General features: G+C 38.7%; 10 protein-coding genes across 19 annotated transcripts; 7 read left to right on the top strand and 3 right to left on the bottom strand.

Annotated features, from left to right (window-relative positions):
- The first annotated feature begins 14205 nt into the window (after positions 1-14205).
- Positions 14206-75218, top strand: LOC122842274 (sorbin and SH3 domain-containing protein 1-like). Its single transcript, XM_044136000.1, has 28 exons — positions 14206-14216; positions 18107-18143; positions 18283-18360; positions 19675-19785; positions 21132-21229; positions 21320-21461; positions 21616-21645; positions 24539-24675; positions 25524-25584; positions 25684-25758; positions 29771-29806; positions 29979-30081; positions 30860-30974; positions 34540-34617; positions 42933-42982; positions 47126-47304; positions 55344-56510; positions 58958-59022; positions 59104-59274; positions 60166-60212; positions 60292-60406; positions 61020-61145; positions 61220-61414; positions 62904-63362; positions 65308-65403; positions 67431-67483; positions 67622-67728; positions 69038-75218. The coding sequence occupies exons 3-28, from the start codon at positions 18327-18329 to the stop codon at positions 69103-69105; spliced, it is 3918 nt and encodes a 1305-aa protein (XP_043991935.1). The 5' UTR covers positions 14206-14216; positions 18107-18143; positions 18283-18326; the 3' UTR covers positions 69106-75218.
- A 2066-nt stretch (positions 75219-77284) lies between these two features.
- pdlim1 (PDZ and LIM domain 1 (elfin)) lies at positions 77285-95223 on the top strand. Its single transcript, XM_044135999.1, has 7 exons — positions 77285-77561; positions 81488-81639; positions 82288-82372; positions 83818-83996; positions 93068-93216; positions 93322-93439; positions 94755-95223. The coding sequence occupies exons 1-7, from the start codon at positions 77466-77468 to the stop codon at positions 94939-94941; spliced, it is 966 nt and encodes a 321-aa protein (XP_043991934.1). The 5' UTR covers positions 77285-77465; the 3' UTR covers positions 94942-95223.
- Positions 95224-95452: 229 nt separating this feature from the next.
- On the bottom strand, positions 95453-96975 carry neurog3 (neurogenin 3). 2 transcript variants are annotated; one of them, XM_044135997.1, is made up of 2 exons: positions 96869-96975; positions 95453-96715 (listed from the first exon to the last, which is right to left on the bottom strand). In XM_044135997.1, exon 2 carries the CDS (start codon positions 96712-96714, stop codon positions 96271-96273), a length of 444 nt encoding a protein of 147 aa, XP_043991932.1. In that variant the 5' UTR covers position 96715; positions 96869-96975; the 3' UTR covers positions 95453-96270. The 2 variants fall into 2 exon arrangements, with proteins under 2 accessions (XP_043991932.1, XP_043991933.1); XM_044135998.1 differs by having other exon boundaries at positions 95453-96703.
- Positions 96976-102036: 5061 nt separating this feature from the next.
- sgpl1 (sphingosine-1-phosphate lyase 1) lies at positions 102037-117381 on the top strand. The gene is made up of 14 exons (XM_044135994.1): positions 102037-102195; positions 107336-107501; positions 108761-108828; positions 109038-109185; positions 110651-110730; positions 111059-111187; positions 111301-111389; positions 112079-112187; positions 112270-112368; positions 112458-112604; positions 113474-113712; positions 113801-113947; positions 115130-115250; positions 116090-117381. The coding sequence occupies exons 1-14, from the start codon at positions 102184-102186 to the stop codon at positions 116231-116233; spliced, it is 1698 nt and encodes a 565-aa protein (XP_043991929.1). The 5' UTR covers positions 102037-102183; the 3' UTR covers positions 116234-117381.
- Positions 117382-120076: 2695 nt separating this feature from the next.
- On the bottom strand, positions 120077-123490 carry pcbd1 (pterin-4 alpha-carbinolamine dehydratase/dimerization cofactor of hepatocyte nuclear factor 1 alpha). The gene is made up of 4 exons (XM_044135996.1): positions 123274-123490; positions 121723-121854; positions 121561-121641; positions 120077-120426 (listed from the first exon to the last, which is right to left on the bottom strand). Exons 1-4 carry the CDS (start codon positions 123430-123432, stop codon positions 120334-120336), a joined length of 465 nt encoding a protein of 154 aa, XP_043991931.1. The 5' UTR covers positions 123433-123490; the 3' UTR covers positions 120077-120333.
- Positions 123491-125424: 1934 nt separating this feature from the next.
- On the top strand, positions 125425-154407 carry si:dkey-192p21.6 (uncharacterized protein LOC565246 homolog). Of its 2 annotated transcripts, XM_044135992.1 has the most exons (18): positions 125425-125587; positions 125741-125835; positions 126660-126781; positions 128173-128291; positions 130198-130267; positions 130333-130399; positions 133231-133304; positions 138017-138093; positions 138956-138986; positions 139066-139226; positions 142619-142731; positions 143387-143508; positions 143985-144108; positions 144190-144276; positions 146130-146207; positions 151110-151180; positions 153158-153270; positions 153957-154407. In XM_044135992.1, the coding sequence occupies exons 1-18, from the start codon at positions 125476-125478 to the stop codon at positions 154136-154138; spliced, it is 1818 nt and encodes a 605-aa protein (XP_043991927.1). In that variant the 5' UTR covers positions 125425-125475; the 3' UTR covers positions 154139-154407. The 2 variants fall into 2 exon arrangements, with proteins under 2 accessions (XP_043991927.1, XP_043991928.1); XM_044135993.1 differs by lacking the exon at positions 151110-151180 and having other exon boundaries at positions 125434-125587; positions 153957-154092.
- An 837-nt stretch (positions 154408-155244) lies between these two features.
- On the top strand, positions 155245-189547 carry ret (ret proto-oncogene receptor tyrosine kinase). 5 transcript variants are annotated; one of them, XM_044135988.1, is made up of 23 exons: positions 155245-155547; positions 157389-157532; positions 159032-159153; positions 175064-175300; positions 176889-177179; positions 177949-178187; positions 178281-178357; positions 178904-179022; positions 179098-179297; positions 180012-180294; positions 180371-180499; positions 181230-181340; positions 181423-181557; positions 182703-182956; positions 184119-184266; positions 184361-184468; positions 184539-184753; positions 185372-185494; positions 185579-185649; positions 186060-186197; positions 186333-186432; positions 187365-187512; positions 188945-189547. In XM_044135988.1, the coding sequence occupies exons 2-23, from the start codon at positions 157525-157527 to the stop codon at positions 189100-189102; spliced, it is 3414 nt and encodes a 1137-aa protein (XP_043991923.1). In that variant the 5' UTR covers positions 155245-155547; positions 157389-157524; the 3' UTR covers positions 189103-189547. The 5 variants fall into 5 exon arrangements, with proteins under 5 accessions (XP_043991923.1, XP_043991922.1, XP_043991924.1 ...); XM_044135987.1 differs by having other exon boundaries at positions 155245-155676; XM_044135989.1 differs by having other exon boundaries at positions 155245-155676; positions 158897-159153.
- Positions 189548-191816: 2269 nt separating this feature from the next.
- Positions 191817-201460, top strand: csgalnact2 (chondroitin sulfate N-acetylgalactosaminyltransferase 2). 4 transcript variants are annotated; one of them, XR_006372533.1, is made up of 9 exons: positions 191817-191958; positions 193038-193817; positions 194637-194853; positions 194966-195067; positions 195664-195842; positions 195924-196018; positions 196103-196184; positions 197086-197434; positions 201328-201460. XR_006372533.1 is itself a non-coding variant. In XM_044135985.1 (9 exons), the coding sequence occupies exons 3-9, from the start codon at positions 193166-193168 to the stop codon at positions 197376-197378; spliced, it is 1620 nt and encodes a 539-aa protein (XP_043991920.1). In that variant the 5' UTR covers positions 191817-191958; positions 192400-192473; positions 193038-193165; the 3' UTR covers positions 197379-200092. The 4 variants fall into 4 exon arrangements, 2 of the variants coding, with proteins under 2 accessions (XP_043991920.1, XP_043991919.1); XR_006372532.1 differs by lacking the exon at positions 201328-201460 and adding an exon at positions 198025-200092; XM_044135985.1 differs by lacking the exon at positions 201328-201460 and adding an exon at positions 192400-192473 and having other exon boundaries at positions 197086-200092.
- LOC122842264 (SEC23 interacting protein) lies at positions 200048-211838 on the bottom strand. Its single transcript, XM_044135982.1, has 18 exons — positions 211620-211838; positions 209881-210392; positions 208704-208920; positions 208442-208635; positions 207171-207260; positions 206979-207099; positions 206815-206904; positions 206602-206743; positions 205644-205852; positions 205477-205565; positions 205258-205404; positions 205082-205177; positions 204001-204153; positions 203576-203731; positions 203010-203112; positions 201612-201791; positions 201370-201532; positions 200048-200390 (listed from the first exon to the last, which is right to left on the bottom strand). Exons 1-18 carry the CDS (start codon positions 211750-211752, stop codon positions 200309-200311), a joined length of 2877 nt encoding a protein of 958 aa, XP_043991917.1. The 5' UTR covers positions 211753-211838; the 3' UTR covers positions 200048-200308.
- Positions 211839-213078: 1240 nt separating this feature from the next.
- Positions 213079-223540, top strand: LOC122842266 (minichromosome maintenance complex binding protein). Its single transcript, XM_044135983.1, has 16 exons — positions 213079-213293; positions 214714-214805; positions 216538-216678; positions 216792-216833; positions 216903-216992; positions 217417-217552; positions 218516-218661; positions 218726-218823; positions 219635-219795; positions 220314-220437; positions 220510-220627; positions 220959-221124; positions 221193-221326; positions 221964-222131; positions 222460-222548; positions 223302-223540. Exons 1-16 carry the CDS (start codon positions 213236-213238, stop codon positions 223426-223428), a joined length of 1890 nt encoding a protein of 629 aa, XP_043991918.1. The 5' UTR covers positions 213079-213235; the 3' UTR covers positions 223429-223540.
- Positions 223541-227036: the final 3496 nt, after the last annotated feature.

Genomic DNA, 227036 nt, shown 5'->3' with positions numbered 1-227036 from the left:
ACCTAAGCGGAGAATCCAAGTGTTTGGTAATTAATGTCAAGCTAAATTATCTTCCGTGAACAAAGCTAAGGAGAGGATGTTAATGTTATGTTTTTCTTTGTTTGTCCTCCTTTAGAAGTGCCACTGCCGTTTATTATACCCTTTGTTAAAGTTAAGTTTCTATGTGAAACTAGTTGCTGCATTGTGAGCCCGCCATTTCCCTGAAGCTGAGGCTTTACGTTGATAGAATGCAGGTCATTTCTTTCGGCCTATGTTGATCCTCATTCTTTCATTTGTTTCTTTGCAACTCAGAGAGAAAAGTGTTCTTTTTCATCTAAAAAAATAAAGGACCCATTTTATTTGAAGCTCCGTGTGCTGCATTATTCCCGGCTTCAAATATTGGTACCAGGAGTGGGGTCTCGCTTGTTTTATTTTTCCTCTCTGTGAGGGCATGTGCATGGCGGTGCAGCGTTAGCTTTGTTATACGGCAGTGGTGAAGAAGTGGCCTAAACCTGAGTGGACTTGGGTATCGTGTCTTTGTGGCGGCATCTGTTTCGAGATCGGAGGAGGAGTTGCTGGACAGTTGGTGCTCGCGTGGTTGTGAGGGATTTCAGCCGAGGTGATCATCAGACCAGAACGCATCCCAGGCGGGAGAGAGCATCGCCCTGCAGCGGTCTCGGAGCAGCCCAGGAACATCCGGTGGACTCGGGACTTCGACCAACTTATCCTTTGCTATTTAAATTTATTTTGACTGTTCTGTGAACTGACTGATTTAAAAAAAAAAAGAAAAATTGAACATGTCTAACCAAGATGAAAACTTTGTGATGGATGAACAGTTAGTGCATAATGATGAGGATAATGAACAAGATGGTGGACAGAACAATGAACAAAATGACACTGAACAAGCTGGGGTATTACAACAATTAAGTGAGTTAGCCAGAAGACAAGAAGAAGTCATGACAGTCATATCATCACTAAATACTGAGCCTACCAGATCTTATGTCTATGTACCCAGAGAAAGGCACATTTCACCATTTAGTGGAGACATTGACAAAGATGGGAGGAGTGTAGATGAGTTTATTGAAGAAGTAGAAAGGGTAATTTCTGCTAGAAATCAATCTGCACCTGAACAGTTTGATTTTGTGCTGTCACTGTTAAGAGGCTCAGCTCTGGAAGAAGTGCGTTCTAAAGCTGATGGTGATGTTGTAAAAGACCTGTTTGTTTACCTAACAGATGCGTTTGGAGATAAACGTAGTGCTTCCCAACTTTTACAAAATTTCTACAACTGTAAACAGAAGGAAGGTGAAGACATACGTGACTTTTCATATTCATTATCTCAGGCCTTTAGTTTTGTACGGAATCAGCATCCTAATTCCGTGGCTAATGAAAACACAGTGTTGAGAGACCAGTTCATTGAGGGCATCAGAGACCTCTCACTGAGACGAGAACTCCGAAAATATGTAAGAGGAAAACCTGCATCTACTTTTATAGAGGTGCGTGAGGAAGCTTACTTGTGGTCCTTAGACCAAGCCCCTACCATACAAATGGCTAGGAGTAAAGTGAAGACCTGCAGTAATGTTACAGCAGAAGCACAGTGCTGTGCAGTTAAGGAGACAGGAAATCCAATGTACCTGGAAGATGTGATGAAAACTCTTAAAGAGCAAGACAAAATCACTACTCCCACTAGACCTAATGAGAAGTCGGTCTCAATTGATGACGTTCTTAAAGTGCTCACTGAGCAAGGGAAAGTGATAACAGAACTCACTAAAGCTGTGAAAGAGTTGACAATTCAGAGCAAAGACCCTAGTAGCCAGACACCATATAAGATCAAAACGGTTCCAAGATTTACCCCTGATGGTAAGCCAATATGCTTCAAGTGCCAAACTGCTGGTCATGTTGCCAAACAGTGTCCCCAGAAAAGACACAAAAACTCTGATGAATCCCCTGTTTCTGGTCAGTCGGGAAACGAGAGACCCTGGTTGCAGTGAGTCGGGTAATGCAGGGTCATGTCAAAGACTCAAATACACTAGGGATCACACGAGAACAAATCATTGAGCGTGCCATAGGAAAATGTCCAGTGGTTGATCTAAAACTTAATGACCGGTTAGCTCATTGTTTACTGGACACTGGCAGCCAAGTCAGTACTATGACAGATGAGTTTTTCAGAAAATATATTGGTAATGATGAGAGCATGCTAGCTACAAATAGTTGGCTTAAAATAACTGCTGCAAATGGACTTGACATCCCTTACCAGGGATATATTGAACTGGACGTTGAGACGATGAATTTAAAGATCCCAAATTGTGGTTTCTTGGTCTTGAAGCCTTCAGCGAATCCTATTGTTTCTGAAGAATGCATAATTGGTATGAATGTCATTCACAGATGCAGACAGCTGGTGACATCAGAGTTTGACAACACTTTGGGTGGATCCTTAGACTCTGGGTGGAGGACAGCTTTTCAACAGGTACAGACCTGTTGCATAGAGAGAAAGGTGATAGTTCGGGTTGCAGGCAGAAACAAAGTACGTATTCCTGCATCCTCGGTGTCCACTGTGTTCGTAAAAGGTCACACTAAAACCTCAAATGCAGCCTCTCAGTTGATCATTGAACCAGTGACCACTCCTCTACCACCCGGATTAGCAGTTATCCCAACACTTGTCACAAAGACCAGCCATGTTCTTCCGCTCCAGGTAGTTAATTTCTCCGCCGAGGAAGTGTGGTTGGGCCCCAGAACCCGGCTAGGCGTGATCTCAAAGGTTGAGCCTGTTGAGAGTGAGCAGACATGCCAAGTAAAGTTTCAGCGCATCTCTGCCGATGTTGAACAGGTTTCAGTGGACTCTAACACAGTGCAAACTGACAGTAAAGTGCAAGCCATTTTGGAAAGACTTGACATGGGGGGGACAGAGGAAGAGCGTGTTGCTCTCTGTGCATTGCTGTCTCGTTACATTGATGTTTTTGCAGATGATGATGAGAATCTGGGTCACACAGATAAAGTGAAACATGCGATCAAGCTGGTCGATGACGTACCTGTCACACAGCCGTATCGACGTATACCTCCTAACCAATACCAGGAAGTACAAGAACATATCTCTAAACTTTTGAAAAAAGGAGTTATACAGGAAAGTGAAAGCGCTTACGCCTCACCAGTTGTGGTAGTCCGCAAAGTTGACGGCAGTATACGCTTATGTGTAGACTATCGAAAGCTAAATCTAAAAACTAAGAAAGATGCATTTCCATTGCCTCGTATTGATGAGAGTTTTGATGCGTTAAAGGTGCCAAATACTTTTCCACAGTTGACCTTGCCAGTGGGTATCACCAAGTGGCCATGGATGACCGAGACAGACATAAAACTGCTTTCACCACGCCTTTTGGGCTGTTTGAGTATGTACGCATGCCCATGGGTGTGTGTAATGGGCCTGCAACATTTCAAAGGTTGATGCAAGCAACTATGAGCGATCTGATATTCGACATCATGTTAGTCTATCTAGATGACATTTTGGTGTACTCACCAAGCTTTGAGTCTCATTTAGAACGGCTAGACCTAGTTTTTAAACGTTTGAGAGACACAGGATTAAAAGTGAAATGGGAAAAATGTCACTTCTTGCAGAAGGAAGTAAAATTTCTTGGACACCAAATTTCAGCAGAGGGTATCTCAACTGATCCCTCCAAGGTTGCAGCAGTCAAGGATTGGCCTGTGCCTGGCACTGTTAAGGAACTCCAATCATTTCTAGGCCTATGTAGCTACTACAGAAGATATGTTGAGGGCTTTTCAAAGATTGCAGCCCCACTACATGACCTTGTGAATCAGTGCCGAGGAGCTGCTACTACAGCCAAAGCTAGTCAAAAACTAAGTGCATTGTGGAATACCAACAGTCAGATTGCATTTGACACATTGAAAGAAAAGCTTGTGACTGCTCCTGTTCTGGGTTATGCAGATTTCACTTGTCCGTTCATTTTGGAAACCGATGCTAGTGGTCAGGGTTTAGGAGCTGTCTTGTGTCAGCAGCAAGGTGACAAAAAACGGGTCATTGCATATGCAAGTAGACGGCTGAGAAATGCAGAGCGAAATGATAAAAACTATAGCAGCATGAAACTTGAGCTGCTCGCGCTTAAATGGGCAATAGTGGAAAAGTTTCGGGGTTACTTGCTGGGCTCTAAATTCACTGTGATATCAGACAATAATCCTTATGTCATCTAAAAAGCGCAAAACTTGGAGCTATTGAACAGAGATGGGTAGCGCAGTTAGCTGCTTTCGACTTTGATGTGCAGTACCGACCAGGCCGGTGCAACTCAGCTGCTGACGCACTGTCACGACACCCGTTAGCAGGGGAGCCAGAACCAAATGATGATGAGGAGTTTGATGATTGCATTGCAATTTGCAATTTGATTTGTAGAGGCACTGCCCTTGAACCGGAGCTGGTTACAGCTGGGGTCAAATGTTGTCAGTTAAACCAGATCAGGGCTGCAGAAACTGGTAAGTTCGAGTCACATGCTAAAGAGGCTACACCAACTCTTCCAGGTTATTCCAAGGAAGAGCTGCAGACATTTCAATGTCAAGATCCAGTGATTAGTGTTTTAAAACAGTTTTTGGATCGAGGCAGCCCACCAAGTTCACAAGAAAGGAAGAATCTTCCTGTTGCTGCCAAGTCATTGTGGAAACAATGGAAACACATTAAGATGCGTGATGGATTGGTGTACAGAGTGGTGAGGGATGATCACGTTGGTGAATACTTTCAGTTGCTTGTTCCAGGTTGTTTACAAACAGCTGTTATGAAGAGTGTCCATGACTCCATGGGACATCAAGGAATAGAGAGGACATTACAGTTGTTGAGACAGAGAGCATTCTGGGTAGGGATGCACAAAGATGTTGAGCGATGGGTCAAGAACTGTGAACGTTGTATTCTCACAAAAATGCCCAACCCAAAGATTCACCCTCCAATGAAATCCTTTTTGGCAACACGACCTTTAGAAGTTGTGGCAGTAGATTTCACGCTCCTTGAACCAGCGTCAGACGGCCGTGAGAACGTTCTAGTCATTACCGATGTGTTTACAAAGTTCACTCAGGCGTTTCCTACACGTGACCAAAAAGCAGAGACCACAGCTAAAGTCCTCTTAAAGGAGTGGTTTATGAAGTACGGTGTACCTGAACGTCTGCACTCAGATCAGGGCCGTAACTTTGAATCCGAGGTTATTGCTGAACTTTGCAGAATGTATGGTGTGAAAAAAACGCGTACAACACCCCATCATCCGACAGGGAATGCACAGTGTGAGCGTTTTAACCGCACTTTGCATGAACTGTTGCGCACACTTCCACCTGACAAAAAAAGGCGTTGGCCTGAACATTTACCTGAGCTGGTTTATGCGTATAATGTTACTCCACACGCGACTACAGGATATTCCCCTTACTTCTTGCTCTATGGGGTTGATCCACATCTTCCTGTTGATGCATTGCTTGCAAATGAAAGTCACCATGATAAAAATCTTGATTGGCTTGCTGTGCACCAGCAAAGACTCAAAGAGGCACATGCAAAAGCAAAAGAGTATGCAGAGCAGAAAGCAGCTAAACGCATTGCTCAGCATAGTCACAAAGTGTACTGTCCTTCAATTGAGGTTGGAGAGTATGTTTACTTGAGACACAGACCACCTGGTCGTAACAAAATTCAGGATGCATGGAGTCCTGTTGTTTACCAACTCATAGACATAGTAGGCACAACTTGCACAGTACGACCTGTAGAGGAGGACCAACAAAACAGTTAATAGGGCTGACATCAGGTCATGTGTTAATCTGCCAGACACAACCCAGAGACGCGTTGAAAACACTGTGACCACACAGACGAACACTACTGAACCACACACTGACTCATCTGATAAGTATGATGGGGGTATAGTCATTGAGGAGGTTTCTTTTGACTTAACTCCTTGTTCAGGTTTAGAAAACTGTCCTATTAGTGAAAGTGTTGAGAAGCGAGCAGAGACTCAGTTGATTTCAGAACATGAATCTCCTGTAATTGAACAGGTGGAGACTGAACATGTTGACAATGAAACATGCAACATTGACCAACGGTGTGAGATACCAGTATCTCCTCCTTGCGTTAGACAAGTTCCCATACCTGCTCCCAGAAGTAAAAGATTGAATGCAGGAAAACACTCAAACCCGCATCATGAACCTAGGTCAGTGTTGGAGCCAGAACTAAACTCATCAATGGTTTCACAAATCATTGCAAGCTTAGGTTCTGTGTTTTTCAGAGAAGCTTTAAAAGAAGTAAAAAACAGTTACTTTGTCACCGAGGACGATGACGGTTAAGCAGGGGAGAATGTAACCAGGTGAAAAATGGGTACATGTAAAAAAATGTATTTTTGTAAACCATGTTTTGATTTATTTCACCAAATGGTTGTAATTCTTGTTTTTGCCAGCATGTGGTGCTGTTATTACAATGAGGTCTAGAATTACCGGAAGTGGAAAAAACCTCTTGTTTATGTATTGTGGCACTCTGACTGGTGGAACGGAAGAGAAGGACATTTTTGGAGCCAAGACCTGTTGAAAAGGATGACTACGGCCACCTAAGCGGAGAATCCAAGTGTTTGGTAATTAATGTCAAGCTAAATTATCTTCCGTGAACAAAGCTAAGGAGAGGATGTTAATGTTATGTTTTTCTTTGTTTGTCCTCCTTTAGAAGTGCCACTGCCGTTTATTATACCTTTTGTTAAAGTTAAGTTTCTATGTGAAACTAGTTGCTGCATTGTGAGCCCGCCATTTCCCTGAAGCTGAGGCTTTACGTTGATAGAATGCAGGTCATTTCTTTCGGCCTATGTTGATCCTCATTCTTTCATTTGTTTCTTTGCAACTCAGAGAGAAAAGTGTTCTTTTTCATCTAAGAAAATAAAGGACCCATTTTATTTGAAGCTCCGTGTGCTGCATTATTCCCGGCTTCATAAAAAATATTGCTAAAAGTGTTTTTTTTTAAGTTACTCATGTAAAAATGTTATTATTATACCCAATTCTGTTAAGGTGACATAATTTGTTTGTTTAGTGAAAAACTGAACACTAAAAAGTTGTTAGTTCAGCCGACGTCTCTTTAGTCAATCTGAAGGGATTTGAAGTATCTGAGTTAACTCATTAATTTAATCCCAGTTAAACATAAACTCAGATTATTATATAATTTTTGTTTCAATTAACAAACACAATTACAATGAACCAGTTTAAAATAAAAATATGTGGTAAGTCAATGATTCTTTCCTTTGAGCGCAGGCCGGAAGCTCCAGCCCGGTTTCTGTTTTCCCTCCTTGTTAATGTTGCCTAGCAACGGCCCGACTGTCGGCTGCAGCCATTGGCTGAAGCCAGAGGAGAGGGGAAGAGTCGGGCTTTGACTTTTCAAGGTCCGAGTCACAGAAAGACACCGCCTGATCATGGCTGCATGTAAACAAGCTTCTGAATAGATAATTTACTTCCTGGTGATGGATTCTACATCCTGTCCTCTCCGCCAGGTGTTGGACGTCAACAAACGATGGAAAAACAGAGGCGTCATGGCGGATGTTTGCAGAAATATTCCACAAACATTCATCGTAAAATACCTGGTAAAAGTAATACATAGTTTCTACATGTTAGAAAGACCTAGACCTATATTTCAGGAATAAGATCATAATATTAGCAGGATAAATACACAATATTCATCCATTCATCCATTCTCTGTTCACCCTTGTCCCTAATGGGGTCAGGAGGGTTGCTGGTTCCTCTCCAGCTACGCTCCGGGCGGGGAGTCGGGTTCACCCTGGACAGGTCGCCAGTCTGTCGCCGGGCAACACAGAGACATATAGGACACACACACTTACACCTAGGGAGAATTTAGAGAGACCAATTAACCTGACAGCCATGTTTTTGGACTGTGGGAGGAAGCCGGAGAACCCGGAGAGAACCCACCATGCACAGGGAGAACATGCAAACTCCATGCAGAAAGACCCCGGGATGGGAATCGATCCCAGGACCTTCTTGCTGCAAGGCAACAGCTCTACCAACTGCAGCACTGTGCAGCCCGAAACACAATATTACCAGAAGAAATTTGTAAAATTATAAGAAAAAGTCGTTTAACCAGAAAATAGCTTAAACTGAATTAGCAAAATTTAGTAATTCTTTTTTCGAAACCGATTTAGCTGTTTTCACAATTGTGTCAAAGTCCTGCAGATTATAATTTGATGAAAAATAATTTAAAACTGAAAATAAAGTTTGAAATATGAAACTGAAAATAAAAATTTGAAACTGAAAGAAAATTGAAACTTAAAAGATTTAAAACTGAAAAATGTTTGAAACTGAAAATAAAAATTTGAAACTCAAAAAACTGTTCAAAACTACTTTTTTTTTTCCTCCAGGGGGTCTTTTTGTGGGCTCTAGTGTCCCTTATATGACAGCAGGCTGACAGGAAAGGGGGAAGTAGAGCCAAATGCCGCCAGGTCCGGGAATCAAACCCGCGACGGCCGCGTTGAGGACCCAAGGCCTCCAGACGTGGGCCGCGCTGCCCCCCACACCACCACAGCACGCCCTCAAAACTACTTTTCATACTCAATGTTCAGTTTCATTTCTTTTTTTCCTTTTCAACAATCTTTATGGCCCCAATTTAGCTCCATAACCATTGATGCTTTTCAAACTTGAAATAAAACCCACCATTTGTCATGAGCGGCCCGCCGTCTGTCTCTGGGTGGAACCGGGGTCCAGTCGGACCGCGCCTGCGTTCTTCAAATAGCCGGATGATGGCGACCCTCCGGAGTCCTGCGGCACGCAGTGCCTTCATCGCTCTCGAAATTGCTGGATTATCGCTCGGCCGTTTGTTTTCACGTTCAGCCGCCATATCCTATGACTCAATTATCAAGTGGGGCTGCTGTCACCCAGGGTTATATTAGGGAACCCAGTCAGAGCTTCCAGCCCTGGTCGGAGCCAAAACATCCAGCAGAGATGAAAAAATCCTGTCGGCACCTGCTTAGACCATAATCTTAATAGTCATTGCTGTGCAGCTAATGTACTGAAGCTGCACAGCTGAGCTCATTACAGAGACATGACATTATATCAGCATCTTGTGTCTCTCATACTGCTAAATTAAGCTCCATATTTTAAATAAATCCTGGCAATGTTGATGCAAGTTATCGATTAATAAAATTAATCTAAACTTGATTGAACTCATAAATTGACTAACGATTAATTGATACAGCTATTTATTTATTTTTTTACAAACCCTCTTTCTATAACAGGAAGTGCTAATTTTTTCATAACTTGCTGAATTAAAAAAAAAAGTAAAATTTAACCCAATTTTGTGTCCGCTGTGAATACTGGCTGAAACAGAAAATTAAACTTCGACATATTTTATTTTAACATTATTATATACATGAAGTTTGTCAAAATTCCTTTATTTATTTATTCAAATTCATTTTTGTTTCATCAAGAAGATATTTTCTCCTGACATTTTTTATTTTATGCTGGTCTTGACGGTTGGTGGTTACCATAGCAACCAGCAACTGACAACTCGCCCATCATCCCTTTTTTTCAGTTTTTGTCCATAACAGCGGGGCAGAAATGGCAGGACTGGTGTTAAGCAAGTTGATTTTTTTTTCTTGTTAGGATAGTGAATCTTAGTGTGTCTGTTGTGACGTCAACCTGCTGGACGTCAGACGAAGAGTTACCGATACTATTAACATATAAAGGGAGATTTCGCCACTTTTTTTTTTATCTTGGTCACACAAGAGCTGCTCTAATTCCAAAACTACGACACTTAGACTCTTCAAACCTGGACTAGATTATTTTCAACTAGTAGCAGAATATTTAAAACCATGTTTGTGATTTGCAAAACCTTTATGTGAATAAGCTAAACTTCACAAAAGTTTAGATTATTATTCACACTTGTTCCATGCAGTTATTTTCAAATTCAATTCTAATTCAAAACCATTTTATTAATACCAATGGGAAATTAAATGTTGGTGTCACTCATTAATTCTTCAAGGAGTTATTGTAGATGGTGATGGCTGTTGGAAGGAAAGCTCTTCTGCAGCGGTCTGTTAAGTGAAGTTTCACAAATCAGAAAAAAGTTTCACAAATCACAAACATGGTTCTAAATATTCTGCTACTAGTTGAGAATAATCCAGTCCAGGTTTGAAGAGTCTATGAGATGCATTTTAGGAACTGGAGCAGTTCTAGTATGATCCAGATGCAAAAAAGTGGTAAAATCAACCTTTATTAAAGTTTCATAAATCAGATAAAGGTTTAACAGATCCCTAAAATGGTTTTAAATATTCTGCTGCTATTAGAGCAGAATAATCCAGTCCAGGTGTTGTAGTTTTTAAACTAGAGTCGATTAAAGAGGCAGAAGGAAGTGGAAAATTAGGTGGAATCGCCCTTTCGCCATTTCCCGAATTGGAAGCTGGAATCAGAAACCAACTTCAGTTTTGTCTTCATGTTGAGCTTGTTTGCGGTTGGCAAACAGCTATTAGTTGGCATTAAGTTGCAGACTAATAACCCAAATCAGCCGATCACAAACTAAATCAGACGTTTCCTCCAAAGCAGGTTTACTGTTCTTGTTTATGATGAGACTAAATTTTGTAGTTTGACGTCATTGATGAGTGCCATTTGAATTAATCAACAATTATTAATCAACAATTATTAGTCAATTAACTGTTTGCATTCCTGAGCCCAGAGTTGTTTTGTAATAACTAGTTGCATTGGCCCAGTTACATTTACTTAGGTAAAGTTTTGAAGAAAAACAACTTTTAGGAGCAAGTATAGTCTTGCTTAAATAAGAGTAGCAATATTTTTACTCAAGTAAGATTTGCACAGAAATTCTGGATTCTCTTCCCACTGAATGAAAATGTTTTAAACACAAATTCACCAGACACACACCTGCAGTTTTTGTTAAAGTTTAATATTTAGAGAAGTTAATTTGGAAAAATGTGTCTTTGTCCTTATTTTGTTATTACATTATTTATGACTTATTTTTATGTTAGTCCTTAAAATACTAGAATTTTCACAGAACTTTATATTTGGTCCATAAATTACAATTTGATCAGTTACTCAGTACTTGCGTTGCCTTTTTGCAAATACTTTCTACTCTTACCTGAGTATTTTTACTTTTGCTTGAGTAGAAATATGTTGAAGCTACTTTTACTGCAGTATAACTTTTGGGTGCTCGGCCCTCCTCTGCCTGTGCCTGACTTTTTCTCATTTTGAACTTTTCACTCTGTGAACCCTCTAAAGAGAGTGGAGAGCTACTTAGATATTCAGTTCAGTGTTTATCCTCACTCTTGGACTGCAGCCTGGAGCATTTGCTCTGGAGGATTCATCACTTTCTGTAAACTGTAGCTCATTGGGATTCTTTTGGCGTTGCCTCTAAAAGCCGAGCATGCAAGCTGCAAGCAGGCTGGAGGAGAAAGCTTGATGTGTTTTCGGCCCAGTGCGGTCCTCTGCAGAACGTTCCCTCGCCTTCGGCTAAAAGATCTCTGGGCTTATCAGCCTCTGCAAGCTCTCAGGGACACGTCTTCGTTAGCTGTGGGTGGGTTCGCCTTTCCTTTAAATAGGACCCTTTATCTTGGAGTAGTAGACATTTCTTGAAATATTTTCCTGAAATTTGATGTAACCGGCTAATTAAACACGTACTGACTTTATGAAGGTGTTGCTGATATTCTTGAAGACTTGAATATGGAGATATAGGCCTGTCGTGATAACAACTTTTTCTGGAATTGTCCCAGAAGTAATTGCGAAATCTCTTTGCTTTCTCAAAGATGAATAAACTTTAAATTCCAATTAAGATTTAATACTGGAACTGGAAGCTATTGTAATATCCAAAATAAACAAAACAACAAATAAAATGAATTTTGAAGTGTCTGTAAACAAAATTGTCCTTAAAAAAGGGCTAGTAGACACCAAAGCACCAGACTGACGACTTTTATCATCCAGTTTTTGATAAAAAGAGAGAAAACAATAAATTATTGAGCTTGTTCTAATTGTGATTAATTGATTTTATAATTTGTTTTATTTGTTGTTTTGTTTATTTATTTTGGACAGTTAAAATGTCTTCCAGTTCCAGTTCCTTACTAGAATTTAAAGTTTGTGGAACGGGTTTTGTCATTTTTACTGTTGTATGACGAGGAAACGGTTTCAAAACAATATTAGTGTTTATCGCTATAACTTCTGGGACGATTTATCGGCCAGCAAAACTTGTGATTGTGACAGGCCTAATCAGATGAAGAGCAGCTGATAGAAAATATTTTGAAAACCATAAAACGTGAGAAAACGTGTGAATTTCGGTGAGTAGAGCGACATCCTGGCTGTGTGCTGCCATCATGTGTGCAGGTGCTTTCCTGCTCTCTGTGTCTTACATTCACTTCCTTTTATGCTGCAGTTGTTTGAAATGAACTTCAAACAGCTTCGCCTCAGGAATGTGCAGATTCCCAGGCCGCTGCCGAGTGTGGAAGCTGTTTATGGAAGAGAGCCGGCAGCGTCGGTGGGGTCTCGGCCCCATTAGGGGGATGAAGCTCCGGCTCCGCAGCGCCCCGTTCGAGCCTTGTTTGGAGCTCTGGGGGTGAGATCCGAGCGCAGCGCTGCTCGGCTTCTCCTCTCTCTGCCGTCTGTTGACAAAGCAGAAGTCAAACGGGCTTATGTAACGACCTCTCTCTAGTGCGGCGTGCGATGAGAGCTCCTTTGTGTTGACACAGCGCGGTGTGGATGTTTCACACAGAAACCTCCTGTATGACATACATCACAGCTTCGCCTTTGTTTAGCTGTCAGAGCAAACAGTGGAAATGTTTAATTAATTGTTAATTGTTTAATGATTTGCTTCATTTAATGCTGTTAGAAGATATCAGCTCAGAAAAGATGGCATTTTACCTTCAGACATATGAAGTAGGGACACTCGATTTAATCACGATTGATTTTTTTTAGAACTAATCGTCCACCAATTTAGTAGTTGATTAATTGCTCGATGGTGTATACAGACTCTAATACAGGCCAGTTGTATAATAAGCCAAAACTGTACAAAAATATAAACATTTTACAATTAAATTTTTAAAAAAATCTGTAAATATGTTCCACTCAGAAATGGTGAATGGACTGAACTAATATTTTCCAGTCATTTTAACCACTCTAATTGTTTTACACTGGAACTGCAACGATTGCTGATTCCGATTTTGGCTGATACCAATTTTGTTTTGTCTGAAACATTGCTAAATATAACAAGAAAGTCGCAATATTAGTGTAGCTACTGTTAACTCCAAATGTGGAGAGATAACGTGATCGGTCCATCTCTCTGTCCCATCGACATGTGTCAGGTTGAAGCTGGAATCGAACCAACAACCTTCCAATTACAAGACGACTACTCCAACCACTGACCCTGATAACTCCTCAAAACACAGTCCTAGCTTCACCTGGTTTAAATTCTGTTTAAAAAGTCAAATTAAGAACCTTTTTGTATCAAATGATTAATCGGTTAAACCAAAAATTAATCAACACCTCTGAACTGTACTGATGTTCAAGCAATAACAAATTTGTAACATGTTAATTGGGATTGGCATTCTTTCCTCCATCTAATTGTTTACCTGTCAGAAAAATAGATGAAATAATTGATTACTCAAATAGTTGTTAGTTGCAGCCCTAATATAAAGTACGATTACATGTGTAAACAGTTGCTTCAGAGATTTATGTGGATGAAATGAAACTAGCTTTTAAAAGTCTGCACCCCTCGTTAAGATGAAATTATCTCATTATCTCCAGAAAAAACTTGGTAAATTATGTCATTACCTCGAGGAAACATTTGGGAATGTAACTCGTTATCTAAAGAAAATCATTAGAAAATTAAATCTTGTGAAACCCGTTGAGAAATAACTTTTCTTCAGAGGACAATCAAGAAAAAGTACATGAGGTAAATGTCGGCTCTCTGACCTCTGACCTCTGCAAGGCGTTTCTCTCACACCAAAGTGTCGACTGGGAGTCAGAAGGACATCCAGTCGTCTGTCCTCCTCTGCCCGTCCCTCTCCATGTCGAGTGGGAGGGAGCGGCTGGATGATGCCCTGCACAGTTGGTGAGTGGGTGCCACATTCCCAGGTGGCATGTGGTGACAGGTCTATCTGGACCTGTCTGCTGGGAAAAACAAACAGAACCTCCAAGATAGCCAGGGTCAAGGTCAGAACCGGGACGGTCCCGCCCAGACGGGACAGAAAAACCCGCCGGAGCTCCAGAAGGAGCTGATGCTCATCTGTGCTCATCATCAGGTAGGAAATGTCTGCTAGCTGGCCGCCGCCTTTAGGGAGATGTTCGTTTTGGAAAGATGTTTCTGTTGGACCCGCATGTTTCTGTTTGTTCGGAGAGATGGCGAAAATGAGACAGAGCAAATTATCTGGCATCTGTTTGATTCAGCCGAGAAGTTTCATTTTCTGGCTCCGTTTGAGGAAACCTTTGAAGGTTTTTCAGTTTCATTCCGATTCAGGATTGCGTGATATATCGGCACTAACATCGGTACGGGTCGATATTTGTCAGTCTTTAACATATCGGTATTGATCCGATGAGTAAAACTGACAGATATTAACAGCCCATATTTGTTTCCTTCTTGTTGCTGGTCATGTGGTATATGTTTGGTCATGTGACAGTGAAAGTGATGCATCACAGGATTGTGGGTAATTTAACTGAGGCAGAGGAGCAGGAGTGAAGTCAGGGCGTGGTCGTTTTTTTCAAGGTCGAAAGGTTAGTGAAATTTAGACATATTATGAAAAATTCACGTTTTGAACCCTTTTTGTGCCTCCTTTTAGGTTTCTACTGTTTCTAAAAAAAACAGCCCAAGTGCTTAAAAACCAAAAAAACTCCCACTTTTAGCAATAAATGTATAAATGTTTTTTTGATATGTGAAAATTGAGCCCTTTCAAAAAAAACTTCTGAATTTAACATCACAGATCAGCAGAAACTGCCCCTACACCTCGTGTCCCCAGTGACGCCCAGCCTGTTACCTAGCAACCCGGGCAGCCTTCCGCCCATCACCTAGCAACCCAAACGAACTCAGATGTTTGGTCAGCTGGTTTTAAAATCTCATTATCTAAGAACACTTTTGTGCGAAAACTGTAACAAATATATTTGTTATTTCCCATAAAAAGTATCCTAAGATGTTCAAGGAAGCACAGAATGTCACCTTTAATATCAAAATCAGCCCAAAGTTTTATATAACTGACTCCCTATTTTGGATATTTTAAAAAAGGTTCCTACAAATCCATCTTTTTTAACAAATTATCAAACACATTATCTATTCTCCTTCTTTGATGCATTCACTTCAGCCATGATTAGTCCGCGTTAATCAAACTCCAGTCCAGAAAATCTGGTTCATTTGGTGAAAGGTGAATGTTCAGTTGATCTCGAAAGAGTGAACTCTGGTCCCCATAAAAACCTGGGTTTCGGTTCGGTTGAAGTGAACTCTGGTTCGAATGCATGTATGTGAACGTCAAGCGGATCGGAGACCGCTCCAACAGCAGGAAGCGGATTACAGTGCAAGACGTTCTTGGTAAATACATGCAAAACAAACCCGCTAGTCTGAAGCTAGCGGGAGAAATGACTTTTACCACCATCAACTTTCCTGTTTATAAATACTGACATTACGGTTTGTGAACTTTGCTTCATGTTGGCTGGATTCAGCTGTTTGTTCCGTCCCGAGCAGAACCAGGCAGGACGGATGGATGGCGTTCTGCTCCCCACTGTGTCTTCCTAAAAAGGCCCTGTGGGATCTCTGCTGTCCTGTGTTTATACAGCCAACCAAACTCTGCAAGCTGTCATCGTCTTTTTATCTTCCATAAGTTGAACGGCGCTCTGCTGTAAACCCAACATCTCTGGGTTGATGTGAGGATGCAGCTGAGGAAGGAATGCCTCTTAATGTTTTATTATTTATTTAGGACATGAGATCAGGGCTGCATCGACTCTCTGGGCTGCTGGGGGTCAGGAAGCAAGTTGATTTTATTAGCGGGAGGAAAAATAAATACACTGCTGCAGATTCTCAGGGACAGCTCAGCATAAAGGCTGAGAGTTTTTCCCCTGGAGGCCGTTTTGGAGTCGCTCCCATTTCCCCCTGGTCCATTCAGGCCTGTTGGAGGTTTCCAGCTGGAGCGTCGCTCCTGCAGGTTATTCGTAAACACGGCGCAGACAGAACAACACAGCCTCACACTCACAGGAACAACAAAGTTAAGGTTGGAAGCAGATGTAATCTTTATCTTTATTGATTCTCAAGGAAGTCAATTTTACCACACAGTAATTTAGAAAAAAGAAAAGTAGATCAGTTCACTATGATAAACACTTGAAATAAGACAAAACTGACTTACTTTTCAGAAAGTTCTATGAGCTTGTTTTAAAAATATAACTCCTTAATATTAATGAAAAAGTTCTGCTTCCACTGGCAGGGTAACTGGGCCTCCGCCGTTACCTAGCAACGCCAGCCAAGCCCAGCCCGTTGCCTAGCAACCCAGGTCTAGTTCCATTGGCGGATTATTTTCCTAACAGCATAGAAACAAATGTCTTGTTATAAGTTTAATAATCTGCCAGGGCAACAAATACGTTTTAGCAATATAAAGGAATTATTGACTGAAATCAAGTTTGTATTTCTTCTTGCTAAACAAATATTTTTAAGTTAGTTTGTCTCATTTGAAGTGAACTAAGATATGTTCACTAGAAACTCAACTAAAATTACTTGGTAATATTTCGTGTTTTTGCAGTGCAGTAATCTTTTATAATTAGACAGTCGCAAAAAACTTGATAACGGTTTTCATTTTGATTTCTGCATTTTCTCCAACAATAGGAGGATTTCCATCACAGTGGCATTTCTGAGCAGCTGTGATAAAGAATCATAAACAAAGTTTTTCCATCCAAATTCTTTCCATGCCTCTGATTTATTATATGGCCAGTAATATTTCCAGATTATTGCTCATTTCTCTTCTGTTACGAAGTTTCCCTCTCTTTCCCATCTTACTTTAAAATGAATTATTTTTAAATTCTAGCAGGTAATTTTGTCCATTTTTAGTTCCGCTCTCCTGAAGAAAACCCAGTTGGTGTTTTTGTGTCCATGCCTGAGTGACTCTGAGTGTCTGCGCCTCGACTGGCCCGTTTCTCGGCGTTGTGAAAGAGAGCGACTCCTAAATCAGCTGAACACAAGCGGAGGCCAGCGTGTTCCTGAGCGACCGCTGTGGTGTTGCTGCTCCGCTGCATGTTTACTGCAACGTTCCTGTTTTTACTGCAGACTCACATTTAAACATGGAGGAACAGAGTCAAACGTAACAGGACTTTAGGGCTTCTAACTGTCAGACGGCACAGAGGAAGATCTGCTTTTGAAATAATCTGCATGTAAAGAAAATATAGTGCACTCATTCAGGGGGAAATTGTCTCAAACCTTTCATGGACCAGTAATGTTTTGAGTATCTAGTTACGTTTACTCAACTACTTTGAATTGAGTAATGTGGGTTTTTTTAAATTACTTTTAGGAGTATTTCTACTACACTGTACTTTGAGTAACTTTACTATGAAGTATTTCTACTCTTACTTGAGTAAAATTTCTGGATTTTCTACCCACTGAATGACAAACAAACATGTTTTAACCAAAAATTCACCAGACACAGAGACACGCCTGCAGTTTTTGTTAAAAGTTTTTTATGCTTTTTATTGAAAGAAACTAATTTTGAAAAGTTTTCTTTTGTCTGATTTTTTTATTTTTTGTTACTTCTTTGAATTATTTTCATTTTGGTCCTTAAAATACCAAAATTTGAGCAGATATTTTTTACCAAATACTTTTTTACTCTTACTTGAGTAATTTCGTGGTACTTTCTACTTTTACTTGAGTAAAAATATGTTGAAGTAATTCTACTCTTACGTGAGTAATATTTGTGGATACTTTACTCTCCTCTGTCGATGTGTTGGATTTTATTCTCCAGTTTCAAGAGGATGTGATTCAGGATCCATTTTTATTAAATTTAGACTCAAAGATGGATTTTCTCCAGCTGTAAATTAGGAGAATCTTTTAAAACGCAGTGAAATATAAATTGTATGTGGTCATTTTCATGCCGCTGAGCTTGTTTCATGTAGCTGCACCATTATTTCATCTCCTCTGTTTGACTGAAGGTTTTCTCTGTTTCTCTTCCAGAGCTGTCCAGCAGAGGGCAGCAGAAGCTCAACTCGCAGTAAGTGCACATGATTTCTCTAAAAACACGATTCCTGATTAGAGTCTATACAGATTTCTGTTTGTAACTGTAATGATGCGATGTTTCTTAATTGAAATGTGGCCTTCTTGTTGTTTTCTGTCTGATTGTTGAGGATCAGGTCCCAGAGCAGTGAGCGCCGTCAGGATTACTCCTTTAACAACCATGAAAGGTTCCCCTGATCTGATTCCCTCTGCAGGTGATGTTTCCCTTTACTTTCTCCAAATTCTAACACTTTCAGCATTTTTATTCAGTAAAAAAAATGAAGATATTGTTTGCAGAAATGTAAAATATTATTAAATATTTTATTGAAATGTCAGAATCTTGTTTTTAAAAAGGAGAAAGTTTGTGTTGTCTTGGCCACGTGCTTTCCAATGTAGGCATGAAGAGTTTAATTGTAAAAATAATTGATTGCTAAAATAATAATAGTGAAAAGACTGTATAAAAATCAACATTTGGTTAAGTAAGAGGTTTTAATCTAAAGCAGATGACAAGCAGCATAATTTATTCCAGGAACAGAGAACCAGTAGCAGAGGTTTTAATAGATCATATTTAAGATATTCTAATTAAACTGCAGCCTTATAAACTGAAATACCGACACGCAATGTGACTTGATGTTTCCGGTTATGTCCTTTGCCACTATTGGGCTGAACCACAAAGAGCAGAAATAAAAACTGTAGATATTAGCTTCTCCGTTAGCGCTGAAACGGCTTCCTCTGGGTGTTCTCATGTGACGTCACGCAGTTGCTATGACAACAAGAGGCAAACCACAAGCGTAGAGCTAACTCTCGTCCTTTCCTATCTTCTAAACAATATAAGTATATTTCAGGTTTTAAAAGATTAAAATTTTTGAGTACTCTATCTACCTCTGTGTAATGCTAAGATAAATAGCAGTGATATTTACTGTAATACTTGCTGCCGAATTAGCACAGTTAGCTTAGCTAATGTAGCTTTCATCTAAAGCTAAGACAGAAATGTAGCCTACTTTCTCCCCTAGCATTTTTATCTAAATTTAACATGAATCTTTATTGAGTCTGACTCACTACAGCAGTTCAAACTGAGGTCAAACTGGGGTCAAACTGAGGTCATGTTTCACAGAAGGTGTGATTTTATGATCTAGTGATAATAAGATCATATATTTATATTACTAATACAGGGACATCAATTCATATTTGAAATTAGTGATTAATAGTTACTATTAATCACTAAAAAAGTGATTAATAGTAACTATTAATCACTAATTAATAGTGATTAATTAGTGATTAATAGTATCACTAAAACAGAAGTAAAACTTCTGTTTTACTTCTGAGTAAAACAGAAGTTGTTTTACTCATCCTTACTTGAGCCTCCATCTGCTTCAGCTCAGCAGCTAATTTGTGTTAATTAGCTTCACAGCGTTTTAATGTGATGGCCTGGTTCTGATGAGGCGGATCTATTCCAGGAACTCCCTGCAGCTTTGAAACAATCCCGGTTCTGAAGCCGCTTTGTTTTCATCAGGATGAACCTTTTTCAGATTTGGACCCGAGCAGAGTGTGCAAAGGGAAAGGCGTGGTGACCCTGAGGGCGACCCTCGTCCACATCGACGACGACGACGGTGACGAGCCGAATGTCATCACAGCTGCAAGTACGTCGGGCTTTTTCCCCCCAGCTCTGTGCATGACGAAATAATGTTTAGCGTGGGGCAATAATCGCATGACTGAGTGCAGAATATGACGTTTCATCATGTTGTAAAGAGGCTTCGCTAAGCTCTGACCCACAGCGTTTCAGTGGATGGACGCTCAAAACCGATTGCTCATATTTTCATGCAAATGTCAGAGCGTTCTTCCTGCCCACGCTGCACTCAGGACCGCCACTGTGGGCTCGTTTGTTGCTCAGAACCCTTCAGAACCGGACTGGAAACAGGGAGACGCTTTAATTGTTGCGCAGCGGGATTAAAAAGGCCACTGGAACAAACGATCTTTGCATCTGTCTGAAAGGGCTTTTTGTTCTCCTCACAAAGTTCAGAGATTGTGGGAGAATCTTTTTTTTTTCCACTTTTCTGTTTTTTCCTCACCAAAGGAAAAAAAACACCCGGCTGAAACGGAGGACAGGCAGCAGCAGTTATCTGCAACGGGGTTTTAAAAACAAGGAGTAAATCACGGCAAAAAACTCTGAAATTTATAGAAAAAAACCCTGATATTTTCCAGTCTTATTTTTCTTACTTTTGAAATTCACAATTTTGAGATTAATCTCAAAACATTAATCTTTTTTGTTTTTTGACTTCTCAGATTTAGAAATTTGCTTTTTTTTCCAGAATTTTTTTTTTAGATTAATCCAAGTTAATTAATTTTTTTTAGCAAATGTTTCACTTTCCAAACTCAGAAATTTTTATGCATTCTCTGGAAAATTTTAGATTAATCACAGAATTTGAGTTTTCTCTAGAAAATTATTAACTTTTCAAACTCAGAAACATCAATGTGTTTCTAGAAAATTTGGGAGATTAATTTCTTTTTTTGTAGCAATTTTTCATCTTTTAAAGCTTGGAAATTTTCTTGTTTTCTCTGGAAAATTTGTGGGTTGAATCTAAAAATTTCAAAGTTTTTTCTAGAAAATCTTTGACTTTTCAAAATCTGAAATTTTCTATTTTTTCTAGAATATTTCTGAGATTAATTTAAAGGTTTAGAGCTTTTTCTAGGAACATTTCAGAAATTTCCAAGATTTTTCTACAAATTTTCAATCTAAAAATGGCTGATTTATTTCTAGCAAATTTTCCACTTTTCAAACTTAAAAAATTCTTTGCTTTTTTGTTTTTCTATAAATGTTCAGATTTCTTTGGCAGATATTGACCTTTCTCTTGTGAAATGTCCCTGATCCTCCGTTGTATTTATTTGCTGTGGTTCACTGACATGCCACACCTTTCAGTGCCTCCCCCAGTCTTTGTCCTGCTGCAGTAGCGGCCGCCGCGCTCAGAGTGTTCTGGACTCGTTTCAGGCAGCTGGACCGGCCAGATTAATGGAGACAGATCCAGTGCAGGAGCGGCCGAGGGCAGCAGCAGCAACGCGCCTCATTTACCTCCTGAGAGCAACCAGGTAGGATCCCTTCACCTCGTTTAACCTCGGCCCGCTTCACCAGGTTTATAGAAACAAACCGTTCATTTCTTTTTTTTCTGTTTTTTTTAGGCCTTTTCACCCAGAAGCATAAGAGAAAACGAAGCTGCTTCTCCTCCAGATGCTCTGCACGTTAACCCCTCGGCTCCCGGTTGTGTTTATCCCCGCACCAGTTCGGTCAACCCCACCATCGTCCTGCTGCAGCACAACAGAGGTGAGCCGCAGCAGGAGCTGCAGTTTCTGACCCATCACCAACTTGTGAGGCACGCTTGTCGTTCTGTTTCTGCGTCTCTAACCAAACTGATGCTTTCACACTTCAGCTTCGGCTGCTGAGTCACTTTTCACCGTTTGTCTCTCTCTCGCCACAGAGCAGCAAAAGAATCCGCCTCACTTCGAAGGTATGCGCTCAGGTTTCAGCTGCACATTTACTTACCGTTTTCATCAGGCAGAAACTCAGATCTTCTGCACACAGAGACAACGTGTCTACATTTGTTTTCTTAGGGGAAAAAGACTGCTGGCCAGGGGAGTCTAAAGTGCGGCCCGGGGGCCATTTCTGTCCCTCTGTAGGATTTTGTGCGGCCCCCTGACCTCAATGCAAGCTTTATTTCATCTTGTAGAGCAAAATTTTCTACAGAGAAAAACATCTTCTTAAAAAAATATCAAGACGTTTCTGCATTCGTCTTGATATTGGAGTAACTAAACACAGTCCTACTTTATAAAAGAATAAAAATTCTAATACGTTTCTTTTTTATTTTAATTGGAAAAAAAACTAATAATTCAGTCATTCTGTTTTTGGTAAAAAGAGAGAAAAGACAAAACCAATAAATGATGCAAATGGAAATTATTTAAATTTATGATGCGATTAATTGATTTATTGTAAAAGGAAGAATTTCTGTCATCTGCTGACATGGAGTGTGAACAGAAACGCTAATCTATGAACGACACGATGTAAACATCCGGCGGCTCTGCTGACCAGTCAGGTTTCATGTGTTCATTTACATCAGAATCAGTTTTATTCACCATGTTTCTGCACATAAACAAGGAATTTGGTTTCATTTCCACTTTTCTCCTAAAGAAGACATTCCTTCTCTTCATGTTAGCGTGTGCCAGCGGTATTAGCCAACTACTAAATATTTGTTCCTCAGCTTCAGTGAGATAAAAGCAGGAAAACTGTTGGAGCGATTTGAGTTGGTTTGAGGACACAGAGTTTATGCCAGTTTGTTGGATTTGAGGCTGCATGGCTGCAGACCAGACAGGAGGCTCACCTGGGGAACATTTGGCGCCAGAATGCATTGTGGGAGAAATACCAGCTGACAGAGGCAGAGTGATGCTGGAAACCGGCCGAGGGTCACATTCACATTCTCCACCTACTGAACAATTGTTGGAGCCAGAGGCGCCTGAGGAATGCAGCCAGGACATTTGTACAGTCTGATGATGATGATGATGATGATGGACTTTTCTAATCCCCCGCAGATTGGGTTAGCACACACGTACATGTGCAGGGCTGAAGCTAATGATTGCTTTAGTAATTGATTAATCGATTACTATTTGATTAATTGGATAAAAACTGACACATTCTGCAGGTTTTTTAGTTAACCATTTAATCCTTTTTATACAATTTTAGAAATACATTGCTAAATTAGTTGTAGAAAATGAAAATGAAATGAAAAATCTCTGCTTTTTCTTATCCAATTAATCAATTATTTGATTAATCGATTATAATCGATAGATTAAAAGGCTTGTTTGTTTTCTCCGTTTCCTCTTGGTTTTTGTTTTATAAACAATCAGTGTGGAATCTCCTGAGTGTTTTTGCCAATTTAAGATCAGATTGAAAAATGAGATTATTCCTGCGATGTCCTGACATGTGAAAGCCCAGAACTGGGAGGTTCTGTTTGCTTTCACACAGAGGCGTCGCCGTTCTGATTGTAGCGTCCATATTGGACGACATGAACACAGAAACATTTCCCACATATCCACCGTAATAAACCGCCATAATGTGCCTCATTCACACTCCTATGGTAACAGTTACTGCCATGCAGACTCCTGCACAGCTGTGAAATATTTAAAAAGTTTTGCAGTCATGCTTCATTTATTCTCCTCAGTGCGACAGTTTGGACTTGTGACAACAATCATCAAATTATAGTTGTATATTTAGTTTAGTTGCAGGTTCTGTAATTAATTAATCACATTTTAACTGAAAATTAAAAACAAAATAAGCAACATTTTCTATCCTGAAGCCCTTTTTCCTGCTGAATTACTCAATAAATAGACATATGAGCTCAATAACGATATTTATTACCTGGGTGAAGTTGGTCCCCCTTTTCATCAAATCTAGCAAAATTTGTGTGCAGCAAAAATTTTAAAGGCATAACTAAATGTTTCTGGAGGTCATAAAAGGTCAACCAGCACCAATTTTATTGCAATTGGTGCACCAAATTAGAAATTGATTAATCATTTGCTAGACTTTATACAGTTTTTTCAAAAAGTCTGATATGTCTTCAAATCAGACATTTTTGGTGTCAATCAACTTGACTACAGTTTTGCAGCATTTTTTTTTTGTTTGTGCTGCTTTTGCTTTGAATATATTAAAGAAAGTTTAAAGGTTAAAAGGTCAACCAGCCCCCCCAACATTAGTCCAGTCCAACAAAATTGGTAAATGTTTGTAGTGCGCTTGTACCAATTTTTGTTTGTGCCGCTTTCATTTTAAAGATACCATTAAATAAAGTTTCCAGAGGTCATCAGAGGTCAGCTCAAACAAATTTGATGCGAAGGAACTGGGCTACATTTGTGCTACTTTTGCTTCAAAGATATTGATAATGACCTCTGATGACCTCTGGATCTTTTTTCTTAACATCTTTAACGCGATCGCAGCACAAACATATCACAAAACATTTGATAGATTTAAAAACGGACAACTTCATTCTGGTAGCTAAACAGAGCGGAATCACCTGACTCACTCACTCTTTGGTTGCCTAGCAACTCACTCACTCTTTGGTTGCCTAGCAACGACCTGTTGAGTAACATTCACAGCAGCAGTTTAATGTTTTTCCACTTTGCTTAAAAATAACTGATATTAAAAACAAAAAAAACCTGATCAGCAGTTATCAGTATTGGATGATACGAAACGCTCAGAATGTGATACCATATAAGCTTATAAAAATTATCTTAAATCATTAGAATTAACAGAAAAAATGTGAAAAAATGAATCCAACAGTTTGCTGAAACTGTCTCTGATCTGCATGAGGTCCATGGTTTGTCTGTCGTCTTAACGTTTTCCTGTTCTGTTTTCAGAGCCGGCCCCAGACAAAGGCCCCGATCCCAGCAGGGACTCAGTGAGTCCAGGCTCCGACATGGACGGGTCGGGGCAGCGGCTGTCGCTGCACTCCCCCGTCCGCGGCCCCATAAGCAAACCCATTGTGCCTGTTCGGGTGAGCGACCACAGCCTGTCTGATGAAGACAGATTTACTCACTCTGGACCAATAAAGACCGCTCTGTTCACAGAAACCACGTTTTCTTTACTCCTCTGTGGAAAACAGACATATTTCCATCAGGGTTACCAGTTAATCTTCTGTTATTGATGACTACACTGCAAAAACACAAAATCTTACCAAGTATTTTTGGTCTGGTTTATAGTGTAAAACATCTTGAGAGAGAAGGGAGGGGAAAGCTAACTTTAAAGTAATTTTTATCAATTTAAGCTAGATAGTTCAAAGTTAATAAATCCTTCATATTGATGAAAAAGTTCTAGTTCCACTTTTAGCAAAAAAAAAATTGTCTTGTTATAATTTATTGCAATAAATCAATTAATCACAAGATAAATTAAAACTAAGTCTAAACCATTTGCATGATTTATTGTTTTTCTCATAATTGGTTTCATTTGTTGTTTCTATTGTTTCTTGATTTATTGTTGATACATAAAATGCCTTCCTGTTACAATTAACATTTTCCATTACAATTTAAAGTTAATTGATCTTTGACAATGTATTCTTATGCTATTAAAATTATACTACTTGAAAATGGTCACAAAACAATATTATCATTTTACTATCGCAAAATGTTTCATGGCAGGCCTAGTTATATGTCAAATAATGGAACCAGCACTTTTTTCATTAATACTAAAGATTTATTAACTTAAAACAAACCGAAAAGTGTCCAAATGTATTTTCACTAGAAATTACAGAACATACCTGGTAATATTTCTGTTTTTGCAGTGCGTTCTGATTATTATTGTAATCTTTACATGATCTGTTTCTAATTTCTCACATTTTAATTTCAGAACACTGAAAAGTCCAAGGACTGGTATAAGACCATGTTCAAACAGATCCATAAATTACCCGGTAAGTCCGTTTTCCTGAGCCGTAGTCGTCAGTTTGGTGTCCCTGTGGCTGTCCAGCGTGTGTCTCTGTCCCTCATGTCCTCTGTCTCACTGTGCTCAGAGCCTTTTGAGGAAAACCCCTACCGCCCCACCTACATTTTCCCCGAGACCTTTGACATTCGCATGACCCCAACAGGTACCGATGGCGGCAGCCGCACTCTCATTGGCTTTTACTAATCTGCAGCCATCTTCAGCTCCGGTTCCTCCAGTCTGCAGAAACACAGAAACGCTTTAACAAAAACTTCTCTGGTGTTTGTCCAAACCTCAGAGCCTCCAGCCACATTTGGAAACAATTATTAAACTGATTCAAACTGATGCGGCTGGGGGAGGATTAGCCAGCCTTTTTTATTTCAGTTAAATTTGGACAAAAATGTACAAATTTAAATAAACATAAGCTAATGTTGTAATTTTTCTGTTAATCGAAGTGTTTTAGTTTGTGATACATAAGAATTCAAATTACGTTTTAAAAAATTGGGTATTTTTTACTAAATTTCTCATAAACGCAATGCATGTTGGTACGTTATAGTGAAACCACGATTATAAACAAAATATACAAAGATAATGTGAACAATATAAGCTTTTATATCCTGTTATAAATAAGATATTTACTGAAACAAACATGATTAGCTTCTGCTCCACTGTTTACAATATTAGCAGGAGCTAACACTGTTAGCAGGAGCAAGCTAACACCGTAAGAAAGAGCTAACACCTTAAGCAGGAGCTAACATTGTTAGCAGCAGTCAGCTAGCACCATAAGCAGGAGCTAACACCGTTTAGCAGAAGCTAAAGCAGAATCAGAACAAATGTGAAGACAATAAATGGATGTTTAGAGTGAACATGAACCGTCTCTAGCTCTTTTTGTAGCTCTCCATTTTAATATAGGTGAGAAAATATTTTGATCCATGTTTACCGTAAACAGCTTGACTTGCAGCTTGTTGCTCTCCTCTCCGGTTAGCATTCCTGAGTTGCAGCCGCACAAACACCAGATTTTCTTTCCCCTCTTCCTCCATTTGGTCCTCTTCATCTTCATTTCTGCTTGTCGTTTATGTGTTAACTTGTATTTCAATTTCTGGTTCAAATTTAAAGGACTGAATATTTTTCACTGATCTCTGGCTGGACTGAGCTAGCTGTGTAGCACCTAGCATGCGTCATCTACCTTGGATGCTTTGCAGCATGAACAACAGCGACGTCTAAATGACAATATTGAATTTAAATTCATCAAAACTAATCAGCCTGCAGGTTCTGGTGTGTTTTTAGTCTGTTGTTGCAACAAAATGAGAATAAATATCTTAATTTATTTATTTAAATTATTATTTAAATTAAATTTATTTAAAACAAACTTGAGTTCATTGTTGAATATTTTAAAACATCGGCAGTGACTAACTCAAATTTTCCTCGCTATTGTTTTACTCCTCCATCATTGTGATTTTCCCACCATCCTCTGAAAACCTTGATTCTTGAAAAGGTCATAAACAGTTACCGTTCCTTTAAGAACCGTTTTTAGTTAGTAAAATCTCTTTAACGAGCTTCCCAAATGTAATGCCTGCACAATCAAGATCATTTCTTTGCAGAATTAGATAAAGTTCATATTACATTTATACTTTTGTTTTTGTTAAAACTTAATATTTTTCTATGGTGACGTATTGGAAAATATAAAAAGAGGAGTAAATTTCTGCCAAAAAAAAAAATGCAAGAAAATACTCAGAAATTTAGGAAATTAGTGAGTTTCTAAAGTTGAACATTTGCAAAAGGGAAAAAAATGTCCAAGTGTTTTTTTTACTTTGAAATTTTCAATTTTAAAAAAGTAAATATTTTGAGAAAAAAACACTAGAAATTTCTGAGATGGAAATTTTTTCTTGAAAATTTCTGAGATTATTCTAAAAACTGTAGTTTTTTTTTTTTCTAGCAAATTTTCAACTTTTAAAACTCAGAAATTTCCAAATTTTTCTAGAAAATTTCTGTGACTAATCTTAATTTTTTTTTTGGGTGGAAATTTACTCAACCAGTTTTTTTCTGTCTACAGTAGCCCCAACAGTCCTGTATGTGTTATTTTGGTCTGTTTAATACTTCATCCATAGAAAATGTTTTTTTTTTTGGTAAATAAACACATTTATTCCCCAAACTTTCTCCTATGAGAATATTTAAAGAATTACAATAAACTTGTATAGCGATTGGAAATAATACAAGAAAAATCACATTTAGTTGTTTAAATTATTTCAGTCATGATGACGTTTCCATCTGAAGCTCCAGTTAAACATTTATCACCATTTATAAGGTTTTCCACATTTGGTTGTTTAGGTAATTATTTAACAGACTGGCTCTAAATAATCAGCACAAACACAGATAGGATGTTTGCCAGGATGCTCCACTCCTTCAAAATTTCTGTCGCCTTCACAGATCCTAACCTTTCTCTTTTGGTCCTTATTTCACTTATTTTCCTTTTTGTTATTAATTGTTTCAAAAATATTGTTCTTCATTGGTTGTAGTGCTGAGTTGTGACCACTAGGTGGTGCTCCCGACCTGTGATGAGAGCTGCTGCTCCACAGAACATTTTCTTTACTTTCCATTATCAGTGTACAGATTTATCACAGTTCAGTGTGGTTTATTTGCATATTTATTTCTAGTGAGTAAACTAAGATTTAAACTTGGAGAAATTTGTATGATGTTTAAGTGGACTGGACATGAATTGTTAACCCTCCTGTAACTAATATTTGACAAAAATATGGTTATTTTTATAGCTCTGAGTGCTTTGCCTCAGCTTCATGCCTCATTATTAATTCATACCCCAGTTTTAGCCGAGTGATGCTTCCTGTAAAAAGCTTTGATTTGACCCTCTTTGATTGAGTGGGCCATCCTGTGATGCTGGACCTAATGGAAAGCTAAAAAAGCCTTAAACCTTAATGTGTTTTGAATTATTTAGAGATTTTAAATGTATTTCTTGCTTAAAATCAAGATGTCTGCATTCCCTCAGCTTTCCTGTTGCTTTGTGGCTTCTTTTGGTTATTTTGAACGGTTTTCTCATGGTAGGATTATACGACACGCATCTTTAATGATTCATAAGAACAAGAATTGGATGCACACATCTGAATCTATGGTCGATTTTCTCTGATAAATGCAGAGTTGAAGTAATGAATACAACCTCAGATATAGAAACTCGGTAATATTTAAATTCTGCAGTTTTAAGTTGCAGAGAAAACTGCACTGAAAAAACAGAATGAACCTCCAACTTTAAAAAAAGAGTTCATTTATTACATGGCTTAAATTAAGTTTCTGAAACTTAATTTATTTACGTTTCTTTAACATGACGACTTAATATATTTACTTGGATTATATTATTTTATTAAAATTGGATCACCTGTTAAACTTCTTATGAAAAAGTAAAGCTTTTTCAAATAAGTTTAAATGTCCCTCTGTCTCACGCAAATTATAAATCTAAAATTATCTGTGTGTAAAGAAACAAACCAGTGGTTAAAGATCTAAAACGTTGTATTTTGTCCAACTAAACAAAACTTGTTTCAAAACAAATTAGCTTATTCAGCTTAGCTCATTAAAATAGTTTGATTTTAAAATTTAAAAAAAGCATTTTCATTTTTGTTTTTAGGTTTTAAAAGAAAGTTATCTAACTTTTTACACAAAAGGAATAAATACAAATTACCAGTGGAAAGTTAAATTTTTATTTGACAATTATTTTTAAACAGTGCAAACTTTGTGAGCAAAGGAGGAAGAAATACGTAAAAAAAAAAATATTCTTTACATTATTAATGCTGTTCTTTGTGAAAATGCTCTTCATATATTACATAATAACATTTAGAGTTTAAAACACAAATTCTTTAGCATTTTTGACCAAAGTTATTATCATCATTATGTTTCTCTGGACAACTAATTTAAATTTTAAAATCTGTGTGGATGCAATAAAACTGTATGTATAATGTTGACCCTGTAATCCAGATTAGATCCACTAAAGTTTCTAAACTCTAATCTCATTAAGGTGCTTGTCGTAGAATTATTGAATGAAAGAACCGATTTAATAAAACATTAAGAGAAAATATTAATATGAGACCAAATTTAAATGTTTTATCAAAAACAACTTAACATTCCTCCTCCTCCTTCTTCTTCTTCTTCTTTTTCTTCTTCTTCTATGTTTTCAGACGATGGTCCCACCCCGTATGTTTACCTGGAAGATGGTGAGTTTTCTGATCCTCCGTCTGAAGCGACAAAGAATCTGTTCAGTTTGATCTGTTTTCAGGAAGAACTGTTCAGAGAACTCTCCAGAGAATCTGTTCAGTTTGATCTGTTTTCAGGAAGAACTGTTCAGAGAACTCTCCAGAGAATCTGTTCAGTTTGATCTGTTTTCAGGAAGAACTGTTCCGCGCTCTAAAAGCGACGACCTGGTGGACTCCAGAGGGAGACTGATGCCGGTTCCAACTCGGTCCTCGTCTCTCAAGCCGTCTGCCAGAAGGTCTGGTACCAGACAGAAAGTAGATCCACTAGAACCGCTAGGTTCTGCTGCTGTTTAATCACTTGCAGTTTTCTGCTGGTTCCTGGGCTGTTTCTGACCATCCTGGACAATTTTCAGTCAGTTTTCAGGGAGAAAGTGGCTCAGATGGTGGAAAGTTGGATTCAAGGTGACCCAAAAACCACAGCAAGATTTGGTTTTGGGATAAAAGACCTAAATTCTGAGAATAACTGTACAGAGAACTCTCCAGAGAAGTCAGAATTCCGAAATTAAAGTCAAGAGTTTTAAAATTTAAGTTGAAATTTGAAAGTTAGAATCAAAATTCTAAAATTTCAGTCAAAATTTTAAGATTAAATCTCCAAATTCAAAGAAATAGTCAGAATTATAAATTTTAGGAAAAATTCAGAATTATAAAATTAAATTTGAAATTATGAGGAAAAATGTCAGAATTCTGAAATTAAAGTCAGATTTCTATAATTTAAGTCAGAATCCTGAGATTAAGTTGGTGATTCTTTTCGTTCTGAATGTTCCTGGTTTAATGTTCTGTTTTTCGTCCGTTGGGAAAAACTGTTTTCTCTCCGGCTTCGCCTCCGTAATCCAATCACCGCCCAGATTGGATTTTTCTGCCGTGTCGTCCTTAGAGGGAGGAGGCAGGCGTGTTGAAACGTCACGTTTTTTTTAATGAGAAATCGTCTCAGCCCGCGCCGGTTGCCATGGAGACCGCCGGATAAGGATTGGCTCTCGGTGTCTCTCTCTCTCTCTGACTCTCCTTCCTCCGCAGGAGCGAGTGGGAGCCGCCGGAAAAGAAGGTGGACACCAGGAAGTACCGCGCCGAGCCCAGGAGCATCTTCGACTACGAGCCGGGGAAATCCTCCGTCCTGAAGCTGGAGAGAACGGTAACACGCTCTCTCTCTTCATCTCTCTCTCTCTCTCACTGTGTCCTCTGAGCTGCGTCCTCCCCTTCATCATCTTCATCATCTTCCCCTGTCACCTCTGCATCCGAGCTGCTTCACTGCTAACGGTTAGCAACACTCAGGTTTACTGCATTTAAAGAGAGAACAAAACAAATCAAGTCGGTGATTAACATCAGTCCAGCAGCTTCTGCCCCACAGTTACCGACGGCAACAGACTGTGATTGCATTAATCCGCATAACTAATCTTAAATAGCAAGTAATATACATATATATTTTTAGTATAGAAAATAAAATCACACATATAACATTCAAAAACATTTAATAACTGGAGCATTACTTTGTATGAAAAATACATAAAACCTACAAAGAAAAAATTAAGTTAACATCAGCCCAGCATCTTCTGCCCTTGTACAATAAAAACAATATAATAAATAAATCTAAACAGCTCCTACTACCGATCAATGGCTCTCAGTGAACAGTTAACAGTTGCAAAAGCTTTAATTATAGCAGTATAAAACATAAACAAACAGACACGTTGCAACATGACGTTACAAAAAGCTGCCAGCCACAATGGCTGCCATCGGTTTTAGCTGTCAAGTTTTCAACATGAAGTGCTAAATCTTAAATTGTGACATATGTGACATATACCAGAAAAAGGGAGGCAGTACTTCGCTACTAATTGTCAACACTCTGGCAACTAGATAACAAGGTCAGGAAAATTCAAATTCAAATATACTGTATTAGTCCCAAAGGGAAATTAAATGTTTTTGTAGCTCATTAATTCAGATTCTTCAAAGAGTTATTGAAGATATTTCAGTTAAAGAAAAATAATGAGGGAGAGGGAAGTAGGTCAGTTGTGCTAGCTTGACTCTGTGTTTTGGTTTAGTTAAAAATAAAATAAAGGCGACCCACACAGAAACTCTGACAAATCATCAGTTGAGTAGATTAAATTAGCTAATCATCCACCATGGTGTTAGCTTAGCTAATAGCAGCAGTAGCTAATCTACCACAGCAATCATTTAATGATAAACGCTACATAAACATAAAGCCTAAAACCATAGCACTGTAATGGACTGAATGTTATGTGTGGTAAATGTTTCAGTGTTTTTTGGTGTTGAATGCTGATACATTAGTGGCGTTGTTGTCAGCCAGTTGCTATGGCAACGAGTTTGTGTGTAGCATAGTTGACACAGAGAGCGAGGAAAAAAGAGGAATACGAGTGGCTATGAGTTGTTCTTCAACGGTTTTTCAGCGTTATTTCGCGCTGAATTAAATTAATAATCCCTACACCTCCAGGTTTTATTTAGTTTACTGAGTTGCTCTACCGCAGCAGCGCGGCTACGGATGGTCCCCAGCGTCGTGTGCAAAATTCCTGGATGTAAACAATAACATGCAACGTGTCTATAGATTTATTTATAAATGTAAATTTTTCAATGTGCATGCTTTTTTGTATTTATTTATTCATTTATTTGATATTTTATCAAATTTTAGTTACTTACAATATCACTCTTATGTACATATGTATTATAGAATTGATATATTTGTATTTAACTTATATATAACACTTTGGATGGAGTAGCCTGTCAACAACCCAATTTCTGCTTAGGGATTAATAAATTAATAAAGAATATTCTATTTTATTCTAAAACATGAAGTAATTACACATGAAACCATGTTTATTTGTATCTGTAGATTTGGCTAAAATAAATGTTAAGAATATAATACTGGTAAAGAAAACAGAGCTGATCCTAATGATCCCACAGATACAAACGGGGGAGGAGCTGACAGTTACTGGTTGCTACGGTAACCACCAACTGCCAAGAGCAGCGTAATGTAACTTATGTCACAATAAGATGTCAGGAGATAAAAAAAGATTTTTGACTAAACAAAATGAGTTTGAAGAATAAATAAACCAGTTTTGACAAACTAACATCTATAATAATGTTAAAATAAAAACTCTACGTTCACATAGTCTGCGGTGAATTAAATATTTCGTGTCCTTGGCAAGCTTGTGGTCTTTATGTAATCATTTTCCACTCTGGTATTTAGAAAAGATGCTTTATTGTGACAGAGCAGAGATGTACTCATGTAATTACTGCCAGCTGGTTCAGATCTGGCCTGATCCCAGTGCCAACCATTTTGCCCATTGCAGTTTGCTCCAGTTCACCAGTAAAATAATGAACTCAGTCATTCATTCTTCATGTTTGGTTCACTGATTTTACTCTGTTTCTTTAAACCCAGAGAGCCTTGCAGAAAGTTTCATTCTTTCTTTCTGTAAAACTACAAACTTCAATGTATTTCAATGGGATTTTATCTGAGATACAGTAATACATAACTGTATGTATAAAGTATAAATAAGGTAATTCATACCTCTTCAATACTTCACTTCATGTTGTGGAAGTACTGCTGGGGGGTTGTGAGACTTCAGATTAACTAAACAGATTTAAATTACTCTTTTTATTCAAATTTATGTTTTTAAATACAAATTAAAGGGGATCCAAAATTACATATTTCAGTCTGAAACGCAAGAATTCGGTGAGAAAACCCTGATCATTATGTCAAAATGATCAATATGTTCATAGCTGTAGCTTTATTAGGCCGTCAACTTCTGTTTAAAATAAAAACATGAAATAAAGAAGTTGTGAATCATTTCTATTGAGTCTGTAGTAAGTAAAAATGCATGTTTTATGTTGTACTAAGCCTCATTTATTGTAAAACACTACATACTTTAACCGTTTCATTTCAGTCAATATCCATAATTATTGATAATTTTTTGTTTTATGTATCTGTACTACAGACAAACTAGTGGTTACTTTTCCTGTTTTATCCAGTTTTCACTCCAAATTGAAACCTGAAACTGCTCCTGCACAAGTTACTTAATGGTTTTATGGTTGCTAGGCAGCCAAAAGAGTGTGCGAGTTGCTAGGTAACCAAAGAGCGAGGGAGTTAGTCGGTGCCACTGAATACCTCTGGTCTATCTCATAAAATTCCCCAAAACTTACATTAAAGTTTATGGTTTTTAATTTCAGGAATATGAATATTTTCTGCATGGCACTTCATGCAAATGTCCTTCGGCTAATGCAGCATCAAAACCAGGATTTTATTTTGTGGTTTGATCTGAGATATCAGCTTCACATCCAATGAAATATGAAGTAAAAGGCAGCAGCTGTTAAATTGAAAGCAGCAGAAAGTCTGAAATCCTCTGAATTTCTCATATTGTAGTCGACATGAAAGGCTGGACAGTTGCTGGGCTGGAAGTTGTGGTGTGAAGAGGACAGATTGGATGTCACAAACTAATTAGAGTAAGAGGCGGATTTGGTTTCGCCTGGTTTCTGTTTTCAGCTTTGTGACGTTTATCAGCTGCTGTTGCATCACTTTTCACAAGGAACTAAAACAGCATTTTATTGAAAATGTTTCAGGAAGAGTCATTTCATAAATCACATCTGCTTTCCTGTGATTGGCTCTTTGCCTTGGTGTGCATAAGCTGTACTGTCTGAACTGTCTTCTCTTTGTCTTTCTCCTCCTGTCGCCATGCCCCTTTACTCAGGATGTAAGTCCAGAAGATGTAGATTTAGAGAATGAGCCTTGGTATAAATTCTTTTCAGAGATGGAGTTTGACAAAGCGGTAAGTGGTCGCTGTTCTCACGACGACAGCATATCGTCACGTGCTGCATGTCATGTAACATCCATGTTGAACGTCTAAACAAACTGTCTGTGAGGTCTGCTTGTTTCCTCTCCCACCCCCACTGTGATCATCTGAGTGTCTGATCGTATGGGTCATTGAGGCTAAATACTGATTATCAGTCATAAAATGTATTGTTTTCTTGAATTTTCAGCTATTTTCTGTACAAGACCTACACTGTTATATATATATATATGTATATATATATATATATATATATATATATATATATATATATATATATATATATATATATATATATATGTATATATATATATATATATATATTATATATATTTTTTATATATTTTTATATATTTATATTTATATTATTATTTTTTTTTTATATATATATATATATATCCACATGGGTTTAAGAAAGGTTTCATTGGGGCTGGATGATATAAGCGTTTCATACCAATCAATATCAACATTATTGATAAGTTTGTAGTTTTAAATGTCTGAACTACCAGACTGGCGGAGCGGCCTTTCCTGATTTATCTGCAGCTTTCACTCCTTGCTACTATTGTTTATTTTTAAGCAGTTATGTGGCAAAACCTAAAACTTACAGGTTACTCAACAGGGGGTTGCTAGGTAACCAAAGAATGGGTGAGTTGCTAGGTAACCAAAGAATGAGTGGCTTAGTTGATTCCGCTAACCTAGCCTAGCAAGAACCTGCACAAATCCGTTTTAAATATGCCTTGCCTGTAGAGGGCAGTGTAGCGCTGGTAATACATATGTTAGCCAATCAGATTGTTTCAAAACAACCATAACTTCCTGTTACAAATTAAACATGGAGGCAACAGACTCATTTGTGGGGACTGAAATATAGGTAAAGTACTTTTAAATTGATTATTAGAATATAGATTCAGAAATCAGACAAAAGAAAAAATTTTCCAAATCAGTTTCTTCCAGTATAAAATTTGTGAAACTTTCAGAAAAACTACGGGTGTGTCTCTGGTGAATGTTTTTAAAGACAGTTGGGCTCTCCATGAAGTGAAGTTACTCACAAAGGGTAGAAGATCCAAAACATTTAATCAATAGTAGTGATACTTCAAAATAAAATTACTGAAGTAAAACCAAAATTACTCCTAAAAGAATTTTTTTTTCAAAAGGTTTCTCTAGTTTCTGTGATGTTATAGTAAAACCATATTCTATTAAGTGACTCTTGCAAAATATTCATGTTTATTCAGTTACACCAATAATTTCTTTGTGAAACTCGGATTTTGCTCCTCATCTTTTGGCCTGCAGTGTTTTCTGAGCATGAGGTCTGGATCAGATGATTCACCCAGAAGTCTCTTCTCTCTTGTAGTCCCAACAAGCAACAGGCTCCAGGGTAATCCGGCCTGTTATATTTACCAAAATATCCGTATGGCGCAGGTCTGAATCAGAGCCGTGACACATGCGAGCCTCAGGACAGAAGTGGTACTTGCTGCCCAGAAACAGATGTTGATTTCCCAACCCGCCCCGGATCCGGTGAGGCGGCACCACTGGCTTCGTGTTTCTGCGCCGTCCAGACGCTGCAGTTAGAGGTTAGCAGGAGGTCCAGGAGGCTCAGTGCCGGTGGCAGCTGCCGGACTCTGTTTCTGTCTGGACGGGTGCCACGTGAGCTCGGCTTGATGACTGGCTCCTGTTTAATGTTAAAGCCACTTCTAAAGCTGCAACTGGTATGTGCAGCATTTGACCTTAAGGCCCAGCCAGACACCATGGCTCATTGCGGCTTGATTGACAAATCAGGAGTCGTCTGGTATTAGCGAAGGAGAAGGAGATGCATTTTTATATGTGCTGAATCATTTGTGTGTTGAACTGGTTGATGATTCATTTTCTGTTTCCTGGCTGTTGATTTGAAATGCTCTGGTATTATGAAGAGCTGATGATGCCGTACATTCTGGCAATTCTTTCAAAAATCCCTCTAGTTAAAGCTGTAGTTTGTAACTTGTGTATTTCTTTACATATTTGTTGAAACTGTCACCATGTAAAGACGGTATGAGACAGATAATGTATCTCTTCTGCCTTCTTCTAGTTCTCCCATTGCTAACTAGAAACAACCAATCAGAACCAGGAGGCGGGTCTTAGCGTTGTCAATCACCTTCTCTGCTACAGTCGGGCTAGCAGTGAATGCTAAGGATAGTTAGCATGGCCACTGATGACAGGGGATAAATGGTTTTTACATAACTGTAAGTTGTTACTCCGCCATTAGCACATTTAGCAGCGAGTACGTGTGAATGATTGACAGCTCTAAGAGCCGTTTCCTGGCTCTGATTGGTTGTTTTTGGTTGGGAGTGGTGCATTTCTTCAGACGGTACTAGTTCAGGATGGAGGTGGAAGAGAACGATTTGGTGGCAACGATCATGTTTTTTTGGTGAAAATGAGTCATTTCAAAAACACTCTGACTCAACGATGTGCAATTATACAACCGTACATCTTTGAAAAGCTGAAGTGCAGCCTTCTCTACAACCATCAAGAATGCAGCAAGTGGTTTCTGAATGGCAAGTCAACAACAAAACACTTGTCTTTTCCAGCAGCCATTGTTCAGCCCACACAGCAATAAAACCAGCTGATCAAATGTGCTGGAACTCAGCTTGGGTTGCTAGGTGACATTACATTCAGAAGGTTTTTGAAACGGCTTATTTTCCAGACACCAAAAAACATGAACTTATTGCCAAAAAATGGTTGGGTGTTTTCAGAAGCAGTTGAGACTCAAGTGGGAGTATAAAAATGTGCAAAATTTGAATTTCGCATAATAAATTCCCTTTAAAGATCAGTTATCGGCCAGAAACCTGTAGTTGGTGCACCTTTTGTCCGCGGAACTCAACCCAAGTTGAAACAGTTTTAAGTAAAGTATTGCAAAACTTAACATTTTTGCAATATAAGCTTTTATTAGTTAAAAACTTCTTGGCATTTTGATCAGCTTCAAGACGTTTGCAGTTCAACTTGAAGACTGGATTCGTCTGAATTCTTTTAGGAAAAAAATCATTTATTTTTATTGAGAGCGCTGCAGATTGCCGGTAATGGTCCTCTTTAATAACGATAACACATCGGGGGTTTAAAGCTGCGTCTGAAAATACATCCAGTGACAGCTCCTGTCAAGCGGCGGGTCATCGATATACATAGCCAGCTGGAGCCGGAGTTCCACACGTATCAATGCTCAGGAAGATCACTGTGGCCCCCTGCTGCCGCCACAGCGACTCCATCTGCGGCGCGGACACTGACGTCAGGCCCGCCGCCAGCCAGTCCCAGCGCGGCCCTCCGCCGCCTGACGTACTCTAAACGGGCGACGCTAAAAGCCTGGCAGCTCATTGTGCGCTCACATTTAACCTCTGTTACACACTTAACCTTTACCTTTAAGCATTTAGCGGCGGCAGTATGAGCTCCCCTCACACCGGGACGGCATGTTTGTGTTCATAAGAACACATCAACACAAATAAGGTTCTGGAAAGAACGGGCTTCGTGTTACAACGGCCCGCTCTATTTTGACTGTGAAAGCAGCAGAGTGCAGTCTGAGCCGCGGGGCAGCTGTTGGGAAACGCGGCGGTTCTGATGAATTGTTGTCGCCTGTGTTCCTTAGATACCTCAGTTTGCATCCGTAGGCAGGTTTGTCTGAAAACTGATCCAGTTCTTGGTTGCTTAGCTCATTTGTGAACATACATTCTCTGAAAAATCAATCATTTCAAGCAATGAAAATGTAATTTCTTGTTCTTTCTGGAATAAAAAAAAACTTTAAAAAAAATTGTTTTGTATGCTGGTAAACTGAACTAATTTTTGCCAATACTTTTTGTACTTTGCTATTTTGTGACGATGCGTAACCATAGCAACTTAAGTCAGAAATCCCGTAGGACTTTATTTAATTTCTCTTCCTTTGGGATTAGCAGATTATTTTTCATTAAGATTTTCCAATAAACTGCTGTAAGAAACTTCTGTTTTGAGATTTCTGCTGCGTTTGGATCAGAACCTCTTGCTCTCTGTAAGACAGCTACACCATGAACAGTTTTGGACATTTTCCCACATTAGATGCTTTCTGCTGTCTGCACTGTAAAAATATAACATTTTACCAAGTATTTTTGTCCAATTTTTAGTGAAAATATCTTAGTTTGCTTGAAATAAGACAAAACCAACTTTTTTTGAGTCAGTAATTCCTTAACATTGAGAAAAAAGTTCTAGTTTCACTGGTCAGTTATTTCATTTAGAACAAGACATTTTCCCATGTTATAAGTGAAATAATCTGACAATGGAAATCGAACCTTTTCATTGATTTTAAGGAAAACTTGAAACAAGTTCTTGTTTTTTGCTGAAAAGTTACTTGAAGTTAGTTTTGTCTTATGAAAATTAACATTTAGCTAAACTTGGTATATTTACAACAACATTGTACATTCATTAATATGCACTGTCCCATTTAAATAAAATCAATTAATCAATCTTATTTCTAGTGCAATAACATATTTGCACTAGAAACTAGACCAAAAATACTTGGTAAATCTTTATGTTTTTGCAGTGTAGGGTCTTGCATAACACTGAAAAAACACAAAATCTTACCAAGTATTTTTGATCAAGTTTCAACTTATATCTTAGCACACTTAAACTAAGACAAGACTAACTTACAAATAACTTTTCAGCAACATATAGCAGCTTTTTCAAAGTCAATAGTTACGTAATATTAATAAAAACGTTTATTTTACTTCTAACGAGACATTTTTCTATGTTATGAAATAATCTAGCAGTGAAATATTTTTTGTCGATGTTAAAGAATTACCAACGTAAAACAAGCTTGTATATCTTACTGAAAAGCTACTTGCTAGATTTGTTTTAAGTGTACCAAGATATTTGCACTAGAAAGAAGAAAAAAAAATACTTGGTTCTAGTTTGCAGTGTTTTACATAAAAACCTCAGAAAATAAAACACCATTAGATGTCGAGGGGCATTTTGTGCATCATCTGATTGTTTATGTTTCCGTTTGTTTGAAGTACCAGGAGAGATCGGATGATTTGGGCAGAAAATGGAAGCAGGATGGGATGAAACAGCAAACAGAGTAGTTTCCATCCCAGCAGGATGTATATAGTGTCACCAACCATTATCTCCCATTTGCAGCGCTAAATCTTTTCCCAGGACGTCCCAGAGTAACACGACGCTGTGATAACACGGCCGGGTTAGTCTGAAACTGATCCATTTTCCCCCCGTTGGTCGAGGAAAAGTCCTCATAAACTGACACTAATCAGTCATCTTGTAAATAACCAGATTAAGATTCCAGTCCTTCACTGCAGATAAGCCCTCCATGATTGTTTCCTGTTTACTTTCCACTGACGCTGTTTGTGTGTGAGCCCAATAACCGGGAGTGTCAGAGGACGCTCTCTCACTCCCCCTGATAAGAGAGGTGGAGGTGGTGGGGTGGAAGACGTGGAGGATTAATCGGTGACCCCTCGGTGTGTTCTCCAAGTCGCCATGGAACATTTAGCTTTATAAATAGACGCGACTATAGACCTGCCAGCCTGGTGTTCGGCTCCTACAAAGATAGGCTCTTATTCTCCGAGGTTATTAATGATCTTCTGCCCCGGCAACGAGGCGGAGAGGCATGTTGTGGCAAATGAGCAGCGCAGAATGTTCCCTGTCTGGTCATTGGTGTGGGAAGTGGAGGCTCGGCCGCGCCGCAGGGCTGCCAGGGGGGTTTGGGGCCAGGTTGCCATGTCTGACTGGCAGTTTACAGCCAAAGACGATGTCAAACCCACCCAACTCCCAAAACAAACCCGCCCAAATCTCAACCGTAAATAAAATTCATGTTGATAGGAGCAGAAATAGTTACATATATATAAATATATATTGGGGCTGGATAACAAATCAATAATATGTGATAGACATCTGATCAATGACAATAGATACATCTGATAGAATATTCAAAGTTCACTAAACTTCAATCCAAAACAGCACAACTATCTAAGCTGCATTGGTGAAACCAACTAACTGACTCACTCTTTGGTTTTATTTTATTAAAAGTTTCATGCAACTTTATAAAATTGTTATTTAAAAGTAGTCTTACTGGGAGGAAACTTGCCCAAACTGGCAACTCTGGGATGGTTGGGAATGGGAGGGGTGGGGGGGGGAGGGGGGGTGGCGATTGTGCAATCGTATTTGCAAACAACACTTGTGCTCTTATTGATAGAGCTTCGTTATTTTTACCTGCTGTGACGTCCGAAAAGAGGAAAGCAGCAGAAACAGTGGGCTAAAATTAGCTTAGCTCCAAAACATTTTAAAACGCTGCTGGCTGCCGCACTGCTCCATCAGTGACCCCCCAACAGAAATATCTGGTTTATTTCTCCTTATATAATGCCAATTAATCTCCATTAAATGTCACTCCACTCACTAACCCTAGCCCTAAATATGCAGAAAATTGTTTCTTCTTTCTTGTTCAAATATTTCTCTGTGCACTGCAAAAACACAACATCTTACCAAGTATTTTTGTCTAGTTTGTAGTGCAAATATCTTAGTTTTCTCTCATTTTCAACAAGATATTGGAGCTTGTTTTGAGTCAATAATTCGTTAATATTGATAAAAACAATTATTTATTTTATAGCAAGACATTTCTCCCATATTACAAGTGAAATAATTTGCCAGTGGAGCTAATATTTCTGTCAATATTAAGAGATTATTGACTTAAAACAAACTCCTATTTCTTGCTGAAAAGTTACTTAGTTTTGTCTCATTTCAAATTTACTTCCATATTTCTACTAGAGATTAGACCAAGAATATTTGGTAAAATTTTTAGATTTTTGCAGTGTGTTGTCTTTTTTTGTACAATATTGACTTAATTACTGCTCTCAGTATGTTTTTTACCACCAAATATCCTTTGTTTGAGTCTGTATGATCCAGTTAACGATTAGTCGATTGCAAATCGACTAATCTGCAAATCAGTTGACAATGATGTGAATAATCAATTAGTTGTGATTAACCGATTAATTGTTTAATCCCGAATAAGTTTTATAAATCTGTGAGCTCTTGTGTCCATGCTGATAAGTTTAATTCAACTACCAATGCAAAAATGTATCTATATTTTGCTCAGTTTTGGCTTAAATAATGCTTTGAATATGTTTAAAATGGCCTGTTTTGAGCCTGTATGCGCCATTTAGTGATTAATCGATTACTAAATCAGTCTATTTTGATATTTGATTAATTGCACTTAATCCGATTAATTGCTCCAGCCCTAAATGTTTTACATATAAGTCCGCTCTTGTGTTAATAAGAGTGGACTAATTCGGCTTCCTTGCACCACTAACACCAAGTATATATATTTTCATACAGTTTTGGTTTAATGTGTTGTTCCTACGTTAAATCGGCTTTTTTGAGTATGTATACTCTTGTTAATGATTAATCGATAAGTAAATTAGCTGCCAACTTCTTCAATACTTGGTTAGTCGCAATTAATCCGATTAATCTTTTCAGCCCATCCACATTAAAGCTTAATCCACAAATCTTTACTGCTCTGACTGTGTTGTTTTTTCAGTAATTTGTCCAATTTTGAGTCTGTTTAATCGGTTGCTAAATTAGTCGAGACCCATTTCATTTGATTAATTGCGATTTATCCAATTAATCTCTTCAGCCCAACCCAGTTAGTGCAAACTATGTTTTTAGTTTGCACCGTTTTGGGTTAATTACTGCTCTGACTGTGTTGTTATATTAATAACTTGCCTATTTTTGTGTTTGTATGTTCCAGTTATTGATTAGTTGATTACTAAATTAGTCGAGAGCCATTTCATTGATCGATTAATCGTGGTTTTTACGATTAATCGTTTCAGCCCTCATATCTTTTCCATATCGGTGAGCTCCTGTGTCTGTGTTGATACGTGTAATTCGGCCTCTTTGCCCCACCAGCTGGTTAATTGCCCCCGTCTGCTCCACTGGTAATGAGAGCGACTCAGTCAGACAAAAGAAGTGGCTTCAGTGGGAGACAGCAGCTTATAGGCTGAGCCCGTGACAGCCTCCCCTCCCCGCATGGCGCCCCCTGACCGACGCACGCCCAGCCCTCCCTTCCCTTCCACTCTCCTTTCTGCCGCTTGTTTTCTCCCAACTTGCATGCAGGCCAAAACACACGCTTGCCCCCCCTACCCCGTCCATGCCGAGAGACGCTCGGAAACGCTCGACGCAGAAACACACGGCCGACCGAGAGGAACGGAGGGCAGAATCTGGCCTGACTGGAGGCTGCTGCCTGTGTTTCAGCGGGAGGAGATCTTCCTGTGGATCTATCAATGACTTCTTTGTTTGGTTTGTTGCAGAGTGCCCCCTCCTTCAGCCCTCTGGAAACAGCCTCCGACCTGCAGCAGTAGTAAGTCAACGCTTCTTCCTTTCCCAGCTCTCCAGCTTTAAAATCTCGCCTCATACTTGCAGATTTAATGTGATTATGAAATGGATGAACGGCAGTTTACTGTTAAAGAGGCAAAAAGCCAGCAGAACAGAGTGTCCCCTGGTTGCATTTTGTGTTGTTTTCCCTTCAGGTTGTAGATATGGCTCCTATCGGGGGGGAGTTTATTTAAAGACAGGAACCTGGATGTCACTGGGATAAAGGGAACTCTCCCAGCTGCTGCATAACTTAAAAACTGTTATCTCCGCCTGGATGTGCTGAACAACCGGATCATGAAGCATGAGCGATTAATCAACATATTTAGAGATCGATTAATCGGCAACTGGAGTAATCAGACTTAAAAAAGGCAATTTGGTTAAAGAACAACACAATCAGAGCAGCAACTAACCCAAAAAATTACATATTTTCCATTTAAGATAAATGAAACCTGTCTTTGTCTGTTCAACCCAGAACTCCGCAAGTGGCATTTCAGCTTCACCTGGTTCAAATTATGTAACAATAATAAAAAAAGGGTGATTTTTTACCCTTTCTTGGGTAGAAAATCACCTTTTCTACCCAAATATTTTGCTGCTGCTGTAGTTTAAAGTGCTAGTATCTTATTAGACTTTAAACAGGGCATAACTAACTTAGAAGTAACTTTTCAGGAAGATATAGAAGCGCGTTTTAAGTGAATTAATCTTCTTTTCCATCAATATTAAAGAATTATTATCTTAAAAAAAACTCCAATATCTTCCTGTAAAGTTACTTTTAAGTTAGTTTTGTCTTATTTCAAGTGTAAAAACATACTTGCACAAGCAACTAGACATAAATACTTTTTAAAATTTTGTGTTTCTACAGTGTTTTCTGTTAATCCAAAAAATTACTGTCATTTTTTTGCATTTTAAGCAAGAAAAGCAGGAAATAAGTTATTTGTTTGAGTCCCAATTAGCAATTCATGTTAAAATAAGTATAAAAGAAGGAAAAAAGTTTATTTGCGTATAATAAAAATGCTTAAAAATCTGCAGAATGTGGGATGTTTATTTATCCGACTAATCAGAGTAATCAATAGATTAATTGATAACTGGAATAACCATTAGTTGCAGCTCCGCTCTGATCAAAAGCTGCGTTTTATCGTGTCTTTGTGTTTGATGGAGACTGACAGCGTCTATTTCTGTGTCCTGCAATAAAATGCCAGGAATTCGGGCTGCGGCACGGTAACTGTCTAGAGAAAATAAACCTTCGTTTCTGCTTTCCATCTGCTGCAGTCATTATGTCACCAGGAGGGGGCGGCGGGGGGCGAGCGCGTCTAAAATAAACCCCAAACCAGCTTTTTGCTCCATTGATACGTCTGTCGTTTGAGAGCTGGAAAGGAAGCAATCCCTGATTAAAGACCGATGCAAGTTTAGCCACTCAAAATGTTCGCAGCGGAAAGCTTTGCTCATAAACCGACTTCCCTCTGAGGGGCAAATTTATGGTTGCTTCTCTGTTTTCCTGCCTCAGCAGAGCTCAGACATGGCTGTTGGATCTGACACTTTTCAGAAAGGAAACGGACACTTAGAGGCTGGAATGATCCCGACTCGTTTGTTCTGTCATCATGATGCAGCAGAACGGATATAAAAGATATAAAACTGTCACACGTTTACAAAAATAAACATTTTCTGTTTACTAGAACCTGTCTGACAACATGAAGTAGGCCACAGGCTCACATTTCCTGAAAAAAACTGTGACGTTTGGCATAAAAGCACAAAATCTTACAAGTATTTTTGTCTAGTTTTTACTGTAAATAGCTTACTACTCCTTAAATGAAACAAAACTAACTTAAAAGTAACTTTTTAGCAAAATATTAGAGTTTATATTAAGTAAATGATTCTTGAACATTCATAAAAAGTGGAAGAAAATGTCTTGTTTTAACTGTTTTAACTAACATTAAAGAATTATTGACTTAAAATAAGCTCTTGTTTCTCACTGAGAAGCTACTTTAAAGTTAATTTTGTCTTATTTTTTAAGTCTGATTAGATATTTTGACTAGAAACTAAATGGATTTCCTGTTTTTATGTATGCAAAGGTTTTTTAGCCTACTTCATGTTGTCAAACAGGTTCTAGAAAACAGAAAATGTAGATTTTTTTTGCAGTTTTTTGCAGTGTAAATAGAGCATCACACTAGCAGTCCAACATGGTGGTGGAAGTATTATGGTCTGGGCTCATTTTGGCGCTTCAAGAAATAATTAATTTCATTTTTTAGCTTTGGACGAGAATCCAAAACACACCAATAAGTTTGACTTTGAATGATTTCATGAAAATTCAGAAGTGGCCTAGTCAAAGTATGGAACAGGCCATTTTAGCTCAAAACCACTGAATGAATAAAACAATCAGCAAAGAAGAGTGGAAACAGTACACTGCAAAAACAAAATAGTACTTTTATTTTGTTTCTTAATACACGTTATATAAGACAAAACTAATTTTATTTTCCTGCTGAAAATTCACTTATAAATTAGTTTTGTCTTTTTTAAAGTATAATATTATATTTGCAGTAGAAACTAGACCGAATATCACTTGGTAAAGTTTTGTGTTTTTGAAGTGTTGATTGATCTTAAATGTTTAGATTTGATAAAAGAGCAAAAACAGAACAAATCTGACATTTTTTACCGTTAAGTTTAATGAAAAGTGATCAGGAAAGGTTGTAAACTGGAGGTTTGTGTGTTTTGGAGTCTAATGATGACAGAAATCATCAGGAGTCATAAATACATCCCACCCAGTCTGAACCTGCAGGGATGTGCAGCATGGAAGCGCAGAACATGCGCCGCTCAGCGTTTGCATTTACTAGAAGCTTCTCAGCAGATTATTTTAAATCTCATCGTAAATCAGCCACAGAAACATTTACGTGAATTCCTGTTGCACACCCAGACGCCATGCCAGCGCTGGGAATATTTCCCCTTCCACCTACGAAGGAGCCTCCTGCTGCTCAGCGCCTTAAAAACGCTTCTCTGTCGCAGCTTTTCGCCAGAATGAGGACAGAGTGAGCAGCTCCTGGGTGCGACGCAGGTGCTGCTGATGCATCAGACGGGAATGTGGAGGCAATATTTATAGAAATCGTTCCCAACGCAGAGAAATCTCCTCTCTGCCTTCGCTCTGGATCCCACGTTGGGCTTTTTCCCGCTCTAATTACATCACATCCCACAAGCATTTCACATACTTACCCACAATCCCCTTAATGAGGCCCATATGACGGAGCATTACCGCTTCTCTGATGTTTCGTTCTTTTTTTTTGTTTTTAGGTAATAAACTATGGAGGGAAATTAGTTCCAATATTATTGCAACCATGGAACATGTTTAAAAAATTAAAATGTGACAAAAATGCATTTGAAAAAAATTTTAAAACTTCTCAATCAAACAAATATGATCTAAGATCCATTTTCAATGTGTACATAATTATGCAGTTTGCTAGTTTACGGATTTCAATATTTCAATTAGCAAAAATAACATCTAAAAAAGTAATAAATTAAATTAAATCTGGAAAAATAGTAAACTGCTCATTTATGTTTTTCTATTTATTTTTCTGTTTTGAAAAAAGTAAAATTTAAATAGGAAAAAATAAAAAAAGTTATTTTTGCTTCAACTTTTATGAAACAATAAAATATTTTTTAAATTAATTTTAAAAAATTTAAAAATACATGAATAAATTCGCACAAATAAAATCTGAGAAAGTGATTAAAACTAAATAAATCTGGAAAATGTTTAATTGCAAAGGTAATTTTGCTCATTTTAGTTTTTAAACTTTTCCATTTTTTTAAAATAAAATCCAAAAAGTACATTTTCAAAAACTATTAAAAATTTGCAAAAATAAAACTCACAAAGGAAGTAATTTACAAAACATATCAAAAATAACAAACTACATAAATGCATGTTCAGCTTAATTCAACATAATGTAAATTACACTCAAAATGGGAGTTTGACTTAGTTTAATTTTTGAAATTCATTTTTTTTTATATTAAAATGTTTTGAAATATGCTCCTCGCCTTCAACAATATTGGAACAAATTTCTCTCCATAAATCTCTGAAATAAATAAATAATATCAAAGCAGCCCGGCTGTGTTTGATTAACTTCTTTCTCTCTGGTTTGCGGCGCAGCTCCTCTAGCAAGTCTGGACACAACGAGGTGGAGAAGGACGGGGGGTCGTCGTCCGGCGACCCCGCCGCTCCAGAATGCGACCGACACGTTTACAAGAGCATCCTGGAGGGCGGCGACATTCCCCTGCAAGGCCTGCGGGCTTTAAACAAGCGCCATGGCAGCTCCTCCTCCTCTAAAGGTAGGACGCTAGCTCAGCATCAAACATGGCCGCTCACTGCAAAAACACAAAATAATAATAATAATAATAATAATAATATATTATGTACTGAATTACACATTTATTTGGTAACTTAAATGCACCAGTAGCTGCAGAAACTTGGTCAAATGTAAAAATATTTTATTTTTGTTCAGTCAGTGCAGTTAGGAGTAGAACAGCCAATGTAAAATAAATTATAAAGAAATTCAGGGGACATGTTGGAAATAAACTGAAACATTATTTCAAACGGTTCATAAAGAGCGATTAGAAATTCTCAACATAATGTAAAATAAATAATAAAGCATAGAATTAGACCGAATAGATCTGCCCTTATTGATCAGGAACAGTCACCAATAACCAATATAGAATCTTTTTCAATATCGGAACCAATACGGACACTATAAGCTAAAAAACCTGCCGGAGGAACCAGTACTTTTTAATGTGTACTCAATATTCAATTAAATTTATTGAACCAATCAGAGCCAGGAGGCGGGTCTTACCGCTGTCAATCGCTGCAGCTAGCAGTGAGTGCTAAAGGTTTACATCGATGATGGCTTATAAACAGTTTTCCTATGACAGTGAGTTGTTTCTCTGCTAATAAAACATTTAGCGGCGTGTACACGAAATTGATTGACAGCGTTAAGACCAGCCTCCTGGCTCTGATTGGAATAAATAAAACTATTTTTCAAACAAGCTTTAGATTTGCTTTATTTCAATTGTACTAAAACATTTGTGCTGGAAATTAGACTAAAAATATTTTAGAAGATTTTGTGTTTTTGCAGTGTAAACAGCTCTTAAAGCTGCAGATGTTGGAAAATGTTGAAACTTCCAGATGCATGTGATTCGCTCAACCGTCCTGTTGGATTACACACAGTGCACATTATTGGCCAATCACATCGCAGCATTCATTACCGCCTACAGCTGCATTTCTGTAAACCAGGAAATCATCAAGAAGTTTATTTATTTCCGTCATTTATGGAGGGAAATTAGTTCCAACATTATCACAAGCAAAGAACATGTTCCAAAAATTTAAATTTGAAAACCTTCTCAATCAAAAAACTAAATTTTTGCATAAAATCTTGTACAAATTTATGCAGTTTGCTCATTTTTTATTAATTTTTTTTTAAATTCAAAAATGTATCTGAAAATATATGGAACTGCGTAAATTAAATGTTATGACTCAAGAATTATATTTTGATTGAGAAGTTTTTCAGAGTTTCATTTTTGAAATCCATTTTGTTCAGATTGTCATGAAGCGGTGTGTTGGTGGCGGTGAGGCAACGCAGTAGACCCAGATGAGGTGTTGATGAGGAGTTTTAATGAATGATAAATAAACAGAAAACAGTCCACAGACCTGGCAGCACTGCTGAGCGGAAGACTGAAGCTCACTACAGGTAGCAACAGGCGATACGAGGACTAGACATACACAGACTGACGTAGACGTAGCAAGACGTACACTGACGTAGGACCCGACGAAGACAGACACACACAGGTGACACTAAATACACAAGAGGTAATCAGGGAACGAGACACACCTGGGAACTAATCACGGGGAGACAGGACAACACAGAGACTCAGACACACAAGAAAACTAGAAATAAATACACAGAAAAACACAGAACACAACAGTACCCCCCCCTTAACGGGCGGCTCCCAGACGCCCAAAAACGGGAAACCCAACGAGGGTGGGCGGAGGGGAGCTGGATGGGGGGTCCAAAGTCCATAATCAACAAAAAACAACCTAGTAAATAGGCGGAGACACGAGGGTCTAGAGTCCAAAAACAAAACCAACCAAACCCAACTGGGTGGGCGGAAACACGGGAAGGCGGGAACCACGGAGGAGGTCAGGGGGCCGACCTCGGCGCAGGAAGCGGGAGCCACGGAGGCTGTCCGGCGGCCGTCCGCGGCGCAGGAGGCGGGAACCACGGAGGCTGTCCGGCGGCCGTCCGCGGCGCAGGAGGCGGGAACCACGGAGGCTGTCCGGCGGCCGTCCGCGGCGCAGGAGGCGGAACCACGGAGGCTGTCCGCGGCCGTCGGCGCAGGAGGCGGGAACCACGGAGGCTGTCCGGCGGCGTCGCGGCGCAGGAGGCGGGAACCACGGAGGCTGTCCGGCGGCCGTCCGCGGCGCAGGAGGCGGGAACCACGGAGGCTGTCCGGCGGCCGTCCGCGGCGCCGAGGAGTCTCTAGAGCCGCACGGGGGCGGCGACGCGGAGCACAAGGAGTCTCTGGGGCCGCACGGGGGCGGCGACGAGGAGCACAAGGAGTCTCTGGGGCCGCACGGGGGCGGCGACGAGGAGCACAAGGAGTCTCTGGGGCCGCACGGGGGCGGCGACGAGGAGCACAAGGAGTCTCTGGGGCGCAGCAGGCGGACGAGAGCACAAGGAGTCTCTGGGGCCGCGCAGGCGGCGACGAGGAGCACAAGGAGTCTCTGGGGCCGCCTAGGCGGCGACAGTCTCTGGGGCCGCACTAGGAGTCTCGGGGAAGCACTAGGAGTCTCGGGGGGAGCACTAGGAGTCTCGGGGGGGGCACTAGGAGTCTCGGGGAAGCACTAGGAGTCTCGGGAAGCACTAGGAGTCTCGGGGAAGCACTAGGAGTCTCGGGAAGCACTAGGAGTCTCGGGGAAGCACTAGGAGTCTCGGGAAGCACTAGGAGTCTCGGGGAAGCACTAGGAGTCTCGGGGAAGCACTAGGAGTCTCGGGGAAGCACTAGGAGTCTCGGGGAAGCACTAGGAGTCTCGGGAAGCACTAGGAGTCTCGGGAAGCACTAGGAGTCTCGGGGAAGCACTAGGAGTCTCGGGAAGCACTAGGAGTCTCGGGGAAGCACTAGGAGTCTCGGGGAAGCACTAGGAGTCTCGGGGAAGCACTAGGAGTCTCGGGGAAGCACTAGGAGTCTCGGGGAAGCACTAGGAGTCTCGGGGAAGCACTAGGAGTCTCGGGGAAGCACTAGGAGTCTCGGGCCCGGCTGGAGGCGGCAGGAACGGGCTCGGGTCTGCGCGGCTAGCGCGGAACGCAGGCTCGGGTGCGCCCGGCTGTAGGCAGCGCAGGAGCAGGCTCGGGTGCGCCCGGCTGGGCGGCGGCGGAGCGGGCTCTGCGCCCGGCTGGAGCGGCAGCAGAAGCAGGCTCGGGTGCGCCCGGCTGGAGCGGCGGCAGGAACAGGCTCGGGTGCGCCCGGCTGGAGCGGCAGCGGCAGGGAGCTCGGGTGCGCCCGGCTGGAAGCGGCGGCAGGAACGGGCTCGGGTGCGCGCCGGCTGGAGCGGGCGGCAGGAACGGCTCGGGTGCGCCCGGCTGGGCTGGAGCGGGCGGCAGGCTCGGGTGGCGGAAGCGCTGCTGGCGGCTCCGGCCGCGGAAGCGCTGCTGGCGGATCCGGCCGCGGAAGCGCTGCTGGCGGATCCGGCCGCGGAAGCGCTGCTGGCGGCTCCGGAGATGATGGGGCTGGGCTGACGGAGAGATAGTCCGGCTTGGGAGGCAGAGGGTTACCTTTCAGAACGGCTATGGCTGTCAGGCGTTGCCACTCTGCCTCCTGTTGCAACTCCACCAGCCCCTGATGCGGAAGTCTAGGGATCCAGTGGTCCAGCATGAGGACCATGCGCGTGGCTATATTTAAGCGCTTACGGGCAGAGTATGGGCTAGCCACAACTGCCACATAGTCCTCAACCGTATCCCACAATACTCTTGGGTCCATGATGGTTGCGTACCTCACCTCGGTGTGGTCGGGTCCTTCTGTCATGAAGCGGTGTGTTGGTGGCGGTGAGGCAACGCAGTAGACCCAGATGAGGTGTTGATGAGGAGTTTTAATGAATGATAAATAAACAGAAAACAGTCCACAGACCTGGCAGCACTGCTGAGCGGAAGACTGAAGCTCACTACAGGTAGCAACAGGCGATACGAGGACTAGACATACACAGACTGACGTAGACGTAGCAAGACGTACACTGACGTAGGACCCGACGAAGACAGACACACACAGGTGACACTAAATACACAAGAGGTAATCAGGGAACGAGACACACCTGGGAACTAATCACGGGGAGACAGGACAACACAGAGACTCAGACACACAAGAAAACTAGAAATAAATACACAGAAAAACACAGAACACAACACAGATTTCCATTTTTGAACTATTTTCTTTGCTAATAATGATATTGGGACGAATTTCTCTCCTTGGTAATTCAGCTTAACAAACTTTAAGTCAAACTAAAAACCCTCATAACAAAAGTTTCATCTTGGACAGAGTGAAATATATTTGAAGTTCACATTTCAGTTCATTTTGTGAGTATGTTGATATTAATGGAAAGTTGAGTAGAAGGGAAAAGTGTGTTAAAATAGAAAGTGCAGTAGCAGCAGGGATAAGAATAGAAATATAACTTATTTTCTCCACAATGGACAAATTTCTGTGCAACAGCAGCAAAATAAAAGGCAATAAAAGCTTTTAAAAAATCTTAAAGCACCTAGACTCACACAAAGACAGAATAAAAATAAAATGGATTTCAACACAGAAAGGTCACATTATGTCATATGATTATTATGTATGAAAGGTCAATTCCAGAGAAACTGGCTGCTACCAGAGGGTGGCATCCAACCATATTACTTGAAAGTTGAGTGAAAGGAAAAACTGTGGTCAAAAGGTTCATAACCAACAGGGATTGAAAGCTTGTCTTGGTAAGAAGCTACTTTGAAAAAGTGATTTATGTGTTTATCACATTGTGTTAGCTTCCAGTTCAATACACCAATATCCCAAATGACTTGTTATAAATGCACAAGGTTTTTTTGTTGTTGTTGTTGTTTTATATTTATTTTTTTATTTATTACAAGACTTATTTATTATAAATTCACAAGTACAACTTTAGCAGAACAGACTTTGAATCCCTGTTACAATTTTTCTACCACAGTTCTTCCTTCCACTCAACTACCATTAATACACCTGCAAAAAGAAACAACATTTTCAAAGTGTTTTTGGCCGCCTTTTTACTGCAAATATGAAATGAGACAAAACTAATTTACAAGTAACATTTCAGGAAGATATGGAAGTTGGTTTTAAGTCAATAATTCTTTAATAATGGTGAAAAAGTTCAAGTTTCCCTGGCAGATTATTTCACTTATTTCACAGTAATGGGCCCTGCACCGTTACCTAGCAACGCCAGCCAAGCACAGCCCGTTACCTAGCAACCGAGTTCTAATTCCACTGACAGATTATTTCGCTTATAGTAAGAAGTTTTCCTTATGTAACAATTGAAATCTTTTGCCAGCAGAACCAGTACTTTTTTTTTATTAATAAGAAATTATTATCAAGCTCCTATTTTCTGCTGAAAAGTTACTTGTAGGTTAGTTTTGTTTTGCAGTAGAAATTAGACCAACAAATACTTTGTAAAATCTTTTGCGTTCTGCCACAACTAGCTAAAATAAAATAAACAAACGTTCTGATGGTGTTTATTTCGATGCGCCTGTGGATCTTTTCACTTGTCTATTTTTTGACTCATGTTGGGTCTGAAGTTGTCCCGAAACCCAACCTTGTGGATTTTTCCCGCCGCTGCCGCCCAGCGGTCTCCAGGCAGAGAGGGTATGAGTGAGGAGAGATAAACAGAGCAGTGAGATAAACAGAGGGCGGGCATGAGGAAGTCAGCTGTCAGTGTGGGGTCAGGAGCTGGAATGCCAGAGGGGAGCGCAGATCCAAGGCGGGGACACTTTGACCCAATGTACCGAGCTGAGTAAACATGCAACAGTTACCACTTTTACAGCCGAACTGCATGATAATTAGAACCCCAAGGCTGGAAACTGCGATTGTTGTAAGCAGATGTGGAGCTACGCAGTGTGAAAAATTAGCCATCCAGTCAACTGACTAGCATGCAGCTCCTGCCTGAGGCTCCACCTGGGTCGTTTGAGTCACTCGCTGCTGAGAAAAACCCTCCAAAAAAGTCAGAAACCAAACTCTCCATCATGTGTTTCAGTCTTATGCTCACAAAATGTTAAAAAATCTAATATTTAAAGAGCTGTGGCTAACAATTAATTTAGTAATCGATTATTCTGGCGATTAATCGGATAAAAACACACATTCTAAAGATTTCTCTTTTAGCGGCTTAAGCCTTTTTTATACTATATTGCAAATACATTAAAATATGTAAATAAACATATAATCCAACTCCTCTTCTAAACAGGAAATGCAATAACCTGGTATTCTTTTAGTAAATCTGAACCGAGTGAAGCTAAAACTTTACAACTGAAGGAATTTTGACAAAAACATATTTACAGACAAAATGCTAATTGTATATATTTTTGTACATTTTTGGCTTAAGTACTCCTCTGACTGTGTTCTGTCAGCAAACAAGCTTTTTTCAATTTGTACAGTTAACGATTAATTGATTACTAAAGTAGTTGACGATTATTTCAATAATCGACTAATCATGACTAATTGTTTTGGTCCTGTTTAAAATTAAAGCAGCAGGCAGTTACTTCTGATCAGTAATTTTTGACTTAATCCCTGCTTTGAATATGTTGGGGTTTTTTCACCAAATGGTTGTTTTTGGGTCCAGTTAGCGATTAATCAATTACTTATTACAGTCAGAACTGGTGACTCTGATATTTTCATGTCGTAAAGCACTTTGAACTGCCTTGTTGCTCAAATGTGCTACAGAAGTAAGCTTGAATTGAGTTAATTCAATATTTGATTAATCCGATTAATTGTTTCTGCCCTAAGTCTCTGTTAACAGAAAACAAAACCCTGACTAGCTGTGCTGCATTCATGAGCAGGAGTGACTCTTTTCTCTCCATCTGCCATGAATAAAACACAGAGTCATCCTCCGCAGCATGTTTTCCTGACAGATTTGAATGTGGCAGATCGGTCACTCGCCCCGCGGCGGAGCCTCGCAGCGCGTCAAAGTGTTGTGTCATTTCCCAGCACCATCTGGATCGCAGTCATGAGTCACCAGGCGCTGACACAAGCTTTTCCTAGCAGATTTCAGCTTTTTAACTGCAGGGCGGCTGGATCAGGATGTATTTTTAATTCACAAACTCAGGGAAGCAGCGTGATAGCAGCTCCGCCTGCAGATTCTGCAAACATCCAACAATGAAAGCAACGTTAGACACTATAACTTTTTCATATTTTATTAAAGTTTGAGGAGAAACTTCACTTTATGTTGTGGGGATTTTATTTATAGACCAAAACAAACGAGCACAGAACTGTGAAGTGGAAGGAAAATTATGCATGGTTTTCAGTTTTCAGTGGTCAGCACTGCTAACTAAACCATTAGCTGCGTTTCAGGCTTCGTCCTTTTCCTTCTACTTAACAATTACTCTCTGTTTTGCTTTGATCGATCACCTAAAATCCCCTCAAGCAACACACCGAAGTCTGAGTCTGAAGCTGGATAAACACGATCAGCCTTTAGTTTTAGCTAGCTTAAACAGCCTCCAACATCACATGGCATTTCATGGCATGTTGCTGTTTGAACGCCGTCTGATCCCTGGTTGTGTTCGACGATGCAGGTTCCTACGGTGGCCCTGAAGGTCCAACCACATCAACAAATCACTAAACACAACTACGAATGGAAAAACACAACAACATCAATTGTTAATTAAGCACAATTAAAATAAGAGTGGGAAACCCAAGAACTTGGCTTTAGAACCGGATATTATTCTGACTCTACAGTGAGTCAGAATAATGTCGAGTTTTCCTAAGAAAACCTTTAATTTTTTACTTAGTTTTCTTAATTTGTAGTTGTGCTGCGCTAATGTCATTTTGTTTTTCAATGTGTTGTTGTCATATTCAATTTGCCGTTGTGTTTAGTGGTTTGCTGATGTGGTTTGACCTTCAGGGCCACCATAGTTTCCTGCCAGAATGCCTCCTGGTTTCATTCTTTCCATGCAGTAAACATCTACTGGATGTTCACAGTATCAAGTCTGCTTCCTCTCATCCACTTTTGATGGAATTTGTTTTTTTAGCTCAGACTCAAACTGTGTTTGTGTGTAAACTTTGTGACCGTTGTAATCTAATATGTTGTTTATTCTGTTGTCCTGCATGCTTGCCAGTGGATTATAAAGGTGGGAATGGCTATTTAATTTCACCCTGCTCCTCTGTAAATAGTCGAACGGTTCTTGCCAGTAATGCAATAGGTGACCAGTGTAAGAGTAAGAAGCCCCTGTCTGCTGCCAAGGCCTGCATACCGCAGATCCTGCCCTCTAAGTTCAAGCCCAAGCTGCTGCCCCCTGGTGGTGACAGTCGGGACTGCAGGAGCGATGGCGCCCGACAGCCCAAGTCTCACAGCTGCGAGGATATCTACCCAGGGCGCTTTGGTGAAGAGGAGGACCGCAGCGTCTCCCCTGCGGTGAGACGGAGCGCGTCCGGGTTCTCCAGCCTGTACCGCTCCATGCATCACATCCAGCGGCCCAGTTCGGTCGGCTGCAGCCCGCACGGCAGCGTCCGTAGCCTCACCTCGCTGTTTGAGGCGGCCCAGAGCGACGCAGAGAAGTCGGTCGGGACCGTTGGACGGGACAACGTGTCGTCACGGGTCAGCGAGTTCGAAACGATGATCCGGCTGTCTGGCGCCGCCCCCAGCCGCTCGTCATCACTGCCCGCCCTGGACTCCGGGCGGAACCGCAGCCCGGACCGCGTGGCGTCCGCCGTGTCCGCCGAGGCACTCCTGACAACCGAAGCCACAACGACCGACGTTAGCGCTGCAGCGGAGGACGGGAACTGCAGGGTTTCGTCTCCGGAGGACGAGGTGGCTTCGTCGTCGGGGGATGGACAGGAAGTGGAGCAGATCCTCAGCGGATCCAAAACCCCTCCACTCCACCACCACCACCACCACCACCTGCACCACCTCAACCATCCACTCCTCCTCAAGCCCAGCAAGTGCAAAGGCGCCTGCCCGGCCTCCTACACCCGCTTCACCACCATCCTGCGCCATGAGAGGCAGCAGGAGACACCGGCTGCTGTGGAGAGGAAGGCCATGCTGCCAGGAAACCTCTTCCTCATGGGCCCGGCGCCCTTCAGGTTACGGAAGAACCCACAGCCGCACCAAACCCGACGGACGCTGTTGGCCACCAGGGTGACGGCGGGCGCCCAGAGGCCCCTCATCCCGCGGCGGCTCTCCTCCCTGGAGGTCGTGGAGAAGCTGGAGGGCGGCGGGACGGAGCGGCTGAGTAACGGCCAGGTGTTTGACGCCAACGGGAACCTACTGGCAGCTCACCATAGAGGTCGCTAACTCCATCCCTTTCACTGCTCTGTGGTCTCTCATTGATCTTCACCTTCCTCCTCCACAAAGCAACGTCACCGTCCTCTCATTTCCAGTCTGTGTGGTGTGTTCAAGTGACAGGGAACTGTCCATCTTCCATTTTCACTGTGAATGAGAACTCTCATTCAGGCATCTAGATTATGTAGAAAACTGCGATTTCATCTAAATGCACTGCAGTCTAAAGGTATTTTCACACCTGATATTTCGGTAGTCTTGGTTAAATTGGGGATCAAAATTGCAACATTTGTATAATTTTCAGCTGCTGTGGTTCTCTCTCTCACTGCACTGGCAAACAATCCAAACCCTTTGAAAACCTGTTCCCCTCTTTGCCTGTGGGGGCGCTGCACCAAGAACCACTGAAGAAAACGACACAAAAGCTGAAGCGCATCTTCCTTCCTTCGTGAAATGTAAACAATAACGGAGGGTGTCAAATTTTAGTGGTTAGAGGATTTCTCTTTTGTTTTTGGCAAAAAAAAACCACGAGTCTAAACTCGTGTGTTTGTTTTGGTTCAATTTACCCAGAATGCCCTGCGCTATAATCCGCTTCCTGGTAGAGCCAGTTTGATTGGGGACCAAAGTTGCAACATTTGCTACATTTTCAGCTGGTTTGGTTCTCTTTTGTGTCAAATCACAAAACAAACTAAATAGAATATGCAGTTCTCCTCCTCGCCTGCAGGGGCGCTGCACCAAGAAAGGGTTTAGATCGTTTCCCAGTTTATGAAAAAGAGAACAGCAGCAGCTGAAAATTTAACAAATGTTGCAATTTTGGCCCTGAACTGTCAGTGAAAACACCTTTAGATTACAGTGAACATTTGGCCAAAATATTTATTTATCCAAAGAAAACACTCTAATCCGTTTAGCAGAGAAAACTAGTATGGGAATTGTTGTGAAATTACGGGAATATAGTCATAATATTGTCAGACTAGAGACAGTTTTACCAGAGGGACGTCTTAAAATTGCGAGAGAATTTGGTTTTAATTTAAAAACAAAAAAAGCTTGAAAATAAATTTTTTGTTACTTTTGGTGTTGGAGTTCTCATAAAATTGCTACTTCATTCTCCTAATGTTTCAACTTTACTCCGGTAATATTAAGATTTTACTCTCACATTACTACGATTGTCTTCTTGTAAGATTATAATTTTCTTTTTGCAAAAATAAAAAAGAATTCTACTGCTTAATATTCCAAGAAAAGAAGCTGTTAGGTTTGTGAAATAAGACGGACATGCTGACATTAATCCAGAAAAGCATTGGTGGGGAAGAAAGTCCAAAAATGTGATTGATCACTAATATTGATTTATTGACCTGGAGGTGTGAACCTGGTGAGGTTTGAATGCTATGTGAACACCAAGCAGACTGGAGACTGCGCCAAAAACAGGAAGTGGACTACAGCACAGGGCATTCTGGGTAAATACAAACACATTAGTCTAGCACTAACAGGAGGAATGACTTGTAGTTTTTTTTACCAAAGACAAAAGAGAAATCCTAAAACAGCTAAAATCTGACGCTACTCCATTTATTTATTTTTTTACATTTGGTGAAGGAAGAAGTTGCGCTTTGCGTCTTCTTAGTTTTCTCCAGTTGTTCTTGGTGCAGCGCCCCCACAGGTGAGGAGGGCAGCAGTTTTTTCAATTAGTTTGGATTATCTGACTCAGGGCAGGGTGAAGGAGAACCACAGCAGCTGAAAATGTAACAAATGCTACAAATGAACACAATACCTCATGTGAAGCATGATGGTGGCAGTGTCATGCTTTGGTGCTGACTTTTACCGCTAGAAAGTTGTAGCACAACATTGATACAAAAACCTCATTAGCTTTTTGGCCAAGATTGAAGCACAAACAGTAAATTTAACTTTGGTTCCACCTGCTCACCGCATGCAGACATGGAGCAGTTGGGGTCATAGGTTACAATTAAGTTTTGAAATGATTTTTTTTCTTCATCATAGAAACCGGGCATGTTAGCTACTGGCTTTTTATATCCATTATAACCTTACGTAACTGATGCATTTCCATATAAATTTTGGTTTTCCGTCATTTTTTACTTTTAGATGCGTCATCGATCTTTACTTCCCAAACAGATAAATTGATAAATTAATGAAATAAATGTAAACTTTTAAAAAGTATTGGTCACTTACCATCAATACTCTCATGATTCCATGTTGATTTCTTTAATTTTTATTGGATGTTATTGTAATTTTATTTACTTTTTTCCAGCATTTGGTCATTGTTTTCATCCCTGTCTGCATGCAGATGTTTTTTGGTTTTTTTGTGGTTATTTGATGTGTGCATGATTATTATAGTATTGCCTTTCATCCAGTTGACTGGAATTGAGGAGATGACTGCAAAATTTTAGTTTAAAATTGCTGTTATGCGATGTAAAGTTAGCAATTAAATCATTTTCCTGTTTCTGTCAGACTCGTCCCCAGCTCACGGGGAAAGCCAGGATGAAGTGTTGAGGAAGCGTCATGGGGACAAAGAGGTGAATCCATCGCTAAAATGTGTGCCGATTTTTTAGAAATTAGCAACAGAAATGCAGCTTTCTGTTTTCTTTTTCTGACAGAAAATCCTGGAGGAGCAGCGGCGGCTGAAGCGGGAACAGGAAGAGGCCGACATCGCGGCCCGGAGGCACACGGGGATTGTTCCGACGCACCACCAGTTCATCACCAACGAGCGCTTCGGAGACCTGCTCAACATCACAGATAACGCTGAGAAACGGAAATCAGGCGTCGAGGTACAACGCAGGGTCGAGTCTTATCACCGCTGCAGGCAGGAAGATGGAGGAGGGGAACTTTCTGCACACTGATAAATAAATATTTCTGTCTAGTTTTTAGTGAAAATATCTTAGTGCTCCTGAAATAAGACAAAACTAACTTAAGAGTAACTTTTCAGGAAGATAGAAGTTTGTTTAAAGTCAATAATTCCTTAATATTGATGAAAAACTAAAAGTTCCCCTGGCAGATTATTCAACTGTCCCTGCCCTGTTACCTAGCAACGCCAGCCCAGCCCAGTCCGTTACCTAGCAACCGAGTTCTAGTTCCACAGGCAGAATATTTCAAATATTTTTCAAAATAACAGAAACTGAGATGGATGGATGGACGGACGGACAGAAGGAAGGAAGGAAATCGTTTTTGTGTTTATGGAATCTATTTGTTTTTAGAACTGTTATGAAATTTATTTTTTCCCAACACAAGCAGATTATGTCAGCCTAAAAAAATCCAGATTTTCCAAAAATTTAATCTTCAAAATTTGATAAATTGATAGTCAATTACCGGTACCTAGCGTTGCTAGGTAACGGTGCAGGGACAATTAAATAAAATAAATTTATCGCACAGCGCTACATTGAATTCTATTGTTCTTCATTAATATTAACAATTGAATATTTTATTCAAGGAAAACCATAATTTTCTGGAAAAAAGAAGAAAACATTTCTCTATAATTAATGAAGTCGTTTATTATTTTAAAATCTGTAAAATTACACATTTGCAACAAAAACTACCAGAAGTCCTGTAAGGGTTAAGTTCATTTAGTAGATCTGATTAAAATATATTGGAATTTTATTGATAAACTAATGATGTTGCTCGTGATTTTATCCGGAAAACTGAAAAGTTTCATTTCTACACAGAGAACTCCGGCCATGGCACGCTTTGACTTCAGAGCAGAAAGCCTAAAGTAGGTGAAAATCATCAGAATAATCACAGTAGTTTTTCAAAACTTTAAGCCAATATAATTTGCTGTTTGTGTTTTTCAGAGAATTACCGTTTCAAAAGGGGGATATCGTGTACATAATCCGACAAGTCGATCAGAACTGGTATGAAGGCGAACATCATGGAAGAGTCGGCATTTTCCCACGAAGTTACGTTGAGGTTGGTTCAGTCGGCTAAGAACCCAGAAACCGTTTGCTGCAGTGGAGCCCCCTGCTGATTATGCAGGAGGCTCCACTTCTGCTTTTCAAAGATGTACAGTTGCATAATTGCGCATCTGTTTGCAGCCAGTTTCAGCTTGAGTTGGGGCCAGTTTATTTGGACTTAACGTGGCAAGAGGCCATGAAGCAGCTCATTCTGAAACTGAGCAGACTAAAATCTCATTATTTAAGAATGATTTTGTGCAAGAAGAATTTTATGAACATGTTTTGTATAGGCCACAGACCTACCCTAACCTGTTCAAGCAAGAATAATAGGTGTAACTAACCCCTAAATCAACTTTTTTTGCCTATGTCTAAATGGGTTATTTAGGGTTCTGCGTGAATTTTGACATTTCCTTGTAACTTTGTTTAGTTCTGTGATATTTTATCTAAAACCTTCACAGTCCTGCCTCCTTCAGTCAAACGGTGCTTCACCAGTTTATTTTTCCTCTGGGTTTACAGCAGTAAAAACAGAAATCTGAGAATTTTTTGCAAAGAATGTACTGAACATGTTTTGTATCGCCCACAGATCTGTCAAGGTGCAATAAATCACCTTTAATGGTTTTATGTTGCAGCTCCTGCCTCCTACAGAGAAAGCCCAGCCAAAGAAAAGCGCCCCGGTCCAGGTTCTGGAGTATGGAGAAGCGATCGCCCGCTTCAACTTTAAGGGAGACACAGTGGTGGAGATGTCCTTCAGGAAGGTGAATCATCTGTCTGTGGAACTGATAACATTACTGAAGCAGAACCGTTCTGACCCGACCTGGTGGTTCTGCAGGGCGAGCGGATCACGCTGATCCGCAGAGTGGATGAGAACTGGTACGAGGGGAAAATCTCCGGCACCAATCGGCAGGGCATCTTCCCCGTCACCTACGTGGAAGTCCACAAGCGGCCGCGCGTGAAGAACGGCGTGGACTACCCGGACCCGCCGGTCAGCCACTCGCCGCAGCGCAGCACCAACGCCTCGCCGCAGGTCAGCCTCGTCTGGGTCGTGTTTAAGACTGGGCGATAAATATGTTTTTAACATTTTAATATTTGCAAAATCTGGATTTTTTTTCCACCAATGCACTCTGTGGGTTTCCATGGTCCAGGGCGGCCATCTTGTTTGACAAGCGTTTTTAAAGTTTCTATTTATTTGGACTCTGAATTTAAGTAAATTCTACAACAACATATACAGACAAGCTAAAATTGTTCTTTTATTATGCAAATAAAGTCACATTATTACAAAAATAAAGTCGGACGGACTATTAGGAGGATGAAGTAGAAAAAGAGCAAAAAAATCAAAATGAGCTGAGAATAAACCTGTCACAATAAGAGTTAATCACATGATCAACTAAAATCAATAATTTCCACTCTGACGATTTGCATTTTTTTTAACTAAAACTTTTTAATTTGTTTTATTCATAGCTTCAGTTGTGTGTGATTTTTATTTCTGTTTTCTTTATTATTTTTGGTTGTTTTGTTTATTTATTTTGAACATTAAAAAAACCTACCTGTTCCAATATTATGGACTCTTCAACAAATTAAGGTTTCTTAGTTTTTGAGAAATTAACTTGCTTTATTATTTCTTGAAAATTGTCTCAAAACAGCAATATTATAATTTATCGCAACAATTTCTGGGATGATTTGTTATTGCGACAGGCCTAGATGAGAATTTTGTGAAGTTATACTTTGGTATCGGTTTTACAGAACGAGGAATAATAAATATTTTAACACATCAGCATCAGATTATTATCAGTACCAGGACTTTGAACAATAAATTAATAACAGTATATATCGCAACAGACACATGATCAATATCAAAAGATAACACGTTTGATTGAATATTCAATATATATAATCCTCACTGAGCATTCTGGGAAATGTAGGCAGAGGAAATGCTTTAGCCTCTCACAACTAGAGAAGCTAAGTTGTTAGAATCAACTAGTTCACTCACTTCTTGGTTACCTAGCAACAACCTTTTGGTTTGTTGAGTAACTTGTGCAGCAGCAGTTTCAAGTTTTCGACACTGGGCTCATAACTGGTTACAAAATGAAAAACTGTGGATCAAACAGGAAAGGCCACGCTAACAGTCTGGCAGGATTTCAGATATTTAAAACAAAAAATCTAGTCAATAATTATTGATATTGACTGATATCATGACACATTTTTTGTAATATCGTCAAGCTACTAATATTAAGACTTTATTCTTATAAATTAACAAATAGTCTTTTAGCCTGGCCTTAACACTTTGCCACAGAACTCAGATAGACAGACATCAAACACTTAAAATAAAAATCCACTTTTTGCAATTTAATTTGTAGAAAAACATTTGAAATAAAATTTAATTTTTAAATCGCCCAGCTCTCGTTATGTCCCTCTGTCCTCTCTGTTTTCACTTCATCTCTCTTTTTTGTTGTTGTTTTGGTGAATTTTTCTCATCTTTTATTTCCCGTTCTGCTCCCTCCATCTTGTGTAAAAAGCTGTATCGTAACCACCTCACCACCTCCCCCCTGCCGCTGCCCCGCTCCCCCCGCCGCTCCGTCTCACCCGAGGTCCACGCCATCTCCTCCGAGTGGATCTCTCTCACCGTGGGTGGTGGCAGCCCCCCCGCAGCACCGACACCCCCCCTGCCGCCGCCGCCCACCGTTTCCTACCGTTGGGGCGAGTACCTGCCCCCGCCGTACTCCGCCAGCCCCGTGCCCTACGTCTCCCCCATGGCGTCGCCCTCCGCCTCCCCGCTGCCGCCGCCGCACCCGCCCAGGCCCGGCTCGGCCACGCCCTTTCTCACCTTCACTCCGCCACAGGGGGAGGACTTCCTGTCGCGCAGCGTGAGCCCCAGCGGCGGGCCGGTGCTTGAAGGCTGGCTGAGTGAGGGGGAGAGCGCAGAGGGGGAGCGGGGTCGGGCGGCCCGGGGCAGCAGACAGAGTAGCCCTGCAGAGGTACCACCTGCATGGTGTGTGGTGTTCACTGCAAAACGACCTTTCACCTCCCTAGAGTAGCTGTGGATGTCGTTCTGATGTGTGCTCATCACTTTTGCAGTGCCTTGGAAAAGTATTCACAACCTCTGAACCCAGTGGTGTCCACATATGTTGAACAAAAATCATTCATGCTACAAAAGGAATGGTGTGTTGCAGCATTTTAGGCAATAAAATATATATTTTCTTATTCAAAAAAGGAATTGAATTGTTAAATTGCATCTTTTAATGTATTTCTAACATTGTATAAACAAAGCTTAAATGAGTCAAAGAAAAATCTGTAAAAACACGTCAAATATTTGAACTGATTAACTGAATATTAAAATAGTTGTTAGTTGCAGTCCTAATTACAACTACAAATCTAAAGTAGCTTAAATTAGAGACGGGAAGAAAAAGAGTGTAATACTTGGTGTCATTTACAATATTATAGAACAGGAGCATCTTTAAGTAGGTGTTGTTACTTACTCCAGACTCCCCCTAGTGGTTTGGAGGACTTCCTATTGTGGAGCGAGTTTGCAGCGTTCCTTACTTCCTGTGCTTTTTGCTAGTTGCATTGTTCCCCTTTGTTTTTTCGTTTTGTTTTGTTTTTGTAATTTCAGGTTTATGTAAAAATTTTATTGCATTTGTTCCGCCGTTTTCATTATTTAAAAAACAATTAATCATTTTCCCTTCCATTCTTCAAAAATGCACTATTTTCTGCTTTATCGCGTAAAACCTGAAATGAAGAAGAAACACTGAATTTGGTGGTTTTAACGTGACAAAATGTGGAAAAGTTTTAGGGGTGTGCATAATTTTTCAAGGCACTGTGGGTTTGACTTGTAGCTGCAGAGTTCTGCTGGTCTTCGCAGAAAATTGAGTCTGTAGCGGAATGCATGCTGTAGTGTGTTCACTAACATTCAGTGGTTTTGCGGTGTGTGTGTGTGTGTGTGTGTGCCTGCATTTCAGTTCAACTCCTGGCATGAGGATATGACAATTACGACCAGTTTGGATCGTTAAAGGTGGTTTTGCCAAGACAAGTTATGAGACTGACGCTAACAGAAAATGCTAACTACTTCCTGTGCATCGATAGCTTAGCTGGACTTTGGAGGTTTACTCAGGTGACCATTTATAGGTTTCATGCGTGTTAATTAGGGATACAGACAATTAATCAACTTACGATTAATTATGTATTAATGGTTTACTAGATAAAATGAATTCCAATCGATTCACTAAGAACGGCCGCTTCGATATTCTTTTAGTGTTGTAGTTTGGTCTTCGTCCAGCAGAGGGCGCCGCTGGTCATCCTCAAGCTGGGAGTCCGTTGATACAGATACTAAGATGGCAGCCGAACCAGAACGGGGAAAGAGCAACGGCCCAAAGTCCGGTGCACTTGATGCGGTTCTGTTTTTAAATATAAACGATAAGAGTGCTTTATATTTAGCCGAGCTGCAACTTTTCATTCAGAAACTGATACGTCTCAAAGGTGAGGATGTGATGACAGAAAAGCGGTGAATTTAAGGAAAAATATTAGCGTGATGAGGGGAAAAACATGGCGCCAAAAAAGCAAGACTGATTTTTAGGTCTTTCGTGAGTTAATCCATTTAATCAAACGAAGTTTTAACTTTCCTTGAAGAACAAACACAAATGGTACTAATGTATGAATATCTGTATTAAGTGTTTCAGATGCTTTATTCTTTTAATCTTTTGTTTTTCCTGTTATCTTATATTTGGTAAATACTAAGTTTATCATTATTTATATTTATGTGAGAAAACCAATTTTTTTCTGTTTATTCAGTCAGTATTTAAATCAGCTGACAAAATATTAAAAATAAACATATCTTTTTAATTCAGCATAGGAAAACGTTCGGACAGGTTTCAGCTCAGTCAACTAAACTTTTATTAAAAGACGTTGGTGACGTCTGTGTTGCAGTTTGTGAAGAACGAGGCCGACCATCTGGGACGGATCTCCAGGAGCCCTGTGATGCCGTACGACATCCAGGAGAACAACAATGTTAACTCATTTGCGGTAAGAAAATCTTTGATCAAAATGCCGTTAAACTCACTTTATCTTTAACTTCCATTATGTGTAAAGTTGCGTCTCATGTTTGACAACAAACAATTCATCCATAAAAGTTTGACATTTAGGGAAAATCTTGATTTGTTTTCTTCCCAAGTGTCCAAAAATCATCCTTCAGATAATAGATGACTAATAAAATTAAACAAATTTCCGTTTTTAAAGAGATGCTGCACACTAAAGCACGTCCAAGCTAATATATGTAAAAGTAAATAAATAGTGTATGGAAGCCCAATTCTGCCATGAAAGGAAAAATAAAAGCCCAAAAGAAAGTATGAATTTTGACTTTGAAAGACAAAATAATGACTTTTAAAGAGATAATTTTAATTTTATGTCTCATAATTATTGCTTTCCTTCTCAAAATTGTGACTCTGAAAGCCAGCATTATGACTGAATCTCATAATTATAACTTTACCAACATGACTTTACCAATTATGACTTTGTAAGTGATAATTATGCGATTAATTGAATTATTGCTTATTCCACTTTGGTGGAAACTTGTGGTTGATGCTAATAAATGAACAAATAAACCATCTGTCTGATATAAACCAGCTTTATGTGACACTTAGGAAGAAAATTAATTATTGTCTTAAAGGGGCAGCATTATTTAAATTGGACTTTTTTCAACTTTTCATCATATTATCATGGTTTTCCTGGAGTGTTGCTTTGAGTCTTTCATGCATGCTCTGTGGCACAGGTATCAAACTCCAGTCCTTAAGGGCCGCTGCCCTGCAGTTTTTAGATGTGCCACAGGTACAAAACCCTGGAGCGAAATGGCTTAATTACCTCCTCCGTGTGTAGATCAGTTCTCCAGAGCATTAATGACCTCATTATTCTATTCAGGTGTGAATAGAATAATGGGCCCTTAAGGACCGGAGTTTGACACCCTGCTCTATGGGAACCATTCAGTGGTGCAAAACGTCAGGTTGGACTTTGCCCCGCCATCGAGGAAGTCATAATTTTAGTTTTCAAAGTTATAATTATGAAACTCGACCAACCTTCCTTAGATAAACAAAGTGACTTTCTATCTTAAATTTGACTTTAAAAGTCAAAATTATATATACTATATATATATATATATATATATATATATATATATATATATATATATGTACTTTCTATTTCATTAATTATCATCTTTATCTCATAATTATGACTTTGAAAGCTAAAATTCTGATTTTGAAAGTTACAATTGTTTCTTTCTAGCTCATAATTGCGGTTTTCAAGCTTCCACCTTTCAGAGCAGTCCTTCCCCCACTCAGCTCCTTCAGACTAGCCAGCAGCAATTAGCAGACACCTACTGAGCTCATTATAAGAGATACTTAGTGAAATACTGGTAAAAAGGTTGTGAAAGGGTTAATAGAGGAGTAGCGTGATAACTTCCTGAAGGTGGAGTCTCAGAGAGACCAGCAGTTTTTAAGTCATATTTTAAATAAACATTTTATGAAAATTGAAGGTTACTTTGATTGTGCTATAAAATGGCATTATGTGCCTGAAAAACATAATACTGTCTCTTTAAACGTCTATCTGTGGCCACCAGCTTCCCTTTGAGTCTGCATGCTCACATTGACTAATATCCTGTACCGATGAACTAACAGTCTCATGTTTCCTGTCTCCATGCTCCCACTCTGGTGTTTCATTCCTCTCCTCCTGGGCTTCACCAACATCTCTACATTTTCTTCTGGCTTTGAATGGATTACTCCCGTTTTCCCCATTTTTTCCTGCCTTTGCTTTGTGCTGGACCCCCCTCCCCCACCTCTTTCTAACTCCTTAAACCTCCCCCTGACCTCGGCCTCCTCTGGGACTCTTGTATGTCTCTCTCTGGCGACTCCTGCTCCCACCAGGAGGCAGTGTGTAATGAGATCTTGAATATTGCTGAGACCTCAGTGAGGTACTGCAGCACCCTGTCCCACCACCATAATGACTCTCTCCATAGACTGCACCCCCACCCCAGTAAACAATGTCTCATCATTTCCCAGCAACCCCAGTCCCACAGCAGCAGCCCGGAGCCCAGCCGTCTCAGCTATGGAATGTGAGTGACATTTGTTTACAGTTTCACTTTTTCATTTTTTATTTTTGCATGTTTCAGCTGAAGCGCCTCCCCCCTCCTTTAATTAGCGCTAGCCGGTTTGCTGGTTTTAACAAAGTGCTCTTTGTGTCGCCGCTCCAGTTTCCAGGCTTTGTACAGTTATGTGCCTCAGAATGACGACGAGCTGGAGCTGCAGGAGGGAGATCTCGTCAGCGTCATGGAAAAATGCGATGACGGCTGGTTTGTCGGTACGTCCTGCAGGACATTAATCCATACAAGGTTTCTGCACAATGACAGCACAGGCTTGCAGACACTGTAGCATATGGCAAGCTCATTTAACATAAAATCAACCTGTCGCAATAAATCAGACACGTGAAATTTCCATTTGCACGATTTATAGTTTTTCTCTTTTACTACCAAAAACTGGATGATAAAAGTCTTCAGTCTGGTGTTTTGGTGTCAACTAGACATTTTTTGAAGGACAATTTTGATTAGAGAGACTTTATAATTCATTTATTTGCTGTTTATGTTGTTTCGTTTATTTATTTTGGATATTTAAAAAGTCTTCCTGTTTCAGTGATAAATATTCATTAGAATTTAAAGTTTATTGATCTTTGAAAATGTGTACCAGATTACTATTATATTCCTTCAAAACAATAATATTATCATTTATTGCAGTAACGTCTGGGACGATTTATCAATCAGCAAAATTTGTTATCGTGACAGGCTTGTCTGTAATTACATTCTACAAATCTAAAGATGAGTAATTAATAATTATTGCAATTAATATTGTGGTTTGAAACCATTTTCAAGTAACATATTAATAAGGCTGTATTAATGCAAAGTTGACCAATAAATTTTAATTTAGTAATAAAACAGTAATACGGGAATTGGAAGACATTTTAAAAATCAAAGTTTGTAGAAAACAACCAATAAGAATGCAACAAGTGTTTTCTGGATGGTAAGTGAACAATAAAACACCCGTCTTTTCCAGTAGCCATTGTACGGGACATAAAGCAATAAAACCAGCTGACCAAACGTGCTGGACCTCTGCTAAGGTTGCTAAGTAACGGGATGGGGTAGCTAAGTGAGGGGCAGCGCCTACTGACTTGTAATGTTACATTCAAAAAGGTTTTGGAAACATTAACTTATTGCCTGAAAAGCTGGCTACTTTTTTAAGTGCTTGAATGTTTTTGAGCAGCAGTAGAAACACAAATGGAAGTAGAAAACGTGCAAAACGTGAGTTCTGGATAATTGGTTGCCTTTAATGGTAAAATTAACCTCATTTACACTAGTCAACATGTAACAAAGAGATACTTTAATTTACTATCACATGTAGTCATCAACCAGTTTCAGATATCTGGCTTGTAAGTGTAGTGAAATTGATTTTATGTTAAATTAGCCTGCCATACGTGCATGCATGAAGCCTCCTGCAGAGGGGGAACCATGCGTCACTGGGTCACATTGCTCCGTATACAGTTTCTAATGGATGACAGCACGACATTCTGTGCAGCAGAATCCCGTCACTTACTCCCGTTTTCCTGTTTTCCTCCACAGGCACATCAAAGAGGACAAAACAGTTTGGGACTTTCCCTGGGAATTACGTGAAGGAAGTGAAACTGTAACGATATCTAATCTGCCTGTAACACACGGTTGCCTGTCAAGCTTGGGGAAGTTATTACTACTGCGCATGGCTGCTGGGTAGAATAGTCATCTGGCCAGGCGAATACGTTTGTCTGGGGAAGTGGTCGGTGCGGCCGGAGGGATGTGGACGGACGGCGGAGGGGACGGCGCTCTCACCGCCCAAACCATCATCACACGTTTCTCACTACTGGGAAGAATCCATCCGGCTCCAACATGTGGGGATTATGTCACTCGAATTAGCTGGTGTTGCACAGATTATAGCTTCCAGTATGTCCGTGTGTTGATGTAGCACCTGGTCTAGATCACCACATCACAGTGGATCTTATTACCGAAGGACTTCGGAGGAGGAAAACCGTCATTTCTTTTGTGGAGCCACCTTTTGGGATCAGAGGTGTGGATCATCAATCATGGATCTTCTTAATTTAAAAATATGAAATTTACTTCCCAGATGTGAAATTTTGTCTGTCAAACAGACTTTCCCCTTTAATTCTGATTGAAGAAAACAATCATTTTGAGTTTAAAGGGCATATATCATTATTATTAAAGATGATCTATAATTCTTCCTTGAACAGGTCTGTGGCCTAAACAAAACATGTTCATTACATTTTTTGGACAAATCTTTCTTAGATGATGAGATTATAATCTGCTCAGTTTCAGAATGAGCTACTTTAGGGCTCAGCTGGTCATCCCCCCAACAAATCAATGTTTACACTTACTGCTGCAAACAGATGCCTAATTTTACAAACATACTTTGAAAAGCAGTAGTGGAGCCTCCTGCACAACCAACAAGACTGCATCAAGTGGCTTCAGATATTAATGAAGAAAAAACGTCACAGGCAGTTGCTGGTAAAAGAAACTGTTGACACACAGCTCTAGCTGTAAATAATTTCTTAACTTCAATCTGATTTTTCTATTATTTTCTAGAATATCTTTGTAGCAAACATGCTAACTCCATCCTCTTTCCATTTACTTGCCTTAAAACAGGGAAGTCAAACATTTTCATTTTTGGCCGCATGTAGATCATGAATGTCTTCGAAGGGCCAGTTGTTGCAGAATGTATTAATAAAACTAACCGTTAATCTGTTGAAACTTATCTACGTTTAATTAGTACTTCTCAAAATGTAGGCTTGTTTTAACTTCTTTTCACACTGATGTAATTTGGTCCTATACAAATGAAAACTGATTTGTTTTTGATTAAATAATATTTAAGTACACAACTGGTATCTTAAAGTTAAATTTATTTGGCTCTCTACACTCTAGCGGGCCACATAAATAGTCACGGTGGCCAGATTTGGCCCGCGGGCCGTGAGTTTAATACCTGTGCCTTAAAATGTTTATGTGCAGAAAACATTATCTACACTAACCAAAATACATTATCCATATATGGTTGTACCTTCCTGTTTTAGGGAGCGTGGCTTGTTAGAAAGGAGATACTTTTCATGGAGTTGAAACCATGAAAGTCTCGTTTTGTTTCAGAAAATTATCTTAAAGTTTCTTATTCACTTGGAAAACAAACAGAAGGTGAGGTACTTTAGATATTAAGTTTTCTACCTCTTCAGTATGATGATATTTGCCCTTTAACCATCTGCAACGTTAGCGACCCCTACTGGAACTGGTCTGATTTTGCTTCTTTTTTTTTTTGGTTATTTGAAATCACCTTAAATTCAGTGTTGTTGTTTCTTAGGGGAGTGTTAAAGCTGTCACACCTCTGTGTAATCCTAACGCTTCAGATACCGCTGCAGTATTGCCTTGTTTTGTTTTTTTACCAGACATTCTTCTCGATGCAGTCGGGTGCATGTGTAGAAACAACAAGCTTATTTAAAATGCTATATTTAGGCCCGAGCAGCGAAAGCGCTGCGAAGGCCTGTTGTTTTCTATATTGTTTCTGTAGCAAACACAATGGAGGACACGCGGACTGTGTTGCATGTACTCTACAAGTGAAGCGCGCGCTTTTGATCTGATTTGATTAAGTGATGCCTTCAGCACAACTACCAGACGGGCGTGGTTGCACTTAACTTCCTGTTTGTCCCCAGCTAACACGATAAAAGCAGATTAATCTGATGACCTACACTGCAAAATCACGATACTTTTGGTTTAGTTTCTGGTGTAAATATATTAATACACTTAAAAATGAGACAAAGCTAACATAGAGGAAACTTTTTAGAATGATATAGGAGCTTGTTTTAAGTTAACAATTCCTTTAATATTAAAGAAAAAGTTCCACTGACAACTGGCACCGTGCCGTTACCTAGCAACGCCAGTCAAGCACAGCCTGTCGCCTAGCAACCCAGTTCTACTTCCACTAGCAGATTATTTCATGTGTAACAATACATTTTTTCAAGAAGTGAAATAAACTGCCAGGGAAACTCGCACTTTTTTATTAACATTTACTTAAAACCAGCTCCTATATATCGCTGAAAACTTGCTTGTAAGTCACTTTTACCTTATTTTAAGTGTACTAAGATATTTCCACTAGGAATACTTGGTAAGATTTTGTATTTTTGCAGTGTACTGCTATCTAGTTTTAGTCCAGGAATGTGACTTTTACTGATTGTTGTAGAAGTTTGAACCACATCCTCTGTGATCAGATTGTATCCACACACACGAGGCCTTCTGAATACGAGCACGTCTTTGTTTTTCTTTCTGTAAACGTTCTGCATGCACTGTAAAACCAAACTGGAGCATGAAATCCCATCTCAACCCAATTCCTCTTCCCACAGAGGTGGTGACAGGGTTCCACTTTAGATCCTCTGAAAGCATCAGAGCCGTCTTCCTGTGTGACAAACGCCACATCCCACAGTTAAGCTACCTACAAAAACAAGGATTATTATTGATCTTTTTTTTGTGTGTTTTCTTTAGAATCCATCTGGTTTTTGTCTGTCTCAGCTCTGTGCATGTTAGTCCTGAACAGAGCTGTCGGATTGTTCTGCAGATACCCGTAGATCTTGTTATGACCTGCACAGAGCAGCATGACGCTGTAGTTTGAGGGTTATTTGCTAAACAGGTATTTTTAAGCTGCTTTGGTGCATATCAGGGCTCTGTGCAAAGATTATAATAATCATTTCTCATTTACAACATAGCAGACCATCAGTAGTTATCCCTTTGTACAGTGCCTTGAAAAGTATTCACACTCATACTTTTTTTTTTACATTTTGTCAACTTCCAGTCACAAACTTCAATCTGTTTTTATTGAGATTTAATGAAAGATCAACACAAATTAATTACGGCATAATTCCAGCTTACATATGGAAACTATGAGGCTGCGTTCACACAGCAGAATGCGACGCAAATTGGATTTTGTGTGCATATCCACAGCAGTGTGAAAGGCCCAAATGTATGGAAGAGGATTAGGGCCACTGTAAAAAATGTAAATAAAAATTAGACTTTTAACTCATAATTCTGATTCTGTCAATCTGCGTCAAATTCCAAATATTCTGAGGTGGATGTCAATTATGTGCTTAGCTCATGAAAATAATCACATTATGTGTCTCTTTCTTGTAACTGGATTTGTAAACCTGCTTTTGTCCTCACTGGAAGCCTGTCACAAATTTAATTGGTATATTTGAGTATTAAAACAAGATTTGTTTATGCATGGTGCATAAACAATTTAAACGATTCTGATTCGGAGAAAGAAAGTCAGAATTTTTATTTATTTATTTTTTTTTTTGTCAGTCGCCCTAATCCTGTTCCGTACAATTTCATCCAAAAACTAAAAACCATCAGATTTCTGCTACTTCATATGTGGAGCTAAAGTGGATTTGTATTAGTTTTCAAAACATAACCTTATTTTTGCACATTCTTTACAAAATAGCTCCATCTCACTTTGAATGGTCTTGCAAAAAAGATCCTCAATTGGATGCAAGTCTAGACTTTGACTAGGCCATTCTCACACATATGTATGCTTTGATCCATCCAGTCGTTGCTTTGGCTGCTGAAGGTGAACCTCCACCCCAGTCTAATGTCTTCTACAGTCTCAAGCTTTTTCTTTTGTCCATAATTTTTTGTTTTTAACCTCTCTGATTCCTGCTCTCCGTCTCCAGTGTGTCTTACTGTTTTTATTTTATTTTAATTTTTCCTGATGTGTCCTCTGTGAGATCTTGTTGCTGTAAACCTCTCTGTTATTTCCTGCCGTGTTTCTGTCTTCCTGATGCTTTTTGTTCACTAACCATCCATCACACAACCGTTGGAATTTGTACTGACATTAAATACAGTCATTTAAATATGATTTTTATTTATTCCACTCCACAAAAACAGAAAATCTTGTGATTTAATACGTAATCTTGATCTAGTTTCTAGTGCAGATATCTCAGTGCACTTGAAATAAAACTAAACTAACCAGTAACTTTTCAGCAAGAAACAGCAGCTTCTTTTAAATCAGTAATTTCTAAATGTGGGTTTTAAAAAGTTCTAGTTCCACTAGGAGATTATTTCCCTTATTTCACAATCCACTGGCCTTGTGCTGTTACCTAGCAACACCAGCCAAGCCAACCCGTTACCTAGCAACCCAATTCTAGTTCCACTAGCAGAATATTTCACCTTTAATATTTACCCCATGTTACAAGTGAAGTATTCAGCCAGTGGAACTAGTGATTTTTCATCAATTTTAAGGAATTATTTACTTAAAACAAGCATCTTTATCTCACTGAAAAGTAACTTCCTTTGTACAGGAAACCAGACCAAATTGATTTCACAGTGTATCCATTAATTTGTGCTGATCGTATAAAATCCCAATTGTTTTTATTAAAGTTTGTGACAAAATGTGAAAAAGAAATATACTTTAGATAGAAATCATAAGAAGGAAGTAGGAGATGTAAATGAAGTTTGATTTGTCTCCAGAACAATCAGTGTTCCCATTTCTTTGGGGTTTAATTCAGTTTTTCCCTCCTGCTTTGCCAACATAGCTGGACTGTTTCCTCAGCTAGTTTGTGATAATACGCTGCACTGTGGGTTTGCACTGATATGACGTTCATGTTTTGTTTCACCACAGAGGCCTCTACCACATGTTTGTTCCTCTATAACCTCAGCTTCACATCAACGTGTCTGGCTGGTTGAGAGTGTGACGACTTGTAGCTTTGTAAACTTCCATTATATATATAAAAAATAGATTATTTTAACACCTGATGTAAAAATAGGTCAGTCGGAAATACAGCAGTGTTTTTGTGCTCTATTGTGCTCCATACAGCATCAGGGGGTGAATGAATGTTTGCAGATATGAATGTGATGCAGGCAGCGTTGTCCAAACTTCATCCTAAATGAGAAAAGGAAATGTTGTAAATATGTAAAATAGAGCAGATAGACTGTAAAGGGCAGGAGGATCAGATTGTTCTCTCTGTCTCAGATTATTTACCATGAAGGATTTGAGGCAAAGCACAGAAGGTTTCATGTTTTCACGTTCGCTGCCATTAGTGAGCATAACGATTTACAAAATTCTGCCTCATTAGCTGCGTTTTCGTTAGAAATGTGCGCAAAACTTTAATATTCTCTAATGTCGGATAAAACACAATTTAGTAATTGCCGTGTTTCCATTTAATAAGAAACGGAATTAAAACCACACGTGAATAAGTTTGTTCACACAATAAATCATTAAAAACATGCTGCGCCACGAGCCTCCAACTGCTTCCTGTTTTCTTCTTCTTCGTGGTTTGTGCCAGTGACAACATCCGGTTGTTGATCATGTGACTCGTTTGACGCAAAGATATTGTTTCTATAGCAGTTTCGCAAATAAAACCAACTTTGATATGTCCATGAAACACCTCACCATAGCGCCAAACTTTTTTTAAAATTGCGCAATTAAATAGTGAATGGAAACGCAGCTACTGTCATTTTTAAAATTTTGATTTACTGAAATATATCTGGTCATAATTCAGTGTAACCATGATCTGTTTATACCAGAACCTAAGAGTGTGACACAGTGCTTCAAAATAACGATTAACGATTGAAATAATTGGGGTAGTTTGATGAGATGCACAACCTGCAACAGGTTTGGTTTGTTTGCTTCTACTTGCAGTGATGTTAATTAACAATATTAAAATAAAGATACCACACACGGCTGTGACTTCGGTATTATGCAATATTTAATAAACGATTTAAAATATTATGTGTCTTGTTGCATTGTTTATCACTTTAGTAATCTGCAGTTATTGGAATCTGTCCAGGAGAGCAGATATTGAAAACAATGCATCTTCTTTTTGATGCAACCAGAGCCGGCCCAAGTAAGAAGTGAAATAAGCAAGAAAACAGAAAAATGTATTAAAAGTATTTTTTTTTCTCTAGTTTTAATGCAAATATCTTAGTATACTGGACATAAGAATAAAGTAACAAGGAACTTTTCAGCAAGATATAGAAGCTTATTTTAAGTCAATAATTCATTAATATTGGTAGAAAAATATAACAAGGAGAAAATGTCTTGTGAAATAATAATCTGCCTGTGGGACTAGTACCTTTTAAAAACAATATTAAGAAATGATTTACTTAAAACAAGCTATTTTTTACTAAAAAGTTACTTTTAAGTCTGATTCTTCTTATTTCACGTGTACCAAGATACTTGAACAAGAAACTAGTCAAAAAATACTTTGTAAGATTTAAAAATATTTCATTCAGTGGGTAGGAAACCCAGAAATCTTACTCAAGGGTAGCAATACTTCATAATTAAATTAATCAAGTAAAAGTAAAAAGTACAGCGAAGTTTTTTTTGTTTGTTTTGTTTTGTTTTTTAAGTTACTCAAGTAAATGTAATTGAGTAAATGTAAATAGTTACTACACAACTGGCTAATGGGAAATATGAAACCTGAAGGGTGCTAATTTTACCCTTCAGTTTTTACAGCGATGCACTGACAGTTTCAGTCCGGCTGCGGTTGTAACAATCAGCACCACCTTTACTCTGGAAATGATCTTTAGCAGCGGAGGGGCAGAAGATTAAAGCCCGCATGCAAAGCAGAGAGAGGGCGTGTTTCATTCGGACTGGCCGCTTTCAGCACGCAGCTCCTGGCTGGAGTTAAGGTTTTGGGAGCGGCACATTCCACATCCTGGGATTTTAGCTCTACCATAAATGGTAAGCTTGCACATAACAGAGTGACGTAAAGGCAGAGCTGACATCCCCTAGAAACAAATAGCTGAGCTCAGATGAGAGGGGCGAAATGTGAAGAGGGGCCTCTCTGCTCTGCCTTCAAGAACTTTTATCAGCTCCAAAGGGGGGGGAATAGATACTTTCAGCAAATTGTGTTTACAAGGATGCTTAAGTGTGGTTTAATATGTGAAAACTCATGCAAATGTCAAAAACGTGCTTTCAGGTTATGTCAAAAATAAAGGAGAAAACATTAAAGAAGACTGTGAGATACTTTCTATTAACTTTTTCAAATACAAATTGAAAAATACTTTATTGATCCCAAAGGGAAATGGTCTGTGTTACAGAGGTCTCCACTAAAAGTTGTTTTTCAGTAGCAAATATGCTTTTTATTTAATATTCTCCTGTCAAAAAAAATGCACTTGCATGTTTCCATTAAGTAAGAAACGTAAATGAAACCACATTTGAATACGTTTGTTTGCAATAAGTACTTAAAAATCATGCTGCATCGTGCATCTCGCAAAAAATGTTTCCATTGTGGTTTAGCGAAATGCATTAATTTCAAAATAGCTGAAAACCATCTCATCCTAGCGCAAATGCTTCCCATCATTGTTTGTTTTGTTTTTTCACAATTGGCGTTTCAATTAAGCAAATTTATTCTCTCAATTGCTATTTGCACAGTTATTTGGTCATTGGAAATGTTACAGTCTCCTGAAGAGGATGATCGGGGTTGTTCATAATTTTATTCATTTTAAATCGTTTTTTCACCATCATCTGAAGACCCAGAACACAATCAGCCTTATTTATCAGGTTAGGTAGCCTTTTTTGAAAACTTTTTGACTTATATTGTTGTTGAAAAATTATGGATTTTCTACAGATATTTCTGAAACATGAGTAATTTTGGTAAACAAATGTTTTATTATCATAATCACTTCACACATTAGCTTGATGGTTTAACGAATTAACAGATCTTAACAGATGTTACCTTAAAATGTTTTACAGGTAAGAATTCATAAGGTCTCTTTATTGATTACTTTAGGTTGGATGTAGGTGTGAGAACGCAGTGACTCATCTTTGTAATACACGATCTCTGGACACCAGGTTATCAGCGAGGAAAACCTCCACGTTTATTCGTCCAATTGTCTTCGGAGGGCCCACCCCTCCACTGCAACGCTGTTCAGCCTCAACTCGCCGATTGCTTCATGTCAGGAACAGCAGGAACTGAGCCAGAGGTTGGTCGTTTTCAACGCCTAAAGTCGCCTACGTTAGCCTGACGCTATGCCTCCTCTCCGGGTGGTGATGCAGGGTCCCGGCCCGTGGGGGTTCCGCCTCGTCGGGGGTAAGGACTTCGAGCAGCCGCTGGCTATTTCCCGGGTAAGTTTGGCTTCACACTTTCACATTCAGTTCAGCCTTGTCCACGGTAACCTTGCCGCTACCTCGGTGTTAATTAAGGCGAGCTAACGGGGACTGAATTAAGGATTTATCGGGTTAAAGTCAGGCTAACCTTGGCTCAACTAGTAACGGTTTTAGCTAGCTGGGTTCCGTTGTTTACCTGCGTTAAGGTGTGAATACGGAGGTAAATTAACCCTTTATTTGAAAGAAAGTCTGTTTTTAGTTTTTTCTTTCTCTAACTTTCTGGTATCTGTCGCACCTGTGGTCATCAGTTTAGGAGGAGCAACTCTGTGATTATAAAAACCTTAAAGATAATTATTTTTAGTGAGAGAGCTTCAGTAAGGTGTGTCATTCATGGCCTCTGTGCCCTTTCACTCTTTTTATGTCATTATACAACATCGAGGTGTCTTTACGAGGCAGAACGCTTATGACCAACAATATTGTTTTAGTTTTCTTACAATCTAATCATGTCTGTGCTTAATTTGTTAAGGTTACCTTTAAAAAGTTAAGAGCTTGTGTGGTTTAAAGTGTTTTAATGAAATAACTGCATAACGTTAAGTATGACATATTTTAGTTTGTTTGTTTTGGCTTTTAAAGCATAAGCAAAAAAACAAAACAAAACATTAACACATAGCAAATCAATATGTCCAAACGACTGACGGTGTCCATGTATTCAAATAAAAATATAGTGCCTTCCTTTCAGCCAGCTGAGCACTAGCTTTTCAGCAACAGACACGGTAGAGGCAGCATTACAGACCGTAATAGTAGAACTGATATAACTTTATTAAAACATTTAGATATCAGGAACCAAACTATGCCAATTTTTATTCCAGCTTGTTTTGGGGGTTTTTTTCACAGCACAATAACCTCTGTGTGTCCTGCAGTAACCAAGATGGTTTTTAAATTTTGAACATTTGGATTCTGATTTTACGTAATCGCTATCATTTGGTGTTGACATCTGTAATACACCAGCTCTATAGAGCTACCATAACCAGACTATAATTCTAAAACATCGCAGAAAATCGGTGTCATCATTCATAGCTTCTTCTTTGCTGATTGGCCAGGTTGAAATTTAACCAGAGAAATTGAGCTCAATGGTAGAAATTCCGGACAGAGAACTGATGGGAGATGAGAATCACACAGAGGAAGGCCATGGACAAACTACTTATAAACTATCTGTGAACTTAAGAAGTATGAATTATGATCAGATCTGTTGCTCTTTCTATGAAAACGTAAATAAGTTATATATTTTCCCAAATATGGTTACAAAATCAGCACGGCAACATAGTTGCACAACTTGCTGTAATGGCGATAAAGAAAAGTAGCTCATTGGTTGTTGGGTATGTTTTACTTTTCGTCAGGATTCCACGATATGGATTTTTTAGGAATCATTTCTGAAACCAAATCTGATACTTAATTACAACATCTATATGTAGTAACTACATTACACTGAGTACATTAAATTTTGTTAGCATTTCTTATCTCTTAACATGGTTTAGTTAGCTGCTCTAATCTCTTGACTATACATAACCTAATATGGGCATGGCATTGTTTCTATCTAACTACAGTTACAGTTTCTTCAATAAATCCAAATTTCACTGCTTCTGGTGATGTTTTCACATGGACCAACTTGCTGAAATGCTAAGCTAAAATTAGCATATTTTCTATTTTGATAGGACTTGTTGATATTTCAGCTCTTAGCATTTCAGCCAATCATGTGGGCACAGAAGAAATTTACTCCTCAATTATAATTGTTTCAATTAGTGATGAGACTTGGTTAATATTTTTTTATTAATTACAGACCCTGTAATTAATTACAGGGTCTGTAATTATAATTCATTAGAAAACCATGTCAACAAAATAAGCAGCATTTTCAATTTAGGAAGCCTTTTTTGATTCTAAATTATTGAATAAATATGCAAATGAGCTCAACACCCAAGATATTTATTGATTTTAATCTGTTATTTAGGTTATTTAACCATCATATAGATTCAGATTGCCACCCCAGCCATTCAGCTAAGGGAAGCGGTGCGTCAGATTTATGGACGTACCAGAAACGATTCCGTTGGGAACCTTTGTAATAATTCTGCATAATTGCGTGAAATTTTTGCGCTGAAGTTATAACCCTTGTTTTAATTTTGAAAATTTAATTAATCAAGTAAATATTTTTATCTACTCTCTGTGAGGCTGTAAGGCAACAGTTGGGTAATTGTGAGCTTCAGCTGCAGCAGCCATTACAGTCCATCCTTCACTGTAAACTGTATTTGTAAAGCGGATTGTTGAGGAAAACCCAAACTTGTTAGAGCTTTAGTACGTCTATAATACACAGACAGAATTAGTACCAGAGTTATAATAGTTTGGAGTTTTCATTGTAGTTTAGTTTTATTTCATTTTTTTATTCATTTAGTTAGTCTTAATTAGATTTTAGTGTGTTTGCTAGTTTTTGTTAGTTATGACTAGTTAAATATTGTTTAGTTTTAGCTGAGTTTTTATTAGTTATAGTAGTATTTTTATTTTTTTCATACTTTGGTTAATTTTTAGGTGCAGAATTAATAGAAATATTGTATTTTGATTATGTATACGTTGATTGGATAATGCATACTCAACATTTTGAAAAAATTAATAAAATTATTGTTGAAAAGCAACTTTTTCTGTTTCCCTTTTGTTTCATAAGTGGAATGCCATCATTTGTCAAAAGCTGACATAAACTGGTTGTGTGGGAGTGAAATCTATTTTATACTGGATAGAAAGGTTAATACATATGAAACACAAAATGAAGGCTATTAAATCTATTATTCCAGTATGTTTTAGTTAGTTTTATAAACACACGATGTAGTTCCAGTTAGTTCTAGTATTTCCTCTTTAATTATCATTTTAATTTATATCAGGTGATGAAATTGTCATTTTCATTTTTTGTTACTATAACACTCAATAATTATCGGGTTCAGAGGACTGACTGTATTTATTTATCTTTTATTGCCACGTCTCTCATTGTTCCCATAAATACCGAAACATGTTGTAAAAATGTAGTCCAAGTTCAGCATGTGAGTCCGGTGTGTGCTCAGCTGGACTTCCTGCTGTAAACGCAGTCGCTCCGCTCCACCCAGGAAACCTGATTAGAAATGCCCAGACTGTGCCAGTCTCTCCACTTTAAGCTCCTTATCTCCGTGAAACATCTGCCCTCTGGGCAGCAGACTGAAAACTCCAGTTTGTAAGTGGCTTTATGTCTGATTACCGTAAACAGAACTGCGTGTGTAAAGCCTGTGAGAGGATGCAAAGCCCCGATACGAGCCCAGGCTGCAATTAAACTCTGTTTACTCCGATTTTATTCATTCAGAAATCAGGAATGTTTTCACTCTGATTTAAAGCTCTAACGTTTCATCGAATAATTCGAGTACATCGCTTATGAAAATTTCCCCAGGCAAATAATGTGCCTCAAATCTTCACTACACAATCTGTACAGAATAATGTTTCTGGATTATTTTTAAAAGTTACATCAACAAAGTGTAGCATTTATTTATATTTATTAAAATACTCGTTACAAAATGACATTTTTCTAGAATTATTCATTAATTACATTAATGAATAATGTAGTTAAAAGATTATAAACTGCTACGTGACAATTACCATCATATTACTTGAAAATGGTTTCAAAACCACAAAATGATTGTTTATCGCAATAACTCCTGAGACAGTTTATCGTCTGGTAAAATTTGTTATGGTAACATCATGCACAGAAATAAAAATTTGGCGTTTATTGATACTAGTGTTGTATTTATTTATTTATTTTCATTTGTTCTTTAGAATAATTGTTAAATAATACTCTGAATGTGCTAAAAAAAACAACAAATTGCCCTTGGCGTTGTGTTGACGTGTGATGTTTTTTAGTTTTTATTTTGTCATCGTAGGTCAACCCTGGGAGCAAAGCGGCGCAGGCCAACTTGTGCATCGGAGACATAATCCTGTCGATCAATGGCGATCCGACGGAGAGCATGACTCACCTGGAGGCGCAGAACAAGATAAAGGGCTGCGTCGAGGAAATGGCGCTCTCCATCGACAGGTGGGCCGCAGCGACACGTAAAAACTGACTCAGCTTCCATCCAGGTGTTCGGTGACGGCTGTTTGCTCAGGGAGGCGCTCTGAGCCGTGTTGCAACTCACATCTTACTTCACCGCATTACGTCTTGGCTTCCAGGTGGCAGAGAGCTGTGGTGTATTTAAACGCTACCAAGTATTTTTGTTCTAGTTTCTGCTACAAATATCTTGGTTCACTTGAAATTATAAGTAACTTTTCAGCATCATTTTAAGGCAGTAATTCCTTAATATTGATGTAAAAGTTCTAGTTCCACTGCAAATTATTTCACATTTAACTGGCTCTGTGTGGTTACCTAGCAACCCCACCCAAACCCGGCCTGTCACCTAGCAACCGAGTTCAAATTCCACACTTATGACTTTTTCCCCATGTTTTAGTGAAAAAACTAGAAGTTTTTCCATCAATATTAATGACTTATTTACCTTAAACAAGCTCCTGTTATCTGCTGAAGTTTTCAGCAGATAACTGTCAGTTATTTTCTCTTGTTACGAAGATATTTGTGGTAGAATCTGGACCAAACTGCTTGGTAATGTTTCTGTTTCTACAGTGAGCCTCTGTGTGTGGAACAGCTCGGAGCTTTAATCTTCACTTTCCTTGGTTTTTTTTTGCTCTGCAGGTCAGAAAGTAAGCTGTGGTCTCCGCTCTCGTCTGAGGAAGGAAAGACGCACCCTTACAGGATGAACCTTGCGTCAGAACCGCAGGTTTGTGTCATCGTTCACTTTATTTAAACTTTATTTAAAAACTGCCTTAAGAAGCAAAAACTCATCTTTTTTTAAATGCAGGTAGCCACACAGTCTTTCTAGAAGTTGAAATATTTGTGCGCTTGCGAAGGTTGTGGGATATTTTTGTGTGTGCCAGAAATGAAGTCATTGTTTGCTTCCCAACAGGCGGTTTCCTAGGAGACCGTAGTTTATCAGCCAAGCTGTGACGCAAGACTCAGTCGCTGCTGTTTCAGGGGGGAAGGTTGAGGCCAAAGTTTGAATTCATGTAGGAAACTGAGTCACAGAGTCTCTCTCTGTCTCTCTGTCTCTCTCTCTCCTCTGTGTGCATTTTTCTCAAACACGTTTCAAGCATTTGGATGAAATCTGACGCTTTTCTCCTTGTTAACGGAAACCTTTTGGAAATGAGGTTTAAAAAGACTCTGCAGAGTTAATACATGTTAATAAATCCTGATGCTTGACTCGTGCTCCCGCTGTGAGGCATGAGCTGGATGTGGTGTTTATCTGCCGGCTGGCATGCCGATGTCGTTGCGTGTTTGTTGGATCGCATCGTGAAGTGAAATTCAGGGTTCGGATGAATGCTTGAAATCCTTGAAAATCCTTTAAATGTTTTCAAGGTTTGCAAACTGCACAGCTTTGTGATGAAGTGGAATCTAATGTTTGAGTTAAACGGTTTGCAGCTGCAGCCTTAGGACTAACTGTCTGAAGTTGAATCAAACTAAACTTTTATTGTTTCAGGTTAGTCAGAATTTCATAAATTATTTCTATTTGCTAAATTCCAGAAAACTTAGTGGGAGTATTTTTTTATTTTTTTAAAGATTTTTTTTGGTAAGTTTCTTTGTATATTTAACCGTTTGATTTGAGCTGTAAACTCATTGGCCTTAAGATTTGTTCAGTTTGTTTCAATGTAATGAATATTTATTATTCCTAATCGCTGAATGACTTATTGATCCGTGTAACTGAAATAAAGATTATTTAAGTTTTATACATTAAATGTTATTGAGATTTTGGAATTGTTTTAAATTAGTGTTTTGTTTTCAGACCAGTCAGGTTTATTAGAGACACTTCAAAATATAAAATTTTGTTATAGTTTAGTTCATCTTGTCCCTGATGTAAAATGTTAAATATAAGACGTTATTAATAAAAGTGATAAATTACATCATATAATGGAGAATTGAAAGTTAATTTCAATTAACTTTAACTTTAATTTTAATCTTTAACTCGTCTAATTATGTGAAAAACGTCTTTAGTTGGTCAAGTTTAATCAAATCTGCTGAATATTACGACTGCAGTTTTTCATGCATGTTTGTGTTTGAATTGCTCATAATGTTCACTGTGTAAAGTTTCCACCGCACTGAGAGCAGCAGCCTGATCAGAAACCTCACTTTAAGCTTTATTTTATTATTATTATTATTATTATTATTCAGGAGGTGAAAAACATCGGCTCGTCCCACAACCGGAGCGCTCTGCCGTTTGCTGGTTTTGGCCCGAAGGTGGTGACTAACCAGTACAACAGTCCGTCTGGTCTCTACTCGTCTGACAACATCAAGGACTTTAACTCCGCCGTGGACGAGGTGAAGACGGTGGCGAACGAGCCCAACAACAAGTGAGTTCTGATTAAACGTTCGTCAGAACCCAATCAGGTTAGTGCGGTTTATTAGTGCAGGTTAATGCATCAAAATATTATTTAAAGTTAATAAACCAAAGTAAAGAAAACTGATTATCCAGACGAAGAGCATTAGGACCACTGACAAGAATAAAAGTCAGAATCTACCTTTTCTGTTTTCCTCTGGATTTTCTAATACATGATAAAAGTATCATGTCCATGACCTGAACAGTCTTTTCTTGGTTTGGGCTCCTTTTGCTTGAGTTACTGGATCAATGCGGCGTAGCACGGAGGAGATCATCCTGTGGTTCTGCGTGTGTATATTTGGAATGTTTTTTGTTAAATGTGACAGGAAGGTGTTTTTTGTTGTTTTAATGCTTGTAGGATAAAATTAACTTTCATTTTACATTTAAGTTGTAAGAAATGATCAGTTATTGTCTATCAGTTATTGAAACAGCATATTTTCCAAAAGAATAAAATCAGAAGTGCTTTCAGATCTACCTTGGAGTTTCCTGGAGTATTTTTCTTCTCCAGCTGAAGTCTCAAACTTTTTGTTTCATGATTCTGTCATGGCTGCAGTTCAAACTGCCAGTTTTATGTGGCGTTCCCCGTGACGTTCCCCGCTCAGTGGCGTTCCCCGCTCAGTGGCGTTCCCCGCTCAGTGGCGTTCCCCGCTCAGTTGCGTTCCCCGCTCCGCGGCGTTCCCCGCTCCGCGGCGTTCCCCGCTCCGCGGTGTTCCCCGCTCAGTGGCGTTCCCTGCTCCGTGGCATTAAAAAACCTTTGAGTTGTCCTTTTTTTCTTGAAGCGACTACACATTTATTCCATTGTAATCATTTGGCACTTTTATTGGGGCCTGCCATGCAAAGCAATGGCAGGAACCTATTGTTATGCACCTATTACCGTTAATGTGGCTTGAACCGCTGAATGCACCCCTACAAAAGTGGTATCAAAACGTGTGGCTTGGTCACGGCATTGGAACTTTTACTTCTGGTAGGATTCTAAGTTAACACGGCGACAAAAAAGCAAAAAACGCTTTTTGCACTAAGGACCTCGCCAGCTGCTCCATTGTTGTGTATGGGGACAGACTGGATGAGACATCATAACTGCCAGTTCATGGCGGACAATTAATTTCCATAGCAACGGAGGCAGCAACAGCTTACAGTCCTTCCAGTGCGTGACTCATGATTGGTTGAGAGAGGAGGAGGAGGAGGGAGGAAGAAGGACAGCAGAACCGTGACGGTAGAGAACGGAGAGTGAGACGAGAGGACAAGAAGTGAAGAAAACTCAACGGAGGTAAAAACTGGACAAAAGTACGGAGGAGGAGGAAATTCGGGAGACTTGGAGGAGCTTGGTCGCCGCGAGAGGGACGGGACCAGAGGAGCTAGACCAAGTAGTCCTGACGAGTTTTGACCTAAGCTAAGCTGAGCTTAGCTAAGCTAATCGTTCAGTTCAACTTCAGCTGCGTTCAACGGAGGACCAGTGAACACTCTCAATGTTTCTCAGTCTGTGAGGGCTGAGGTGGGGCACAAAGCCTAAATCTTATTGGTCAGTTTGCTTTTGTTTATTTCACATTTTGGCGTTTTTCTGTAAGATAAACATGAGTGAATGGAGTTTGAACCTCCTGTAGTCCTAAGATCCTACCTGAGCTTTTTACAGTGCGCGGTTCTGGCGGGTCGCCGGTTTATTAGCCTTTCTGTAGTTTCCCAAACTGAACAGCTGACAGGTCACCGCTGGCTGACACCAGCAGATGTCGAAAAAAGGTCAGACAGATCGGAGGGTAGCACAAAACTGTCACTGCACCTGACCTGCAAGAGCACAACCAGCTCCCCACTGCGCAGAAATCAGCACAAACCTAAACCACAAGAGCAGCGGACATTGTTTTAGTTTTTCAGCCGATGCTAAATAATAAAGACATGGAAGCAGAGCCTAAATACTCTTGTGGTTCACGGAAAGAGGAGAGTGTTGATCGCAGGTTCAGGTGGTGTCAGACGTCCAGAGGACCAGAAGGTGAAGCAACAATATTTGATTAATTTCTACTCTACTTTGGCTAGATTAAATTCAACTAGATTAAATTGTTTAACCCGCAGTCTTAGCGTGAGGAAGAGCAGCAGATGTAACGACAGGTGACCCATCAGCTCTCGAGTTCAGGAAACATAAAAGAAGCTCCTAAACCGACGACCCACCAGAACCGACACGGTAAAAAGCTCCACCAGGATCCAAACGGCTCTTAGAACTGCAGGAGGTTCAAACTCCTGTCATTCATTTTTATCAGAAAAAGCGCCAAGCCACCAACTAAACAAAAGCAAACTGACCAATAAGATTGAGACTTTGGGTTCTCACCCTCATGCTTGTACGTAGCATCTTGTGATGTTTTGGCACAAAAGATTTTTTTTCTCCGCAATTTTGTTAATAGTAAAGAAGGTTAAATAATAAAAACTCCAGAAATGATTCTTTTTATTTTTTACTTAAAGGAAGATCTCAAGGTTCACAGAGTGTGTGCTGCAGGCGCTGCTGCCCTCCGATAAAATCCTGCAGGCGTCTGCGCAGTTCTGAACTTTAATCGTAGGAAAGAGTTTTACACAAAAAGCAATTTATTTTAAACGTCTTTATCATTTCCTTTTTTCAAACTCTAAATATAAACAAATGTTATTACTTCAGTGTAAAAAGATTAAATTAACTCATTTCTTTGGCAATGCTCCCTAATGACAATGGCTATTTTTACAACTGGCTCTGTGGGTGACTGACAAGGTCCCCTCGGGCGACCGGGGGCCCGCGGGCCCCGTGTTGGTGACCCTGTTTTACAGTACAGAACCACACTGGGCAGCGTGTTCAGATGGAAATGCCACATAATTCTTGGTTCACAAAGAGAAATCCTTCTCAACACTCACTCAACGCTCCTCTTCAAGCACAACTACATGTTATACCTGCAGTTCACATGGAGCTGCACAGCAGAGCAACACGGTGGGTTTAATCTGGACTCCTGCCTCCATGTAGGAGGTTTAATCTGGACTCCTGCCTCCATGTAGGAGGTTTAATCTGGACTCCTGCCTCCATGTAGGAGGTTTAATCTGGACTCCTGCCTCCATGTAGGAGGTTTAATCTGGACTCCTGCCTCCATGTAGGAGGTTTAATCTGGACTCCTGCCTCCATGTAGGAGGTTTAATCTGGACTCCTGCCTCCATGTAGGAGGTTTAATCTGGACTCCTGCCTCCATGTAGGAGGTTTAATCTGGACTCCTGCCTCCATGTAGGAGGTTTAATCTGGACTCCTGCCTCCATGTAGGAGGTCAGGTGGTTATGATGTTCTGGGGGAAACCCTGGATATGTATCAACATCAATGACTCCTGGATTTCTCTAAGGAGCCCAGAGACCCTGCAGAGAAAAACCCTCCAGTATAACAAGGCAGTTCCCAGGAGGGGGATTCTCCAGTACCCCCTCCAGGACTTAATAACGCTGGGTAGACAGTCAGAACCCGACCCAAACCCGTCGGTAGAGGGAGAGGCTCCTCTTGTTCACCCCAACATACAGGCACCAAGACGGGGGGCAACAAGTCGGCCCACTCCTGCCCAGCGCCTCTCACAAGGGGCAACTCCAGGGTGGGAGAACATCCAACCCCTTTCAAGGAGACTGGCTCCAGAACCAGAACCATGCACTGCAATGAGTCCAACTCTTTCTAGCCGGAACCCATCGGCTCTTTTCTGTCTCTGTGGGTTAAAGCCCGGCCACCAGGGGCTCCCCAACGTGCCCCCCCCCCAGTCCTGCCTCCAGGGTGGGGCCTCATGTAGGGGCCAGCAGAACCACTGTTTCCAATGGTCGTTTTCATCATCAGGATCTTTGGGCTGCACTTGGTCTGGTTCCTCACCTTGGACCCGTCTGCACTGGGGGGCCCAACCAGAGGCATGAAGCCCCCACAGCAAGACTCCTAGGATCACTGGGACACTCAAACCCCCCCACCACGATAAGGTGGCAGCCCATGGAGGGTGTGTGTGTGTGTGTGTGTGTGTGTGTGTGTGTGTGTGTGTGTGTGTAAATATGAAGTAACCTGTTTATTATGTAAGAAAGAGAGAAAATGAGAGAGAGAGGAAGAAAGTTATTTTTTAAGAAGAGGAAACAGATTCTGACCTTTGGTCCAGCTGTGAGGTGAAATGAATCTTTTCAGTTTTTTAAAAAGATTTTTAGGCTCTAATAAAGTTTTTTAGGCCGTTATTTAACAGGCTGAACAGGAAGTTGGGAGGAGAGAGAAGGAAACGACATGCAGCCGATTCCCCAGGACTGGGAATTGAACCAGGTTGACAAACAAAACCTAGAAGTAACGTCCTAAATAAAACATCATTTACAGTTTTACTATAAATCTGGTTAAAAAATAACTGAATTAGACATTTCTTAGCCCCTTTTCCTTCTCTTTTATACAAGCAGACATCATAAAAGCTTTATATTTATTACAAAGTATTGATCTAAGAATCCATTTCTTCCTGTGATGAAAATGATTTCTGATTAAATTCTCTGTTTTCATACTTTCATTAATTATTCTTTTTACCTTTTCTACAGTTTTTCATATTAAATTTTACTTTTTTGTTAAGTTTCTTATATTATCTTGAATCTGTATTTGTAAATAAAGACTAACAGAAAAATCACACAGTAACTGTTATTTTTGATAAAACTGTTTTTTCTTATAACAAACAAACCAGATAAAACAAGTTTGAGCTTCTTTATGGTCCAGAGTATTAAATTATGATTACAATTATCATCTAATATTTTGTACAGATTAAACTCTAATCTTCAATTAACATCCTGGAACCTGAAGAAATCCAAACCTGTTAAATCAGCTTTTTAATGTTTGGTATAAAAACATAAACAGGATTTATCAAATAAAAACAGGAGAATGAACTGAACTTGTGTTGATCCTTGCTGGTCATGTTGACACTCAAAGAGCTTCACACTACAGTCACATTCACACACATTTACACACACATGCAGGTCGGGGGGCAACTTGGCACTAAGTGCCCTGGGGCAGCTCAACATGTGGCTGAGGAAGCTGGAATCGAACTTGCAACCTTCTGGTCACAAGACGACCACTCTACCCGCTGAGCCACAGTCACACTAAAACAGCCACTGCAGGATCCTTTTTATAATCTTTTTAAAATACAGATTTAAACAGTTTAATGAGCTACAATTCAGTGCAATTTAATATAAAAAGTGTGTAGAAAAGGTCAAAGGTCAAACCATAACAGCACAAGTACAGTGAGAATAAACAGAAATAATTATTATTATTAAATTAAAACATTTTAACTCTTAAATCAATACGTTGCTATAAATATTGAGCCCAGTGTTGTTGCTCTAAACCAGTGAAGGGAAAAGGGCAAACGAACGACTGATTCAGTTAATCTGACCAGTTAATCTGACCAGTTAATCTGACCAGTTAATCTGACCAGTTAATCTGACCAGTTAATCTGACCAGTTAATCTGATCAGTTAATCTGACCAGTTAATCTGACCAGTTAATCTGACCAGTTAATCTGACCAGTTAATCTGATCAGTTAATCTGACCAGTTAATCTGACCAGTTAATCTGACCAGTTAATCTGACCAGTTAATCTGACCAGTTAATCTGACCAGTTCAACAATAAAACTGGACTTTATGGTTTAGAGTTTCTTAAAGTGTTTTGGGTCGATTTGCAGCGACCAACTGACCTGACCGACATGTTTTAGGAGATGTGGGGGGAAACCGGAGCACCCGGAGAAAACCCACGCAAACACGGGGAGAACATGCAAACTCCACACAGACGGTCTCTGTGAAGGCGCAGCGCTAACCGCTGCACCACCGTGCTGCCCATGTTTTTTCCAATTGGGTTGGGAGGGATCTATGTTCTAGTTTGTCAACGAGGAAAACCTTTTTAAATCTGGTCTTGACGGAGCGGCATGGCGCCCCGTTCACAGAGGCTATGACCTCCACATGTTCGATTCCCCGGTTCGTCTCCTGCACGTCTTTCTCCTTCTCTCAGTATCACAATCAAGAACTTTAGACTTGTTCTTGATTGTCTTCACTGTTATGTTTCTTTTTTGGCCTCTTCCATCGCAGACTGTTTTGTATTTTTTTCCAAAACGAAATTTTCGATTTCTTCTTTTTACCGTCCTTCATGGTTTCAGCGTCTGGATGGTCCAAATGCTCCAGGACGGTTTCTCTACTGGTCTCGATCTCTTCTGAGGTCTCAGGATCTGTGGAACAACCTGGTAAAGGTTCTGCTGAGAGTCCCTCCTGTGAAGAAACCTCTTGACTTGAGGCATTAACCGGGTCCACTTGGTTCTGGAAATCTTCCTCTGCTCTCTGACTGTCAGACTGCAGTAAATCATCTCTTGCAGTGGCTTTGGTTTCAAACTGACAGTTCAGCTCCAGGTACAAAAAGTCAACCTCCTCCAGCTCAGCCTGGACTTTCCTTTCCTTGTCTTGCAGGGATTTGATCTCTGATGTTGTGTTTCCATGGAGGTTGGCATTCTCAGCTCTCAGCTTGTCCAGAAGCACCTTGTCCTTCTCTGTTTTCTCCAGATGATCTTTTCTCTCCTCTTTTAACTGCTGCTTGTATGTTTGAATCTGCTGATGTAAATCCATCATGTCTGTTTTATATCTGCATTTTAGCTCCTTGTAATAAATTTGAATCTGATCCATGTCATAGAGCAACTGCTTCTCCATCTTTTGCCGAATTCTAATTTCCCCTGAAATTTTTTGGCGGAGCTCCTCCTTCTCTGCTCTCAGTTTGTCCAGCATCACCTTGTATTCCTCTGTTTTCTGCAGGTGAGCTTTTCTCTCCTCCTTTCTCTGCTGCATGTATGTTTCAACGTGTTGCTGAATATCCATAAGTTTGCTTTTACATCTACGTTTTAGCTCCTGCTGTGAAACATGAACCTCAACCAGATCATGGATCATCTGCTTCTCTCTCTTTTTCCAGATGGTGATTTCTCTGGACATGTTTTGGAGGAGCTCCTCCTTCTCAGCTCTCAGCTGGTTGATGAGCTGCAGATTCTCCTTCTCTCTTTCTAGGGTGGCGTCTTTCTCATGTTTCAGCTCCTCGAAGGAAGTCTGGAGTTGGTCCAGTTGTTCTTGGAGCGCCTCACTTTTCTTTCTCTCAGCCTGTACTTCAGCTACAAAAGTTTCCTGGCTGAGGAGGTTGGCCACCTTCAGCTCCTCAAAGTCTTGCTCCAAGGACTTCGTCTTCATGTATTTCACATCGCTGTGAACCTTGGAAGCAGTGACCGCAGCATTAAGGACTGCCGGGTCACTGAACTTCTCTGCTCTTTCAAGTTCCCTCTTTGCCTCTTTGGCCTGGTTGATAAATGTTTCTTTGAGATCTTTCTCCTTCTTTAACTGGAGTTTTGTCTCTTCCAGTTCGGCCTCCAGATGAGCCAGTCTCTGGTTGTCTTCAAACCTTCCGGCTCTCTCCATTTCCAGGAGGTAGTTGAGTCTCTGGATTTCCCCGTGTAAGACATTCTGGTCTGCAGGAGGGAACCTGCCTGGGGGGTTTTGCTGGCCTCCCCTTGTCCAGTGGGATCCCATCGATCCGCTGTGGAATGTCGGTGAATGATGAGACATTTTCTTCTAAATCCAAACACTAAAATCGTCGATTGATAAACTTCTCTAAAGAGCTTTGCGAACGTCTGAACTGGTCAGTGTTGTTGCGAGCAATGAAGAGTATGCAGAATTGTGTTGCATACAATTCTGCAGTTGATGACATCACAGACTGTGACAGTGACATCACAGAGTCTTCCTTTGCTGGTGGTGTGACATCATTCCACCACCAAATATCTCACTCTTTATTCTTGTTTACATTCAAAATAGTCCAGGATTTTTATCCCAGATATCAGGGCATCAAACTCATTTTCATTTAGACCAGATCAAAAACCTGAATGTTCATAAAGGGCCTGTTGCTCCAGATCGTACTGATAAAAAACAATCCAGTTGTTAAAATATCAATAAATAGGAGTTTCAGCATTCAATAATTCTTAAAATAACATAATATTGAACATCTTTTCACACTAATCAGGATTGTTTTTGTGGTTTTCTGCAATCATCACAGATTTTGTGGTGCTAATTTAGAAATATTTGTAAGGAATTTTTACAATATTTGAGCTAATAAATGATGTTAAATGTGATCTTTTATTAATCTCTCTATTGGTTATGCACTGTAACTTGACATCAAGTGAGGCTGAGACAGCGGTCACCAAATGTTTTTGGACAATTTTGAGAAAATATTTTGATAAACTCAGAAAAAATGTGGGGATTTGTTGATTTTTGGGGTTATTTATTTACAACAACATGAAAAAGTAAAAGATAAAAACTATAACTATTGATTTCTAAATCTTGTTTAAAGTTGGGTCGGACTGATTAAGCCTGGTTTTTTGCAGACTGCTGCAAAGATTTGTTTTAGAAAAATATACTGGAAAAATTCTTCTGTTTTGATTTTGATAATACTGTATATACTTTAAAGTTTTAACTACTATTTAGTGAAGCTTAGACAGTTCATTAGCATTAGCCTGTTAGCTTAAATAAGCTATTAGCTGTTTTTCTGACTTATTTGCCATGTTCAGTTTGCTGAAATGAGTAAGTGAATTACAGACAACATGCTGGTGATGCTTCACAGGCTCCTGAGAGCATTTAGGCTAACTTTAGCATTTTGGCTAATTTTAGCTCATACGCTCATTTTAACACGCTGAATGGCGCAAGTCCGTGTCAGTCGATGTTCTCGTGATTTTCCTCATGCCGTCTATCGCGCTGCAGCTTTCTATGGCGTCGATGCTAACTTTCAGCGTCGGAACGCCGGGTCCAGACCGCCGGGTCCAGACCAACAGGCGCGCTTTCGTGGGCCCAGTTTAAATTTCTTCAGAAATGTTCTTGTTTTGTTGTGTTTAGTAGGTCTTCCTGCCGCACTTTGGTTCCATAAAATGGATTTCCTGTTCTGTCATAAAGAAAAGTATCGTTTGTTGTGTTGCGTCTCCAAAGCATTTTAACAAACGCTCTGTGATCAACAAAGACTGGTTTCAAGAGTTTTGATGCTAATGTTGAGTTTTTCCCGTCTTTTTAGAGCGCCATTAGAGCCGGCGGCGGCAGGAAAGCGACCGGCGTTGCCAGCGGACTCGGAGGTCTACAAGATGCTCCAAGAGAACCAAGAGTCCGACGAGCCGCCGCGGCAGTCCGCTTCCTTCAAGGTGCTTCAGGAGATTCTCGAGACAGGTGCAGATACCAGAATGTTCAGAACACCTGCAGTTGAACTCAGTGCAGATTAATGGCTTCGTAGTTTGAAAACATCAATTTCGGTTTGTTCCCGACGTTTTGTAGGCGACCCGGATAAACCGTCAGGCTTCAGGAGCGTAAAGGCGCCAACGACAAAGATTGGATCTTCAGTCGGGAACACGGAGAAGTTGCCCGTCTGCGATAAATGTGGTTCTGGGATTGTGTAAGTATTCAAACAGATCTAGAGTTAAACTGTCTTTAAAAAAAAAAGGCTATCTAAGGTCACACTGAGGTCACGATGGGGGCCAAAAAACGTCTAGTTGAAAGTAGGTGTGGACAATAAATCAATAACAAATATACATCACGTTAAACAGTTGATCAATATCAATAGATGATACATCTGGCAGAATATTCAGTAATTCCAATAAACTCTGATCCAGAACGGCACAGAAAAGTCTGTGGAATCAACTCACTCCTCACTTTGGTTGCTTAGCAACACACTCATTCCCTGGTTGCCTAGCAACAACCTGCTGAGTAACTGGCTCAGCAGCAGTTTAAAGTTTTGCCACTGTATCTCTTAACCTTTTCAAAATATACAAAGTGGAGGGAAAACTGAAGATAAAACAGGAAAGGTCAAATATTATTAACAAAAACTAATCAATAATTATCAATAGACTGTTGTGAAACGATTACATAGTGATACGTTTTCAGCCAGATTGTTCTGCCCAGAAGGATCTCAATGGGCTACAAAATGTAGTTTTTGGTAGTAATATTGCAAAAACCTGAAATTTTATTTAGTTTTTGTTTTCTAGTTGCTCCTTGCTGAACATCTTGCAGTATTTCTAGGAGTAAGAAATACTGCACAACGATAATTATGTGGTTATATGTATGATGTAACCCGAACGCCCAGTGAGACCGATGTGAGCGTAAATATCTACATGAACGGACAATAATTTATCTCACACTTGATTCAGCTTCAAATAACAAACATTATGTTAACCATCAGTTTGGTAATTAATCATTTACAAATCAATATTTTGTTTATGGACAGTGGTTTTAAAAAAGGTGAAAGTCCTGATTCACTTATTTGTCAGACATCTTGTTAGCACTTGGCTAACTGGTTTAGCCATTTATCCAGTCGGGTTTGGCTGCAGCAGGTTTTAGGACCATCACTTCATTATGATGTCAGCTGGTGATGAAGGGATTTTATCTGAAGTTTGTCTCCACCTTGTGGCTGAATGCAGTTAGACTCTGGAGCTGTTCATTAATTATATCTTTTATTGATTTAAAGAAAAATACAGCTTCCTTACTAAATCAAGTTATTATTATAGTTTTGTGTAGAAATTAGAGTTTTTCTTGCTGAGATTAAAGTGGAGATTGGAGCATCTTTAATCTGAGCTTTTATGGCAGATTTCTTTTTCCTTCAACTCAGTTTGTGGGATTAATTTCTGTAAAATGACGATTTGACCTTAAATTTCTCGTTTTAACTCTTTGTTGTGTCTTTTTTGAGCGACTGATCCTGTTGAATGTGTCTCCAGGGGGATGGTGGTGAAGCTGAGGGAAAAGTTTCGCCACCCTGAGTGCTACACCTGCACAGCCTGCGACGTCAACCTGAAGCAGAAGGGACATTTCTTCGTGGAGGAGCAGATTTACTGCGAGCAGCACGCTCGGGAGCGCGTCACTCCGCCGGAGGGCTACGACGTCGTCACCGTCTTCCCCAAGTAGAGCGCTCCGCCCCGCCGGCCTCGGACTGCACGCCGCCTCCCGCTCTCAGACACAAAGAAAGAAAAACGACAATTTGCACATTAATTTTGGCCCCAGAGTCTGTTATCGATCATGAAACTGTTCAAGTCCTGCTTTTCTGTACGTTTTTCTAAATCATGAAACAAGTGTTAGTCGCCCCAAATAAAACTTGGATTTTTATACAGTAAATAAATATTTTTATACAGCAGAAACAACCCAAAGCATGATGGATCATGACTGCCAAATAAATCTTTCAGCTTTAAACGGTTGGTTTGTTTTGTGATTATTGTTGACAGAAGATGCTGGAACTGCATCGATCTGTCCAATCAGATGTTTCAGTTTTTATTTACATAATCAGGAATGGATTCAAAGCATTAGCTTGAGCAGGTTCTGGTTTAGTTTGAACAGGTTCTGGTTTAGTTTGAACTGGTTCTGGTTTAGTTTGAACAGGTTCTGGTTTAGTTTGAACTGGTTCTGGTTTAGTTTGAACAGGTTGAAGTTCCTCCAAACTAAACCTGCTAATCTTTTTACTAAATCAGATAAAAGGAAACCTGATCAGAGGAATTAATGTTCGACTGATGGTTCTGGTAGAAATATAGAACCTGAAATATATTGCTGCTAGCTCAAACAGCTAGCTCATGATTAGCCCTGATTAGCTCCAGATCGCTTACCGTTATGTTTAATTTTAATCAAATTGAGATTATCTGAAACCACTGACAGCCAATTTACTTCTGTGATTTTATTATGAAGTATCACACTCCACCCACCTGATAAAGGACAACAATAAATAAGTAAGTTATATTAAATATTTAATAATAAAAAAATACAAATATATGCAGAACATAATTCTGATGAGGCCCTTTAAACCTTCTGTGATGTCACCAGAGGTTTGCTTAAGTAATTTACATCCAAAAAAAAGACAATTAGAAAAAATTACAATAATTTGTTCAAAAAATATAGCAAAAAAAGTTAGTTTTATGGAGCTAAATTAAGGCCAGAAAGTTTGTTCAAAAGAAAAAAAATTAAACTGGAAAAAAACCCAACTTGAATCTAAAAAGAAGACTTGAACATTTTTTATTTCACATATTTTTTTTCTGTTTCAATTTTGTAAGATTTATCTTTTTCAAGCTTTAGAACTTTTTTTAGGTTCAGATTTATTTCAGATTGAAATATTTTTTCAGATATATATATATGATTTTTTTTTTCCCGTTTCAAAATAATTTTTCTGTATCATTTTTGTCTTTTGCACAAACTTTATGGCCATATTTTCGCTCCATACAGTTTGACATTTTCAAGCTAAAGAATCAGTTTCTACCAAGAGTTTCTGATGACATTCTCCCCTTGGCTCGACCTAAAATAAATAGTGACCGGAATAAAACTTTTGCAGCTCAGTTCATCAGCAGCGGTGGCGCACCAGGACTCTGCGGAAGATCCCGCGTCCCACGCCGCGGGGTTTGCGTGATGGTCCGCCATGCGCAGCGTCTCCATCAGCGCCCAGATGTAGTTGCGGGCGAAGCGCAGCGTTTCTATCTTGGTGAGCTTCGCGTCCTCCGGCAGCGCCGGCAGGATGTTCCGCAGTGCGTCCAGCGCAGAGTTCAGGTTGTGCATCCGGTGGCGCTCCCGGTCGTTGGCCTTCATTCTGCGCCTGCCGCGCGGTCCGCAATGCTCTGCGCTCGTTTTCGGCGCTTTTCTGTCGCACGTCCTGCGCTGCTGCTGCAGTCCAGGCGAGTTTCCATCATGGTCTCTGGAAGACATCCTGCGCAAATTAGCACATTTTAATACCATTAACAGGCATTTCACACACTGATTCAATCATACAAACAATAACGTCCAGTTTCCACGTAAAAAGTTTTTAATTTAAATCTAAATCAACTAAAAAGAGGCACCTGGTGGATCTGTTTGCACTTACTTTTGCGGTCAGGTGAAGACGGAACGCGGAGACAGACAGACAGCCGTCCTCTGCTGTGGCTGAGGCGTCAGACGCGTTTATGTGCAGCTGACAGTGCGGGATGGATGCGCATCTTTGTCATTTTATATGGCCTTTATCTTATCTTTTTGCGCAGCCTGAATCAACAGCGGCCGACAAATGGCCAATCAGCGTCCGAGCAGCGCGTCCCCCTCCGGTCCCATCATTCTTTACTGTTTTTTTTTTTTATCATATGCTTCAAAATGTGATGCAAATAACATAAAACATCCCTGGTCGAAAATATTTCTATATTTTTAAACATTTTATCTGCTTTGTGGTTGTTAACTACTTTTAAAATCAGTTCAGAAAACTGCAGGTGCAGAATTTCATTGCAGATCCTTAGTTTCAGATTTTGAAGAAAATTCTTTTAATTAATCAGTTTTCCAAGTTTCTGCATAAGAAAACGAAAGATGCAAGTAGTTCCGGTATTTAAATTCAGATGATAAAGGTTGGACATATATTTGCAGTAATTTTTCTGTTTTATGTCACCAATTGAATAAAAATGTGTCATAAATTTTAAAAATAATTTGAACCAAAAACTGTAAGGAATTGTAGCAACAATGTTGTGAGTTTCTTTCACACACACACACACACACACACACACACACACACACACACACACACACACACACACACACACACACACACACACACATATATATATATATATATATATATATATATATATATATATATATATATATATATATATATATAGATATATATATATAATAAAAAATGTAAAAGAACTATTTAATCCATCAACATTTTTTTTATTTTGGTTTTCTTGTGTGTTGACATTTATTTTATCCAATAATTTTAATTTATATTTCTAAGGTTACATGCAGACTTCCTGTTGTTTTAGAACAGGGTTGGGGACTCCTGGTCCTGGAGGTTCGGTCTCCTGCAACCTTTAGATGTTTCTCTACTTCAACACACCTGAGCCAAATAATGAGGTCATTAGCAGGACTCTGGAGAGCCTGACTGCACTTGGGAGGTGATTTATCTGTTGGATTCAGGTGTGTTGGATCAGTGAGACAACTAAGAGTTAGAGGAAACCGGCCCTCGAGGACCAGGATTTCCCATTTCTGTTTTAGAGAAATTGCTGCCTGTTTTATCCTTTATTTGGATATTAAACTTGATGTTTGTACGTTCATTACTCACATCCGGGGATAACAGATGGAAAATTGGCCTCAAAATAAACTCCGGTGCTTAAATTTAAGTATTTTTTGATGCTATAAATCCTTTTTATTAATGACTAAATTATCTAAACTAAAGAGCAACTGGATTTCCACTTTTTACGCACTCAAACTTTCGTCCTGAATATCGCACCTGCAGATTAAATGTTCTTTAAAATGTGATACATTAGCTAAAAATTAACTCCAGGAGCTCCGCTGCTGTAAAAAATTGAAAATAAATATATCTGAAATTGTTTCAAAACATTTATTTCCAGGCTAATTGTGTCTGGATGATCTTTTGCGCGTATTTCCAGGTTTCCAGTGAAAAATACATTATTTTTCCAACTTTCTAAACCAAAGTTTCACTATTTTATTAACATTTTGTCTTTATTGAACGTCTAGAATGAGTAAAATGTTAACTTTTACCGGAGAAAATTATGTTTCTAACCACGTACACATTTGGTTCAACTTTCGCTTTGTGCGTTTAAGCGCAAACTTTCCCCGTCAGGAGTAAAACAGTTACGCACGGAGCTGCAGAGTAAACCGGATCCGATTTGACCAAACCTGCTGTTTGGATTCAAAGTTCAAAGACTCTTTATTGTGACGTAACAGAACAAACCCAGTTTCTACTGTAAAAGTGGCCATACACCTGTGCGCCATGACATCTCCAAAAACATGCCCATTTTGGCCACAACCTGATGGCGCGTCGCTCTTTACGGCGCGACTTGATGGTTTTTTCCGGAGGTTAAACATTAGTGGAGTGGACAACAAGCAGCGGAAATGTTGGAGCTTTGACTAGGACATGATTTACTGACAAAAGCTCACAAAGAGCTCCACTTAACTTTCTGTCTAAATATGTGTTTTGGGGGCATTCTGATAACCATATGCTTTCAATAAACTGGACAAATACACTTGTGCGATAGGAGATGGTGGCCCACTGTTATAAAAAGGCTGGAAAAAGTCTAAAGTAAACGGAATCCTGCCACTTTACAAATACCCATCGGTGCCAAATCCATGTTCGGATATCTTGGACAGGTGCGTTCGGACCTGTCTGTCTCTTCTTGATTTTTTATATGATCGGTGTCCCGCTTATTATGCGAAGTGTGGGCAAACACGAGAGGCCAGTTGCTGCGGAAATGGCAGAAAGTGATTTAACAATATTTAACAATAAACTGAACAAGCTGCGGAACAGGTGATATACCTGCGGACGCTTCTGATTAACGCTCCGCTTTATGCGGCTCCTTTAGCGCATTTATTAGAGCAAATCTATTTATTATTACTTTAGCAAACAGAGGAACCAGGTGGGGCTTTATTTTCGTCCTGAGCTTTTTGTTTGAAGGACGTTTTGAGGGGGACAATCAAAGTCCAACAACTCGCTGACCAGATTGTTGTCGATCCCAAACCAGCAGCGGAGCCTTTCAATGCGGCCCCCTCCCTCTTCTTCTGTCTGCCAAAGAGCTGCTGGGAGGAAGAAAAAGGAAACTTCTTCAAGTGAGGAAAAACATCTTAAAAACATTTAATTGCAACCCGGATGCCATATGTACACCTCTTGTGAGACCCCCAACAATGTGACTGGCTTTTAGAAACCATAGAGTGCGCCTTTGGAGACATGTGCGTCTTTGGAGAGGTGCGCGCGTCGTGACCAGCGTGACCCCAATGCACTTTACACAAGAACTAATTCACTTTTAATGTGCTTTGGAGTTTCCTTTCACAGGCGACGCATTGTACGTCTCACCGCGGCTGTTGAAGACAGTGTACACCAATTACAGTGGAATCGCTGCTTCTCGGAGACGGTTCGTCTTTTTGTTGGACGGTTTGGACGTTTAAGGCACAAAATGGGGGAAGTCGCTTCTTTTCACCCCCAAACAGCTGAAAAATATTTCTTTTTATTTGTTTTTGATTGCCCGTTGATGCGTTCATTAGTGCGTCCAGTTAAATAGGTAGAAAACGTGAATTTTATGCTAAATAAACCAACAAAAGTGTTTCAATATTTGATATTACTGAAATTATTTAAATTATAATTTCCAAGATATTTTTGGCTCTGATTCCAAAAATATCTTTTTCACTTGAACATATTTCTATATTTTGACTCATTGCCAACGCTAAATCTGCATTATGTGACTTTTATTTAAAAAAATAAATTGTTGTACTCTTGCTCTCTGCTACGCCTAGCATAGCCTGCTATGAAAGCTAAGGCTAGTTAGCATAGCTACCGATAATGGCGGATAAATGGTTTTTCTGTAATGGTAAGTTATTTCTCTGCAGTCAGCACATTTAACAGAAAGAACATGAGATTGATTGACAGCGTTAAGACCCGCCTTCTGCCTCTGATTGTTTTTGATCAGATTGGTAATAATAAGTCTGGGGGAGTTGAAGGAGATCGATCTTTTCACAGATTATTTGTCTCATGTTAAACTGTAACAATATGTTGACAGTTTCAATAAATGTGGGAAAAAAATACTTCTTATAAAAGTTATATATTGCAGTTTTAATGTCGTGTTTGAAGCTTTTTTCTGTCTAGACTTTTCTCCCTGACATCTTAATTTCCCTCTGTAGATCAAGGCTGTTGAGGCTAGCGCTAACTAGCTGCTAACATGCCCTTGCTAAGCTAGCTCTTCGTGTCAAGCTGCAAAATGTCAAAAGTTCCAGTAACGTTTTTAGATCTATTTTTCTCCACTTAGGTTGGAAAGAGTCCAAGTTAAATATGGATAGTAAGTATGTAAAAAAGAAATATCTATTTTTATATAAAAGTTATATACTGCAGGTTTAGCTTCAATATATTTTCTTTGGATTCTTTGTAAAATGCAAAGTTAGCCATTAAGCGGAAGTAAAAAGATACGTCCTGAATAGTGGAGTGCATAACAACATCTAACCTTCTGGATCTCCATAAGCAAACATTTGAGCCACTGATTTAAAAATATATATATATTTTTTTTATATTTCCTATGGAGTTAAACTCAAAGCTCCTTTGACATTGATTATTTGATTTATGGTCTTTTAGACTAAATGTGAAATCCAATAATCTCACTTGTTGTGGAGATGTGATCCAACAAAAATTTAGTTTTATCAACTGAATTTACAACAGATGGACTCAGAAGAAATTCTGAAGGCTTTTTTGGTTATAAGTGCAAAAATACTTGGATGCTTATATATGGATTTAATAATTTTTTGGCATAAAATTCTACATAAAATACCCCATAATGATAAATTGAAAAAGTTAATTTGAATTTTTTGCAATTTGCTTTAGTTAGGAAAAATTTCTAACTAACATTTTTTCTGTTTGTCATTCTGGGGTATCTTATGTGGAATTTAACACCAAGTGTGAATTAAATCCATTTTGGGATAAGGCTGTAACATTATAAATTGATTCTTCATAAAATAAAAAAACATTACACGTAATCCTGATCATTTCCTTCATGAGACTGTCTTAGAAAAACAGATTGTCTTCAGTCAGTGGCTACTTCTGCACTGCTGCAATACAGACATCTACAGAAAATCTTTCCTGTCCACAGCCATCAGCATTAATAATGCTTTATTTGAGGAAGATAATATAATTACAAAAGTGTTTTATTATATCAATAAAAATTTAAAATAATAAATAAATACAATACATATTCAACAAATAACTAAATAAAAGCATGAAAATTATGTGTAACAACATTTGATTTTCCTGTGGGATTAGTAGAAAATTTTAAAATAGATTTAGTTGAACTTGGAGAAAAATATTCAACTTATTTTCAGATCACAGTTAAAATCTTGTTGTATTTCTTGTTTGTTTCTTTTCCTCTTTTGTAACAGTTTGTTTAATTCAATATGTAACACGGTTTTGGCAATCCCATTGTTTACAACTCAGATCTGCATCTCATGCGGAACAAACTTTCTCACACCCGGATTCTATGTAATCGTTGTCAGATCTACACATGCGCAGACGGCGCAGAAGCTGCTTCCTGAATCAGGGTTAGCTTTCTGCTCGCTGCGGCTCCCTGTAGCATTTAGATGTGAGCTGAGGGGCAGAAAGTCAGGCTTTATATGAGAAGTGAACAAAGAGGAAGAATTTAAACGACAGCTCAACTCGGAAACATGGATTACTGGGTACGTTTCTCTTGACTTTTGTTTCCGTTTTATTTAGGACTGACTTGTTTAAGTGGAGAAGTTAGCTAACTGTTTTCCTTAAGGACTTACAAAGAACAGAAATAGGGCGATTTACTAGAAGAACAAGTGTTAAACAACAATTTAAGCACCGCTATTGTTTTGCTGTTGATAAAAATCAACATATATGATGTAATTCCCCACATTATTGTTGTATAACTTAAATAAAACTTAAAATGTAGCCTCTATTTGAGTCACCAACCTGCTGTAAGAGGGGTTAAAGAGCACTGCTGTTGTTTATTGTAGGGTAAAACTGGAGATCCTGTCCTGTATGAACCTGCCGGAAGCTACAACAATGTGTTATTGTTGTTAGCTGTTCATATTGGAGTGTGATTTTCTTTAAGAAGATAACAACAAACTGCTGTTAGGGCAGATTTTACAGCCTGGATCAATTCAAACAGAACCAACCAGATGCACTTTGAACATTTAATTAGTTTTCTCCTAAATAAATCTAATTATTATTACATCTAATAAGTAGAGGAGGTCTGAGTAGCCAAAAATTGTATCCAATTAATAGCAAGAAATTACTTGAGAGTAAAAAAAAAAGCATTTGGTAAAAAGTCTTCTTAAGTACTGAGATACTGATCAAACTGTCAATCATTTAATATTTAAAAATTACAAAATCAGACCAAAATATAAAGTTCAGTGGGAATCTTGGTGTTTTAAGGATGAAAATGACAAGAATTTATATAAGTAACAAAAAACAATAAAATCAGGCAAAGGACAGCGTTTCCAAATCAGTTTATTTCAATTAAAAACTGATGAAACTTTAACAAAAACAGCAGGTGTGTGTCTGTGTCTGGTGAATTTTACGTTAAAATATGTTTGTTTTTCATTCAGTGTGTAGAAAATACAGAAATTTTACTCAAGAAAGAGTTCTTCATAATAAAATTACTCAAGTAAAGTAGAAAGTACAGCGTAGTAAAAATACTCACTAAAGTAAATAAAAAAAACTTAGCCAAGTAAATGTAACTAGTTGCTACCCAGCTCTGTTAATAAGTAGAAGTTTGCAGATGTTTAGCTGAAAGTTGGAGGACTTGTTTGTTGTCAGCAGATGCAGCCCCCGCTTTTACATGAGAGCAAAGCCTCCTGGGAGACAACAAAAGATCTGATTTCAGAGCAGTCAGATGTTGTAGGGACGGGGGGAGACTGAGAGAAATGGGCATTTACGGCTCAACAATGAGGGAGACAATACAAACCAACATGCTTTGTGTGAACTGGGTTAAAGTTTTCCTCAGGCAGAGACAGCCGAGTGGGTTTGGAGGGTTATTGGAGTGTAAAGGTCAATAATTAGTGATGGTGGTGATAAGAGACCAGAGGCCGGTACTGAAAACCCAACCGGGTTTGTTCTGTTCTGTTCTGTTCTTTGCTGTCGTTGCACTGGATCCTGCCAAACCTGAAAGAGGAGATGCTGTCTAAACAGGCAGGAATTACAGCCGGCTAGTCGTCACTTCACTTCACATATAAACTGTTTAATCAACCGAATATCTTGAAACTAAAAGATGTGGCTAATTTAAAAAGTTGTTGTTATTTTTAAAGCTAGAAAGACATTACTGCCAATTAATTTACAAACTTTTTTTGTCTTAAGATCAAGTGACAGAAATAACTGAAGGAAATATGATTTTAAAAGTAAAAGTGTGCGGACTATTTTAAAGCAAATGTGCATTTTGGTGCATGAAGTAAAACGATGAAATATTTGAATGAGGATTTCAAAATACTTTATAAGAAAAAAAATTGTCTTTTGAATTAACAATGATATATTTTTTGCAACTTATATTAATTTGATATGAATTATTTTGTAATTATTGAGAAAATAATTTATACAAGATTTTTCTTCTTCATGCTCCCTTTTCTTTTTTATTTATTTATTTACAATTTTTTTAAAATTTGTATTCAATTAGTGAATATAAAACTAACAAAAACAGGTATCAATCTACAAATATGAACAAAATAAAATAAACAAAAAATAACTTTTCTCTCATGTGGCATAAGTGTTATAAGAGAATGTGTTTGCATATTAATTATAAAATGTATTAATTCGAGCCAATAAACTGATTGATTGATTGATTTCACTGTAATTTGGGGGCTGGGTGATTTGGTTTAAAAATAAAGTATCATATTTTAATAGTTTTTTTTCTTTAATTTCCAAACACATTCAGAAAATATTTTTAAAAAGTGACTTTTATTTCTATCATCCGTTCCAGAGACCATTAGAGTCATATTATAAGAATGTTTGCTTAATTACAATCATAAAATTATAATATTAACAGAATAATGACACACATTTACCAGAAAAACATCTTAAAACTACGAGAAAAAAGTTATTTTAATGAGAAAAAAGGTTTGATGGAGTTTGTGTGGTTCTTTCTTCAAAATGGACCCAATGAAACTCCTGCTACTGATAGTGATTTAATGCCGATGTGCTAAAAGATGAAGCACTTAATTAACTGTAAAACTAAAGTATAGCTTCCTCATTTTCATTTTTTATTTTTTGTGTTGGAAAATTACAACAAACCAACAAAAAATTGTCAAATTGTCTCTTTTACACACTTACCTTTTAAAACCTTTACTGAAATAAATGTATTTTATTTTAGTAACTCTATTCACTAAGTGAGGCACATTTTGTTGACTTTTATAGAAGTTTTCAAGCCTCTATTTCTGTTAATTACGGTAATTTTCCTGCTTATAGCAACTGAAAACACAACATGAGATCAGAAAATGGCATCAAACCAACAGAAATTGGCAGATTGTCGTTCTTTTGTAAACTCCAGTGAGATATCACGAAGTTTGTTATTGCAAGGTGACAAAACGTGACAAACTGAAAGGTGATGAACATTGGAGGTCACACAGATAACGAGTTCTTAAGATACCATGTTGTGAACCTTAAGCTTTCTCCATCTGATTGCAGCTGATGTAGAGGGTCTGTCCTATCAAAATGTCCGCCGCGGGGTTGTAAACACACCTCTGCTGAGAGATAATGAAGATAACGTTACCACGCTTGTGCAGTTTGATTCATTGGTATCTCAGTGCTGAATTCACACCTGAACAGAGTAAAGCTCTTTATGTTCATCAGAGGAAATGCAGGACTGTTTGTAGCTGGGTGAACTTCCTCTCAACCAGTTGCCTAACGCAGAGTGGGAGGAGTCACCCAGTTAGCTCGGCGTTTTCCCAACACTTGTAGAGGGAAGAATCTGTTATTTCCTCCCCAGGTTCTCTGTGGATCCAACAATGTCTCCTAAAGTAAGTCCTGAAACTTAAACCGCTTTTCTGTAATGCAAGATAATCAACCGACTAACGATTAATTAATAAGCGGCCATTTTATTATAAAGAGTTTTCTCTTGCTGAGGATCTCTCCATAAGATAAAGGGTTAAAATGTTTAGTTTGACTTAATTGAATGTAGTGTACTATAAGAATAAACAAAGATAAATTCAAAGAAGCAAACGAAGAGCAGATGTAAAACATATCTACATGTTCCAAATAGTGGGTGGAAGTATGAACTTATTTTTACACCCGACATTAACTGGGTTATTATGACATATTTTCTTAATTAGAACAACTGGTAAAATGCATTCATGTTATTAGCAAGCATCAATCATTTCTAACATGTTTAAAATGATTTCAATATACTACAAAGCGGTAATGATTGACAACTTAATTAAAGAACGACAGTCACATTGATAATAGCAGTAATAATGGTAATTATTTCTGATTTTGATGCAGTGATGATCATATTTTTAAATTCCATTTTAAACTGTTTTGTTTTTGGACGTTGCAGCTTCACTCATGTAGGACTGGGTACAAAATCCTTAAAGTGCCGATGGGCCTCAAAATCATATATTAATTTATTTTTTCTGTCTCGCCTTTGTAGCACATCAGTAATATTTGGTTGATAAGTTGGCGGCTGAATCAGCGCTATAAATGTGAAACTAAAAGAGCTTGTCGAGTGTTATATTTCAAAACAGCATCAAGCTAATTTTTCATCCCACGCCGGACTTTGTTTGGACCGTTACTCTTTCCTGTTCTACGGCGCCTCCGCCATCTTTGTTTTTACCGACTGCTGGCTCCCCTTAACCAGCTACGCCCCCTCCTGGGTGACAGCCAAACTACAACACTGAAAGAAGGACCATCCATCCATCCATCCATCCATCCATCCATCCATCCATCCATCCATCCATCCATTTTCTTACATCCTTGTCCCTAATGGGGTCAGGAGGGTTGCTGGTTCCTCTCCAGCTGCGTCCCGGGCGAGAGGCGGGTTCACCCTGGACAGGTCACCAGTCTGTCGCAGGGCAACACAAAGACAGACAAGACAAACAACAATTCACACACTCAAACATAGGGAGAATTTAGAGAAACCAATTAACCTGACAGTCATGTTTTTGGACTGTGGGAGGAACCTGGAGAACCCGGAGAGAACCCACCATGCACAGGGAGAACATGCAAACTCCATGCAGAAAGACCCTGGGCCGGGAATCAAACCCAGGACCTTCTTGCTGCAAGGCAACAGCTCTACCAACTGCACCACTGTGCAGCCCGAAAGAAGGACTAAAGGGACATTATTAGATTAGATAGATTTTATTGCAGACTCAGAGTCCAGATTACATAAAAAAGAAAACAAAGACAATAAAAGAGTAAAAAGTACAAAAAATGACTCCTAGCTATCCAGAAGGCAATCATACCAATGTCTCCAGTAGTATCTCCAACAGTAGTATAATTCTATTAGACTCATTTAAGCGACAAATAAATTTATACATAAGCTTTCTTAAAACAGCCATCAAAGTGCTGACTCGAGCAGACACAAACAGTTCACTGGCACCGGACCATCTGGGTTTATTTAACAAAAGTCTTAGTGCATCATTATAAGCCACCTTCAGTCTTTGAAGACTGGCTTTTTTAAAGTTGCACCACAAATGTGCCGAATACAATGTTTTACAATATGACCTAATCAAGTTCAGTTTCACTTCATCAGAACAGAATCCAAATTTACGGACAAGGATATTTACCTATTATTTAAATGAATGTATTTTAATGTGATAAAAGATTAATCATAAATGAATTGTAAGGCGTGTGTTGTCCTTTCAGAGTGCCTTGGAGGTGTATAAGGAGATGCTGCTGCTGTACCTGGAGGAAGGCCGGCGGCAGATCAACTCCCGCTGCTCCCACCTGGAGCCGTGGCAAATCATCGGAGCGTCTGTCCTCACCACGCTGGCAGCTCTCTGGCTCAAAGGATTCCTCTTCCAGCGAGAAAGTAATATTTCACACCTGGAAATAATTAAATCATGAGATGCAGGTGCTTCACATAAGGATGGGTGATATGGAGTCTGAATTTTATCGAGATATTTTGTGATACTATTGTGATAATAAAAAATGATTAAAATAAGCTTTTTATACTGAAACATTCCCACTTTAGGACTTAAAGAAGTGACATTTATATTAACATACTGCACACAGTAACTGCATTCTGTTATAGTTTTTAATTTACTGATACTTTCAAGAAACTAATAGTGGAGAAAATATCAAATTAATTTTCCAATAATGCTTTCAGTTTTGTTTTTTATTTAACGTCATTAATTAAAATTTATTGAGACAACAATAATAAATGTTGTTTTTTTTATCATGGTAAGAAATATTTTACGATAAATGCCCAGCCTTTCATCTGAGTTTTTGTTCTTATTTGGGTCGGTGTTGTACTTTTTATTTAGAATAATTTGGAGTAGAAAAAAAACTGTTTATTGTATTGACACAATATAAAAATATATGAAATTATCAAATTATTTTTACTTAAAATAAACATTATTCCTGTTGCTTCTGAACAATCTTACAAGGCGACCAAACGTCACATGGACACAAACGTGTAATAGACGATTAATTTTTCCAGAAGTTATTGTGATAAATGATAATATTGTTGTTTTGAGACCATTTCTAAGTAATATAATGGAATAATAATGCAAGAAGACATTTCTCAAAAATCAATAAATTTTAAATTCTATTGAATGTTTAACACTGGAACTGGAAGACAATTTAAATAACCAAAAACAAATAAACCAAACAACAGAAACAACAAATTAAATAAACACAGTTGTCTTAAAGAAGGAGCTAGTTGAGACCAAAACATCCGACAGAAAACTTTTGTCATCCAGTTTTTGGTAGGAAGAAAACAATAAATTATGCAAATGGGAATTATAGAGCTCGTTTTAATCATGCGATTAATTGATTTAATGTTTGTTTTTGACAGACTTGGTGCAAGGTTTTTGTTTTAAGACGTGTCCGTTCCTGAAAACAGAAATGTTTAGGTATTTCACTTCAGGTCTTTTTCCATCTACTAACAGCCACTCGGCGTTTCTGCTGTTCAGGCTTGTAGAGTTAAAAACCCCAAAAAGTTCTTCCCACTTTAGCAGAATAAAACGATGACCTCATCATTTTATGAAATGCATTGTTAGTCACAGTCAGCTGCGTTTGCTTCCTGCCGTTTTCACCCACAGCTGCTGCTCTGTGTCTCCGGTTCAGGTCTCGCTTCCAGAATCAAGAAGCAAGTCTTTCGACTCGTCAGAAAAATACCCTTTGTTGGCGACAATGTAAGTTCTGTGGTGGATCTGCTTCTCCTTTGTGGTCCGATTGTTGTCTGGGATTCCTGTGAGTCACGATGGGACCTTTGGCACCATTTGCATCACGCACTCATGATAAGCTGGTTACTTCAGTTCAATTAGTCACACTTTTACTTCTGCTGACTTTAGCAACTTTATTCCAATAACAAATGTCTGTTTTTCTTTTTTTAATGCATCAGATTCAGAAGCAGCTGAACAAGGCTCTGGACGACATGTCCTACAGCCTGTGCACACTGAAGGAGGGGATGAGCTACACTCAGCAGCTGCCCACTAAAGGGCTAACTCAGAGCCAAGTCATGGAAAAAATCAAAGAGTATCAAACGCTAAGTAAGTGATTCACCAGCAACGAGCCGCTTGGATCGGGAGAGATTTGTTTCCAAGAAAGCTGCTTGTTTCTGACGCACTGTGAGGAAGTGTGGAGTTGTATCTGTCAGGGTTATAAGCCTGGCGGGCTACCAGGCTTTACATGCCTGAATTTAAATTTTTTCTCATGTTTTCCTTTAAGACTTTAAAGACCAAGATCCCGTCCCCTCCTCCCTGCTGACGATGACTAGCGTCGGTTTTAACTATCAAGTTGTCAACATAATGCACTAAATCTTAAATGTATGAGTGATGTATAAAGAAAACAAGACACAGTGTCAACACTACGACAGCTAGATAAAGTTTTAATTTAGAAAAAACGTAGGTTAGCTACGCTAGCTTGACTTTGACAACCGTAACATGTGGAATTTGTTTTGTTTTGGTTCAGTTAAAAAATAATCAAACCCAAACACCAACTCTGACAGATCATCAGTAGAGCAAATGTTTAAATTAGCTAATCAACCGCCACTAAGTTAGCTTAGCTAATAGCAGCGGCAGCTAATCTACCACAGCTATCAATTATTATTAATCTCAAAATAAACATCGAGCCTAAAATCATAAAACTGTAACAGACTGAATGTTCTGTTCTTTGTGTGGAAACATTTGAATGATTTTTGGTGTTGAGTCCCGATGCGTTAGCGGAGCTGTTGTCAGTCAGTCGCTATGGCAACAAGTCTGCTTGTAGTGCAGCTGAATCAGAGCTTGAGAAAAAAGTGGTTTGAAGTTATTATTCAGTAGTTTTTCTGCACTGCACTAAATTAATAACGCCTCCATCTCCAGGTTTCATTTTGTTAACCGGATTGTTCTACTGCAGCATCGCGGCTTCAGACGGCTTGTAAAGGAATCGGCTTTTTTTGTGCGCATGCAAAATATCCAGATGTAAACATTAACATGTAGGGGGTGTTTAGTTAATGTTTATGTGTTCTTTTACTTGGTGATATTTTCAAATAGCCTGTCAACTGTAAATATCTTTTAATGATGACTTTTCTGGCGTTCTTACCTCCAGGCTTAGAAAAGGTTCTGGGGAAACCCTGCCTGTTAAACGTTCATAGATTTGATTATTCTTTTGCAGAAGTTAAACTTTTCTATTTTTTTTATTCATTCACCAATTAGTGCATATAAAACAAACATTACCGACTAATAAACAGAGGTATTGATTGACAAAACAACAACCAAATACATAGGAGAACGAATGACTACAACAACAAAATACAATAATATGATACGGTTTTGAATTAACTGATGTTTTTAGTTTTTGTGCATTTGAAATATGTTTGTAGTCTTCTGAGATGAATAGTCGTGTCAGTCGGGGGCAGATATAAGTTTTTACTTCCTTCTGCTCCTTTTCATTCATTTCTTTTAGTTATTAGTATTCATAGAATATTATTGAGTGAATGAGATGCAAAATTTAATTAGAATATTTATTTTCCAGATGACGTGCAGTGGGACAAAGGCTGTGTTTCCGGCGCCGTGTACTGGGGGGACGAAACGCTGACCAAACTCCTGGTGAAGGTATGAGGCAGGAAAATTATTATTTTCTTGTTTTAAAAAGGAATTCAGTTATTTATTTTTGTAGTTCAAATATTATAAAAAGACTTTAGTGGTTAAATTATGAATGTGCCAATGCTTTATTACATTTTGATACAAATAGACAAAAATAATTAAGATCATTTTTTCCATAAGAAAATAAATATTTTCAGTAAATGGCCTTGTTTTACTCTGGATACTACAGTCAACGATTAATCAATTTAAATCGTTTCAGCCCTGTTGACACTTGAAAGCTTTTTTGTTGGTAGTTATGAGACTTTGTTAAATTTTTTTTTTATGTTTTGTTTTGCAGGTTTATGGAGATTTTGCGTGGAGCAACCCTCTCCACCCGGACATCTTTCCTGGCGTCAGGAAGATGGAAGCTGAGGTTGTCCGAATGTCCTGCTCCCTGTTCAACGGCGGACCCAACTCCTGTGGAACCGTAAAACCTCAGACTCCTAATAAAATATTATGTTCTATTTTTACAATCTCAGGAAATCCACAAGCCCGTTGAGGAAAGATTTGCTCAATTTGATGCATCTCGGCTTTTCCCAGGTCACTTCTGGAGGAACGGAGAGCATCCTGATGGCCTGCAAAGCGTACAGAGACATGGCTTATGAGCGGGGTGTGAAGTTCCCTGAAATGTAAGATGAGCTTCAGAAAACCTGGCTTTTTGTTTCCAGTAGGGCTGCAGCTAACAGTTACTTTAGTTATCGATTAATCGATCAATTATTGTGACGATTAATCAACTAATCTGTTAAAATAATGGCCACAATCTGCAGATTTTTCATCTGAGCCTTTCTTATGCAATGTTAGAAATACATTAAAATATAAAAATAATATAATAAATCATTTCATTTTTAAAATAAGAAAATAAACATTTTCCTGCCTGAAATGCAACAACATAACCTCCCTTTAGAGAAAGTTTGTAGCACAGGAAACATCTGCAGCTAAAAAAATAATCTTCAACATGCAAAAAGCTCAAAGCTTTCTGCTTGACATCAACAGTGCAGAGCTGATCAGTTGATTACTCTTTCATTACTTTTAGATATTTTTTATGTCACTTGAGTAGTTTTTGATGGAACAGATTTATAGACAAAGTTTTTTTTCCATCTTAAATGTAAAATGTATGTATTGTTTCAATAGTTTTTGCCAAATTACTGCTATGATTGTGTTAATCAGTTAGTAAATTACCATTTTTTTGGAGTTTACATTCTCTAGCTAACGATTAATTGATTACTAAATTAGTTGACGATTATTTCAGAAGTTGATTAATTGTTTCAGGCCTGTTTTCCAGTGAAAGTGCTGAGGTATTTTTTGTCCTAATCTTCAGTCTTGCTCCGGTGAGCGTCCACGCAGCGTTCGACAAAGCAGCACATTACTTTGGGATGAAACTCGTCCACATTCCTCTCGACCAGAAGACCATGAAGGTCGACGTTAAGGTGAGTGCGTGTGTGTTATTCCCTCTAAGTGTTTCCTGCTTTCAAACATTCATTATTCTTCTTTTGTTTGCTCTGCACCAAGGCGATGAGGAGAGCCATCAGCAGAAACACAGCCATGCTTGTCTGCTCGGCGCCCCAGTTCCCCCACGGCATCATGGATCCGGTTGAAGAAGTAGCCAAGGTCAGAGGCGAGACATTTCCTACCCAAATATGTGCAAAAACAGAAACGGGGAAGTCCGTTCTGTGAAACTTTCCCTCGCTGTGTTGCAGCTGGCGGTGCGCTACGACGTCCCGCTGCATGTGGATGCCTGTTTGGGCGGGTTTCTCATTGTTTTCATGGAAAAAGCTGGTTACTCACTCGCCCCGTTTGACTTCAGAGTGAAGGGAGTTACCAGCATCTCTGCAGACACCCACAAGGTGAGGAGCGTGATGAACCAAAGGCCAGAGAGTTGGATCCCAAACAGAGCATGCACTAAATCTTACCCAGTGTTTTTGTCCTATTTTCTAACATAAATATCTTAGAGTATTTGAAATAAGACAAAACTAACTGAAAAGTAACTTTCCAGAAAGAAACAGAAGATTGTTTTAAATAAATAATTCCTTAATATTGATGAAAAAATACTAATTCTTTTGACAGATTATTTCAGTTATTTCACAGTCAACGGGCTCCATGCCGTTACCTAGCAACGCCAGCCAAGCCAGCCCGTTACCTAGCAACCGACTTCTAGTTCCAGTGGCAGATAGTTTCTCTAATGACGACAGTTTTTCCAGTTTATAAATGAAAATAAATCTAATATACTTTTCCATTTTTCAGTCAACAATTAAATAATGAAGCAAATTTGTGATTAATTTGAGATTTTAACACACAAATAAAAAATTTTAAACAACCTTTATTTATGTATTTTTGTTTTATTAAAATGTTTCTGTTTTCATTGATTACAGTTTGCTAAACCAGCAAACTCTGTCCAAACTTTTTGTCTAAATGTAAAAAGAAAAAGGAAACAAAAAAAACCTTTTTGGATCAACAATAATTTACAAATTCCTTTTTGAAAAAAATTTAATTTAGCTTATTTTTGTAAAATATTGTCTGTGTAGCATATTTGTTAATATGTTACCAAAATATATTAAGAGTTAAACCTTTCAAGTTTTAGTAGAAATAGAAAAATGGTTTTCTCTATTTACTTTTGGCCCCAATGGCACAAAGTTTGGACAATTCTGGTTTAAATAAAGTCAGAAAGTCTCATGTAACTTTTTTATTTCTACATTTTTAATCCTTTTCTCTCCAGTACGGCTACGCGCCCAAAGGCTCCTCTGTGATCCTCTACAGCGATATAAAGTACCGTCAGTACCAGTACTTCGTGGCTCCAGACTGGCAGGGGGGAATCTACGCCTCGCCGTCGGTGGCCGGCTCCAGGCCCGGAGGAATCATCGCCGCCTGCTGGGCCACCATGATGTACATGGGAGAGAGCGGCTACGTGGACGCCACCAAGAAGATCATCGGCACGGCGCGCAAGATCAGAAACGAGTGAGACGGCCGCGTGCCGCCGGCGCTGAAGCAACGCAGCAGCGCTACATGCTAACATCCGTTGGTTTTCTGTGTTTGTTTTGGACAGGATTAGAAAAATAAAGGGGGTGTTTGTGTTCGGGAACCCGGAGGTGTCTGTGGTGGCCATCGGCTCCGAGGACTTCGACATCTTCCGCCTTTCGAACGCGCTGACGTCGAAGGGCTGGAACCTGAACACGCTGCAGTTTCCGTCCAGGTTGGATGAGGGGAAAGCGGGAGATTTAGAGAATAAAACTACAAATCTCTGAGTCAGGGGGATTAAATAATCTCTGGAGATTAGGTTGGAAAAACATAAAATCAAGAAAATTATTCTTCAGTCAGAGGCTTCTTCAAATTCTCTGTAATACAGACTGCTACAGAAGAGCTTCAAAAAACTCATTGAATTACAACATTTGATTTCCCTTTTATTTTTTATTTGAATTTTGGAATATTGTCCAGAAATAATCCACAGATTAACAGAGACAGATTAACTAGTGTATTTTTATTTTGAAAAACAAATTTTGTTATTAAATAAAAAATAAAAAAAATCCAAGTAAATTGTTTCTGAATCAAATTCAGACCCTAAGAAATGTAATCAAATCAACGACACTGAAGATTTTTATCTCTACTTTACACCAATAACAGATTAAAAACAAATATAATTGTTTTTGTGCTAAAATGTCTATTTATTCAGTATTTTAGCAACAAAACCATTCAAAACCATTTTGAAAATGTTGCTTATTTTGTTGATAAATTATTTACAGACCCTACAATTAACTCAATTAATTTTTTTAATTGAATCCAGCCACTAAATTAAACTGATCCTGGAGTATTTTCTATGGGAAACAAAAACAAATACATAGAAAGTTACTAGCATTAATACCTTCTCTGTTTTTTTATTTTATTTTAAAAACCTGTTTGAAATAAATAATAAACAAAAATCACCAGCATGTCTCTTCACAATAACTTTAACTAAAAGTCAGAAATGAAAGTATTCAGGGTTTTCACTGGTAGAAAGTGACTGATGGGAGAAACTCTAGGAGCCAACAGTGCAGCTGCAGAGTAAACTAAACTAATGTAAACAAGCTAAAACGGTAAAAACAAGATTCCTTTCATGATAAAAAATGAGTAGACTTTTATTAAATACTGACACTGTTTCTTGAGAAAATTCTTGAATGGTTATATTTTATTTTTACTTGAGTAAAAATATGTTGAAGAAGTGCTACTTTCACTTGCATAAAATTTTTGGATACTTTTCCCACTTCTGCAAACATTAAACCGATGTTCCTCACATTAACGTTGGAGGCCAAGTGGTGTAATTCTCGTCCTTTCTGAGCTTCCGTATGTTCCAAACATGCTGGTAGTTTCAGTGTTTACAGCGTCATTTCTTCCTTTGCAGCATCCACCTCTGCTGCACGGTGCTGCACACCCAGCCTGGCGTCGCTGATCGGTTCATTCGGGAAGTTAAAGAGCAGGTTGCCATCATCATGAAGAACCCCAAACAGAAAACCACAGGAATGGTGAGTTGGTGACAAATGTTAAAGAGGACCTAAATTCACATTTTGCACATTTTTCTACATCCATTTGGATTTTTATTGCTTCTAAAAACCCAAAAAACCACCCAGTTGTTTTTGGCAATAAGTAAATGTTTTTTGGTGTCTCAGAAATGAGCCATTTTGGGAACCTTTCGAATGTAACGTTACCTAGCAACCCAAGGTGAGCTCCAGCAGGTTTGGTCAGCTGCTTTTACTACTATATATACTGCACAATGGCTGCTGGAAAAGACAAATGTTTTGTTGTTGATTTACCTTCCAGGAACCACTTGCTGGATTCTTGTTGGTTGTGCAGGAGGCTCCACTTCTGCTTTTCAAAGATGTACAGCTGTATAATTACGTATTTGTTTGTAGTCATTTTCAAGTGCGTGTGTATATGTTGAGTTGGGGACGTGGCCAACAGCAGCAGCTTATTTGGATTAAAAGTGACAAGAGGCCTTAAAACATCTCATTCGGAAAAAATATGAGAATAAAATAGAAATTTCTGAGAAAAGAAAGCCAAAATGTTGAGAAAAAAATACATTCTGGGGAAAAAAGTCAAAATTTTGAGGACAAACAAAAGTAAATTCCATACAAACCTAATGTATGACTCTTTTCTTCTTTTTTTTTTTTTTTTTTGCCTTACCGTTGGCTGATGAGGATTTTCTGGTATCGCTGAGCATCACAACCTTTTCCAGTGGTAGTTTGTTGGAGGTTTGCTCTTCCTGAGTGAAACTCGGCGTGGGCGGAGCCATCTTGTCTGTCATCTGGGCCAAATGATGGGTTTGGGTTTGTCTGATCCCCCTCTCTCTCTCTCTCCCCTCCAGGGAGCGATCTACGGCATGGCCCAGTCCATCCCGGACCGGTCCCTGGTGACGGAGATCTCCAGAGGGTTCCTGGACTGTCTCTACAGCACCGAGGTACCGAAATCCAACGCCGGCCACATGAACAGCAACGGCAAAGCCCACTAAAGTTTAACTCTCCACGTCCTTGAGCCCGATTTCAAGGTCAATGTTTTTAAATCGCTCAACGGTTGCCTTATTATTTATAACTGCACTGAGAATGTCTGCTGAGCGTTTAGAAGAAGAAGAAGAAGCCATCATCGCTTAGCTGAACCCAGAGAGAAACTGGACTTTCCTGGGTTCACCAGAACCTTTAACCTCGATTTTAACAATGGCATTGAATGTGTGTGTGTGTTATTGTATCTCTCATTCATTTCAGTGACCATTTTTATTTGTTAATCTTGACATGTTGTCTGATTGGTGCATCTCAAGAAATCAAAAAATCCTCATAAAATGAACCTGTTGATGATTTCAGTGTTTATTTTTGATCATTTCTGTGATTATTCATTCAATCTAATGAAAATCTAAAAGTTTTCTTCTCTCAAGATTAGAATATTACATTCTAGAAAACTACTGCATCAATGCAGCATGGCATGGAAGGGATCAGGAAGTAGCAGTCCTGAGAAAGCCCACAGTTTTTCCTTCCAGTTAACTTTCCATTAATTTTGCTTGTGTGCAGCCCTGATGATATTTTGATTGTTATTGGACTTGTATAATAATTTCTAAGAGACTTTTATGTTTGGTTTTCATTAGATTTCTACTATAATCATCAAAATAAACATGTTAACAGTTGAAATGGTGGAAATTTCAGAAAGTTTTTGATATTTTGAGATGCACCTGAGTTTAAACCATCGCGAAGCAGTTCCGTTTATTCTTCTATTTTCAGTGTTTTTATTTTTGCCTGAACATTTCAGCTTCTTTCAGTAACACCTCAAAACCACCGTTAGAGCTGCTGTGCTGCCCTCTTGCGTGAAAACGTGAGAACTGCAGCAACATTTCTGTCATCGCCTCAACATGCCGCATTTATTTCATTTTGTTTTGTTGGTGCAAACAGCTCTGCAGTCCTTTTAAATCCATCAGAGGTAGAAAGAAAGAGTAAATTTCTGCTAAAAAAAATCTAAAAAAATTTCCTAGAAAAAACTAGAAAATTTAAAAGTGGCTAAAAGTTGAAAATTTGTTAGAAAAGATTCTGAAATTTCTGAGTTTCAAAAGTCAAACATTTGCAAGAAAAAGCTGACAAATTTTCTGATTCATTTTGTGACTAATCAGAAATTTTGTAGAAGAAAAATAAGAACATTTTATGTTTCAAAACTTGAGTATTTGATAGAAAACACTTTTTTTAGATTTATCTCAGAAATTGTCAAGAAAAAATTAAAGTCTAAACTCTGCTCGAAACAACTCAAAAACTTATTTCAATCTGATTTTTTTTTCTATTTCAAAAATTTTACATTCAAAATATTTTTTTTGAAAATTCAGAAAATTTCCAAAAGTTGAAAATTCCCAATTCTTGAAACTTTGAAAATTTCTAATAGTCAAAAATCTTTAACTTTTTTTTTTTTTTTGTTGGAAAATTTCTCATATTATTCTAAAAATTTGAGTTTTTATATCGTAAATATTTCACTTTTCAATATCAGAAATTTCCATGTATTTTCTAGAAAATTTTTGACATTGATCAGAAAATTTCTGGGATTTTTGGTGTGAATTTACTCCCTTATTTTTCTCCTGTGGTGGATGTAAAACGGCGTCGTGCTGCAGGACTCTGATGGGAAAACGTCGGTCTGACTGTGAGCTCTGCCTGCTTGAGGAGTTTATTTTGTTTCCAGAGTTTCTGTTGCTCGATGTTTGGGCTGAAAGGAGACGAGGGGCGTTAATATCCAGATTCAATCAGATTTCAGGTTTCTTCCTAATAGACTGAAGTTTCAACTCTTGGTCTATTTTCTTCTCAGTGGTTTCTACTCTGTGTTTATTTGTGCTGATTTGTGTTCTAATTGAATCTACCTCAGTCTGTACTCGCCTCATCCAGCAGGGTGACGGATTTCCACACAACACTGGGAGTTTATCAGGCCGCCTCGTTAACTTGGTTTCAAACCCGCAGCCCGGCTGGTTGGGAGGAAGTTTCCGGAAATGTAGACGGTTACTTAAAGGTTAACGAAGCAAACTGTAATCCCTTTGTCTCGGATTCATGTGTTCTCCTAATGCAGTTAAAGTAGTTTTGTGCAATATACATTTTTTGTGTGAAGTGGTGGGAAAAAGGGAGAATCTCCGCTGTTGGTGTTTAAATCAGCCACATAATGATAATAATTTAAAATATACGGCGGCACATTAGGACCATTAATGAGAGAAAAAGATGAGCAACAAACTCAGATTCTGATCTTATTAGAAATTGTTTAGAAAAAAAATTCAATTTCTGAGTTTCAAAAGTGGAAATATTGCTAGGAAAAATAATTTTTTTTGAGAATATTCTTAGAAAGTTTTAGAAAAACAATTTGACAAAACAATTCTGAGATTAATCTAAATGGATTGGTTTTTTTTACAATTTTTATTTTTTATAAATTTGTGATATTTGTACCTCAGAAATTTTCAGTCTTTTTTTCTGGAAAATTTGAAGTTAATCTAAAAAAAATTTAAATAGTTTTATGTCAAAAATTTGCTCCTTTTTCCCCTTTCTTTCTGCAGCGGCCGTAATGCGCCGTCGTAAAAACTTTTAACCACTTTCTAATCGACATTCAAGCCTTTTTTGTGAACATTTGTTTCCATGAATGAAGTTGGTTTTGTTTGTTGTTTTTTTCCTCCATGTTTTATTCAGTGCCTGATGTGTTGAATCATCGTTCTGTCCGGTAACATTTACATCATATCTGCCTGTTAAACCTGATAAATTGAGTCCGATCAGAGGCTCATTGAAAAAAACAACCTAAAGACTAACGAACAGCTCTGAACGAATCTCTCCATAAAGACTTTTTGCTGTAACTTTTACTCTAATAATGTATTTTCTCCACAGAAAATAAACAATCTGCCTTTATTCTCTTTAAATGATTGTATTAGTAGTGTGGGTTTGCATGTAGTTCAAATAAAATGTCCAAATAAGGATGCACTACTATAAAGATTTGGGTCCAAAGTGTGGGCGGGGGGCCATTTGTGGCCCTTGCGATGAATTTGTTCGGCCCCTATTGACATGTCAAGAATGGTTAAAAATGATTGAAGACCTCCAAAAGTTTTGGAAAATGTCTTTTTCTTTTAATAAGTCAACAGTCTGAAGCCCTTTTTATGTGTTTGATATTTAAAGATATACAGATTTAATAAAAATGTTTATTTTTGAGCAAGTAAAAAAAAACCAAAAACACTTTACTATATTTTGGAGTTTTAATTTAATCAACTTTGTGGCTTCCCTGTGGTAAAACATTTGTTTGTTTTGGCCTCCAAGGCCAAATGTTTGGACCTCCGTGTCTTTAGATCATTAAAATAATGTATGTTGGCTTTTAATACGGTAATCACAGATCTTAAATTTGGTAACAAACTCACCACATGGTGACAATTTTAATTTGTAAAAATCATATTTTTATAAAAGTTAACTTTAGTTTTTTTTTTGTCTCTGGTATTTTCTGTCCAATTTCTTCTTAATTCATTTGAAGCTAGCGCTAACTAGCAGCTAATATACCCCTGCTAGCTAGCTAGCCCTTTGAGTCCATCATGGCTGATGGGCAAATTGACACTAAATGTTCCAGTAATATTCTTTTTATATCTACTTTTCTTGTACTATCTATTTTCTTTGAATCATTTTCCACAGGAGAAAATGTATCAATAATTCTTCGGCCAAAAGTTTTTTGTTTTCTTTATTTTAAAGCCCAAAAATTTAAATATGGTATTTTTTTCTCTCTCATGAACTGATAGTCAAAACTTTTCTACCTTATAAGATACATAAGTCACCCTGCGCCTGATAAAATGGCGACTTGGTCATTATTTAGATACATCAGGTCACAAATGCAGCCTAACATTTTATTACCGTAATACAAAAAACAGGCACAGCAAATCAATGTTTTTTCTGTAACAATGGAATGGATCATGATTGCTGGAATTACTCAAATCCTGACGTAACGTCAACCTGATTCTGTTTTCTCAGTTTCAACAACAAACCAAATGGCAAAATTTTTTTCTTTTTCACAGAGAACTGAGAGAAATCTGCTTTCATTTGGTGTTTGAAATCTGATCGCTGTTTCTCAGTGAAAGCAGCTTCACATCAGGGAGGCCTGGTCGATGAAGGTGGCCAAAGTGATGTCGCGCTGAGACAATCCGCTGCAGTCGTGGGTGCTGAGCGTGATCTGGACCTGCAGGGATAAAAAAGAAGAACCGCACTGAACTATAGCTCAGTTTCTAAAGACCATGTAAACACACAAATTGGAATTACAAACATAAATTTTCTTAAAAGAAACAACCATTTAAAAGAAACTCACTTTTTAAATTAAATTTGCACTAGACTTGCGGCTTTTCCATTATAAAGGTGTGCAAAACTTTACCGATATTTTGCTAATGTCGAAAAACACAATTTCGCAATTGGAGTGTTTCTATTAAATAAGAAACGCAATTACTGAATTAGTTTGTTCACGCAATAAGTCGTTAAAAAACTCGCTACGCCATCCTCATCCTACCACTTCCTGTGTGTCGTCTTTGTCGTTTCTGCCAGTAGTAACATTCTGTTGTTCATCATGTGACTCTTGTGATGCATATAAAGTTTGCAGTTTTGGGAAATAAATGTTGACATTGCCAAAAAAAACCCAAAAACAACACTTCACAGCAAGGCAATAACTGTATCAAAAAACAGAAGGGTTTTTTTGACATTGGTTTTTTAAGCAAATTTATTTTTGCAATTAATTTGTGCAATTATGGTCAATGGGGACACAGTTAATTAGATTGTTTAATTGTTTTATTTCAGAAAACTGCAATAGAAACACTTTCTTCGCATAACAAATCACATGATTAACAACTGGATGTTACTACTGGCAGAAACGACAAAGAAGATGACAGATGACAGTAGTTGGATAAGTTTAGAGACTTATTGGGTGAACAAATTTATTAATTCTTATTTCATGGAAGCACGCAATTACAAAATAGTTTTTTTTCCAACTTTAGCAAAACATTTTACACATTTTTGGAAACACAGCTACTGGTATAAATCTGATTTAAGTGATTGAGTTGATCCAGTAATTTAAACTGATAAACATGAAATTATGAGATAATCTCATATTTACGACATCGCTAAGTCATAATTAAAAAACAAGTTGGATTTTCTTTTTTATCAGAGTGGCAGCAATGGTCTTCCATACAATTGAGATCCTCCTATCAAAAGAAAATATTTTTTCTTACCTAAATGTTAAACGTGAGATTTTAATACTGTAATAAAGGTTATCTTATTTATTCTTGCACATATTTACCATTGCATAAACTCAGCTGATGTTTGGTACCTTGTTGTAAACGTTGAACCACTCGGGATGATGGTCCATCTTCTCCGCTTGTAAAGCCACTCTGGACATGAACCCGAAAGCCTGCAGGCGGAGCAGAAGCGTCACGCAGTCACGTTCAGACAGCGTTCAGACAGCGTTCAAAAGCGGCTTTAATGAACAGACCTGATTGAAGTCTTTGAAAATGAATTCTTTGTAGATGGCGTCGCGGCCGACCGTCTCCACCCACTGGGCGTTTCGCAGCAGCGGCAGCAGGTGAGCGCGATCCTCTTCACTCAGAGTCTGGATCTTACCGGCCTGCAGCGAGGCGGAAACGGGAGAAAGAAAACATGGACATCTCTGCCCAAAAAACTCACCAATTTTCTAAAAGAAAATAAAAATACAGGGAAATTTCTGAGTTTTTAATTGCTAGAAAAAAAAAATAATATTTAGATTAATCTCAGAACTTTTCTTCAAAAACCTGGAGATTTGAGTTTCAAAAGTTGGAAATTAATTTCAAAAGTACTTTTAAAACTCAAACTTCCTTGTTTAGAAAATTTCTGCAATCAGTCTCTGAATTTGAGTTTTTTGTAGCATTTTTTTTGACTTTAGTCAAAAAGCTCAGATATTTTAAATTTTCTGCATTTCAAATTTTGAAAATTTTCTACTTTTGAAACTTTTACTTCCTTGCAAAATTTTGACTTCTCAAACTCAGATCTTTCTGGAAGCAAATATTCTTTACTTTTGGAGCTCAGATATTTTCTTGTTTCTTCTAGAAATGTTTTGACACTCAAAAAATGTCCAGGTAGAAATTTTGAATCTAATATCAAATTATTATTTTTTTCTCCCCAGCAAATTTTTAGCTTTTCAAAGTCAAAAAATTCCTTTTTCTGTTTTTTTTTTCTTTTTTGAAAATTTTAGTTTTGAAATTCAAATTTCCAAGTTTGTTTTAGAAAATTTCTCAGATTAATCCCAAAATTTTAGATTTTATTCCTGCCAAATTTTCAACTATTGAAACTCTGATTTTCTAGTTTTTTTTTTATTAAAACTCTTATGGGTTTCAGAAATCGAAAATATTTCACTTTTCTTACTCTGGAAATTTCTATTTTTTTGTAGAAAAGGTTTAAAGTTAATCTCAAATTTATAGTTTTTTCTATCAAATTGTCGACTGTTGGAGTTCTGGAAGTTTTCTTATTTTTTCCTCTAAGCTTTCTGTGATGTTTTTGTGATGTTTTTGTCATATTTAGTCCTCTTGCCCCTCTGTCTCGCGGGTTGAAGAGGGGCAGCTTCTCAAACACAAACACTGATTGGCTGAAAACGCGTCCATCTGGAAACGATCAGCCGCCGCATTTCTGCTTTAAAAAACAAAAAACAGATTATTTAAATGTGCTTTCTGTTGGTTGAGGGGTTTGTCTGCATACATTTGGTCATTTCTATCTTAGTTTTTTACTATTTGTTCAAAGTCACATGATTTTAGTCAGCTGTTTGGACCAAGCAGATGTTTCTTTATTCCCTGCGTGGATCCGCGCTGTGACGTCATCAGGTATCATAGCAACAGTGTAATCTGCTCAATCAGTGACATTATCATCAGCTCACAAACAAATCCCCTCTGGCTCCAACACGCAAACTCAGCAGAAAGTCAGGATAAACCTGCGCATTTCTGCATAAATTCCGCACATTCCTGTTCATTGTGGTGTAAAAACGCCGGAAGTGAAGCAACAGGTTGCGGGTACTCACCATGTCGGAAGAGAGGCAGTTCTGCTGTGGGAGCCGCTGACTGGAGCTGGACCTAATCCATCTGAAACGGGGAGCTGGGGGTCCTGAGGGGCCGTCTCTGCTGAAGCCTGAGCAGAAATCATTCCAGACAGAAGCGAGTCCAGCCGCAGGTTTAATCATAAACACGCATCTGCTGCTCCAGGCATGCTGAGGCCAGCTGCTCTTTGCTCTGTGATGACACTCTGCTTCCTGGACTCACTAAAAATAATCAACATTCTGCACAAACAGTGACGCTAAGGTTAATGTTCAATCAAATGCAAGGAAATCACACACAAATCAGCTCCAAATAGGCAATAAAAAGCTACTAAAACAGATAAAACAGGAAATAAATACATGTTTAGTTTAATAAAGAAGAAAACAATTAAATGCCAATAATAAAAGTACTGATTTTTATCATTTACAAATGTTTTTTTAGACCCAACAGAACATAACTTAGGTTTTAACCATTAGTGTAAAAGTGGGCGGGGCTAAATCAGCTCCTTTCAAGATGATTGGTCTGAATTGGACCAGAGTCTACAGGTCAACCAATCAGACGTTAGACCTGGTTTAATAATGGGCAGAGACAGAATACTTATATCTGCCATTAACATATGAGGAATTTCGATTTTTAATGAATGAATTATATTTTAACTATCCATATTTAATTCGATGTATAGATCAAACTTGTGGCAACTTTGGTGCCATAAATTTGTAAATGTATTTTTTAAATTATTTAATTTATTATCTTAGTTCTTAAATTTTATTATTTAGTTAGTTAATTGAGTATTAAACATTTAAGTAAATAAGTAAATCAATTAGAAAGTGCCCATATGAATATACCACAATTTTTATCCAGTAATTAAAATTCAAGTATATTCAAAATTAAAAATATATCATTAATCCCAAAGGTAAATTAAATGAATATATGTGTATGTTATTAAGTAAATAAATGTATATTATATATAAATACATTTTTAACAGTTCTCTTGTTTATTATGTTGTGGCACTTTTGGCCCTCCGTAGGAACACTAAAAGTTACTCTGTGGACTAAATATCATTGAAAACTATGAAATAGGGGGTAGTTTGGAAAAAATAAAACGCAACAGGAAAGACAGACTTTCTATTCAATACTCTAAGGAATAAAATTCCCTATTTTCAGTAAACAAAATAAGTCAAACATCAATTTTTCACATTAAAATGTCACATTTTGAATAAACCATCACACTGAGATGTAAGGTAGCATTAGGTTTGAATATTGTATTAAATTTGAGTCTAGAAGCCAACAGATGTAAAAGCTAAAGAGAGCAGAAACCCTGAGAGCAGATCAGCAGATCTGAAAGGTCATTCCAAAGGAGGTCAAAGGTTAACAGGCTCCTCCGGTGAGATTTGCCCCGGTGAACTCATCTGTCACTGGGAGCGCTGGAGGAAATGAACTGGTTAATGAAATGAAGACGACTGGGATCAGCATTTACCAGTTGGCTGCATTTCAGGAGATTGGGACAAAAACTGGAGATGACGGGGTTAACACAATGTTTTTCAAAATGGCTGCCGCCAGAGGGCGCAAGAGGGAAGGTGGAAAAAAGAGAAAAAAATGGCAAAAATAAAAATACTAATACAATTTGTAATACTACGGCTTTAACTATATTTTTATTATAAAATTGTTCTAGTTTACAGTCATTATTAAGTTAAAATAATTTATTGAAAAGTTATGTACCACATTCATCTTTCTGATTGGATTGCTAGCATAGTTAGCATAGCAAGTGCGAAATGAAGTTTGCCGACAAGAAAAGGACGAAGGAGCCGTCCAGCTGCCCGCCTGCGGATGACTTTGAATGATAAATAAAAGTAAGAAAAATATTCTACAAGTGTAAGTCGTCTCAAACTCCAGTCCTCGAGGGCCGCAGTCCTGCAGTTTTTAGATGTGCCCCAGGTACAAAACGCTGGAATGAAATAGCTAAATTACCTCCACCTTGTGTAGACCAGTTCTCCAGAGCCTTAATTATTCCACCTCGAGACTGGTTTGAACTTAATGCATACGCTTCTAAAATCATAATAAACTTTAGAGTTTCTATCAATCTTCCATTTCGTAATTTCTAACGATGTATTAGCCGGATATATGACTCCAAGCAGAAATGGGAAAGCTGTAAAGATGAGCAGAAGGACTGACAGTTTCCAAGAAGCGACATGCATTCCAGCAGGCTGCGCTTTGCAGCCCTGTTATTTTTACTCGTGGTTGCCTGCAGCAGAGGAGGAATCATCAAAAATGAGGAGTTTTATTCTGTATTTCCAGAGGACGGTGAGTGACGTTTGGCTCAGTCTGATTTCTGTCGCATATTTTCTGTTTTCCTTCAGTTCGTCTGAAACGTGTTGTGATGTGAAACGCCCTTTAGATATCGTGTTTTTATGATGATCCATATGGAGTCCATAAATCAGGTTTAAATCTCTGCAGGACTTCCTCTGAAAATGGACCAGGCTCTGCTCACGTTTCACAACAAGCTAACAGAACCGGTCCGGGTTTTCTACACCTCAGATTACTGCTACAAGGTAACGGAAAATTACTTCATAACAAACTAAAAAGTTAGCTACAAACTAAATCTTTACTTTGTCATTAATTGTTGCTCACAAAAAATGGCGAGCAAGCTAGATATTTGGTTTACAAATTAAATATCAAGTTGACAAGCTAACTTTGCTAAATATTTAGTTTACTATCTTTAATTCAATTATTTTTGTTTATAATCTAAACGTGTCATACTAAGGCTATATTTAGCATTTACTTATTAAGGTAAGAACTTCACTGGATAACTAAATATTTAGTTGGTAAACCAAATATTTAGCTTGATAACTAAATATTGAGTATACTAACTAAATATTGAAGTACATGTCTCCAAACTAAAAATCTAGTCAGCAAGCTAAGCCAAATATTTATTTGACAGTTTTACTATTTTGCACCAAACTAAATATTTAGCTGATAGTTCAGTTGAAAAAAGTCGACTAAAGAAGCTAGTTTATAACTACATATTTGGCAAGCAAGCTAACTAAACTAAATATTTTGTTTACAATCTGATTATTTGGCTCAAAGCTAAATATTTAAATTGCAATCTAAGTGCTTAGTAAACAAGCTAAATATTTAATTAAGTAAATATTTAGTTTGAAGCTGTGACATTCTTAAATGAATAACAAGGTGAAAATATGACATTTTTTTCTCTTATGACAGGGTAAATTAAATTATTTCTGTTTTAATCCCAAATTATGTGTACTTTTCTTTTTGTTCATATCTTTTGTAATTATGCTTCACATTAAACTTTATGTAATTCAGAGACAGATTTAGTTGTTTAAATGAATATTTTTGCCTGTTTTTAATGTTCCAGTGTGTGAAGCAGCAGTTGGTCTCTGTGAAGCCCAACAACAACAATACGTCTGCAGTAATCAGCACTAAATTCACCCTGACGCTGCAGGTTGAGCCACAGACCAGGAACTCAACGCTCTGCAGGTGAAAACCAGCTGCTAGCATCGCTAACCTTCACCGTTTCTCCTGCTAGCTTACAGACGGTGGCATCAGCATCCTGCGGGATTATTTACTGGTCTGTTTGAGAAACCGTGATCTGCTTTTGGGAGCTGAGTGACGTCGTCTCTGAAACCTCTGAGGTTATTGATCAGGAAGCTTTCGGGGGTTAATGAGAGCCGATATGCTAATATTGATGAAAATGGTTCACTAAAACCTGAAAGCAACTGGAGAACAGAGACATTTTCCATCTTTATAAACTGAGCCGTGCGTTTGTGGATGGATTTACTCTCATAATCACCTTTATTTTTCTCGTCTTTGTTCTTCTGTGATCAATGCTGAGGTCTCTAACCAGACGATTGATTTGCTTTCCCCCTGTGAGAGAAAAAAACCCGTCAATGTGACAGCCGGTCTGTCATTGCAGCTGCGGATCAATAGCAACATGCAATCCATGTTTCTGTTCCTGAAACTGGAGACAACCAGAGGTCAGGAGATTTACGCTGCACTGCTGATGTTTTAGCTTTTTTTACATTTAATAAGGCGACAAATAATGAAACGCTGGAACATTTTGACACTTTAGGGAAGTTTTGCAATTATTTAAAGACATATTGATCTAAAAACAATGTTGAGCTGCGGTCAACTTCTCCAGGGCATTTTTATAAATAATGTTTTTAAAAAAACAATATCTTTATTGTTTTTTTAAATAAAAAGTTTGAAATAAAAAGACATTCATTTTTTCACACTTTCTGAAGATAAATCAAAACAAACTTTTATTGTTTTAGTTTAGTTAGAATTACCAAAATTATTTCTATTTAGGTTTTTTTGTAACTTGCCTTCAGTTGAAAAGTTTACATACATTTGCTGAGTATCATGGAGAGGGAGTGGATAAACTATAAAACATGCCACGTTCCTGTGCATTCAATTAAATTAATACGCAGATTAAAATTTCACTTTTTTATTTTAAAATAATAGTTTAAATAAAACTATGCTAATTCTGCTGACTTATTTGTTTTAGTTATTATGCTGAGGTTTTTACATAAAAAAAACAGTAAATGTGAGTTTTTGACTGAAATATTTTTATTTTATGCCTAACTTTATCCATTTGTCAAACGAACCTTAAAAATTGTTATGACGTGGTTTTACCAATGGAAACTGAAGTTTGCGGTTTTAACATTGTGGATGAATCTGGAATCGGTGTTTTTCATGGTTCTGCCACCAGGTGGAGCTCCTGAGCTTCACAGATAAATCTGAGTCCATTAACACTTTTTTTTTGTCTTTGCACTGTTTTGATGAGAAAAACAGCAGGCGGCTTTTACAGAAAAAATGGCATCAGATAAAAGCTTTTCAGGGAAATTTGTCTGTCGGTGTTGTGGCTGCAGATGGAGTCGAACATATAAGGAAGGAGGCCATTACTCTGTTTGGATGCAGACGCCCGCGGCCTCCGCTGACCCAATCTGCAGCTTCTCAGTGGATAAGAGTCCAAACAATGCTTACCTGCGTAAGTATAACACACTCAATGAGGACGCAGTGACAGAACCAACATTTGGGCCACACGGAGCCCAACGTTTATTTACCTGAGTCGGAACAGAGCAGTACGGAAGAACATTAGGGCCACTGGAAATAAATACTTTTTTGTTGAAATTGTTTATGTACCATCAGGAAAATCTAGCCTTAAAACTCTAATCTACCAAATACATTTTCAACAGGCTTTCAGTGAGGATAAATTGCAGATTAACAATTCCAACAACAAGCAAATTACCGTCACAATCCTAAAGTGATTTTTTATTTATTTATTTATTTTTTTTCTTGCCAAAGTCATTTTTGGGAAAAAATTTCTCCAACCCTTTATTTAGGCAGGTAATGTTATGCTAACTACATAACTGACATACACCTAAAAATGTTTGGCTTTTTATTTGGATTTAGACATAAACTGACACACAATTAGAATTAATTGGGGGAAAAAATAACAATTCTGAGATTAAGGTAATTTCCTAATGTCAGTTTAAAAATAACTGTGAAACTGAAGTCTTACATCTCAGAAAAAGGACAGAATTCTGACTTTTTTTCTGATTAATATCTGAATTTTGAAGAAAAAAACCTCAAAATTCCTAGACTAAAGTCAGAATTATGGGAAAAAACACAAAAATTCTGAGGAAAACAACACAAAGAAAGATAAGCCCAAACTCTGAGATCAAAAATTCAGAGAAAAAATTCTGAATTCTGAGGAAAAAAAGCCAAATTTTAGTGGAAAAAAAACAACATTGAAAGAAAAGCCAAAATTCTGAGGTCAAAATCAAAAGTATGAGGAAAAAGTGGGAATTCTGTGGAAAAAAAGTCAAAATTCTGACATTAAAGTTTAAATTCTGAGAAAAACATCAAAATTATGAGGAAAAAGTCAAAATTTGGAGAAAATATAAAGGACTTATTTTTTTAAATTTATTTTTTTATTTTTTTTGTGGGCCTGATGTTCTTCCGTAGATCAGAACCGCCCTTCTCTCTGTGCATCGATCAGACCGGCGCTGAAAACGAATAAAAAGAGAAATGTGTGGTGCTGGTTGTGACGCGGCGGCGTGCATTAGGCGGCGTGGAGGGATTAGAGGCGTAATGGGATTCTGAAAGCGTCTCTCTGCATAATGCACACTCTACTTAACAACACTGCAGATTATGCTCAGATCAGACTTTTAAGGCCAAGTGGCCATTATCTGCGCCGGTCAGTGTGACTGCACCTTCCACAACGCGGCGAGCTTCCATTAACTCTGCAGACCGGTGATTACTCCGACCGCCCCTCCGGACCGGATCAGCCTCAGTAATGTTCTGGTCAGCAGCTGGAAACGAGGCGGCCCTGTTAGGAAAACCAGACCGCTTGTTGTTTCACCCGGCTTCGTTTGAATATTTGTTATAAATGTTTGCTTTTACGCAACCAGAGGTGGGCAGAGAACCCAAAAATCACACTCGAGTAAGAGTGTTAAAGTATTTGGTAAAAAGTCTACTCAAGTTCTGAGTACACTGCAAAAACACAAAACCCTACCACGTAATTTTGGCCAAGTTTCTAGTGCAAATATCTTAGTAAACTTGAAATAAGATTTAGTGAACTTAAAGTAACTTTTCAGCCAAAATATCTGAGATGTAGTATCAGCCAATACCGATCCGATACAGAAAAATGTCACTGAATTGACTTAAAACCTTCATAAATTAAGTGTAATGCTGAAATGATTAATCTGGATTAATCATTTCAGCATAAATTAAAATAATCGTCAGCTAAATTAAGCAATAACATGTTTTTCTTATTTAAAAAGGGAATAGAAATAGTTGTTTATTAGCATCTTTTGATGTATTTCTAACGTAACATGAGATAAATACACAATCCCAGCCTGCTGACTTCCTGTTCTCCTTCATTTTTCCAGCTCTTCTAGTGGCGGCTCTGCTACTGGCTGTCATTGTGTTATTATCTGTTTTGGTGCCTTACATCTACAGGTATGGATATGTTACATAACTCACTACTGGTCACTCTTCCATCACTCAGTTGTCTTTTCTTGCAGGAGGTGTTGCACATCTAAATGTATTAAAGTAATCTGTTGCCAAGATCCTCTGCACTCTGTGGATAATGTGAGTAAAACGCTTCTTTAATCAATGCATTAGATTACTACCCTAATGAATGGAGTTAGCTGTAAAACTCCACTGATTTAATTTAGAAATGTTTTAAATGCATAAAAATGATGTTAAAGGAGCCCTATTATGGAAAAATGCACATTTTGCACGTTTTTATACTTTTATTTGGATTTCTACTGCTGCTAAAAACAGCACAAGCACTTAGAAAAACAAACATCCAAAACGAGCCTTTCAAAAATGTTCAGGATGCATCGTCAAAAATCAGCAGGTGCTGCCCGTTACCTAGCAACCCCAGTAAAGCCCAGCCCCCGTTACCTAGCAACCCAACCTGAGGCCAGGCCGTTACACTGCAAAAACACAAAATCTTCTAGTGCAAACATCAAACAAGATAAACAGGAATTTGTTTTAAGTCAATATTACCTTAATACTAGAACTATTTACCAGTGAAATAATCTGCCTGTGAAACTAGAACTTATTGAAATTATTGACTTGAAACACGCTCTTATTTTGTGATGAAAAGTTACTTGTAAGTTAGTTTTGTCTTGTTTCAAGTGTACTGATATATTTGCACTGTAAACCAGATCAAAAGGACTTGGTAAGATTTTGTGTTTTTGCAGTGTCGCAACCCCAGTGAAGTCCAGCCCGTTGCCTAGCAACCTGGGCGGCATTCCACCCATCACCTAGAAACCCAACTGAGCACGTTTGGTCAGCTGGTTTTACCTCTGTATGCGCTGTACAATGGCTGCTGGAAAACACTTGCTGCATTCTTGTTAGTTGTGCAGGAGGCTCCACTTCTGCTTTTCAAAGACGTACAGTTGTATAATTATGCATCTGTTTGCAGCCATTTTCACGTGCGAGCGTACATGTTGAGTTTTGGGGGCGTGGCCAGCAGCAGCTTATTTGGATTTAAAGTGACAGAGGACATAAAACATCTCATTCTGAAACTGAGCAGATAAAAATCTGATTATTTAGGAATGATTTTGTGCCAAAACATTTAATAAACATGTTTTGTATAAACAATAGACCTATCCTAAGGAAGCATCATGGGAAACCTTAAGTCGTTAAAAATTTTTTTTGTTTTTTTGTCTTGTTGGCTCTGTTATCCAGAGCATTAATGTTGGTGTGAAATTACTCTGGGAACAGCATCAACTTTATACTTTTATTTTGAAATCAAACACATTGCCACGATCCAATTCTTCCAGTGCATTATTGTCACTGGCCTGCCGTCCATGTACACTAAAATTGCTGTGAGCCTCCAATCATCAGGCCGTTTGGGAGACACTAATTGAATGATTGATACAAACGTTGGCAGAGCTTTTATGGGAGCGGTGGAGCGCCGCGTCGTCCAATCGTCTCCGTCCCTGGCAGGAGCTGCAGTGTGTCTTTGGTGAGCATGAATAGCTCTTCTCATTGGAACAAGCAACATGTCTCTGTTTTCCATATGCCGTCCACATGGCATGCAGATCCATCATGACATATTAGCGCCGGTGTCTTCCTGCTCTGGCGCTTCATACTGGTGCACGGAGGCCAGTAAGGCTGGCTAATCCAACTGGGAGGGCAGCAGGCCACAGAGGAGCTGCTGCTTTCAAAGAGAGAGAGAGAGAGAGAAACGATTTTTAAACGTTTTGACCCGGCGGCCATTTGATCTTTCGCTTTCATCAGCATTTGAACATTTTATTGGAGATAAAACGTCTTCATATTCAGTTCCACTTCGAGACATCAACCCCAGCCTGGAATAAAGAAGGTTCATAAGCAAAACAATATGTAAGGAGATCCGTCACCATTTTCCAAAGATCTGAAATAAGACCCAAACTGGTCCTCTCAGATGACTACAAACAATCCTATAAACCACTAGACACCAAGCGAGCTAAGAACTAGCTACTGCTACCAATGTCACTGTCTACCATTTCAGGTGTAGGAGCACTAAGTGAATCAACAGACCAAAGATTGATGCTAGCATCATGCAACGCGTTAAAGGTAGCAGCTGTATTTACTGCTAGCTTGCTATAGCATTATGATAATAACAAACATAATGCTCACCACTATGAGCATGCAAAACTTTTTAAATTTTGCATATTTAAAAAGTTTACTTGGTGGGTGTGCTAGGCATTAGCAATAAGATCTGTTCAGCCAAGCTTATTGTTAACTATATATTAGCAATGTAATAGATACACTTACTGTTAGCTAGATATTGGCAATAGAAGCTTACAGATAAGCTAGGTATTAGCAATACAATCAGCTAAGCTCATTTTTAGGTAGCTATTAGTAACACAATAACAGTTAAAATGTAAACATACTTTTAGGTTTTAGTAATACGATAAGAGCCATTAGATAAGCTCACTGTTGGGTAGTTTTAGCATAAGATTAGCCAAGCTAACTGTTAAGTTGACATTAGTAGTATGATAACAATTAACAGCTAATCTTACTGTTAGCAAACTATAAGCAATAATATCAACCATGATAAATGTTAGCTGGCTATTACCACGATGATAGCGGTTAGCTTTGAGCAATAAGATCAGCTAAGCTAAGCTTACTCTTCAGCTAATGTCAAAGTAAGTAGCTGAGTTGACCTTTTGTGATTTGTAAATTGAAACGTTTACAGTTTGGACTCTGAGAAATGGGCATTTTAAATGTCGTATTTATAAAAGTTTTGCATATTTAAAAAGTTAATTTGAAAGTGTATTGAACTCTCTTTGTGTGGCTTTTGCTTCAATTACACAGCCGAAAATAACCAACACATATTTGGAATAAAATTACAGCAAACTACCCGCATTTGAATGTAATTTGAGTGCTGAAGCTATTTTATCTCCTGGCTGTTATTTCTGCAGGAGGCTGCTGAGGCTGCGCCTGATGGAGGTGAAGCCAAGCCGTCGCGTCTGCTCTCCTTGGATGCTTTCCGAGGGTATGTACGCCATCAACAACCATCCTTTTTATCAGGCTATCACCACATGGGCCCGTTCACATGCTAATCCTTTTTACAGCAGTCAAGGCATGATGAAGATCTACAGGCCCGGCATAATAAATAATTACATGGGTCACTGTCTGGCCACATGCTCCCTGAAGCTATTGTTATGAGGCGGTGTAGCTTTGGGCATGGTTTCTGATATGAGAGCGCTGCTGGTTGGGAACAGAGTGTTTCTGTTGGATAGGAGTGATGCATGTGATTGAATCTGGGCTCCCTGTTTGCCTTAATTGTGGCCTGGGGGTAGACACAAAGCACGCCTCTGTGGAAACAGGATGCTGGTGTGGCTTTGACCTCCCCCTTGCCAAATAATTGATGTAATAATATCATCAACATATCAGCACACATCCACACGGCCATAGATCTCCTGCCAAACCAGAGAGCGAGGGGAAATTCAGCAGGACACGGATTACATCCAGCAGACGACCGGCATCATTTCCATCTGTGGCTTCCCCTCTGCAGGAAAACCAATTTGAATCTGTTCTGCACACATCCCAAATGTAATATGCAACATTTTCATGTAGTTTACAAGCAGTACCTGCAAAGACATGTTTCATCTTCAGATTTCACTGCAAAAACACAAAATCAAGTATCGGTCTGGTTTCAAGTGCAAATATCTGTTTACTTGAAATAAGACAAAACTGGGTTTTTCAGCAAGACATTTAGAGTCAATAAATCCTTAATTTTGATGAAAAAGTACCATTCCTAGATTAATAACTGCTCATACCTAATTTATCTGTAAGTTCTCATTGCCAGTAACTTTAGCTGTAACGATATTCCTAATATCTAGTTAACAATAAGCTTAGCTGGACTGATCTTATTGCTAAAACCTAGCTAACCTGTTAGCCGTTATAATGTTGCTAGATTAGCTAGCTAAAAGTTAGATTAGCTGATCTTGTTGCTCAGCCCTAGATTATCTGCAAACTCTTACTGCCAATAACAGCTAACAGTTTGTTTAGCTGTCAATATATTGCTAATATCGGAATAAGATCAAGCCTAGATAAACTGATGCAGTAAGCTTAGCTGTTAATGCTAGTAGCTAGCAGTAAGCTTGGCTGCTATCATATTGCTAATAGCTTAATAACAATAAGTTTAACTGAATTGATCTTATTGCTAATACCTAGCTAAACATGTTTAGCTATTTGTCGTTAGGTTGCACATAGAGAGCTAACATTAAATATAGCAGCTGTTGCATTACTGATAGCTAGTGCACAATAAATGTAGCTGTTAATCTGTTGCTAACAGTAAACTTTTGTAAGCTGTTGTAATATTGCTAATGGCAAGTTAATAGCCTTAGCTGAACTGATCTTATTGCTAATACCTAGCAAGCTCAGCATGCATCACTGTTTATCATATAGCTATAGCAAGCCAACAGTGAATACTTTCCTTTTTTTTATCAATATTAAGGAATTATTGACTTAAAACAAACTTCTATAGCTTTCTGAAAAGTTACGTTTAAGTCATTTTTGTTTTATTTCAAGTGTATTTGGATGTTTTTGCAAGAAACTGGATCAAAAATACTTGGTGAGACTTTGTTTTTGGAGAGTTTTGCTCCATGTTTCAATCTGAAAACCATCTGGTCTAAGATTACAAACACTTTTCCCATGTTGATGACCTGACTGATGACACGTGAGATGACATTTAATCAAACTGTGACTCAGCACTGAAGATTTACGCTGCAGGTGTCTCCGCAGCCCTGTGACTTATGATCCATAACCCTGATAAGTTACAACTTTCTGCAGAGAACAGACGCATCAGTCACCTGCCATAAACGCTGAGGCATTTCTGAAGGCTTTCCTTCTCAGCTGAAAGCCTTTTCTGCTCGTTGCTCTGACATGATATACAGAGAAACCCGGGTTATGGTCGCACGTTAATTTTTCTAAAAGGATTTGGATTTTTAATCTTGTGCCCCACAGCTGAAAGCCTTTCGTTGGGTTTTTCTCTCTGGTGAAAATCTCACTGTTAGTCAATATATTATAACTATTACAACAAAACCAGATGGTGACTCACTCTGAGCCCAACTTTGACTGGCATCCAGGCTTTCTGATCCAGTTTCACGTACGATCAGACAAACAGAACCTTGGCTGAGCTTACGGTACACCCTGGACAGTTCCCCAACCCACAGGACAAACATCTTTACACACATTCATACCTCAGCGCAATTTAGAAAGACTAAATAATCTAGCATCTGTATTTTTTCGGCTGTAAAGGCGTAGGAGTAACATGCAAACTATACAGAAAGATCCCTTAGCTAAATGTACCTTTACCACTAAAGCATCAATAACCTTCTGCAATAATTCTTCTTTGCAGTATTCTTGACAATGTTGGTTTATTAAACTGTTTGGTTTCCTGGAACAAACCTGACATTTAAGCAAAAAGTCCACACACTGCAAAAACACAAAATCTTACCAACCATTTTTGGTTTTAATGTCTCAGCGCACTTGAAAAAAGACAAACTAACTTAAAAATAACTGTTCAGTAAGAAATAGGAGCTTGCTTTAAGCCAATAATTCCTTAATATTGATGAAGAACTACCAGTTCCACTGGCAGATTTTCTCTTATAATACCTGCTAGTTTATATGTAACCTCCTGTAGTCAACAACTAGACAACAGTAAAGTTAGTTGTTGCTGTATGTCAACAATAAACTTAGCTGAACTGATCCAATTGCTAATACATGGTTAACTATTTGCAAAACTCTCAGAAACCTTTTCCCACGTTGCCATAATGAGGTATTTTTATGTGAACTTTTGAGAAAAGAGAATAATTAAATTTGGAACAAGGTTGTAACGTAGCAAAATGTGGAAAAAGTGAAGCGCTGTGAATACTTTCCAGATGCACTGCACGTCCAAACGTCTTCACTTCTACTCAACAGCTAGATGCTTGTAGCAAATCCTGCAAATCTGACCTTCGTCAGTTTCACAGCTGCAAAACAGGCGTCTAAATCATTTTCCCTGAGTCATAGGCCTTAATCAAGGAACAAACGCTCTCCTCTCTGCAGATCTCCACAGGGACGTTAACAACCTTAACGTGATTACGAACTGAGAAAAAAAACAAAAGTCCACAATGTTCAGATGCAAAACAAAACAAAGACCTGTCGTCGTACATCATATTAGCCTTTAATTATCTCCCTTCATCCATAATTAGTTTCCTCACACGCAGCGTAATAAAGCTCCCGTTTGGAATCAGACAGCTGGGGGTTTTAATTAAAAGGACGGCCAATAAATGGAGAGATTGCTGCACTTTTTCTTTTAACAGGGTCTCATCTGGCAGCGGTGGGTTTAACCTTTGTCTACGTTGCTATGGCAACTAATGGATACCTTCGTCAAAGTTTAAACGGTAGCCCGGGTGTGTGAGAGAGGTGGAGGGAGGGTTTTACTCTGCTTTAATAGCCTTTCGGAGTTGATAGCGACCGATTAAAATCTTGTATCAGCAGGTTGGAGCAGTAATGGCTTTGGTGCACCTCTTAATTGAATCTGGACATAAAAAACAAGACGAGGCAGAGGTAGATGCACCTTATCAGACGGTTTTATCCTCAGAGGTTGAACTAATCTCATTTTGCCTCCCAGTGTAACTCCTGTGATTTCTTTTAGTTTTCATTAAACACCACATGAAAACCAAAGTGAACAGAAAGGAACTGTAAGCGGATTTAGTGCAGAAACATGCGTCGTGTTGTAATAACGGCATCTCCAGCTGTTTATCAAACACAGTGAAGCCCTTCGTCACATGAGCGCAGTGTTTCAGCAGCTTGGCCGGCAGGAAAGCATAAAGTGTGTCATATATTAGGTGCAAAGCCTTTAGTCAGCAAAGCCGAGGAGATCCAGAGGACAGGCGCTCATTTCCTGAGTGATTCATAATGCTGAGGCGGCATTCGCCAATAAAAACGGCTTCAATTCAGGGCTCCATGTTGTATTATGATCTCACTTTCATTTCCTGCTGTTTTTTCCTACTTCCTTCTTCCTTGTGTCGTTCTTGTCTCCTTTCTTCCTTGGTTCCTTCTCTCATTTTTCACATGGTTCCTTCTTTACTTGGCTCCTTTATTCTGAATTTATTGTCTTTCGACCTAAAGAGGAACAATCTGTCGTCGGCACAGAATTTCAGTTTTTACAGCTGGAAACTAGAGATCAGGAGGAAATCTGGGTCTGAGCCTTCAGAGTCACATAAAGACAGTTACAAAGTTGGCCTTCTGTCACCTGGAGAACATTTCCAGGATTAAAGGACTAATAATGTCTCGGCAAGATCTAGAGAAACTCATCCATGTGTTTATTTTCAGTTGCATTGATTACTGAAGCAGCATCCTCACAGGTCTGAATAAAATAAAAGAATCAATGGTCTAGCTGCAGCTGATCCAGAACGCTGCTGCTGGCGTTCTGACTAAAACCAGGTAGACGGAGCTCATCACCCAGTTCTTATATATATAAAATATACTGTTAGTTTATAAATCACTGAAGGGCTTAAAGATCTGGTATTGTTCTTTCAACCTTCCAGCCCCTTCAGGTCTTCTGGTTCTGGTTCTGCTCTACATCTCCAGAACCTAACATGGAGAATCAGCATTCAGCTTTTATGCACCACTAATCTGGAATAAATCCTTCCCTCTTCCTTTACTCTAACTAATGTCTCCTTTTTGTGCTCTCGTCTGTTCATGCCTCTGCAGGTTTGCCCTGACAGTGATGGTGTTTGTGAACTACGGTGGAGGCGGCTACTGGTTCTTCCAACACGCTCCCTGGAACGGTGAGGCTGAAAAGCAGAACCTGCATGAATCTATAGAACCAGAGCAGATTGGGCTCTGCTAGCAAGAAACCTGAACCTGTTAATTACAAATAACATTTCCTCATCATGGCTACTGCATCGTCTAAACTGTGGTCAGCCATCATAATCAATGGAGGACAAACATGGAGGATTTCAGCGATTTGTTTTATTTTAAATTCAGATGAAATGACAGAGATTTATTTTGAGAATTCAGAGCCAATCTGCTGAATCTCTTGTTAAAATGCCTTCAGTTTGGTCAACATTGTAGCGTTTTTAACATTTTATAAACCTTCACGCTGCCAACATTCAGGTTGTATGTATTGTTTTGTTGAGGATTGCTAATTTCACTGCTAGGATCAATTTTTAGGTCGAGTTTTGTATGTTATATAATTATAACTAGCTAACAGTAATTTTAGCTGTTATGATATTTCTAATAGGTTGTTAACAACAAGTTAAGTTAAACCTATTTGCCAACAGCTGCTAGCTTTTGTTGTATTGCTAACAACTAGCTAAAAGAACGTCTCGCTATTTGTTATACAAAATGGAAAGCTAACAGCAAATACAGCTGTTAAGTGTTGTATTGCTAATAGCTATCTATTAGCTAGTGGACAGTAACCTCAGCTGCTAACATATAGCTAACAGTAAGTTTAGCTATCCTATTGCTAATGGCTCGTTAATAAGTTTAGGTGAATTGATCGTATTGGTAATACCTAGCATATCCAGCATTTAGCTGTTTGTTGGTATAAACCTGTAGGTTTAATATGGTTTACTGAATCTGAGCCCAAACGAGTAAAGCTCCAGTGAATCTGTTTGTTTAGATCACTGATTGCTGTATTTGTTGCAGGTTTAACGGTGGCTGATCTGGTCATGCCCTGGTAAGTCCAGCCTGGTATTTTCTCTCCGCCTGCGTGAACGTTGCGTGTCTAAATGACATCCTGATGTTTTGTCTTGCAGGTTTGTGTTTATAATTGGGACTTCAGTGGTTTTGGCCTTCAGCTCCATGCAGAGGAGAGGAGTTGGCCGCCTGCAGCTGCTGAGAAAAGTCACCTGGAGGACAGTTGTGCTGCTGATAATCGGCTTCTGCTTTCTCAACTATTCTCCCCGAGATGGCCCATGTAGGTTTAAAACAAACCTCACAAAATGTTGTTTAATTCAGAGCTTTGGGAGAGTCCAGCCTGGTATTTTCTCTCCGCCTGCGTGAACGTTGCGTGTCTAAATGACATCCTGATGTTTTGTCTTGCAGGTTTGTGTTTATAATTGGGACTTCAGTGGTTTTGGCCTTCAGCTCCATGCAGAGGAGAGGAGTTGGCCGCCTGCAGCTGCTGAGAAAAGTCACCTGGAGGACAGTTGTGCTGCTGATAATCGGCTTCTGCTTTCTCAACTATTCTCCCCGAGATGGCCCATGTAGGTTTAAAACAAACCTCACAAAATGTTGTTTAATTCAGAGCTTTGGGAGAACTGGAGAACAAATCAACATTTGTGAACATTTGCCATTCCAGTGTAGTAGCTTGTAGTGAATGACATAAACAAATGGATGTGCAGACAAAATTACACCAATGATGGTAACAATACCTCCTTCAAGCATTAGTTTGTCAAATAAGCTCACCTAACCTGCTGGAACTCGGGTTGCTAGGTAACGACGGAGCTCTGCAGGGGTTGCTAGGGAACAGGCTGGACTTCTCTGGGGTCACTAGGTGAAGGGCAGTGGCGGCTGATTTCTGACATTACATTATGAAGGTTTATGAAATGGCTCATTTTCAAGGTAACCAAAACACATTATCTTATTGCCAAATAACGGCTGTGGGATTTTTTTTAAAAAACATCTGAACTGCTTTTAAAAGCAGCAGAAACCCAAATGGACGTACAAAAACATCAAAATGTGAATTTTGCATAATACATCCTCCTTTAATGATCCTTAAAACATGAATCAGAATGGATCAGCAGTCCTATTTCAAGATCTTAAGTGTTTTATACACAAACTTATTAAAAATAACTTAATTCCACTTTGGAGTTCCATTCGGTGGAAATGGTTGAATAAACAAAACTGGACCTAAAAACAGATCCAAGCGGTAAAATTAGCCAACCTTACCAAAACAGTCCAAACAACCTGAATGATGAGAAACTCCCCGCTGAATCTGGTAACTACATATCAAGTTTTCACTGGCTGTGTGGGATGCAAAGCCATGCAGCCAGTACTGTTATAACAGCGCCCCCCAGTGGCTGGATGACTGAACAGCTAGTAGGCTTGGTGAAGTTAGCTTAAGCAGGGGTCTCAAACTCCAGTCCTCGAGGACCGCAGTCCTGCAGTTTTTAGATGTGCCACAGGTACAAAACACTGGAATCAAATGACTTAATTACCTCCACCTTGTGTAGATCAGTTCTCCAGAGCCCTAATCATTCTATCCAGGTGCAGCAGAGGCACATCTAAAAGTTGCGGGACTGCGGCCCTCGAGGACTGGAGTTTGAGACCCCTGGCTTAATGTCTGAAGTTAATTTTATAAACCAAATGTATAGCTCAGACTTAAATTTAGTTTAATTGATAACTAAATTTATTTAGATAAACTATTTATCTTGTAAATATTCAGTTTACAAACTAAACATTGAATCTCTAAACTAAATATTTAGTTCCAGGTTGAATATTTATTTTCCATACTAAACATTTAATTTTCAAACAAAATTTTTATTTTCCTAAATAAAAACCTTTATTTTGGGAAATTTTTAAATTTAGTTTTTAACTAGATAAAAATATAATTTTGTTTTCTGAAATAAATTGTTTTTAGTTAGCAAACTAAATATTTAGCTATTAAGCAGACTAATTAATTTAACTAAATATTAGAAGTTAGATTGCTAACTAAGTATTTATTTTGGAACTAAATATTTAGCTTTCTAATTCAACATTAAATTTGAAAGTTAAATATTTACTTTCCACACTAAATATTTATATCCAAATTACTAAGTTTGGGACCCTTACCTTAAATGAATAAATAACATGGTGAAAACATCCCTTTGGAAAATAAACACCCATTTTTAAAATTAATATTTAGTGTTAATGTTTTACTGTGTAACCTCATAAAATGGCTTCGCCTCCACATTTGTGATTAAAGTTAATCTCCATATCAGTCACTTGGATGCGTTGGCGCTCTTTGTTGCACATTAGCCTCCGCGGTGCTAATGGACGTTCCTGCACTGATAACTGGGTTAAGGAAAATACTGCTGCTGAGTGCGCGGTCTCAAGGTCCTGCGGCTGGGGACGTCGAACTGAGCCGAAACGGCGGCTCTTTGGGTAATGGACGATTACAAACAGATAGAGTTACAGGCCTGCTGCAGCAGCTGGACTCTGGATCTGACTTCACCGTACGGAGCGGCTTCGCCCTCCGTCTCCAAGGACGACGCTTTGCGTTTTTCAGTTCCACGGTTTGATCTAATAAGGGAATGGAGTCACGTCAGCTCGAAACGCCGAACCCTTTCAATGTCAGTCGACAGAGAAAAGGAGGCGCTAACCTTTGTCAGAAGCAATAAATTACACCGTAGAATAATGTTTCGGTACAATAACTTAGTATAACTTTAGGAAGTTAATATATTTTAAATCAGTTATATTAGTTGTGTACAAACTTTTTTCCCCTGGGGCCAAAACTGGCAAAATTTAACAACTGGTGTGCCACAATTCCTTAAATAAAACATGCAAAATTTAATTCATTGGATTTTTAAATTTATTTTACTTTTACCTGCTGAGCAATAAAATAAATTTGTATTAAATTTATATATCATCCATCTAATTTTCATGAAAACTAAGAAATAAATGGCTGAAAAATTTCACCTCCTGTGTAACTAATCTACATAATTTATCTTTCACTTTTTGAGTTGAAATACATAACATCCTAGCATATTAAAATACACCTGTTGTTCTGTGCAAAACACAATAAAATTTCAATAAACAGATAATTTTACAGTAAAAAAAAAAATCTGACTTCCTGTAAATGATCTCACTGACTCTCTTCTATAAGTGCCCAGATGCCGATATCAGACACTTTTCACTGTTATTGAACGTATTTTAACTCCCTGAAAGCTTAAATCCACCAAAAATGAACAATAATGTGTAAAAACGTTCATTCTTTTCTCAGCTTTCTTGGGTCTAAATTATCTTTAACGTACAGATTTAACTGAAGTATCATCAGTGAGAGCTTCCTCTCCTCCTGCGAAACATTTCCGCCTCTTATTTGATTTGTTCATTGGATCAATGATTGGGATCGGATGGTTTTGCAGCACTTTGTGTGACAAAGGTCTCCAATTAACTAATGTGCAGATTACAATCAATCACAACCAAGAGATAACTGGGAAACTTGCTTCGTTCTTGACATTCAAATATCTTTCTGGACCTAATTGTGGCCGTATTTGAACATTGTTGAGTAATTTCTGCCCGTTGTTTGACTCTGAGGTGGTAATATTGTCTGTAAATATGTTTGTGTTTGTTGTTGGTGCAGTTCTGAGAGTTTGCTTTGTGTCCCAGTGTCCTGGTCCTGGCTCAGGATCCCCGGAGTGCTGCAGCGTCTGGGCTTCACCTACTTTGTTCTGTCTCTCCTGCAGACTTTCTGGGGCCAGAAACAAATCCCAGAGCGAGCGGTGAGCAATTCATGTCAACTTCCCTTTTGTCAGTCGCTCAACAGAAACGGACATTAAAAGGGTGCAGTCTGAGGCAGCACATTTAAACACGGCTAAATAATCTGAAGCCATGCTGAGGGAGTTTGGCACAAACTGTTTTTCACCATCTACCTTTAGCATGTTAGCATGCTGAGTAGCTCAGAATGGGTTTCTATTTGTTTTTGAGTAATAAAAACAATAAAGTTGGATTATATCACAGGTTTTAGTAAAGCTGAATGCCAATAAAACCAAATATGTGTTTGAAAAATGACAAGTTACTGGACTGGATGATGAATGGCATGTTTTCAGATAGCATCTCTAAACATGTTAGCACCAGGACGTTAGCATCTCTAAACATGTTAGCATCACTGAAAAGCAACATCAGAGGAGGAAAGACATTTACTCCACTTAGTCAGTGGGCATCCATCCATCCATCCATCCATCCATCCATCCATCCATCCATCCATCCATCCATCTGTTTTATGAACCCATGAATCTAACTCAGACGTTGATTTTATGTATTTTATTTTTTATTTGTAACTCAGACGTTGATTTTATTTATTTAGTTTTTCTTTGTAACTCAGATGTTGTGTTGGTGTTTTCTTATTAAAACGATGCTGAATCGTTTCCCCTGCAGCCTCAGTGGAGCAGTGCTGCCCAGGACGTCCTCCTGTTCTGGCCTCAGTGGCTGATTATCATCCTGCTGGAGACGTTATGGCTGTGCGTCACCTTCCTCCTGCCGGTACCCGGCTGCCCGGCGTAAGTCCAAACAAGGCAGCCCGCCTGCTCATTAACTCACCGTGCATATTCATGCCACAACAACAGATTTCCTCACCATCTCCACGTTGAGTGACTCCATTTGGGTCGGTTTTGGTGTTAGTCTGCGCCTGGAGCTGCAGGCGTTTGGACCCACAGTGATTTATGGGCCTGCGGTGGACCCTTCAGATGGTATAATTAGCCAATCTCAGTCTAGTCGTGTGGAACCAGAGAAGAAGAGGCAGAGGATCCATCTTCCTCGCTCTGACTCTTCTGCCTCTTGTGTCTTTTTTTCCTCCATCTTTGTGACTTTTAAAGTTTTAAAATGTTACATTGTAACCATTTTTAGATATTAGTTGAATGTTTTTACCATCAAACAACCAGCATATAGTGTTTATTAAAGGTTATAATGTTTATTAAAGGTCTGTATTTGAAAAGTTAAGCATCAACTCCAACATCGGTTGTATTGTTGCCTCTAGAGGATATTTGGGCGCTGGTGGGATCGGCGATGACGGTCTTTACCCAAACTGCACTGGGGGGGCAGCAGGATACATCGACCGATGGGTGTTTGGTGATAACATGTTCAGATACCCCACGTGCAAAGTAGGAACATTTATCTTATTATAATCATATAACGTATTATTCTCACTGAATTTACTTGTTGTTTTGGTTTGTATTTTGTAGGAAATGTATCTCACTGTGCTGCCCTTTGACCCAGAAGGGATTCTGGGAACCATCAACTCCATTGTGATGGGATTTCTGGGGATGCAGGTAAACTGGATGATTTCTCCTCATTGTACACAATTTATGGTTCCTAAATTCCCTTTGGCCTCATAAAATCCTTAGTGCTGCCTCATTATGGATTTATCTGTTTCGCTCCTAAATATGTATTAAATGTCATTTTATAGAAAGAATGGTTCAAAACAATCCTACATAGACCAATGCGTCCACCTCACCACTCTGTGAAAACCTTAAACAAGTTGGGACGGCGTTCATGCAGCTGATAGAAAAACAAGTTTCCAAATTAGAAAAGTTTCAGCAGCCATTGACAACACAAGCTCTGAAACGAGCCACTGGAAAAGGTGCCATAGTATGGAAGTCTGATTTATCATATAATAATGAGCCTCTTCAGAGCAGAAAGAAAGGATTAAAACTCAAAACTGACTGAGAATTATTATCTCAGAATTAATTTTTTTTTCACAGTTTTGAAAAAAACTGTGAAAATCTGAGAATAAAAAATTTTTATATCACAATTTTGACTTTTTCTCAATCTTTTAATTTTAATCTAAGGATTCAGATTGTTCTCTCCAAATCCTGAATTTTTTTCACAGTTTTGACTTTAATCTAAGAATAATGAATTTTTGTTTCAAAATTTATATTATCCTTAAATTTTTTTGTTTTCATTTCATAATCCTGACTTTATTTTTAGAATTCTGACATTTTTTCTCAAATTTCTGATTTTAATCTGAGAACTCTGACTTTAACTTTCTGAGGAAAAATGCAGTTTATTTTGTCTGTGGCTCTGTCATAACTGGAGCCGGGGGTAAATGTCCATGTGGAGGACTCTGTATGTTTTTCCAACTAATCCACCCAACAGCATAAACTATAACCACAGTTCCTACTTTATTCTGGAGAAACGCATAAATGTAACCTTTTCTATTATTAATATGTAACTACAAAACATGACAGGGACGCTGGCCCTTTAATAAATGTAAAAAATATTCCCATGCGACGACAGCTGTTCCCCTTCACCGACACAAATCCATGAGGCTAGGAGAGGAGAAAGCTTTTGGTCGTTAGCGTCACTTATAACCATTTGGTTTGTGGGAAGCCGCCACCCTGACGCAGCCGCATTGCTGAATCCCCAGGAGGCGTTTCGGCTTTGAGCCCCTCAGTCAGCGAGGAATGGACGACACGCCAGGTGTCCGCTGCCCCCGTCCCTGTGTTTGTCTGCTAATGCTTCCAGCTGAGGCGCATTCATCACCACCAAATTAATCAGATGACTTGCACGCCACATCTGGCTGCGCCGCATCAGGGCGCCGCATCCCAGGACTATTTGGTTACTCAAGGCCAGAGGCGCCAGAGTACCCGAAAATATTACTTAAGTAAGAGTAAAAGAGTATTTGGTAAAACGTCTACTCACGTACTGAGCATCTGATCAAATTATCAGTCATTTAATATTTAAAAATTACATGATCAGACAGACTAAAATATAAAGTTAAGTGGAAATTTTGGTATTTTATGGATGAAAATGACTAATTCATATAAATAACAAAATATAACAAAATCAGGCAAAAGAAATATTTCCAAATCAGTTTCTTTCAATTAAAAACTTGTGAAACTTTAACATAAACTGCAGGTGTGTGTTTGTGTCTGGTGAATTTTTGGCTAAAACATGTTTTTTCATACAGTGGCTACAAAATCCAGAAATTTTACTCAAGTAAGAGTAGAGATACTTCATAATAAAATACAGTTTATTTTTTATAAAAAAGGTAAATGTAATTGAGTAACTGTAACTAGTTACTGCCTGATTCTGCTCAAATGGACGCAGCGATTGGTGGAGTTCATGTTGGTTTTTGTTTACTGGATGTTTAGCTGATTCCTTCTCTTTCTTCTCCCAACAGGCTGGAAAGATTATCGTTTTCTACAAGAGAAAGAACATCCACATTCTGTGTCGATACCTGGTGTGGGCCGTCATCCTGGTACGTTGCACCGCTGCTCTAAATAAACGTCCACAGTGACGTTACTACAATCAAGATGGGCAACTTAGCTCCAGTTTTACCCAAAATACCTCGTAAGCTTCATTAATTTATTTATCGTTAGTTTTAGACTGTTGAAAAGTTTCTGTTATTTCCTATTTAGCAATGATACTACAACATGCAGAATGCAAACATGGCTCTCAGGATTGTTAAAGCTGACCTGTTATGTTTCCTATGGCCTATTCAAAGCACGGTCATCACAATTTTTTAACAAACTCATTCTTATATTACGAGACTTTTATCAACTGTCTTAGGGCCTCTTGTCACTTTAAATTCAAATAAATTATTACTGGCCGTGACCTCCGACTCAACATTTACACTCACACCTTAACATGTTTGAAATGCACAAGTGGAGCCTCCTGCGCAACCAACAAGAATGCAGCAAATGGTTTCTGGATGTTAAGTCAACAATAAAGCACTTGTCTTTTCCAGCAACCGCTGTACAGCGCATACAGCGATAAAACCAGCTGACCAAACATGCTGAAACTCAGCTTGGGTTGCTAGGTAACCCAAGCCGAGTTTGAGTTACCTAGCAACCCAACTTCACATTCCACAGTGGCTGTGGAGTGTGAAGTTATAACCAGGAGGTTTTTGAAGCAGCTCATTTTCCAGACACCAAAAAAACACGAACTTACTGGCCAAAAATGTCTGGACAGTTTTTTTTAAGTGCTTGTTCTATTTTTAAAAGCAGCAGAAACCAAAATGGAAGTTCAAAGATTTACAACAAGTGAATTTTACACAACAAGTCCCTTTTAACGATGTTAAGCCCTGGTTCAGACAGAAGCTGCGTTTTTATCACAATTGTATGCAAAAATTTGTTGTTATTCCGCTAATGCCGAAAAAATGCAATTTAACAATTGCATTGTTTCCATTAAGTACAAAATTGGATGTGAATAAGTTTGTTCACACAATAAGTCTTTTAAAAACATCATCCTCCAAACACTTCCTGTTCGCCTTCTTTGTCATTTCTGCCAGTAGTAACGTCCTGTTTTTGATCATATGACTTGTGTGACGAGTTTTATAAAATATGCTAATTTCAATAGAACCCAAAAACTGCTAGTGCCAAAACTTATCGAAAATGTGTTTTGTTTTTTTTCTGTTTGTTTTTTTTTTTTTTTTTTCGAAATCTCTGTGTTGTAATTAAAATTAGCACAATTATATGGTCAATGGATTCGCAGCCAGTGAGAAGAAGGTTATCTATTTTTATAGATTCGGTAGGTAAATATCTGCTTTTAACCATATTCATTATTTCTGAAATTCTGGAGGGAGTTTGAGGAATATTTCAGGTTTTCCTCACAAAGATCCTGGCTTGTTAGTGGCTGGGATGTTTTACTGCGCCTGTCAGGTAAACTGTGCAATGTGTTTCCCAGTTGTTTGGCGATTAGTCAGAGCCGTTCATTAGCAGGACTTAGCAGAGGACGTGTGTGATCTCATCACATGTGGCTGTGTTTTCGGGAAGACATGAGTATCCCCCGCCTCGGGGGGCTACACCCTCCGCCTCGCTTGTGGTTTTAGATTAGAAGAGCTCTGCGTATTGTTTACAGCCTCCTGCAGTGATGTAGTCACAGTACCAGAAACAGACCTGACATGTGGAGGTTCTGGAAAAGAAATAAACTCTTTACTGGTTAAGTCTGGGATAAAATGAGGGATCCTCTGAAGCTTTACGGTGTTTCTGGGTGGTCTCACAGCGAAAAAGGACCACGCTGCCATCAGAAAGGGCGTCCCTCAGGGAGACGACAACCAATACATGAGATGGTTTGTTTTGTAGCAGGAGGCTAACGAGCGTGCAGACCGTCGCTGGTGTGAAGATTTATGTCCAGAGACGAGGTTCGTTTGTTAAAACGGGGTCAGCAGGAGTCCGCTCCGACTTCCTGAGCCGCCGGTTCCCCCGACCTGCAGCGATGACGGAGAAGAAGGAGCTGCAGGGGCTGCCGTCATCGCCAGGCCTTTGAAATCAAAACGCGCAGCAGAAAAACAGGGATAACCTCAGATTAGCTGACTAACAGTCATGGGAAAATATTTCCTTGACTGGGATAGAGAGATAAAAGTAAGTACACCCTATGAGGGAAGTCAGCCTGGATTCACTGGACCAGGACTGAAACGATTAATTGTGATTAATTGATTATTGATGTAATTGTCAACTAATTTAATTATTAATTGGAGTGTACAGACTCAAAAACAGATCATACATATTTAGAGCAGTAATTACACCAAAACTGTACAAAACTTATATACATTTTGAATATAATACATAAAAACGTTCCTCGTCTGTAAATATGTTCCACCAAGAACGTCTCGACTGAAACAGTTTTAGCTCCACCTGCTTTAAATTGTGTAAAATATAAATCCTAAGTTAAGCAAAAAGAGCAGAGCTTCCCACATGTTGATGTTAGAAGTTTAAAAATCTCAAACTAATGATTAAGCGTACACTGAAGAAATGCTCTTATGTCATTTTAGGCAATAAAAGTTTATTTTGTTATTTAAACATTGAACTGTTTATTTGCATATTTTATTGTATCTTGATACAATAAAATAACTACTTAAAAGGCTTAAGTAGTTAAATGAAAAATGTTCAAATGTTTTAATACAATTAATCGTTAGAATAATCGATTAACCAAATAATTGTTAGTGAACAAGAGAAGCATCTTCTCCCCGAGATGCAGCATTTTGAGGCAGGTATAGATGATAGATGAATGCAACCTTAATTGTTAATAAATGTCCTTCATTATGTCTCCTTGTCTTGAATATTATTGACTGTCGTTGTGCAGTGAGCTGCTGGAGGCAGATGAAATAAATTAGATCCATTTTCCCAGAGCCACAGAGTGATAAAGTAACACATAATGAAAATAATAAACAGTAAACCGTTTTGTTCCACTGAGTGTGAGGTGAACTACAGCGAACGGTTTCTTTATGATTAAAGCACACTGGGAATAAGTGCACAGACTCAAAATCGTGGTTAAAAAATTACTTGTGAAAACTGCAGCGCAGAAATGGAAACGCAGACCAAGATCTCTGGTGGATTTTTGGTTAGAACATGTTTATTTTTCATTCAGTGGGTAGAAAATCCAGAAATTTCACCCAAGTAAGAGTAGAAATACTTCAATAAATTTACTCAAGTAAACGTGACGACTACAGTACAGTAAAAGTAATTTTATTTCAGAAAGTTACTGCTCCTTCAATAAGACTTGATCTGCTAAAACACCTTTTTTATTGAAAAATAAACAACCCAAAGCCTTAAAATTCAGAGGAAACACAAATTACAAAGTAAATCATCATCACTTTCTGTCTTTGTCTATTTACTTTTAAATGTGACTCGTGGACCATTTTGGATGCAGAGATGCCGGTTAGCTAGATATCCATCATGCGTGTGGATGACAGAATCGATGGAGTGGAAATAGCTGAGCTGGGTCGAGTCTCCAGGCTGCAGGAAGTGGGATGGTGCTGCTATGTGGGCCACTCGCTCAATTTCAATCTCGCACTTCTGAGGCCTGATCGTTGAACTTTAATTAACTGGGCCCGTTGTTTATTGAGAGGAAGACGCGCGGCTGGATCTTTTCCGCCGCAGAATCCAAAAAACTGCGGGCGGAGACGCAGCCGGGCGTTTAAAGCGTCGGAGGAGCTGCTCTGCGGTTGAGGTCTGGTAATGTTCAGAACCCAAACGTCTGGAGAAAACGGCTTCCGGGCCGCCGACGCCAACCAGAACCGCGTTAGGGAGGTCAATAAGAAGAGCGGGCCGATCACTAAAACTAATTGGTTTTGGTTGGAACAGGAATAAAAATAGATCAGGCATGAGATACAGAAGCAAAGCAGCGCTGCGCTGTTTTAGGAGACTATTCACAGCCCCGTTTTACACATTTTGCCTCAAATTTAAAGCTGTTTATGCAACAAATTGGAAGGAAAAAGTAATTCTGTAATAACAGTGGTGTATATTTATATTCAGCCCCCGTGGGTCGAAACGTTTTTTTTAATTTTCAGTCGTTGGGGGATCCAGCATGAGGCCCGGCGCCGTTTTTGATCAACAGCCGAAAGCACGTTGAACAGTTATCAGCAAGTTTTCTGGTTAAAAAATGACACTCCAAACTTTGGCTGAAGTTTAACAATCCTGCAGTTCCTACAGAGCAGAGAAAACTAAAGAGAAACGCTTTGTTGTGTTTATTTATTGTTAAAATGGAGTGGTATATGGTCCATCTTGTTAAAAATAGAAAGTAATGAGTTAATTAGACTGTAAGAAGCGGCTTCGTCTTGATCTGGAGCTGCAGAGATTCGATCCTTTCGATCAATCTTCCCAGATTTGCACTTGACTCATCCTGCGTTACAACAAGCAACAAAACGGAGCTGGAAGTGTGTTGATTTTGTGTGAATTTTGTAGATTTGTGAAAAACTGGAGGGACTTATCGACTCTAGAGGGCCACATAAAAAGCCACAGCGGGCCAGATTTGGCTCCCGGGCCTTGAGGTTGACATGTTTTAAGCATGCCTTGTATTAAAATAGTGCAAAGTTTGGCTAAATGAAAGTTGTCTGGATAAAACAATTACTATTTTAGATACTACAGTATTTTAAAAACACATAAGAGAGCCATTTTTCACCTTATTTTATATATAACCAACTTAATGCGTTGTGCTTCCTGGTGATATTTGTGTATCTGGACTGAGTCAGAACATTTCGCGGTGCTTTGGACCGGATGTCGTTTGGTTTGTCAGGATTTGTGTGTTGGATCAAACTGGCGCTCGTTGATAATCGGTTAATTCGCCGGACGGGTTTCTGCCGCCGCATGTTCTCAGCAGCCCGACACATGTTGCTCTATCGCCCGCATCGATTTGAAATCTGTTTCATTTCCACCCTCAGGGAATCTCCGCAGCCATCCTTTCTAAGTGCACGCGAGACGGAGGATTTATACCTGTCAATAAAAACCTTTGGTAAGTGCTTCCTGACCCGCTAAATTCAGCCACTTTCCTTCACAAAGAAACGGGGAGGATGGGCACAAATCACGGCTGATAAAACACGAGTTTACTTACCTCCAACAGCAGCTGCGACTGTAAATAATCACCCTGGACGTTGAGAGTGTGAAGTGAAGGAGAGGTTAAACTAGAGACCTGTGTCTTCTGCTGGATTATTTCAGCTCTTTAATGATGGAAAGGATTAAAAGTGACAATTTGCTTGCTTGCAGGTTAGGACACGTTTATAGGCAATACAAAGCATTCCCATTATGGTTTTTCACAGAAACATTATTAGATATTGAGATTTTAATTTGATCAATTCTGTCTGTTTTGAGTTGATTTCAGAAAAATCTGTTTATAACGTGAGTTTATTAGGACCAAGGTAAAAAAGTAAAATTATTCCGATAATAAATGTTAGGAGAATGAAGTCAAAATATGGGAATAGTTTTACAAGAATAAAATTGAAATAGAGAGAGAATAAAATCATAACACTACGACTTTATTTACAATTTAATAACATTTTTTTTATTTGTATTTTTTTCTTAGTGTGACTCTAATACTCTGCTGTAGTTTTGGGGCTAAATAAGCTTCTTCTGGCCACGCCCCCAAACTCAATGTTACGACTCGTACGTAAAAATGGCTCCAAACAGACGCGCAACTATACAACCGTACATCTTTGAAAAGCAGAAGTAGAGCCTCCTGTGCAACCAACAAGAATGCAGAAAGTGGTTTCTGGATAGTAAGTCACCAACAAAACTTACCATCCAGTTTTGTTGTTGTTTCCAGCAGCCATTATACTGCAGAAACACAAAGTATTACCTAGTAGTTTCTGTCGAGTTTCTAGTGCAAATATCTTAGTAAATGTGAAATAAGACAAAACTAAGTTGGAAGAAATGGGAGCTTCTTTAAAGTCAATAATTCCTTAACATTGATGAAAATGTTCTAGTTAAACTGGCAGATTATTTTTCTTATTGTGTGGGAACACAATAAGGGCTTGGCTGGGGTTGCTAGGTAACGGGGCTGGGCTTGGCTGGGGTTGCTAGGTAACGGGGCTGGGCTTGGCTGGGGTTGCTAGGTAACGGGGCTGGGCTTGGCTGGGGTTGCTAGGTAACGGGGCTGGGCTTGGCTGGGGTTGCTAGGTAACGGGGCTGGGCTTGGCTGGGGTTGCTAGGTAACGGGGCTGGGCTTGGCTGGGGTTGCTAGGTAACGGGGCTGGGCTTACAGAATGTGAATTAATATTGGAGAAGTTTTTTGAAGTGCCTCATTTTCAAAACACCAAAAAACATGAACTCTCTTCCAGAAAACGATTGGGTGTTTTCTTTTTCTTTCTTTTTAAGTGTTTAGGTTGTTTTTTAGGAGCACTAACCCAAATGGATGTAGAAAAACATGAATTTTGCATTCAGGCTCCTAAACCTGATGAATGTTCCCGTCATGAGAAACGGTGGCGTTCGTTCCTGCGGATGTATCCGCCTGCACCAGGCCGCGCTCCGGCCCCGCCCTGAATCATTTTAATGTTTTGCTGCAGGAAGAACGCCATTACATCTGTGATGTGTAAGCAAATTTCTGGTGATCTTCCTCAGGGGACGCTGCTCATCCCTTGCTATTGCTGCACCTGCCTGGCTTTTATAGGCAGTTCATCAGGGGCGGCTTATTGAGCTGTTGAGTCTCTGCCTGGATGTCTAGAGGTAATTAACTCCTGGCTAAGAGTCTCTTTTGGCTCAACTTCAGCCGGGATAAAAGATAAATAAATAAGACAGCTCGCTGCAGAGAGGCTCGTTCGGACAGCCGTTTTACTGTAGAGGGTATTTCATCAAACATTCTTGCACTTAGAGACAGACAGAAACATGGCAGACTGGCGCAGGTCCACAGGTTCCTGCCAGCTGAAGCTTCGGGCCGGTCCGATGATCTGTTCGGTCCGGTTCACACCCAGCAGCTCGTGTCTCTGACTCTCTGCAGGTCGCTGTCCTACGTCACGGCCATGGGAAGTTTCTCCTTCCTGCTGCTGGGAATCATGTTCTTCATCATTGATGTGAAAGGCTGGTGGCGAGGGCAGCCGTTCCTTTACCCAGGTACTACGCACTAATCAGCAACAACACAGTTCAAATGATCTATTCGCTTCAGATGAAATATAAATCACCCGTCTGGATCCTCAGGAGTATGACATGCTGGTTTTTCCTTTTTCTTCCATTTTTTTATTTTTTCTACTTTTTTTTATTTTTCTCTTTTTAATTTTTTCTTCTATATAAATATTTCATCCATCCTTTCCCCTTTGTCCCATGTTCTTTATAATTATTATTTTTTAGTTCTCCCCTTTTCCTTTTTTTGCTTTTCCATTTTTCTTTCATTTTATTTTTTATCGAGTTATATTTTTTCTCCTTTTTATTATTATTATATCAAATATTTAATTTCATCCATTATAGACACAGGTGCCTCTATATTAATTGAAATATCATAAAGAAATTGAATTTATTCTGGTATTCAGTTTAAAACTTTGAAATTCAAATATATAAATTCAATGTAGTTCTATATTTAGGCATTAATTTTAGCCTCTGCAGCTAACCGCTTGTGAAAAACCAAAATTCAGTTTCTCAGATATTAACATTTTTCATCCAACTGATGAAAAAAATGACAGTGATTAATTTAACTTGAGTTAATTATCTGATTTTTAGCTAATTAATCGTCTGAGCTTTCTTCAGCAGAGGTTCTTTGTTCTGAGTGAACTGCACTGAAAATGATTCTGTTCGGATGTAAACAGGGATGAACTCCATCTTTGTGTACGTTGGCCACTCGCTGCTCGGCTTCTACTTCCCCTTCAGCTGGGAAATTGGTTTCCAGCAGAGCCACTGGGAGTTGCTGCTACAGAACCTGTGGGGAACCGGACTTTGGGTTCTCATCGCCTTCCTCCTCTACAGGAAGAAGTTTTTCCTAAAAATATAACATTCCCAAACAAATCCTGCAGAAACTCTGACCTACAAGCCTCAAAAGATGTTAAATATTTTTTTTGTTGTTGTTTTGGGTGGCATCTTGATGTCTCTGGGTTTCCATAGCAACCGCAGACAGCATCTTTGTGTCAGTCTGTAGTTTGGTCTAGAAATGCCAGACAGATGTAAATATGTAATCTCTACTGGGAATGTCTTGAGTTTAAGTGATTAAGTAAAAATTTGATTGTATTTTTTGACAGCAATAAAGTTTGGAGTTTGGAAAAATCAAAGAATGAAAATTTAAGTTTATTTCACTCTTTTTTTTTTTTTTTTTTTTATCAAAGTCAAAATGTTTTTTCTTCCCCAACTTGTTTCCAGATTTGGGATTGGTTGGATACATAAAAACACAGATTTGAATAATTAGGCTGCGTTCACACAAGCACTGCACAAAACAGAATTACAGAAGTAAATTTACTTGATGGAATCACAACAATTTAGAAATAAATGTTTTGTGATAGAAATGTTTCTGTGCTAGGATAAGATGGATAAGATAAGTATTTAGTTAAATATTTAGTTTAGAATTGTGACATTTATAAATGTAGGAAAAATGTGTTGTAATTTAGGCTTTGAAAAATGAACACCCACGTGTTTTTTTCTCTGATTAAAACTAAAATATTTGCTGTTAATTATTTTTCTTTGTAACTTTACAAACGGAACTCTACACACCAATTTGTGAACTTTCTTTTTCCACAGAAAAGCCTAATTTATTTCACCACAGATGATCATTTCCTTACAAATTAAAGGTTGCATTTTTCTAATGTTGTCCCTATGAGATCACCCTACTTGCAATAACAGTTGATTATTTTTTTATTGGCTAAAATAAAAGGAAATCCCTAAACTTTGAGTGAAAGCCGGACTGCCGCGGTCTGGAAAAGGTTATGAAGTGTTCATTTATTATCATCATTAAACCTCCGGTTGCTCTCTAAACAACATGTCGGCTCCACTCGGTTTGCGCATAAAACAAGACTGATTAGATCAGATGCACTGATGTGGTACTTAACAAATTAGGCCAAGTGATTCCACCACACTCCAGGCCGGCCATTACGAGCCGGTTGCCATGGACACGCCTCCTGTTACTGTGTGCGTGCGCGAGCCATCTGCCTGTACCTTAATAGGGGTCAAGATGCACCGCTAGCTGAAGAGAGGAGTGTTGCTAATGGGACTGACACCTCTGTACTCGGTCTGTTAGCAGATTTAGGAAATTACACCGATTCGTTTCATCAAGGCGAGGCCCCAACGAAGCCGGGGCTTTAAAATGTCGGACAATTACATGGATTTTACAACCTGAAGCCGCTAATTAAATTACGGCTTCGTTTTTCTGAGTCGGATTTCAGGATGAATGGACGCTGAAGTGATTTATTTGAGGTGTGTCTCAGTGTGAGGTCAGGTGTTCACGTCCGCCTTGTTAATTAATTGAAAGCAGAATCAAACCGCTAATCCCGGAAGCAAGAAACTACAATAACATGTTTCAGCTGTGGGGAGTCGTTTGTAAAGGTACACAGCAGAAATTTTGTTATTTTCTGACATACGAGTTGTAAAACATATTTATCACAGTCACAGTTTCAAACAAAATCTTTAGACAGTAAAATATTTAGCAATTCATTAAATATTTAGTTAGCAAGCTAAATATTTAGCCTCAAAGATAAATATTAAGCAAGATCATTTTTAGCATACGATGTTACTAGCAATCGACATATTTAGCTTCCAAATTATTTAGTTTACTAGCTGGATGCATAGTTTGCAAACTAAGTGGAGATTTATATCTTGCTGACTAAATATAGCTTCAACTGAAATATTTAGCTTTCTAGTTAAGTACTTAATTTGAATCTAAATATTTAGTCACCAAGGTAAAACTTCAAACCAACGAGCTGCAAACTATATATTTTGTTAGCAAAGTAAATATTTACAGTAAAATGTAAATATTTAGTTTTACACTAGTTAGCAAGCAAGATATTAACTTAGTTTCTACGCTATTTTGCTTGCTAGCTAATTTGTTGGCTAAATATATTTAGCTTTCTAGCCAAATATTTAGCTTACAACTCTAGCTCTAAACTAAATATTTAGCTCCAGGTTAAATATTTAGTTTATTAACTAACTTAAGTGTGTAGCTACATATTTAGAATGCTAACTAAATATTTAGTTTGTAAAATCAGCTGTATAGTTTGTGAATTGCATTTTTAGCTTGCTAATGAAATTTGTAGTTTGAAAATGTGACGTTTATAAATGAATTTATGATGTAATAGAAATGTTACTCTGAAAACGAACCCTTTTTCTCTGTCGACTGGCTAAATAACTCAAAGTACTGCAGTGCATTTTTGGCTGTGTAGCATCATGGAGGCAGCGCATATCCAACCTGCTCAGGCGGTTTGTCTTCCAAGCAGAAGTTGCTCTTTGGGTCCCAGTAGGTGTGGCATGCTTTCTTGAACAAGACCCAAGTCCATAATAGCTTTTCCAAGCAACTGTGCCAGGAAACAAAATGCTGATTCTTAAGAAATGAAAATCAATAGACTCACCTCAGTTTATTGGCACATTTGCATGTGATAATAACCCCTAGCATTAAATAGAAACATGAATTGAAGGTGATATAAAACAGCAGCAGCATCATGAGGAGAATTCACAGCTGTGACAGAAGTTATGTTCTGATTCCAGGTTGAATTTCTGTTGAACTTAAACACAGAGAAACATCAGGAAGACGTCAATAAAACAGACACAATGTGGTCATTCTGCCATGTTCGCACCAATACGCTCCCATTGATCCGCAGGGCGCCTGCGTCTCAACATGGCTGTGATCTATCAGATACGGAAACTTTATCTCATCTTCAATGAGCTCCTGCTGCTGCTAATGTCATATTAAGATGCCCAAAGTCTCCCTCGGTGCAGCAAGAAACCATCATAAGATAGTAGATTTAGATCCACACGGTCTAATTAAAGCTAAACAGTTATATTGAATAATGGTTATAATTTAATAAAAAATAAAAAAGACTATACACTGGAAAAGCTCCAATCTAGGGGCACAAGATTAGAGCTTGTGCCCCAATCTCACTTTCAGTCTCATATCGGATGCAAACATAGACGGCTGGATGTGAAGAAAAAATGAGAATACATTCATTCATAATGTCATTACATTCAGAGTATTCTGCTTTCAGCCTTAAAAACTGACAGAGTGAATATTTTAAATGTTTTCCGTCCTGCCATCTCCTCTGCAGCAGCCTCACTGTGTTTGACAGATGAAGTGGAAGACCGCTGGCCTGTGAGGGACTCAGCTCATCACGGCCCCAGGCTGTAGAATCCACAGCATCCAGCCGCTTAACAACAGGGATCCCACCACCGCCTGCAGCCTGGATGCATCTGTGAGGGCCAAACCGGGGTCCCACAGGGCTGCTGCAGGGACACACTGCAAACAAACTAAATATTACCAAGCAGTTTTGAGCTAGTTTCTGTGGCAGAAATCTTAATACACTTAAAGTAAGACAAGACTAACTTACAAGTAACTTTTCAGCATCATATAGGAACTTACTTTAAGTAAATAATTATTAATATTGGTGAAAACATACTTGTTATATGTGAAATATGACATTTTCCTCATATAAGTTAAAATGTTTTGCTCCACTTGTAGTTTATTTCACTTCTAACTAGAACTTTTTCATCATCATTATTGACATAAAGAAGCTCCCATATCTTCCTGAAAAGTTACTTGTTAGTTAGTTTTGTAGGTTTGTGTTATTGTAAGTGTGCTAAGATATTTTCACTCTAACACCAAAAACACTGTTTTTGCAGTGCACACAGCCTAGATCAACACTTTGGACCAATCTGATGGTTGAATAACACAAATAACTGATAAATATATTTGATGTTGAATTAATATGTCTATGCATTCAATAATTTAGCAGCAGAAATGGTTTTTGAGCTAAAATTTTTTGCTAATTTTGTTGATGTGTGATTGTCAAATAAAATGTGATTAATTTAAATAAATAATTACGCACTCTAATCAAAACAAATTCCTATGTCCCACTGAAAAGTTGTTTGCAAGTTAGTTTTGTGTTATTGTAAGTGTGCTAAGATGTTTCAGCTAAATCCTACACCAAAAATACTTTGTTTTTACAGTGCACACAAACTGGGACAGCTGTTTGCATCAGTTTAGTGGTTGAATAACATGAATAACTGATTAAACAATAAATTAAACTATAAACATGTTTGATGTTTAACTATATGTCTATTAAATTATTTAGTAGTAAAACATGTTTTTGAGTTAAAATGTTGCTTATTTTGTCTATTTTTGATTAAAATGCAATTGATTACAATTAATTAATTAAACAACCTGCAATTAAGCAGATTAAACATTTAAATCAAGTCCCACCACTGTTGCAAATAAATAAAGAAAATTGGTGTCTGTTTAGAGCTTGTGCCCCAATCTCCCTTTCACTCTAGCATCGCCCCTGTCCTGTGCACAGATCTGCAAATATTAAACAAATGACAAAATAAACGAAAACCGGAGAGGAAACTACTCGGCAGCCAACCTGAAACACATCTAGGGATAATTATAAATAATTTCCTCCCTGCGGAGCGTTGATGAGATAACTAACCTGCCGGTTAATTATTGCTCTTAAATTTCCTGTGGATGCTGCGCTACCTGCAGCGGAAGCAGCGGGGCAGTGAAGCAGTCAACCTCTTCCTCATCCTCCTCCTCCTCATCCTCCTCTTCCTCCCCATCCAGGCAGCAGCAGCCAGTCTGCGGGACACCGAGGACTTCACCCAGCTTCCCCCCGGAGCGGAGGACGATCTCCGGTCGTTTTATCGCGACGATCTCCGCTCTGATTTGATTTTTTCTTCTTCTTCTTCCCGATTGAAGGAAAGTTTTGGGATTCGTGTCTTCATCGGGAAACTTTCACCTATGGTTCGTGAATATGGAGCCAAGTTGTGGTTTCTCTCCGGGAAACGTCGCTGCGCTGCTGCAGCTGCTGCTGTTCGGAGGTAAGACGGAGTTTAATCTCAGTTTAATGTTAAAGCTGCAGAATGACGAAGAAAAAATATGATTAATATGTATATGAAATGTAGCTGAAGGTGCTTGAAAATGAGCAAAAACTATTAAATATTATGAGACTTTATGATTAATTATGCAGGCTGAATAAACAATTGTATTATTCAGAAGAATAATAGATTAAAGATGAACTGATCAGGTTTTTCTTGGCCAATATCAATCTCTGATCATCTTCAAAGTCAAACCTGCCAATTTTGATTAATCACGGTTTGTTTGTTTTTTGCCTGGAGGACATTGAGAAAACTCAGCTGGAGCTTTTCTCCCTGTTTTTGTGGTAATAATCTTCAAGTTTTTCACAGTATTATGGAGAATAATCAGGGTTAAATTAATAGATCACAGAAAGCATAAAAATGTCCAACAAAAAATATTTTTCTCTGTTTTCTCCCACATTTAATGCTATTTTATTGTAAAACAAATAGTATACAACAGTGAGATGTTGTTTGTATTGAATCATTATGCAATATATTTTAGAATAAGTAAATAAACGTAAACTAGATAACATATTTAATTTTTAAAAAGCCTAAATTTGCAGTGATCTAATAAAACAGGAAGATCAATAATGAATAGATTATCCCAATTTATGCATCAAAGCATATTTCTCTAATCTTTTTTTCTCTAAATGCACTTGGTTTATGCATTTGTAATCATTTATAGGTCAAAAACATACATGGAAAAACTTGAAGAGTAGTTAAATTTTCTGTTTGTTTTTTTTTTTAGCTGATCTTGTGTCAAAGCTGATCAAGGACCAGTTTGTGACTCTTTATTTTATCACAGACTTTCCACAATTATAGAGGCAGACAGGAAAAAAGTACATCTCAGAAGTCGGAATGCATTTTTCTATTTTGCATTGAATATGAAGCACACTGCAAAAATCTGGCATTGTGCGCTGGTTGTTATGTGTGGCATGGCTGAGGAGTCAAATAAACATCATAATATCATAATCCCATTCACAATCCTGGAGCCCAACTGTACCAACACTGTCCCTTCATGCAGGCTAAATATAAACCTGCTTTTCTCTGCAAGCATGCAGAACGTGAAACTCGAGTAAATATAGGCCAATATTTGCAACTCCTGGTTTTAAAATTTAACTAAAAGCAACTCTGGAGGTTTCTATCCCTGCATAAATCAAGAATAAAACTTATTAGAAGCTGTAAGTGGTCATAAAAAACGCAGTAACGGTTGTAAACAAGTCTATCTCATGTCAGCAAATCCCCCAGGGCAGGGCCGGCCCAAAGCAGAAGCGGCCCCACCACTAGGGGGCTCCAAGAGCACCAACCCACCATGATTGAAATATATGTATTTAAAATAACATTAGATAATACTGTGATAAAAATTCCGTATTGTTTTTTTTTTTTGTTACAGAATAATGTTTAATTTCATCATTGATTTCTCCTGCCTCTTTTGAGGAAATATAATATCAAACTTGTCAACTTGTTTACTGTAAATTTAGTGTTTATCAGCTGATTTTACTTTTAAATAGTTAAAATAATATGACACACTTAAATACACTGCAAAACCCCAAAATGTTACCAAGTATTTTGGGGTTTAGTTTCTAGTGCAAATATCATAGCACACTTGAAATAAAACAAAAATAACTCATAAGTAGCTTTTCAGCAACATATAGGAATAATTCATTAATATTGATGAAAAACTACTTGTTCTGTTGGCTGATTATTTAATTTATAAAATGGAAAAAATGTCTTAATTTAAGTAAAACAATCAGCCAGTGGGACTAGAACTATTTCACCAATATTAGGGAATTATTCACTTAATACAAGCTCCTGAGTCTTGCTGAAAAGTTACTTGTAAGTTAGTTTGTTTTATTTCAAGTGTAGGTAGATATTTGTACTAGAAACTAGGTCTTGGTAAGATTTTGTGTTTTTGCAAAGTCAAAATATTTTTTAGGTTAACATCAACAGCCATAACAACACTGGGATGATGTAAGTTAATTACAAAATGATGCTAGTGATAAACATAAAGCAGCACATGAATATCGAAGCTTCTGATGTTGATCCTAAAGGTGGGGGGCGGGCGAAAATAAAAAGCTGCTTGGGGCCCCAAAAAGGCTTGGACCGGCCCTGTTTCCTCATGGTGACGCAGCAGTTTTCGGCCCCCGCAGTGCAGACCGTCGGTCTGGTTTGAGTGTTTTTGCTGGTCAAGGCCGCAGGCTGTAATTAAATGGGCGCTGACATGTCGACCCCAGCCGAAGAGCGGCGCTCATCACCTGGCTGCCTGTTGCAACAAAGGACCGGGCGGGCAGGTGTGCAGCAGCTGCTCCTATCTCTGGGTAAACACCGTCTGTTTGTCTTCTTTAAACATAAAAAATACAGCCTGTTTTATGAGTACGCACACCGTCCTGGATGTGAAGCACCCTCCACACGACACAACGGATTAATTTACAGCGTGTTTCTCTTTAACTTTTAGTTTAACTCATTATTTGTACATTTAGACAATCAAATCTTCAGGTTAATGATTGTTTGGGTGTTTCCTGCTGAGGTAATAATCAAACAAAGAAAATTGGAAATCAGTGGCCAGAGTCTTTAAATGCGAGTTTGTGCTTCAAAAGAACTGGATGCTTCCTGGGTTCCGTTTGAATATTTTATTACAGAGCAAAGTCATTACAGGTCGATTAATAAATAAAAAAAATCCACTAAGAAACAAGTTTTATCAAAACTAGGAATGGACGTTATAGATTACTAAACATCGTTCATGTAAACGATTAATTAAGCGGTTATTTACTTAAAAATACGTTTTTTCTTGTATCTAAAGTTCTTTCCATAACATAAAGGGATAAATGTTTATGACAATATATTGCGGTCCACTCGCCAAAACGCCATTTACTACAACCTCGCCTTCGTAGCAAATCCGTAGTTTTTGCTTCAGAAGTTGAAGCTGCTCCGTCATACGGTTCAGCTATTAAGTTTATAACTTCAGGAGCTTTTTGGAAGTTTATGTTTCTAAACAGATCAGTATAAGGTGCATTTTTCATCCCCAACCGGACTCTGTCTGGACCATTTCTCTTTCCCGTTCTGGTCTTGCTCCGTCATCTTTGTTTATTTGTCCCCGTCAGAATAACGAGCGGCGCCCCCTGCTGGATGGAGGGCAAATTCTAAAAGAAGGTCTAAGCGGCCTCGATTAGCTTATTTAATGGAACTAATTTTATTTTGATAAACCATTAATCGACTAATCAAGGCATTAATCATTCCTATTCAGAACTATTGATGCCACAATTTCAACAAGTCTGAAAAATATGGGATGTGGTGGCGCAGGGGTTAAGCACAACCCACAAAAGGAGGCCTTAGTCCTCGACGCCGTCGCAGGTTCGATTCCCGGCCTGGTGACCTTTGCCGCATGTCTTCCCTCTTCACTCATTACCCACTTTCCTGTGAATTAACTATCAAATAAAGGCCACTAGAGCCAATAAAACCTTTTTTTTTTAAAAAAGTCTGAAAAATATACTCTCAATTAACTTACACTTTAACTGTTTAAGTGCAGTTGATGTATTGCAGCCAATTTCCTATTTCATCAAAACAAACTGAGTTAGTATCATTGCTTCAGCATTAATCGACTAATCAGCATAGGGGCCAGAATAGGGAGGTAAATTCCTGTCTAGAACCACCTATGACCCCCAGTATTTCATAAGTGTTTCTAAAAACACTATAACTGCCAAATATAATAGTCAAAAACGCCAGTTAAACCTTAATATGCATTAATACACACAGGTGAAACCATGTTAGTGATTCCTGACAAGCTAATATCTACTGTTTTTGATATCTCTACTCTTGGGGATTCAACCAATCAGCACCAAGAAAAGGGATGGCACTCCAGGATTGGCTGCTTAATGTGGCGTCTGGATAGTTCACCTTCTCAATAAAATATTTTTCTTTTAGAGTATTTTTAATAATCTCTACAAATAAAAATCTGTGCATGTGCAAATTTTCTGTGTATAACGTAATTAGGTGGCGGTACACTGTATGTATAATCAACAACTTGTTGTTTCCTTGGAATATAAATGTAACTGGACATGAGAAGCTAGCTTCTTTTAGCCACTCATCAAAATGGGAAAGACAAGAGAACAGGCTGTTTAAGTAAGGCAAATATTCGCCAGTAAATGGTGACGAGATTTACTCATATCAGAGGAATATTTATTACGTTTTTACCAGCTGGATCTTTGACCAACAAGGCTGGATGAGAAATAACTTTTTAAAAAATACCAGGAGGATAATGCTAAGGGTTGGTAGACGAAGAAACGGTCAAAGGTCACTTATCATGATGTACCAACTCTATTACATCCATTAAATGCTAGAAGAACCTTTTCAGTCCTACCATCACAAATGTAAACATAAGTTTCTTACTCTAACTTGGATTTTTTCACATTGAATAAATCAACTCAACTTAAACTAGGGCAGAAGTGATTAATTCATTAATCATAATTAATCAAATAATTGTAATTCGGTAATCAATTAATTGTTAACTGGAGTATTCAGACTCAAAAAGCATCAGGTGCTGAAAAAAAAACAACAAAAATATTCTTAAGAGTATTTAACCCAAAGCTGTACAAACATACATGTGTATTGTTTTTAAGATTTAAAAACAACTTTGTCTATAAATATCTTTTAGCCAAAACTCCTCAAATAGCAGTTTTAGATTATAAAAGGAATGCTACGTTACAAAATGTTTATAACCTCATTTAAAAGGGAATTTAATTATTTGTTTATTTCCATCTTTTAATGTATTTCTAATATTGCATAAAATGCTGAAGCTATTAAATGAAAAATCTGAAGACTGTGCCAATTTTGATCTGAATAATCGATTGATTGTCAGAGTAACCGACTACTAAAACAATCGGTAGCTGCAGCTCTAATTTAAACGTTTGCCTAAATTTTTCAATGCTTCTGCATTAAATGAGGAGTTAATTCTAAGGACTTGTTGTTTAAAGAATAAATTAGGGCGTCTTTCTCTTTTCAGCTGCTTTTTGTGCATCTAAACCTGCTGGGAGGCTGTAAGAAAATTAACCGAATCCGTTAACATCTCGAGGCAGCGCATCGATCCGTTTATCTTCCCCTGTGACCTTGCTGCTGCAGCTTTGACCCGGCGTCGCTCTCTGACCTGTGAAACCAGAAACCTGCCCCTCCCCCCACAGCCTCCTCAGCTGCTCCTCTTCCTCCCCAATTTAGAGAAATCATTCACATCAGCATCTTTTTGCTTCTGAGAAGGACCAGAACAATAAATCTCATTTGATACTTGCTGCTATTTGATTTAGCTCCTTATTATATTATGTAATTCACTGAAGCTGGTGCTCTTGAGGTTCATGTGGACGGAGAATCAATGTCCCGCCCCGCTGCCACTTTGTCTTTTTAGAATAATTAGAGCATGAAAGAATTTAGACTTTAACATTAAACTCTAAAAATGTTACATTTTTGCACATTTCCTTATGTTTTTATTGATTTTAAAGATGTTCTGTTGAACTTTATTTACATTTTAAAAAGAAGTAAATGAAATGGAAAAAACACATTTTTAGCTTAGATATAGCTCCGTATTAGTTCTGAAACAATTGATTGTGATGAATCAATTATTGAAATAAATTGAAAAACAAAGTGCAAACCATGGTGGAGCTCAAAGTCTATTGGACTAGGGCTGAAACGATTAATCGGATTAATCGAAATTAATAGTGATTAATTGATTTTTGAAGTAATTTTCATCTAATTTAGTTTTTGATTAATCGTTTACTGGAGTACACAGATTTAAAGGCCATTTTCTGAAAGAAAGAGACAGAACAGTAATTAAGTCAAATCTGTTCTATATATACACATTTAAGAAAAAAAAACTTTTGATTGACGTCATTTATGAATGGAAGAGGACCTGATCCACATCCCTGCAGTCCCCCGTTATGAACTGACAAAGCGTCAGAACACAGATTATTATATTTTATACATTTTGAGGTCATCTGTGAACCAATCAGCGTGGCTAAAACTCCTCTATCCACATGTGTCAAACTCGAGGCCCACGGGCCGAATCCAGCCCGCCATAAAGCTTTATGTGGCCCGTAGTTTTCATTTGCATTGTACCAAATTACATCAGTGTGAAATTATATTCAGTATTATTTAGCTTGAAGAAGCGCTCATGGAGTGCAGAGCGGCTGTTTACTCATATTTTAGAGGTTTGTTAGTGGGTTTTATCAATACGTTTTGCCGCCGCCGGCCCTTTTAGGACATTCATAATCTCTATTTTGCCCCAAAATCAAAGTGAGTTTGACATCCAGCTCTAGTCAGTTCAGGGTCAGACTTCCTCTCATGCATGGCTGGAATCTAATTTCCTTCGGTGAAAGGACAAGGAGACAGAGATCGAAGCGTCGCCCCGGGGGCATTTAGCTGCCACCCCTGGCTTCATGGGTTTTGACAAGTTGTTTTCCATGCGCGCTGGTTTGACCCGGCGCTCGCCAGGAACAGAGCGAAGGACGAGTGCAGCTCTTTGTGTCTGCAAGGATCTGCAGACACAAAGAGGTGAAGGAAAGATCGGAGGGAAAAGCTTTCTCACAAAATGAAACGTTGCATCTGAAATCACCTTTTATCAAATTCCTCATTTATTTTCATATTAAACCAGTAAGACACTCAGCACTTTTCTTATCCAATCAACATGTTTACATGTTTTTTTTTCTCAAGCTGCATTGGTACAAAGGGTCCAACAGGGTCCTTATAGGAAAACCAGCCATGTACCAATTATAGATGCATTGTTATTGGCTTAAAATGGTGATTTTTATTAATCAAATTGTAATAAAAGCTCTCCAAACCAACCTTTGAATGAGAGGAAACCAATCACCTGCTAACCCAAATGTGCCATTAATGAGTCGATTGAGTCGCTTTAGAGAAACTGTTGCCCTCTCGCTGTGGCAGAACAGTTTTATTACAGAAGCTGTGGTGAGTTTCTAGTATGAAACGACCCGTTTGGGAAACCGCCAACCGGACTTAAAGCTGCAGCAACTTCAGTAAAAATATTTTTTTACTATGTTGACAGTTTCAAAAGTATGAGACAGATAATCTGTGAAAAAAATAAACTCTTCTGCCTCCTCCCATTTATCCCAGTGCTAACTAGAAACAACCAATCAGAGCCAGGAGGCGGGTCTTAGCGCTGCTAATCATCCTCTTTGCTATGTTGTAGTTAGCAAAGCCTGTTGTGACCGCTAAGACTAGGTAGCATAGCCATCACATGCAGCAGATAAAACGGTGCATACATGAGGATGATTGACAGCGTTAAGACCTCCTGTTGGCTCTGATCGGTTGTTGTTGATCAGGAGAGCAATATTTCTACAGACGGCAATATCAGCTCAAGTAGGAGGTGGAGAAAAGATCAATCTTTTCACAGATTATCTGTCTCCTAGCAAACATGGCGACAGTTTGAACAAATATGGAAAAAACATATTCCTAATAAAAGTTACATACTTCAGTTTAGAAAGTAACTTTGACTGTTTTTATGCAGATAAATTGTCTTAATTGGTGATTAAGGGTTCTAGCTATCCTTTTGTCTCAGTGCTGCCCTCTCTGGGTTGAATGGTGGCTAATTACCAAGGTGTAGCTTGGTTAGCATCTCCTCACAGGTATAAAGCCACCTGACTCAGACACGCCCCCTAGTGGTGAGTCAGGAGTTAGAAAAGCAACCGTTGATCGAAAGTGTTTCTATGTTGTGCTTTATTAGCAATGTAGAAAAAGTCGCTTAATTTGTAGCTTTTTTTGAAAAAAGTTTGAAAAGTTGCCAAAGCAAGCAACAAAGTTTCGGTGGAATTGTTCAAAATGAGTCCGGGGGCGGAGCTACGGGTTTGTTTAACGTCCAGATCTTGTCAGATGAGCCTTTTTGTTGTTTTTACTTGCATACGACTACATCTCTATAAATCACAAGGTTCAGTTTTGGCCCCCTTAATATTTCTTTTGCATCTTTTAATTATCTTGCAATATTTAATCTTTTTCTGTCATTTCCTTTCACATCTGTGCAGATGGCGTCCAGCTGTGCATGTTTTTAAGCCTCTTCTGCTGGATTATAGGCATTTTTTGATTGTTGAGCAAAATTAAAGTTTAGAGTCCAGTCCACACAATCTGAGAATTATATTTGGTTCATCTTGCATTTCGTGATTCTTTCATTTAAGAAAACATTTATATTTGGTTCCTCCAGCCGATCTACAGAAATTCAGCCACATATTTTAATTTCTTTCTAGGAGCAGTTCCAAAATGTCTCGTTTGCATTCAGACATGTTTTTTGTTTTCTGTACTTTTTTAGAAGGAAATGAGACTCCCATGTGTTTTATTATTTTTAGTGATGTTACCATAATAATTAACATTAACTACATTATCAATACGTAATGGATAATGAAAATAAACTGATAATTTTACAACTTTATTCTCGTAGTACCATGACTTTGATTGCAAAATATTATAACTTTATTCTCATATTATTTTGACTTCATTTTTGAAATATTAGAACTTTATTCTGACATGACCTTATTCTCCTGATTTAATTTTTTATTTTGTGTTTTTTCTTCGTATGGCTCAGTTGTAAAACCAACTAATCAACAAAGAAATGACCAAAACACAAATCAAAATGGAAACTAGAACCTAAACACCAAAAGATCAAAGCAGGAATGATAAAATAGACAGAAAACTGTAAATCAGCTGAAACACTGACTTCCTTTAAATCTCGACTAAAATCCCACCTGTTTTATGATTGTATTGGAAACGTAATCAATTACAAATTTATTGACAGAACTTGACTTAATGTCGTGTTTTGATTATTGATACTATGTTGCATGACTTTGTGTTTTTATGTTTGTTATGATGCAAAGCACTTTGAAATGCCTTGATGCTGAAAATGTATACAAATAAAATTTCATTTGATTTGATTGATTGACAAAAAAACGACCAGAAAATTAACAATTTTGAGTTAATGTAATTTTAATTAAATGTCCCTGCCTTGGTTTGTAGTGAATGTGACTGAATGTCTCTCTTAGTTTCTAAGCTTTAGCTTCTTTTCCACCAGACGTTGCGTCTGTTTCTCTGTGTCCCTGTCAAAGCCCGCTAATGGCCGCTCAGGCTGGAACCACGTGTCCAGTTTTTAAAGCCGCAGTCCTCCCTGAGGAATCCCTGAACCCGGTTTGTACTTACTGCAGCCGAACCCTGCGGGAGAATCTCTATTAGATTTCCTGATGACTGATGAACATGAACCATTGGATCTCAGCTCTTGTATCCTCTCAGGGCTAATAGGATTACATTACGGAGTAATTGATTATTATGTTATGGTATGCATCATGGCAAACTGGGTAATCTGCTACCTGGAGCCCGACTGCCTCCTCCGAAGCCGCATCAAATGTCTCATTGCTCTGATGAAAAGTTTGATGCGTGTGTCATCATTAACAGGAAATGGCTTCCCTCCTTATTGTGATGTTTCCAGAGTGAAAACATCACAACGATAAACACAGGATCAGATGCAGAATATGGGAAAGAAGTTATCATATTACAAGAATAAAGTCAAAATATTAACACTTTAATATTATCTCTTTATTCTCACAATTCTTATTATTTTATTATCATTGTATTATTACTGTATTCCCTGAATGTTTTGACTTTATTTTCCTATTTTTATGCCTTTATTCTCAAAATATTATAACTTTATTTTCATATTATTATGGCTTCCTTCTTCTAATCTTATGGCTTTGTTCTCTGATAATTTTATGACTTTATTCTTCCAATATTATGACTTTATTTTCATAATTTTATGGCTTCGTTCTTGTAATTTTATGACGTTAGGAAATACTGTGTGCATTCAGATCAATATCATCCTTCATAAGTGAAACTCCAGTTGAATGTGCAGCTTTTTAGTTAATTGCAGAACCGTTCCCATTACCGCTCCATCTTCGGACGAAGAGCAATCACGACGAGCTTCGGAGTGACTGTAATATTTGTCTTGTTTTGTTTTTATCATCATCTCATAACTGCGCCTTAATGCGGCCGGGCTCACAGGCTCTGTAATAGATGATGGATTATTTGGAAACATGGATACTGATTAACCAAACTGTGGAGCTGCACATGTGCAGCAGAGATGATTGGATATATGCAGCCTCCAGCGTCCGTCTCATCAGTGGAAAACAATCAGCTTCTCTGATGATTACTGCAGTTATTGATCGCTTCTGTAGCCTGATATTCTGCTTCTTGTTGATTGCACAGAGGACAGTTTCTCTGATGTGTCATTTTTCTGAGGATTCTCCATGCTTTGCTTCTCCAGTTGTGATTTTTATAATCAGAGGTGATGGCGGGATACGCCATGAGCTCATAGCTGGTAAACCTGTCCGCCGAAGCACGCGTTGCGGTAATTGAGTTCCTGTCTTTGTCTGGGGCGATGGAAAGGGCGTCCCACCCTATCAGCCGCATCCAGACTGATTGTGCGATGAGCCTTTGTCCTTTTTGTTCTCACTCTGTTAAAGCTACAGGCACATTTTAAATTAAATCTCCCCAAAGAGCCCACCATAAACACAATTTATCACCTGAAGAATACATAGTTCTGAGAACTTTGTAACCGACAGCCATCTTGGTAGGCAGTTGCTACACTGCAAAAACACAAAATCAAACCGTTTATGCTGCTAAACTATTGAATAAATAGACACAATAGCTCAGCATCAAAGATATTTATTCATTACTTTTGTCAGATTGGTGAAAGTGCTGTCGCAGTCTGTGAGCACTGCAAAAACACAGTCTGTTTGGTCTACTTTTCTTTTTTTTCCCACCAGGGGGTCTTTTGTGGGCTCTAGTGTTCCTTATTCAAAAGTAGGCTGACAGGAAGGGGGAAGGAGAGAGGGGAAGACATGCGGCAAACATCGTCCAGGTCCGGGAATCGAACCCTCAACCGCCGCGTCGAGGACTGAAGGCCTCCAAATGTGTGGTTGTTGTTTTCTGCCTCATTCTTGTCGATCCCTACAGCGGCCATTTTGTTGGTATATATTTCTCCTGCACATTGGTGAGTGGGATAGCGAGCGTAGTGACGCTGATTGATGGCGTTTCTCTTCTTTGACAGGCGCTTCATGTTTTTCACCATAAAGATCTTCAAAGGCAGAAAAAATCTTGCTGAATTTGTCGCTAGCTACTTTAAAAAGTTGCTAAACATGGCCACAAAGTGTTTCTTGTGACCCCGTCCACATTGTTGGTCCCAACGATTGACCACGACCCTTAGCTCCTCTTAGCTCCTCTTAGCTCCGCCCACTTTGGCAGAAGTTTTCAAAATTGGTTTTGGGTGGGGTTATGCTTTCAGATCAGGTTTAGTTCCACTTTTCATTGAACACTCATGTAATATCAGTTTAGTATTCCTACATCTGTGACTAGTAGCTCCAAACTATTGGTGGAAAATTTGCTTATTCACAGATTTTTTTATGCAGAATATCTCAAAGAAAATGTAGTTTGGGAAGCTAAAATAGACGTATTGCTATCTGACACGCTATTGGCTGATGTTAGCAATGTAGCCAATCCAGGAGCGACATTATTTTTCTTGGCTCTGATTGGCTGATCCCTGAATATGGGAAATAAAGAAACCAGAAGTCAAATAAATCAAACAGGAACAGAAACAGAAAAGGTTCTGAAGATGATCCCAGTTGTTTGCCTCTTGTGATGTCACTAATCCAAACAAACACAAAGCAGACAGAGGAGTTTCCTTTTTCCGTTAATCTTTTTAAAAACTTTCTAAAACTTTGCGATGGAAATCTGTCCTTCATCACCCAGCTGTGTTTTTATCCTCAGTACATTTTATTGTGCAAAAAATGAAAATGAATAAATAGCCCACCGGACGGTGTCTTTAAAATACAAACACTTGGAGAAAAAAAATAATTAAATGTTTTTTCCAGTCTTATGTAAGTCCAGCCTCACTGCCCACGCAGCGGTGCATCATATCTGTTGTAAACACAGATTGCTACAAGAGTCGTCCTGTTCAAACACGGAGTGTGTTTGCAGAATCACTTAATCTGGGTTTTCATGAAATGAAGCCTCATGCGGAGCCTGAGCATCAGTTTTATAGCCGATTGAAGGCTGTAAAACGTCTTTTTATGTCGTTAATGTTTAAACTCTTTGGTGCAATACAGACAAACATGTTGTAACAAACAGAGCTGAATAAAACAGCTTCTAAACGCAGGACACTCCAGAAAAATCTGCAAGCTACAACTAATTAAAAATAACTTTAAAATGTATTACTAGACTCAATATTCCTCTTATTGTCTAAATCCAAATCAAATTATTACTTTGAACAATGATTATTTTATTGATTATTGAATTGATAATTTTTGACGATTAATCGATTAATCATTGAAAATAGACGCACATTCTGCTGATTTTTCATTTAACCACTTAAACCTGTTTTATATAATATTAAAATATGCAAATAAGCAAATAATTCAATTACTTTTTAAATAAAATAAAATAATTATTCAGTATAAAATGCATCTGCAGTAAAACCATCCTGTCTACTAATCTGTTGATTATTTTTGGTCTGTATACTCCAGTTAATGATTCATTCAGTAATTGATTAATCGCAATTTATTTGATTTATCGTTTCAGTCCTACTTTTAACCCGCGACTCTCTTGCTGCAAGGCAACACTGGTTGGGGCTTTTTTGACATTTACTGCATCACCATCAGTTGGTGGCTCTTCCTTCCACTCAACTTTTTACCTGTACGGTTGACTATACAAATATATTAAAAGCAACTCAATTCTGTGGTTTAAAAATGTTTATTTCTTTTAATTTTTTACTTAATTCCCTCAATAAGAAATACAAGTAAAACAACTAAAATAAATCATGAATGAAAGACATAAAATAGTTGAGAAAACTATTTCAGCCATATTTCAAAAACACAAAAAATCAGCTTATTCAACACTTTATTGCTTAATTAGGATCATTAAAAAATTTCTCTTAAATGCAGAAAGAACTTTAGTCAAGATTGTTGCATAAACTGACACCTTACATTTTCCATCATCGCTGTTCTGAATCCAAATTATTTTAAAAAATCTGCCTATTTTAAGTTGTATTTGCTTTCTGTCTTAAAAAGTTTTTTATATAAATTCTAAAATATTGCACTTTATGAATTCATGAAGTTTCATAATTGAACATAATTTTGTAAGAAACTGATTATTTTTTATTGACATAATCATGAAGATTAACAGGAAGTATATAATTATACAAGTAACAAAAACATGAGTTTTCTCTGTTTTTAGCTGAATTACTGAATGAAATTAGCTTTCCAGTGACCTATTGACCTGTCAGACAGCTTCGGTTCAGAGGTTTGTAAAGTCACCGCCGTGGCTCCGCAGAACGCCGTGGCTCCGCAGAACGCCGTGGCTCCGCAGAACGCCGTGGCTCCGCAGAGCGCCGTGGCTCCGCAGAACGCCGTGGCTCCGCAGAACGCCGTGGCTCCGCAGAACGCCGTGGCTCCGCAGAACGCCGTGGCTCCGCAGAGCGCCGTGGCTCCGCAGAACGCCGTGGCTCCGCAGAGCGCCGTGGCTCCGCAGAACGCCGTGGCTCCGCAGAGCGCCGTGGCTCCGCAGAACGCCGTGGCTCCGCAGAACGCCTCGTTCCGTCCATCCAGCTAATTAGTCCTGATATAAACGCTTCTCCTTCTGTTGGCTTCTGTCCTGGAAACAAATTGAATTTTGAATGATATAAACAAATTGTGTTGCAGAGCCTTGGTGGTGGGGGTGGTGATGGGGGGCACTGGGTTGGCCCCCGGGTTTTATGCAGGGGGCCGCTGTCGTCGTCTGCTGCTTTTGATTTACTCGTGCGTTTTTTGTTGATTAAATCTGGTTTATGTGCTTTGTAATAGTTCGCTTTAGAGGGGTTTAGTAAGCCTGAAATAATTATAAAACTAATATTGAGATTACAATAACTGGAGGAGAGAAATCAGGAGCAGCGGTCTGTGTCTGCATGGTAACAGCGCCCTCCAGTGGCCGTCCCGGGTATTCAAATGAATGTTTGAACGATGTTTCATCTGGAAGTTTCAGAGATTTGGATTTAAATATTTTTATGTTCAAATTTAGCAATTAATGGAGAAATGCATTTATTATTATTGATTATTAATTTAGAGCTGATGTTTCCAGAAAAGAAAAGATTTAAACAGAGAATGTGAGAATATGATGGATGGATGGATGGATGGATGGATGGATGGACTCAGATTAAATCTCATTTATATTTTCTGCGTGAAACTAAAACTTTTCATGTGTTGCCACATTTTTTCCTTCCACTAAACCTTTCCCGTCATTTCTCTAAGTGTCTCTTGATGAATGAATGGATCCTCTTCACCTTCAGACTCGTTGTTTTAAACATTTTAATGTTTTTTTCCACTTGTTGCCATGTTGACACCCTCAGAGCAGCCGGTTCTTCATGATCGGACTCTCCGGGTCCAAACGGTCGAGTGTCTGGATGTTTGTTTTGGCCTCAGGAAGCCATTTAATGAAAAGGTCAGCGCCTCATTGAGTGGATCTCCATGTTTCAGGAAGCAGCGGCTGCATTTCACCCTCCTGTCATCCAACCAAATTAGATCAATGCCTGAAAAGGGAGCCGGGACTCAAACCGCCCCAGCACAAATAGAAAATCTCGTTTAGCTCCCTGCTAATGACATTAGCGCATTCCCAAAATGGCCACCCTCCGTCGACACATAACTGGGATATAATTACAGGAGGATACGTCTCCTGTTTCCTGTAAAACACACAGCGCCACGTGTTTTATGGATCGCGGTGCTGCCAGGGGAGGAATCACTCCTCATGTTATCCCCGGAAATTAAGATACTCAAGGTGAAGTCAAGGACAATGGGGAGCTGCATGAAATCGACCAGCGGGGAGGTTCATTACACCGTTCATCCAACCATCCATCCATCCATCCATCCAACCAACCATCCAACCAACCATCCATCCATCCAACCATCCAACCAACCAACCAACCAACCAACCATCCATCCAACCATCCATCCAACCATCCATCCAACCAACCAACCAACAAACCATCCATCCAAACAACCAACCAACCATCCATCCAAACAACAAACCAACCAACCATCCAACCAACCAACAAACCATCCATCCAAACAACCAACCAACCATCCATCCAACCATCCATCCAAACAACCATCCATCCAAACAACCAACCAACCATCCATCCATCCAACCATCCATCCAAACAACCAACCAACCATCCATCCAACCATCCAGCCAACCAACCAACCATCCATCCAACCAACCAACCATCCAGTCAACCAACCAACCATCCATCCAACCATCCAACCATCCATCCAACCAACCATCTATCCAACCAACCAACCAACCATCCATCCAACATCCAACCATCCATCCAACCAACCATCCATCCAACCATCCAACCAACCAACCATCCATCCAACCAACCAACCATCCAACCATCCATCCCACCAACCATCCAACCAACCATCCATCCATCCAACCAACCAACCATCCATCCAACCAACCAACCATCCAACCATCCATCCAACCATCCAACCATCCATCCAACCAACCAACCATCCATCCATCCAACCATCCAACCAACCATCCAACCAACCATCCATCCAACCATCCAACCAACCATGCAACCAACCATCCATCCATCCATCCAAATGATAAAAACAGAACCAAATTATTTGCCTAAAATCAAGATGACCCTTATCACCATGACGACTAGAGATCCTGTCCTTGAACACCTTGAATAGAATCAAGGTCAAGGGTTGTCCCTGGTGTCCAACTCACTAGGGAAACATGGACACAGTTAAAGATCCGGTCCAATTTCCAGTGAGATCATTAGTTTTTATTCTTCTCCCTGCAGGAGTGGTGGGGTTGTACTTCCCTCAGAAGGAATACACTGAGACGGTGTACGTTGGACAGCCTGCGGGGACGCCCATCCTTCAGGTCCACGCAATGCTGGACGGCCGGTCGGAGCGGCCTCATTTCTACCTGTGCGGCAGCAGGCGGCCGCCGTACGCACTCTGGTTCCAGATGGATGTCCAGACCGGAGAGCTGTCCCTCAGCAAGACGCTGGAGGAGACGGACTTCGCCTCGCTGTGTGAGTTGGACACAAGCTTTGGCTTCCACCTTCTTCAAGTCAAACAGAATTGGTGTTAAATGTTTGTGCAGCAACAATTTTAATTTGTGGCGCTAATTTTTATATAAATTTTTCAGATGTTCAAAATGCTTAACAATATTAACAAAACATTTCAGAGGACAACCAGCTCACCACATTTATGAAATCTAGTAAAGTTGTTGTCAATCAGCTCTACATTTGTGCTGCTTTGTGCCGATATAATTTTTAAGATTTTGATAAATGTCTCCATGGTCATGAAAGGTCAACCAGCCCCAGCCTCACCTTTTTCAAAGTTAACAAAATTGGGGTCCATCGACTCTGCAACATTTGTGCTGGTTTGTGCTGCAAAGATTTTAGTTTTTGCCACTACAATAATAAAAGTCATAATAATAATACATAAAATTTTTATTGTGCTTTTTCAGACACTCAAAGATGTTTGATCAATAGAAAATGTTTTCCAGAGGTCATTGGAGGTGAAGCAAGTGTCACGTTTGCAAAATGAAATTGGCGTCAATTGTCTCTGCTATGTTTATGCTGCAAAAAATTTTCTTTTGTGCTGCTATAACTTTAAAGATATTAATAAATGTTTCCAGAGGTCATGAAAGGACAACCTAGCCACCATCTTCAAATCAAACAAAATTGGTACCAATCAATTCTGCTACATTTGGGCTATTTTGTGCTGCAAAGATTTTTGTTTGTGCTGGTAATATTATTACATTGAAAAATTTGTAGCGTTTTCAGGCACTGACAGATACTTAAAGATATTAATAAAGTTTCCAGAGGTCAGAGGCTACATTCGTGCTGCAAAATCTTTTGTTTTGTGCTGCTTTTGTTTTGAATATCTTGTTTGATTTTGTAAATCTATCTTTAAGTGTCTTTGAGTGTCTGAAACTCACTATAAAAGTCTGATGTGTTATTATTACTACTAAATTTATAGCGGCACAAACAAAAATCTTTGCAGCACAAACATAGCAGAGTCAGTTGACATTTATTAAAATCTTTAAAATTGTTTGACTTCTGATGACCTCTAGAAATATGTTTTTATTAATATCTTTAAGCATCTTTGAGTGTCTGAAAAATTGCTATGAAAATCTGATCAATTATTATTATCGTTGTTAAAATAATAACAGCAAAAAAATCTTTGCAGCAGAAATGTAGAAGACCTGATTGACATCAGTTTTGATTTTGTAAATGTGGTGGGGCTGGTTGACCTCTTATGACCTCTGTGCTGCTATCTTTATAACAATAGCAGCACAAACAAAAACCTTAAGCAGCACAAATGTTTGGCACCGCTCTCCTTTGATTTGAAGCAGGTGGGGAACCAGCTTCGCTCAGGTTCAGTTTCCAGATTCTGATGCATTTTCCTGCTCTCCTGCCAGATGCCTCTCCTAAATGCACTTCCTGATGTTTACGCTCTCTGCATGCTAATAACGCTCTGGCTCTTTTCTTCCGCCACTATAATAACATAATTGCATCGCCACACAGTAAAGCCAAGTCATCAGAAAAAGAAGGAGTGCAGTCTGAGATTAAATTGCCTCGTTTGTTTGTTTTGGATGCCGTTTCTCATCAGATCAGAACTCCTGGCCCGCCAAGCGACTCGCTCTCCAAGTCATGGCTCTAAACAGTGTCAGCAAGCGCGCGCCGTGCTCCAGGAACTCAGCTCACATCACACTGGACTTTGTCAACGGTTCGATGCCGCATTGCGCCCAGACGGACATGAAGGAACTCTGCTTCCCGCACAGAGACACATCCAACCCACACATCATAGAGAACAGGTTCCCTGGGGTTCTCCGCCAACTCCGGCGGCTCACCAGACTCACCGTCTGCCCCAACTACACCATCGCCTACGGCGTGGAGTCAGGTGAGATATGCTCTCACCTGCTGACGGATTTAGAAACAGCAGCATAATGGTTTCATCTCTTCAAAATAAGATTTGATGAATAAAGAAACAAATAAAAATGCAAAATGTCAGAGTTTATTGTTTTAAATAGCGTTATTGAGAAAATAAAGATAAGAAACGTGAAAATAAAAAATGGAACTGTTGCATAAACAGTCTTCACTTATTTCAAAATAAGAGCATGAATACTTGACAACCAAAACGTTCATCTTTATTCAACTGACGATTTAAGAAACAGTCAAGTAAATTAGTGCTTTAGTTCATTTAGGGGAAGCAAAGTGCACTAAACATTTTTAAAGTTAGCAAAAGCGCTAATATAAAAACTTTATCTGCTGTTAGTGCATTTCTGGAAGTGTATCCACAACTGCATCTCAGACTAATATAATTCATATTAAATATTTAATAAGTTATCAAAAAAATGTTATTTACTTAAGCAAATTAATACGACTTTAACTTGAAATGTTTTGTTTTACCTTGCATATAATTAACAGACACATGTTGAATTTTATTCAACTCAAAATCTACAAAATAGTCAAGTAAATTATCTGGAAAAATGTAGGAGAAACTAAGTGAGCTAAATGTTTTCAAAGTTAGCAGAAGCGCTAAATGAAGGGTTAGCTGTGCAGTTAGCGGAAGATTATGACTCAGTGGCAACGTTTTGAAAAGTTCAGGTCGTTTGAACTCCTCTGTAAAGCTTTTCACTCACCAGTTTTCATGTTTCTGCTGTCGGCAGAGACTCCTGCTCCGTTCGCCGTGAACGGAAACACCTCCGAGCTGGTGGTGACCGCCCCGCTGGACCGGGAGGAAAGCGAAAACTACAGACTGCTGCTGGTCTGCACGGTCCAAACGGAGAGCGTCGTCACCAAGGTGGAAACTCCGCTGGATGTCTTCGTGGACGACGAGGACGACAACGCGCCGTACGTCAACGGGACGGACACGGCGGAGGTCGTGATCAGTTTTAATCGGACGAAGGTGGGAAGCAAATCTAGCACATTTTACCTGAGGAATAATATGTTTGTTTTTAATATTCAGACTCAAACTGAGGTTTTTATTCTTGTTTTTCAGGGCGCAGCTTTCGGCACCTTGTTTGTCTTTGACAGGGACTTAACCACCTTGTTTCCTAAAGACCTGAGCCACAACAGGTAGCCAAAAATATTACTCAAGTAAAACTATCCCCACTTCAACATAAATATGAAAATAAAATTAAAAAGTAGCCATCCAAGAAATTACTCAAGTAAGAGTAAAAAAGTATTTGGTTAAAAGTGTACAGAAGTAGACGTTTGGGTGAAAAAATACAAAATTTAACCAAATATTTTGTCTAGTTTCTTGTTTTTTTAGACTAAATAAATTAACTTGTTAAGTCAATTATGAGTCAATGTAGATAAACATGTTCTAGTTCCACTGCTAAATCTTTTCACTTAAAACAGGAAAAATGTCTTATTGATGAAAAATGATGTATTTAGCTTGTTGCTAAATAGTTAGCCCGAACCCTTCAGAACCACATAAAGATTCTTACAAAGTCAGTCTTCTATCTCTTGAAGACATTTCCAGAATTAAAGGACTAATGTTCCAGCACTACTACAACATATTCTTATTCAAGCAAAAGTGAAAAAGTACAGCGTAGTAAAAAAAACTCCTAAAAGTGCATCTTTCTAGTAAATGTAACTAGTTGCTTCCTGACTCTGCAGGTATGTGGGGACTTTGCTGAGCAGTGAGTCCTGGATTAAAGACACGTTTGACATAAAGGGAACCTTCAGTGAACGCAGAGCGTCTCCTGGTGGCATTCGAGAGTCGGTTTACGATTACCGTAAGTAATCCTCTGAACGAGATTCCCTCTGGATCAAGAAAATAACTCTTCATTTAGAATAAATCTCCTCTTCAGAGTTGATCCTGAAGAGGAACCTGGACATCACGGAGAACCGGACTGTGTTTCTGGATTATTTGGTGAATGACACCACCTATCCGGGTCTGGAGGGAACGGTGCTGCTGCACTTCAACGTCACCATCTTACCGGTTCAGATCCGCTTTGCCAACATCACACACGTCTTCACGCTGTCACGAAAAGCTTCAGTATACGCACAGGTATGCAGAAACCCCTACCGTGCACACCATATTTTGTAAAATGTCATTTTTCTGGTGTGTTTACAGTAAAAGTGTTTTTACTCCTGTCATTCGAAACTCCTATTTTATAAAAGCATTATTTACAATATTCAGGTAATTCAGGTCTGTTTCCTGTGAAAAGAAGGCAATTATTTCAAAACTGCTCTAGAAATGACAGATATTTCTTTATTCTGTGTATTTTGTACACATTTCTGTTAAATTGACATTTTTTATAGCACAAAAAGTTTTTTTTCTCCTCTTATGTCACAAATATCTTGTATAATAATAAACAGACAAATCTGTAAGAACTAACACGCAGCATTCAGACCTTTAAAATACAGAGAAACTAAATGAAATGAGAGAAAAATCAGCTTAAATTTACTTCACTTTCTTTCTGTAATCTATGTATATTATGGGGACCCTTTTGTAAAGTCTGACTGTATTGTCCTTTCTGCGATTTGCTTCTTTGGGGTCTTTATATTCAATTCAGTGATTACTTGATTACTGAATTAGTTGACGATTATTGAATAATCGATTCAAAACGATTAATCTGAAACATTATTTTGGTTTTCTACAGGATATAATTCAAAGTAAAGATGAAAAATTGTTTTAAATGGTTCCCAGTGGCATAACTAATTTAAAAAACATTTTTTAATCCATAACATGTCTGAACTACATTGTTGTTCTTCCTGTCAGGTTGGAAGAATCTGTGTGGAAAACTGCCTGGAGTTCGACGGCTTCAGCGTCTCTTACCAGCTGCAGGTTCTTGATAAAAACATGTCATCAGAGCTGCTGTCATGTTATTCCGCCATAAGCATCACCCAGGCTCCAGACAGGATGCTGGGACTTTTATATGTTAATAACTCCGGCGCACTGAGCAAGCCGGGCTGCCAGGACCTGGACTACACGGTGGTAGCTCAGGAGGAACACACTCAGCTGGTCGCCAGCACTCAGATCCGCATTTTACTGCACGGTGAAGGTAAACAGCCCCAACCAGCTTTACATACTGACAACATTCAGCTGGTTGCCAATGTTTCTGACTCTGTTCCATGCAGCAAATGTCAGTCAGGAGAGCCAGCAGCTGTTGTCCTGCGCAGAGAACAGACAGAGAGACGACTGTGAGGCGTCTCAAGGCCTGGGAGCAACGACTGGGGAGTGTCAGTGGAGGCAAGGCTCTGAGAAAGGTAGAGCTCACGCAACAAAAACGACAAAGCAAAGCACAACAGAGGCTCTTTGATGCTGCTGCAGCAGTTTAGGATCAATAAATAAAAAGAAACGTATCCAAAAAAAAAACCTTCTCCCAAACAGGTCCATCTTAGGAAACTAGATTATCGTCCATGAAAAGTTAATTTATTGCAACAAAAATACTGAAAATAACAACTTACATTGATTCATTACATACATTATGCTAGCTGCGGTATGTAACTTTTGTAAAACGTTTTCATTACATATTTGTTGAAGATGTTGCTATGTTGTGAAAACATGAGAAAGATAATCAGAAAAACCCAACTCTTCGCCTTCTCCCAGTGTTCCCAGCGCTACCTAGAAACAACCAATCAGAACCAGAAGGCAGGTCTTAGCACTGCAGCTAAGCAGCCTGTCATGAACGCTGATAATTAGCAATAATGCTAAGGCTAGCTAAAATGTAGTCGATAGCATCACTAGCATGTTGACTTACATGGACTTGTTCCCTTCATTATGTAAACAATATTGTGTAAGCTAAGATTAGCAACAATACCAAGATTGGGTAAAATGCTGATATGTGGGTTAGCAGTAGCATGCTAACCACTAGAAACATATTCTGTTGTCTCAAGAATAAAAGGCTTATATTCTGTCAAAGAAAACAAATACAATAATGAAGCAGTCATTGCTAAAAACTGAACATATTTAAACATATTTTTGTTTATTTTCCAGGAATATCTGAAAACTATTCGACCTGCTCCCCTGACCTGCAAACATGTCCCGATAGCGTTTGCGATGCGGTAGAAAGCAGAGACACTTCGATTTGTCCGCAGGACTGCACGAGTAAGAAACAACAACTTCTGTTAAAGCTCCTTCATTTGAAACCACCTGTATGTGTAGATTACATGCATGTTTGTTTGTGCAGCGGAAAGTGTAACCGGAGGTCACGAACGAGGCCTGAGTGGGAGCGGCATCAGAGCCGGCTATGGGACCTGCTACTGCTTCTCTGAGAAATGCTTCTGCGAGAACGCGGACGCCGAGGCCGTTGTGTCAAAAAACAGTAAGTGAGGCAGGAGGTGGTCATAATGAGCACTGAAAATGAAGTCTTATCATTATGTAAAATTAATCATTTGCATGTTTTAGTACTTCCATTTGGGTCTCAACTGCTACTAAAAATACCCAAGTGCTTAAAAAAACAACACCGAGCCATTTTTTGGCAATAAGTTCATGCTTTTTGGTTGTTTGGAAAATGATTTGTTTCAAAAACCTCCAGAATGTAACGTCACAAACCAGCAGTTGCTACATTGTTACCTAGCAACCCCAGCTAAGCCCAGCCCGTTACCTAGCAACCCCAAAGGAATTCCACTGGGGTTGCTAGGTAACTGGGTTCTATAAAACATGATTTATGTAACCTGTTGAAGAAAGCATTATAAGTAATCTTTAATGTTTATTAGATGTATTTCTCCACCCGTCCAACACCATACAAATGTCTAATCATTACAGCAACTAATTTGCTGAACTTAATTCCGTGTATAGGTGTATATTCAAATATGAAAACCTGGGCCAATACCAATATGCAATATTATAACATGTTACTTACAGGTTACTGTCCTGTGATGTACAGACTTTTCCATGGATCTTAATGGTTACTGTAACAAATCTTTCAGAATACTTTCCTGAACTTGCAGTTATTTGAGGAACTTTCGTACAACTTAAATGTTTCCTTCCTGAAATCAAACGGACACTGTCCAAAAGTTACAGGTTACTTTCACAGAACTTATACTTCTGAGAGGTACGTTACAGAACCGTCAGGTTACTTTCTGAAACTTTTTGTTTACTTATTGTGGAAGGTTCCAGAATTAACCAAAACATTCCACAGCAAATGTTGTAGCTTACTTTCCAGAATGCTCTAAAACTACCAGGATACTTTCCAGAACTAATAGTTTACTTTTTCAGGACCTTCAGATTACTTTCTGGATCTTGAATGGTCAGTTCAGTCTCTATGTAACTTTTCTGACACTTTGTTTTTACTTATGTAAAAGTAAAAACGCAAAGTAATCATGTACACTTTAAAAGTATTTTATTCTTTTAGCAAACTAGAAAAAATATCGAAAGTAATTTAAATTGTGTCAATTTAAGAGTGGGGAAGCTGGGATTGGGATATTTTGCATATAGTTGTTGTTAATATATAGTTTTGTTCATCAGGGTTCCCAGACGTGATATGTGACGACATGTGTAAAACCATCGTTGCCACCGCTCTCCTCTGCTGCTTCATCATTTCCGTCCTCCTGTCCTCATACTTTATCCACCGGTACCACAAGAACTCACCCAAAGCTCCCATCGCGTTCGCTGAGATGACCTTCCGTCGGCCAGCACAGTCTTACCCTATCAGCTTCCCTGCCAACAACGTGCGAAGGGGCTCACAGGAATCCATAGAGGCAGATGCCTTTAAAATACCTGTAAGACCTTTTATCAGACTCCTACTTCTTTGTGTAATGTGTAGGATCTGGGCATCGACTTATGATTAATAGTCGATTAATGGATTATTAGAGTAAAATTCGTTTCGATTGAGTTTTTAATAGTAATGGCTTATTAGATTAAAATTAGTTACAATTGATTAACTATTGTCCGTTTAAACCTTAGTTTTAATGTTGTAGTTTGGCCGCCATCCAGCAGAGGGCGCTGCTTAAGCAGAGAGTCCGTTAATAAGAAAACTAAGATGGCGGGTCTGCCAGAACAGGGAAAGGGAAAGGAGTCTGGTGAGGGATGAAAAATGCACTTAATGCGGTTCTGTTTAGAAATATAAACACTAGACAAAACTCCTTTAGTTATCAACTTAATAACGCTTCATTCAACAGAACTAAGAATCCGTTGACAGGAAAACGGAGAAAAACATGGCGCCTATAAGCACGCTGGCGTCGAGCGTCTCATGGCCCTCTTGATACAAGATAAATTTGTGTTTTTTAAGGAAATGGCTGCTTATCAATTGATTGCTAGTTGATTGATAAAATCAATCAACTTTAGATGAACTCATTAATCGGTAATTTGCATCCCTAATTGGATCTTTGAGTAAATGATGTGCAGAGGTGGTTAGCGTATACAAAAATTACACTCAAGTACAAGCAGCACTACTAAAACATATTTTATTCAAGCAAAATTAAAAAGTAGTCATCCAAGAAACTCCTCAAGTAAGAGTAAAAATGTATTTGTCTACTCGGGTACTGAGTAACTGATCATCATCAGTCATTTAATGTGTAAAAATGACATCATCACGCATATCAAATTATAAAGTTATGTGGAAATTTTTGGTATTTTAAGGACAAAAATTGCAATAATTCGCATAACTAACAAAAAAATAACAAAATCAGGCGCAATATTTTTTCAGTTTTTTTATATAAAAAAACTGCAGGTGTGTGTCTGGTGGATTTTTGGTTAAAACATGTTTGTTTTTCATTCAGTGGGCAGAAAATACAGAAATTTTACTCAAGAGTAGAAATACCTCATAATTAAACTACTCAAGTAAAATTAAAAAGTACAGTTTGAGTAACCTTTAGGAGTAAAGTTACTCCTAAAGGTAACTAATTACTACCTGATTCTGATGAGGTGTTATTGTTTTAACAGGAGGATCCAAAGTGGGAGTTTCCTCGTAAAAACCTGGTCCTGGGGAAGACTTTAGGTGAAGGGGAGTTCGGTAAAGTCGTCAAGGCAACGGCTTTCAGATTGAAAGGAAAAGCCGGTTACACCACTGTGGCTGTGAAAATGCTTAAAGGTAAAACTGGCCAAGCAAGTAATGGAAGTAATGATGATATATGAGGAGTGAGAGCCTGAAAAAGACGAGGTGCTTCTTGCTTCCTTCTCAACAGAAAACGCTTCACACACCGAGCTGCGTGACCTCCTGTCCGAGTTCACCCTCCTGAAGCAAGTCAACCACCCACACGTCATAAAGATGTACGGCGCGTGCAGCCAGGACGGTGAGGCCGCGCTCTTTCTCCTCCGCTGTGTGCGCCGCTCTGCCTCTAATTGCTGCGTTTCTCTCAATAGGGCCTTTGTACCTCATCGTTGAGTACGCCAAATTTGGGTCGCTCCGTAATTTCCTGCGTGAGAGCAGGAAAGTTGGTCCCAGCTACATGGGCAGGGATGCAAACCGAAACTCCAGCTACCTGGAGAACCCTGATGACAGGGCACTGACCATGGGAGACCTCATCTCCTTCGCCTGGCAGATTTCCAGAGGCATGCAGTACCTGGCAGAAATGAAGGTATGTGGAGAGTTTTTGTATGTTTACAGAGACTTCATAATAAATTTTATTTAACATTTCGGTTGTTTTGTTTATTTATTTTGGATATTTAAAATGTCTTTGAGTTCCAGCGTTAAAAGTTCATTTGAATTTAAAGTTTATTGCGCTTTGAGAATGTCTTCTTACATTATTACCGTTCTATGACTTGAAAATGGTCTTAAAACAGCAATATTATAATTTAACGCAATAACTTCTGGGATCATTTATTATCCAGCAAAATTTGTTGTCATGACACGCCTGACTGTTAGCAATTAGACATTTCATATACTGAACATTTAAGCTGAAATAATTACTAAAATCTAATATTTATTACCTGTAATAACAAATTAAATCCTATTAGTTAGGATTACAAAATTATTTCAATTAGCTGCAAATGCAAAGAGAATTTTCATTTTACTTTCTTTTGTTCCCGAAATGATTAATCAAAATTATTTTGATTAATCACGATTAATTGAATAAATTTATATTAGTTTGACTCAGACAGTGAGAAAGATAAGTTTAAGTGTGTTTAAAATCCTGTCTCTGCTGTACATGAAAGCAGTTTTAATTTAATAATGAGTTTTATTTTTGCGCCATCAGCTCGTTCACAGGGATCTCGCGGCGCGAAACGTCCTCGTCGCCGAGGGACGAAAGATGAAGATCTCCGACTTTGGTCTGTCCCGGGACGTTTATGAGGAGGATTCGTATGTTAAGAGGAGCAAGGTTGGGAAAATATATATATAATTTAGGCAAACTGAACCATTTTGTAAAGTTAAAACCCAAACTAAGTCTGACTCTGTTCATCAGGGCCGAATTCCTGTGAAGTGGATGGCGATAGAGTCTCTATTCGATCACATTTACACAACTCAAAGCGATGTGTGAGTATGAGCTGATCTTTCATGTAAATTTCACAACTACATCAGCAATAATGGTTACAAAAATTTTTTTAAATTAATTAAGAAAATATACATGTGGAAGAAATAAAATCCAGAATCTCAGTAAAGTGGAAGGAATTCCTCTGATTGCCATCAGTTTATAATGAAAGCAATAGTTAATAAGAAAACTTTAGTTCTGCTTTATTTAGTATTTTTTCTGTTACAGATTTCTTTTGTTACACATGAAAGTTTCAGGTCATCTGTCACCGAGCTCATGCTGGGTTTATTTTAAACGAATCAGTACTTTCTGGTTGTAGCATTAAGGAAATGGATCAGAGTTTCCCAGAGTGGGATTTGGATCAGAAGGCAGTTCATCTGTTTTTGTGACTGGAAAATGCTTCCCGGTCTTCCAGCTGGTCCTTTGGTGTGCTGCTGTGGGAGATAGTGACCCTGGGGGGGAACCCGTACCCAGGAATTGCTCCTGAACGCCTCTTCAACCTCCTCAAGACCGGCTACCGGATGGAGAGACCAGAGAACTGCTCTGAGGAAATGTGAGTTTCCGTCTTTCAGCATTTCTGCCGACCGCTGTAACTTCCCTCCGCCGCTCCAAGATGGGGCGAAACGAGTCCGTTGGGGGGAGAAACGATTCGTGTTTCACGAGCTGTGGAACGTTTTTCCCTCTGTAGGTATAACCTCATGCTGCGGTGCTGGAAGCAGGAGCCGGACAAGAGGCCGACGTTCTCAGATATCAGCAAAGAGCTGGAGAAGATGATGGTGAAGAGTCGGGTATGGAGTTCAGTTTGACACGATCTGAGGCCGGATCCATTTGTTCTATTGGGACAGACCTCAGAGGGGGTTAGCCTAGCTGCTGCACTTGTTAGCACAGCAGTTACACCTCATAGCACAGTTGTACACCTGGTAGCCTAGCTGCTACACCAGTTAGCCTTAACGTGTTAGCCCAGCTGCCACACGTTAGCCAGGTTCTTTGCATGTTTTACTAACTGCTTTGTCTGTTAGCCTAGCTGTTTCACCTGTTAGCTATCTGCTTCACTATTTACCCAAACCAATTTATGTGTTAGCCTAGCTGCTTCCGCATTAGCCTAACTGCTTCACCAGTTAGCCAAACTGATTGACTTGTTAGCCTAGAATGCTTCAAGTGTTAGCTTCTTCTTTGAAACAGCCGAGTTTCATCCATCTATTCATCCATTTGTCCAACATTCAACCAACCATCCATCTTTCTATCAATTCATACATCATACTTCCTCTTGTCCACCATCCATCTTTCTTTCAGTCCATCCAATCATTCATCCTGACCGCTGCAGATTATTTGCTTTAAATCAACTATGAACTTTAAAATTGGGCTAAATCCAAATGAAATGCTTTATTTTTGTGACCATAAAAATGTGGAGGAGCCCTGAAACAGCGATGCAGCGCTACAATCTGACAGATGGTTTTATCTTCAGTGGTTTTGACTCAGAAAATTGTGTCTTTGTGCAAGCTGGGGCAACAATGCGACCATGCCCACTGTAACCACTTTAATTCAAGAGTTCAGAGGCGGTACTGAAGACAGGAATGCTGAAAACTTTCCCAGAGATTTACAGTGGCAGTCCCGGGTTTTAATTAAATAGTTTTACTGGCGGGACTCTGCCGTCTCCATGAGTCTGACCTTCACCATGAGCTCAGCCCGACCTGACTGTACGCTCCTCCGCTCCTCACAGGACTACCTGGACCTGGCGGCGTCCACGCCGGCCGACGCCCTGCTGTACGACGACGCCCTCTCCGAAGAGGACACCCCACTAGTGGACTGTAATAACGCCCCTCTCCCTCGAACCCTCCCCTCCACATGGATTGAAAACAAGCTCTATGGTAGAATCTCCCACGCATTTACTCGCTTTTAGAAACAGGACACACGACTCTCTTTTTTGGCAAGCTGTGATTGGCTGTTTTTATTTGTTTATTTGTTTTGTTTAGTTTTTTAACCGTAGTCAAGTGTGTGTGACTGTGACCTAGGCATGCTTCTTTTGCTGTTTGATTCTCCCATTTCACCGTAAATGAGAGGCTCAGTGTGGGAAGAAAGAAAAAAAGATCCTGTGTCTTTTCTTTTCTTTTATTTGGACCTGCTTCTAATGTGTGCTGACCAAAAAATACAACATTTGTAAATATCGACTATATTCTAATTTATTATCTATCACTGATGTTAATTAGTAGATGGCTCATTTTCACCTAAAGCTTGCATCGTTTGAAACACTGGAGGGAACGGAGTGTAACATTTGAAACAGGTCCTCACTGATTCACTGTGGTTTGGAAGTAATTCTTCTGACTTTTATGTGTTTTTAAAAAGCTGAACAGAGTAAACAGTAAGGCTTTTGAATGCAACTCTCGGGTGACAAAGCCTGCATCATAAAAACACAAGTAATTAAACATTTGTAGAACGAGCTACCATGAAAACTTCCAGGAAAAATGGCAGTTTCATTACTTACACAAAAACATGAATAGTAGCTTAATTTTATTTAAGACAGATTAGTTACACTGGTAAGATGATATATTATTTAAAATTATAATGATAATGATTTTAATAGGTGAGTTTATCTGCTCCAGTAAGTTATTTTAGTCTCCATAATTAATATTTTAGGAACAAAAATGTGTTTCCTGTCATATTTAACTATTAAAAAAGTAGTTTTCTCATCTCTACTCCTATTAAAACTCATAAAACACAGATAGAAATACATCAGCCGTTAGTTTCTGTTTACAAGTGTAAAAGAAGGCTAAATATTTCTGAAAAAGTCCAGACTCACAGATTACGATAAACGATAATATTCTTATTTTGAAACCATTTTCAACCAATGATGTAATAACGTAAGAACACATTCTCAATATGAATAAACTTTAAAACCTAATGAACATTTAAGACTGAAGACATTAATTTAATTAAATATTAAAATAAAATAAAAACAACAAATAAAATGCATGAATTCTTTAAACAAAATTATCCTTCAAAAAAGGGATAGTTGAGACAAAAACACCAGACTGAAGATTTTTAGTCAGTTTTGTGTATTTTTGGCTCCTCCTCTCCCTCAACCTATGCATAGTAAACAGTTATTAATAATACATAGAGTGTTTATAGATAACTTATCATATCTATTAACCATTTATTAGCCATCTATTGTAAAGTGTTTTTTAGGTTGTATAAAGTCTGAAACCTGGCACAGCCAGTAAATACCACAGAGTTTGATTCCAGAGCCTTACTGCCTGTTTACCTCTCACAGAGTGCAGAAAAATGATATGTTCTCATTTTTAGGCATGTCATACCCCAGCTGGCCCGAGACGAGCCCGGTACCTCTCAGCAGACACGATGCCAGTAATCCGGTCTTTACAAGATATGCCAATGATAGTGTTTATGCAAACTGGATGGCTTTGCCTTCACCTGCTAAAGCTGTGGACAAGCTCGATAGCTAAAGGCAACACTGCACTGTAGAAAACATGGGTAACTGCTAGATGTATATTTATTTTTCTGAGTTTGTATTGACCCTTTGCAACTACGTCACTTAATCACTGGAGGTGCCATGGTGGACATCGGAAAAGCGGGATGGTAGTAGTTCAGCATCATCTTGTTAGATGTTTGAGACCAGCAAAAAGAAAATATGTGGAAACTCTTGACAAGCGTGCAAGAGAAAGATAGATGAAATGGCTGCTGTCGGGATTGACTCATGAGAGAGTAGAAAAATATCTCAGACAACGTGGACAAGCTGCCTCTGATCTCAGACGTATTGTTAACACGGATTAAATGTTCCAAAAGATTTGTGAAAACGTACGAACTCTTCAGGTTCTGGTGACTGTAAAAGTAAGTACATGCAGTAACACGCACATAGGCTACATGTCTGTTTTAGCTTTAGATAAAAGCTACATTAGCAAACCTAATTCTGCTAGTTCAGCAAGAAGTACTACAGTAAATGTCACTGATATTTATCTTAGCATTACACAGAGTGTATTCAAGAATAGTAATCGAGTAATAGTTGTAATGTCTGTTTTTAAAGTGGAATCAATTAAATAAGAGTGAAATTAGGCTACCAGATGTCTGTTTTTTGAAGTTGTTTCGACGTCCGTCATGGCAGAGCGGACTGCGCTCCGAACAGCGTGACGTCACATGCAAAGGGTCGATACCCGCCATTTTGTTTGTTTTCAACAGTTTTATTCTTATTTCTTGTTGTTCAGACCAGCCCCAAGCTCCTCGTTATTACCTCACAGGTCATGCTGACCAAACTGTATCACTGCATGACTGTTGTACCAGACTGTATGTCAGTGTCGATGTCTTTTAAGTGCCTGTGCTGCTTTTTACGACGGCCTCCAGCTGATTATGAGGTTCCTGTTTCAGCCCAGGAGATTAAGAAAAATCCCGACAAAAAAACGTTTTCATAACTGGATTGTTTTGTCCTGAAACTCTCAAACCTGCTTTGTGTTTCAAAGCTTCCAAAGAAAAACGAATGCCTGAACTCTTTGTTTTTTCTAACATTTCTCTTCGGTTTTTACTAAAAATGACACTAGAGGGAGGGCTGGTCCAATCAGAGGAGACGAGGCTTTAATGGCGGCTCGGCGCTCATCCTGTGTCTCATTCAAATTCTCTGTCATAATAATGTAAAGCAATGTGTCTTATTGCTGTTATGGTATTTGATTTTGTTCTGGTTAATAAAAAAAATAATAACTTCAAATCAGCAGTTTGCTTGAGTAGTTTGTTTAATACAGCAGATAAATAGAATTTGATTTCCATTTTATTTCCAATACATTGCAGTAGACCAGTGGCACACCTAGAAGGTTTTTATACAGGTGGCCATATATAGGGGTTATCTTCAGCCAAAACATGAATGAATTCATAAAATTAGAAATCAAATTTACATATGCTTCCTGTACATACATGTGTATACATTATGTTTTTATATATATATTATGTATACGTTTCTGAAACCTAATCTTAACATAGTAAGTTATGTTATTGTTTTATTCAGTTAGTAGAGTTCATTTTCCTCAGTTTATGATTTTAAAAATAATTTAACTTGCCGTATTATCTAATAATGTTTCAAATAAATCTTTAAAAACCCAGAAGAATATGGCTGGTATAATATCAGGGCAAATCCTTCTAAATAACAGATTAATCCGTCCATAATGGGTTCTAATGGGTTTAATGAAGGAAATTAGTGGAACTAAAAATAAGCCCTCATGACATTTCCTGGTTTACTTTGGGAAACGTGATAAAAAACGATAAAGATCAAACAGATTCATCATGTATCTGAACCAACATCAGGGTTAATTCATTTAGCGCGTCATCACAGATATCAGCTCTGGGTCATGAACTGCAGCAGACAAAACATGCAACATCTGAGAAAAATGTAGTTCACTGTAGATTCTTCTGCAGCACACATGTTGTCACTTTTCTATGTTTACATTTGTATTATTTAAAGAATAATTAGAATTATTCTTTCTTGTTGTTCCAACAAGGTGATTGTTGGAACAAAAGCTTTTATTCACAAAGAGGTCAACGTTATATTAAGAGTGAGAATTTACAGCGTAAAATGAAGAAAATGCAGTAAAACCTCTTTGACATCTTATTATATTATCCATCCATCCATTTTCTGTATACCCTTGTCCCTTAGAGGAGTTCGGAGGGGTGTTGGTGTCTATCTCCAGCTAACGTTCTGGGGGAGAGGCGAGGTACACCCTGAACAAGTCGCCAGTCTGTCGCAGTTATTATATTATATTATATTATATTATATTATATTATATTATATTATATTATATTATATTATATTATATTATATTATATTATATTATATTATATTATATTATATTATACTATATTATATTATACTACACAATCTCAAAAATGCCGTAGGAGTTTATGTTAATGCTACTAATGATAAGAAAATGAAAAAAGAACTAATTTGCCATTTTTTTAAGAAACCTTGAGCGTCCTCTTCATGATAATTTGTCAAGATATGTACACTGTAACACAGACTGCTACAGGAGATCTTTCCTTCATTATATATTTAAGTTACAAAAACATTTAATTTCCCACGAGGAAATTGATGGCGTTCAGAGTTGTAAAATAATTACTGTGAGATACAAGAGAAGCAGCGTGATTTATGACGTCAGTTGCCAACAAAGTTCCTATTGGTTCTCCTGTGACCGGAAGTAGACTACTACCCACTCTTTTCGCTGTGCTCCGTGGCGCTCTGTAAGCAGAAGCTGTTGTCTGCTGCTGGTTTCGTGGGAAACATTTCCGCTTCGAGCACTGGCAGACATGGACGAACGCAAAACCAGGTGAGGAACATTTTTTAACTACCATCACCGATTAATGATCGTTATTTTTAGGGAGCTAGATAAGCTGGGGGCGTCGCGGAGAGCTCAACGTCTCTAAGGTCTCAGAACCTTCCGTGTTTCCGCTTTTGATTTTTCAAAATAAGACTACAGTTGTAAGTACAGTAACGGCTCGGCTAGTTCGTAAATTAGATGTTTAATCAATAAGAATGAATATTATTGAAACGTTTATTAACGTGTGTCGGTTAACAAAATAATATTGTTATATAGGCTCCTCGTTGGATTAATTTTGTTATATTTTAGTCGTTTATTTCGAATGATTTCGTTGATGAAAATCAAAAAGTCAGTTCGCCTGACCGTTAAAATGCGACATGAGACTAATGAAAGATGGTCTTTAATTACAGAAATGCTCCGTTATAACCATGTTGTGTTTTACTATCATAGAAAAGAGTGCTGACTTGACAGTCACTTATTTCCTCAAGCTGTCGTCGCTAAAGAGTCTAAGTGCTGTATTCAAGGTAATTCTTGGAAAGTTGAGTGGAAGAAAAATGTTAGACATGTCTCAATTTGGTTAAGGAGAAGAAAGACTGGACTGTCTCAGTGGTGACAGCGGAAACTGAATTCTGCCGGTTTTAATCTGCTTTGAGCTCGATTTACACTTTGAGACATAAATAGTGTCAAATATGTTTTTTAAACAAATTTCTTATGTAATGGAAAAACTGCAATTGGAAAATTGTGAAGGGAGTTTCAACATGATGGGGATACCGACAAAGTCTTGGGCACATTTTTATTGGAAACGCAGTGACTGCTATCTAGTATAATATTGATATAAGGAGTTTTAGTTGTTGTTTTGTTTATTTATTTTTGGATATTTAATTAATTAAATTTTCATTAGAATTTAGAGTTTGTTGATATTTGAGAATGTGCTTTTGCACTATTAGGGCATTATATTATATTACTTGAAAATGGTCTAAAACCAATATTATCGTTTATCTCAATAACTTCTGGGAGGATTTATAACTCGGTAATATTTCTTAAGTTGACAGGTGTCGTTATTCTGTGGGTTTTTTTGTCCTTCACAGGTGATTGTTGGAACAAAACGGAGCCATGAAACGGCAGCAAAGCATCGCGTTTTAGAGGAATACTTTGTGCGATGTGAGCAGGACGAACGCGATGCAGACTTCCCAGCTGTAGGTCACATGCGGACGTGATGCCCAGGCGGGGGTTCCCCGTGCAGGGCCGGGTCCGCTGGCTCCTGCTGGCCCTCTTCCTGCTCCTGGTGCTGCTGCTATTCGCCTACCTGCTGGAGTGCACGCCGCCGGCCGACGCCAGCCAGACGCTGCCCGGCGCGGCGGGCGAGCCCTTCAGCAGGGAGTACTACCAGGCGCTGCTGCAGGAGCACGAGGAGCGCCACGTGAGCCGCTCCTCCAGCCTCAAGCGCCAGATCGCGCAGCTCAAGCAGGAGCTGCAGGAGATGAGCGACAAGCTGAAGCTGATACAGGAGAAGAAGGAGCCGCCGGGCGTGCAGGGCCTGGGCGAGAATCGAGACCAGGAACCCGGCGACCTGCTGGAGTTCTTGCACTCCCAGATCGACAAGGCCGAGGTCAACGCCGGGGCGCGGCTGCCCAGTGAGTACGCCCTGGTGCCCTTCGAGAGCTTCACCTCCTCCAAGGTGTACCAGCTGGAGATGGGGCTGACCCGGCACCCGGAGGAGAAGCCGGTCCGCAAGGACCGGCGGGACGAGCTGGTGGAGGCGGTGGAGGCAGCGCTGGACATCATCAACAACCCGGACGAGGAGGACGGCGTGGAGGAGGACGTCCCCGTGCAGAGACAGACCTACACTGACAGCCACTTTATGGAAGGCAAGACAGTACAAACAAACAGAATCTACGGAACAGCAACAGGGCCAACAATACAAGCTTTAATCTGAGAGTTCTGACTTCAATATTTTGATATGAAAAGTACAAATTATGACTTTAATCTCAGAATTAAAAGTATGAATTCTGATTGAAGTCAGAATCCAATTCAAACCTCTGAATTTTTACTTTTGGTTTAAACCTCTGAATTTTGACTTTAAGAATTCTGAAATTAATATTTTGATATGAAAAGTATGAATTCTGACTCCAGTGTCAGAATTTTATCTTTAATCTCATAATTTCAAAGTCACATCACTGATTTATTTTGGCCATAATCTTCTTCCGTAAGATCCAATATCTGATCTTAATCTTTTTTAATTCTTAATTTCTTTTCTAAAAAGCTAATTAGAAATTACAGAAAATATTTTTATTTCATTCATTCCTCCTGTGAGTTTTATGACAGAACATTGGCTCCAGGTTGCCATAATTTTTGTTCAATTATGATAATAAAGTCATGAAATTGAGTATTGAGGCAATTTTACCTTAGAAATTTTATCTTAAAAATTTTTCTCTTTAAAAATTTTGTGGAAAAAAGTTTTAATGAGAAAAAATCTCATTATAGATCTGACATGATGAGCTGGAAACAGACTCAGTCGTTTGCTCATTTCAAAGTTCTGCTGCTGATAATTTGATGTGATTTAATATTTCTTTACCTTAAAATGAAACGAAGATGCTCAACATCCTCATTTGACCTCATTCTGATAATATTACGACTGTTTTTGCTCTGCTGTCTCCGTTTTCTCTGGCTGCGTCTCGTTGCTGCAGGCCTGTACAGGACGGAGCGAGACAAAGGGACGCTCTACGAGCTTTTCTTCGCCAAGAAGGACTCCAGCAGCTTCCGACACGTCTCGCTCTTCCGGCCGTTTGGGCCGGTGATGAAAGTCCGGAGCACATCGGTGGAGACGCTGGGGATGATCATCAACATCATCGTGCCGCTGGCGGGCCGAGTCGACACTTTCTCACAGTTCTTAGAAAACTTCAGGTGAGACGACGAGCCTCAGATGTCTGAGAAATGAAGCTGCTTGTTGTTTATTTAAACAGCTCTGTGGGAACTGACTTGACTGCCAACGAAAATAAAAATAATCTGTTTCCAGGGAAGTGTGTGTTCAGCGGGACAAGCAGGTCCATCTCACCGTGGTTTATTTTGGACAGGAAGGTCTGCAGGAAGTGAAGTCATCGCTCGAGAAAATGTCTAGGTTTGTCTTCTTGTGCTTTTATCTCTTTTTCTTATTTTCAACACTAATTTTTTTTTTTAAATGATCTATTTATTTTTTATTTCAAGTTGCACCAAGTTAACACAACTAAAAACTAAAACCTTCCACTTACTGGTGGACTGGACAGGAAAGGAAACTTAGTTATTATTTATTTAAATAAAACAATCAGAGAAGAACCGTTTAGAGTAAAAACACAGGAGAATAAAGTGGTGATAATATATTATTACCAAAATGAAGTTGAAATTTTGTTAGAATCTGATTAATTGCATAAAAAGAAATTAGCATTTTCCACTGATTTTCCATTTAACTACTTAAGACTTTTTATATCAGAGATACATGAAAAGATGCAAATAATATTTTAATAATTTTTTTAAATAAGAAACATTTAATTGCCTAAAGTGCAATAATATGAATTTGCATTCATTATATATTTATGAGTGTCTTTTCAGCAAATGGTCTTTTTGTATCTGTATACATTCATTAGCGATTCTTTAAATAATCAGTTACTCATTTCAGCCCTTGTCACTTTGCTAGTTTTTATCCACATAAACTGTATGAAACGTTGTTTTTCCCTGCAGAGAGGAGACTTTCTCTAATTACACTCTGATCCCGGTGGACGAGGAGTTTTCTCGCGGCCGCGGTTTGGACATCGGCGCCAACGTGTGGAAGAACGGCGACGTCCTGATGTTTTTCTGCGACGTGGACATTCGTTTCTCCCTGGACTTCTTGAACACGTGCCGGCTCCACGCCGCTCCCAGTCAGTTCCTCCACATCTTCGGATCTTTGTATTCCCAGTTTAACGCTCCAACATTTAATACATTTTTCTCACGTTTTGCAGACAAGAAGGTTTTCTACCCGGTTGTGTTCAGTCTGTACAATCCGGCCATCGTTTACGGAAGCTTGGAGCTGGCTCCACCTATTGAACACCAGCTGGTAAGACCCCTAAAATCAACACTCATATCAACATTGAATAACCTTAAATGATGTAAAATTTTACCTCTGAACTTTTATCTTCAGGTTCACAAAAAAGACGCTGGATTTTGGAGAGATTTCGGATTTGGAATGACCTGCCAGTATCGCTCAGATTTCCTAAACATCGGTAAGCAACAAACAAGTTACATATTTCATAATTATATTTATTTATCATCCTATAGTGACTTAAAAACACTTTTATCTGATCTATTTAACAGTTTTCTTTTATTACTTTTAGCAAAACAACTTCTTAAAAAAGCATCAGTGAATCTCCTGTCACTAGCTGCACTTCCTTTGCAAATGTGTGCAAGATTTTATCAATATTCTGCCAATGTTGAAAAAATTTGCAATTGTTTCCATTAAATAAGAAACAATTAAAACCGCACATGAATGAGTTTATTTACACAATAAATAATAAAAAAAAACCTAATTCTCCAACTACTTCCTGTCGTCTTCTTTGTGGTTTGCGCCAGTAGAAACATCATGTGAGTCATTTGATGCTAAAACCAGATTTTTTAATACATTTTTGGTTTAATTACAGCTCTGAGTTTGTTGTTCTTTCAGTAAATGGCCTTTTGGAGAGACTCCAGTTAACGATTAATCAATCCAGTTGACGAATAATCGATTAATCACAGTTGAGCTGATTAATCATATTGGTCTTAAATCATTTAAAACATTTAATTTTTTTATGTTGCAGCACAAAATTATCTTATAGTTGTGTATTGGTCAGTAGTTAAGATGCTGTGCAGGTTAACCAATCAAATATCAGGATCACTCATAATTATAGTAACAGAGCAAATAATTATAAGTACTGAAATAATTTTGTATTATTTTAACATAGGCGTATATAAATGTGTGTATATGGGTTCAGTTTTATGAGTTAATTAGTTGCAAATTTAGTATATTTTTCTATTATTTGAATGATTGATTAATTGTGATTAATCGTTTCGACACATCGTTTCCTGTGTTCAATGTCAAAAACCATCCGAGATTGAAAGAAATTTATCGATCGATGTTTATTCCTGCAGGCGGATTTGATCTGGAAGTGAAAGGCTGGGGCGTGGAGGACGTCCACCTGTACAGGAAGTACCTGCGGAGCGAACTGATCGTGATCCGGTCGCCGGTGTCCAGCCTCTTCCACCTGTGGCACGAGAAGCAGTGCGCGGACGAGCTGACGCCGGAGCAGTACCGCATGTGCATCCAGTCCAAAGCCATGAACGAGGCGTCGCACCCCCACCTGGGCATGCTGGTCTTCCGGGACGAGATCGAGGCCCACCTCCGGAAGCAGGCCTTCAAAACGCAGAGCAAGACGGAGGCCTGAGGAAGAGGAAGAGGAAGAGCCGCCGCCGACATTCCCAAACGAGACTTAAAGCTGCAGTACGCAATTTTATTAAAATTAGGTTTTTACATGTTTGATATGAGACAGATAATCTGTGAAAAGATCAATCTCCTCCACCTGAGCTACTATTTCTTTCTGAAGGAATGCATCAAAAACAACCAATCAGAGCCAGTAGGAGGGGCTTAGCGCTGTCAATCATCGCCGTGAACTCACTGATAAATGTGTGAATGATGGAGAAACAACTTGCTGTTGCAGTAAAACGGCTAATCCTCCATCACTGGTAGTCATGCTAATTAGCCTAGCATTCATGACAGAAGAAAGAGGTGGCGGTGATTGACAGCGCTAAGACCCGCCTCCTGGCTCTGATTGGTTCTGTCTAGATAGTGCAGATAGAAGGCAGAGAAGCATGTTTTCTTCAGATCATCTGTCTCTTATCAAACTGTCACAACATGAAGACAATTTCAACAAAAATTTAAAAAATATATATATCTTAAAAGTTACATGCTGTAGCTTTAAAGGGGCGCCGCAGCAAAAAGATATTTAATCCAGATTAATGGAAGATGTGGCGGTGTACAGTTAATTAATGATTAATTGCGGTTAATCGATCCTTCTGCTTTTCTCTGCACAGCTGTAGACGGATGAATGTAGAAAAATGTGAAACGTGGCACAAAATGGAAGCCTTATGATCAAATCATCAGTATTTAACTGACAGGAAGACCCTGCGGTGTACAGAGGACCGTGTTTTGTTTCTGCAAACATTTTGAAAATCGGTAAGCTTGACCTTGAGGGTCAGCGTGACCTTGAGGGTCAGGGCTTCTTCGCTGTCTTCTTGCTGCTTTTTAATGTGAAACATTTCAGCTGCTTCTCAGACACAGAGAAGAAGCGTAGGCAGCAGCACCAGCGGTGTTTGGGGAAAATAAACGGAAAACCAGTTGGGGGGAAAAAAATCACATTTCTAATTTATTGAGCATGAGAACAACAGGAAGTTGCACTTTCTCTCAGCGGAGATTAAAGTATATTCTGAACGTTTAATTTTCAGAGGCCCACACTACGAAGGAAGAGTTACGGCTCGATTCTTGGCACTACTGTTTTCCCGTACAAAGCTGGACTGCATTTTAGGCCCAGACTAAGATTTTTTTTTTATTATTATGAGACTAAAGTTATAATGTTGGCAGAATGAAGATGGAAAATGACTAGAAAAATGTTTTCAATGAGATGAAAGCCTTGATGAAGATCCGACACGTCCTGGTGAAAATTATCTGATGCTACAAGATTATTTATTTATCTTTAAAACCAAAATATAACTTCACAAGATGCTCAGCATTGCTCAATTTAATTTATTTTTCAGGGAGGAAAATTTACGTCTTTATTCTACTAATATTGCAAGTTTATTCTTATGACTGTTCTCACAATATTAACTTAACGTACAACTTTTCCTCGTGTCTTTCCTGATATTAGATGCTTTATTCTGAGGATTTTATTCTTGAAACAATTTTATCCAGTTTTTTGTACAACTTTTTCCTCACAGTCTGACATTGTCATATTATTCCACTATTCTCCTTGTGACTATTTTCGTACAATTGCAACTTTATTCTTTTAACATTTATTTAATTCGCATACAACTTTGTCTCATAACGTAACTTTTTTCGTACAATTACGACTTTTCTCATGACGCTGAACTCGTGAAAAATAGTTCACGAGAAAACTCGTGGACTATTTTTCTACCACTGATTTAATTCTCGTACAACATTTTTCTCTCTTAAAATGCAACTTTTTTTGTATTATTTCGACTTCATTCTCGTACAACTTTTTTTTCTCACGTTATTCTGACTTTGTTCTTTTAACACTAACTTTGTTTCTGGTAATATGGCTCTCAAATTATTTAGACTTTTTTTCTCACAATATTTTGACTATTTTCTAATAACATTTTCTTCTTAGTCTGGCTTTAAGATTTCAAACGACTGGATGTTGGTCACCTGAACTCGTCATCGATTCGTTTACCGTCTGTTTTGGGATCTTTAAGGAATATTTTACCAGTTAATTGAGGGACTAAACTGATCAAATAAAAATAATTATTTTTAATCCACAAGGTCAGATTTGCACTAAAATGTGGATAGAAATATTTCTTCGTAGCTTCGGCCTCTGATAGAGAACCTGTTGATTTATTTACAGAGTATTACTAGGAAAATGTCAGTTTTTGTTCAGACTGGCTGTGTGGATAAAAAGGGACCATTTTGTGTTTTTTATTGTAGGATTGTGTCAGAGTTTTAATGCGTTGGACCAATCAGAGGATAAACTACAGCATGCGGCTCACGCTGCTGTTCTTCCTCTGAATCTCTTCCAGTCGTTCTTACATGTAAATACGTTCCAAACTTTTCAGACTTTACGTTGAACCTGCAGGTTCTAGAGGAATATATTAACTGTTTTGCTTGTTTTAAGCTGAGAGGACGTTACATAAACAGGTGCTTTGGCTTTGATTGTCTTAAATATACCAAGTTGCTCCTGCGTTGGGTTCTGTACTGTAATTATTTACATTTTTGCTTATTCTGCAGCTTTTTCAGGCCGTTTCAAAGTTTCTGACTTGACAGGAGAAACTAAATGTCTTCCTCATGGCGGCACACCACGGTTAAAAGCTGAATAATAAAAACAAATGAGCAGGAAATGGATTTATTGTGACGATTTGTCCATGAATAACTTACATCCGACTGCATTGGCTGTTCCTGTTCCGCCTTGGCCACTTATTGTATATTTGCTATAAAAATGTATCAACCCTGTCAAGTGTCTCTGCTTCTACCAACTCATTCGTTTGTTTCTTAATTTAAGACAAATGGCATAATACCAACGTATTATTCATCTGTGTACAATAAGCTACTTCAATAAAAATAGGAAAACAGAACTGAGTAATCAGAGTATTAATGAGCGAGCGGCTCCGGATGGATCCCAGCGGTTTTGTAGATTTCCTTCAGGAGAAGCAGCGCCGTGTCTTCGGACTGCCTGCAGGAACAAACAGAAACACGGCAGTGAAAAAACATTCAACGGTTTTTAGTTTCACCCAAGAAACAAAAGATCAAAACTCTCCAATAAAACCACAACAGAATAATTGCTAAATGTTTATTTTCTATGAGCTGCAGGGAGATAAAATGTCACATTTTAGGGGATCAGCTGATTCAGGAGAACTCAGAAACTTTGTCACTATATTTAACAACTAAATAAAAAGGTTATTGGACGTTTTTTATAAGATCGATGCTCCCCTGAATTTATATAAATAATCTTGAATAAAAAACTCTTTGCAGCACTTTGGTGAGATTATCTGAGAAAAACAAGATTTCACTAAAATGTATTTATACTAAATAATTACTAGTTTTTGCATCAGAATCACCAATTTAAAGTTTATGATACACAGAAAATAAATAAAGTTAGCAAGTGGAAGCCATTTCTGCTTTACATATTTAATTATCGTCACAATTAGTCCTCTGTTCTTAACTATTTTTAATTTCATATTTTAATTTCCATACTTGTTTTTATTTTTCCTGCAGCTCTTTTTTAATAATTAACATTTCAGGACAAATCAATTATTATATAAACACAAAAATTTATACAGAGTTTTTGTGTTTTGATAGATGGCTATTTTAGTATATTTAGGCCAGAGAATAAACTCATTGCTACCAGAAAAAAGTTGTAATAATATAAAAATTAAGTCACAATATCACCAGAATGAAATTGTACATTTATAATTTAAAAACATTTAAATGAGGAATGTAGAGCCTGTTGTTAAATCAACTTTTCCTCATAATTTAAAATTATTTTTCTGGTAATAATTTATTCTGGGCTCAATAATTTTACCTTTTTTGTCTTAAATATCCAGTCACATCGTTACGGATTAAAAGCTAAAACTCTAACCCTTCATTGTTTCCTTTTACATGAACCGTAGAGTGAAAACCCGAACGGCTCGGCTCGGTAAACCCAGACGTACCAGTAGCAGAGGTGGCTCTGCAGGGCGAACAGATACTCGTTGAAGCTCTCGATGGGTTTCTCCTGCAGGACGAAGTCGATCCGATTCCCTCCGTTCAGCATCCCGATCTTCACCTGCGGCTCGTCTTCCCTCTGCAGCTCTGCGCTCTCGCCGACTTTATGGTCTGTGGCGAACGACGACAGCGTTGTGGCGATCGCACGGACCCGGAGTCAAAGAGAAGAAGAAGAAGACGACAGACGTACCGTCGTGTGCGTGCTGCTCCTCCTCCTCTATCTGATTGGCCACGATGGCGAGCTCGGCCTGCAGGGCGGAGGAGGTGTGGGCGCGGGCGAACTCGTTGAGCGTCTGCCAGGCGCTGCGCAGCGAGCTGATGAAGCCGTGCTTCAGGTCCGAACCCATCCGAGACAGACTCTCCTTCAGCTCTGCAACCGATTCACACAAAACGCCCTGAAACGAGCTGCGCCTCCGTTACAAACTTTATCAATATTACGCTAATGTCAAAATTTCACAATCGCTTTCTTTCCATGAAATCAGAAACGCAATAAAAATCAAATCTGAATAAGTTTGTTCACGCGATAATTGATTAAACATCATCCAACCACTTCCTGTTGTCTTCTTTGTTGTTTCTGCCAGTAGTAACATCCTGTTGTTGATCACATGATTCATATAAAAACTGAATCATGTGATCAAAACTGCGATTAAAAAAATGTTTCCATTGCAGTTTTGAGAAATATATTAATTTTTATCCAAAAACACCTCAACCGTAACGCCAAAACTTTTTATCGTAAAATCAAGTTTTTTAGGTTGTATTGAAATTTGTGAATTTCACAAAACTGCAACAGAAAGACTTTTTTTCACATCACAAACAACTACAATGTCAAAATTAGTGTATTTTATGGAATGCACTAAAAAATCTCATCCTGCAGAGAAACTTCTTATTAAAAAAATGAGGATTTTTTAACTGGGCGTCTCCATTAAGCAAATTTATTTCACCGATTCCCAAAATTTTTTTTCTGGAGTTTTTAAAACAACTGAAAAAATTATCATAAATTACACAAAATTATTTTAGATGAGTTTATACTAGATCTAATTAGATTAGATTAGATTAATTCATACCAGGATATGTGAAGTAAGATTAGCTAATCTGAGATTAGATCAGAATCTATATTACGTGTTGCCAACGACACAGCCGAATTTGTAGGACCGTAATTCCTCGACACTTTGCGTAAGACGCTGCGCTTTCTAACTGGTATCAGGTTATTACGGTAATTTCACCCCCGCCGTAGCAGGGACCAAGTTTTACTTCAGTTTAATCTGAGACTCTTTTAGTACGTTGTGAAAATAACTGCTAGATATAAAAAGTTCCAGTTGATATGGAGAAATGGGAAAATATATTTACTCACATTTAAAGAACTTCATACAATTAAAATAAGCAAAAATATCCAGGTGGAGATTTAAAACTCAGATGGCAGAAAATAATAACTTTAACAAGAGTCTGTGTCTTTTTATTTCCACTCTATTCACGCCTTAATCTCAGTTTCAACACACAGTAAACTGAGATTAAGGAACAGAAAGTGTTTTTCTGAAAGGAAGAACTGAAACAGCCTCTGAAAGCCGATCAGTCAGCAGAAGTTTCTTACCGAGATGAAGCCTCTTCCTTCCTTTGTAATGTGGGATTAAAACGGGTTTCAGGTCCAAATCTGGAACGATCATCGGCTCGATTCGGTACGCCACCGGGTCCAGCTGAAACAAGACGGCGCCGTTAGCTTATTGTCAATCAGACGCTGTAGGGCTGGGCAATAAATCGATAACAATAAATATCACATCAATAGGTAATACATCTGATAGAATATTCAATAATCAATATATAGAATATTCACGGGTGGAATCAACTCTCTGTCACTCTATGGTTGCCTAGCAACAAACTGCTGGGTAAGAAGCAGTTTCAAGGCTCCCTCCCCCAGCTTCGGTTGCCTAGCAACAGCCTGCTGGGTAACTGGCAGTAACAGTTTCAAGTTCCCCCACTTTGCCTGAAAACTGCTTAAAAATAAAAACTGGATAAAACAGGAAACTAGTATTTAAAACAAGAAACTAATCAATAATTATTGATTTGAAACGGTCACATGGTGATCAGTTTTTCAGCTTTAGATAAAACAGTTTGTGGACGTTTAACTCCCAACGTCTACAAGGTTCAGGCTCTTCGGACCGGGTGGTAGATGTTGAAGAATCCCTTGCAGGTGGGCAGCTGGTACGCCTCGTCGATCTTCTCCAGCCCGCGGACCGTCAGGAACATCCCGATCGGAGAACCCAGGGCGAAGAAGTTCACCGGCTCAAAGTCCAGGCTGTGGTAGACCACTGACACCTGCAGAACCAGGCAGAGTGAGGTAGAACCAGTCAGAACCAGGGAGAACCAGTCTGAACCAGTCAGAACCAGGCAGAGTGAGGTAGAACCAGTCAGAACCAGTCAGAACCAGGCAGAGTGAGGTAGAACCAGTCAGAACCAGGGAGAACCAGTCTGAACCAGTCAGAACCAGGCAGAGTGAGGTAGAACCAGTCAGAACCAGGGAGAATGTCAGCTCCGCTCCGCTCCGGTTCATACCAATCAGCTTCCTTCTTCAGTGGTTTACCCACCTGCCCAGTTCCAACTTCAAAGTAGTTGTAGTTGACGTGGACTGAAGACACGGTGCTGCCCACTGGTGGCTTGGTGGTGGCGCTACTGGCAGGTTGGGGAACCGCGGCCCGACTCTCCTCCTTCGCTTCGGTTTTCCTCTGTTGGCGTCTGGCCTGGAAACCACACAGAGCCACCACGCCCCCAGCAGGGTTAAAGGTCACAAGCTACCAGTTATTGACTTTGAGCTCATTGATTGGCGAACGATTAACTGATAAAAGGTCATTTTCTTAAAAACTTGAGTTTTCTCTTGCATAAAGAGGGTCAACCTGTTGGGTCCAGTGTTGTAGAAAAGAAAGGAGCAAATTTCCAGCAAAACATGTTGAGATTATTCACAAATATTTCACAGAAAAAGTTTGGAAATTGTAAGTTTGAAATTTTTAAAATTTGCTTGTAAAAAACAAACAAAAGAAAATCAGAAAGGTTGAGATTAATCACAGAAATTTTCAAGAAAAAACTTGAAAAATTTAAAATTAACTAAAAAAAATTTTAATCTGAAATTTTTAGAATCTCTGAAATTCTCTCGATTTTTTTTTTTTTACATTTTTGAGTTTCACAGTTAAAAAAATTCTAGAAAAAGCTGACGTTTTGACATTAATCTCTTAATTTTACATACTTTCCAGAAAATAAATTTGAATTTTGAAAAGCTGAAAATATGCCTGAAAAAAAAAATAATCTGAAGTTTTGAGATTAATCTCAGAAATATTCTGGAAAAAAAACAGTAAATTTCTGTTTCAAGTCGAAAAATTTCAATGTGAAATTCAGGAATTTCCACATTTTTAAAGCAAATTTTAAATTTTTAAAACTCATACATTTTCTAGTTTTTTTGTAGAAAATTTCTGAAATTAATCTCAAAATTTCTTTTTCTTGGCAGAAATGTTCTTTTATTATATCTACAATGGTCTTGATATGTTTTAGGTTATTTAGAATCATCAAAATTATTTCTATTTGCTAAATGCTGGAAAAGTTGAGAATATATTTTAGAGATTTTTGTAACTCGGGTGAAGAGTGTTAGAAACATTTTGTTTTTGTTAAAAAGCCCACCTGTCTGCTGACTCGGTCTTTCACAAACTTGGTGACCTTTTTCCGCGGGCCCAGCGGGATCCCCATGTCCTTCAGGTCCTCCATCGTACACATGAGCTGCAAAAACATTCAAGCTTTTTTTCTTCTTCAAATTTCAGCAAATCCACATAAAGAGAAGAAGATTTTTATATTTTTACTAAAGACTCGATGTCAATCTTCTCCTGGTCCAAGGTGCTCTTGTACTCAGAGAGGCCCAGATGTTGCAGCACAGCAGCGAGGTCCTCAAACTCTTCCTCCTCCTCCTCTTCCTCTCTGTTCGGCTCCTCCGCAGCCGGAGCCGACACCTGAAACGAGACGCAGCGTTTCCACACGCAGTTCCACACATTTCAGCGTTTCCTGGCGGGTTTGCGCTCTACCTCCCCGTTGGCGGCGGGCGCGGCCGGCAGCAGCGGCGCGGCAGAGACGGTCTTCTGGTTGGAAAGCAGGTCGAAGAGAATCAGGGATCCTGCAGAGACAATAGTAACCATTAAAACCGGAAACATGAATCTGCCGCGTAAAAATGAAGAACTGGGTTTCGTTTTACCCAGGCTGTGTCCGGCCACCGATATTCCCCCTCTGTAGTCGGGGTTCCTCTTCATGAACACGGCGTAGAGACGGTTGATCTCCTGAGCCACCGTGTCCATGATGGTCTGGCAGTAAGTGGGACTGTTGTAGAAAAGCACATCCAGCAGCGTCTCGTTGGTGAAGTGGCGCAACCGTCCGGTGCTGGGGAGGGTGATCTTTTTAATCCTCCTGAAAAAAATCAGAATAAATTCATTTACTGAGACAAAACACCTACTTTACCTTTTATTAAAAAGTAATTAAACTCACTTCATTACGTTTAAACTGTGATTAATCTGATTGTTTCAGTTTCAATCCAATAGTGAAAATCAAATCCAGAACACAAGCTGGACATTTTAAATCCAACATGAAGCAGGAAGAAACATCTGAAACATTTACACCCTGAGCTTCTATCGTTCAGATAATTTACATGAACCAAGAAAAAAGTAAGTGAATATTAAAAAATAACCAGGAAAATCTAAGTAGAAATGTATCGATTGCAGCTTTTTGTGAGCAATTAATCGATTACTAAATTAGTTGACGATTATTTCAATAATTGATCAATTGTGACTAATCAAATAATTCAGTCCTACACTTAAGCCTTTTTTATTCAATACATTAATAGATAAAAATAACTAATTAATGTATTTTAAATTAATAAAATAAACATTTTACTGCCTAAAATGTAAAACCGTAGCATTTATTTAGTAAATCTGAACCAGTGAAGCTAAATCTGACACTTCAGGAGTTTTGGCTAAATCATATTTACAGAAAAATACGTTTTAATCTTAAATGTGAAACGTATTTATTTTTTGTTCAGTTGTGGTTTAATTTCTGCTCTAAATATTTTGTTTTTTCTTTAAATGATCTTTTTTGAGTGAATTCTAAAGTTAACGATTATCAGTGCTGAATCGTTTGGGTCTGATGCGTTTCAAGCCCACCTGTCCACCCCGGTGGCGTCTCCGTGGAGCGCCGTGTGCCACTGGACAGGAAGGAACTCCACCCGGCTGATGGCGTGTTCGTCCAGCGACTTCTTGAAGTGGCTGTGCAGCAGCTTCAGCGAAACGCTCCGGAAGTCGTCCACTGGAAGCAAACGACGCCGCGTTTAAATCAAAGTTTCCACAGAAAGGATCGCCGGTGGAGACGCCGCTCACCGCACTCAATCATGCTCCTGAACCGGAGGTCGCAAACCGGGCCGATGCCGTGGACCATGAACACCAGATGATCCACAGTGGGAAGCTCGCCTGAAGCAAAACAAATCATTTTCAGCTGAGCTGATGCTGGTTCCACCGTTCGGATCCGCAGCGAGGCAGAATACCGTCAGGCACTTCGTCGTGGTCGTCATCAACGCCTCTCTTCACCACCCTCGGCCTCGTCTGCCCGTCCTGAGTGGTGCCCCACTCGTCTGGGTTGGACGAAGGCTGGAACTGAACTATGACCTGCGGGGACAAACGGAACGTCCAAACCGGGTTTGTCTGGTACTTTGCTACTGAGGACGGTTTGGGCTGACCTTTGGGTTGTGCATGACGATCGTCTCTCCGGACGGAAACTCCAGCCTGCGATGCCACTGGTTTGTTGAAACGGCCTTTTTATATTCTGCCTGAAGGTGAAAAATGTTCTCATGAAGTCGCAGTCTGAGGATGGATTACTTACGTTTGTAGTTAGAAATGCACCGATCCGAACTTAATGTCTGCATGGATCCTGATATGGAAAAGAACTCTACACTGGTTACCGGTGAGACAAGCTACAAATGTAAACGAAACCTTGTCGCTATTTTAATGTAAAAAAAACAATACTTTTGCAATTGCAGTGTTACTATTAAATAAGAAATGCATGGATGATCATACATGGATAAATTCGTTCACGTGTTTTTTTTACTTTGTTCATTGAAAAACATGCAGATCCATGATCCTTCAACTACTTCCTGAGATTTCTTCTTCATGGTTTCCGGCAGAAGTAACATCCTGTTGTTGATCATGCAAGTCGTGATGCAAAAAAAGTATTTCCATTGATGTTTCAATTGAGGCCAAATAAACCACCTCATTCAAGCAACTAAACTTTTGATTGAAAAACAAATTGTTTTGAAATTTCTCAAAATGTCAATTTGCACAATTGTAAATGCAGCCAATGTTTCTGATCCATGGGGGCAGATCTATTTACTCTAACTCTAGGATTTATTTATTTTACATTGGCTGTTTTAGTCCTAATTGCACTGACTGAACAAATTAAAGCTGCTTTTACATGTTTGACCAAACTTGTGAAGGTATTAATGCTCTTAAATGTGCTGCACTGGTGCAGCGTTAGTTAAATAAATTAGTAATTAATTACTTTCATGGCTGTTTAAAAAGAGAACTGCACTGGGAGAAGTCAGGGAAGATTAATTTTTTCACAATTTGTCTGTTTTATACCAACAAATATGTAACAAAAATTTATAAAAGTTAGCTACTGCAGCTTTAAAAGAAAAAAAAAAACTTAATTGTGTTTTTAGAAATTATTGTTTTTTTACCAAAAGAAAAACTAGAGGAAAAAAACCTGATATTTTTTTTGGTCATTTTAAAAACCAGAGAACAAACCCTACGTGGATTGAGACTTGACTAATAGATATTTAATATTTAAAACTATGCGAATTACTGAAATTATTATTTAATTTCCCTTTGGGATCAATAAAGTATTTTTGAGTTGAAATGAAAACCATCAACAAATTGTAGCCAGCTGTTGCTTCCTGAATCATTTTTGGGTGCATTCTGGTGAACCGCCAGGTGGTGGCGCCTCTTTACGAACCTCCAGTTTCTCGCTGAACTCCTCAGAGTACGGGACGAAGCGGCTGTCCTTGTCGCCTTTGTAGAACCAGGTGCAGCGCCGGACCTCTGTGGGCTCTTCCTCCCAGTACACGGCGCTGCGCATGCGGTCGTAAAGCTGCACGTCGTAGCGCCCGCCGTCCGTCCGGACGATCACGTTCTCTGGGTCCGGTTGGACTGGAGGAACCGAAGGTCTTCAGACTTTGTGTTTGAAATATTCACCGGTTCTCTTTGCGTTTCCGTACCTGAGTTGAACGTCTCCTCAAGCTGCAGCGAGTCGATGATGCTCAGAGGAAACCAGACGCTCTTCGACTCGACTTGCTTGCAGTAGAACCAGTGCGGCTGGACCGGTTCGTAGACGTTGTAGTTGTAGTTGTACGGCGTCATCGGACCTGCAGGAACGACGGCGCCGGCGGTGGCAGCTGGCGGAGGAGGAGCCGCATGAACATGTGAGGGAGGAGGCTGAGGAACAAAAAAGATTTATTCAGATCAGGGTTCGTACAAAAATTCAAGCACTTTTCAAGGATTTTCAAGGCAAGTTTTCAAACTTTTTCAGTAAAAACAAAGACAGTTTCAGTTATATCAATTATTACTGCTATAAATAATTTTGCTTTGTGAGTGTTTCTACATTTTACAGCAGGAACAAGTTAAGATAAAAATAGTCTCACATCCTCTGACTGGTCTGAGAACAAAACAATAATTTTAACAAAAAATAATAATAATATAAGATAATCTTCATAGATCAATTAGGAACTATAAATATTTATCACATTGAAATAACCCAAACAAATTGTGTTAAGGTAAATTATTTAAACAAAATATGCAATAAAAGTTACAAAAATGATCTCTAATGATGTTCTTGCTAATTTTTTTGGCATTTAACAAATAGAAATAATTTTGATGATTCTAACTAACTTAGAACAAGAAAAGTTTCGTCTGATTTAACTTCAGAGTCTTTTTATGAGGTGTAGGTCTGAAAGGATTCCTCAGATTAATTCTGTTTAATTGATTATTGCAATAATTGTCAATTAATTTAGTAATCAATTTATCGTTAACTGGAGTTTACAGACTCAAAAAAATGTTACTTAAAAAAACAGTCATGAAAGTAATGAAGCCAAAGCTGCACAAAAATATGAACATTTTGCATTTAAAATGAAAAAAGCTAAAGTCTGTAAATGTTTTAGCCAAAACTCCTCAAGAGGAGTTGTGGCTTTAGCTTTAGCTTCATCTGGTTCAAATGCTGTAAAAAAAAAAAATCTCTTTTTAGGCAACTTTGTAATTCTAACATTTTAAATGACAAATCACCAGAATGTGCTTATTTTTTAAAATCTGATTTAAAAGACAACAACACGTCCTTTGTAATTTTTTTTTGAGGATTTTCTAAACCTTGGAAACATCTAATAGAAATTTTGTGGCACCTACTGTTGTAAACGTCGGCCCTGGGGGGGAGAACATCTGCGGCGGCGCGCTGATGGAGTAGGGGATCTGCGGCGGCGTGTGTGTTGGCGGCAGGATCTCCGGCGCTGGAATGTAGGGGCTGGCTCGGCTGCTGCTGGGGGTGTGGCGGTACGGGTTGTGAGCCTGCGCCTGCATCAGGGGGGGAGGCGGCGTCATGGTGGTCGGGGGAGGAGTGTGGCGCCCCACTGGGCTTTGGTAAACGGCGCCGCCGAACACCTGAGGCGCCGGGTTGATCTGTGAGCCTGCAGACGGAGGCGGCGGAGTCGGAGCCACGCTGATGCTGTGGGGAACAGAAACGGGTCCGGCTGCTGCGGACATGGCGGATGGGGGGCATGCCGACTGGCCGATGGATGCGAATGGGTCGGAGGTCGTGGCTGGACTGGAGAAGTAGCTGAAGGTGGAGGAGGATGCTGGTGCAATGCCAGAGGTCTGACCAAGGAAGCTGTCTTCTTCTCCAACATCAGTGGAATCTTCTTCTAAAGGACGAAGAATAATAAATTTAATGGCAGTTACTAAATTAGTTGATAATTAATCAATATGATGATTATTGATGATCATATGATGAATCGTTTCAGCCCTGATGCTAACAGCTCAGTATCCGCCAGGCAGCAAAGATGATATTCCACAATAAAACACCATCAGTTGTTACTCCAACATCTCAGCAAAAGAAAATGAAGTGGATTTGCAGTTCTTGCTAACAACTGAATTGTTAACTTTAGTGCATGGACTCAAAAATAAAGCAACATATTCAGAGCAGAAAATAAGCTAAAACTGTACAAAAACATGTAAATTTTGTGTTTAAGATTAAAAAAAGAACTTTGTAGATATGTTTTAGTCAAAGTTCCTGATGTGAGTTTTAGCTTCACCAAGTACAGATTTACTGAACTAATGCTGTTATTGCATTTAAGTCTTTTTAAAAAGTTAACTGATTTGTTTATTTGCATCTTTTAACGTATTTCTAATGTATAAAAAAGGCTTATTCGGTTAAAAGAAAATTTGTAGAATGTGGCAATTTATCAGACTAATTGATAAAATAATAAATTACTAAAATAATCATCAGTACGTCATGAGACTGTCATACAGCAACAGTCTTCAGTCAGAGGCCTGCTCAGATTTGTTGCAGTACTGACTCCTACTGGAATTTCTTTCTGCCTACAGCATTACCAAAACAATTCTTTGAAGACACTTAAATGATAAGAGACATCATAATTTCCCTTTGGGATAAATAATCTATAATTTGACTGAATTAAATTGATTTATTCTACAGATTGGACGCTAATCCCACCTGGTGAACCAAATCCATTCAAACCAAAAATAAATGTGATCAATCACAGTTATTCACTGATTTAAAATGAGGGGGAAAATTGCCTTTTGTATTAACAAAGGCAAAACCTTTATTCGGTTATCAAAATTTGCTACATTTTGTCTCCAGTAGTTTGTAGAAACATTAATGTGAGGTTTATGCACTTTATCCTAGCAATTTATTTGCCATTTATTGTAATAAACACCAATAGCAGGAATGCTATAGCAGAATTTCACGACTGAGTTGGATAATCTAGCAAACCTGTCGATTATTTTTTGTGGTGCTTCTGTGTCTTTCATTCAATAACAGCTGATAGAAGGATGTTAGCCTGGCTAGCTTAGCATGCTAACGACCTGTCCACAGTTTAAACATTTTCTCAAACAGTTTCGCTAACTCTCACCTCCTGACAGCACCGCCGGCCCGGTGGCCTGGCTCACCGGCATGAACGGCAGGTTGAAGTTAAATTCCGGGGCGGCGCTGAACAATAAATTCGCACTGCTGTTGGGGACATTGTTATTTTTTCTATCTGCCATTTTTCCCCCAGAATTACACGTAGCAAGAAAATGAGGAGGCCGCCGGCGGAACGGGGTCAGCTGTCCAAAGGGAGCTTTTTTTTTTTTAACTGTTCACCGATTCTTAAGGTGCCATCTGAACAGATTAATAGAGCATCTACCCAAGCACATGATTTAGAGATCTGTTGTAATGTTGCCGGTATCGCTCGTTAGTTGAAGATCAAAAACAAACACTTCCTCTCATTACTGACACCTACAGGTCAGGAAGGCACCTACAATTTTAAGTAAGTAAATATTTTTTTTTATTTTTCACCTTTCAAAGATAAAATTCACAAAGGGTTTCACAGATAAAACAAAAATACACAAATAAAACAAAACAACAACAAAATAAAACACCATGTTAATCAGTTAAAAGTTTTTCTGTACAAAAACAAACATTTACAAAAGCACAAATATTTTTAAGATAATTATAAAACATCTACACTTTTATGTAATTTTGTATCTTAAATATACATTTGCAATTATAATTTTTTCTACTAAAAACATATAAAGATATTGCAGAGTCTCTCCTTACAGAAAACGTTTGATGAAATGTTGTATTATTAAAATTGCCAATATTGCCCATCTTTGACAATTCAACCTTTTATTTCAGGTGAAATTTACATATTTTGCTATATGGCTTACTTTTATTTGTCTTTTAGTGATTGTAACAGACTCTTTGTTATATTTGAATAATATACTTCTGCACTATTCTATGTTTGCTAAAAAATTATATTGTTTGCATAAGAGAATAAATAAAAGATGGAAATTTTTTTAATATACCTATTTATGTGTAAATGTCTTTAACCTTTTTTACATTTAATAAAAATAATAGTGATAATGTGTGTAGTGCCTTTATAAACACTCAGTAACTTTAAAGAAATCACGTAAAATTACAAACACTAATAACATCAAACAAAATTAAAAAAGGAAAAGATTCAAATGGACAGCATGTTAGACATTTTGAAAATTCAAAAAGTAATAAAACATACATTAAAAGTTGTTCTGAAAAGGTATGTAGCAGATAGATTGTAGATTACAAGACTGTTGAGAAACATAAATAATGACAATGTTTATTGTTATTGTTTTATATTCCTATATCCCTCTTTTTTATTATATTTCTTTAATGTAATCTACTGATATTTCTTATTGTTTTGTTCTAAAGATATTTCTTGTAATGTTTTGTTCCAAAATGTTTGCCACTCTCAATATGGCATACGCGCTGACGGATCATTTCTACGCATTGTTACGCACGGTCATGAACACGGGACGTGGCGGCTGTGACAAGCCCCGCCCTGCGGTCCGTCCGGGTACTCAAATCAAGCCAACTAGAAAGTGACGCAAATTTCCCGCCCTAGTTTCTGCCAGAATCCTGTGTGACAGGGAAAGTCAACAAAGTAGAGGATTCTCACAGGTTTTCCTCGCGTGTATTTTTATCACTCCTGCCTCCCGTGACAGTTGAGCCATGCCTTCCACTCATGACTGGATTAACGACCCTCTGGGTGTGGTGGAGGGGATGTTCGGTAAGACTCTCCGGGCGAAACTTCTCTCTCAGTGAAGCGCGTGGAAGCCGCTAGCTAGACGCGGCTAGCCTGGTCCACACCATGCCAACAGAGCACATCACATGTTGCTGCGCTTTTATCTCTCCATTAAGTCTCTTTAATTTAAACACCGTCTCACTGCGAGCTTTTGCCAGAACCACTCCTCATTCTGGACTACAGGAAATGCCGCCGAACCCGTTTAAATGCTCGCTTTGTTGTTGATACAAATCCTTCAAATTAAGTTGGAATACCACCCAGAAGTTGAGTTAGTTCATAAATAACAACTATTTTAAGAATTTACTTTTATTAATGTATTTTTTAAAATAAAAACAACACACTTCGTTGTGAATTAGAATATTTCATACAACAATTTTAAAAAGACCCTTAATAGATAAATTAATGCCCACTTGAAGGTTGGCATTAATTGTTGTCAATTTACTGAACAACGTGTATAGAATCGATTATTGAAATTAGTTAACTTAAGAATCTATCATTAACTTGAGTCTCAAATATAGGAAATTAAGAACAACAGTCAGAGCAGTAATTAAGCCTAACATGTACACAAATATATACAACATGCATCTTTTCTGTAAATATGTAACATTGCAAATTCTGCTGGGAGGATTAGATGCATAGAGGAATATGGATACAATATATTTCTAGCTGCAGTCATCCCTGTTGCTCTACTTTTTCCTTTCACTAAACTTTCCATTAAAATTGTTGGATATGTCACTTTATAGCTTCTTTAGCATTGACCTTCTGTCTGTTACTGTTGGCAATCTTCACAACATTTATGTTTTAAATCAGTTTTTCTTGAACTTATGTAGCACTGAAACAACTAATTGTGATTAATAGATTATTGAAATAATCAACTAATTTAGTAATTGATTAATTGTTAGCAGAGTAAATGGGCTAAAAAAACATATTCAGAGGAGTTCTTAAGCTGCACAAAAACATATACATTCTGCATTTAAGATAAAAACCTTTGCCTGTGAAAATGTTTTTGACCCAAACTTCTCAAGTGACACTTTTAGCTTCACACGGTTCAGATTTACTAAATGAATGCTGTGGCAATAAAATGTTTATTTTTGTATTTAAAAACAGAACTGAATTGTTTATATGCAACTTTAAGACATTTTTAATTTAAGTGTTTAGATAAAAATTGCAAAATGTCCCAATATTTTTTTTTTTTTCAGATTAATCGATTGTCAGAATAACAGTATAGATTGTCTTCTAAAATTAGCTGCAGCTTTAATCTAATGTAATAATCTAATGTCCTGAGTTTTATATATCAACTTTTTGATGATATTTTAATTTACTGAGATGATGATTTATTGCAGAAATGCCAGCTGGATGTTACTGGATGATTCCAAGAGTAAATTTATGTGTTTTGGTTTCACAGCTGCTTCCCAGAGCAGTCAGAGTTCAGGATGGGAGACGAAGGCGGTGGAGTTTTTCAAAGAGCAGCTGAAGGAGAAAGAAGCCCAGACTCTGGTATGAAAGCATTGGGGCTGGACTAAAACATTACCATCACTAGAAATGTTGATTTATTGTTGTCTTGATCAATTTCAATTATTGATGTCAAATTAAAAAAACAAAAGTGACAGTACTATTGGAAATGATTTTTTTACTACTTTCTTCACTATTCGTGCCACAAGAGCATCAATAAATGTCACTAAATTTGGAAACATAATTAAATGCAGTTACTGCGTTTAACTATGCACTAATTTTACCAAATATCTTTGGTCGAGATTCTTGTGCGAATATTTTAGTGCATTTGAAATAAGACAAAATTAACTTACAGATAATTTTTATGAATAAAGTAAACAATTCACTAATATTTATTAAAAAGTGCTAGTTAAACTGGTAGATTATTTCAGTCATAAAATGGGAAAAATGTTTTGTTACAAGTGAAATAATCTGCCAGTGGAACTAGAATTTGGTTGCTAGGTAACGTGTTGGGCGTGGCTGGCGTTGCTAGGTAACGGCTGAGGGCCAGTTGATTGGGAAATAATCTGCCAGGGAAACTAGTGCTGCTTCTTCAATATTAAGGAATAATTGACTTAAATTAAGCTCCGATGTCTTGCTGAAAAGTTACTGGTAAGTTAGTTTTGTCTTATTTCAAGTGAACTGAGATATTAATAAGTGAAACTTGACAAAAATATTTGGGAAGATTTGGTATTTTTGCAATGCTTGTCTAGTTTACTGATATGAAACACACTTTAAGAAAGTGAGGACTGTGTCAAATGTTTTTCAAGAGCAATATTTGTGTCGCTGTGAATGCTGTGCCATGCAGCTACAGCCATAAAGTTACCTAAAAAATAAGTAAATAGTTTATTGTTATCACAATGGACGCGTTGCAACGTGACATCACACACTCGCCTGTCGATCACTACCATTTGTTTGAGCTGCCAGGTTGTCGCTCTAAATGTTGGATCTACGCCTGATGTATTAAACAAAAAGCTTTGCTACTAATTGTCAACAAAATCCAAGGGTATCTCATTTTACAAGTAAGTGAAAAGTTTGAATAAAAAGAAAGATAGCGACGGACAAGTAAGTCAGTTATGCTAGCTTGACTTTGACAACCTTAACATGTAGATGCTCTGTGGAATTCATTCATTTATTTTAAATATTAAAAACTACTTTATTTAATCCAGAGGGAAATTAAATTAAACAAAAGTAAATAAATAACGCCAACTCTGACAGATCATCAGTAGCGCTCGTGGCTAATTGCTAATTATCACTGTGTTCAGGCGTCGCTTATTAATAATGGCAAATTAAACATCAAGCTTGAAAACAAAACTGTAACCAACTGAATGTTCTGTTCACTGTGTGGGAAATGTTTGCTTGATTTTTTAAAAATGCTTTGGTGTTGAATCCTGATACATATAGTGGAGCTGTTGTCAGTCAGTTGCTATGGCAACGTGTCTGTGTGTAGCGTAGCCAACACAGAGGGAGAAAAAAGTAAAAATCTGAGCGGTTTGGAGTTGTTCTTCACTGGTTTCTCTGAGTTATTTTTCCTTTGCTGCTGAACTAAATTAACATTTTAGTAACAGGATTTTTCTACCGCAGCAAGTAAAGGAATCGTCGTTTTGCCCCCAATCGATAACTCGCAGCGTGTCTTTAGTACCACAAATATCATGATGAATTTCTGAGTTTGGATCGCTGTCACCTGGAAAGCGTACGAGTCGTTTTCAGCCGTTTTCTCACCTTTCCCTGGATTCAGGTCCCGTCTCTGAACGACGTTCCTCTGCACTACCTGAAGCCCGACAGCCTGGTGAAGTTCCGCTGTCTGGTCCAGGACATGTTCGACCCGGAGTTCTTCATGGGAGTCTACGAGACCGTCGACCCGGCCACCCAGGCCAGAGTGAGCGCTTCCTTGTTCCCTCGCCTGCAGACATTTACATAGCCGGCAGCTTCGTTTGCATTTTATCACGTTTTGGCTGCTGTCCTCTCATGTCACTGCCTGACGCTCCCCAGACGCTGCGCTGCGGCAAATACAAAGACGTGACAGAGTCTGGGGTAAGGCCTCGTCTCTTCAGGCTCCGAGTCGGTTCCTGAACGCCTCGCTGCAGCTGCTTTTATCTGCAGGTGGACGTGAACTCCAGAAGCACGGTGACTGCAGAGAGACAGACGTTCTACTGCGTTCCCATCCCTGGAGAGAATCAGTGGGCCAAGGACATATCCTGACGCACAAACAGGATAAATTAACCTTCTTCTGTTAAAGTTTACTTTAACATCAATTCGGTCTTTTCAAGGTTTGGAAAGTTCTTGATATTCAAGCTGCATAGTTTTGTAAAAAACCGTAACCTAAAGTAAAGATAATGAGTTAATCTAAAGTAGATTGAGTTTATCGATTGACAAAAACAATTTAAGCGGCCATTTAAAAAGTACATATATATATATATATATCTACATCACCAGGTATACAGTAATAAATGCTATTATATAATAATTAATTGAAAAATTTTTTTTTAGTTCTTTCGTATTGTTTTTATCTTCAGAGTGTTTTGAATTTTACTGTGGAGAAAGCGTACAAACCTTTTTCTTAGTTTCAGTGTTTTAAATCCCGTGTGTCTGAAATTATTCCTTAATGCTGGCGCACGGCTACGCGGAGACGACGAGTAACCAGGGCCGGGTGGTTCCCTCCACGTCGTACGTTCCCAGCAGGCAGAAGCGAAGCTACGAGGAGGACGAGGAAATGGAGGTTCAGCCTCAGAAACAGAAGGAAACGCATGCAGGTGCCCAGAGCGCCGCGGTTAAAGATTTACCACGCAGGAAAAATGTGTTTAGAAAATCCTTAAAATAAACTCAAACTTTACTGTAGGAATACAAACGTAAAATGCAAAATCTGGACAAATCCAGACTTTAATTTATTCTGTAACGACAAAATTCCACATTAAGAAATAATTCTCGACACTCCTAACAATGTTATTCATTATTTTTTTTGCTTAAATTTCTTTATATATATTTCTAATGAAATTATAAACATGTATATTGAATAAAAATGTAAATAATTTGTATTTATTATACAGACATACTTAATAAATGTATATATTAAATAGCAGCAGGGATGTCTGATGGCGTTTTAAGGCCATTCTGAAAACTGAATTTTTCTAGAGAAAAACTTACAAATTAACCTCAGGAAGTTTGACATAAATCTCAGAATTTTTCTACAATAAAAGGAAATTTTTGATTTTGATAAGTTTAAGGTTTGCTAGAAAATGTTTTAAATTAAACTCAGAGATTTTGAGATAAATTTTAGAAATTTTCTAGAAAAAAATCTGAAATTTTTTAGAATTTTAGTTTTTTTATATAAAAACCCTTTTTTATTAAATAATGTTTTTAATAAAAAAAAATTCCATGTTTGTTTTTTGTTGTTTTTTTTTTTAAGAAAACTGACAAAATTCTGAGATTACTAAAAAGGACTAAAAAAGTTTTTTGGCAAAAATTGGCTCCTTTTTCTGTCAACATCCCTAAAACAGCGACGTAAAAAGACTCAGAAATCTGACTGTTTTTCTCAGAAAATTAAAGACTGAATTCTTTTTTCCAGTGGCCGTTATATTTTTCCGTACTTTTTGTTTTTTTAACCGTGAGAATAAATCTGCTCCAAAATGCTGAAATAATTTTGTTTTAAAGTGTTTTTACACGTCTCCACCAGAGGGGGCAGCAGCTGTATCGTATTTCCTCTGTTTCTGCCGCAGCCTCTCTGAACGCGGCCGACCCGCACGGTAACGGCGACTGTAAGCGTCAGGAGACGGAGGCTCCGTCCGGCCAGGCGGCGTCCGCCTCCCACCTGGACCTGAACTTCCCGCTGCCGGGCGAGAAAGGCCCGTCCTGCTTGGTGAAGGTGGGTTCTGATCTCCGGCCGCGGCTTTTCCAGCAGCAGGTTCTGACAGGTGTGTCCTGCCCAGGTGTACGAGGACTGGGAGCGCTTCAAACTGAACGACACGCTGCAGGTGTACGGCGTCCTGTCGGTCAGCCCCGCGTTCAGCGCTCTGGCCGATGAGAAGTGAGTCACGTTTACCTGGTTCCTGCGTCCGGTCCGGTTCTGCGGCGGTGAGAGAGCCGCTGTGGAGACGAGGCAACAAGAGGAGTACATTTATGACAAAAACCTCAGAAATATTTAAATTATTCTCAGAAAATTTCTAGAAAATACATGAAATTTCTGAGCTTCAGAAGTTGAAAATTTGCTACAAAAAATCTGAAATTTTCAAATGAATCTAAAAATATTAAATATTTCAGTTTCAAAAGTTGAAAATCAGAAATGTTGAGATAAACTCATGAAATTTCTTAGAAAAAACAAGAAAATTTCTGAGTTTTAAAAACCATAAACCTCAGAAATTTTCTAGAAAAAAAATTTAAATTTAAAGTTCAACATTCTCTAGAAAATAATCAGAAAATTTGAGATTGATCTAATAATTATTTTTAGAAAACACAAGAAATCCTCGAGGTTTAAAAGTGGAAAAATTGTTATAAAAAAACCAGAGAAATTTTGTGAAAAAAACCCAGGAAATTTCTGAGCTTGAATCATCAAAAATTTGGCAGAAAAAACTTCCAAACATTCTCTGAGAAAACCTTTCTGGAAGAAATTTCAGCTTTAAACTCAGAAAAGATTTTCAACATCTGAAACTTTGAGTTTAGTTTGCAAATTCAAAAATGTTCGACTTTTGAAACTCAGAACGTTTCCATGTAATCCACCATTTTGGAAGTTTTTTTTGTCACAAATTTTTAACTTAAAATTTACAAAATATTTTGAGTTTTTTGGCAGTAATTTGTCTCTACTGGATTTGGTTCTGACCTGCTTTGGTTCTGTTCTGCAGGGATTCGTTTCTGGACCCGGTCGGCATGGAGTCGGCGGCGGAGCAGCGGGTCCACAGCCCGCCGGCCTCCCTCGTCCCGCGCCTCCACCTGCTCCACGCCGAGCGGCTGGAGCACAACAACCCGCTGCTCCCCGGCGCCGCCCTGCAGGAGAACAGCGCCTGTAAGGAATCAGTGACGGCTCAGAGCGTTGTTTGGACTAGGCCAAAAAATTATTGTCCTTTGAGAATCAGTGAATTTCTGGACTTTCCAAACCTCCTTTCATTCTCTAAATAATCCCTTTTTTTCCCTTCCTTCAACCTTCAACATACGTTTTTCCTTCCACTAAACCTTCTAGTTGTTTTCCTCCACTAGTCCTTCCAAACTGTCTTACGTAATCTAAAAAAATCTAAATTGTTTCTGCCACTGTACCTTCAAAATAAACATGTTTATTGTATTTTTTCCTTCCACTAAACTTTCCAATCGTCTTGCTGTCCTGTATTTATCCAGTTATTGGTGTTTCTTTGTGTTCAGATATCCGATTTATCCCGATCTTTTTGATTTTCTCTCCTGTTAGTTGAAAGTTTGCTTTTTGCTCGTTTCCATGGAGATCAAGTCGTTTTTCTGCTGTAAAGCCTTGAAGCCGGGCCTTCTTTTCATCACCATGGAAACGCCCTTCGCCCTCTCTCGCTCTCTCTGCAGTTTTGTCGTCGGCTCTCGGGGAGATGGCTGCCGTCCGGGCCGAGTTGCTGTCGTACTTCACCCACGTCCTGCTGGGCGACGCTCTGGCTGCTGAGTTCCTGCTGCTGCACCTCCTCTCCAGCGTGTAGGTCCGGTTCGGGTCAGAACCGAAACCGGCCGCATCCGAAGCTAAGCTAGCGTCTCCGTGTTGTCGCAGGTACTCCAGGCGAGACGTTCTGCCGCTGGGAAAGTTCACCCTGAACCTGAGCGGCTGCCCCACCGGCGCCGCCTACACACAGCGCCTCTACCAGATCATCCAGCAGCTCGTCCCGTCGGTGAGTTCAGGAACGCAGGAAATCAGAGCGTTGCTTTCTAAAAACTCACCCTACTACAGTGCTAACCCTCAGAGGTATCATTCAGGAACGCCTCGCTGCTTCACAAACCTCTCACTTCTGTTTGAGCAACTTTTGTTTTTGTCACAGGTTTTTCTTCCACTTAATTTTCCATTAAAATGCCTGGATTCAGTTTAAATTAAAACATTTTGATCTGTTTTCATCTGAATCAGTAGAACCTCTGCTGTATTTCCTTTGTAGGTTTTTCTGTTATTTTTTTGTAATTTTTCCTGTTTTTCCATTAATTTTCCTGTTGTTTTCTGTTATTTTCCAGTCGTTCTACCTGCCGATGAGCCTCCAGAACATGAACCAGATGCGGCTCGTTCCCAGGAAGGACTATGTGGCGAACCGGCTGGTGAGCGGCGCGCTGCAGCTGGCCAGCAGCACCTCCCTGTTCCTGGACGAAACCCAGATGGAGCCGGGGCAGCTGGACGCCACCGGTGAGACACCACTAGAGGGCGACAGCGAGCCGCTGCCTGGACGCCCCTGACTGTGTGTTGTGCTGCAGGTGTGCGTAACGTGACGGCCCTGGGGAACCTGATCACCTGGCAGAAGGTGGATTATGACTTTAACTTCCACCAGATGGAATTCCCCTGCAATATTAACGTGCTGATCGCGTCGGAGGGACGTTCGCTGCTGCCGGTGAGGACAACAGACTCAAACCCGCCACCGCGCCTTTAAGAACCCCCCTCTGCTCCCTCAGCAAGGGTTGGGTTTCCTGCTGTCGTCATGGCGACAATGCTTCGGCGAGGAATGTGGCGCGTGCTATTCCTGAACGCAGCTCCAGCGTTGCCATGGCGGCAGCTGTTAGCCGCAGGAAACGGTCCTGGAGGAGGCCAGGCAGCGCCGTGTACACAACTCCTGGCTAGCAGGGGTCAGAGGTCAGCATGGGCTGCTGATGGCAGAACTGGGGAGTTTATGAGAAAATAAAACACAGCAGAGATCCCAGGAGTGTTGGGGACGACAAAAATAAAATAAAAAAATAGACATGATATGAAAATAGACCTTTAATTTTTAAGATAGTCATATCAGGAGAATAAAGTTGTAATATTTTAAGAAAAAAGTCATATTAAAATAAAATTATATTTTGAGAATAAACTCATATTACGAGAATAAATTCATAATAGAATTAGAAGAATACGAGACTAAAGTAATAAAACTACGTGATTCAAACGCCGTGAAACGTCCTCAGGCGTTGGAAAGATGAAACCTGAATCCACCTCCTCTGATTACTACCACCTTTTTTACTGTAATTATTTCCTCCTCTTTGCCTCGGCAGTCCGACTGCCACATACACCTGCAGCCTCAGGTGGCGCCGCCCCACCTGGAGGAATACCTCAGCAGCATCCACGTCCATCCGCAGGCCTCATCGCAGCTCAACAAGTTCAGGGTCTTCCTGAGCCTCGCTCGGCTGCTCGACTACAACATCTCAGACGAAGTGACAAAGGTCTTTCAACACCACACTTAAAACAAAATGTTAGCTTAAGTTAAGTCAACATACTTTGACTTGACATTTTGAAACTACTTAACAAAATATCAAGTACTTTCAAATTGAGATTTTTCCAAGTCAAAATTGTTGGAATTTTCTTCCACTGAATAAATTTTAATTTTCCAAGTTTCTTCTAGAGAATTTACAAAATGGATCAAAAAATTTGGCTTTTTTGTTTGTTTTTAGAAAACTTTTGAATTTTATATATCCAAAAAGTTTGGAGACCTAAAGTCTTTCAGTTTGGCTCAGATGTGAACAGGTCAGCCATGTTGTTTTTTCTCCCCAGGCCGTTGAAGATGACTTCGTCGACATGAGGAAGGACGACCCACAGAGCATATCTGCCGACGACCTCCACAGGATGCTGGTTGTTGCTAGGTGAGCGGTCCGAACCGGACAGGTTGGGTTTCTAATCCCTCATTAGCCGCGTTTTTATTACAAATGTGGCCACATTTTTCTATATTCTGCTGATGTGGGGCAGGGGAACACAATTTCGCAATTGCGGCGTTTTCATTAAATAAGAAATGAAAATAAAATCTCACACTAATAAGCTAGTTCACGCGATAACTCATTAAAAATCATGGCGGTGATGAATGTAAACACTTACATGAGATGTATCCATAATTCAGCCATCAGAGGAGACGTTAGCGTATTATTTAGGCGTTGGAGTGACAAACTCAAGATATAAGCTACCAACTTTGACAAGCTGGGAGAGCAAACGTTGTTTTAACGTCCGTCATGACGGAGTTGGCGGCGTTCTTCAGAGCGTGACATCAGGTAGGCGGCGTTTTAGATTAATTATTGTCGGCTATTTTACGTAAGCGCTATGCATTCAACGGGTTGGAATGACAGACAACTTTTATGAACCCTGGTGCAGCCAGTTGCTCATTGTCCGAAAACGAAAACACCCCGCCATCCTCCTACTACTTCCTGCCTCAGTCTTCTTCGCTGTTTTTGTTGTAACGACCAGCTCTTGATCACGTGACTCGTATGAGGCGGTTAAAAAAAGTGTTTCGACACGGTTGAAAAATCGCCTCATCCTACCTTAAAACGTGTTATTTTTCTTATAAGCGGTTTTATTTTAGTAATTTCAGTTTTACGGCTAATGGAAACCGGTTCTGTGTTTGGCAGGCTGCTATCGCTGAGTTTGGGTCAGACGTCGCTGTCCAGAGACGTCTGGCTCCGGTCCAAACACATCGAGACGCTGCGACGGAGCCGTATGGAGCAACATAAGAGCGTCAACGGCAACGAGCCCTGATCACAGCCGCTTCCCTTTTGTTTTGATATGTTTGTAATAAAGACGTTTTTCAGGTGCCCTTCAAGTTAAGATGGTTTTGTATACTAAGCTGCAAATAAAGTTTCGAGCTGTGTTCTTGTTTTGGAGTAAAAATGTCAAGGATTGTATGCTAAAACTAATTTTGCTATAAATTGAGGCTATTTTTGAAGTCCTTTCTTCTGGTTTTTACGACATATTAGGGTCATTATAGATGGAAAAACGAAGTAAATCTCCCCCCAAAATAACAGATTTTTTTTATAAAAGAAAAACAGTTTGCTTGAAGAAATTCCACATTTTCAGATTAATGTTAGAAATTGAAAACCTTGAAAATTTCTGCATTTCAAGTAAAAATTTTGAAACTCAAAATTTTACATTTTCTTAAACTGAGACTAATCTCAAAATTTCAGTTATTTTTCTAGCAAATATTTGACTTCAAATAAGAAACTTAAAAGTTATTTTCCAGAAAAATCCAGTTTTTTTGGGTGAAATGTTTTATAAAAATGTTTCCATCTCCATTGGCACTGATACGTTGTCGTATGTTCATGACAGAACTGCTGCAGAGCAAAATTAAACTTTATATTTTAAACTATATTAAAATGGTTGTTTTCAATCTTCAAATTGCCAACATGTATGACTATCTAAAAAAAAAACACACTGGATCTTGCATAATGTTATCAGTTTGATAAATTGATGGGGGGTTTTATTAGGTCTGACTCATAATTAAAATTAAACTCATTTGGAAATTATAAATATGTAGACCTTTCTGAATTAAATTTTGAAATTATTTAATCGATGCTTTATGATTCAACTTACTGAAAATTAGTAGCACGCCCATAATTAAGAATAAATAGGATACTTTAATATACAATACAATTTCAGTACACTGGAAAACAATGACAGTCAGTTGGTAGAGGAACTATATGACTACGGACTAGGAGGATGTGCTTAATCGGTGCAAATAAAATACTTGAACAAGTTTAATTGCACATTGAAGTCATAATGTTGGGCCCTAACTGGAAGAAAAGAAGCACTTGGTGTGAAAAAAAGAAAAGATAAATCTCACCCAGCAGCTATCTGAAGAAAAACAAAAAACTTTTGCATATTAAAAAACAAAACAGCGACTCTTGTTCATGAGGAATGTTGAGTTTTTCCTGTTCAGCGCATCGAAAGCTTGAGAACTGCTCCAGTGTTTACAACGAAGAGGTTTAAACCTCAGAGGTGAAACGCTGCACTGCAGGAAATCACTGAAGCATAGGCAGCACCACCAACTGTCAGCAAATCTACGGAGGCCCAACACTGCCACAATTCAACAAATAAGTTCTCAAATTTTCACACATGATAGCGTAAACAAGACTTTAACATAATTTTAGTATTTAATGTTATAAGTATATACATACTTGTAATAACATCAAATACACATTTTAATAAACTAAATTATTTCAGTAATTATTAAAGTTTTCTTGGTACAACAGTCCATAATGACTCAAAATAATTTTACAAAGCAGCTTAGAACTGTAAAATAATTTGATACCATAAACACTGCATACATTTAAACAATGCCAACAATTCCATTTAATTTTTGCTTTCCTTCCACTGAACTTTATGTCCGTTTGTAAATGGCCATCTTCTTGAAAACTAGATATTTATAAATTACAAGTAAATTTTTTAGAATTTATCATAATTTTATTAAAATTATCTCAAGTATAAATGTTTAATGTATATTTTTCTCCTTCCACTGAACTTTCTGGACATTTGAACAGCCAGCATCCTGGAAATTTAAAACTTCTTTTTTGCAAGTTTAATATTTCCTTTAGATAGTCATGATTTCATTTAAATTATCACATGTATAAATATTTACTGACTTTGTATTGAATTGTGGCAATTCAAAGCAGGCAGTCTTTCTTAACTGTTTAAACGATAAATATACAAGTCTACCCGATTTCAGGTGCTAGTGAGGAAAATGGAGTGAATACGACCTTTGACCTTTTATCGCACACAATATGATACAGAGTGGGCCTCTTTAGATTCTTATATTTAACAGCAACAATAAAAACGAATGAATTAAAAAAAGCAAAATGTCACTTCTTCAGGTTAAATGCATGTATTAAAAGAAAAATACATGCAAAACAGGAAGTTTAACCCAAATACATCCAGGGATCTACGGCAGCAGCACATGGAGACAACCTACAGTTAGTGTCTATGTTTCCATAAACAGAAAAATAGATTAAATAGAGACGGTAACCCTGAACATATTCCCAGCAGTGCTCTAAATGTAACACAAGGAAATAAAAAAGGTAGATTCTGCATCGAATACCTGAAACATGTAATTCTGCCTCTCGAGTTCCCAGTTAAGGCAAATTTCAGCTTGGGGGAGTGCATATAGCGTCAGTGCTTATTATGAATCTGCATATCTGCGTATTATATGCTACACTCCAGCGCCGGTCGGACTGAATCTGCCAACCCTCAGAAACGAGCCGAACCTCTGATGGCGAATGCAAAAAGAAAAGCGGTCGGGTCAAACACGACTCACTGTACATATGAACAACCAGGATACTCTCACTAGTTCCTACTGTCTAAGTGACTCGACAACACTTATGTTAGCTAATAACTACGTACAGTGTGTCGTCTGGCTAGCTCAGTACATTTATAAACAGGAGGGTAGCACGCCAAACTTTACTATCCTTTGGGATCCACAAATTTGGTTTATTTCTACAAGCAGCTCAGGTCCAGCTTAGCAGTGATCTGCATATATGAGATGAAACAAAGCACATGATTAAATCAGAGCAGGTCAGCTAATGCTAGCCAGATGTTACTGCTAATGTTACCCGCAAGATACTCAAGAGTTGAGTATCTTGCGGGTAACAAGAGTTGGAACGTCATGATCTTCAAGTTTCAGAAAGTAGAAGTTGTATAAGAAAAATAAAAAAAACATGTAGCAGAACTTGATCAGCGGAGTGGATTAGTTCGAAAGCTGAAGTATTTTATGGAGTAGAAAGTTGGTTTGTTTACTACAACGGAGCTATAAGGCCAGACTAAGAATTTATATTACTTTTTTAAAATTACGAGAATAAAGTCGAAAACAAAAAGGTTGCAATAAAAGTCGTAATTACGCAACAAAATTGCTATATTATGAAAATATACAAAAAAAGTTGCAATTTTACCAGAATAAAGACATACTAATACATGAACATAGTCGCAATCATACAACAAAAAGGTTGTAATACTATGAAAATAAAGCCGCAATCATATCAGAATAAAGTAATATTGGGAGAGTACAGAATAAAACAAAAATAATGTAATACAAAAATAGTTGCAATAACACAAGAAAAGTCGTAAAGAGAATAAAATGGTAATAATGGAACAATAGCCACAGTCATACAACAAAAAGACACTAAAATAAAGTCCTAATAATACCAGAATAAAGTAATAATGGAATAGGAATAAAGTTGAAATACTACAAGGATAAAGTAACAATCGCACAAGAAAAAGTCGTAGTATTAGAGGAAGTCATAATATTACAAGAATAAAGTTGTAATAGAATAAAATAGCAATATTAGCAATAATAATGCGTTAAAATGATGGATGCTCAC

Source organism: Gambusia affinis, linkage group LG13, assembly GCF_019740435.1.
Source record: "Gambusia affinis linkage group LG13, SWU_Gaff_1.0, whole genome shotgun sequence".
Classification (NCBI taxonomy): domain Eukaryota; kingdom Metazoa; phylum Chordata; class Actinopteri; order Cyprinodontiformes; family Poeciliidae; genus Gambusia; species Gambusia affinis.
This window is presented reverse-complemented; position numbering and strand designations above follow the sequence as displayed.

What these genes read in the sequence shown, in the direction of transcription:
- LOC122842264 (XM_044135982.1), bottom strand. Translation starts at nt 211,752, where the DNA reads ATGGCAGATAGAAAAAATAACAATGTCCCCAACAGCAGTGCGAATTTA. An exon ending in CAGGGCCGACGTTTACAACA is followed by an intron (nt 208,921 to 209,880) that starts GTAGGTGCCACA and finishes TTTGTTCCTCAG; the next exon opens with CCTCCTCCCTCACATGTTCA. An exon ending in GGAGCAGCACGCACACGACG is followed by an intron (nt 201,533 to 201,611) that starts GTACGTCTGTCG and finishes CGTTCGCCACAG; the next exon opens with ACCATAAAGTCGGCGAGAGC.
- pcbd1 (XM_044135996.1), bottom strand. Translation starts at nt 123,432, where the DNA reads ATGATTAAACCTGCGGCTGGACTCGCTTCTGTCTGGAATGATTTCTGC. An exon ending in ACTGCCTCTCTTCCGACATG is followed by an intron (nt 121,855 to 123,273) that starts GTGAGTACCCGC and finishes GCCTCGCTGCAG; the next exon opens with GCCGGTAAGATCCAGACTCT. An exon ending in TTTTCAAAGACTTCAATCAG is followed by an intron (nt 121,642 to 121,722) that starts GTCTGTTCATTA and finishes CTCCGCCTGCAG; the next exon opens with GCTTTCGGGTTCATGTCCAG.
- ret (XM_044135988.1), top strand. An exon ending in GACGGACTTCGCCTCGCTGT is followed by an intron (nt 175,301 to 176,888) that starts GTGAGTTGGACA and finishes GTTTCTCATCAG; the next exon opens with ATCAGAACTCCTGGCCCGCC. An exon ending in CATTTTACTGCACGGTGAAG is followed by an intron (nt 180,295 to 180,370) that starts GTAAACAGCCCC and finishes TGTTCCATGCAG; the next exon opens with CAAATGTCAGTCAGGAGAGC.
- si:dkey-192p21.6 (XM_044135992.1), top strand. Translation starts at nt 125,476, where the DNA reads ATGCATTCCAGCAGGCTGCGCTTTGCAGCCCTGTTATTTTTACTCGTG. An exon ending in TTCTGTATTTCCAGAGGACG is followed by an intron (nt 125,588 to 125,740) that starts GTGAGTGACGTT and finishes AAATCTCTGCAG; the next exon opens with GACTTCCTCTGAAAATGGAC. An exon ending in CCAACACGCTCCCTGGAACG is followed by an intron (nt 138,094 to 138,955) that starts GTGAGGCTGAAA and finishes TATTTGTTGCAG; the next exon opens with GTTTAACGGTGGCTGATCTG.
- csgalnact2 (XM_044135984.1), top strand. Translation starts at nt 193,166, where the DNA reads ATGCCCAGGCGGGGGTTCCCCGTGCAGGGCCGGGTCCGCTGGCTCCTG. An exon ending in CAGTTCTTAGAAAACTTCAG is followed by an intron (nt 194,854 to 194,965) that starts GTGAGACGACGA and finishes ATCTGTTTCCAG; the next exon opens with GGAAGTGTGTGTTCAGCGGG. An exon ending in CTCAGATTTCCTAAACATCG is followed by an intron (nt 196,185 to 197,085) that starts GTAAGCAACAAA and finishes TTATTCCTGCAG; the next exon opens with GCGGATTTGATCTGGAAGTG.
- LOC122842274 (XM_044136000.1), top strand. Translation starts at nt 18,327, where the DNA reads ATGAAAGGTTCCCCTGATCTGATTCCCTCTGCAG. An exon ending in TGGAGATGTCCTTCAGGAAG is followed by an intron (nt 61,146 to 61,219) that starts GTGAATCATCTG and finishes GTGGTTCTGCAG; the next exon opens with GGCGAGCGGATCACGCTGAT. An exon ending in AGCCGTCTCAGCTATGGAAT is followed by an intron (nt 67,484 to 67,621) that starts GTGAGTGACATT and finishes TCGCCGCTCCAG; the next exon opens with TTTCCAGGCTTTGTACAGTT.
- pdlim1 (XM_044135999.1), top strand. Translation starts at nt 77,466, where the DNA reads ATGCCTCCTCTCCGGGTGGTGATGCAGGGTCCCGGCCCGTGGGGGTTC. An exon ending in AGCCGCTGGCTATTTCCCGG is followed by an intron (nt 77,562 to 81,487) that starts GTAAGTTTGGCT and finishes TTGTCATCGTAG; the next exon opens with GTCAACCCTGGGAGCAAAGC. An exon ending in GCGAACGAGCCCAACAACAA is followed by an intron (nt 83,997 to 93,067) that starts GTGAGTTCTGAT and finishes CCGTCTTTTTAG; the next exon opens with AGCGCCATTAGAGCCGGCGG.
- neurog3 (XM_044135997.1), bottom strand. Translation starts at nt 96,714, where the DNA reads ATGTCTTCCAGAGACCATGATGGAAACTCGCCTGGACTGCAGCAGCAG.
- sgpl1 (XM_044135994.1), top strand. An exon ending in TGACCAAACTCCTGGTGAAG is followed by an intron (nt 110,731 to 111,058) that starts GTATGAGGCAGG and finishes TTTGTTTTGCAG; the next exon opens with GTTTATGGAGATTTTGCGTG. An exon ending in GACCCAACTCCTGTGGAACC is followed by an intron (nt 111,188 to 111,300) that starts GTAAAACCTCAG and finishes GGCTTTTCCCAG; the next exon opens with GTCACTTCTGGAGGAACGGA.
- LOC122842266 (XM_044135983.1), top strand. Translation starts at nt 213,236, where the DNA reads ATGCCTTCCACTCATGACTGGATTAACGACCCTCTGGGTGTGGTGGAG. An exon ending in AAGACGTGACAGAGTCTGGG is followed by an intron (nt 216,834 to 216,902) that starts GTAAGGCCTCGT and finishes TTTTATCTGCAG; the next exon opens with GTGGACGTGAACTCCAGAAG. An exon ending in CTGCACCTCCTCTCCAGCGT is followed by an intron (nt 220,438 to 220,509) that starts GTAGGTCCGGTT and finishes GTGTTGTCGCAG; the next exon opens with GTACTCCAGGCGAGACGTTC.